At 32.9% G+C, this 288,358-nt stretch overlaps 29 protein-coding genes and 3 pseudogenes across 48 annotated transcripts in view; 23 read left to right on the top strand and 9 right to left on the bottom strand.

Moving 5' to 3' along the window:
- Positions 1-819, bottom strand: part of LOC123922299 — a 1,361-nt gene extending 542 nt beyond the window's left edge. Inside the window, exon 1 of the mRNA XM_045975027.1 lies at positions 1-819. This exon is cut by the window's left edge and continues 471 nt beyond it. Coding sequence (XP_045830983.1) covers positions 1-819 — 819 coding nt within the window.
- A 17,061-nt stretch (positions 820-17,880) lies between these two features.
- On the top strand, positions 17,881-22,224 carry LOC123881666. The gene is made up of 9 exons (XM_045930389.1): positions 17,881-18,177; positions 19,537-19,764; positions 19,856-19,977; positions 20,327-20,387; positions 20,625-20,765; positions 20,907-21,014; positions 21,170-21,398; positions 21,489-21,740; positions 21,922-22,224. The coding sequence occupies exons 1-9, from the start codon at positions 18,010-18,012 to the stop codon at positions 22,002-22,004; spliced, it is 1,392 nt and encodes a 463-aa protein (XP_045786345.1). The 5' UTR covers positions 17,881-18,009; the 3' UTR covers positions 22,005-22,224.
- A 2,807-nt stretch (positions 22,225-25,031) lies between these two features.
- Positions 25,032-27,590, top strand: LOC123921107 (protein LYK5-like). Its single transcript, XM_045973507.1, has one exon. The coding sequence runs from the start codon at positions 25,106-25,108 to the stop codon at positions 27,263-27,265; it is 2,160 nt and encodes a 719-aa protein (XP_045829463.1). The 5' UTR covers positions 25,032-25,105; the 3' UTR covers positions 27,266-27,590.
- A 6,701-nt stretch (positions 27,591-34,291) lies between these two features.
- On the top strand, positions 34,292-38,091 carry LOC123921256 (protein NRT1/ PTR FAMILY 6.4-like). Its single transcript, XM_045973724.1, has 5 exons — positions 34,292-34,503; positions 34,597-34,717; positions 34,797-35,014; positions 35,479-36,026; positions 37,057-38,091. The coding sequence occupies exons 1-5, from the start codon at positions 34,501-34,503 to the stop codon at positions 37,931-37,933; spliced, it is 1,767 nt and encodes a 588-aa protein (XP_045829680.1). The 5' UTR covers positions 34,292-34,500; the 3' UTR covers positions 37,934-38,091.
- Positions 38,092-40,230: 2,139 nt separating this feature from the next.
- On the bottom strand, positions 40,231-40,501 carry LOC123924738 (annotated as a pseudogene).
- A 2,827-nt stretch (positions 40,502-43,328) lies between these two features.
- Positions 43,329-48,032, bottom strand: LOC123921954 (homeobox protein SBH1-like). 2 transcript variants are annotated; one of them, XM_045974701.1, is made up of 6 exons: positions 47,682-48,032; positions 47,496-47,581; positions 47,099-47,370; positions 46,418-46,661; positions 44,687-44,916; positions 43,329-43,735 (listed from the first exon to the last, which is right to left on the bottom strand). In XM_045974701.1, the coding sequence occupies exons 3-6, from the start codon at positions 47,333-47,335 to the stop codon at positions 43,535-43,537; spliced, it is 912 nt and encodes a 303-aa protein (XP_045830657.1). In that variant the 5' UTR covers positions 47,336-47,370; positions 47,496-47,581; positions 47,682-48,032; the 3' UTR covers positions 43,329-43,534. The 2 variants fall into 2 exon arrangements, with proteins under 2 accessions (XP_045830657.1, XP_045830656.1); XM_045974700.1 differs by lacking the exons at positions 47,496-47,581; positions 47,682-48,032 and having other exon boundaries at positions 47,099-47,377.
- Positions 48,033-62,013: 13,981 nt separating this feature from the next.
- LOC123924587 (plant UBX domain-containing protein 4-like) lies at positions 62,014-66,316 on the bottom strand. Its single transcript, XM_045977532.1, has 4 exons — positions 65,752-66,316; positions 64,787-65,066; positions 62,764-62,859; positions 62,014-62,667 (listed from the first exon to the last, which is right to left on the bottom strand). Exons 1-4 carry the CDS (start codon positions 66,249-66,251, stop codon positions 62,272-62,274), a joined length of 1,272 nt encoding a protein of 423 aa, XP_045833488.1. The 5' UTR covers positions 66,252-66,316; the 3' UTR covers positions 62,014-62,271.
- A 296-nt stretch (positions 66,317-66,612) lies between these two features.
- Positions 66,613-68,027, top strand: LOC123922298 (uncharacterized protein At2g29880-like). The gene is made up of 3 exons (XM_045975026.1): positions 66,613-66,660; positions 66,933-67,259; positions 67,353-68,027. Exons 1-3 carry the CDS (start codon positions 66,613-66,615, stop codon positions 68,025-68,027), a joined length of 1,050 nt encoding a protein of 349 aa, XP_045830982.1.
- A 1,012-nt stretch (positions 68,028-69,039) lies between these two features.
- LOC123922297 lies at positions 69,040-69,775 on the top strand. The gene is made up of 2 exons (XM_045975024.1): positions 69,040-69,226; positions 69,306-69,775. The coding sequence occupies exons 1-2, from the start codon at positions 69,040-69,042 to the stop codon at positions 69,773-69,775; spliced, it is 657 nt and encodes a 218-aa protein (XP_045830980.1).
- A 1,265-nt stretch (positions 69,776-71,040) lies between these two features.
- Positions 71,041-80,592, bottom strand: LOC123924179 (protein FAM91A1-like). 7 transcript variants are annotated; one of them, XM_045976971.1, is made up of 12 exons: positions 80,439-80,579; positions 80,061-80,220; positions 78,613-78,748; positions 78,128-78,224; positions 77,699-77,805; positions 76,642-76,764; positions 76,347-76,500; positions 75,227-75,287; positions 74,753-75,135; positions 72,106-73,741; positions 71,551-71,946; positions 71,114-71,450 (listed from the first exon to the last, which is right to left on the bottom strand). In XM_045976971.1, exons 2-11 carry the CDS (start codon positions 80,186-80,188, stop codon positions 71,700-71,702), a joined length of 3,072 nt encoding a protein of 1,023 aa, XP_045832927.1. In that variant the 5' UTR covers positions 80,189-80,220; positions 80,439-80,579; the 3' UTR covers positions 71,114-71,450; positions 71,551-71,699. The 7 variants fall into 7 exon arrangements, with proteins under 7 accessions (XP_045832928.1, XP_045832926.1, XP_045832927.1 ...); XM_045976972.1 differs by having other exon boundaries at positions 71,041-71,450; positions 78,631-78,748; positions 80,061-80,573; XM_045976970.1 differs by having other exon boundaries at positions 71,055-71,450; positions 80,061-80,573.
- Positions 80,593-85,916: 5,324 nt separating this feature from the next.
- LOC123923234 (putative phosphatidylglycerol/phosphatidylinositol transfer protein DDB_G0282179) lies at positions 85,917-88,491 on the top strand. The gene is made up of 4 exons (XM_045975918.1): positions 85,917-86,068; positions 87,459-87,560; positions 87,674-87,837; positions 88,212-88,491. Exons 1-4 carry the CDS (start codon positions 85,957-85,959, stop codon positions 88,317-88,319), a joined length of 486 nt encoding a protein of 161 aa, XP_045831874.1. The 5' UTR covers positions 85,917-85,956; the 3' UTR covers positions 88,320-88,491.
- An 844-nt stretch (positions 88,492-89,335) lies between these two features.
- LOC123920074 lies at positions 89,336-93,407 on the top strand (annotated as a pseudogene).
- A 3,685-nt stretch (positions 93,408-97,092) lies between these two features.
- On the top strand, positions 97,093-101,022 carry LOC123920073 (receptor-like protein EIX2). The gene has a single exon (XM_045972204.1). It carries the CDS (start codon positions 97,117-97,119, stop codon positions 100,543-100,545), a length of 3,429 nt encoding a protein of 1,142 aa, XP_045828160.1. The 5' UTR covers positions 97,093-97,116; the 3' UTR covers positions 100,546-101,022.
- Positions 101,023-103,010: 1,988 nt separating this feature from the next.
- LOC123920076 (receptor-like protein EIX2) lies at positions 103,011-106,822 on the top strand. The gene is made up of 2 exons (XM_045972208.1): positions 103,011-106,429; positions 106,528-106,822. Exons 1-2 carry the CDS (start codon positions 103,118-103,120, stop codon positions 106,540-106,542), a joined length of 3,327 nt encoding a protein of 1,108 aa, XP_045828164.1. The 5' UTR covers positions 103,011-103,117; the 3' UTR covers positions 106,543-106,822.
- Positions 106,823-112,687: 5,865 nt separating this feature from the next.
- Positions 112,688-116,951, top strand: LOC123920075 (receptor-like protein EIX2). Of its 2 annotated transcripts, XM_045972207.1 has the most exons (3): positions 112,816-113,597; positions 114,873-116,227; positions 116,579-116,951. In XM_045972207.1, the coding sequence occupies exons 1-3, from the start codon at positions 112,889-112,891 to the stop codon at positions 116,591-116,593; spliced, it is 2,079 nt and encodes a 692-aa protein (XP_045828163.1). In that variant the 5' UTR covers positions 112,816-112,888; the 3' UTR covers positions 116,594-116,951. The 2 variants fall into 2 exon arrangements, with proteins under 2 accessions (XP_045828162.1, XP_045828163.1); XM_045972206.1 differs by having other exon boundaries at positions 112,688-116,227.
- Positions 116,952-122,824: 5,873 nt separating this feature from the next.
- Positions 122,825-127,301, top strand: LOC123920072 (receptor-like protein EIX2). Of its 2 annotated transcripts, XM_045972203.1 has the most exons (3): positions 122,898-123,943; positions 124,541-126,582; positions 126,934-127,301. In XM_045972203.1, the coding sequence occupies exons 1-3, from the start codon at positions 123,139-123,141 to the stop codon at positions 126,946-126,948; spliced, it is 2,862 nt and encodes a 953-aa protein (XP_045828159.1). In that variant the 5' UTR covers positions 122,898-123,138; the 3' UTR covers positions 126,949-127,301. The 2 variants fall into 2 exon arrangements, with proteins under 2 accessions (XP_045828158.1, XP_045828159.1); XM_045972202.1 differs by having other exon boundaries at positions 122,825-126,582.
- Positions 127,302-129,589: 2,288 nt separating this feature from the next.
- Positions 129,590-130,227, bottom strand: LOC123922296 (nuclear pore complex protein NUP160-like). The gene is made up of 2 exons (XM_045975023.1): positions 129,966-130,227; positions 129,590-129,844 (listed from the first exon to the last, which is right to left on the bottom strand). The coding sequence occupies exons 1-2, from the start codon at positions 130,221-130,223 to the stop codon at positions 129,590-129,592; spliced, it is 513 nt and encodes a 170-aa protein (XP_045830979.1). The 5' UTR covers positions 130,224-130,227.
- A 9,235-nt stretch (positions 130,228-139,462) lies between these two features.
- LOC123920077 lies at positions 139,463-145,443 on the top strand. Of its 2 annotated transcripts, none has more exons than XM_045972210.1 (18): positions 139,463-139,688; positions 139,780-139,900; positions 140,795-140,982; positions 141,093-141,200; positions 141,332-141,396; positions 141,508-141,613; positions 141,886-141,969; positions 142,240-142,386; positions 142,454-142,582; positions 143,095-143,162; positions 143,296-143,329; positions 143,417-143,501; positions 143,698-143,765; positions 143,843-143,956; positions 144,187-144,222; positions 144,333-144,419; positions 144,827-144,918; positions 145,023-145,443. In XM_045972210.1, the coding sequence occupies exons 1-18, from the start codon at positions 139,560-139,562 to the stop codon at positions 145,117-145,119; spliced, it is 1,758 nt and encodes a 585-aa protein (XP_045828166.1). In that variant the 5' UTR covers positions 139,463-139,559; the 3' UTR covers positions 145,120-145,443. The 2 variants fall into 2 exon arrangements, with proteins under 2 accessions (XP_045828166.1, XP_045828165.1); XM_045972209.1 differs by having other exon boundaries at positions 139,511-139,688; positions 143,278-143,329.
- A 4,934-nt stretch (positions 145,444-150,377) lies between these two features.
- LOC123881382 lies at positions 150,378-154,357 on the bottom strand. The gene is made up of 5 exons (XM_045930054.1): positions 153,933-154,357; positions 152,686-152,810; positions 151,149-151,240; positions 150,708-150,794; positions 150,378-150,620 (listed from the first exon to the last, which is right to left on the bottom strand). The coding sequence occupies exons 1-5, from the start codon at positions 154,295-154,297 to the stop codon at positions 150,513-150,515; spliced, it is 777 nt and encodes a 258-aa protein (XP_045786010.1). The 5' UTR covers positions 154,298-154,357; the 3' UTR covers positions 150,378-150,512.
- A 16,838-nt stretch (positions 154,358-171,195) lies between these two features.
- LOC123920650 (lysM domain receptor-like kinase 3) lies at positions 171,196-176,376 on the top strand. Its single transcript, XM_045972945.1, has 12 exons — positions 171,196-171,916; positions 172,923-172,956; positions 173,054-173,061; positions 173,213-173,374; positions 173,467-173,660; positions 173,793-173,882; positions 174,040-174,133; positions 174,243-174,394; positions 174,488-174,582; positions 174,973-175,096; positions 175,227-175,325; positions 176,106-176,376. The coding sequence occupies exons 1-12, from the start codon at positions 171,274-171,276 to the stop codon at positions 176,268-176,270; spliced, it is 1,860 nt and encodes a 619-aa protein (XP_045828901.1). The 5' UTR covers positions 171,196-171,273; the 3' UTR covers positions 176,271-176,376.
- Positions 176,377-178,821: 2,445 nt separating this feature from the next.
- On the top strand, positions 178,822-202,909 carry LOC123920652 (annotated as a pseudogene).
- Positions 187,767-191,904, top strand: LOC123920649 (chitin elicitor receptor kinase 1-like). Of its 4 annotated transcripts, none has more exons than XM_045972941.1 (11): positions 187,767-188,629; positions 189,042-189,075; positions 189,177-189,184; positions 189,324-189,622; positions 189,845-189,934; positions 190,027-190,120; positions 190,232-190,383; positions 190,473-190,567; positions 190,662-190,794; positions 191,403-191,504; positions 191,593-191,904. In XM_045972941.1, the coding sequence occupies exons 1-11, from the start codon at positions 187,903-187,905 to the stop codon at positions 191,755-191,757; spliced, it is 1,899 nt and encodes a 632-aa protein (XP_045828897.1). In that variant the 5' UTR covers positions 187,767-187,902; the 3' UTR covers positions 191,758-191,904. The 4 variants fall into 4 exon arrangements, with proteins under 4 accessions (XP_045828897.1, XP_045828899.1, XP_045828898.1 ...); XM_045972943.1 differs by having other exon boundaries at positions 191,403-191,515; positions 191,593-191,680; XM_045972944.1 differs by having other exon boundaries at positions 188,461-188,570; positions 191,593-191,866.
- Positions 202,910-203,769: 860 nt separating the features above from the next.
- Positions 203,770-207,371, top strand: LOC123920651 (lysM domain receptor-like kinase 3). 3 transcript variants are annotated; one of them, XR_006813739.1, is made up of 11 exons: positions 203,770-204,514; positions 204,607-204,640; positions 204,820-204,980; positions 205,106-205,245; positions 205,419-205,508; positions 205,627-205,720; positions 205,832-205,983; positions 206,091-206,185; positions 206,276-206,438; positions 206,522-206,613; positions 206,701-206,842. XR_006813739.1 is itself a non-coding variant. In XM_045972947.1 (11 exons), exons 1-11 carry the CDS (start codon positions 203,872-203,874, stop codon positions 206,884-206,886), a joined length of 1,839 nt encoding a protein of 612 aa, XP_045828903.1. In that variant the 5' UTR covers positions 203,774-203,871; the 3' UTR covers positions 206,887-207,371. The 3 variants fall into 3 exon arrangements, 2 of the variants coding, with proteins under 2 accessions (XP_045828903.1, XP_045828902.1); XM_045972947.1 differs by having other exon boundaries at positions 203,774-204,514; positions 205,127-205,245; positions 206,512-206,613; positions 206,701-207,371; XM_045972946.1 differs by having other exon boundaries at positions 203,776-204,514; positions 206,512-206,613; positions 206,701-207,366.
- A 4,497-nt stretch (positions 207,372-211,868) lies between these two features.
- Positions 211,869-215,567, top strand: LOC123921665 (lysM domain receptor-like kinase 3). Of its 3 annotated transcripts, none has more exons than XR_006814141.1 (11): positions 211,869-212,855; positions 212,948-212,981; positions 213,161-213,321; positions 213,447-213,586; positions 213,760-213,849; positions 213,968-214,061; positions 214,173-214,324; positions 214,432-214,526; positions 214,617-214,779; positions 214,864-214,955; positions 215,043-215,184. XR_006814141.1 is itself a non-coding variant. In XM_045974303.1 (11 exons), exons 1-11 carry the CDS (start codon positions 212,222-212,224, stop codon positions 215,226-215,228), a joined length of 1,830 nt encoding a protein of 609 aa, XP_045830259.1. In that variant the 5' UTR covers positions 211,869-212,221; the 3' UTR covers positions 215,229-215,567. The 3 variants fall into 3 exon arrangements, 2 of the variants coding, with proteins under 2 accessions (XP_045830259.1, XP_045830258.1); XM_045974303.1 differs by having other exon boundaries at positions 213,468-213,586; positions 214,854-214,955; positions 215,043-215,567; XM_045974302.1 differs by having other exon boundaries at positions 211,870-212,855; positions 214,854-214,955; positions 215,043-215,567.
- Positions 215,568-222,531: 6,964 nt separating this feature from the next.
- Positions 222,532-227,256, top strand: LOC123921715 (lysM domain receptor-like kinase 3). Of its 2 annotated transcripts, none has more exons than XM_045974366.1 (12): positions 222,532-223,502; positions 224,100-224,133; positions 224,233-224,237; positions 224,344-224,502; positions 224,694-224,896; positions 225,205-225,294; positions 225,415-225,508; positions 225,598-225,749; positions 225,844-225,935; positions 226,125-226,263; positions 226,403-226,501; positions 226,919-227,256. In XM_045974366.1, exons 1-12 carry the CDS (start codon positions 222,869-222,871, stop codon positions 227,081-227,083), a joined length of 1,866 nt encoding a protein of 621 aa, XP_045830322.1. In that variant the 5' UTR covers positions 222,532-222,868; the 3' UTR covers positions 227,084-227,256. The 2 variants fall into 2 exon arrangements, with proteins under 2 accessions (XP_045830322.1, XP_045830323.1); XM_045974367.1 differs by having other exon boundaries at positions 222,534-223,502; positions 224,344-224,496.
- A 3,111-nt stretch (positions 227,257-230,367) lies between these two features.
- LOC123921773 (lysM domain receptor-like kinase 3) lies at positions 230,368-234,146 on the top strand. 2 transcript variants are annotated; one of them, XM_045974446.1, is made up of 12 exons: positions 230,368-231,301; positions 231,618-231,651; positions 231,767-231,771; positions 231,867-232,019; positions 232,182-232,366; positions 232,505-232,594; positions 232,685-232,778; positions 232,867-233,018; positions 233,112-233,203; positions 233,286-233,424; positions 233,568-233,666; positions 233,762-234,146. In XM_045974446.1, exons 1-12 carry the CDS (start codon positions 230,668-230,670, stop codon positions 233,936-233,938), a joined length of 1,854 nt encoding a protein of 617 aa, XP_045830402.1. In that variant the 5' UTR covers positions 230,368-230,667; the 3' UTR covers positions 233,939-234,146. The 2 variants fall into 2 exon arrangements, with proteins under 2 accessions (XP_045830402.1, XP_045830401.1); XM_045974445.1 differs by having other exon boundaries at positions 230,369-231,301; positions 231,867-232,025; positions 233,762-234,145.
- Positions 234,147-237,478: 3,332 nt separating this feature from the next.
- On the top strand, positions 237,479-240,313 carry LOC123923328 (UPF0481 protein At3g47200-like). The gene is made up of 2 exons (XM_045976016.1): positions 237,479-238,529; positions 239,273-240,313. The coding sequence occupies exons 1-2, from the start codon at positions 237,966-237,968 to the stop codon at positions 240,032-240,034; spliced, it is 1,326 nt and encodes a 441-aa protein (XP_045831972.1). The 5' UTR covers positions 237,479-237,965; the 3' UTR covers positions 240,035-240,313.
- An 18,162-nt stretch (positions 240,314-258,475) lies between these two features.
- LOC123922294 (UPF0481 protein At3g47200-like) lies at positions 258,476-260,326 on the top strand. Its single transcript, XM_045975022.1, has 2 exons — positions 258,476-259,036; positions 259,493-260,326. Exons 1-2 carry the CDS (start codon positions 258,476-258,478, stop codon positions 260,324-260,326), a joined length of 1,395 nt encoding a protein of 464 aa, XP_045830978.1.
- A 793-nt stretch (positions 260,327-261,119) lies between these two features.
- LOC123923619 (UPF0481 protein At3g47200-like) lies at positions 261,120-263,156 on the top strand. Its single transcript, XM_045976314.1, has 3 exons — positions 261,120-261,778; positions 262,056-262,437; positions 262,578-263,156. Exons 1-3 carry the CDS (start codon positions 261,203-261,205, stop codon positions 263,003-263,005), a joined length of 1,386 nt encoding a protein of 461 aa, XP_045832270.1. The 5' UTR covers positions 261,120-261,202; the 3' UTR covers positions 263,006-263,156.
- Positions 263,157-265,299: 2,143 nt separating this feature from the next.
- Positions 265,300-269,630, top strand: LOC123923644. The gene is made up of 3 exons (XM_045976338.1): positions 265,300-265,612; positions 266,965-268,269; positions 269,083-269,630. The coding sequence occupies exons 1-3, from the start codon at positions 265,430-265,432 to the stop codon at positions 269,308-269,310; spliced, it is 1,716 nt and encodes a 571-aa protein (XP_045832294.1). The 5' UTR covers positions 265,300-265,429; the 3' UTR covers positions 269,311-269,630.
- A 5,167-nt stretch (positions 269,631-274,797) lies between these two features.
- Positions 274,798-275,903, bottom strand: LOC123923248 (RING-H2 finger protein ATL54-like). Its single transcript, XM_045975933.1, has one exon. The coding sequence runs from the start codon at positions 275,812-275,814 to the stop codon at positions 274,810-274,812; it is 1,005 nt and encodes a 334-aa protein (XP_045831889.1). The 5' UTR covers positions 275,815-275,903; the 3' UTR covers positions 274,798-274,809.
- A 1,335-nt stretch (positions 275,904-277,238) lies between these two features.
- On the bottom strand, positions 277,239-283,220 carry LOC123919476 (lysM domain receptor-like kinase 3). The gene is made up of 13 exons (XM_045971396.1): positions 282,551-283,220; positions 281,992-282,031; positions 281,883-281,890; positions 281,646-281,780; positions 281,371-281,537; positions 281,208-281,297; positions 281,014-281,107; positions 280,789-280,940; positions 280,583-280,677; positions 280,326-280,500; positions 280,117-280,218; positions 279,929-280,046; positions 277,239-277,426 (listed from the first exon to the last, which is right to left on the bottom strand). The coding sequence occupies exons 1-13, from the start codon at positions 283,182-283,184 to the stop codon at positions 277,389-277,391; spliced, it is 1,848 nt and encodes a 615-aa protein (XP_045827352.1). The 5' UTR covers positions 283,185-283,220; the 3' UTR covers positions 277,239-277,388.
- Between the last annotated feature and the right edge of the window lie 5,138 nt (positions 283,221-288,358).

Raw genomic sequence — 288,358 nt, 5'->3', positions numbered from 1 at the left:
ACCCCAACCATCAATCTGATAAGAAGTCCATTTCTCTCGCACAAACAACTTATACCCAGGAACATCTTTCCAGCATTTAAGCATCCTTAAAGGACGAGGTCCCCAATCCTCCTCATCCGCTGCCAGAACCAAAGGGCAATGGTCAGATAACCCTCTCATCCGAGCGACCTGAGTACAGTTGGGCCAAGTTAAACACCACTCCCCAGAGAGCAAAAATCTATCCAAACGGCTCATCGACAGCCCATCCCCTTTAAACCAGGTGTACTTACGACCACACAGCGGAAGATCCACCAGGGTGTTATCATCTATAAAACGATTAAAAGAGATGTGATCTGAGGAGCGATACCCGACCCTAACCGAGTGACGTTCATCTACGCTCCTAACAGCATTGAAATCCCCGCACACACATATCCGAGATCTCCCCAACGCTTGGATTTTCGCGGAAAGCGAGTCCCACAACAGTTGCTTCGCCCCATCATCACACGGAGCATAAACATTTGCCACATAAAACTCCTCATCCGACCTAACAAACCGACCATGACACCACAAAACACCTTCAAGACTCTCCGACGACCACACCTCCACCTCCGCAGTGTCCCAAAGGGTTAGTAAGCCCCCAGAAGCCCCATTCGAGGGACGGTAGGAAAACGCTTGAGACGAGATACCCCAAAGAGTCGAACAAATAAAATCATCACAAGACTGCAACTTAGTTTCTTGGAGGCACAACAAATAGGGATGTTGGGTACCCACCAACTTACGGACCTCCTGTCTTTTTGCTAAACCCCCCAAACCCCTAATATTCCAGGAAATAATCTTCATCGAGAATTCCCTCCTCCCTGCGTCTGACCCGACGCCGACTTCTTCGCTATGCCCTTCCGAGCGAGCACACTAAACATGTTCTCATTGACACCATTATACTCCACTCCAATAGCTTTACCTACCTCTCTGACATCGTCGGCTACCACTTTCTCATTACCTTTCATGACCACCCAATGTTGCCAGTCATTATTAGCAGAGACTGACGAGGACGAAACGGTAGACGACTCTCGAAGACTCACGCTGCCTGGTCTTGGCGCCCCGGGTCCTACTCTGCGGCGTCGCTCCTTCTTTTTGAGAACTTTTAAAACCTCACCTCTCTCCGGACTAGGCATTCTGGCTACCTTTTTTATGCTGGAAATAGTATGCCGGAACACCCCACCACCTTTCCTCCTTTTCGGATCCTCCTGAACAATCCTCTCCTGACGGTCACCATTGCGTTTTCCTTTACACAACCATTTATTAGCTGAAAAGAGAACCCCAGCATCCCCTTGATTCCTGTCCTGCAACCACTCCAAACTCCAAGGTCCCGATAACGCAGAGTTCATCGCACCGGGTGGACAAGAAAGTGCACGTTTGCTTCGGTTCGGTATAGGGTTAGCCACGCCCTGCCCTCCAACAACACTAGGACTCCCACAAGCATCAACAAACGGCGAGCAACAAGAATTACTCTCCTGTCTTCCCCCCGAAAGAGGAGAATCTCCCATAGCGGATTGAGTTGAAGAAAGAAACCTATCAAGGCCAGGCATCTCTAACGCCTCTTTCTCGTTCATGCCGTCCACAACACCACGATTCTTAGATAGTGGAAAATTCTCCTCAGACCCAATAACCCCAGCTTCCTCCACACCTTTCGCTAAGTTTTCAACCATAGAATCAATCTGGCGTCGAACTTCCGGGTCTCCCTGGCCACCATTATTATCAGAATGGTACGACTCTGTGTCGCACCCTTCCTCGAAAAGACAAGAATCCTCCCCGAGGGTGAAACATCGTTCCTCCACTATTTTCACCTCAATCTGGAATCCGTCAACCAAAACAGTCTCCACTTTATTGACAAAATCCAAGTCAGTTGTGGCAATCAGAACTCTGGCGTAATCAAGTCGATCCTTGTCCGCTGTACAACTATCCACACGCAAAAACCTGCCGCATTCGAAAACGCATAACTTGAAAAAATTCACATTCCACGCTTGCAACGGAATACCATACAAACGGACCCAAGTGCCTCGCCTGTAAGGCTGCACAAGACTATCCCAACGTGCCCAACTCGAGAAAATAAGTTGAAAGAACTCCCTGTCATTGTTGACTACTGCCATAGCGTCGTCTCCTGCCAGGCTTCGGACAAAAACCTTATCAGCCCCCATCGGAATAAGATCCAAATCGATAAAGCCTGCGTCCATTATTCTTCTCTGCATTACTGAAACCGCCTCACCATTAAAAATCGTCGCCACTAAACCATTTTGCGCCCATGACACGTCAACGGACTCAGCCCTGTAGCTTCTTAAAAGAACTTGATGGTCATTTTCCTTAACGGCTACGTTTGGCATAGCCGTAATCACAGGCTTAGACCCTCCCTCATGCAACTTGACATTATGGCGCCTCACCTTATCCTTCCCCTCCCCTAATGAAATCTCGACATCTCCCACCCGCACAGCTTCCAGTTCTCCGTTGTCTCCCTTGACAGGCTCAACAACATTTACGTCTCCCCTACTAGCCTGCACCATCTTAGAGTCCTTACGAAGACCGTTTCGTTTCAGGTCCAGAGAATGCGAAACGACGACGTCACCCTCTTTCTTAGCTAGCTTGCCATTATCCTTCGTCATGACATGCCTCCCCTTCTCTGGGCTTGCCTCTTCCATCCTATCGTTACGGTTGAAGCTGGCTATTCTAGCTCGAACGCGATAATGTCCAAAATAAACATTATTCAGGGCACTTAACAACTTAGAGACATTTCTCACATTTGAGAATTTGGCAAAACCGAACGGTTCACCGCGCTTATTTCTCTTCCTGGGAACAAAAACATCTTCCAGCATGCCACAAACTTCAAAGCCCTTACAAAGAAGAAATTTTGATAATTGGTGCGGAAAATTAGTAAAATAAAACGTGACATACCGTTTTAATTCCGTCCCGAGCACATCAAAACCCTCTTTCCCATGATTCACCAACCCTCCGTCACGTCCATAAGAATCTATCTCCTTCCCAACTACCCTGTTACGCACATTGGCATGCTCATCACCATGAATAAACTGCTGCAGGTTCTTGTTATGGCGCTGCGCATATTGCCCTTCCTCACCATACACCTTCGCATCATCACCGTAACAATCGTTTCTCTGCTTCCCACTTCCATGAAATTCCCGTCGATCATCATTCTCCCACCGCCTCCTACCTTCCTTGCCTTGCCGCCGTCCAGATCGATCTCCCGCTGCCATATGTCGGTTCTGAGAGGAAAACGTTGAAACAGATCGCCGCCGATGGAGATATCGTGATCGCCTGCCGTCGCGGCGCCACTCCTTGTTGTAACGCGTCTGCACCCTCCTATCTGAGTCGTGATCGAGTTCGTGTTGATGAGGCCATGATCGTTCATCATGAAAGGAATGAAAATCAAGGATAGAATTGGTTCTGTTATGATATCGATGGTTCTGCACATCTCTGCCGTTCCTTCTATCCACCTCTCGCAGCCCTTTCCGACGTCGATAACTCACCTCAGTCCAACCTCGACTATCTGCTGATTCTCCCCCCCGTTTGTGCCTTGCTTCCGGTGAAGGCGGTGACCAATACGGCGGCTCTAAGGAAGCCCTAGATGCATCGCCTCTCACTCTCTCTCTACCTCTCTCTCTCATCGCATTTTTTTTTTGTATGCTTGTTGTTGTTGATGGAGTGTTTAAGTACCTTTTACTTGCACTTATATTTTGATTATGTGATCTAACTCTCATGCTTTGTGTTATGTGCTGGACCGTTGGGGGTTCAGGTTCTCAGGTTGAGGATCCCGATCAGAGTTAGAGGACTGTTCGTGCTCGTGCTTAGTGTAGCGCTTTTTGGTGAGGAGTTTAGCCTAGACTACTCCTTTAGATATATTTGTATATCTCTTTTGATGGGTTGTATAGAATTGCTCTGATTAGGTATTTACCGGGTCGGGTTATTCGTTGAATTGTATTAAGCCCGTGATGGCATATTGTACTTTGCTAATCCTATCTTTTGGGTTGTAAACATAATATCCTTGTTGATATGGCCTAGAGCCTAAGGATATTGTGTGAACAATTATGATCATTGTATGATACACATTATGATAATTATTCGCTTTTAATTCCGCTGTGCTAGCATGAAATTAATTATGCCGTAGTTTGTATTATTAACACGTGACGCCTAAATTTTCTTAAGTGTTTTATTTATTTATATTTAATAAATACGCGTTAAGGGGTTTGGGTGTTACAATAGTGGTATCAGAGCCTGGTTGGTTCATGTGGAACCAATTAGGAATAGTTGCCCATATATTCAACTTGTGTAGAGATAACACTGTTGATATTATCTTTCTAAGTCTGTTCTTGGAATTGATTGGTTGTTCAGGATCATGGCGGCTAGGGCTAACAATCAGATGACAGATGCGATAGCTACTTTGACCAACATCGTGGCTAGAGATCATCAACCCGGGAGGGAAGATGAGATGAGGTTGGAGAGGTTTATGAAGCATAATCCGAAGCTTTTCACTGGAGGCTATGCTCCGGAGGCTGCTGTCAAGTGGATAGAGGAAGTAGAGATTGTCTTTGAGGCTATGAGGTGTACCGAGGAGAGTAAGCTAACCTTGGGTACTTATGTACTTCGTGAAGAAGCTAACAAGTGGTGGAAGAATGCTAAGCTGAGGATGGGAGTTGGTGGTGTGGTAATCACTTGGGAGATGTTCAAGGGAGAGTTCTTGAGGAAGTACTTTCCGGCTGATATTAGGAACAAGAAAGTGGTGGAGTTCATGGAGCTCAAGCAAGGGAACATGTCTGTGGCGGAGTATTCCGTGAAGTTTGAGGAGTTGTGTGCGTTTAGTCCACACTACAACACCGTGGAAGCTGAGAATGACAAGTGTGTCAAGATTGAAAGTGGGTTGCGCCCGGACATCAAGCATCTTATCGGATTTTCTCAAATCCGAGACTTTGCAACTTTGGTGGATAAGTGCCGTATTTGTGATGATGATGGAAAGGCCAAGACTAACTACTACAAGGCCATGAGTGACAAGAGAGGAAAAGGTCAAGACCGTGGGAAGCCTTATGGTGACAAGGGGAAGAAGGTTGTTGAGACTAGTGGTGGAAAGAAGAGAGGTGGTGGACAATGCTACAAGTGTGGTGAGTTGGGTCATAAGTCTTATGAGTGCCCAAAGAAGGTGGACAAGTGTTTCAATTGTGGGAGGCTAGGACACAAGTCGGATGTGTGTCAAGTGAAGGTGACTTGTTTCAATTGTGGTGAAGAGGGTCACAAGAGTCCTATGTGCAAGAAGCCGAAGAAGACTGTGGGAAAGGTGTTTGCTTTGAGTGGAGATGATGCGGATCAGGGGGATAATCTCATTAGAGGTACGTGTTTCATCTATAACACTCCTTTAATTGCGATTATTGATACGGGAGCAACACATTCTTTTATATCCGTTGATTGCATGAAGCGTCTTAGTATACCTGTGTCTGAAATGTCTGGTCGTATGGAAATAGAAACTCCTGCTAATGGTTCTGTAACTACCCGTCTCGTATGTCGTGACTGTCCCGTAACCGTGTTTGGTAGACACTTTGGAATGGACCTAGTGTGTATCCAACTTAGTGGAATAGATGTTATCTTTGGTATGAACTGGTTGATATTTAATCGAGTCCATATCAACTGTTGTGAGAAGACTGTTGTGTTTCCAAAATCGGAGGAGAGTTTGCATTTGATGAGTAAGAAGGAAGTAGTAGAATCGTTGAAGGAACCTGTAGAGGTGTATGCGTTGTTTGCATCCTTGAAGATGGAAGGTGAAGTCAAGATGGAAGAGTTACCGGTTGTTTGTGAATTTCCCGATGTATTTCCGGAAGACGTGTCAGATGTACCGCCGAAAAGAGAAGTAGAGTTTACGATTGATTTGGTACCTGGTACTAGCCCAATATCTATGGCGCCGTATCGAATGTCAGCGTCAGAGTTGAATGAGTTGAAGAAACAACTAGAGGAACTACTTGAGAAGAAGTTTATTCGACCTAGTGTATCGCCGTGGGGTGCACCGGTGTTGTTGGTTAAGAAGAAAGAAGGGAGTATGAGGTTGTGTATTGACTACCGACAGTTGAACAAAGTGACGATCAAGAATAAGTATCCACTTCCGAGGATAGATGATTTAATGGATCAATTAGTTGGAGCTTGCGTGTTTAGTAAGATTGATTTGAGATCCGGATACCATCAGATTAGAGTGAAAACGGAAGATATACCAATGACTGCTTTTAGGACGAGGTATGGTCATTATGAATATTCGGTGATGCCTTTTGGTGTGACCAATGCACCTGGTGTTTTTATGGAGTATATGAATAGGATTTTTCATTCATTCTTGGATAAGTTTGTAGTGGTATTCATCGATGATATTTTGGTTTACTCAAAGTCCGAAGAGGAACATAAGAAGCATTTGCGGATTGTTTTACAAGTTTTGAAGGAGAAGAAGTTGTATGCCAAATTGTCGAAGTGTGAATTTTGGTTGAAAGAAGTAAGTTTTCTTGGACATGTGATTTCAAGTGGAGGAATAGCGGTTGACCCAGCGAAAGTTGATGCCGTATTGCAATGGGGAACGCCGGAGTCTGTTTCTGAGATAAGAAGTTTTCTTGGATTGGCTGGTTATTATAGGAGATTCATTGAGGGATTTTCGAAGTTGGCTTTGCCTTTGACGCAGTTGACTCGGAAGGATCAAGCGTTTGTTTGGGATGGGAAGTGCGAGGAAAGTTTTCAAGAGCTTAAGAAGAGGTTGACTACCGCGCCTGTGTTGATTTTACCGGATGCTAAGGAATCTTTCATCGTGTATTGTGATGCTTCGAAGATGGGACTAGGAGGTGTGCTTATGCAAAAAGGTCAAGTGGTAGCGTATGCGTCGAGACAACTGAAGGTTCATGAGAGGAACTATCCGACACACGATCTTGAGTTAGCCGCAGTTGTGTTTTCATTGAAAGTATGGAGGCATTACTTGTATGGATCGAAGTTTGAAGTCTTTAGTGATCACAAGAGTTTGAAGTATCTATTCGATCAGAAGGAGTTGAATATGAGACAAAGAAGATGGCTCGAATTTTTGAAGGATTATGACTTTGATTTGAGTTATCACCCCGGAAAAGCTAATGTGGTGGCCGATGCGTTGAGTAGGAAATCGTTGCACATGTCATCACTAATGGTAAAAGAGCTGGAGTTGATTGAAGAATTCCGAGATTTGAGTCTAGTGTGTGAAGTGACTCCTAAGAGTGTGAAATTGAGAATGTTGAAGTTGACGAATCCTTTTCTAGAGAATATCAAAGAATGTCAAAAGTCGGATAAGAAGTTAATGGAGAAGTTGGCAATAGTAGTTGAGGAAGGAAAAGAAGCTAATTTCAAAGTTGACGGGAATGGAGTCGTGAGATTTCATGGAAAAGTGTGTGTACCCGATGTGCCAGAAATAAAGAAGATGATTTTGGAAGAAGGTCATAGGAGTGGAATGAGTATTCACCCTGGAGTAGCCAAGATGTATCAAGATTTGAAGAAGTTATTTTGGTGGCCAGGAATGAAGAGGCAAATTTCTGAGTTTGTTTATGCTTGTCTAGTTTGTCAGAAGTCGAAGATTGAGCATCAGAAACCGTCTGGTTTGTTGCAACCTTTGTTTATCCCGGAATGGAAGTGGGAGAGTATTGCGATGGATTTTGTGGGAGGTTTACCCAAGACTACTAAAGGTTATGAAGTGATTTGGGTGGTAGTAGATCGTTTGACGAAGTGTGCGCATTTTATTGCTATTAAGAAAGGTACCTTGGTGCCTAAGTTGGCCGAGATCTATGTGGAGCAAATTGTGAAGTTGCATGGTATTCCGTCGAGTATTGTTTCGGATCGAGATCCGAGGTTCACTTCGAGATTTTGGGAAAGTTTACAAGAGGCTTTAAGGACTAAGTTGAGGTTGAGTTCGGCTTATCATCCTCAAACGGATGGCCAATCGGAAAGGACAATACAATCTTTAGAAGATTTGTTGAGAGCTTGTATTTTGGAGCAAGGAGTAAGTTGGGATTCGTGTTTGCCGTTGATCGAATTCACGTACAACAATAGTTTTCATTCGAGTATTGGAATGGCACCTTTTGAGGCTTTGTATGGAAGGAGGTGTAGAACACCGCTTTGTTGGTTTGAATCCGGAGAGAGTGTGATTCTTGGTCCGGAGATTGTGCAAGAGACTACGGAAAAGATTAGAATGATTAGAGAGAAGATGAAAGCGTCTCAGAGTCGTCAGAAGAGTTATCACGACAAGAGGAGGAAAGACATTGAATTTCAAGAAGGTGATCATGTTTTCTTAAGAGTTACATCGACTACCGGAATTGGACGTGCTTTGAAGTCGAGGAAGTTGACGTCGAAGTTTATTGGTCCTTATCAGATTTTGAAAAGAGTGGGGAAAGTGGCGTATAGGATTGCTTTACCGCCATCATTGGCGAATTTGCACGATGTGTTTCACGTGTCACAATTGAGGAAGTATGTAAGAGACCCTTCACATGTGATTGAATCGGATGATGTTCAAGTGAGGGACGACTTAACGGTCGAGACTGTGCCTTTGAGGATCGAAGGTAGAGAAGTGAAGAGGTTGAGAAATAAGGATATCACCTCGGTGAAGGTGGTATGGGGAGGACCCGCTGGTGAGAATGCGACTTGGGAATTGGAGAGCAAGATGATGAGTTCGTATCCAGAGTTATTTCCAGGTAATTTTCGAGGGCGAAAATTCTTTAAGGAGGGTAGAGTTGTAACGACCCAATTTTAATATTATTAATTTTAATGAGTTAAAATATTTTATTTAACGTGACATTTTAATTAAGTTAATAACTAGAGTTATTTATCGAGTACTTTAGTTATTAAGCGAGTAGTGAGAGTTAACGTGTTATTGGGCCAAGCCAATTGGGCTTGAGGCCCAATGGGCCTTGTGAGCATGAGTGGGGCGGCCATATGGCCATGAAGCAAGGGAGAAACATTTCATTTTCTCATAGTTCTTGTGTTCTTGAGTTGGAGAGAGGAGAGCTTAGGAGCTAGGGCAAGAAGTAAAGCTAGAGATTCGAGATCTTCGTCGAGTTTTCTTTGAATCCAGGTATAAGAGTAGTTTCCTTAATCGTGGGTGATCCGAGGAAGGGGAGAATGTCGATTTCTCCTCACCCGAACTTCCTCCACCCCAATTTCGTTTTAGCTTAGATCGGATTTTCTTGATGGAATTCGTTCCTAAGGTTCTTAATATGTTTAACATGCTTTTAACATGATTAATGAACGAAAATAATAGATAAAAACGAGTTTTATAACAGATTAAACTCAAGAACTTTGTGTTCTTGAGAGTTTTGATGAAAAAGTGTCAATCCTTACTTTTTCGATGTTTATGAGGTAGATCTGAGAAATGGACTGTCCTTTTGTGTTTATCTATGTTTGTTATGTGTGAATACAAACTCTTTTGGGATTTATAACATGAAAAATGGGATTTTTGGGTGATTTGGTGTAGAAATCGCAAGTTTTGAACTGTCCTGACAGGAAGGGTTCGCTCAGCGAACGTGTGGCGAGCAGCTCGCCACGAGCAGGTGTGTCTCTGGCGTTGTTCGCGTAGGCTCGCTAAGCCTTCGCTCAGCGAATAGTTCGCTGAAGCTCGCCAATGCTCGCCATGAGCAGGTGACTTACTGGTGAGGTTCGCCATGTCTCGCTAAGCCTTCGCTTAGCGAAGGCCTCTGTTTCTGCAACTTTTTGTTGATGTTTTACATTACTTGTAGGCAATTGTAACTTGGTTTAATGATACTCTTGCATGATTATTGATGCTTGTTGATGCTTATAATGCTCATTGCTATTCGTTGAAGATTGTTAATCATGTATGAAGTAATAAATGAAGAATATTAAGGTTTTGTTAAATCTTAATAATGAAGTATGTTGGATAGTGTTCCACATAATAGATGAAGAGCTTATGCTAATTATTTGTGAGTGAATTCATGAACACATATACATGCATTCATGAATTAAATAGGATATTGGATATTCCAATAAAGAAGTATATCGGATTATATTTATCCGATAAAGAAGGATATTAGAGGTGAGATACTCTAATAAAGAAGATGGTACCACATGCATTAGTAATGTCTAGGATTGACATTCATGAAGTTGAAGCATTAGAGTTGCATTAGGCTATATGTGTGCATTACTTGATAAGTGATATGTGACATATAATTTGGCTAAGTATAATGAATTGTAGATTGATTATTTGGTACTTGATTATACATGTTTAGAACTTGTAATTGAGTAATTAATGGTGATGCATGTTTATAAATTATGAATATGCTTGTTGTTGTTGATGGAGTGTTTAAGTACCTTTTACTTGCACTTATATTTTGATTATGTGATCTAACTCTCATGCTTTGTGTTATGTGCTGGACCGTTGGGGGTTCAGGTTCTCAGGTTGAGGATCCCGATCAGAGTTAGAGGACTGTTCGTGCTCGTGCTTAGTGTAGCGCTTTTTGGTGAGGAGTTTAGCCTAGACTACTCCTTTAGATATATTTGTATATCTCTTTTGATGGGTTGTATAGAATTGCTCTGATTAGGTATTTACCGGGTCGGGTTATTCGTTGAATTGTATTAAGCCCGTGATGGCATATTGTACTTTGCTAATCCTATCTTTTGGGTTGTAAACATAATATCCTTGTTGATATGGCCTAGAGCCTAAGGATATTGTGTGAACAATTATGATCATTGTATGATACACATTATGATAATTATTCGCTTTTAATTCCGCTGTGCTAGCATGAAATTAATTATGCCGTAGTTTGTATTATTAACACGTGACGCCTAAATTTTCTTAAGTGTTTTATTTATTTATATTTAATAAATACGCGTTAAGGGGTTTGGGTGTTACACCATCTTAGAAATGGGTATTGGGCCTAACTCATCCTTACAAAACCGGCTTGTAAGGTGAGGATTGCCTCTTACTTACAAACTCTTGTCCGGGCCATCTCACAGCCGATGTGGGACTTCTTAACATTAAGAGTGAAGGTTATGGAAATCGAGAGCGAAGGTTTCGCGAAATTGAGATGAAATTTAGTGAAATTGGGTGAAATCGAGAGCGAAGGTTATGGAAATTTAGTGAAATTGAGACTAAAGAGTAAGTGAGTGAAATCCAGAGCGAAGGTTATGGAAAACCATGGAAGAATAGTTTCGAAATCGAGAATGAAGAATGAAGTTTTGGTGTTGGTGTTGAAGATGAAGCTTAGAATAATGAGAGTAACAACAACAAGAAGAGGGGAGAATGAAAAAAAATAGTGTGCTGGAAAAAAGTAGATTATTTTAGCCACGTCTAAACTGTGGCAAATCAATATTTTTACCTATTGTCAATTTAACTGTGCCTAAACAACAAATTTTTTATAGCATAACTATATATTTAAGAGAACCAAAACTTTTTATCACTTGAACTAATTCACAATTGATATTATACCTAATTTCGTAGTTTGACTGAACTGAAAGTTGGAAGAGCCTTCAAAACACTATTTGTAGTTTCCAAATCCTCACGTGAGGGGTATAGTTTAAGCTCTATTTTTTTTGGTTACAAAAAGATGGCAGAGCCCAAAAAAGAAACTAGAACACTACGTGAACACTCCGAGGCATGCAGGCGCCGGATACATCATCAAAAATGAGACTTTGGAGTTCTCTAGGAGGACTCTCTAGAACATGCAAATCAAAAGAATTCAAAGTTAGACTGAAATTAGCTAACCAATCAGCTGATCTGTTTTCTTCTCGCCATGTATGGTTAAACTGAACATGTCAATTCATGTTCTTGAGATCACGAATACGCTTGATCAAAGTAGGAATATTTCCGTTAACGTTGCAGTTTCCTGTTACCATGTCGACCAACATCTTCGAATCACTTTCTACTTGAAGATGGGTAATTCCTTGCCTACGAGCTAAATTCATTCCGATGTACATGCCCCACATCTCAGCATGGAGCGCATCGCATGAGCCAATTTTACGCGCATAGTTTAAGCTCTTTAAGCTCAATAACTGAGAAGGGAAATTTTTTTGTTATCCGAAATTAAACAATTTAATTAAGCAAAAATATTTGACGCCCATCATGGAATTTCGATAAAAAAATTCCCAACCATGCCAGAAATCGTAGTTTAAACTATCCAATTTGAAGCATGCGGTGGAGTGGAGGAGACAGATCAGACCATCTCCAATGGTGTAGTACCTATTAGGTACTCATGGTACTTATTAGGTACTACCATTGGAGCACAACACATTTTAGTACCAAATAGGTACCACTTCTAAAATAAGCACCCTCTCTCTCATAGTACTTAATAGAATTTGTGGGACCCATTTATAAATATGTAGAGTTATTGATGAAATGTGTAGTTATTTGTGGGACCGGTTTAGAATTTTTTAAGAGGTGCTGGGTTGGAGAGATTGAGTACTTATTAGGTACTATTATTAAAAAATTATAAATGAGTGATGTGTACATGCGAGACCCACTTAAGTACCGAAAATTGGATTTCTCCATTGTGGATGCTCTCACAGATGCAAAACGAGAAAGAATATATGGCCAAGGCTGACTCATTTCCGACTTGAATGCTCATAATTAACCCAAGTGATATCATTCCAAATTTCTTTGGAAAATATTAGAAAAATACTACCCCGTTAATTTTACATATTCTGATCATATTCATACTTGTTTCTCCACCACTCATCAAGAAATGTCTCGAGTTTAAAACATTGGCGTAAAAAGTCTCAAATTACAAAACAAAGAAAGACAAGTAAATAGGTCTAAGGGATAAATATATCATTGGTCGTCATAAATATTCAAGTTTCGTTTTTAGTCCCCCAAAAAAGTTTCTTCGAATGATGGTGTCCCTAAAATTTTCCGTTTCAAAAAATGGTTCCTGCTATTAAGTTTGGTTAACGGACGTTGTTATGGCACGATGACGTGGCCATTTTGTATGACTGGGCTTCATGACTAATATTCACGTGGCATTTCTTATTTAAATAATTAAAAATGGAAATAAAATGGATCCCAAATCCCTAAAGGTTTTCTCTTCACCTCACCACCACCACCTTCTTCCTTAAACGTTACAACCTTCCGCAGCCATCACCTTCTTCCTAGACCGACCTACATCATGTCTTTCGCTTCTTCGAAAATGTGAGGTATTCGTTTCGTTCACAATCTGTTTCAAACGGAAAAGTCGCCATTGAAACCATATATGCATTTGTTGCTCCAATTCGCTGCGAAAGGCTTTGTTGTTACATTTTGCTTCTTTTTCATTTGTGTTCTAGTTCATTCGTTTGGAATCATATACATCGTGTCCTGTCATGTCGTGTTCCTTCATGTGCAAAATGAAAGTGATTTGGGGTTTAAGAAGAAGATGATGTGATCAATCTATTGAACAATTTCTATCTTTAGGGTTTTAATTTCTTTTTTATTTTAATTTACTATTTTTAAAATTTTATTTAAAAATTAAATATGTATTCTAGATTTATTTAATTATTTTAATTCATTAGTAGCAATATATGCCACATCATCAAGCCCCGTTATAAAAACGGCTACATCAGCGTGCCACTTAACACCAAGGACCATTTTTTGAAACAGAAAATTTTAGAAGACCATTATTTGATGAAAATATTTTTGGGGACTAAAAACAAAATTTTAAATATTTATGAGGACCACACTATAAATGAAGTGTTCTCCTCAAAGCCGCTATAAGGTTGTTGGAAAGACAATTTGGTGCCACCCTCTGAATCAAACCATAAGGAAATGGCATGATCTCAACCCCCTTCAAAGGGCAATGAGGTTCTACTCATAATTCAAACCTCCATGAATGAATTGTGACAGCATAACGAGAATCTACAAACAATGCCAATATGAAAAAGGTAAAAATATGAAGAAAAAAAACATTAATCTTTAAATACACTTGGCACATTTACAAAATTTATTCACTTCAACAACAACAACAACAAAAAAGAACTCAGTTAATGATCAATTTATTTTTTTACAATTGCAAGGTTAAATTCAAAAAAAAAATTGAAAATGGATTCGTTGAAATGTTTTTAACAATTCAACAAAATGTATTTTCATTTTTTTTTGGTACATATTTTCATTCGAATTTTCTATTCCATATAAAAATGGAAACCATAAATGGCGAAAGAAAACGACCCCTAAAATGCAAAAAAAATCCCAAAAAAATTAAATATTGAGATTAACCATCATCCTTAATATGTGCAATATAGCATTTTTACGAATAATTGAAACCAGATGATTTATTAAAGATGTTATGCAAATGTTATATGTTTATATGAACAGAGTAAGAATATGATTCATAGGCATGCATGCATATAATTCTTTTTTCCATATAATAAGTAATATAAATTGAACAATACCACTAAGAAGATTTAAGACGATACATCAAGTTCTCTATTCTGGAGAACAACGTTTATTAAAATTAAAACTATGCATTACATTGTTTTTTGTTCATTCCAAGGAAAGCATATAGGATCCATTGGTTCTTGATGTCTGCATGGACCTAATTTGAATATATTCCAATTGCAATTATCACAATCAGTTTTATCGTAATCATCGCTTTGGTATATATCAAAATAATGTCGTTCATGATTCCATGCGAAGGAACAGTAGAATAGTGTCCCGCCAAAAAAATTAGGTTCAAATTTCCAACCAAAGTTACCACCATGACGTAGATGATGAATTCCAAGATCATCATCTTTAGATTTGCAATGGACGGTCAAGTTCAAGTTACCTTCCAAAGAGTTCATAATATTCACACGAACTCCATTAATATTTTGCACCAATAACAACATTAACACAAATAGCAAGATAACTTTTTGGATAAATTGAGACATTGCACCTTCCCGTAATCTTTTGTTTTTTTTGTTACAAAGAGGGCTATGAGCCCTTCTTCCGGTAATCTTTTATTTGGAAGTGAAGATTTGATGTATGATGCAATCTATTATTAATAAGTCAAAGTTATTTACATTTCTCTCTCCTCAAAATCTCTTGGCTCTCGGCCACTCTTTTCTCTCCTTCATTTATATTAAATGCTATTATTACAATACAATAGTTATAGTTTGTTTTTTTGAAGAAATAGTTATAGTTAATATTCAATATTAATTATAGATATAAATAAACAGTAATTATTTATATGCTAAATATTGATTGGTTGTGAATAGGCGTGTTCTTATGCACAGACAGTCAGACCCAGCTTCTACAATACTCCGTGAAAAATTTATCAACCCACCCCTCATGTTTATTTTTCACCTCCAAAATTTCAGAAAAATATGTTCCAAAGTGTTTACCAAAATTTACACTAAAAAAAAAATTGCAAAATGTTTTCCAAAGTGAAAAGAGAAATTCAGGGGGTGGGTTGAGAATTTTTCATACTAGGAAATAAGCCAAATTCTGGTCCATATCAAGCTCAAACTTGTTCGGCCCAATATTCAATCATTATGTGAATGGTACTTTTCGCGCCCCTTGAAATACCTCAGTCACTTCATGAAATGATCAAACTAACCTTCTCGTTTTCTAGAATGCAAGCAATTTTCGCACTCCAAGTTGCAAGTGACAATAATTTTAGCTCAAACTCAACGTCTGCACCCCTAATGAATGAAAAAATTATGAAAAAAAGAGTTTGCATTCTAGGATGCGAACTCTGTTTGCATTCTAGGATGCGAACTCTGTTTGCACCCCTAGTATAAAATATTGTTACTCGTTATTTAGAGTGTGAACTAAAACACAGTTCACAACCTAGAATTAATGTGAACTAAAATACAGTTTGCTATTTAATGTGAATTTATATTTGCCTTTATTTATATAATTTACTTTCTCGTTTGGTGCATCAGTTTTACTGAGATTGACATGATCAGTGGGGAGAAAAAGAAACAGAAGAAGAAAAAAACGTATAATATTTTCTATAGATCAATGATTTGCTTAAAATATATTAGGAAGGTATTGAATTTTCTATGAATGAAAAAGATACAGATATAGTTAATCTCTCAAAATTAATACAATTTAAATCATGATATATTGATATTTGATGACAGCCAATTTTATGACGTTTTTAGTAGTAGATTAGAATAGTTTCTATAGTAAATAAAGACCAAAAACAAGTAAATATCGGGAAAAGTGAAGACACAAGGACCATAAACAAGAAAAGTGGAAAAAACAGCAAAAAAGGGCAAAAAATGGAATTAAGCAGCGCACCATCGTACCCACGATGAGTCTGGGCGTGGCGCGATGAGAAGACTGATAAAATTGAAGAAAATCTGCTGAAAATCTTTACCATCGTGACACGATGGCTTGTCATCGTGGCACGATGATGATTTGAAAAATAAGCAGAAAATCCCGAGTAAATCTTTCATCGTACCACGATAGGATCCATCGTGGCCACGATGGGTACGATGGAGGCGCGGAAAAAACTCAAACACAGCTGTAAGACTATAAATAGAGTCTTCCTCCTTCACAATTATTCATTTAGAAATATTGAGAACAATTCAATATTCACAAGAGGGTTAGGAGAACTCTAAGGAGAAGGCAAGGAGACCAAGTAACTCTAAGGCCAACAATGTTCTTTTCTTTCTGTCTTTGTAATTTATTTTTCTAGGTTAGGTGGAGTCAGGAAACTCCCTTACGAATGTTTGGTTGTAGTATTTATAATATTTATAAATTTTAGTTATTTCTATTCAAACTTTTTTGTTGTCTAGTTTTAGTTATTTTAATATTGATCACATTAGAATAAAATTTAAGGACCTAGTAGATATCGCATAGGAAACGAAGCTAGTAATCCCGGCCAAAGGATATTAAGGCCTACATGAGACCATTAAATTCAGTATCTGCCGTCTTAGTATAGGATTGGAAAGAAAGATAATTTCTACCTTGCAGAGTATGCCTGTGGGTAGGTGACTAGTTTTAGGCACACGTGACAGCTTATAATTTAGGGGTCCCCAGGGCGATGAGACCATAGTTTAAACGAAAAAGTGGAGTTCTGGATCAGGGTGTCTAAATAAAGATAAGATAACCTTTAACTAGGCTCTGTAAAAGCTTGTAATAGAAATAAGAATAGATATTGTTTCAAACCTATTTTCAATCTAAATCCTTATAGAGGGAAATAATTGAGCCACCAAGTAGAAGTAAGGGAGGGATCCGACCACACTTAATCATCACGTGTGGTCACACACACAACGTTTACTTTTCAGTCATTTATTTTCTGCATTTATTTCCTGCAATTTACTAAAGTACCCGCAAAGATACCTTCTTAAATACACAAAGCGAAGGCAACTACGTTTATTCTTAAGCGAAACTAGTAACTTTGACACAATCTCTGTGAAGAACGATAACTTATCACTTTATTACTTAGTAGCGATTATGTGCACTTGCAGAACCACCGCCAATATTACACCTTATAAAATGAAGGAAATAAAAAAAATATATATATATATATGGTAAACTAGTTCGCATTCTAGAATGCGAACTGTTTTCAATTTTTGCGGTATTACACATTTGCGGGTTAACATGTGAATTGTGGTATTCGAGTCGAGGAAACTTATTTATTTATAATATTTTTACATTTTTTCTTAAAAAAAAATCAATATTGACTATGAGGAATTCAAATTAAAAAAAAAATTAAAAATTATTTTTTTACAGTTTTAATAAACAATATTTATTATTATAATTTTTTAATGATAGAAAAAATATTTCTTTCAAAAACATTCTCATTTATCTATCAACTTAATTACCTAATGTATCAGAACATTAGAAATTTTAAAATGTACTGTAAAAACAATGTTAATAATTTAAATTTTTCAAAAAAATTATATTCAAAATAATGTTTTTTTATATTAAAAGATAGTGCTACAGTAATTAAAAATAAATTTTCCTATTTTATTTGTTAACACTTTTTATTGTGGGTCTCAAATTCTGATAAAAAAGAAAGGTCCTTTTTTTCTGATCTCTCAGAAAGAATTGTACTCAAAGCCATTAGTATTATTTTTGGCCAAATGGGTGTCGATCAATGTCATCGGCGGTGGCTATGGCGGTGTTTTCTCCTTTTTATCGGAATACTAACCGTTTCAACCACCATAACCGCTTCCGACACTCACAATAAGCGCGAACATCTTGTCTCTAGAATTGCCTTTGGATCATGTTCCAACCAAAGTGCTCCTCAGGTTTCAATTTTCTTCTGTTTCTTTTTTATTTTTTTTTGTATTGTACTTTTTTCTGTTCTGTTTTGTCATGTATCTTGTTTTCTCGTTTTTCATGTCTTTGTACCATGATGTCCCAATTCTCGTACCAACAGTTTACAATCCTAATAATGATAATTGTTGTTGTTTTTTTTAGGTAGTTAATAATTGTTGTTTATAATCAACCTAAGGGGAAAAAATAATCAATAATACAGTAAAAATGTTATGTCTCAATTTTTTATTTTTGTCAAATAGCCTTAATCCTAATGCCTAGAATTTCAGGCTTAAAGGTGAATAAATGGAGCGTCCGTGTCCGGGATTCGAACTACAACCGCTACATATAACAATGTCCGTACCAACTTAGTTATGCTCACAAGGACGCAACGCATGTGAAACTGTTTTATTTTTAACTAAAAATGTAACCAAAATTATTTAGAAAATAAATTAAATTCCTAATGTGTGATACAATGGACACTTATTATGCCACTTGAAATTGTTCATGTTGAGATAAGACCTGACATTGATTTATTTTTACATTTTAGTACTTGGTAGTAAATTTTACTGTATGGTCTAGGACATTAGTATCTCTCTTCTGTTTATTTTATGACATGTATGATCCGGCTTGAAGAGGTGTGTTAGAATTAAGAACCTGCAGATATTCCTTTAAGTGTAGCAACTTCTTAGATTGATTGTTAGTATTTTTTTTTTTACATGAATTGTTAGTATTGTTAGTATTCCTAGTATTATATAACTTCGTAGGTTAGTGCTTATTCATTGTTATTCAATGTATTTATTGTACCACCATTATAAATACAAGTAGTGTGATCTCGTTTTCGACACACATAATGTACATATTTTACGATTTTATTTCTTAATCAACTAAAATAAAAAAATCACAGAACTAGAGGTACCGGTTAAATCGGTGGAGCTAAGCTTTTCTTAGCAACAATGTTACATTTTCTGTTTGTAATGTTATATTGGTCTCTTCTTTACTGCTTTACACTTAACAACTTCCTCTCCAATGCAAGATCAATATTAGTTACTATATAGGCAGTGTTGTTAAATAGCGGCTATATCGGTGCTATAGCATAGCAGAACATGAACAAATCACTATTGTTCTGCGATACACTGTTAGCATTTAGTACAAAGTGTTGTCTAATAGCAGTTATAGCAGCGCAATAGCACTGTTGCATAGCGGAATTTGAACAAACTGCTATTTTTCATGATTCAGGATTGACAATACTACTATAGCCTTTTAATTGCTATAATTGTGTGGTGTATTTAACCTTTTTCGTGTCACCTTGTTAATATATGTGTATGTTGTGTCTTGTGCATCTATGCCAGCCTATATGGGATGCAGTGTTAGACTTCAATCCCCAAATATTTATATTGCTGGGAGATAACATTTACGGAGACAACAAACGTCCTTTTAAAATATTTGGACGGGAAAGGACAATTGGGCCATGGAAGAATGTTCCGCGATTCCTTCCTGCCTCTGAGCAGGAAATGGAGGCTAAATACCAGAAGGCTAAGTCAAATCCTGGCTATGCTCGAGTTAAAGAGAGTGCTGAGGTGTTCCATTTTAAGCATTTTTATAGTTGTTTTTGTGGTGACTGTCTTTATTTATCTTCTTTAGCCTAACTTTTACATTGGAATGTTATAGGTTATTGGTACATGGGATGATCATGACTATGGATTAAACGATGCAGGAAAAGAATTTCATGGAAAAAGGACCAACCAAAAGTTACTTCTTGACTTCTTGGATGAACCAGAAGATAGCCCAAGGTAGGATATTAATTGTTTTACAATGTTACGCTGCATGTGGTATGAGATGAAGACAGTTCTACATGTCTATCATATATTCATCCATTAATAGATTTTAATAGCCAACAGATGTAGATTTAGTACTCCCTGTTTGGATAAACAACTTAATTAAGTGTCTATAGGATAAGCGCTTATCATATAAGCACTTATGTATAGCTATTTTGGAGAGTTTATGGAAAAAGCTGAAAACAGTTTATAGACATATCATAAGTTGTTTTCATAAACTCTTCTAAACAGTCTCACAAGCAATTATGTCAGTTGATAAGATAAGTCAATTCAAACATGCTCTTATTGTAGCTTCTTATTTCAGGAGGAAACAAGCCGGTGTCTATACCTCGTATACATATGGTCCCATGGGCAAAGATGTCAAGGTATTGACCGACTAAAAACATCATTTTCTCCATTCAATTCATAAAATCTTGTCATGGTTATTGTCTTGTGGTAGGCTAATAGCCCCTACGTCATTCTAAAATGTTGTGACTTTTCACTTTGTTTTCTTCTATAATGAAGCTGCAAAGTTTCTTTCAAATCATGTTTAAACTTTTAAGCATGCATCTTATATTGTACTAATATCAGATTTTTTTTGTGGATTTGGGAAACCAACTTAGGTTGTTCTCTTAGATACCAGATACCACAGAGATCCTATAGGAAGTGATGGAACCATTTTGGGGAATTCACAATGGTCATGGTTGGAGAGCGAGCTAAATGGTCCACCAACAGCCCTTACAGTAATTGGATCTTCTATTCAAGTATGGTAATTAGTTATCAATTGTTACAATCACTTAGATCGCTGAGATTAATCTGTCTGTAAATTTTGTTGCGTATCAAACATAATGTATACTTTGACATATGCATATATTCCAGCTTTGAGCCTTTTGGCTGTATTTCAGGTTATATCAAATCTATCAGCAGCTGTTCAACCGATGTTCTCTATGGAATCATGGGGTCGTTTTCCAAAGGAAAGAGATCGCCTTTTCAAATTAATAGCAGATAGTAAGGTAATAAATAATAATAACTTGCAGTGCTTTCGTTTTCTACATTGTGTTTTCTATGTGTTAGCGTTTGTTGTTAAAGTGAATGACATGCTTTATTTTTTTGACGTAATATTGTGAATCAGTATTTATTTTACATCTTGTTAGTCCTTTCTTTACAGAGAGGCGGAGTTTTATTTATAAGCGGAGATGTTCACTTTGGCGAAATTACAAGATACGACTGTGCTACGGACTATCCACTATTTGATATTACCTCAAGCGGGCTTACTCAATCTGTTGAGGAGGTTCTTCCGCATTTCTTACGTTCTCTAGTGAGATTTGTGGCATGGTTAACGCCGTCTACTATGAGAGTTAGGGGACCAAATTGCAAATACACATCTTGTGTATATGGTAAATTTTACCTCCTCATTTTTGGGTAAGAGTACTTACATTGGATTCCAATTTCCATGTTTTGAAGTTTCAAATGTTGGACTTTGTTAGGCCAGCCAAACTTTGGAACCATTGAGATAGATTGGGACTCTCATCCAGTGAGTGTGAAATTCGACGTCCGAGACAAGAATGGGGTCGCCGTTACAGGTGTCGATATTCCATTATTGGAATTACATCCATCAAATTCAGAGACTCATGACGGAGTAAAAGAAGGAGATAATCAGAGGCATTGCACTCTTGAAGTTAGTCTGCCGTGGATTAAAAGATATCGCCTGGCGATTTTCTTTTATTTCACGATAGGCAGTAAGTCACTTCCAAATTCTAATTTGCTAAATTTTTTTCAAGAAGGAAGTTTTCATGCTTACTTGCTTAGACGATTGAACTTGAATTCTTTCGGTTAAACTCTTTCTGTCGATTCACTAATTTATGCTGTAATTTGGTTTCGTGGGATATTTTAGTCATTTCTTATTTTTTATTGATGCAGTGTTGGTCCTTGCATTGATAGGACTTGTTTATGCATCTGTCTCAATTTTTCGACTTGGAGGATGCAAACGAAAGCACGAGTGACACACTTAGATAAATACAAATCAGCAAAAGGGAGCATGTGTAATATCTTCTCCTTTGTAGATTTAAGCTTAATAGTGGTTATAGGCCAATAAGATATATAGAGTATTATTCTAATGTTTTCACTAGTATGTATATTTAGTGTGTTTGGTTTCTAATTTGATTTTTTTTTTTTTTTTGAAAAAGTCTAATTTGAAATTTTTAAACACTGTTTATTATACTAGTACCCTAATGCAAAACCAAACACACATTTTGAAGTAGATTTTTCATTTTGCTTGGTTATTTTGTTTAATACTTAAACTGTTTGATATGATGCATCATGCATGTAAAGCTAGGTTATAGAATTAGTAGCTTTTGGTGGTTGCTTCATTTGATTAATTTTTAATCTTATGAGTGAAAAACTTGTGTTGAATACTCCCTCTAGTCTCATATAAGCAAAGTTTTTTTTTTTTTTCAGGTTCATTGAATAACTGACCAGATATCAGTTATTCAATGAACTTGAAAAAAAGAATTTTTGCTTATGTACAAGACCGGAGGAAGAATTTTAGAAGGATTAAATTATAAAATTGATGTGATCTTTGAACTCATCAAAACATATTAAAAAAAAAACAGAAAATTTTGTAAATGGTTTGAGGATACCTCTAATGGAAGAAATAATTAGTACTGTAGTAATTTACTAATTGGCCACTTAAAAATATCATTATGGTGGATATAGTCAACCACTGAGAACAAATTTCACGTTGTTACAACACCCTGCTATAATAAATCTGGACTGTCCGATTTCAAATCAGCGGTCTAAATTGTTTTATTGTGCAAAATTGTGTAAGTAATTGGAACCATCCAATCTTAATAAACGGTTGACATTTGTTATTGTGGGAAACTATGAGAACCGCAGGTAATCCGGATCCGTCAACCACTCAACCTAAACTCAGTAAAATAATTGAAAAGTTTTAATTTCATTTTTCTTTCCAGAAAGGCAACTGTGCTGCATGGGATATGCTTGTGAGTTGTGACATCAAAACCAGGGTGTCATTTTCCACTTGATATTTTATTGTGGTCAATGAAGAAACGATACACAATTAATTTAAATGTAAAATAATTGTGTATGAAAAGTTGAAATATATAAAATACTATATATTTTCTTAGCGTTTTTGTTCTGTCCTGTCTTTAAAATCTGTTAGAAAATGAGCAGTTAGTTACTTTACATCAATGTTTATTTAAAAAAAAAAAAAAGATGTTTTAAAAAATTGTCCCGGTGAGCTTAACTAGTTGATATGAACATTGCATTATATATGCTGGATCGGCGTTCGAACTTCGAATATTCCATTTGTTTATTTTAAGAGAAAAAATTTTAAATACTAGACTACTTAACAAAAACTGAAATAAAATTATATTGAACGAGATTGAACTACAATTGGTTCAAGTCATAGTGTCACTTTTCTATATTAGTTTCTAAATATCTTTTCAAATATTTATATGGCGTGGTTTAATTGATACTCTTATTTTATGTTAATTTACTAGTGATCTGGTTTATCTGTGAGGTTGTAAGGTTGAACTGGATTGTCAATTTGATCTCCCATCCTGTTTTTAAATAATTTATTTGTAGTTTATATACTCCAAATTGTAGTTGATATACTCCAATTCAAATGTTGTATTTTATGTTTGTACGTAGCTTTCATTTTCCCACACAGATTAAAAAAGAAAAACAAGTTATGAAACGTAGATGGTAGTACACTAATACAATCACATGCACAACAAGCAACATTTTTTATCTTGTGTGTGACGTTCCCCTCAATTGAGTGGGATGTATCCTTTTTATCTATTCCATGAAAAGTCAAGCTACAACAATTCAATAATTTCATTTATCATGAAGAATACTACACTAGTTATTAGTAAAAAAAAAAAATGTAGATTAATAACTACTAAGTCATGAATGGAGCTTGGAGTGAGTAAATGACCCACTCACATATACAAAACACATAAATTACTAAGTAGGTCATTAAAATTATAGTGTCCATAATTGGTCTTTCTAACTTTTTTATTATTGTTTATAGTGTTCAATATTCGTTAGGTCTAGTGGTGATTTGGGTAGTATGTTATAGGTCATGGGTTCGATTCTTACTCATTGTAAACCAAAAAAAATAAAATATATTCGATATAAATTAGCTTATTAGTTATCTGTTATATTTTTACAAATGTGGGTGACTGAGGTACAACTAGAGAGATTTGGATTATACACGCAGTAATGACTATGTCACGCTGTTACTCTTCATAACTGTTTGAACTATAGTGGATATTTGAGATTGTTTATTATTAATACTCCCTCCGGTCCTTATTATAAGGAATACTTTGGGAAAAAAAATTTGGTACTTTTTATAAGAAACTTTGACCAATTTTTAAATGTTCTAAATGTTCAATTTCACTTATGCCCTTATTTATTATGAAAGAGAATTTAAAAATAAGTAAGTTAGTTGAATAAATAGTAATTAAATAAGGGTAAACATGGAATAAATTTAAATTTATAAGAGTATTAAATGAAAATAACTATGTTAAATGTGTTTTCTTGGTCTGTGTGATTTTTTCAAAGTGTTCCTTATAAAAAGGACCGGAGGGAGTATTATGTAGTCTGAATTGTCCAATCTAAAATCAACTATTGAGATTTAAAGTAACGTTAAATTTTGTGCTGCTTTTACTTCTGTTAATACCGGTCCAAGTAGAGGATAGGGACTGCACTAAAACTTGATCCAAAATTTGGTTCAAGTTCAACCAAAGTAAAAGTCAATTTTGATATTTGATGTGCAACTTGCCACCAAGGAAGAAGAAACTCAACGTGTTTGACCTACTCGCCTTCCATAATTACATTCCCATCTCATCCCATACGCATAAACTACGGTTTTGGATTCAATGAGTCTAATAGCATGCAGTCAATGCATCTGGGCCGTCCGATCAAAATCAAACAGTCCAGATTTTATATTCAAATTTTAATTATTTATAAATAGAATATTCAAACTTAAATTTTAGACCATCCAATATTAATCTAACGGTTTATATATAATCAATCCACCGCACTGTAATCACTATTGTCCGACTGCACACTACCAAAGATGATGTTAGGTACAAGACCATTTAACACACAACACAAAGGTATCAACAAATACGCGTTCTTTGAATTCCACACACAAAACAAAACCCAGAAAACAACATCAATAAATGAACCAATATTAAACCTCAACTCAACCTATGAACCCAAACCAAACCATATCAAAAACAATCTCAACATGTCATCATATTCAAATCCAACCTTAACAACACTAATCATAATCCTCCTCACAACAATTTCCTTCACCTTAATCCCAAAAACAAATTCCCAACAAGAATACGTAAACAACCAACAACTAGATTGTTATAACACATACAATTCAACCTTAGGCAACATTTGCAACAGCATCAATTCATGTCAATCATATCTCACATTCAAATCAACACCAAATTACAACACACCCTCTTCCATTTCAAATCTCCTCAACACAACACCTTCCCTCATCTCACAATCCAACAACATCCCCACCGTCCAATCATTCCCCTTAGACACAATCACAACCGTTCCTGTTAACTGTTCTTGTTCAGGTAACAAAAACTACTATCAACATAACACTACCTACACTTTGAAAACCCTCGGTGAAACATATTTCACCGTCGCTAATATTACTTACCAAGCTTTAACAACTTGTCAAGCTCTTATTGCTCAGAATCCTTCTCATGCTGTTCGAGATCTCAATCCTGGTGACAAGATTACGGTTCCTTTGAGATGTGCTTGTCCCACGAAAAAACAGAGTGATGAAGGATTCAAGTATCTTCTCACATATTTGGTTTCTGAAGGTGAATCAGTTTCTTCCATTGCTGATATTTTTGGAGCTGATCTACAAAGTGTTTATGAAGCTAATGAACTTTCTTCAACTTCCATAATTTACTACTTCACACCACTTTTAATCCCTCTCAAAAATGAACCACCGAAAAAAATCATAAAACAAGCTTCACCGCCGGAGACGGTGGAGCCACCGGATTCCGGTGGTTCATCCTCTTCCAAGAAATGGGTCATCGTCGGTGTCGCGGTTGGAGTTGTCGTTTTGATTCTGGTAGGTCTTGCTCTGTTTTTCCTCTGTTTCCGGCGACGAAAGCAACCGGAGCTACCACCGTCGACGGTTAAGAAATTTTCAGATTCTGATACGAAAAAGATTTCAGATTTTAATTCCACAACAACAAATACTCAATCTTGGTCCCTTTCTTCTGAGGGGATTCGATATGCGGTTGATTCGTTGACTAAGTATAAATATGAAGAATTGCAAAATGCTACAAATTTTTTCAGTGAAGAGAATAAGATTAAAGGTTCTGTTTATAGAGCTTCTTTTAAAGGTGATGATGCTGCTGTTAAGATTCTTAAAGGTGATGTTTCATCTGAGATAAACATTTTGAAGAGAATTAATCATGCTAATATTATAAGATTATCTGGTTTTTGTGTCTACAAAGGTAACACTTATCTTGTTTATGAATTTGCTGAGAATAAATCTCTTAATGATTGGCTTCACATTGAGAAAGTGAAATCTAATTCTATGTTTTTGAGTTGGTTTCATAGAGTTCAAATTGCTCATAATGTAGCTGATGCACTTAATTATCTTCATAATTATGCTAATCCACCACATGTTCACAAGAATTTGAAAAGTGGTAATGTTCTTTTAGATAGAAATTTTAGAGGTAAAGTTTCAAATTTTGGTTTAGCAAGAGTTATGGAGAATGAAGGTGAAGAAGAAGGGTTTCAATTAACAAGACATGTAATAGGAACACAAGGTTATATGGCACCTGAGTATATTGAAAATGGTTTAATTACTCCAAAAATGGATGTTTTTGCATTTGGTGTTGTGATTCTTGAGCTTCTTTCTGGTAGAGAAGTTGTTAATGATGATAAACTTTTGTCTTCAAGTTTTGAGCAAGTTTTTGAAGGGGAAAATGTTAGAGAGAAACTTAGAGGTTTTATGGATCCAAATTTGAGAGATGAATATCCTTTGGAACTTGCTTATTCAATGGCTGAGATTGCTAAAAGATGTGTTGCTAAAGATCTTAATTTAAGACCTAATGTTTCTGAGGTTTTTATGGTTTTGTCTAAGATTCAATCTTCTACATTGGATTGGGATCCTTCTGATGAATTTGAACGGTCTAGATCTGGTAGTCATGTTTCTGATAGTAAATATTTTAGTGCCAATGTATAAGTGTTTTAGAGTTTATTTAATGATTTTTTTTTTATCAAATTTAATGATATTTATATATGTAGAGTTTTATGCTAGCATCTTTTGTATCAAATCACATGCATTGGTGATTGTTTTGGTATTATAAAAGTGTAGTTTTGTTGTAATTTTGTTAAAAATTTGTGTTTAAATAATATTTTTCTTATAAAATAGATAGAAGTCCACACTTTGAGCTTGTACATTATTTTATTTTATTTTTTGACAGGAAATAAAGACATGTTTGGATTGAATTATCAAGTTATCATATGTACTCTTGAGACAGTTTATGAAAACATCATATTACATATAATGTTTATAATTTATTTTTATAAACTCTCTAAAATAGTTATAGCCGATGAAGACAGCTTACGGCTTATTATGAAAATAGTTTGACTCTATCTAAACATAGTCCAAGTGGTTTATAAATGATAGTTTCATTTGTTAATTAATTGTAACAAATTCAGATTCTCAGTAATCTTCTGATGCTTGTTGATGACTTCACGTCATTAGATGTTATTCTAAGCCTAGTTGTGTTATATTAGTAGTCTTTTTAGTGGATTAATATGTTCCTATGCGCGGCGCAAAGGAACTGGCGTGTGGCGCAGGATTTAGAGATAGAATGGAAGGAAGCTTATGTCGGTTGCGCGCGGCGCAGGGTTTGGGGGCGTGGCGCCGAGCTGTGAAGATTTGGCTTGAGGAGTATTTGTTTTCTGCGCGAGGCGCAGCCTCATCCGGCGTATGTTGATCATTTTCACCTGGCGCGTGGCGCCAGCGGAAATTCTATATAAAGAAAACTCATTTTCTTGAACATGGTTACGAATTTTTAGAAGATTGAGAGAAAAGTTGTGTCCCAAGCCTTGCTACCGAAGATTTCGATTGAAGAATCAAGATCCAAGTGCAATCCATGATGAATTCATTTTTATCATCCATTGATTCCTTCCATCTTTCCCTGGATTTCTAAATTCACTTATATTGGATCTTTAGGTGAATCTAGGTCAGCTTTATTGGATCATGTAAACTTGTTTTCCTTTAATGAAATGGTGAATTAGTTTCAATTGATTATCCTTTATGCTTATTGTTTCATATAATTTGGCCAATTGTGTGATTGATTTTATCATGAGAGTGAAACTACCTCACTCAACCACAAATTCACCTAAGAGATTAGGCGATTTTTTATAGAGGGAGAGTATGATATTACAAGAGATTGGATATGATCAAATTGTTGAATCAACTTGAAACTACCTCATTATTTCATTATGGAGAACATGTTTCACCAATCAAGTGCTTGATCTAGATGATCCGAGCGATCCGATCGCTTTTTTTTATATCAATTTACAATTCAATTTACGTAGCTTTAAGTCAAATATTTTGCTAAAGAATGAACAACACCCCCAAGCTTTTTTACTTTGTACACTAAGACTAGTCTGAATTGCTATTGTTGATTAAGACAATCCATGTGGACGATATTCTCTTTTACTACTTATGATGAATAAGTACACTTGTGTTCTCAAAAGTTTGAGAATGTTTTTGCTTTGTAGAATTGAATTGGGCTTAATTCAACCCTACAAAATCAACTTATGAGGTGAGGATTGTCTCTATTTATAAATACATGTTCAAAACGTTATTGCCAATTGAAAAATGGTTTGGATAGGTCAAGGTGTAATGGTTTCAATTTTTAACATTGTTGGCTTTCAAATAGACACCTCTTAATACCTTTGTTGAATTATAGGTTTTAGGATATTTTAACCTTTTGAATTAGTACTTTAAGCTTATAATTGGCTTATTTTTAATTGTATTACTAGGTCAATAACTATCTAGCTTATGCACTTTTGCACTCATTTTTCCAATATCACATTATCTGATATAGGAATATGTTAAAGAGAAGAAAAGGTTATGATAATTTTGCACTATGTTTATTATACTTGTTCTGAAACAATCATATCTAGGCTCATAAATCAGAGAATTAAAAAAAGATGAAATTACTCTTTTGTTTTCTAGTGGTCTAATCAGCTTCTTCTGTCTTCAACTGAGAATACCTAAAGATGTGTTGCTTGTGACCAATAGATGTCCACCGATGCGGGTTTTACACTACCCAAATCCACACCCAAAATCACGACCCGAACCCAAACCTAAATGTTGTTCGGGTGGCAAAATAAAACTCACATCCATTGGGTTTGGGTTTTTCAACCCAAACCCACACGCATTTTGTACTACTTTGCAAATTTAAGCAAAGTAAGGTCTACCAAGCCAATCAGTTAGTAAAACACATTGCAAATTTAAGCAAAAACAAGGGAATTTAAACATATTGTCAATCACACTTAGCAAAAATATATGTTGTAAATTTAAGCAAAACATATTGTTATTGATGAAAATTAAAGCAAAACAAGGTCTGCCAATTGAAAATGTAAAATATAGGTAATTGAACATATATTCGGGTGGGTGTTCGGGTTTCGGGTGTGAGTTTGAGTTATCCCAAACCCACACCCGTGATATCGGGTGTCACCCGAATCCAAACTCAGACAACTCAAATTTCGCCTGTTAACTTGAATTTGAGTTCGGGTGGGTCTCTCGGATTTGAGTTTTCCTGCCATCCCTCAATTCAAAACATTTACCAAATGTTTCTACGATTTTCATGGTTTTGGCTAAGATTCAATCCTCTGCATTGGATTTGGATCCATATGATGAGCTTGAATGGTCCATATGAAAAAAGTCAATAGTAACTTTACAAAATTATACACCCTACGTGACAATATATAAACAAAAGTCACATTTCTAGGTTCATTACATATTTAATGTATTTGGTCTATATTATAGGACATATATATTAAATATGCAATGAACCTAAAAAGTTAATTTTTACTTATATATTGTCACAGAAGGAGTATTTGTTAAGTATTGATTGATGGTTGATGTATTCATCAATATTATAAATGCAAAGTGTAATTCATGGAGATATTTAAAAACAAAGTCTCTCAAAGTCCATACCGAGCAATACAGAGAAAAAAAAACTTTGGCTTTAAATAGAGCCTTCACAAATGGACGGTGAGATTGATTCCCTCATATTAGTCAGTCCTTGGGCTTGATACCAATTTTTATTTTTTCTTAAAAAAAACAATACATACATTAACATATATAATACTTGTATTATTATATATACATGATATTAGGTGGCATTTATTTATTTTGGTCACATAAGAGCAACATAAATTTAAGTGGAACTTTTTTTTTTTTTTTATAAGCTAAGTGGAGCTTATTTAATTTAATGTAGAATCCCCACCAATTCAGTTAATCCTATGTCACGTGTTGCCCAGAAGATGGGGATGGTAGAACTAACGGAATTGAACAATAATATTGTGATGAAGATAATGAAAATTTGGAACATTGCATGATATAGGTTATGAACTTTTTTTCCTTTTATTTACACCAGAACAGCGAAACATGTTGCTACTGAACCATTATCTATAAGGGTTGAAACCAATGTGAGTGTCTCTACCCTATCTTGTGTTGGAACCTGTCGAAAAAAGATACTATTATGCACGTTGGACACATTTTTCACAATTACTCTCGTTTAATTTTTAGTCACCGTAAATCTATGGTGTATAAGTAAGATAAATCTTTTATTATGGACAATTTTTTTTATTTTTAGTCAAATGAGATGTGATATATTGATCCAATGATGTATGCTGAAAGATTTGTCTCGCTTGTGCATATTAAAGAAAGTCATTTTTATTCTTATGGGTCCAAGCTTCCCCCTTCATGTAAGAACTTGAATTTCATGTGATCAATGACGACATACATTCACGAAATATGACTTTTAATTGTCCAATCTTAATCTTCCACTTATTGTTATCATTGATTATGTGTATATTTGATATCACGGTGAGTATGTCAGAATCACGATGAATCACCGTGATTCTAATATACCACGCTATAACCATGGATCCTTGACCGAGTAAATGTATTCATTTTGACCGGAAAGAATACAAGTTACTCTTCTTTACCCTAGCAGCTCTTATAGTACTATGTTCAGCATCCTACACTTTATTAACTTTTAGAAAACATCTTTGCATATCCCACATTTCTAAAAAATATATAAAATCAAGAATCATGTTTTAAAAATTGACCGGGTAACAGACTCGATAAAGATATTGGTCCAAGTCCAACGACTGATGAATTATTGAATTGCATGATTGAACCAATTTGTTTGATCATATAACTAGGTCTTTAACATTTTGTGATCAGAGATACTCTAATCCCTCAAAATGAGCATTTTTTATTTAATATTATTTTTATGCATTCTTTTTATGATAATTTTAAACATTTTAAAAAAAAAATTATCGAGAAATTTTATAAATATTTGAACATATATAATCATAATCAATAAATTTAAATTATTTAAATAGCCTGTTAAATAATTTGGAATGATAAATAAATAAAATAGTTTTAAAGTTTTAAAAATTTTGTTTTGTTGCTCTCTATAGTGCAAAATCAAACATTGCATTTCACAAAAAGCATTACAATAAATTTTGCATTATCTTGTCGAGTGGACTAACATATCAAACAAGGTACAATGGATAATCTTTTGTCCTATGCATCAGTAATCAAATACAGTGGGGTATAAAAAGTTGTCATGAAAGTATATCAAACAGCTACCGTGGGTAATCTTTTGTCCTAAGCATCAGTTATCAAATACAGTGGATGTATAAAAAGTTGTCATGTAACTCAGTCATTTGTCCAGTATTCATCATTTTGCGTATCCAAAATCTTTTTAGTTAATAACAATATATTTTCCCGTCTAGATATTCTAACTTATTTGACAATGTTAATAATGCTAGACTAGACACATTCACTTGAATTTAAATCTAAGACTTCATTTTAGTCAAAAAAAAAAAAAAAAAATCTAAGACTTCATATGTAAATTTTATTAATGTTTATTATTTCGTCTATGAAGAATATATATATATATAGGGGGCTGCTAACTTAGACCCAGTTGGGTCTAAATTAGCAAAGTGCACCTTTTCAGTTGGACCAAAATACCCATTCTTTTTAATTAATTAACCAAATTACCATCAATGGACGCGGATCCAGTGTCGCGCGCGTACTGCAGGACCATGGTTACAGGCCGTTGATTTTCATCAAACAGCTAAGATCTGATCTCATCAAGACTGTCTGATCAATCAGACATCCCAGATCATCCGAATCCATCAGATTCCAGCGCGTGCACCACACTGGATTACACCCTGGAGAGAGAAGAATCTACTTTTTAAAAGCAGGACACGTGTCGCTGTCTGATTGGCTGGGCGTGATTTTTTTCCATTTAATACTTTGAACTGAATTATTTCGTTGTAAATTAATTTTTTTTTTTTTTATATCAAAATTCATAATTTTTTTTTCTCTACAAATAGAGACATGGTTCGTTTGATTTGGAAACAGAAAAAAAAAACCCAATTTTTCACTACCTTAATCTCATTTTTCACTACCTTAGATCAACTCACTGAAACCATTCTACCAGGAAAATGGTTTCAGATTACAACTCTCTGAAACCATTGTACCAGATAAATGGTTTCAGAAGCAAACACAATTAATAAATTACTCACTGAAACCATTCTACCAGTAAAATAGTTTCAGAGTACAACTATGTGCAACCATTCTACAAGCTAAATGGTTTCAAAAGCAAATAACTAATAATCAACTTACTGAAACCATTCTACCAGCAAAATGGTTTCAGATTACAACTCTCTGAAACCATTGTACCAGATAAATGGTTTCAGAAGCAAACACAATTAATAAATTACTCATTGAAACCATTCTACCAGTAAAATGGTTTCAGAATACAACTATGTGCAACCATTCTACCAGTAAAATGGTTTCAGAAGCAAACATTAGTTTTTAATTACCGTTTTATCTCATTTAATTAACTAAAAATAGTTTCAGGTCTCCAAAAATTTCATAAAATATACCAAAAGTTTCAGAATATTATCTACTATTTTCCTGGTATAATGGTTTCAGTGAGTTGGTTGAGTGGTGCGTGTTAAATTACAACACACAAGTAACGTATTTAGTAGACAAAAAATGAGATTAAGGTAGTGAAAAATTGCATTTTTTTTTCGGTGTCCAAATCAAACGAACCAAGTCTCTATTTGTAGAAAAAAAAATTATGAATTTTGGTATAAAAAGAAAAATAAAAAATTAATTTACAACGAAATAATTGAGTTCAAAGTATTAAATGAACAAAAATCACGTCCAGCCAACCATTGTGTGACACGTGTCCTACTTTTAAAAAGCAAATTTTTCTCTCTCCAGGGTGTAATCCAGTGTGGCGCACGCTCTGGAATCTGATGGATCAGGATGATCTGGGCTATCGGATTGATCAGACAGTCTTGATGAGATCAGATATTGGCTGTCTGATGGAAATCAACGGTCTGTAACCATGGTCCTTCGGTACGCGCGCGACACTGGATCCGCGTCTATTAATGGGTATTTTGGTTAATTAATTAAAAAGAATGGGTATTTTGGTCCAATTGAAAAGGTGCACCTTGCTAACTTAGACCTAACTAGGGTCTAAGTTAGAAAACCCCATATATATATATATATATATATATATATATATATATATATATATATATATATATATATATATATATGCAACTATCCGACTCCAAGACGCTTCAATTTCTTAGAGACCAAAGCTTTTCAATAAGAACTTCTTATTCTTAATTAAATTTGGTGACTCGACAACTAAACCAGCCTAAATCTACCATATGAAAAAGCCAAATCAAACCAAACCATACATTCCATGCACCTTCATTCAAATCATTAATCACAAATCAGTAACTCGTCAAAAATGTATGAGTCACAAAAGAAGAATTTGATTATACTTATCTTTTTTCATATGTTCATTGTGACTATGACTTAATGATGGCAAGTTAGGATCCAAATTAGGAATACATGTCATCTCACTTTCAAAAACTAATAACCATTTAACACATACCACACATTCATAGCTTATATAATTCCAAAACATTAGGGACACAAATTTGTACATTCAGCATTTTGGGCCACATACCATAACATGTGGACCTATTAGAAGATAGTTATATGCCAAAGTATATCATAGAAAAAAAAAACAATCTATATATCATTTCAAATCTAATTCTTCTATTTCTACCTATTATTCTTCTACAAATTATCTCTAGCTATTCTCTCCAACAAAAAAAAACATGGTATTCATTATTCACCTCATCTTGTAGATTTTTTCTAAGTGTTCAAATTTTATAACTTTGTTCAAGGCTTAATTTATATATTTTTCTGCATAGGTTCATGTTAGTAGTAATGGAGAGAAAAATGGCAAGGAAGACATTGCTGCGGTCGATTTTCGAGGTCGTCCAGTTGATAAAACAAAAACCGGAGGGTGGCTAGCAGCAGGACTAATCTTAGGTTCTTTTCATTCCATAGAATTTTTCAAGATTGAATTTTTTTGGCTCAAACATATAACATTTTTTTTTTTTGTGTCTAGGTACTGAACTTGCTGAAAGAATATGTGTCATGGGAATATCTATGAACTTAGTGACTTACTTGGTTGGAGATTTGCATCTCAACTCAGCAACTTCTGCTACCATAGTTACTAATTTTATGGGAACTCTTAACTTGCTTGGCCTTCTTGGTGGATTTTTAGCTGATGCAAAACTTGGTAGATATGTCACTGTTGCCATTTCTGCTACCATAGCTACAGTGGTAATTTTTTCAATCTTTGAATATATTCATCAACTAGATTCTCCCTTTTTATTTTTTATTTATTAGCACAACCATTTTTCAAGTGAAAGTGGAATTCACAAATATTATTCATTAAAGAGCACTAGTCACAATTTTTACCATTGTCTCTTCGAGAATATTTGAACTCTGTCTCTTGTGTTACATAGTCAAATTTTTACCATCGAGACAAAAGTCGTACTCACAAATTCATGCACATAACATAGAACACTTCTCTAGCTGTAAACAATTGTAGTGCTGCTGACACAGACACAAACACGTACACAAAATGTAATACTTGCAATGACATGTATACATCAGTAATAACTTAAGAAAATATAAGTAATTGAATGTACTTGTGTCACATGTCGGACACCAGACACATCTTTAATCAGAAGTGTCCGTTTATGACTAGTTCCGTTTTCTTGTAACTCTTTGTGTTGCTACAGGGAGTGTGTTTGTTAACTTTAGCTACAACAATTCCTAGCATGACACCACCAGCATGCAGTGAAGTAAGAAGACAACACCATGAATGCATTCAAGCAAGTGGAAAACAGTTATCACTTCTCTTTGCAGCACTTTATACAATAGCATTAGGTGGCGGAGGAATAAAATCCAATGTGTCAGGTTTTGGATCTGATCAATTTGACACATCAGATCCAAAAGAAGAAAAAAACATGATCTTCTTCTTCAACAGATTCTACTTTTTCATAAGTATTGGTTCCTTATTTTCAGTTGTTGTGTTGGTTTATGTTCAAGACAATATAGGAAGAGGTTGGGGATATGGAATTTCAGCAGGTACAATGTTGATTGCTGTTGGTATTTTGCTTTGTGGTACACCATTGTATAGATTCAAGAAACCACAAGGTAGTCCTTTAACTGTTATTTGGAGAGTTTTGTTTTTGGCTTGGAAGAAGAGGACACTACCCATACCTTCAGAACCTTGCTTACTCAATGGTTATCTTGAAGCTAAGGTCCCACATACAGAGAAGTTCAGGTATTTGTCATCATTCTTTTTTTTCCTTTGTATAATCCAGAATTCTGCCGCGAGGTAAGTAATTCTGGTTAATAATTGTTCTCACCAGGAATCGAACCCAGATTTTCCCGAACAATCCGTCTTAGGGGAAACTCATGAACCATTTGAGTCCAATATATTGGTTTATTTGTCATCATTCTTTGTAAAGTAGAGAATAGTAGTACTAGTAGAATTAGTTGAACATGATTAAATTTTTCTTCAATTATTGCAAACTTAATAATCACTTTAACTGATTTGTCATTATTATTATTGTTGGGGGTTAGCCAAAGTGAAATTACTTTTCAGAATATGTTGTCTTTTTATGATTGATTTCTAGAAAAAGATAGTACAATCAAAATATCTCAAAGGAAGCTAAAAAGATGCTTAATATGTTTTGGTATCACAGAATCATAATCTGATTTTTCCTGATTCTCTTATGATATTTCTCTTATTGTATCTTAAAATTATTTCTCTGTTTCATTATTAACAGTTTAGAACCATAAGATATTAAGACCATAGTACTTGCTGACATATCCCTCCATAGTCTTTGGACTAGAATTTCTTATGGACCAATGTTGACATATTATAAAAAATGAGAGACAAAAATAGGACAAAAACTTTATAGGTATCAAAGGCCAAAATTACTATAATTTGGAGGAACACATTATAGAAAAGGTGTCCATATTATAGAAAATGGAAAATCAAATAGGAGATATAATCTATATTTATTCAAATCCGGTAAATTAGAGATCTGAATTGACTGCAGTCACAAAATAATGAGTCACTGCAGGTAAACGTCGATCATTAGATGAAGATCAGACGATTTGTGTTTTAAATTCTAAAATATGATTTACTATACAACTTATATTCATAATCATCTCATCTTCAATGTACGACCGATTTTACAACTACAGAGTACAGAATATGTTGACTGCATGCAATCCATATCCGTTAACTAGACTTAAAATTTTATGACAAATAAATCCTCATTGGATGAGTTTTTGTATGACAGGTCCCTAGACAAAGCTGCAATCCTAGATGAGACAAATTCAAAGGATGGAAACAAAGAAAATCCATGGTTAGTTTCAACAATGACTCAAGTTGAAGAGGTTAAAATGGTAATCAAGCTACTTCCCATTTGGTCAACATGTATACTATTTTGGACAGTCTATTCACAAATGAACACATTCACAATTGAACAAGCAACATTCATGAACAGAAAAGTTGGATCATTTGATATTCCAGCAGGATCATTATCAGCTTTTCTCATAATCACTATTCTCCTCTTCACTTCTCTAAATGAGAAAATCACTGTTCCTTTAGCAAGAAGAATCACTCACAATAATCAAGGACTTACTAGTCTTCAAAGGATAGGAATTGGACTTTTTTTCTCTATTCTTGCAATGGTAGTTGCTGCTATTATTGAGAAAGAAAGACGAGATAATGTCGTAAAAGAGAACACTACAATAAGTGCTTTTTGGCTTGTACCTCAGTTTTTTCTAGTTGGTGCTGGAGAAGCTTTTGCTTATGTTGGACAATTAGAGTTTTTCATAAGAGAAGCACCTGAGAGAATGAAATCTATGAGTACTGGTTTATTTTTAACAACACTTTCAATGGGATATTTTGTTAGTAGCTTATTGGTTTCAATTGTGGACAAAGTAAGCAAGAAAAAATGGCTTAAGAGTAATCTAAACAATGGTAAGTTGGATTATTTCTATTGGTTGCTTGCAGTATTTGGAGTATTGAATTTTGTACTTTTTCTTGTGTTAGCAATGAGGCATGACTACAAAGTTCAACACAATAATATTGAGAGTAATGAGAATGTTGAGAAAGAGCTTGTGGTTGCAAATGAAGTGATTGTTGGAGTTGATGGAAAGGAAGAAGCATAGGAAATAATTTTGTTTGGCTTATGAATGTGTGGAGGAAGTAAATATGATTCCTTAAGTTTGTTGATTTTGTATGATTATCAGATTATTGCTGTGTATTAGTAGTACTAGTACTTTTTTTGGGTGATAATTTGTTATGTAGTATTAAGTGTTGACAGATATATTTGTTTGGTTCTATTGTGACAAATTGATTTTTCTTTAAAAAATTAAAGGTATTCTGCAAAGACTAATTTCCTCGAGATAATCGAGATTTATTTAAGGGATTGATTTATTCCAACAAATGTTTCTCTATACGCACTACGTACTCAGACTAAATGGTTAAGGAGTTCAAGTATCCACAACTTATATTATACTGTGTTGGTTAACTATTAAGAGGTTCACTTCGTTTATTCTCATGTAGAAAAGAAAAGATATCGAATGAATTCATACGACTTTACAATTAAGGAAGTGTTCTCCATCCATATAATATGAGTATGCATCGAGAAATATAACTTTCGATTTCATGTCCAATGAAATGCAATTTCCAACTAATGGCACTACTTCCTCAATAGCAAATTTACTTCTAAGCTGGCTTAAGATAATCCTGTTCATAAATGACTCCTCTACATCAACCCTTATCACAATGTTCTTGTAGAAATTCACTTGAAAGTTCAAAACAAACATATATTTATCTAATTATCTTCAAAGTTCAAAGATTCTCAATGCTCGCATCTCCAATGAGAAGTGTATCGTCACATACTACAAATATGAAATAAATAACCAACCCAAAATTATTCTTAAAAAATCCCGCTCAACTCATCAACCACAATAATAACTGTTTTACAACTATTTTAAAGGATATTTAAATAATGTCCTGTATATAAAATTATGTGCTCAAACTCTTACATCAAAGACGAGGAGTGCTAGCAACACACTCCAATACACTCTCTTTTATTGGTTAAAATTCATATGAGTCATTATACCAAAAAAAAATTCATGAGTCCTATAAAATTTATGAGATTTTTAATTTTTATGGAACACATGAATTTCAACAGATTGTGTTAAATAGTGTGTTCCTAGTATTATTCAAGGACATAATTCAAATTTTCTTTATTGACATTTTTTTTTCTTTCGCGCCACCGGTTTAATTTGATTTGGATGTCAGTTTTTGCATCAATTATTTTATTTCTTTGACTTGAGAGATATTGGTCTAACAAGAAAAATGAAAAAGAGAAGAAACGGAGGTAGGAAATAAAGGAAAAGAAACCTGAGATTCAAAGAAACCAAGTGAACGACTTTGTTGAAGCTTGAAGGCAGTGTGGTGGTTGAACGACGTCGAAGCTTGTTGAACGGCAGTGTTAAAGCTTGATATACAAAACTTGAAGCTTTGATGAAAGTTAGGATTCACTTCTTTCAACAAGGAATAATATATATATAGGAAAAAAGAGGTTATGTTATACCATAAAAAACTCAAATGTACCCTTAAAAATTAGGTGAAATTTTGAATTTCCTATCGAGAACCATTCATGATGCATTCTATTTTTCTTAACAAAACAGTTTTTTTTTTAAAAAAAATTAGTTAGCCGGTCCAAAAGTCGGTGGGTCAGCCCAGGCCAGCCAATGAAAAATAGAATTTTATTTTTTCTACCCCAACAATTATCTCTTCACCCCAACATATTTTATAATATGTCCATTCTACCCTTATCAAATTTTAGTATATTTTAATATTTTTTATTTTGTCGTTTTATAACTTTTCCGGTAGACTGGTCACACCCCCGAAGCACTGCTCCGGTACTTTTTTTTTTCCGGTATGATAATTTTACCGGAACACTTTTTCAAAGTATTCCGGTTTAGAATAAAAATATGGATTGTTACCGGAATACTTTTTAAAAAGTGTTCCGGTTTGTATCATACCTGCATACTTTTTAAAAACATACCGGCACACTTTCGAATCAAGTGTTCCGGTAGGCAAATTAAGCAAAACTATCCATTGGAACATGTTAGACATTACGTCATACGGCAAATTGTGAGTAATTGTAATTCTGCATAGGATAATTATTGGTTCATCAAACAAGTGATAATAACAAGATAATATACTTTATCTTATTCTACCTCCTTATCTACACATGTTCCGGTAAGCTTCTCTACTTTTCCGGTTTATTAAATTTACCGGAATACTTTTCAAATGTGTTCCGGTTTGTATAATTTTAAGATTTGTTTCAATTTTTTTATCGGAACTCTTAGAAAAAATGTTCAGGTATTTACAAATTTTCTGAATTTTTTTTTTGGTTTGTTAAAAGTGTTCAGGTGAATCCACAATATTAAAACCCTGCAATACTAGGACCCCAACAATTCAAGTCCCAACACTTTCTTCAAAGATTCTTCCTTAGTTCTTTTCACCTTATTGCAAACAGCTGCAGAAGATGCAGAGGACAATTTCTTTGCCTGAGTGTATGATCTGATATTATTCTTAACATGTTGATGAAGTGATCTAAAAGTGTAGTTCCATCTGCAAACACCAAGTTGATATTTTAATGTCTCTACTGCTCCTATACTTGATGCTACTACCCATGCTCTTGTTGCAGCAGTCATGTTCTTGTTGTACCAATTTTTGAATCTGAATTAGTGTTGATTCCGTGATTTAGAATTGGGAGTTAAGAACTAAACGAAGGGGCTTAAGTAAATACAAGCAGAGTAGTACTAGGGGCGATTTTGTTTGGAAAGAAATTACTACATCAACAAACCGGAACGGTTTTGGTAAGCTGGTAATAATAAAAAAAAATCAGAAATTTCTTACATACCTGAACTCTCCCGGTATGTATTAGAAAGGATTCTGCATATGATACAAAGTGTTCCGGTAAAAATGATTCCAAACCGGAACACTTTTTTAAAGTGTGCCGGTAACATTAACATACCGGAATGAAAAGTACATACCGGAACAGTCTTGCAGGGTGTAACCAGTCTACCGAAAAAGTCATAAAACGACGAAATAAAAAATAATATAGTAAGATAAGAGTAGAATGGACATATTTTAAAAATTGTTGGGGTATAGAGATAAATGTAGGGGTAGAAAAAAAAATTCCTGAAAAATATCCATAAGGTGGGCCAGCCCAAATAGATACGGTCGTCAATTTTTATGGCTCAACCCATGTTAAAATACACAGCCAATAAGCAGACCGGTAATTCGGCCCATTTTGACAGTTTTAGCTCTATACAATGCATAATACCACTTCAATTTCAAATAATACGGAGTATCTTTTATTATTTCAACTTTTTTTTGTGTAAATCGGGTATCCCCTGCGCACAACTGCAGAGACTAATCTCCTCGAGCCTTGTGGGACCGAAATGGTGGAAAACTCTCCCTATGAGTTTTAACACTGTTGCATGCTCAAACCAAAGATCGAACTCATGATCTTGATTAAACTGTAAGAGACCCGTGTCATTTCATCCAAGTGTTGTTGGGTATTATTTCAACTCATTTTTAAAATATCATTACCAAACAAAAATTAACTATGTTAACCTTTTTTTACTTTTACTAATTAAATCAACTCTTTTAACCTTTTGAGGGAGGGAATAAGGAGGCTTCAGCAAGTTGTTCCGCATAAACCCATTATAATAATAAAAGGTTGATCCATTTAAATGCACTCTAAGCTTCTCAACAAATTCCAATCGACATGACTAATTGCCAATTAAGTTTGTTAATTACACCAATCACTAATCTATTTCCCTAAATCAATCCATGCATGTGTAGTCTATTTATAAAATGAGGATTGTCTCAACATAAATATATGTTCTTGACCAATATAGGATTTTTTAATTTAATACCCCTAACGAAAATCTGATTCCAGATGACCCGACCCAACAGATATTAAAGAGACTTTTATACCAACTTAAAATTTATATTTGATCTAACTCAACCCTAAATTGATGTTTGTTTCTACTTAAGCTCATTTTTATACTTTATCTCATTTAACATGAGACTATATATTTAACATAGATCTCAAGAGTAAGATAAGATACTATTGAATGAGTCAAAGGAACACTAGCTAGCTATAGAATGTGATAATCACACGCTTGGTCACCCTTTCCACAAAGAGCAAACAATCAAACAGAATCCACAAAGATTACAAACATTTTATACTAAGAACATAAAAATGCTGTATAAGAATAGTCCCTCATTGATTGAATTGTTTATTTATACCTTTCTTGTACAAGCATGTGGTCCATAACATTTTACCGTTGCCAAAATATAACACACAAGTTCAACCATAGGTCCACAACCACCAAAATATACATCAAAACTGCATGTTCTATAAAGAGCTGTTTTATTTTTGCTCAAATTAGATAGATATGTCACCTAAAGAATACAAACATCTTTTATTACATGAACAATGCATTTATCAACGTTACTTAGCTTGAGAGATATGCATGTGAAAAAAATGACTACAAAATATATAAAATAGTTGAAAAATATTTAGTACCCTAGCTAGAATTATATTAGATACCGACATGAGAAAATTAATTTTAAATTTACTTTAAAGTAATCAAATATAAATAAATAATTAACAATTCAGAGTAACAAATTAAAGTGTTCCCCAATACCGCAATTTTGCAGTTGCAGAAATGTTGATTTGCGACTACAACATTGTGAGTGCAAAGACAATATATAGTGATCACAAATTATTTTAATGGATATATTTAATGTATAAAATTTAAAAGTTAAAATCGAAAGTGAGTTATAAAATAAGATAAATTATAATATTTTATACTAATGAAAAGAAAGTTTGTACAAAAAAAAAAAGAAAGTAAGTTACTATAAATAAGATAAATTATACTACCGCTGTCCTTAATTATAAGACCCCATTGAGAAATTACGGAGATTAAGAAAGTGAATTGAGACATTAAATTTGTTGACAATTAATATTATTTTTACAATTATATCCTTCAAAAAAGAGAATGATTTATTGTTTTTCTAAAATATTTATTACATATTATAGACAAATATGCACTTTAATTAGGAATATGTTGGTAAAAAAATAATTAATGCCCTTAAAAATATGAGAATGGTCTTATAAAAAGGAAAGAAAAAAAAATGTAAAGAAGACCTTATATTTAAGGACGGAGGTAGTAATATTTTATACTAATAAAACAAAATCACACCACAACAACTATCATACACATATGTTCAAAACAACTATAATACACATCACAATAGCCACAATGTCCACAATCCATTGGCCTCAACAACATTTTAAAACAATGATATCAATCATCAACAATTGAAAATTTAGATTAAGTTTTCATATAACCTACGAATTGGAAAACTCATTTTCAAAAATGGAAGATAAAGCAAGCTTAAAATTCAACCATTTAATATAAGTTAATATAGAGCATGCTTCATAAATATGAGGATAGTACGTAGCTAACTTATATATATAATAATTAGATTTCAAGTTCAATCTAATAAAGATACATGTAGTTCAAGGATAGTGTGCTTTTTATCCTCACCTTTCTACATAACATACATAAATATATATTGTACCTCCACAACCTAGTTAAATTATAACTTATATAGATAGATATAGATAGGGTTTTGGATGAGATGAGAGGATGAATGTGCCAAAGCTAAAGAAGCATAGGCATGGCAGCATCCATAGGAAATGGTTTGCACATGACATTTTCCATGTAGTAGTTTGTTGCATCCATCACAGCAAATTGCATATCCTCAGAAGGTTTCCAGTGACGTTTTCTTTGATTAATGAACCAATTGTTGATCTGCTTCAAATCTAGGCCTGTGGATTCTGCTAGTGCTTGCTTTTGACTTTCCTACATGTTCAACCAATGTCAAATAAAATGAGACTTTATTAAGATCATTACAACCAAATTTACACATATTTGTTCAATTCATATGAAACTATTTTTTATTTTATTTTTTGTTTTCACCACCAGTATTTGACCACTGGACCGTCTAATCTAGTTTTTGGGGTCAGTTCTGGCATCGAGTGGTTCCAAATACGACAAATATATATATAATAATATGATGATTGGACATGTACATTATTAGTGTATAATTTGATAAACTCTTGTTTCCAAATACCATTTTATACATTATTTTCAAATATGTGAGATAAAAAATTAGGTTAAATTACTAGAAGTCGTTGAACTATTTGGAGACAATTGTCTAGTATGGGCCTCCCAAAAAGAGTCCAAAGTGGACCCTTGCCAATTTTAGTAAAATAATGAATTTTATAATATAAAGGGAAAGATGATAAAAGTATATTAAAATTTACTAAAAATACTAATTTAAGAGTCCACTTTTTTGGAGGTCCATATTGCTTGGACAATGAACTCATCCTCTTAAATGTATCCTTGAACTTGAAAAAAATTGTAATTTGATCATTAAACTTGTCAATAATTAATTGCCTAAACTAAGTTTTTAATCAAATCACTTAACTTTTGAATAATTAAGATCTTAAAATTAGAAACCCTAATTACAAATTATTTAAAAATTGAGCATAATTTAAATCTTTTTAGTTCAAAGATCTAATCATAAAATTATTGACAAATCCAAGGATACAGTTACAAACTTTTAGTTTAGGAACTATATAAAAATTTCCAAACAGATCAAGAACCTCTCCAATATTGTAAAAAATTTATATGTTAAAATCTTGCTAATGCATAATATGGTTATGAACATTTATATCAAGACATGTGCTAAGAAACATTGAAGCAGCATGATCGATATATGAAATCATGAAAGACGAAGAATTTAGTTACCGATGGGTAAGGCCATTTGTAATGCCTGTTCCACCAATCAAGTAGTTGCTGCCGAGCTTCCTTTGGTAACTTTCCATTCTTTTTCTTCTTCAAAAACTCTTTCTTGAGGCTCCCAAGATATCCACTATACTTGCGCAAAAGCTGCACTTTTAATTCCTGATCTTCACCTTGAGTATCAAGGTTGTTCTCATGCATATCAATCTCATTATGTGAAGCTGGTTCACTTTGACCTACCAAAACACAACACAAAATGGAAAAACTATTAGTGATTTAAATTAATAATGTGTTTTGAAGTTGCATTTGTGACCTACATCGCTATGCGCAATGTTTATATGTATTTGGACAAATCATCCTTTGGCCTAGCTTCTATGAGTGAGATCAAATCATCCTTTATTTTTGAAGTTGCATTGTGTGCTACATCATCATTATTTGAGCTAGGTTTTAGAAATGATATTCATTAACGAGGCGTGCCAAAAGAAAAGCATTGTGTTAATTAGGTATATTCAATTTTTTGAAATGAAACACATTACCTAAAGAATGACAAATACATAAGCCAAAAGAGTTTATCAATGAGTTCATTATATCTTGTATTCACTCTAAAAACAATTGTAATGAACATATCCATTTCTCAAATCCTTACCATAAATAATCTGAGTTATGGAAAAAATTATCAAATCATCAACTATCATTAGAAAAATATGCTTTGATCACCCATATATGAGTATCAATTAATGCATATTTTAAAATGTAACCCCTGCCTCAACCACTAGAGATACTACAACAAAAGGGGGCAAATAACATAGTACATATGAAAAACTTACCTTAGTGTTGTGAATCAACGTTCATAGAGAACCAAATTGAGAAAAAAAACATGTATGACAAAAGATGACAAGACACAGTTTCCATTTTCTACCAAGTTCTTATTTAAAGCACAATAACAAAGTTAACCACACTTCTAAATTCTAAATGAAGACAAGGAATTCAATAGAGGAAAGAAGGGATAACACCTTACAAGAGATGACATTAACAAACACATACACTTAGTGTGAAACAATATTGGACAAATCCCAAAGCATATCTCAAGTGGTCGACCGGGTCAACAATCGAAGGAGATTGAAAATAAGATCCAAGATTCAAACCCTGACTACTAACACAACAAACTAACAACTAAATTTGTTTTTAAAAACATCCAGAAAGCGATTAATATAGCATTGAGATTGGATAAACAATTTCAGCTTTTGAATGATAAAGTAAAACCTCATTTTCAAACCTTTTGACCTAGTTCAAACACCTTTGATCCATCTTATCCACAATATTTCAAATAATGGTATTTTTTCCTTCTTAAAAACTCTAATCACACTGTTTATTTATGATCAAAAGGGTAACTTGACTATAATATTTTAATAAGCTAATCAGATTTTACTCAACTAATATAAATATTGGAATTTATCAATTTTATTGAAGAAATCACTAAACACACACATGCACCAAATTATTATTTTTTTGGGATGAGGTGTATAAAGTGAAACCAATAGAGATGTGATTATCATCATTTTACCAATTACTACCCCTCGTTCTTAATGTAAGAGAAAATTTACTTTTTTAGATACATCGAGTAACTAATGTATCTCACATCAGATACATTAAGAACTGGAGGGAGTAATATTTATTAATTTATTAAGCTTTATAAGGAAAATGGTGACAAAGATCATATAATTTAAAGGCAATCACCAAAGTCAGTTGAAACAGCAAGAGCCTTAAGCTGAGACTCAATTCTTGAGAGAAAAAGCATAGCTTCTTTGAAGGGCTTTGTGAGTTCTTGCTCATACTTGATAAGCATCTCACAATAAGCCTCCATGAACTGATCCAAACCTGGATCTTCACCAATACTACTCCTTCCTGATGAGCCATTCAAGGCTTCACATTTTGCACATGACTCCTCTAAACTAGCCACCACTTCTGGAGGTGCTCCAACCTGCAAAACATTAAAGAAAATATTAAAATATTAAAATCTCAAAAACAAATTTTTTGTATCTTGAGTATTTCATCTTGTCACAAGTTATAAAAGAGTGCATGATAAAATATATTAAATTATATATATATGTCTGAATTAGTGTTGTCAATTGCAGATCGCAGAAAATAGCAGTTTGATCAAATTCTGCTACGCCACGGTGTTATAACACCGGTTCACACCGGTATAGCTGATATTTGACAATATTTTGTACTAAATTATATACTCACTCCGGCCATATTTATAAGCAAAAAATCTCTTTCAAATTCATTGAATAATATATGTATCTGGTTTATATCGTAGACGAGATACAAAAAAAATGAATTTTTGCTTATAGATATGGAAAGAGGGAGTATGTTTTGAGAAGAAAATGTTGTGTGGGAGTTTGAAGTTGAAGAAACCTTCAAGCAATTGAGGTAAGAAGACAAGAGACGATGAAAGAGAGGATGTGCCATGATTTTATCCCTAACAGCAACACTTGAAGAAGTGTTGTTGTTGTTGTTCTGCTGTTGATTGTAGTTATGATGAACTTGAACACCAGAAGAGTTGTTGTTACTCAAAGGAAATGAAAAAAACTTCCTATTAACATTATTTTCCATATTCATCATATGATGTTGATGATGATGATGATGATCCATAGCTGAAATCTCACTGCAACTTTGTCCTCCAAACCCTAACATAGTCTCAAAACAAAGTTAAGTTAAAGCAAAGAAAAAGCTTTATGTTTCTCTCTTTTAATACATGTGTTATATAAAAAGTAAAAATAAAAACTTTATAATGTATAAAATAATATAATACCTGTTTTGCTTAGTCCCCAAAAAAATTACTGTATATGAAAAAGAAGAGAGTACTCCCGGAAATGAAGCTAAAAAATGTGTCTGTAACTGTGAGTGAGAAAAAATAAAAAACTGAGTCAGAGAAGAATAGGGATTTTTGGGGTTGATGGACAGTAATGTTCTGGGAAAAGTGGAATCAGATTCATACAAACTTTGGTTGCAAATGGTCTTTCTTTATGATGATAAGTACATTCAAGAATAGTAAGAACACAAGCAGAACAGTAGAGAAGTGTTAAATGCAGGTGGAGACAGAGAGAGGTTAGATGGAGAGTTAACGTGTGTCTCTGCAACTTAACTCAGAGTTTTCCTTCCCAATGAAATTAATGAATGAAATGAATCTCACTGCTGCTACCTCTTTCCTTGGTCTATGCATTTCTACTGTTTATAAGTACTACTAACACTGTTTGTTTCCTATACTACTACTCCTACTCACCCCTAGTTTCTTCATCACTACAACCTACTCCTATCTTATTAAATCATCATGTTACTAGTACTACACTCATTGTTCCATAGATTCATAACTAATTATAGGTTAATTACACTTAGAATGAAAGATAAAGACGTAAGGTGTGCCGTTCAATTTTTTTGAATGGTAAAATTAATTCTTTATTTTTTTAAAATAATTTCCATAATTTAGAAGATTGACAGAGCATTGTTATGCATGATCTTTTGAACTATTTATAGATTACAGTCTCTGGTTCTACGAAGCCAAATATATCAAACACAAATGTCAAATGGTATAAAAACATGTTGATTGTTCAAATATGTTTTTTTTTTTTTAATTTTTGGCAACTTTGCTTTAAGCAGCTTTGAGAATTGTCTGCCCCACAGAAAAGCTTCGGTCTTCAATCCCACAAGTGGTGAAACCTCATTCAAATCTACACATGCATGTTTTTCCTCTATCAACTTATAAACTAACATCCGTCGATCTGAGAGTCGATCATCCATCATGTTGATCGGTCAAAAAGTTCATAGTCGCCTCTTTAAAGTGCATTATTTAGGAAAGAATGTGATGCTGCTTGAAAGTCATGGTAACAAGTTGGTTTCTAGGCAAAGATTATGTCAACCCTTATCAAAAACAATTTTGATGACCAAGGCCAAAATAGTTTTCGTTAGTTCAGCGCATTGAGAGCAAAAGAACAATAATATTAGAAGCATAGCAACATAAAAAATTAGCTTGATAGTCTTTGAAACACTACCACAGACTACATTACCGGGACTCCCATGAGCAGCTCCATTTAAGTTGCATTTAGTAAAAAAAAAAAGAAAGTTATAAAATGATGTCACAAACTGACGTATAGTACGGAAGCGTGAAGGAATAGCAAGCGTTAATCCCGTTAGATAAAGACTCTTGAGTCCACCAGATTTCCGGAATCCACCAAAAAGAATAATTTGGAATCCACCAAATTTGAGATAAAACTCTATATTTTATTGAATCAAAATGTTGTCTTCAACGCTACAATTGTTTGGCTTAAATTGTAGTGAAAAATAAAAATAATAAATCTCCTAAAATATAGCAAAAGAAAATAACACATCTGGCTAAAATAAAAATATTAAATCTAGCTAAAATATAAAAATAACAAATCTAATTAAAATAGAGTAAAATCAAATCTTCACTATTTTTCAAGTAAACCTTTATTGCACTCCACTTCGTCTTTCAATTCGGCGCTGTAAGCCTTCCTACATCACAAACTCACAATATATATCGTTTTGATTTTAGGAGCTTTAGGATGATGAATTTTCACATTAAAAATTTTAAGAATCACAAATTCTTTCATGTTAGGATCAACAAAAATGTTACTATAATTTCCGGTAAAAGAAACATCAAAAATAATATACGAAGAAAGAGATATTGTCGAAAGAAAAAATTATTAAGCCATGAGATAAGCTAATAAAAATAAGATACAAGTTTACCAAAAAAAAAAAAGTTACCACATAGGTCATATTGTGAGAGGAGAGGATTTCCTGTTAATTTTTCCTTCTGTTGAATCTTAGTCTTTTAAATTTTTATTGTTGTCCACTGTTCATTCAATTAAAAAATAATGAAAGGTGTTGATTAAAACTGCAGCCCCTCAAGTGGAGTTTGGACAGGAGAGGATCTTGTCTCGTCATATTGTAGGACTTCTTGTGATTTAATCTTTTAATATAAGAAAATATATATTTTTAAAATTTATTAAATGATTGATATATTTGATTTATATTATTAATTAGATAAATTAATAATTTAATAAAAATTTAAAAACAAACTATTAATTTTTTAGAATTGACATTTAACAGATCCTTATAAAATCGACTTATAAGGTGGAGATTGCATCTATTTTATAAACACACATTTAGTTAATCTCACAACCGATGTGAGACTTCTTAACACACCTTCTCACGTCCATCACTATTCGAAGGCTTTGATAACATGTTAGAATTGAGTTTTGAGTCTAACTCATCTTTACAAAACCGATTTGTATTTAAGATGAGGATTTTCTATACTTTATAAACACACATTCAGGTCATCTCACAACTGATGTATGACTTTTTAACACTATTTTATTACATAAGAGGTTTATCTGTATCTCTTTTTCTTTTTTTTATTTAATAGTATATTTCAAATGAAAACCAAATGACATTCGTAAGTTTTATCATTTTGCGATGGAGATCTGGTCATTGGGTCATGAGATGAGACTTAAAACAATTTTTAAAATTGTGAAAACTAGTAATTAAATGATAGTGTATTTCATATAATTATCATCGTTAGAATATATACAAACTTTAAAATTCTGTTACCTTGAAAAATCTATTATTCAATACATAAAAATCTTAAAGTATACATGCAATTTTTTATTTAAATTTTTTTAAATTCTTCAAAAAAATTCTCTTTAAATATACTCCATTTCATATAGGAGAGATTATAGTAACTCACAAGCAATAACAATGCCAGCAAAATGACAATGGACAAAATTTGGCAAAATTATTCCAACTAATCATATCTAACACTCTTAGAATTGAGTTTTTGAGTCTAACTCATCCTTAAAAATCGACTTATAAAATAAGTATTGTATCTACTAATTTATAAATACTTATTCAAACTATCTTACAATCGATACGAGACTTTTTAATAAACACTGCATTCAATAATACCTGGACACTTTTGTAGTAGGTTTGGATGGAAGCATATTGCAAAACTTAGTGGCTTAAAATTGTGCAAAGTGCAAGACCAAGTCACCAACACTCTGTTGTGTTGTTGGCTTTCAATTATGTTCTTTGTTTAATTTGGTTTTGTAGTGGTATATGCGTTGGGTGTGATTGAATTGAAAGGAATCAAACATCAACCGTCCATCAATGCCTATCTCCCATGTGATGTTCCCTCAGTGAAATTAGATCTTTATCTCTTTTGTATACCCACTTTTTAATTATTTTTTATTGGAAAAAAAATTAGGTGACTTGACTCCATAAGTGGCACACTATGACACTACTAGGGTTGGATCGGTGAAGCGAGAGATAACAAAGCTACTTATGTTCATCTATATTTATACACTGTGTCTGATCCTATATATAAGAGATAATTTATTTTTTAGATACATTGTAAAATTAATGTATCTAGACTACATTATTGTCTAGATACATCAATTTTATAATGAATTTAAAAACTAATTTTTTCTTATATATAGGATCGGAGGGAGTATAATATATCTAGTGAGCATCTAAAATAAGTTTAGTATACGCGTGGACAATGGGCTGGCCAGGCGGATTCGGATCAAAATTGTCACTCAGCGTAAATTGTAAAGTCAAAAAATAAGGCCCAAACTGTCAAAAAATGGAGATCGTTTTTTGCAGGTTCGGGTTTGCGGTTTAAATGAGTTATTGGACAGTTTGATTCGGCTAGAAGTAAAAAAAATAAAACAATAACAAATCCAACCTTTGGAATTTAGATCTATAAAATATACGACCATAGATGAGAGAATCATGAAACAAACACAAAAGGAAAGTGTTAGAAACCCTAAATCAACATAAAAAGTAAGAAATTAAAACAAAAAATATCAAATAAAATTAAAAACATAACATTTGATTTCAACGAAGTTAGACAAACAAGATGAAGAACAATCAAGTTATGAGTTTCAAAATGCTCCATGATTATTTCAGTCTCCATGGATTTGCGGTTAAGTGAGAAAGTGTGAAAATGAGCCGAAAGAAGAGCTTAGAGTGTGTATATAGCAAATCCTAGTGCAAAATGCGATGTTCTGATTTACTCATGCGGACGGATTTCAGACAGCGTCAGTCTGGTTCCCTCTACCCGAATTTGCCCATTCCAACTCATTTCAAACCGGATTTTTCAATCCGCTGACCCGTGACTCATTATAAACCGCACAAATCTTTATTTTATTTTATTTTCATGTCTTGTTGGGTTGGGACAGACCTCGTTTTTTTGTCCAGCCCTGTTTTAGTATATGTCACATTTTTATTTTATTTTTTTGTTTTTATTCAGTATCTGGTCTGAACCGCCCAATTAATAGGGATGACAATGGGTAGGGCATGGGTAGGGTACTATAGTACTCATCCTTATACCCGCAGTTTGAAAAAATATCTGTACTCATCCTCATGCCCCGCACGGGTAACAATCTTTGTACTCGTCCCCATACCCTACGGGTACCTAAGTACTCATACCCGTACCCGTTACCCGCACTTTTGCTAAAAGTAAATAGATCAATTATAAAATATCATATCATTTTAATAAAATTTAAAAAATTTAAAGATTTTAATGTTGACTAATTAAAATTATAAACAAAATTATTATTAACCTCATGGTAAAGTTTATATCTTTTATTACATATTCACATTTTGTTTGCATTATGTTATAAATAAATATATTTTTATTAAAAATATGTAGTAGTTTAATAGGGTTGTATTCTATTTAAATTGATATACATATATTATTATATAATAATATAAAATAAATAAATAAATAAATAAATATACTATATGGGTATGTGGCGGGGTGGGTACTAAGGTACCCGTACCCGCACGTATACCCGCTCACTTTTATAGGTAATTACTCATACTCGTACCCGTACCCAAAATGCGGATTTTTACCCTACTCGTACTGAGTATTTTTTGTGGGTACTCAATGCATATGAGTCAAGTTGTCATCCCTACCAATTAATTTGGTTTGATATTAGTATGGCAGAATGTTTTTTTCCTTCCTATTTTGATGACAAACCAAATGATGAAAAGAAGAATATTCTTCAATCTTGCTCTTTCCTTCCTTCTAGTTTTCCTAAAACCAAACAGAGTGTTAAAGTAAAATATGCAAAGATAAATAAGTATTTTATTCTTTCTTTCTTTTTTGGCTTAATTAGTATTTTGGTCCCTTAAAAATATTTTTGGTTTCATATTGGTCCCTTAAAGAAAAAAAGTTCTGCTTTGGTCCCTTAAAGACATCTATGTTAGCAAAATTGGTCCATTCCGTTAATTTTATAAAAAAAACGTTAACTTTTGCACATGTGGCAATTGGAAGAGATCCTCTACTTTTTTCAGGAACTGCATCCTACCTTTCCACTGTTTTGACCGATCAGATTAATCCAATCACACATATTATGACATGTGTCTCACCTTCTTTTAATTAAAAATAAAACAAAAAATAAAGCTTTCTTGCCTCATCTATGTTGTTGTTGTTGAAAGCTTGGTTGCAACCCTTTTTTTCTTCTTCTCGAGATTCAGTTAACAAAGAAAGCTTGATGGCAGGCTCCGTATGTGTTGTTGTTGAAAACATGCAATGATTTGTACCCAAAAAAATGAAACAGGAAACAATTTATTTATGCTTCAAAAGATAACACTAAATTGATTTGGAACTCTAAAATCTTTACACTCTTTCTTTCCTAACAATTTGCAGAGGATTGATTTTATAAATGTGTTAGATCTAGGTTTTAGATCTTCAATTTTAAACCAAAAAATAAAGAAAATGGTGGTGGTGAGGGTGGATTTAAAGAGGGAGGTGTTGTTGGAAGAAGAAATGGAAAGAAATGCATGGAGGAAGAAGAAAGAGGGAGGTGTTGTGGGGAGAAGAATGAGACTTTGAGAGTAACAAGAAAAAATTGTGATTTTATAGGTTTTGAAGAAAAAAATCTGGGTTTCCGAAGAAGATGAAGAAGGAGAAGGGAAAAAGATGAAGAAAAGTAAAATAAATCAAATGTTGGTGGTTCATTATTAGTTATCATAGGTTTACAAGATCTAATGGTATAGATTTTAAGTAAAAGATTCAATGGTTATAATTAAAAAATTTAATGAGGTCTATGGTGGACCATTTATATTGTTGTTCCACCATATACATTTGGGGTTAACATTTAACAGAAAGGACCTTTTTAGCTAATAGAGATGTCTTTAAAGGACCAAAGTGAAACTTTTTTTCTTTAAGGGATTAATGTAAAACCAAAAATATCTTTAAGGAACCAAAATACTAGTGCCCCAGAGACACTGTTTAGCATGACCCATATATTAATAGTGATGACGACTCTTCCGTAGTATATATTTGAACAAATTGAAACAGTAACCACAAGTCCACAATAACATTCGCAAGTGACAAATATATTTTTTTGAAGCAAATCACCGGCAAATATCTTTTATTAGTCATTTATTTTTAAGGTAATTAATTTAATTTTCTCATGTGCTTTTCAATAGTAAATTAGGCTATGAAATTAATAAAAGAAAAGACACTATAAATATATGTAATAGGGTTTCACAAATTCATATATCAAAATACTTATTTTATTTAGTTCTTATTATTAAAAAAATATATTTTTAAAATTTATAGATTAATTAATTAATTAATTTTATCATTGATATAAATCAAATACATGAATTATTATATAAACTTAAAAAGTAATATTTTTTTAGTATAATAAGCAATAGAGAACTAACAATGAACCGGTAATGATTTTGGTCCTCTTAAGTATGTGGTCATGAATTTGATTCATAACTCACGCGTATAGAAAAAATTCGGTTAAAAGGATAGAAAAAACCCACTTTATGTGTCCCAAAAATCCTCTACAAAAATTAATTATCACTAACGATGATAAAACTTCTTACCAATATCACGGTAACCAAAAGAAAAAGAAACCACTGTAAAAATGTGGTAAAATAAGCTTATAAGAGTGAAAAGATTGAAGTTATTGTCCGTCTTATTATTGATGGGTGGGTGGGGGTGATGAAAGCAACACGACACCGTTTTGTAAATTGGAATCCATGCAAAGACATACCCTATGTCAGAGGAGGTCATGTCAATCTAATCAAATAGTAATATATGAAGAAAAAAAGATAAAGAGAGCAAAAGAAACCCATATTACATAGGTGTTGCCCTCTTTGTGGGACACTATCGTCTCTTCCTTTCAGTTTCTTGCAAACCTTACCCTACACGAATCATTGACCATTTGACGAATTTGTGTTACTTTTTTCTTTTACAAGAAACCACTGTTATGTTATTATGATGGTGATATGAAAGAAAAATTTGGATATTTATTATGGAAAATGCTAAACAGTGTTTTCGGGGTACTGGTTAAGCATGTTAAAATAGAAATTTTGTCTCCAAATGCGTGCATTCAATGTCTCAAAAGTACAAAAAGTTGTCTTTTCAATATAAATTTTATTTTTTATTTCTTTTTTAGGTATGCTTAACAAGTGCCCCGGGGGCACTGTTTAGCATGACCCATTTATTATTAGGTTTAAATGATCTATTCCTCCCGATAAGTTTAGGAGTTTTTGGTTTTCGTCCATGCATTTTTTTTTGTTTTAAAACAGTTTCTGAATGTGTAAATCCTTTTGGTTTTAGTTCATAATATTAAGTGTCATTTGAAAAATATGACGTGGCAAATAGAGCTGACGTGACAACGTGTGACATGACAAACAAGGATGATATGTCAATGATGATGTCGAGCCATCCACTTAAAGGGACCAAATCCAAAAATAAAATTGCAGAGAGGGACCAAAACCAGGAAAACAAAATTAAACTCAAAAACATATTTTTCTTATTTTTTCTATAAACTCATAAATTGACTCATATTCTCTGAACCCATCAATTGCAAAACATGTTTTAATGGATGCGATTTGAGAGATTAAAAAAAAAATAAATAAAAACGAGTCATTTTATCTTTAAAGTTTGTGAATTTTTTGGTTGACATTTGAGGATATAACGAAACTCAAATTTTACAATATATAATGTTGTTTGATTAAAAATTCATGTCAAATTTTGAAGATAGTGATTAGTAAATTAATATGGTCTTTTGATTAAATCAAAATAAATGGTGTATCAGGAAACTCAATTTTTTGCTGGTTAAAGAGTTTTATGGAATTTTAGGTTAGGGAGAAGAAAGAAAAAGAAAATATTGTTTTAGTACATTCAACACAAATTTCTGCATTTAGAGAAATGTGAGTCCATTTTTGGGTTTTGAGAAAAAAGAAGAATGCTTAAATACAGTTTTATCTCCCCTATTTTGAATAAATCAGAATTTTACCCCTATTTTAAAATCCGAAATTTTACCCCCTATTTTAAAATCCTGAATTTTACCCCCTATTTTATAATTTTTATCAATAATTCACCAAACTATACAAAAATGATCGTAATCTAGTTAGCTTTGCATAGAATTAGGCCCCACAAAATTTGGAGTTACAGAGGGAGAGTATTTATCAATATAGTGCAGACATGTCCAATTACTAATTCTGCAGAAATATGCTTTTGATCTTTAAATTCAACATCGTTTACCGAACGCATCGTAATTCCAAATTCGATGAAATTCAAATGCCAACAAGAGTAATTTCGTTAGCTTTCCAGACATGTAAATACTATTCAAAATGAAGCTACATGGTAAGATACATGACGAAAATACCAGTAGTAGGTCCATACGATAATTAATTTGGACAGACCTTCACTAAAACGGTAATTAATCTCTCTTTGTAACTCCAAATTTATTGGGTTTTGATTCTGTAAAAAGCTAACTCGATTACGGTCATTTAGGTACCAGTTTGGTGAATTACTGATCCAAATTGAGTTCTGTGTGAAGCTTTGAAGTTGAGGCTCAGAAGCAGATTTTGTGCTGAATTTTGAGGGCGGCAAAATTCAAAAAATTATAGGGGGGGGGGGGGGGGGGTAAAATTCAAGATTTTAAAATGGGGGGTAAAATTCAGGATTTTATAATAGGGGGAAAAATTCGGTTTTATTCAAAATATGGGGTAAAACTACATTTAAGCGAAAGAAGAAAAATATGCTTTTGGATTTAATTTCATTTTTTGGTTTTGATCCCTCTCTGCAATTTTATTTTTGGATTTGGTCCCTCTAAGTGAATGACTAGGCATCATTATTGACACGTCATCTTCGTTTGCCACCTCATACATTGCCACGTCTGCCTCTGTTAAACACGTCATCATTTTTGTAACGGCATTTAACGTTAGAGACTAAACCAAATGGATTTGCACATTCAAGGATTATTTTAAAACAAAAAAAAGAAGATACAGGGATGAAAACTAAAAACTCCTGAACTTACAGGGACCAGGGACCAATTGATCATTTAAGCCTTATTATTATATAACTATAATAATGTCACATTTACTTGTGTCATAGTACATGGATTCACGGTAGTTAGTTAATGAGGTATAATTGATAATTCAATTGGTTAAGTTGTTTGAGTTAAAAGGTTAAAGAGTTGGAGGTCCATGTTCGAGTCCTAATAAGAAAAACTAAGTAACTAACATACTCTCTTCAGATATAAATATAGACAAAAATGCATTTTTTTAGATTCATTGAATAATGGATGTATCTGGACTATATTATAGTCCAGATACATCCATTATTCAATGAATCTTTTTGCTTGCCTTCTATGTGTTCTCTTTGTAAAATTCATACTGAAACTTTATTTCATTTATTCTTTGAGTGTGAATTTGCTTTTGGCCTTTGGCGTTGGTTGGCAACTTGTTTAAATATAGTGCTGTAGTTCCAATCCATGGAGGATATTTGGAGTCTTTGTGATAGAGCGAGGTCCCCTCAGTGCAAGATAGTAATCAAATCTGCAACAATCAATGTTTTTTATGCCATCTGGATAGCAAGAAACAATGCAAGGTTCAAGGATAGAAGACCTAATTGGATATCTTATATGTCTTGGGTTGCTGCAAATGTAGTTTTAGCAGGTAATCATACCAAAGCCCTTTCTTCTGGTACCATTTCTGATTTTTCTATGATCAAAGCATTCATGGTAACCATACATCCTACAAAGCCTATGAACTTGAAGGAGGTTATTTGGCAGTCACCTCCCCCTCAGTGGATTAAATGCAATACTGATGGTGCTTCAACACCTAGGGCATCTGCCTGTGGAGGAATTTTTAGAAATAGCAATGCAGAGTTCTTGTGCGCGTTTGCTTCTAAAACAGACATGGCCTCTGCTTTCAGTGCAGAGCTTTGTGGTTTTATGACTGCAATTGACATTGCAGATGCTAGAGGATGGAGAAATATGTGGATTGAGTCAGATTCAATGCTTGTAGTGAATGCCTACAAATCCTCAAATCTGGTGCCTTGGTCTTTAAGTAATCGTTGGTTCAACTGTATTAAGCTTGCAGGTCACATGAACATTATTGTATCTCATATTTTTAGAGAGGGTAACCATTGTGCAGATAGATTGGCTAATGTTGGTCTTAATTTAGATAGGCTCACCTTGTGGAATGATATCCCTTTTGTTATTAAAGATAACTTTGAATCTAACAGGCTTGGTAAACCCTTCTATAGGGTTGTACTTAGTTAGGGAGGTTTTGGTCTAGTCCCCCTCCTTTTTTTTTGGTATCTCTATCCTCATCTATCTATTTATATATCTTTTGAGGCAGTAGCACTTTGCTACTCCTCTTTTTTTTTAAAAAAATAAAAAAAATGCACTTTTACTTATATTTGTGTCCGTAGAGAGTAACAATTAACACATAATAATAGTAAATCTTAGTATCCAACTTTGATTGAACAATTATGATTAAACCATCTAGATTTTGATAATTTTACACTATAAAACTTTGATTGTTATTTCTAATCAAACGGTGTAAATTACTACGTTGACACAATAATTGTGTTATATTCAATTCCAATTTGTGCTCTTATTCTTATCTTCTTCTTTTATGGAGGAGATGGGAATCAAATCCAAGACCTCTAATATATTAATTAAATCTCTCACCACTAGATCAAATCTATTTGTGGTCATATTTATTAAATGGGTGTTGTTAACATGTGCATATAGTGCACATGTTAAAATATCTTAATATAGAAATTTAACATTTAATGATACAAAAATTTAATGCTTAAAAAGTTTAAATTTAATGCTTCAACATTTAATACTTTCTATTTTTGTTTCCTTAACATGTACCCTTGATGCACATGTTAACATTCTCCTTATTAAATAAGTTATAAATGTTTCTGTGAGCTTAGCTTGGTAGGGACATCGCATATATTATGTAGAAGTTGGAGTTCGAATCTTAGACACTTCATTTATTCACCTTTAAGGTGAAATTTCTAGCCACTAGGCTCCTAGACAAAAAAAGACAAGTTATAAAGTAAAGATAATAGTAATATACTTGAAATTCACATAATTGAGGTCCGAATAAAGACATCTAATTTAATAATATCAAAATTGTTAGCTCAAGGAAGACTTATAAATTATAATTAGTGTATTCTAAGGAAATGTTGTGCTAATTAGTTGGGTAAACATGACGTTCAGTTAGACCTTAATATTAAATTATGGACTTCTGCTTCTCTGCAAATAACGCATGTGTTGCTTGCTGATGCATCGAGTGTTTTGATGTAGCATTCTCGTTAGTTTGTCTTGTTCTCTTTTTTATTTTCCACTTGATAACAAAAATGTCAATACATGTGGTAATTAAATGGGGAACAATAAGTTAGAAGTAGCAGTTCATAATCATATATATACCCCCTCTGTTCTTTTTTAAGTGTCGTTTTAGATCACTGCACATATATCAATGCACAACTTTGATCACTAATATTTTTAATTATCTATTATAAAAAATTATAAAAATTTTATATTTTGAAAATAGTCGTCGAGACAAATTGAACAACATCTTATAATATTTATTTTTATATATTAATAAAAATTTACGATCAAAGTAATTTATATGAATAGTGCGCACGATTCTTAAACAACACTTAAAAATGAACGGAGGGAGTAATATTTAATTGGATATTATGAGTCAAAATCTCAATTACAATGACATAGAAAAAATTCTATAGACATTTTGAGTGAGAATTGAGAATAGATTAAAAAATGTAAAGGAAAAAAGTAAAAAAAGTAAAAAAAAAAAAAAAAAGAAAAGTATTTCTTAACAATTTATTAAAGGGTCTTGCTAATATTTAAATTTATGTGCTTTAAGGTACATGTTCAGAATTCTAAAATTAGAATTTTGTATTTAAAAAGATAATCTTTAAAGTTTTTAAAAATTAAATGAATGATGTTTAAAAATAATATTTTTAAAAGGAGTTTAAATATCTTTTATACAGCTACTTAAAAAAAAATCTTTTATACACTTCAAAATATTTAAAAAGCTTAGTAATAAATAAAGGAAATAAAAACTTTAGTAATAAATAAAAGAAATATAAATAGAAATAATAAAAAATAGAGATGATTCTAATTCGTCTTTAGGGTGTTAACAACATTCTCCGAATCACCGCTGACTGCATGTAATCACGACTGCAATTAATTCAATTTCCTTATAATTCACATTTCTATTAGAATTTATATATTTTGATTATATATATATATATATATATATATATATATATATATATATATATATATATATATATATATATATATATATATATATATATATATATATATATATATATATGCGAAGGGATCCGTTGACTTAAGGAGTAAGTCTCCATTGACTTACTCCGCTTAATAACTCGATATCGACATAAGTAAATGAAGACTTACTCCTGGAATCAACGTATCCTCCTCTATATGTATGTGTGTGTGTGTGTGTGTATATATATTTTCTTGTCTTTATTCATCAATAATTTCTTTTTATCCTTTTAGTCACAATCATCAATTTTCATCTGCCAAATAGGGATGGCAAAAAAACCCAAACTCGAGAGACCCACCCGAACCCAAACCCAAGTCAACGGGCGAAACCCGATTTGACTGGGTTTGGGTTTGGGTTCGGGTGACACCCGATAATATGGGTGTGGGTATGGTATCAGTCAAACCCACACCCGAAACCCATACACCCACCCGAAATATTTTATAATTACCTAATTACCCCCATAGTCTCCCTCAATTTCCTTGGAAGACCTTAAATTTTAGTTGTAATTTAATTTCTTGAAAGTCTATGTTGTAATTTCTTGAAAGTCTATGTTTGAATTTCCTTGGAAGACCTTAATTTTAGTTGTAATTTAATTCAAAGTCTATGTTGGAATTTAATTTCTTAAATTTGCAAATTATTTTCAAATGTGCTGCGGGTTTGGGTGGAAAAAACCTGAACCTAATGGGTGTGGGCGTGGGTGTTGTTTTCCCACCCGAACAACCTTTGGGTTTGAGTGATGATTTCGGGTGTGGATTTGGTAAGTGTCAAACCCGCACCCATGGGCACCCGTTGCCATCCCTACTGCCAAATATGATCACATGGAATCCAACTTCACCACCATCCCAGCAGCCAGCAGGCCAGCCCCATAAGAGAATTTTGTTTTTTTGTTTTTTTTTTCCGTCCTGCATACTCAATTCATATATTAAGTAGTGAGCAATGTAAAAATATAATCGACTTTTCACATTCACCCTTCCCTCACCACCCCTATGAAAATATTTTGAATAAAACATAGTTCACAAGATAACATGCAAACCATCCGAAATATATATATATATATATATATATATATATATATATATATATATATATATATATATATATATATATATACAAGGACGTTCAGACACATGCCACCACCAACTATTTTCCCTCCACTCCAAACCATCCGAAATCACTCGATTTTTAAAGAAATATTGTTTCCAATACACAATCCAAGCATCAAGAGACTCCATATAACATACATTACATTGAGTTGAATGCAGATATGAAACATTTTATTAGTTAAGTAGTGAAACCACTCTGATCCCAAAATTGTTGTGTTTTTTTTGAATTATTTTAGTTATTATGATTGATACAAAACGAAACAAAGAACCTAAACATAAGATCAATGCAAAGCCCATCAAAGAACAACCTAAACTTAATGCGAAACCAGTCAAATAATAACTTAAGGTCGGTGGAATGAAACAGTACATTTTAACGAAAAACCAAACCAAAAGCATAATTTTTAAAAGTGGTAATATATTTTGATTTCACTTAAGAATGTGAGCTTCAAAGTAATAGATCAATTAATTGTTTTGCTTCATTTCTATTTTCATTTAAATGCTAATCTAGAAATACTTAGCAACAATTTGAGAACACGGTTCAATACTATAATGTGGAGGGAACATGAAAATATCTACTAAGCAGACAATAAAAAAAATTATTGTGTGATCGTGACACCAAAGAAAATTCCTGCACTAGCTTTTCTAGTAACAATACCTCCATTTTAGCATAATTTCTCTTCTTGAAAGCAAATTCTAAATGGACTATACCAACAATGAACATTATGTGAAATTCACAAAAGTAGATCAAACAATGTTTATCCATAAAGATAGTAAATTCAATTTGATTGGAAATAAAATGGGGAAAACAACCTATAATTTTTGGATAACAACTGAATTGGCTATACCAGCTAGCTCTATAGTCTGGTCCAAATCAGTAAGTTGTTTGGGAGGAAACCCCATTGTCTGCAGTTGGTAACTTGTCACTCCACCGGATCTTGATGCATCAATGAATGCTCGAACATCTCTGATTGTATGGTGGTGATTGAAGCGAGAAACCATTCGCGTACCATCAGCTAACCTTAGCTGGATTGATGTCACTGGCCGGGACTCATCTACAACTAGACCCAGTGCTGGCACAGGAGCAGTAAATGTGGAAGCACTGGCAGTTGTTTGAATAGGTTCACTAGCAGCTTCACCACTTGAGCTGCTGTCACCTAAAGTTCTTCCAACCCCCCGGAAAGGAGTATAGCGTGGCTTTGCCGGTTCCTATATATGTTGCCAAAAAGAAAATAGACAAGTGATTATGAAAATGTACTAATAGAACACGAACTCAAAGCTGATGATAATAAACAAGAGGCATACCGGGTAGTTTTCATCCCGCCTTATGAGCTTGAGACGGACAGAATTTCGCCGGCCAGTTGGTTCAAGCTCTTTGGGACATTCAGACTTCTTTATGCTCTGTATTGAGGTAAACTAATGAGAAGCATATAACACTTTAACAAGAAAATGATAGAAGCCCAATTCAAGAGAAACAGACACTGTATTATTTATTGAAAATGAAAGAACTATATAGAAGACAAGAGAACCCATGTGATCCCATAGCAATGTTCCTCAGAAGAGATTATTCTCCCTCCCTGCCTAACCTTTAAAGTTCTAACAAAAAAGATACCTAATGATCCCCTACTTCCCCCCCACTTCCCTTATACGCAATAGCTATGTCGCCTCTTCTAACCAATTGGCCACATCAGCAATTCTCCAGCCCAGTCCTTGGGCATAGGCCCAAAACCAGTATCCTATCACTACCTGCCACCCAAAGAACAACATTGTTTTCAAGATTGAAATTAGTAAATAAACAATGTAAGAGTTTCAAGATTGAAGGTGACAAGAACAAATTTTGTTCTCTTAATTTAAGGAAGCAACAGTCCTTATATTGGCTATATCCTCTTGAGCTACTTGTATGCCCTGCCTTGGTATGATCAGCTTTCAGTCAAGAGACACTGAACACGAACTTTTTAAGCAAAACATGGGTGCAGCAACAACCAAAACACAGCATCAAGGGCAACTGGGCAAGGCACCACAGTATTCCAAACATCAGAAGCTTAAAATCTTCAGGCAAAATATTCACATAAACAGCGGTAAGTGTGGCTTATGAACTGTTAGGTAATATGGACAGTGCTTGTGTAACCAATGTTGAATTTGATGAGATGACTGATGAATTTGAAGAGGAAAATGGGAGATCCACAGCTGCCAATAATTATTCTCTCTAGGACAGTTAATGTACTGTTTTCCTCAAACCAGAAGACGTACGGGCTATACCAAATAGAATGACAGAATCTTCCTTTGCTTTACTCAGCAGGCAAAGAGCCTGTGCCAAATAAACATAAACATGCTGGTAGGACTGACAGATTTCACAATTTACAACTGACAGTGCCTTCACAAGATTGAAAAATTCCAGCTCCACATTTGCTAAATTAGCAAGAATAACTTACTTAACCAAATCCTTCAGGTTTCGTGCGCTCTTTTCGTGCCATAAAAAACAGGGATTGGATGCAGAACAATGAGATGTTGAACTCCTTGGGTTGGGTCTTGGCCTATAATGTCAAGTATACCCACAAAATGATTGCTGCAATGTGTAGTTTCCGATCTGATAGCTTCGATGATGGCAAAAGGCTGACCATATGGACAAAAAACCAATCACGTCACCATTATCACCGGAATTGCCGTCCCTATTCCTCATAACCGCTTTCGTCATCTTCCATGATTGTTCCTTGCTTCCTCTTACAGCTTTTCGACAAACACAAGTCTTACAGTGTGATTCTATCTCACTTCAGCCTTTTTGAGTGCGTGAAGGTAGTCAACCTTTTAAAGTCACTTCCAGTGCCACCATAGTTGTCTCTGAATCTTGTGATCACAAGCATGTAAAATGACTTCAATCTAGGTTCTCTTGGCACCAATAATGGAACCAAAAATGGCTAAAGACTCCATACTCACAAATACCCATTGCCAACTTATTGGATTAATGGATTTCTATCTCCTCAGAACTTATTTCTCTCTGCCCAACCTCTAAGGTTTCCGACATAAAAAACACCTAATTATCCCCACTTGTCTTCCACTCTCCCTATAACTATGTTGCCTAATCATGAATTATTCTCTAACTTCTCTACTCAACCTAACTTCTCTATTCAACCCAGTTGCTATGATAAGGCACTTCTAAGTTGCGAATGAATGAGACCAAGCAATAGTTTTCAATAAGTTTGAGAGACTTCTAGCCAATTGTTAAAATTCACAATATACATATATATACAATGCAGGTTAAGATACACAAAATATGTATAAAACCCTACCAAAAATATCTCGGAAAAAAGTTGATAGCAATTTAAGATACCTCAAGGAATGATGCATTTTGTGGATCTTCAAACCTCCGTAGAGGACCATCATTGACAGAGAACCCATTCCTCCAAAAAGTGACCACATGTGTAATTGACTCTACTGGCTGAGGAGCAGATGGCAATGCCTCGCCGGAAAGTAATCTGGCAGTTCCAGTAAAACTCCTCGACCTTGAAGAATTTTCAGTAGGAGCATCAACAGCAACCTGTCTAGCCTGATCAAAAATATCATCTACAGAATTGCCACCCTTCTTGGTAGGATCTTGGACAAGCATACCACTGCAACAATAAAAACAAAGGTACATTATAAGAGCTTCTACCGTATTGAAACTAGTCAATTATATCAAATAAACCTAATCTCCAAGATGAGCTTAACTTTTGAAACTGTCAATCAAAATAAATTTCACAATTTCTCATTAGCCAATAACTCTTTATAAGCTAAGCCAAATAAAAGAGCTTATGATAACTAAGAGCTGATGATAACTCGCAAAAACTAATTTCAACATTTGTCTAAAAAATTACGATCTATGAAGCATATTGACATAGACACCGAACAAGACACCGACGTCAACACCGGACACTGACGCATCGATACCGGATAAGACAGTGACATGTCGACATTGATAAAAAAATGAAAAAAATGAATTAATTGAACATAATCACATGTGCTGGTGTCCGGCATTGGACACGCCTTCCTTCATAAGTGTTGGTGCATCAAAGATTATGATTATTTTACACAGTTTAACCAAACTACTAATAATTTACATTTAGGTATATACTACATTTAGGTGAAAGACACCAAGATTATAGATATAAACAAAAGCTCACAAAATTCACAAAACCTAAACCTCATATCACTATAACCAATTTTCAATTTCCCTAAAACATTGCAGCACTAATCATTCACTCACATTTCAATCATCAAAATCAATCAAACTAAAAAAGATTACGAAATTTGAACTACCTCTTCTGACCACCAGTGTAATATTCCTGCGGATCATCAGATTCAGAATCCGAACCAGACCTCGAATCTTGATCACGTTTCACATCACGCAAAGTTCGAATTCCACTTTGACGACTACCAGAGGGTTTCTTTCCAATCGAGCGTCGAGATCGGAGTTCATAAGGAGTACGAGAAGGCGACGGCGATTGAGACCGTGACGGAGAATCAGAAGGTTGAAAATCAGGGGAAAGTGAATCGGAAGGTGAAACGACGTTAGTATTGGTGTCGTTTAAAGGGATAATGTTATCGTCGTTATGGATGGTGGCGATGTGGTTGTCTAAGAAAGATGAAACAGCAGCGTCGAGATCGAAATTGTGACTTTCGAGAAAGAAAAGTGCTTCTTGTTGAGTTGAAGAAGTGATTTCGATGAATGAGTTAATTAATTCGGTGGCGTTACCGTCGGGATTGGGATTTTCGCTTTCCATTTCTTTACGGCTTCTCTTCTTCCCTCTTGATTTCATTCTTTTGTTTTGTTTTCTCCAAGTTTATATCAGTACTCACTTTCTCTATCGCTCAGGCCCACTATACGACATCGTATTCTACTTATATTTATAGTCCCTGGGTAATCTCCTTTCACACGTCACATTAAATTTAAAGTGGTGCAGGTGTATAGTATTTAATATTATTTAAAATATTTTCGTGAAGTAAAAGTATAAAGAAAATCCTTTTCTTTTGATGAAAAAAAAAAACTATTTTAGTGTCTCCAATTATAAAAAAAATTTAGTCACTACAAAATATTATTCAATTCCAGTTTATATTTTTATTTTTTTTAAAAAATTGATATTCAATTTAAAAATAGATTAATTTAAGAGACCAATCTTAATGTTTACAGACAAAGGTTCAATTGAAGCTAGTATATATATAAAAAAGGTTCCATCGAAGCTAAAATCATGTTTATGGAGTAACCTAACCTAGCACATAAATTGATATTGAAATGATTTAAGGAGAATATTAACTTGTGCCCTTAAGGCACATGTTAAGGAAGCAAAAATAGAAATTATTAAATGCTAATTTGTGCATTTTGACTTTTGAAGCATTAAATTTCTTGTATCATTAAATGATGAATTTCTATTTTGGTATATCTTAACATGTGCCCTAAGGGCACATGTTAACAAGACCCATGATTTAAAGGTAAGATATAGAGAAGAATACACTCTAAAAATTATGTAACTTGGACAATGGAGGAAACCAATGAGTTGTTACATCTCTTGGTGGATGCTATGAATAGGGGGATGCGTGATGCTAATGGATCACTTAGCAAACAAACTGTAGAACGGTTAATACTTCCTGACCTAAATGCTAAGACTAGGTTCCCTAAAACTTATAGTCACTATTTGAGTCGGATGAAGTGGTTTAAGAACCAATATAACATGATGTCAACACTTATGCGTCACAACTCTGGTTTTGGATGGGACTCAATTGCAAAAACTTTCACCGCTCCTGAGGAAGTATGGAAAGATTACTTAAAGGTGAGCTAAGTTCACAATCTTTTAAACATATCTAATAGTTACAATTTTAGTACTTTATAATATTTGCAGTATATTAACAATGGTTTTTTTTAGTCACACCCAAGTCACAACAAACTTCGAGGAAAGACTATGATTGATTATGAGATTTTAAAGATTGTTGTTGGGGGTGGAGTTTCTACCGGGAATAATTCCATAGCGGTAGATCCAGATGATACAGATGCAACAACTTTAGAGCCAGAAAATGCAACAACTTATGAGCCAGAAAATAGAAGTGTTGGGATAGAAGAATTTTCATATGATGCTAATAGTGACACATTTGTCCATCCAGATAACTATGAACCACAATATCAACCTCCATCACCAAGCCAACCTAGTCCACCATCTCATCCCCCTTTAAATTCAGAGGTTCCCTTAGAAAGACAAAATAGTCACAAGAGAAAGAGATTCGAGTATGGAGGAAGTTATACCACTGTTGGGATCAACAATCAAGACAATGTTATTAGAAACCTTTCTGTTGGCATTGAGACTATTGCTGTGAATTTTGAAAAAATATCTAACATGATGGAGAAAAGAGAAAAAGATAGAGATAGAGATAGAGAGCTCGAGGGTATTATTTGGGAAGTTATAAAAGATATTCCAAATTTGAATGACATGACGCGTTTTAAGACGGCTGAATTGTTGAATACTAAAGCAAAAAAGGACTTTTTCTTAAAGATGTCATCAGAAGAACGCTCATCTTGGATAAAATTCAAGTTAGGGGATGATTAATATTTTGATTATCTATTATTTAAAATATTATGTTAAACATCGTGAGTTTGTTGAACTATAACTTTTGGGTCTCTATTTTGGTTGTACTTTGTTTGGTTGAAGTGTTTTATTTTTTTTTGTCGAATTATCGTGGTTGCATTTTGGTTGAACTATTATGGTTGAAGTATTTATTTTTTGTGAACATGTTGTGGTTAAACTTTAATTGTATTTATTTTTAAATATGACTTTGTATTAACTTTGATATTACTTTTGATATTGACTTATAACCATGGCCATGACATAAAGAACGAAGAAATGGATGAAGATATATATATAGTGAAGATACAAATGAAGATATAGATGATGAGGAAACCGATGATGAATTTTATGAAGCCATATACACATATGTGATGGCAATTTATGCTTTAACATACATACTGAATCGGTTTTTGAATATGATGCGTGGTGAACATATTGAGCGTCCATTAACTCGACGGCGAATTACTAGTCGGGGATATGACTATATACACAAAGCATTAAATGATGATCCTACAATTTTTCGACAAGTATATAGGATGTATCCTGATGTATTTCGAAAGTTGTGCACGATTATAAGAGAAAAAACACCTTTGAAGGATACAAGATTTATTTGTGTTGAAGAAATGCTTGCATCATTCCTACAGATTGTCGGTCAGAATGCTCGATATTGTGTAATCCGCAATACATTTGGCCGGTCACAATTTGCTACAAGTGAAAATTTTCACAAGGTTTTGAAGGCTTTGAACTCATTAGCACCTGATTTGATGGCTAGACCAGGCTCAACTACGCCTGCAAAAATAAGGGAAAGCTCAAGGTTTTATCCTTATTTTAAGGTATATATGTGATCATTATCTAATTATAACAAAATTGTAAATATAATTGTGATTATTATAATAATATCGATAATAATTGATATATATATATATATATATATATATATATATATATATATTAGGATTGCATTGGAGCTATTGATGGTACACACATTCCAGCAATGGTAAGAGGACGAGATGTAAGCAGTTATTGTGATCGTCATGGAAATATATCACAAAATGTATTAGCTGCATGCAACTTTGATTTGGAATTCATGTACGTTCTTAGCGGATGGGAGGGTTCAGCACATGATTCCAAGCTATTAAATGATGCTTTGACAAGGAGGAATGGACTTAAAGTACCCCAAGGTAAGTCGTCAATTTTTAAACTGTGTTTTATCTATTTTCAGTTTCATACTAATTTTATATGCATTTCTTATGTAATTAGGTAAGTTTTTTTTGGTGGATTGTGGATTTCCAAATCGACGCAAATTTTTAGCCCCATATCGAGGTGTACGATATCATCTACAAGATTTTGCAGGTCATGGTAATGACCCTGAAAATGAAAAGGAATTATTCAATCTTCGACATGCGTCCTTAAGGAATGTGATTGAGAGAATATTTGATGTTTTTAAATCGCGGTTCACAATTTTTAAGTCCGCGCCTCCATTTCCATTTAAGGCACAAGCGGAGCTTGTGTTGGCATGCGCAGCACTTCATAATTTTCTTCGTAAAGAATGTCGTTCAGATGAATTTCCAGTCGAACCTACGGATGAGTCTTCATCCTCATCTTCAGTGTTACCAAATCATGAAGACAATAATTATGAACCCATTGTTCAAACACAAGAGCAGGAACGAGAAGATGCAAATTTATGGAGGACTAGTATAGGTTCAGATATGTGGAGAAATGCTACTTAGAAAATCATGGATTTATAATCACTTTGTTACTATTTTTTTAGGCAATAATGAATATTGCTATAAAAAATTTCGTTTTTATTTGCTTTATTCAAACTTTAGAATTTATTTATGTAATAAATAAAAAGTTAGAATTATATGCACCAAAAAAAAAAGTTATCATCCTTTTTATTCACTTTTGTAATTTTTTTGCTTAAAATTCAATGAATTCTTCAAAATCTTAAAAAAATTCAATTAGTTATTCGAAATCATAAAAATCTATAAAGTAGTTTGAAATCTGAAAAGTCTGTATTGTAAATCCATCAAAATCCTGTTTAAGAATCTTGATTGTAAAAAGTCATTTAAAAAAAGTCATTTACAATCCCACAAAATCAATAAAATCTCACGAAATCTTTAAAATCTTCAGGATTTTGTTTTGCCAAAAAAGTCTTTTAAAATCTCAATCCAATACACCCCCCTAAGAATACCGATAGATTCATTCCGCCAGCTGTCATCATTGTTACTTGCTAAAGTAACAGAACTTTGTCTGCCGTTAAAAAAAAATAATAACGGAACTTTGTCTAAATTTGATAATAAAATAATATTACTTTTCTTTTGTTTTAAATAAATATGAGTAAAATATTAATATATAGAGTAAAGTGGTGGGAATTCATGAGTTTTTTTTTTTTTTTTGGTCAAGTAGCCTAGTGGCTAGAAAATCCACCTTAAAGGTGAATAAGTGGAGTGTCCCGGGATCGAACCCGGGCTCCTGCACATATAGTGCGATGTCCCTACCAACCGAGCTAAGCTCACGGGGACATTCATATGAGTTTTTAAGATTGCAATATTGGAATAAAAAATAAGTGAGTTGTTTTAAGATGATTTGATTTTTGGGACATACAAAATAATCTTAGGGTGGAGATCACCATTTGAGTTGCTCTAAGGTACCAAGCCTACACTATCAAGCCAATCCATGCAGATTTGATGTCAACCTTTTTTTTTTTTGGAAAAAACCGATATCCGACCTTAATACCGACTAAGTCGAGGAGAGCAATCTCACTATCCACTTGCAGGGATTTAATGTCAACTTCTTAGGTCATGCGACTTGATTATATTGGGTCGCATTAACATCAATTATTTGAATTTGTATCCAGATAGAAAAATTTATATTGGATCCAAATAGAAAAATTTACTGAAACTATCCTCATGTTTAAACAAAAAATATATCTAAAATCATATTGTATAGACTAAATCATATTTAAACAAAAAATAGATCTAAAATCATATGATTGTTCAAGAACAATTTTATTTTTTTTAACTTTTGGACATGCTCTAATTGACTATTCCTATGAGGTAAGTCGATACTAAATAGTTAAAATGCATTCTCAACCAAACAAATAACGTTCTCGAATTTTAGTCCTTGAATGCAGTTGACATTCACCACATTTGACTAATGTTTGTATGAACAAATGAAATTTGTCAAGAAAACAAAACTGATTCTTGTTACCAAAGCATTGTAGTTGATGAATTAACCTAGGGCACTATATGATTATACATGGCCAATAAGGAGATTCCAATGGCAAACTATCCTCAAGTATGTGACAGGAACAAATAAAATCACATATACATCGTTCAAAGACCATTACGAATTTCTTGTTTTCACAGCTCCGGCTGATGTGGATTCCTAATCCGGCAAAACCTGAAAATATAGAAGACTCATTAAATACTAATGCGTACAAAATCCATATAGGTGTCACCAAATTTGTAAAGCACAAGGACACCGGCGAAAAGAATTGAACCTTATATCCACTTTGAGCTCAAATATATGCACAACCATCTGCCTTGAAGATGCATACGAACCAGATAATTTCATTAACATTGGCAGGCAAGCATTGTCATTCACTTGTATCGGTGTTTTGAAGTGAAGTAATCTATAATGACTGCAGATCTATTTCATAGCTACAGATGCCGAGATAGCTGCTGCCTCCGTTATTAGGGAAATAGGTTGGCTAGCCTGGAGGCAGGCACCTATATCAAATGGAAGTAACTTTGAACCATCAAAGATAAGATTAACACCAGGAAGGATTGCTTCTTTACTATCATTTTCTTCTGCCTCAGTTTTCATTGTATCCGCTTGAGTTGCTTCTTTAACAGCCGCTGTGGCAGCTACATCACCTGCAGATAATGCGTATGATCTGCATGCACCATTCAATATAATACACTACCTGAGACTTGGGATAATTAGGAGATCAAAATTATGAGTCTTATTAAAAACTCTCCTGTTTCATGTTTGCTAATATGATGGTAATAAAATTTTATCTATTGAATCAATTAATAGAAGCCTGGCAACAAACCTAAGAACACTGCCATCAAAGCTCAACACTTCAGTTTGGCCACACTGCCGATTAGCAAGTTTTAACCTCTGATAGACACTTGATGCCCCTGAAATGGGACAAGAAGGATCTATAAGTGGACTCCACCTTCCACTAGAATGGTTCTTAATCTTTCCAAAAGACTCCTTCGCTTGCTTTTTCTGGTAAAGGAGCTTTGCAGTGAAACCTGTTGATTGGTACTCGGCACAAATGTCATACAACTTCTTCCTTAAACTTTGCATTGCATCATGGTGTTCAACAAATGAGCCAGATTGGAGCATCTCTGATGAAACTATCCTTCTACATATATTACTGCACAAGGTTGGACTAAATAGTGGGATCCCAAATTCCAAACTCAACGGAACCCATTCGTATTTCACTTCAGAAGATAACTGACCCGATTCTTTTCCAACATACAATCTCAATAGCCGAATATAACCAACTGTCTGCAGATCCATCTTGTCAGCCAAATTAGTCAACAGAGAATCCAGATTTGCATTTTCCTCATTACAAAGTCCTAACTCTTCTCCTACAGAGGCAATAGTCCCATCTGCGTTCTTTAAGGGCAATGGGATATCCAAAGTAGCCGCTTTTTCAGATTTATTAAGATCATCCTTATTGAGAGGCAGCACCAACACCGCAGAATGTTTAAGAAGTGAATTTAAACAATGCAAGAGTATACTTCCATTTACTAAACTTCCTTCAAATTTCCTTCCTAACCCTCCTATTGTGGTACTGTCCCAAGACCATATCATGGCTTTCTCACAACCAGCCAATGGAGCAGGAAGCAAGCGCATACACTGTCCCTTCATCAGAACAACAGACAGAGGCCCACTAGCTGCAGTTGAATATAATACCAATTTCATCCAAGGACTCATAGAAGAATATGTGGGAGGTCCAAAATGAACCGGACCTGTGGGTCTGGGAAGAATTGAGGAATGGGAATGTGGCACTATGGACACAAGTATATCATAGTCACGAAGAAACAAACGGTTAAGAGTTGCCGGTGCAAGAGAAGCCAAGCTTTCAGATCGGAGAATGTCTACACGATATTTCTTTTTCTTTTCCATTTCTGTTCCAACATCTGACCCTTCAACTTCTACTAGTTTATCATTGGTATGGAAATTTGTGTCTGACTCATCGACTTGCTGAATGTGATTGTGATTACTGTCATCTTCCGAAGTAATAGAAGGGACTTCATCACCCGTACTACTCGGAATAAGTTCTGAGTAAACAGGAGCCTCCTCTACTACATTCTTCTCTGATTCAACATTTTCTAAACCACCAGCATTTATGACAGCTTCGCTATCACTAGAGTTTCTGGATCTGTCAGACAAAGAGGTTTCAGGTTCAGCTATCACAGAACTTGACTTATCATTGCTTGAGGTAGTGGTACCCATTTTATCTATATCTACCTCTTCTTTTTTTTCAGCAGGTATTCCACCTGAATGAAGACATTCTAACACACAACGTAGACTATACGCATGATTTGCAAATTCCTGTAGTTCTCCCTCAAATGTTGTACTCTCCAGGGTGCTAAGATCCCTGCAAAGATCAGCAATGCTGGCATGACCCAATTTCCCCGCTTCATAGAGTGTAACGGCATGAGTTTTCAGGCCTGACAAAATTCAATAATTAGTACGATCTTGATCAAACATACAAACCAATCTCAATCAGAGGCACAATACTGAACCCTGACTATTCCAAGTCAAGCAGGGTAGACTCACTTAAGGGCAAATAGATCTGCTACTACCTATTTTTCCCAGTCACAAGAAGACTTCAGTGACACATTGTTCATTAGAAACCAAGCTCTTTACCACTTCAACTAACAGACATAGTAGACCGGCATTTTACTTTAGCAACTATGAAGTACAAAAAAAGAGAAGTGGGGGGAAATGAAAACCTATATAGATTTATTAGTCCAACACGTAGTTATTAGATTTATTAGTCCAAGACATACTTATTAAAGTTGAGTTTCTACCTTGATTTTTCTTGTCAGATACTTGCATTATATATTATACAATACATGCTCTAGCTGAGAGTCACACCATATCTCTCATTCCTGTCCTGAAATGGAATCACATGACTGATTTTCTATGCTATTGATGAGCAACATCACCGAAAAAAGTGAACAACAGCATGAGTTTCATTCAATTTTTCAAGAAACATGTAAAATTGTTGATATTTTGTGGATTACTTATTAAATTCTGCCAATCAATTCTACATATAGCCAGATTGCTATCAAATTGTTTTTTATACCCCAAAGCAAACAAGGAGGTGACCACTTCTAGAAGAAAAATTATTGTTGCACACACTTTGAAGTGTAGCAAAACATCAACCGGAAAATGTTGGCACTTAGAAGCCTGAAAACATTATCTTGCACTAAAAATTATTGGAACTAGAAGAATTAAATTTGAGAGCTAAAAACATCTGCATGGCACGTGACTGCCAACGATAGCTTACTCGTATACATCATCAATAAAAGGTCATGAGAAACCTTAATATGGACTAGTCACAAGTTTCTTTCGTCAGCACAAGCTGACTTAACAATAATATTTAAAAAAACATAATTTTGGGAGCTATACAAATGAATTTAAGCTTCAACAAAGGAGGAGCAAAAGATATAAACCTGGTGAAACTGATCCCATCATAAGATAGGATGTAATATTAGCATCAACTATGAAAGCAACGCGGGTAAAGGCAGAACGAGGACCACAGTTTCCTGAAGCTGAAACATCCCCTTGCTGAGTGGAGTCATTATCAATAAACATATTCTCAGAACCCTGGCTAGTAACAGAAGCATCTTCATCACTGACTGTACTTCTAGGAGACATTGGTGGTATACTTGAATTTCCAAGGATTGTTTCTGGATCAATAACTTTTGTTGCCCATCCCAAACGACACACGAAAGAAGCAGCAGCCTGTAATTGTGACAATTCAGCCTGTAGGGTTGTTGCCAACTCTCTAACAGTCGCATTTTCATTTGAGACTACAAAAACTGCATACAACAACCTGAAAGCAAAAGGTCCGTAATTATCAAGTATATGGAAACATATACTTTGAACAAAAATCATGTAAATACAGACTGAAAGAACTGCATTACTCTTCAATAGGATCTTCATAAGACTGCTCCCTGTTGGAAACAAAACCTTCAAGCCTGGAAACTGAGCCACCATAAATACAAATATTATTGAAATCACTTAAAGAGACAAAGCTTTTGAAAATGGTGTTTTACAGTTATATCTATATTTTCCTTTTCACATTTTTAATCTTTATGTATCCACTTATGATTTTGTAAACGAATAAAACCATGGGTAGTAACATCATGTTTGAGTCCCTTGACAAATTTAAATTGCTTTTCACAAGAACTGCAAGTGAAAGTGCACAATAAAAAATAGATTTAATAGTTATTATTTTTAATTTTAGTATGGGCCAGTGGTGACTGGCTGGCCCACTCTTATTTCTTGGAAAATAACAACTAAGAAGGTTCTTTCACAGAAATAACCATGAGAAGGTTCTTAGTAGAAGAGGGCCAATTTGTGCTTACTTTTAAGAATAAAGATCTGTATATGGACTGATATCTATTGGGCAACACTATATAGATCCTGTCGATCCCCTCCAACCAAATCTCAGTCGTTGGATTAATCTACAGCTGAGAGTGTTGATCACTTAGCCATTAGATTAATTTAACAGCTGAGATTTCACTGGAGAGACAGGAGTGGCTGAATCAGAGATCTAGCTGTGTGGGCAATAACTTCATTCTATCTTTATACTCAGCAGGTACCTGAACCCATTAACTGAATCCTAATTGAATAAAATATACTCCCTACGCATTCAATTACCTATTAGATTGTTTTGGATATTAATCAAACAAAATCATAAGTGGCAGTACCACAACTTCCATGTCTATTGAATATTTTTGGATATATTTCAATAATGGGTCGATGAATTCTTGTAAATGAAACTAATTTAGATATGTTTTGTTTAGTTCAATTGTTCTGCCATAAACAGAATTGTATTGTTTCAACTTTGTGGAACCAATACGGTCAATCCAGTTGGCCAGTTGCCTCCATATAGATCAAAACACAGCTGATTATACCCTACTTATATAAATTATGAAGCCTCGGGCAAAAATCAGGAATTGTTATACTTGTGAAAAAGAAGTTATCAAAGTTAAACCTATTCAATTAACATATATAGAACAAACCATATTCAGATTACACCTTTAAACCGGTCATCAGGATATAGAGGAACTTCAAAATAGATCAGTCCTCGTCTGCAAAGACCCCTTACGATATCAGGATCAAACATGGCAAATGAATTTGCTTCCTCCTTACAGATTTTGTCTACTGTTGCCGTTTCTTCATTCGATAGTTTCTATTAAAGATGAAAATAAATAGGCAACAAAGTAAGAGTAGATAATTGCTAGCATTTCTCCAAATGTTATTTCTCACTGCCAATGAACCATCAAATTAGTAAATCCTTCTCTATTTTATAAGGGTGAAAGACATACCCCACCTTAAATTCTTCCAAGTTAAAGTTCACAAAACAAACTCCCCACCAGGGTTCAATTGGAAAATCCACGGGTTGAGTAGGCAAAAGTTCTTTTGCTATAGACTTGTTCAGTTTCCACATTATTTTCTGGATATTCCCAAAAGAGCAATGACATGTGAGTTGAGAATAATAATAATAAGTTGCAAGTTTGCTTTGAGCATAAGGTACATTCAAGATTAGTTTAATATTTTATGCAAATTCAAATCATTTTCCAGAACCAGGGGAAGCAAAGTTTCTGAACTCATAAACTCATATAAGTGATGAACATATTCATTCAGAGACAATAAATATACAAATTGATAGGATGGTTCATCATGCTTTTTCTGAGTCTGGTCAAAGAATATAACTTAAAACATGAAAATAAGTCATCTTATATTACACTTCAAAGGTTTGTCCTTGTTTCACCAAATTCTACTTTTTTTATACTACTTCCTTATCAGGTTTCATATTCAACAAATGGTTGGAGAAGAAGAATAAGAAGAAATCACCTATATTCTCCCTAAGTAATGTCATAGAGGATATATAATGCGCATATGTCTGTCTTGCAAGGATCCTAACCCTAAACAATATATTTTCTTTCTACATAGTATAAAATCCACTAGAGAAGAGTATTTGATGAAGAAGGTAACCGTTAAGCCATTTTTGTTATGGCATCGATTTCAAGGGCTTATACAAAGGTTCATTGAATTTTCCTTTTTACCTATTGAATAGAAGCCTAGAAGGTACCGATCGTTAGTTGGTCTAGTGGTGATTGGCGCTGGACTTGGTAGGGAGGACCGCGATTCGATCCCCCGCAACTGCGATCGGGAGGGGGCTGGAACCACTTGATGCCAAAACTGACCCCCGAACCAGATTAGGCAGTCCAGTGGGCTGGATACTGGTTGTGAAAACCAAAAGAAGACCAGAAGGTAACATGGAATCAAGAAATGCTACAGATAAATATGCATACAATGGCATTAGATGCAATTCAAGTATTAAATATACTTTTATGTGTATCCTACAGGAAAATTCTATGCAGTACCTTAGATCTACACTTATTCATTATATCAATAAATTCATTTCTCCCAATTCCTGTAAGTCTTAAAGCATCTGCAGCACTAAAATTTGGGATGCTGTCATAAGGTTGTTCTGCAAATAATCAAAACAAGCAGGCAAATTTAAACGCCAGTTTCTACACAAACAAACATTTACTATTAGACATGTTTATTTACTTATAACAGATTAAGAAACAAGTGAAAAGGAAGGCAACTTTAGTATAATATTAAGTTAACCAATGATGAAATACATAAAGTCCAATAAATCATGCATATAATATCATTCTTTCCTCTTAAATCCTACTTGTGACACCCCCCGCAATATCATGCTATATGCAATAGAAGTTAGGCACAACCTTCATGCATGGAGTTAATTCAATTGGAATTCCAACAAGCGAGTAACATAGTTTAGTTACCATTTTTCATTACTTCAAAAATCATATCACAGTAATATCTGAAAGGTGATACTCTCATTACACGACAAACATAATCCGCCAGATGATAAGGAAATAGCTGCAAGTGACAACAAGGACATTAAATGCAGATGTCCTACAGCAAAAGCCAAAGATGAGAGAACTGGCAAAAATCCAAAAAGTACTGGTTATATCTGGAGTTGTTAAGTACTAAAATGAACAATTTTCTATCTCTTTTCTTTAAATAAAATCATAAGGTAATTTGAGCTAACTAGTTACCAAAATGTGATCTTAGAGCTAAAGAAACTAAGATATCTTATAATTACAACCCATACGATTTTTATTTTCGAAGCATAATATAAACTTCAATCCTCTCCACAAAATTATATCTTAGCTTTCTGATCACATAAGAACAAAGGCATATAAAGATTTGTAACACTATATTTGATATATAAGTTCAAATTTCAGGAGCAAACAGAGTACCAGACATTCTGTAAAGCACATACAGCTAGATTCTTCCGCAAGTAGCGCATCATATTGTCATAATACTCGCTTTCTTTACAAAATTTACTAGCAAAACAACTATTCCATTGAAGTCTCTTCTTTACGCAGTACTCAATTATCCTGCATAAAATACCCATGACCAGTAATAGAGAAGGCAGTATTAAAATTATGAATTTACCAACAAAAGAAAAAGATACATCATTCAAGAAATTGACACATGTTCTCTGAAATGAATGAAGTGTATCACCTTATGGAAACCTACTTAAAAGAAAAAAAAGAACACACGAGTGGAACACTGCAGAGATGCCAAACAGAAATTGTAATGCTTTCTCAAACTCAAGTTATGGGGGCTCTACAATCCATTACTTAGGCCTCAGCGGTTCTCGATTTATCATTGACTTTAATGATGTTGTTTTAATCGGTAAAAACTAAAGAGCTAAATATCAAATTTTACTCTTTCAATAGTCATAACTCGTAAGAGTACGTGTGTGGATATATAATTTAATTAAGAGCTTACGTATAACTGTTTCTATAATCAAAGATATGTTATGCCTGTGTGTGGATTTGAGTTTGCTTCATGTTTCTCACGTCTCAATGTGTTGTGACCGTAAGTTTTGTGAAGCTAAATTTTCAAGCTTCAGTGTAATCATGTGTTCGTTTCCTTCTGGGCGTGGTTACAAACAGGCACTAAACCATTTTCATAGAAGTTTTAAACTATTTTCATAAGTCATATTGTGAAACTTACAAGCTAAACCAGCACCAGCTTATAAACATGTCATAAGATGTTTGGATTGACATATTTGATTTTATCTACCGGTATAAGTTTTGTGAGACTGCTTGAGAGAACTTATAAAAACAGCTTATGGCATTCTTCATAAGCTTTTTTCAACTTACTTTTTATAAGTCAACCAAGATATCTTATGAAAACAGCTTATAGAATATACAAAAAGAAATTAATTTAATTTTATCTTGTGCTATAGAAATAGCTCATGTAAGCTTATACATAAGCGCTTATCATGATAAGCGCTTGTGCTATAAGCTGCAAACAAGATGTTTATCCAAACAGAGCCTCTGTGATTAACTGATTATTATTATTATTATTATTATTATTATTATTATTATTATTTTGTTTATTACTACTTGGTGATTATTATATTATTTACTTAGTTGTAATTAAATTGGCTAAGTACTAGTACATAGGGCCCATTTGGACTAGCTTATTTTTGAGCTTACTACAAATAGCTTATGCAAATAAATAAGCTTTTATATTAATTCATAAGTTCTCACCGGCAAAAATTGTATCTTAGGCCATGATTTCATAAAATAGCTTACAAACTTATAAATAATACATAAAAGCTTATTACTAATTACACTAACCATAACAAGAAGAGATACACTAATTAGAGTGAAAAAAGGAAATAATTTATGTTACCTTGCAGTCCATTCTTCCTTGGTAGGAACCGTTGGATGAAGTCGTCTAGGAAGATTCTCCCATTGGCATTCTTCCTTAATCGCTTTTTCCAACAACAGTTCCTCAGTCGTCACCGGAGCACGCTTCATTTTCCACTACTCATTCAGCAACACCACAGTTTCTGCAAAAACAAAACAAAAAGAAACCGCGATTAATCGACGTTTCGATTGAAATTACCTTATACGATCGGCGATAGATGAATCTCGAAATTCAGAAACGGAAATTAAAGGATTGAATTGAAGCGAATGGATTGGATGAGATCGGAGACGTGTGATTAACGTTGAAATTGAAGCGATGATGTGTGAGTGAGAATGTGGATGAAAGAACGAACGAACGAACCAGATGTGTGGTGAGAGTGTTGGATTTAGCTTCATGGTTTGGAAATTGGAATGAAATCTGAAGATTGAACAATGAAGACGCATACACATAGAGTTTCTTCTTCTTTCTTTGTAAGAGATCGATCTCAATTCAACAAAAAACTTCTAGTTGCATTGCATGGCATTTTTGGGTGAATTCGTTAATTAATTAGATTACCTTAAAAAAAAAATATATACAATAAAACAAATAAAAAAAAATTCATTCAACTTAATTCATTTTCAGAATTTTTAAATTTCCAAATTTGGGTATTTACTTTTTATATGGTGGACATATCCTTAAAAAAAATAATTAATTGAAAAAATAATTTCTACTGTACATTGACAAATTAAAAAGTTTGGTTATATTTGTTTTCTTAACAAAAAAGTAAATGATCATTTATCCTATGCAAAATAAGTAAATCTTTGTTTATTCTCCTATGCAGATTTTTTTTTTATTTACCCCCTGCAAAAAATAGATTCCTTCATTTTGCCCACTAGGTGGGACATGTGACTGTGCAAATCTGCTGACATGACTTGTACAAGCAGAAAAAATTATTTATATTTATTTATTAAATTCCACGTAAGATAATATTTTTTCCTACAAAATAAAATAACAAATTTTCTTATTTTTTTCACATTTTTTTTTTAAAATTTCCTACAATTTTTTTTTTCTTTCCTACAAACGAATTTAAAAAAATTTCCAACAAAAAAAAATTGCTCCCGAAATAAAGATTTACTCCGAAATAAAGTTTATTACCAACTGCTCGTGATGAATCATCACTACCACCTGCTCCACCTTCTTCTCCGAACTCTGAAACCTTCTCTGAAACTTTCACCACCGCTCCTAACTATGATACTGAAATAAATCAACAACAAAATGTTTCAAAACCTTCAGTTGAAATAGGTAACACCGAGAAAATTATTGCAGAAACCATTATGAAGTTATCCCAGGATGATATTTCTAAATCAACTCCACAACCTTCAAACCCTATTCCAAAACCTACCATTGTTTACATAAAATTCAAGTCAAAATCAACCAACACTTCTCAAGTAAGAAGGTCAGCATGACTTGGTGGTGGAACCAAAAGACCAGTCATTAACAACACCATTTATGTAGTCAATGATAGTGACTCTGAGGACATTGAAACTACATCTCCTACTCGTCACACCATACCCTTGTCCCAAATTATTGAACCTTCCAAATCTGCTCAAACCACCAAATCAGCACCTGTCAAAACCAGAACTCCAAACAAAGCTTTCATTGCTCACTTGGAAAAATATATTGCTGATAAAGGAAAATCATCAAGCTCCGAGGAAGAAGAAGCAGCAAAAAAACACAGATGAAGATGGAAGAAAAGGAAAATCTCCAGAAACTGAAGAACCAACCCTGACTCAAATGTTGCCCAAAAACCAAATTCGAGGAAACCCGCAGTTGACACATTGTCACCCATTTTCGACCATTAGAGTACATAGATTGATCGGATCTAAGATTGCATGATCACAAATTAGACAAGTGGGTTGCAAATAAGAAGAGTAGAAGTTTTATTGTTTAGATTCATTGAAAATCTAATGTATCTGGTCCATATTAGATGAGTAAATACATTAGATTCTTAATGAATCTAAAAAGTAAAATCTCTCTAATATCAAGGATCGGATGTCAATTAGATGAAAGTGAGTCAACAACAATGTTATGTGTGAAGAGTGCAAAAAGTGAAGTTCAACCATAAAGTTTAAATTTACGGTCAAGAAACAATAATAAGAATGTTAAGAGTCCCACATCTGAGAGTGGCTTTCCAATGGCTGCAAGTTTGTCACAAATATCTTTGAATTTTCTTATGTACTCATCTAGGGTCAAGTTCCCTTTTGATAAGCCATACAAATTATTTTTGAGTTGAGCCTCACTATCTTCACTATTTGGCAGCAGTTGATCGTTGATTGTACTCCAAATTGAATAAGCTGTATCTCCACCATAGATCAAACTAAGAGTTTCTTCCTTCATATTACTAAGGAGCCATGATGTGAGTAATCCATCATTGAACACCCATTGCTCTTTGTCAGGGTTGTTTGATTTCTTTCCGGATGAATCAGTGATTTCATCAACCGGTTTTTCAGAGCTTGTGATGTGATGCTCAAGGTGAAGGCCTCGAATCAATGGTAGGATTTGCGATTTCCATAGCAAGAAATTTGTGGTGGATAGTTTGATTGAGACTAAGTTGGAGCATTGGTGAAATGATAAAATGGTGAGTTTAGGTTCTTCTGATACCATAATGAAAATAAAGGGTATTGGAATTAAAGATTATATTATTCAAAGTAGCAATAATTGTTGAATGCTACTATACGTGTTCTATTTTGTTCATTCACATGTGTACATATTACATATGAAAATATATAGGCCTATGGAGCCTAACCTGCAAGGCTGCAACGGTAACAATAATATATACATGGAAATACCATTAAGTAGTTTTATTATGGCTATTATCTTTGTTTGACTGAACCAACGGTAATGATGATATTAGGAAATATCATTAAGTGATTTTATGAGTATTATTTGGTTTAACTCCATGTATTAAAGCAATGCATTCACACAAATTGATTTCCAATGGTTTGTTTGATTGGTCTTTATTTGAGCCATTAACTATGGAATCTTCATGATTCTTTACATCCCCCTTCAAGGTTGGCAGAGAGTGTAGATGAACGCCAAGCTTGTATCGAAAAGTGGCAAAAGGAGCTTTACCCAATGCTTTGGTAAAAACATCTGCAATTTGTTGAGTTGTAGGCAAGTATTGAAGTTGAAGATGGCCATTGGTAACTTTTTCTCGGATAAAATGATAGTCAATCTCAATATGTTTGGTTCGAAATGGATCTTTCGTACAAAAATGAAAGAAGACGGCACTATAAACAGGTTTAAAGCTCGACTCGTAGCCAAAGGATATACACAAATTCCTGGCCTTGATTTTGGGGAAACTTTCAGCCCAGTTGTCAAAGCTCCAACAATACGGGTTGTTCTCTCTTTAGCTTTACGTTTCAAATGGCCTCTCAAACAATTAGATGTGAAGAATGCTTTTTTAAATGGAACTCTCAACGAACGTGTCTACATGGAACAACCTCCAGGCTTTGTACATTCGCAATATCCTAATCATGTTTGCCTTCTTCATAAATCCCTTTATGGTCTCAAACAAGCACCCCGTGCTTGGTTTGAAAAATTAGCACAGTTTAGAGGGGGTGTGTTAAGAGTTGAATTAGGTGAAGAGGGGTCAGTTAGATCCAAGACCAACAGTTTAGAGGTAATGTTTGATGATTCTTTGGGTGCTAAGGTGTCATCTCTTTTTCCTGAAAACCATTCATCAGAGTTAGGAAATGTAGTAATGGATGAATCATAAGATTGTGAGTGTGTGGAATTTGTATGATGTAAATAAGGAAAATAATTTTCATTAAAAACTACATGGCGTGAAATGTAAACACGGTGAGTTTGTGAATCAAGACAGCGATATCCTTTATGAAGTGGGCTATATCCTAAAAAGACACAAGAAACAGTTTTTCTAGAAAACTTGTGCAATCCAGGTGTCTTTAAGTATGGAAAACATTGACAACCAAAAATTCTAAGCCCAGAATAATCGGGATGTTTGCCAAAAAGTTTAAAGTATGGAGTGTCCTTACCAATAGATGATAGAGGTAGTCGATTAATAAGATAAACAGAAGTCAAGAAAGCATCAACCCAAAATTTTAAGGGAATATTTGCATGAAAAAGTAAAGTTAACCCCGTTTCAACAATGTGTCGATGTTTTCGTTCAGCAAGACCATTTTGTTCTGGTGTGTAAGGACACGACAACTGTTGAGCAATACCACTATAAGCCAAATGATTCATAAACTCATTTGAGGTGAATTCACCACCACCATCACTTTGAAATATTTTGATCTTCCTGTCAAAATGTTTCTCAACAAAAGCTTGAAATTTAAGAAAGCATGCATAAAAATCATATTTATTTCTTAAAGGATATAACCATGTGTATCGAGTAAAATCATCAACAAAAATTACATAATATTGAAACTTTTGAGAGGAAATAGTGGGAGCCGGTCCCCATAAATCACTGTGAATTTTTTCTAAAGGAAAATGTGAAGTTGAATTAGATTTATTGAACGAAAGTTTACAACGTTTTCCAAATTGACAACTAGAACATAAAGTATTTTTTGTTAACCAATTTGAAACATTGATGACTTGCTTATTTTCTAAAGTTTGCAAGAATTTAAAATTTGGATGTCCTAAACGTGCGTGCCAAATCTCAGGAGATGCTTCCTTAATAGTGGAAAGAGCTTCAAAAGTTTCCCCCTTTAGTGCATAAAGGTTGCCTTGTGGTAGAACAAATCACATTGCCACTAAGTGCTTTTATAGGTATGACTACAGCAATGTAGAAGAAAAGGCCCAAGAAGCATTAGCATCATTGTACTTGAATGATGATAATGATCAAGATTTCTATGTTGACTCTGGAGCAACCACCCATATGACAAACACCGGAGGTAACTTACAAAATCTTAAACCTTATTTTGGCATTGACAAAGTTTTTGTCGGAAATGGGCAAGCTTTACCTATCACCCATAAAGGTAAAATTTTTGTTAAGAGTCCCACATCGGTTGAGAGATGGTCTGACTAAGTGTTTATATACTAGAGGCAATCCTCACCTTACAAGCCGGTTTTGTGAGGATGAGTTAGGCCCAATACTCATTTCTAAGATGGTATCAGAGCCGCTCCACGATCCGTTGGGCCACCTGTTATCAGGTTTCCGCTATCGGGCCACCTACCGTTTATATCCACGCACCAAGCCCAATAGTGCTGGGCGTGAGGGGGTGTGTTAAGAGTCCCACATCGATTGAGAGATGGTCTGACTAAGTGTTTATATACTAGAGGCAATCCTCACCTTACAAGCCGGTTTTGTGAGGATGAGTTAGGTCCAATACTCATTTCTAAGAAAAAAGAGAACAAAAAAACTAGAGCATGGAATAAGGAGAGATTGAGATTTGAGAAGTGACCTATGATTTTTTTTATGCAAAATTACATATTTAGTTTCTTAAATTAATTTCAATTAAACAATTTATTTTTTTACGTCATTTATGTCCTTCACCAGTTTGTATATAATTTTTCAAATTTCAAATATGATTTTCTTTTACAACATAAAAAATATCTATGATCGAAAATGAACAAAGAAAGAAAACAATAATTTGAAAGTTTAAAATTCACATCAAAATATAAAGAACTTAAATATTACTTAAAATTAAATCAAAAGACAAAATTGTAATATTTTGCCTCATGAAGTAGTGTAATTGCATACTGCAATCAGCACCATTTTCAAAAAAATATTTATATAGTAACCATATGTTCCACGCGTGAATATTATATTATTTGATTATTTAACTCTTACTTGATTTATATGTATTTATATTAACTACTATTAACTAACGGCAAAGTATCATTTTAGAGAGACTCTGTAGCAGATTAACATATAGCAATGGCAGTTCACTCTTCTTCAAAGCTCAACCTCATTCTGTGCTTATCATCAACTCTTTTGCTACTTTCTTCTTCACATTCTCAAGCTGAATCTCAGTCTCTTCAATACTGTGGTAATTCAACTACCTTTACTCTTTGTTTTATTTCATCATGATTTTGTTTTAACCTTCATAAAATTGGTTAGTTATATTATATAGAATATCCAGTGTTTGTGAGCTTCATATTTGAGGTTAATTTGTAACTTTGCAATTATCATAAGATGGATTCAAATGCTGTTTTTGGCATTTATAAGTTATGATAAAAATGGTAGAATCTGTTATTGTAGTGACTAGAGACAATAATAGTAGACCTAAAACATAGGACCAGGGGGTCAAAGGTTGTTTTGTCACATACTCACATGTGATTTTGAAGTTGATTCATTTAAATTTTTGCTGGCTTGCTTAATTAGAAAGTGGAGGTGGGGTTTCTTTGTAATTTTTCATTTTAAATTATTTTATTTATTATTTGTATTTTTTTTTGGGTATATATGTTAGTGTTAGAACAACAACTGGTTTCAAAGGAGTAAATAAATTATAATCACGAACAATAGACAAACAAAGTTCGGCCAATTGTGCTTACGTCTCCTGCTACCGAGCAGTTGTAGTTATGTTTTATTTTGATAGTGAAAGGATTAGGACTTACATTGTTACAACTAATATTTAAATCCTCCGATCCATATTACAACATTACCTCCAAACGATCTCACTTTCTCCGCTTGTTCGTCTCTGCCCACTTGTCAGTACCTATGAGCCATACCGAACAGTTAATAATGTGTGGTAGTTCTAGAATGAGTCACACATTGCAGAGAGACCTTAACAACTGCTAAATGATATGGATCACCAGGAGAACTTAACACCACGTCTCCACCAAAACTCTTAAGGCATTAGATATATAACTCACCTCTTTTATATATTCAACATTTAACTAATTCATAGTTGATGTGAGACTAACCACTCGCACTTGAACCAAACACCTAATAAGTGGGATTTATAGGTCTAGTGCATGTTTTCATCTAATGAACTGGTATGTTGGGATAAGCTTTCCTTTCGGGTTTATCTGGCTTTCAATGAGAGGCCGACATCACAGAAAGATACTAATGGAGGGTTCAATCAAACAGGTGTAGGGTTCTGACAGGGAAGTTTAGTAAGGTGTCACCCGGTGAAGTATTGTAGAGTGCTTTTCCATCTATTGAGCTAGTCTTTTGAGATGTGTTGTTATTTTGAACTTATGTTTTAACTATGAAATATTTTAGTGGATTTTTTACTTTCATAATAAAGCTCTAAAATGCTGAGTTTTCAATGTAAAGTCTTAAGCTATACATATGGACTTTGGTACTTGTGTAATGTGATGTGTGAGCTTTGGTGTTGGCACCAACATCTAGTTAACTTGTTGGATTATATTTCCTTATTTATTATTATGTTTGTTAAACTATTTGTCTATTGATTTGAGTTTTGTGATATGCAGAAAAGAGTGCAAAGTATGCAGTGCAGATCAGCAATGTAGAAATATTACCTGATCCTGTCGTCAGAGGAGAGCCATTCACCTTCAAAATCAAAGCTCATACTGGTCTTACTTCTTATCCTCTTTGTATTCTTTTCATGAACCAAAAAGTGGCCATGTAATTTTTTCCTGTTGTACACTATCATTAGTAATTATTGGAAATGATATCTACGATGCAGGTAAGCCAATTCTTAGTGGTGATTTAATATATGAAATTTCATTTCCTGGGATAGAAGAACCTGCTATATTTCACCATGCTCTCAGTGAGGAAACACCACTTCCCGTCGCTCCAGGCCACTTTTTGCTCACTCATACTGAATTATTGCCTGCATACACCCCGCCGGTTAGTATCATTACACATTTATGAATAGATTCAGTATGTCATTATTGGACATTTGCACTAATAATTTCTCTTTAGGTTCTTAGCTTTAAATTGTGAAATTGATGTCAGTTACTAGGAAGTAGTGTAGTGATACTGGCCAAAATGTTACATTATTTGTGATTAAGTGTTAAGTCGTGGTTTTATCTTTATGTGTAAGCTGTTACAGCAAATATTTTGTTGAACTAAACTCTTATCTAATTCCTTATTAGTTATTAGTACTCAATTACTTGATCAACTTAATATCTAATTCCTTTTTGGTCTTCAACAATTTGTGGTATAATATGGATTTTCTGTTTAAATAAACTAACTTGTTGAGTTCTTTTCTTAATCTGCAGGGTACATATAATGTGAAGCTGACATTTAAGGATCAGAGCGAGAATAGGTTAACTTGCATTGTCTTTCCCTTCACCATCGGTGCTAAATCTTCAGTATCTGCTATTTAACTGTCTAGGACAAATCTGAACTTAGATGTAACTTCAGATTTGTGTATTGTTTAGTTTTGGTCCCATATGTGAACGTGAACTAGCGATGTGCCATGCTACGGGCGATGACATGACTGAAATGTTCGTTTATTTATAATAATAAATAAGTTGCTCGAGGCGAATTTAACTGTCACATTTCACCTCTGCTATCGTATTTTATCTGTTCTACGACCTGTTCATGTTAATTTTTTTTTCCAAGTTTTGACTAGGGATAGATGCAGAACAGAGTGCTCTGTTTTCGTGGAAATTTTAAAAGACTCATTTTCATATGATTTTTGGAACATTAGGAAGACTCTCAGCGACTTGACTTGCGTGGTAATGAAGACATTTCAACAATTCTTCATAATCTGTCTGGTTGTGCTAGATATTTGTCGCCGAAAACTTCACGCCACAATAATTTAACGTGAAAAACTCTAAAACCAGAGAAAAATTATAATCTTTGTTTAATGACAACCATAAAAATTATAATCTTTGTCTCTTTATTTTTCTCTGAACTAAAATTTTCTTTTTATTTCTCCAAGAGACTAATTTGAGTATCACATATTTCCTCATAGGCTAAAATGAATCTTTCACTTTTATATTTAATTTTAAAATGTCAAATTATGTGTCACTCATTACAGAGAGAGAATTACAGTTATACCATAATTACAAAAAATTGTCTCTAGTCCACTTTTTTCTCTTTTTAAAACTAAAACCAAAAAAAATTAAAATGCAAAATTGTTCTGAACTGTTTTTCCCCCAAAACCAGAAACAAGTTTGCAAAACTATTATTATAAATATAAGTGTACCATGTATCCAAAAAAAAATAAAAAATAAAAAATATAAGTGTACCAGAATATTTAAAAAATGAAAAAATGTTCGTTTGCGTTTTTTACACATTATTATCTAAATGAGAAAAATTGGCACCACATATATTCCACATTACTCATATAGTCAAGTCTTTCCATTTTGTCTTACTCAAGCTAGTTATGTCTTCCTCCTATTAGTTTTTCGTTTCTGAATGTGAGAAGTAATAATAATTTGAGTTTTTATTACTTTGGCAGAGAGAAACGATATGAAAATAATGATGAGTAGTGTTTCACGTATTCTCAAGTTAATATTTGTTTTGTTGCAGTTCAACCTTCTTTTCTCCAACAATTCTGGAGCTGTTGCTGATGCAAAACATGTTGCTTCTCTTTCTGGTGGTTGCATAGAGAACGAGATGCATGCTCTCCTTGAGTTGAAGGCAAGCATGGTGTTGGATGACACTTATCTTTTGCCTACTTGGGACAGTAAGAGTCATGGTTGCTGTGCATGGGAAGGAATCGTCTGTAGCAATCAAACTGGACATGTTGAAATGCTTGATCTAAATGGCTATCAGTTTGGTCGTTTTCCAGGCGAGATCAACCCATCATTGATGGAGTTGCAGCATTTAAAGTATTTGAACCTCAGGTGGAATTATTTTTCAAACAGTATTTTCCCAGATTTTTTTGGTTCTCTAAGCAACTTGAGATACCTTGACCTCCAATCTTCATTTAACGGGGGTAAAATTCCAAATGATCTTGCTCGTCTTTCACACTTGCAATATCTTGATCTTTCATCGAATGAACTCAAGGGTCAATCCCTCATCAACTTGGAAATCTCTCTCATTTGCAGTACCTTGATCTTAGTGACAACAATCTGGGTGGAACCATTCCTCATCAACTTGGAAGCCTTTCAAATTTACAGGAGCTTTATCTTGGATGGAATCATCAACTCGAAGTTGATAACATGAATAATGATGTTGGAGGTGAGTGGCTTTCTAATCTCACTCTTTTAACCCATCTTGACTTGAGTGACATACCCAATCTCAATTCTTCTCATGTATGGCTGCAAATGATTGCTAAGCTTCCAAAAATACAAGAATTGAAGCTATCTCAATGTGATCTTTCTGATCTTTACCTTCATTCTCTGTCCCCTTCACTATTGAATTTTTCTACTTCTCTTACAATCCTTGATCTTTCGTGGAATACCTTCTCATCATCCAAAATATTTGAATGGGTTTTTAATTCCACCTCCAACTTAACTGAGCTTGATCTTAGCTATAACATCTTCAAAGGCACCATTACATATAATTTTGATAACATCAGAAATCCTCTTGAAAGACTTGACTTGTCTGGTAATGAACTACATGGTGGAATTCTAGAATCCATTAGAGACATATGTACCTTACAGTCATTGAACCTTAATTATAACAATTTGAATGAAGAAATTTCAACAATTCTTCTCAAATTGTCTGGTTGTGCTAGATACTCACTGAAAGAGTTAAGTTTAACAGATAACAAAATTACTGGCACATTTCCAGACCTTTCAATATTCACATCACTAATAACAATTGACCTCTCAAGTAATCTGTTAAGTGGGAAGGTGCTAGATGGTGTCAGATTTCTTCCATCTACATTGGAGTCTTTGAGATTTCAATTCAACTCTTTGGAAGGTGGAATTCCATATTCATTTGGTAACCTATGTTCATTAAAGTCACTAGACCTGTCAAACAACAAGTTGAGTGAAGATCTTTCAGTGATACTTCATAATATGTCTGTTGGGTGTGTCAAGTACTCGTTGCAAAATTTGAACTTGGATGCAAATCAAATTACAGGTACGATACCTAACATGTCAGGGTTCTCATCTTTAAAAATCTTGGTCCTATCTGACAACCTATTAAATGGGAGCATACTAAAAAATTCTACATTCCCCTATAAATTAGAGGCTTTGTATTTGGATTCCAATAATATGAAAGGTGTGATTAGTGACTCTCATTTTGACAACATGTTCATGTTAATGTATTTAGACTTGAGTTACAATTCTTTGGCTCTGAAATTCAGTGAAAATTGGCTTCCTCCTTTTCAATTGTCTACCATATATTTAAGTTCTTGTATTTTAGGGCCTAGTTTTCCAAAATGGCTGCATAGTCAAAAACATCTTCAAGAGGTGGACATTTCTAATTCTGGAATCTCAGATGTAGTTCCAATGTGGTTTTGGAATCAAGCAACATTTACAACTTTGGTGAATATATCATACAATAATATCATTGGCACAATTCCAAATTTGCCCATAAGATTTTCTGAAGGTTGTCGAGTAAATCTAGATTCAAATCAGTTTGAAGGTTCAATCCCTCCATTTTTTCAAAGTGCAAGCTATTTAGGGTTGTCTAAAAACAAATTTTCAGAAATTCGTTTGTTGTTATGTACAAACACTACAATTAATAACATTCTCCTATTGGATCTATCAAAGAATCAATTATCCACGCAGCTCCCTGATTGTTGGAGTCATTTTAAAGAATTGACATTTCTAGATTTGAGTGACAATACTTTGTTTGGTGAAGTTCCATCCTCAATGGGATCATTATCTGAACTTAAGGTATTAATATTGCGCAACAATAGCTTATCAGGGAAGTTGCCCATCTCCTTGAGAAATTGCACTAACCTGGTCATGCTAGATCTTGGAGATAATGGATTATCTGGACCAATACCGTATTGGTTAGGACAACAATTGCAAATGTTAAGCTTACGAAAGAACCAATTCTATGGAAGTCTTCCACATAGTCTTTGTTACTTAATAAACATTCAGTTGTTGGATCTCTCAGAAAACAGTCTATCGGGACAATTATTCAAATGCTTGAAGAATTTTTTCGCAATGTCTCACAACTCAACTAGTACAATAGACTCTGATTTAAATTATCGAGATGGAGCTAGAGCTCTCATTGTTGGCTACTTTGATTTGATTGCAATGTTGATGTGGAAAGGTGCAGAACGACAATTCATGAATAATAAGCTCATTTTGAGGAGCATTGATTTTTCAAGCAATCAATTGACAGGAAACATTCCAAAAGAAATAGGAAACTTGATAGCTTTGGTGTCATTGAATTTATCCAACAACTATTTGAGTGGAGAAATCACTTCAAAAATTGGAAGGTTAACATCACTTGAATTTCTTGACTTGTCAGGAAACCATTTCTATGGTTTAATTCCTCCTTCTCTAGCTCAAATTGATCGCTTGTCCATGTTGAATCTATCGGATAACAACCTGTCTGGAAGAATTCCAATTGGAACGCAGTTGCAGAGTTTCGATGCGTCAAGTTATGAAGGGAATGCTGATCTTTGTGGAAAACCACTTGACAAAATATGTCCAGGAGATGAAGAAGTTGCACATCAGAAACCAGAAACACATGAAGAGAGTAGTCATGAGGATAAAAAGGCCCTTTATTTGAGTTTGGCACTGGGATTTATCACAGGATTTTGGGGACTTTGGGGATCATTGTTTCTTAGCCGGAATTGGAGACATAAATATGTCTTATTCTTGAACAACATAATTGACACAATGTATGTGTTTATAGTGCTGAATGCAACTAAATTTCAAGTGTGTCTTAGAGGTTTGCAGGTAACCTTTTCTATTCTCTCTTTCACTCTTTCCTTTATATATTGTAGTTAGAAGTTTAACCACTTAAATAATTCATGACTATATCACAAATATATATAGATCGAGTTGTTAAATATGTGATACATTAATTAGGCCTACAAGCCAATATCATGATCTGAAATTGTTTTATAGTTTTCTTTGTTAAATCAGTTAAGCTTGAGCTTACAACAAAATTGTATACCCTCTTTGTAATATTTTGTTTCTAACCAAAACACTTGTGTACAATTCCATACATTGTATACACTATGAATAGATATATATTGTTTTCATATTGCTTTCAAACTCAATCATATTCACTCAAACCCAAGCATCTCCAATTGTACCATCTCTAACGACTTTGTACTTTTCACAGGAAAAGTTTGTCTAAGCATCTACAATTGAACCATTTGCACCTTTGTTGAAGAAAAGTAGCAGAACTAGTAGCTTCTCTGATCACATAGAAATAAAGGAGTTCAAAGTTTTGTTATATATCAATAATTTAAATAATCAATTTGGGAAGCGTATTTGCTGTGATATTAATATTTTTATTCTGTAAAATTACATTTATGTAATGATGCTACTCTTAGTCTTGCTTCACTTTTCTAGTATGATGTATGAATTTTATTTTTCTCCTGTGTTATTTGAGATCATAACACACTTTTCTAGTATAGTTGTATGAATTTTATTTGAAGAATAAGTAGAATTGGAAGTTTCCCAATACTGGATTGGAGAAAATGGTTGAGAAACAAAAAATGATGTTTCCCAATACTCAAATGTAATTTTTGAATATTGGTTGAATGGTTTGTCACAAGGAATCCATTTTTGTAGAGGGTACATGTCTACATGACATTGACGTGTTCAAATATGCTCGAAAACTATAACATTCTTGATATGGACCGTTGAACCAAAATCAGCCTCAACCCACTTCGGATACAAGATTAAGTCTCCCGCAATGAATTGCATGAAATACTTCTCCTTTCAGGAACGACTCTCACTTCACCGGTTGATCTACTTGCCAGTCCCATCGTAACTTGCTACATGTCTTCCAATACCATCTTGAAATTTCAAGTTGAGCTGGTTTTGCAGGTGAAGCATTTCTTCCAAGGATTTCTTCATCCTCATTGCTTTTATACAACGCCCTTTGTATCGATGAGTTACACAACTTTTGTTGAGAAATTCAAAGACGTCATAAGAAAACCAACACATTTACCTCATCATCAATTCTCATAAACATAACCTTTTGGGATCTGGATTCACCACAATCATGGAAAAACAAAAGGTCACACAATCAAGATATCTCAGACGTTGGATAAAGATTAAACCACTCGAATTTTAACTTCACCAAATCAGCTTTTAATTAACTAGGATATGAACTATCTGATCTTTATTAAATAATCGATATTTGCAATTACGTAACTATATAGTCACTGCAGTCAATAAAGTTGTATTATTTTTTTTTTCCAGGTTCTGAACTTTTCCCCTGTTATAAAACAGGTCAGGAATATACTTTTACACGCTTCTTTCAAACAGATAATCTATAATTTTCATCATGTTATGAATTTTACGTGGTTCATGACATACAATATAGGCATAGGTTTCCGTTTCTATTTCCTCCTTTTCTTTTTATCTTTGTGAGAGAGTTCGAGTTGCGTAGGAATGTCTTTATCTAGGACATCAGATAGGTTTGTATTTATGCTAATTTGATTTTACAGATAAGACGTGGTAGGAAGCCGGATGGTGTTTGCCTTGTTGTTGGAACCTGCGCACGTGGCTTTGAAAATAACTCCATTAGTGATGTGATATTCAGCAGTTCAACCGTAAAGAAAGTTGGAGATTCAAAAGCACAATATTTTTGGGAGGTAATTTTTGTTACTAGATCAATTAATCAATTTTTATTTTTAAGAATTTTCACTGAAATTATCACAGGCATTTCCAGCAGGATCGGGTCCTCTTGATCGTACTACTTATATGTTCACTTATGTAGATCCTTAACCAGGATCTCCAAAATTGGAAGAATTGTTGGAAGAATACTGGAATCTGATGCCAGAATATCAGGCTAGTTTTCTTTTTCTTTTTAGTTTGTTGTTCTTCAAAACCAACCTAGAATTTCAACTATGGCTGTCTTCAATTATCAAAAGCCTGATAATTAGTTTTCTTTTGAAAAAGTTCCTTTTCAAAAAAAATTATCAAAAAGCCAATCCATAAAGTTAGTACATTCTTCAAATATTTCTTTTCTTAAAGTCTATGCCAAACATCTAGAGTTGGCCTGATGTGTTCAATAATTCTCCCGTGCTCAGTTCTGCTGCTCTCTACTTATGAAAATGACTAATTATTAATTAAGTCTCTCCATCAAGTAACCAAGATATTTAGCTCAAGTGATTAGTGAGCTTTTCCCTAGGACGAATCGCTTGGGAGAACCCAAGTTGGATTCCTAGTGGGAGCAATTCTTGGCCAATCAATCCAAGAATTTATGTCATCACATTGAGTTGATTTTTTGGGGTCCATACTTGTTGAATATTGCCTTGAAATAATGTAAAAATCAGAAAATCATGTTTTGGTAGATTCTGTCCGCTCACGCCCAGGCGTGAAAAACTGGGATGAACTCTGCCTGCTCACGCTCAGGCGTGGGAGGCTGCGCCCAGGCGTAGTGCCTGCGAGCCTATATATATGTTATGCGTTTTCTGACTTTTTTAAGGGGATTTTAGGGTTTCAAAGGCTAACAAAAATGCTAGGGTTAAGAGAGATCATCTTGGGAAGACTCTAGGGTTAGGGAAACATTCTATCACCTTGGGAAACACTTTCATATTGAATTTCTTGGTCACGGGAAGAAATTCGGGCTTAGGGTAGATTTAGGAAAAACTCTAAATCTTGTAACTCTTGTGGTGAATTTCATTGTAATCGGAGAACAAGTTTGATTGCTTAATCGTTATTTACTTCACACATCAATTATTTTATTGGTGTGATTCAATCCGAATTCACAACAATACTTAAAATCAATCCAATCATAATTCAAATTAGTATACATTACATGCATATAATTTTGTGTATAAGTTAATCACAAAACTTATAAAGAAGGTATATTCAAAGTTAGCTATATAAATTATAATTATTATATTAAGTTATTAACCTATTCTGTACTAGACGTTTCTAGGTACCCCCTAACTCGCTAAGTAATTTGTATACAATTGATGTACATCATATACAAAAGGACAAATAGAAAAGCAATATCACAAAAAACAAAATCAAATAGCCGACTATACTTTTCTTTAATAGAAAATATAATATTATATACACGAATAAAATAAGAAAACGTCCAGAGTACAAATGGGTACCAATCCCAAAGGGAAATGCAGTAGATCTCAATCTCAAAGTATACATGACTAGAAAATGTATTATTGCACTTTTCCTGCAGTATTTTCAATTGCAGGAAATCCAAACCGTAGAAATTTAACGCTCAAACAAGGTAAAAACACACAGCTAGAAAAGAAAAAGTAATTGTCGGTATAATTGGCTGGATGCCTTTCTACTTTTTTATTGGACGTTGGGATTGGTCCCCTGAGATTAGTCGGTCCTACCTAGAGCCGAATACCAAGTTTAAAAAAAAATATATAGAGTTTTTTAGTAAACAATATGTGGTAGTTTATCAAAGGAAGTGTTATTATCAAATAATAATGTCGTCATCTCAAGAAGTATAAAAAAATGGTTGTGCCGTCCATAACAGTAAAAAAAGGTTGTGCTGATTATTGGAAACTATAGTCACACAGAAGAGTTGGTGTTAGAAGTCAGCGTGTCATCAATTAATATAGGAAACTATTATTATCATTTGATTAAAAAAATAGACGGTTAAGATTTGATGTTAAATTAAAGTTTGACACCTGGTGTAAACGGATCCTATCTTTTAATAAATTTGGTAGTAATCAATTTTATTATATTAGAATTAGTCAATTTTTTTTATTATATTAGAAGTAAAATAGACAAAAATGACCGAAGGAAAAAATTGAAGAGACAAAATATAGAGAATCTCAATTTTTTAGCATGTGTCCTTAATACAAATACCTTCGTTCCTTAAGACCCTTTCAAATGCAAAATGAAAATGCAAAATTGTCCTGAACTGTTTTTCCCCCAAAACCAGAAACAAGTTTGCAAAACTATTATTGTAAATATAAGTTTGCAAAAATGGGCACCACATAATATATTCCACATTACTCATAAAGTCAAGTCTTTGCATTTTGTCTTACTCTAGCTAGTAGCTAGTTATATCTTCCCATTAGCATTTCGTTTCTGAATGTGAGAAAAAGTAATAATAATTTGAGTTTTTATTACTTTGGCAGAGAGAAAAGATATGAAGATGACGATGATGAGTACTGTTTCATGTATTCTCAAGTTAATATTTGTTTTGTTGCAGTTCAACATTCTTTTCTCCAACAATTCTGGAGCTGTTGCTGATTCAAAACATGTTCCTTCTGTTTCTGTTGGTTGCATAGAGAAAGAGAGACATGCTCTGCTTGAGTTGAAGGCAAGCCTGGTGTTGGATGACACTCTGCGTTTGCCTACTTGGGACAGTAAGAGTACTGACTGTTGTACATGGCAAGGAATCGTCTGTAGCAATCAAACTGGACATGTTGAAATGCTTGATCTAAATGGCTATCAGTTTGGTCATTTTCTAGGTACGATCAACACATCATTGATGGAGTTGCAGCATTTAAAGTATTTGAACCTCAGGTCGAATTATTTTTCAAACAGTATTTTCCCAGATTTTTTTGGTTCTCTAAGCAACTTGAGATACCTTGACCTCCAATCTTCATTTAACGGGGGTAAAATTCCAAATGATCTTGCTCATCTTTCGCACTTGCAATATCTTGATCTTTCATCGAATGAACTCAAGGGTACAATCCCTCATCAACTTGGAAATCTCTCTCATTTGCAGTACCTTGATCTTAGTGACAACAATCTGGGTGGAACCATTCCTCATCAACTTGGAAGCCTTTCAAATTTACAGGAGCTTAATCTTGGATACAATCAGCTCAATGTTGTAGGTGAGTGGCTTTCTAATCTCACTCTTTTAACCCATCTTGACTTGAGTGGCTTATCCAATATCAATTCTTCTCATGTCTGGCTGCAAATGATTGCTAAGCTTCCAAAAATACAAGAATTGAAGCTATCTCAATGTGATCTTTCTGATCTTTACCTTCATTCTCTGTCCCCTTCACTATTGAATTTTTCTACTTCTCTTACAATCCTTGATCTTTCATCTAATACCTTCTCATCATCCAAAATATTTGAATGGGTTTTTAATGCCACCCCCAACTTAACTGAGCTTGATCTTAGCGGTAACAACTTCAAAGGCACCATTGCATATAATTTTGATAACATCAGAAATCCTCTTGAAAGACTTGACTTGTCTGGTAATGAACTACATGGTGGAATTCTAGAATCAATTAGAGACATATGTACCTTACAGTCATTGAACCTTAATTATAACAATTTGAATGAAGAAATTTCAACAATTCTTCTCAAATTGTCTGGTTGTGCTAGATACTCGCTGCAAGAATTGGATTTATCTTACAACAAAATTACTGGCACATTTCCAGACCTTTCAATATTCCCATCACTAATAACAATTGACCTCTCAAGTAATCTGTTAAGTGGTAAGGTGCTAGATGGTGTCAGATTTCTTCCATCTAAATTGGAGTCTTTGGCATTTCAATCCAACTCTTTGGAAGGTGGAATTCCATATTCATTTGGTAACCTATGTTCATTAAAGTCACTACACCTGTCAAACAACAAGTTGAGTGAAGATCTTTCAGTGATACTTCATAATATGTCTGTTGGGTGTGCCAAGTACTCGTTGCAAAATTTGAACTTGGATGCAAATCAAATTACAGGTACGATACCTAACATGTCAGGGTTCTCATCTTTAAAAAACTTGTTCCTATCTGACAACCTATTAAATGGGAGCATACTAAACAATTCTACATTCCCCTATAAATTAGAGGGTTTGTATTTGGATTCCAATAATCTGAAAGGTGTGATCAGTGACTCTCATTTTGACAACATGTTCATGTTAATGGATTTAGACTTGAGTCACAATTCTTTGGCTCTGAAATTCAGTGAAAATTGGCTTCCTCCTTTTCAATTGTCTACCATATATTTAAGTTCTTGTATTTTAGGGCCTTGTTTTCCAAAATGGCTGCATAGTCAAAAACATCTTCAAGAGGTGGACATTTCTAATTCTGGAATCTCAGATGTAGTTCCAGTGTTGTTTTGGAATCAAGCAACATATACAACTTTGGTGAATATATCATACAATAATATCATTGGCACAATTCCAAATTTGCCCATAAGATTTTCTGAAGGTTGTCGAGTAAATCTAGATTCAAATCAGTTTGAAGGTTCAATCCCTCCATTTTTTCAAAGTGCAAGATATTTAGGGTTGTCGAAAAACAAATTTTCAGAAATTCGTTTGTTGTTATGTACAAACACTACAATTAATAACGTTCTCCTATTGGATCTATCAAAGAATCAATTATCCACGCAGCTCCCTGATTGTTGGAGTCATTTTAAAGAATTGACATTTCTAGATTTGAGTGACAATACTTTGTTTGGTGAAGTTCCATCCTCAATGGGATCATTATCTAAACTTAAGGTATTAATATTGCGCAACAATAGCTTAGCAGGGAAGTTGCCCATCTCCTTGAAAAATTGCACTAACCTGGTCATGCTAGATCTTGGAGATAATGGATTATCTGGACCAATACCGTATTGGTTAGGACAACAATTGCAAATGTTAAGCTTACGAAGGAACCAACTCTCTGGAAGTCTTCCACCGAGTCTTTGTTACTTAACAGACATTCAGTTGTTGGATCTCTCAGAAAACAATCTATCGGGACGAATTTTCAAATGCTTAAAGAATTTTTCTGCAATGTCTCATAATGTTTCCTTAACTAGTACCATAGACTCAGATTTAGCTTATGTTGAAGGTAGATCTGTATATTTCCTTGGCAGAAGCTTCGATTTGATTGCATTTTTGATGTGGAAAGGTGAAGATCGACTATTCAAGAATAATAAGCTCATTTTGAGGAGCATTGATCTTTCAAGCAATCAATTGACAGGGGACATCCCAGAAGAAATAGGAAACTTGATTGAATTGGTGTCATTGAATTTATCAAGCAACAATTTGAGTGGAGAAATTACTTCAAAGATTGGAAGGTTAACATCACTTGATTCTCTTGACCTGTCAAGAAACTATTTCTTTGGTCCAATTCCTCCTTCTCTAGCTCACATTGATCGTCTCTCCATGTTGAATCTGTCCTATAACAACCTCTCTGGAAGAATTCCAATTGGCACACAGTTGCAGAGTTTTGAAGCATCAAGTTATGAAGGGAATGTTGATCTTTGTGGGAAACCACTTGACAAAAAATGTCCAGGAGATGAAGAAGTTGTACATCAGAAACCAGAAACACATGAAGAAAGTAATGAAGATGATAAAAAACCACTTTATTTGAGTGTGACATTGGGATTTATCACAGGATTTTGGGGACTCTGGGGATCATTGTTTCTTAGCCGGAATTGGAGACATAAATATGTCTTGTTCTTGAACAACATAATTGACACAATGTATGTGTTGAATGCAACTAAATTTCAAAGGTGGCTTAGAGGCTTACTGGTAACCTTTTCTTCCCCCTCTTTTATTCTTTCCTTTTTATACTGTTGTCAAATGATTAACCACATAAACCATGAATTACAAATATACAGCTTCACAATTTCATGATCTCAATTTGTTTATTGCTTTTTTCTTAAATAAGTTAAGCTTGAGCTTACAATAAAACTGCTACATAAAAATTATAGACCTTCTTTGATAAGTTTTGTTTCTAAAAATATTTGTGTAGAATTATTTAGATTTGAGGATGACTAAAGATTTGAAGCATTTTACTGAAAATGTAAGTTTAAAAAGAATAATAAAAATTAACTGTTTATGAAGGCATATGAATAGCTTAAAAATTGTATTACCTTTCATTTATTTTTGTGTATTTTACTTCACTCAAACTCATGCATTTCCATTGATTAATTTATTCTTTCCACAGGAAAGGTTTGTTTAAGCCTCTCCAGTTGAACCATCTGCAACTTTGTTGAAGAAATGTCGGTGAACAAGTAGCTGTTGTGCTCTGATCAGACAAAGTATAAATAAGTTCAAAGTTGTATGTTATGTATCAATAATTTAAATAATGAAAATTTATATCATATGTTGTGAAGTTAATTAATAACTAGTAAGTAGTGATAATAAGTTAGTTATTTGTGATCAATGATCAAGAGAAGTTGATTTTTTATAACTCTATATAGTTCATTACCTTGCAATCCTCAGGATAGTGTTTTTTTGGTCTTCAACAATTTGTGATATGATATGTAGCTTTTCTGTTTTCCTTTTAACATTTAATTATTCTAACTTGTTGAGTTTGATGCTTCGTCTCCATTTTATTGTATTATTTTTAAAGGCTAACTTGCATATCTTTCTCTGAACCTTCGGCGCTGACATTTCATTTATTATTTGTGGTAATATTTCTTCAATCAGTTTTAAGCTTTAACACCAAAAGTAAACAGCTGCTACCCGTTCATGTTAATTTCGTGGTGTTCATCAACCGGTCTAATCACTTCGAGATTGAATTAAAATCTAAAATTGAAAAACCAAAAACTGAACTTATGGTATTAAACAACCTTATATTTAGAGTTAGCTGTACAAGTATTAAACTAGAAATAGAAAAGCAACATAGGAAAGAAAAACAAGTTTTGACTTGGGATAAAAGAGAAATTTGGTAGTGAACTGAGAAATTTGGATTGGTCACTTGTGAAGAATGTGGTTTTATCGACCAACTATTTTGGAGCTAAAGCTGAAAAAGGCGTTGGTTACATAGAGATGCAGTAAGAAACAAAGAACTGATTTCAATGAATTGAATCAATCAATCGACAATTCAGCTTCAATTAACATCAAAATACAATTCAATTGAAAACAGAATCAATCAATCGACGACAAATCAATTTCGAATCAAAAGAGTTTAGTTTTCGAAATAATCGGAATAATCAAAACAAAATCGGATTGGATCTGAATCAATTTCGAAACAAAATAGTGTTAGTTTTCTTTTGAAAAAGTTCCTTTTAAAAAAAAATTATCAAAAAGCCAATCCATAAAGTTAGTACATTCTTCAAATATTTCTTTTCTTAAAGTCTATGCCAAACATCTAGAGTTGGCCTGATGTGTTCAATAATTCTCCCGTGCTCACAGTTCTGTTGCTCTCTAATTATGAAAATAGCGAATGACATGTCCACATTGGCACTGGATTTTAAAAGGACTAATTATTAATTAAGTCTCTCCATCAAGTAACCAAGATATTTAGCTTAAGTGATTAGTGAGCTTTCCCTAAGACGAATCGCCCGGGAGAACTCAAGTTAGATTCCAAGTGGGAGCAATTCTTGGGCAATCAATCCAATCACATTGAGTTGATTTTTTAGGGTCCATACTTAAAATCAATCCAATCATAATTCAAATTAGTATACATTACATGCATATACTTTTGTGTATAAGTTAATCATAAAACTTATAAAGAATGTATATTCAAAGTTGGCTATATAAATTATAATTATTATATTAACCTATTCTGTACTAGACGTTTCTAGGTACCCCTAACTCGCTAAGTAATTTGTATACAATCGATGTACTTCATATACAAAAGGACAAATAGAAAAGCAATATCACAAAAAACAAAATCAAATAGCCGACTATACTTTTCTTTAATAGAAAATATAATATTATATACACAAATAGAATAAGAAAACGTCCAGAGTACAAATGGGTACCAAAGTATACATGACTAGAAAATGTATTACTGCACTTTTACTGTAGTATTTTCAACTGCAGGAAATTCAAACCGTAGAAATTTAATGCCCAAACAAGGTAAAAACACACAGCTAGAAAAGAAAAAAAATTGTCAGGATAATTGGCTGGATGCCTTTCTACTTTGCTATTGGACGTTGGGATTGGTCCCCGGGATTAATTAGTCGGTCCTAAAGCCGGATACCAAATTTAAAAAAAAATATATATAGAGTTTTTTAGTAAACAATATGTGGTAGTTTATCAAAGGAAGTGTTATTATCAAATAATAATGTGGTCATCTCAAGAAGAATAAAAAAATGGTTGTGCCGTCCATAACAGTAAAAAAAGGTTGTGCTGATTATTGGAAACTCTAGTCACACGGAAGAGTTGGAGTTAGAAGTCAGTGTGTCATCATGTTTGTCCTCGCACTGCATTATTAACAATTTGAGTTTTTATTACTTTGGCAGAGAGAAAAGATATGAAAATAATGATGAGTAGTGTTTCATGTATTCTCAAGTTAATATTTGTTTTGTTGCAGTTCAACCTTCTTTTCTCCAACTATTCTGGAGCTGTTGCTGATGCTTCTCTTTCTGGTGGTTGCATAGAGAACGAGAGACATGCTCTCCTTGAGTTGAAGGCAAGCATGGTGTTGGATGAAACTATGCGTTTGCCTACTTGGGATAGTAACAATTATGGTTGCTGTTCATGGGAAGGAATCGGCTGTAGCAATCAAACTGGCCATGTTGAAAGGCTGGATCTAAATGGCCATCAGTTTGGTTCTTTTCAAGGTGAGATCAACGCATCATTGATGGAGCTGCAACATCTAAAGTATTTGAACCTCAGTTGGAGTTATTTTTCAAACAGTATTTTCCAACAATTATTTGGTTCTCTAAGCAACTTGAGATACCTTGACCTCCAATCTTCATTTAATGGTGGAAGAGTTCCAAATGATCTTGCTCGTCTTTCACACTTGCAATATCTTGATCTTTCAGACAATTTCTTTGAGGGTACAATCCCTCATCAACTTGGAAATCTCTCTCATTTGCAGTACCTTGATCTTAGTTTCAACAATCTGGTTGGAACCATTCCTCATCAACTTGGAAACTTTTCAAATTTACAGGAGCTTCATCTTGGACACAGTTATCTCAATGTTGGAGGTGAGTGGCTTTCTAATCTCACTCTTTTAACCCATCTTGACTTTAGTGGCTTACCCAATCTCAATTCTTCTCATGTTTGGCTGCAAATGATTGCTAAGCTTCCAAAAATACAAAAATTGAAGTTATCTGATTATGGTCTTTCTGATCTTTACCTTCATTCTCTGTCCCCTTCACTATTGAATTTTTCTACTTCTCTTACAATCCTTGATCTTTCATATAATACCTTCTCATCATCCAAAATATTTGAATGGGTGTTCAATGCCACCTCCAACTTAACTGAGCTTGATCTTAGCTTTAACATCTTGAAAAGCATCATTCCATATAATTCTGGAAACATCAGAAATCCTCTTAAACGGCTTGACTTGACTGGTAATGAACAACAGGGTGGAACTAGTGTGGAATTCTTTAGTGACATATGTAGCTTACAATCACTGTACCTTGAAAGAAACAATTTGAATGAAGACATTTCAACAATTCTTCTCAAATTGTCTGGTTGTGCTAGATACTCGCTGCAAGAATTGGATTTATGTTACAACAAAATTACTGGCACATTTCCAGACCTTTCAATATTCCCATCACTAATAACAATTGACCTCTCAATTAATCTGTTAAGTGGGAAGGTGCTAGATGGTGTTGGATATCTTCCATCTAAATTGGAGTCTTTGACATTTCAATCCAACTCTTTGGAAGGTGGAATTCCATATTCATTTGGTAACCTATGTTCATTAAAGTCACTAGACCTGTCAAACAACAAGTTGAGTGAAGATCTTTCAGTGATACTTCATAATATGTCTGTTGGGTGTGTCAAGTACTCACTGCAAGAATTAGATTTGTCTAGAAACCAAATTATTGGCACGGTACCTGACATGTCAGGGTTCTCATCTTTAGAAACTTTCGACTTAGCTTACAATCTATTAAACGGGACAGTAAATAATTATACATTCCCGTGTAAATTAGAGAGTCTGCGCTTGGAATTCAATAATTTACATGGTGTTGTCACTGATTCTCATTTTGTCAACGTGTCCATGTTGACGTTATTAAGCTTGAGTTCTAATTCATTGACTCTGAAATTCAGTGAAAATTGGGTACCACCTTTTCAATTGCGTGTCGTATTTTTAAGTTCTTTAATTATAGGGCCTAGTTTTCCAAAATGGTTGGAGAGTCAAAAACAACTTATAAGCTTAGACATTTCTAATGCTGAAATTTCAGATGTAGGTCCAGTGTGGTTTTGGACTCAAACAACAAATATAGAGATCATGAATATTTCATACAACAATCTCATTGGCACAATTCCAAATTTACCCATAAGATTTCAACCATATTGTCAAGTATTTTTGGACTCAAATCAATTTGAAGGTTCAATCCCTCCATTTTTTCGAAGTGCAGCATTGCTACGGTTGTCAAAAAACAAATTTTCAGAAATTCGTTTGTTGTTATGTACTAACGCTACAATTGATAATTTGCTCCTATTAGATCTATCAAACAATCAATTATCCACACAGCTCCCTGATTGTTGGAGTCATTTGAAAGCATTGACATTTCTAGATTTGAGTGACAATACTTTGTATGGTGAAGTTCCATCCTCAATGGGATCATTTTCTAAACTTAAGGGATTAATATTGCGCCACAATAGATTAACAGGGAAGTTGCCCATCTCCTTGAAGAATTGCACTAACCTGATCATGCTAGATCTTGGAGATAATAGATTATCTGGACCAATACCGTATTGGTTAGGACAACAATTGCAAATGTTAAGCTTACGAAAGAACAGATTCTATGGAAGTCTTTCGCAGAGTCTTTGTTACTTAACAAACATTCAATTGTTGGATCTCTCAGAAAACAATATATCGGGACAATTATTTAAATGCTTGAAGGATTTTTTCGCAATGTCTCAAAATGTTTCGATAACTAGTACCGGAGTATCTCGTTTATTATTCGCAAGTGTAGGTGGAACCTATGCTGGCAGCTTTGATTTGATTGCATTGTTGATGTGGAAAGGTGAAGAACGACTATTCAAGAATAATCAACTCATTCTGAGGAGTATTGATCTATCAAGCAATCAATTGAAAGGAGTCCTTCCAGAAGAAATAGGAGACTTGATAGGATTGGTGTCATTAAATTTATCAAGCAACAATTTCACCGGAGAAATTACTTCAAAGATTGGAAGGTTAACATCACTTGAATTTCTCGACTTGTCAAGAAACCATTTCTCTGGTTCAATTCCTCCTTCTCTAGCTCAAATTTATCGCCTTTCCATGTTGAATTTGTCTGATAATAACCTTTCTGGAAGAATTCCAATGGGCACGCAGTTACAGGGTTTTGATGCTTCAAGTTATGAAGGGAATGTTAATCTTTGTGGGAAACCACTTGACAAAAAATGTCCAGGAAATGAAGAAGTTGCCCATCAAAAACCAGAAACACATGAAGAAAGTAGTGAAGAAGATAAAAAACCACTTTATTTGAGTGTGGCATTGGGATTTATCACAGGATTTTGGGGACTCTGGGGATCATTGTCTCTTAGCCGGCATTGGAGGCATAAATATGTCTTGTTCCTGAACAACATAATTGACACAATATATGTGTTTATAGTGTTGAATGCAACTAAATTTCAAGTGTGGCTTAGAGGTTTGCAGGTAACCTTTTCTTTTCTCTTTTCCAATCTACCCTTCATTGTTTATTTTATTTCACTCAAACTCAAGTACATGCTTTGATCACTTTGTAATTTCCACAGGAAAAGTTTGTATAAGCATCTCTTCAGTTGAACCATTTGCATATTTGTTGAAGAAAGGTAGCAGAACAAGTAACTATGCTCAGATCAGACAAAAATAAAGGAGTTCAAAGTTCTCTATTATGTATCAATAATTTACATAATCAATTTGTGAAGCATATATATGCTGTGAGATTTTATTTTGTTATTCTGAAGATTTTATCTTGTTAATATAGTTGTTTGAATGTTATTTGAAGAATATGTAGAATTGAATGGATGAGAATAAAATATATGATTGTGTGAATCACCATTTTCTGTCTTTCTTGACATAACTATTATTATGAAATAAAATGAAGAGTAAATTATCATTATGAAATATGGGATTATGGAAGCTTAAGAAATGAAATAAGCTTGATTATTAGTAAATATATGATTGTATTCACAATTGGAGTAACTTCTATTCTAGAAGGACCTTTCCCGGGATGAAGGTAGTACCGTAGTAGTACAAGCTATTTTGATTTGCTGCATTGGAGTGAGTTTTGTCCACCAAAAGTTTAGTGGGTAGGTACTCGTAGAGTCGGATCCCATTGTTATATTTTTTTGCCATGGTGTATCAACTATAATAGAGCTCTCAAAAGACCAGGTTTCTAACACAGCTCAACTCAACCATCAAAATTCAGAACATTATACTTTTATTTATACTAGAAAGCCAAATACTATATTATTTCGACATTGACATTGCATTGCAGAACTCTTTTCCTAGAAATGTTATGTGTATTGTCATAAGGGATCTAGTTTATAATAAAATGCCATACTTCTTGAGAGCTCTAGCCTTACAGAATATATGCAGAAGTGACGTTTTCCTTCGGTTCTGAATGGTTTGTCACAAATTAAGGATCGATTTTTGTATAGGGTACATGACATTTTCATAATTTGGTACTTCTTGTCACGCCTTTCAGAGCTCATTAGGATCAATGTGATGTGAGTAAAGAGATGTGCACTTTCTAAGAGATATAAGCCCAAAAAAATTACAACAGAAGAAGCATCCATTCAGGATTAACATTTCTTATAGTTATAGTGTGGAAATTGGAAAATTATAAAAGATCAATATATTGGTAATGCATTTAGTATCAGAAAACTACAAAACACAACTATTTGATAACAATGACAACCAAACAAGACACACACATTTCTTTTACATAATCATCAATAGTCATCACCATCAGCGACGGATCTATGGGCGAAGGCTAGCATGAGAGAGCAAATCATGTCTCTCACCGGTAGAAACTTACTTTCAACCATAAGATGTGCTGAAAATTAGTAAACGGCTTAGATGAAGTACAGTAAACTTATTTCTACAGTACAATAGCAAATTTAATTTTTTACTTTTACTTAAATCATCTATTTCACTTAAATTAAATAACAGTTTTTATAAAAAATTTAAAATAAAGAAATACTTAAATGATATGTTTTTACATTTACCAACTGAAAATACTTAAATGATTCGTTTTTGTTTTTTTAAATCTGCCAAAAAACAAAAATGAGGGAAACAGGAAGAAGATGAACTCAGTAAACCCAGATCTCATCATCATCTCTATGAAGTCCAACTTTGAAAAAGCTTAATTCCAAATTTCAAAAAGCTTCAGAAACGTTTTTTTTTTCTTTTTCTTTTTCTCTACAAGACAAATAAAACACTTCATGGATTATTATTTTTTGACAAATAAAACACTTCATGAATTTAATTTAAGGAGAAATTGATTTTGCGCCTTCTGCAATTTGCCCCTTCACACTTGGCTGCAACAAGGCTTCACATAGAAAAGTGATTTTGCTGCGATGATGATGATATATGAGATTTGGGTTTACAGAGAAAGTGATGTTGGATATGGATTTTGCTGAAAGTGATTTTGGATAATAAGACTCAAAGATGATGATGTCAAAAAAAAAAAAAAAAAAAAAGATGATGATGAAAAAAAATAATTACTTAAAAAAAAAAACAGGAGCAACCTGTAATAGCCGGTAAAAATAACTCTTCACCAGTGGGAGACATGTTGCAGTGACCCACACTAGAATCCGCCGGATCTATGTAGCTTCAATTGGGATCAGCTGACCCCACTTCTACTATTTTTTTCTGAACCAATAAGGTCATAATTTCATGCAATGACCCCACTATATATACACCGATGTCCCCACTCTCCACATAAATCTGTCAAAAGGCACACATTTGTACAAATATTTTATATTTATATGTATTTGTTGTACCTAATTCTTTTTGAATATGAATCATACGTAAATTAGTATTATATCTATTGGCAGGTGAATGAAGTTATAGCTTTCATTTAATAAACTTTTTTTCTTTTTTTAATTTGGTTACTTTAATTAATAGATTAATTAAAACTTATAACCGTAAATAAAAAACTTAAAACTTATACTTTTCTTTCTAATTTTTAGTTCAATTTTACTTAGGACATTTTAATTGAAAAAATATTAAATACTATCAAATCTTTTTTTATGCTATTTTATATGAAACATTACAAATTCAATCAACCAACTGATTATTAATTTTGAGTTATCCACTATAAGTTAGTTCATCAACTATCTACTATTTTTTTTACTGAATAGAGATCTAACATTTTAATTATAAGTAATGAGAGTGTATAATTAAGGTCGTAAAGAGTGTATAATCGAGTTATCCGCTATAAGTTAGTCAATAAATGGAATCAAATACATCAAATTTTACCCACATTTGCTTATAATTAAGGTCGTAGAGAGTGTATATATTTTATAAATATTTATACTAGAAATGACTTTGACCCCACTTATTGAAATTCCTAGATCCGTCACTGATCACCATATGCTAGGAAACTATAACATTCTTGATATGGACTGTAGAACCAGAGATCAGCCTCAAACCACTTTCGATACCGGATTAAGTCTCTTGCAACGAATTGAATGAATGCTAGGAAATTACGATTTTACCTATGTTTTGATCTTCAATAATGTATGTTTATGTTATATGATGTCAAAGTTAGTGTTTCAATTTAGAAAAAATGAATATAAAAAAACTTGTAATATTTTGAAAATCAGTTTATAAAATCTATTTTAAAAAATACAAAGAAAAAATCTCTTTTTTTAAAGCCGAACACATCAAGTATTCCTCTAATTACAACCTCAAAAAAAAAAAAAGTATTCCTCTATGAAGCGGGTGGAAAAATGCGCGGGCGTAAAACGCTCGCTTAGATAGTAAAGTCGCCACCGAACTTTATTTATTCCCGAAGGAATTGGAAAATATCGATAAAACCTTGAAAGAATGGAAAAATGGTCGTCGCAACCATTTCCGAGTTCGGGAGTCGATTATGTGAGGGGAAGGTGTTAGCACCCCTCACATCCGTTGTACTCAACGGGAACCTTCTCGTTAATTTTAGGGTTAAAAGAGTGTTTTAATTTATTTGCTTGCTTTTTATTAATTGTAGGATTTATTTACAAGAGGGGAAAAAATAGTTTTTTATTAATGGGCTCGACAAGATGTTGAATCCTGCTCCTACGTATTCCCTGGTGCGATGGGAAACTCAAAGCCCCGTAGTTCTGGGTAGAAAATGATTGTTGGTTGGTTGATTTTATTTATGAAAATATTTTAGGCCGCGCTTGGGCGAAAAAAATATTTGATTGAGAAGACGGACTCACACTTGGGCGATGATATCCGCTCGAGAAAAAAATAATTTAACGCACACGGGCGTGAAAATAATGTTTGATGGGTTGAAATTGATTTTATTGTTTTTTAAGAGAATGACGATTATCCGGACTACGAGTCATACGTCAAGAGTCCAGAAAACCGGGAAGTGGGGTAGTCATACGTCAATTCACTCCTTTTTCATTCGGTTAGTATTTTTATTATATTTTTATTTATTTTGAATTAAATAAAATACAGCAAAAAAAATGAATAATAATAAAAAAAAACAAAAAATAACAAAATAAAAAAAATCGCAGAGGGGGGTGATGAACAGAGACAGGGGAGGTGATTTCGGCTGTCTGATTGATCATACGGTCCTGATGAGATTACGATGAGGAGCGTTCCTGGCCATTTGATGGAAATCAACGGCCTGAAACAGGAACGCTACGGTGGGCATATGCGCACCGGATCCCAGCCTATACATATCCAAAGCCAACCGATTTTCCCAATTTTCACAAATCTTTCTCTCTTTTCCTCAACTTCTCTCCCGGTCTCTCTCTCTCTCTCTCTCTCTCTCTCTCTCTCTCTCTCTCTCTCTCTCTCTCTCTCTCTCTCTCTCTCTCTCTCAGTTTTCTCTCATATTTATTCTTTCAAATTCCCAAATCAGTTTTTTTCTCAATCAAATTAACAACAATCAATACAAACCTCTATTTTCTAAATCAACAAAAAAAGCATGGAAATAAAATATTATGAAAAGGAAAGAAAGAATGGTCACCGGCGGCAAAAGAGGAGCTCTGGCGCAGGGAGAGAGCAGATTCGCAGCAGAGGAGGTGGTGATGAGTGGCGGCGGATTCGACGGCAGTGAAAGTGACTCGGTGGTTCGCCGTATTTGCAGCGGCAACGAGAGCTCCTTTTCTTTATTATTCCTTCTCTGTTTCTTTCTCCCTTTCAATTTGATTTCGTTTCTATTCTTCTTTGCTATGATTTTTCTTCTTTTTGATGTTATTGCTTTTTGACAGTGGGTTTTTGATTTTTATGGTGGTTTGTATTGGTGGTGATATGTTGAAGATGGTGGCTGATGTGTGATTGGTAATGATGGTGTTGATGGATGGTTGAGAGAAGGCGCAGTAACAATGTTGCGGCCGTTGTTATTATTTTTTCCTCTCCCCCCTTTCTCGTTGTAAAACTCTTGTTATATATAAGCAAAGGAATTAGGTTTAGACTTTAATGTTGATTGTTCTGAATTAGGAATGTTTTGATGAGAATTGATTTTTGAAACTTGAATCCAGGAGAAATCAAGGAGATGTTGAAATTTAGAGTTTGCCAAAGAAAGGGAATACGCGTATCCCATATTCTTTCTTTTCTTGATTTTTTTATTTTTATGATTTTTTATTCTTTTATGACTTAATTACAAAAGACAAAATAAAACTAAAAAAGAAATTACAAAATAAATAAAAAGATTCAAGTTGGACTCTTACTCACAACCTCATACTCATAATTCCTTGGAAGACTCTTTTTGTTGCCGAACAAGCTAGCATACACATTTGAAAGAAAAGTCTATCGAAAATAATTAAAAGGAATGTCAAAATTTGGGGTATGACACTCTAATTACGTCTTCCACCATAAAAGCAGTTTACCTAACTCTTTTTGAATTTATTGTTTTACTTTTTAATATTTTAAAAAATTTAAAAGTGTTTTCTTCCCACTCTGCCTTAGTATATAAGTCAAGTCTTCCCATTAATATTTCTTTAATGTCACAAGTAATAAGTTTACTGTTATTGATGATGACTCCTATGTATCAAATTTAGTCTATCTACCGTGACATATTTGTAGAATAATTTGGGAGAATTTCTGAAAATAGCTTATGACACATTCATAAATTGTTTTAAGCTTATGACATCTCCATGAACAGTTTTTAAGCTTATTTGAATATGTTATCTAGAATATCTTATGAAAGTAGTTTATAAATTATAACAAAATTATTTGACTTGATAAGTTCCATAAAACACCTAGTTAATCTTTACAGGGTAAATGGATGTTTACCCGAGCGAAATTTGATTTATTCCCTGCACAATTTTTTTTTATGTTTACTCCATGTAATATGAAGATTCTCTCATTTTGCTTCTAGGTGGACAACCGGATATATGACTGTGTGTGTGCATGCACACGTGGACAAAAATAATTTTAATTTATTTTTAATTCCACGTCAACTAATTTATTACCAAAAAATAAATAAAAAATAAATTTTTTTCTCACGTGTACATGCCACGTCGTCAAAATGCAAAGTCAGATATCCAATTGTCCGCCCAAGGACAAAATGAGAGAATCTTTATATTGCAGGAAGTAAACAAAAAAAAATTTGTGCGGGGTAAATCAAATTTCAATAACTTTGCAGGGGGTACATAGTCATTTACCCATCTTTATAAAGTTATTTTCTTTGTTGATAACTTTAATAATGTTAATCTCTATATGGTGGAGATGGTGGAGCATATACTGATGTGAAGCTTTGAACTGATTAGGTGATTTAGGCCAGTATTCAAAGATGTTTTTCTTTTATGTTTTTCTTTCAAATATTTGAAGTAAAATGAGCGGTACTTTCATACCCATTAAGTCTTACTTTATTTAAGTCAAGTCTTCCCATTAAATTTTATTCATTTTGTTGGTCGTTGTTTTCCTTTTAATTTGTGTCCTTCTAGCTTCTGAAATTGAGAAGCAAAGATGATGATGATGATGATGCGTAGTGTTGTATGTATTAATCTCAAGTTAGTTGGAGCAATCTTTGTTCTGTTGCACTTCAACCTTCTTTTCTCCAACTATTCTGTTGTAGCTGTTGCTGATACAAAGCATGTTGTTTCTATTTCTGGTGGTTGCATAGAGAATGAGAGACATGCTCTCCTTGAGTTGAAGGCCAGCCTTGTGTTGGATGACACTTCCCTTTTGCCTACTTGGGACAGTAAGAGTCATGATTGCTGTGCATGGGAAGGAATCGTCTGTAGCAATCAAACTAGACATGTTAAAATGCTTGATCTAAATGGGGATCAGTTTGGTCCTTTTCGAGGTGAGATCAACGCATCATTGATGGAGCTGCAACATTTAAAGCATTTGGACGTCAGTGGGAGTGAGTTTTCACACGGTATTTTTCGAAAAATGTTTGGTTCTCTAAGCAACTTGATATTTCTTGACCTCAAATCTTCATCTATTACGGGAAGAATTCCAAATGATCTTGGTCAACTTTCGCACTTACAATATCTTGATCTCTCAAACAATGACCTCGAGGGTACAATCCCTCATCAACTTGGAAATCTCTCCCATTTGCAGTACCTTGATCTTAGTGGGAATATCCTTGTTGGAACCATTCCTCATCAACTTGGAAGCCTTTCAAATTTACAGGAGCTTAATCTTGGATTCAATCAGCTCAATGTTGGAGGTGAGTGGCTTTCTAATCTCACTCTTTTAACCCATCTTGACTTGAGTGACATACCCAATCTCAATTCTTCTCATATCTGGCTGCAAATGATTGCTAAGCTTCCAAAAATACAAGAATTGACGCTAATTTATTGTGATCTTTCTGATCATTATCTTCTTTCTTTCTACCCTTCACTATTGAATTTTTCTACTTCTCTTACAATCCTTGACCTTTCATTCAATGCCTTCTCATCATCAAAAATATTTGAATGGGTGTTTAATGCCACCTCCAACTTAACCGAGCTTGATCTTAGCTATAACATCTTTAAAGGCACCATTCCATATGATTTTGGAAACATAAAAAATCCTCTTAAGCGGCTTGACTTGTATGGTAATGAACTACAAGGTGGAACTAGTCTGGAATCCTTTAGAGACATATGTACCTTACAATCACTGTACCTTGGTATAAACAATTTGAATGAAGACATTTCAACAATTCTTCATAAATTTTCTGGTTGTGCTAGATACTCATTGCAAGATTTAAGTTTAAGACACAACCAAATTACTGGAACATTGCCTAACCTTTCAATATTCCCATCTCTAAAAACAATCGACCTTTCAGATAATCTGTTAATTGGGAAGGTTCCTGATGGAATTCCAAAATCATTGGAGTCTTTGAGATTTCGAAATAACTACTTAGAAGGTGAAATTCCAAAATCATTTGGTAACCTATGTTCGTTAAGCTTACTAGATCTGTCATTTAACAAGTTGAATGGAGATCTTTCTGTCATACTTCATAATATGTCTGTTGGGTGTGGCAAGTACTCGTTGCAATATTTGAACTTGGCTACAAACCGAATTACTGGTACGATACCTGACATGTCAGGGTTCTCATCTTTAGAAACATTGATCCTATCTGACAATCTATTACACGGGAGAATAAAAACTTATGCATTCCCCAGTAAATTAGAGAGTCTAGACTTGAAATCCAATAATTTGGATGGTGTGCTCATTGACTCTCATTTTGTCAACATGTCCATGTTAAAGTATTTAAGCTTGAGTTCTAATTCATTGACTTTGAAATTTAGTGATAATTGGGTTCCACCTTTTCAATTGTCTACCATATTCTTAAGTTCTTGTATTTTAGGGCCTAGTTTTCCAAAATGGTTGGAGAGTCAAAAACATGTTCAAGCGTTAGACATTTCTAATGCTCAAATCTCAGATGTAGTTCCAGTGTGGTTTTGGACTCATGCAACAAATATAAGGTTAACGAATATTTCCTACAATCATCTAACAGGCACAATTCCAAATTTACCAATAAGGTTTTCTGAAGATTGTCAAGTAATTATGGATTCAAATCAATTTGAAGGTTCAATCCCTCCATTTTTTCAAAGTGCATCATTGCTACAGTTGTCTAAGAACAAATTTTCAGATACTTTCTTGTTGTTATGTTCTAATATTTCGATTGATAGATTGCTCGTATTGGATTTATCAAAGAATCAATTATCAAGGAAGCTACCTGATTGTTGGAGCCATTTGAAAGATTTGGAATTTATAGATTTGAGTGACAATACTTTGTCTGGTGAAGTTCCATCCTCAATGGGATCAATGGTTAAACTTAAGGTACTGATATTGCGTAACAACAGCTTATATGGAAAGTTGCCTGTTTCATTGAAAAATTGCAAAAAACTGAACATGCTAGATATTGGAGATAATAGATTTTTTGGACCAATACCATATTGGTTAGGACAACAATTGCAAATGTTAAGCTTACGAAGGAACCAATTCAATGGAAGTCTCCCGCAAAGTCTTTGTGACTTAAAAAACATTCAGTTGTTGGACCTCTCAGAAAACAATCTGTCGGGACAAATTTTCAAATGCATTAAGAATTTTTCTGCAATGTCTCAGAATGTCTCCCCAAATGGAGAAGAAGATTATAATTTCGGTTACCCCACTGGAGATGAATTTGAACATATTTATACTGGCTATGATTTGGTTGCATTGTTGATGTGGAAAGGTTCAGAACGACAATTCAAGAATAATAAGCTCATTTTAAGGAGTATTGATCTTTCAAGTAATCAATTGATAGGTGACCTTCCAGAAGAAATAGGAAACTTGATAGAATTGGTGTCATTAAATTTATCAAGCAACAATTTCACTGGAGAAATTACTTCAAAGATTGGAAGGTTAACATCACTTGAATTTCTTGACTTGTCAAGAAACCTTTTCTCCGGTCCAATTCCTCCTTCTCTAGTTCAAATTGATCGTCTGTCCATGTTGAATTTGTCCGAAAACAACCTGTCTGGAAGAATTCCCATTGGAACGCAATTGCAGAGTTTTGATGCATCAAGTTATGAAGGGAATAATGATCTTTGTGGAAAACCACTTGACAAAATATGTCCAGGAGATGAAGAAGGTGCACATCAGAAACCAGAAACACATAAAGAAAGTAGTCATGAAGATAAAAAACCCCTTTATTTGAGTGTGGCATTGGGATTTATCACAGGATTTTGGGGACTCTGGGGATCATTGTTTCTTATCCGGCATTGGAGACATAAATATGTCTTGTTCTTGGACAACATAATTGACACAATGTATGTGTTTATAGTGCTGAATGCAACTAAATTTCAAGTGTGGCTTAGACATTTGCAGGTAACTTTTTCTTTTATCTCTTTCACTCTTTCCTTTATATAGACCGAGTTGTTAATTATGTGATAAATTAATTAGGCCTACATTATCTCGAATTGCTTATAGTTTTTGTGTTAAATTAGTTAAGCTTCAGCTTACAACAAAACTGTAGCCCCTCTTTTAAATATTTGTGTACAATTGCTTACATTTGTGGTTTTTGAAGACATGTGAATAGATTATATATTGTTTTCATATTGCTTTCAAACTCAGTCATATCTTTTATTTGTTAATTTGTTTCTTTGTCTATTTGATTTCACTCGAACTCAATCATCTCCAATTGTACTTTGTCCTCTAATGACTTTGTACTTTTCACAGGAAAAGTTTGTCTAAGCATTTCCAATTGAACAATTTGCAACTTTGTTGAAGAAAGGTAGCAGAGCTAGTAGCTTCTCTGATCACATGGAAATAAAGTTGTTCAAGTGTGTTATGTATCAATAATTTAAATAATCAATTTGTGAGATTAGTATTTTTATTCTGTAAAATTACATTTCTATAATGATGCTACTCTTAGTCTTGCTTCACTTTTCTAGTATGATTGTATGAATGTTATTTTTCCGAGTGTTATTTGAGATCATAACACACTTTTTCAGTATAGTTGTATGAATGTTATTTGAAGAATAAGTAGAATTGGAAGTTTCCCAATACTAAATTAAGAAAATAGTTGTATGATGTTTGTTAATTACTATTATTTTTTCTGTGTTTCTTGACATTCTTTTTGCATAACAGCCTATATATCATGGAAACCGAAAAATAACTCTTGCATCTGAAAATTTGTTTCCAATCTGTGTTAATATCATCCATCTGAAAATTGCATAACAGCCTATACATCATGGAAACCGAAGAAAAGAACTCTTCTGTACATCCGAAACGAGCCTATACATCCGAAGAAAAGAACTGGTCATGGAAAGAAAGAACTGGTCATAAGCTCTGCGGTTCACTTCTTTATAGTTTAAACTATTCTTCTTTAGATCTGGATCAGTAAAGAGATCCGCTCTCGCTTCTTGGCCGGGTAATTAGGATGGAAGGCAGTATTTGACTAATGGTACTGAAGGTCGTGTTTTAGATGTTTTTGAAGTTCTTCCCTTCAAAATAGACGAGAGAGCTGACAACAAGTGGATTCAATTTTGAAGACCTTATCTAAAGTAATTTAGCTACTGAATTTATGATTAAATTACATCATGCAAGGAATTCTATGAAGTTTGTGGTCATATGGAACCTCTACTTAATACCTTAGACAATTTGAATTTGGCAAAAATTAGAATCAATTAATGAGCCAAAAATCTCCCCTAATGTTCATTACATTGATTAAAACCTTTGCATATGTGATTTTCTAGGTAATTGATTGAATTTCAATGAAATGTGTGTCCTGCTAAGTTTCTGGTTTTTAGTGAAAAATTGGGCAACATGAAGCGATGCATGTGAGCCTCGAACTTGTGAAATTTTGAAATTTGCAGAATTTGCACTGGTACATAAAGGCATGAACTGACTTATCTTTTTCTCCGGCCTTTAAAATTTGAAAACTATCAAACTTTGTACCGATATACATGTTTACAATGAACCGGTACATGTTGTCCCAGACTAAAGATGAACCGGTGCAAGTACATGATGTCGGGGTGCAAATCTGCCCAAAGACATACATGAACCAGTGCATGTTGAGCAAAACCTGAAAACACTATTTTTAAATTATGCAGAAACCAAGGTTTTAAATTGCGGTCCGCATCCGCAATTGCGGCCGCAGTATTGCTGATACGAAAGCTACCGCAACCGCATCACACCGCAATTGCGGTGTGATCTTAATTCACGTGTACGGCCGCATCGTAACTGCATCACAACCGCATCGGAAGCCGTATCAGATGTTTTCTCACCTTATGCAGAAACGCACTTACTCTCATACAATCATTATACCAATACACAATTATGGCTGAAAATCCTTTGAAACTCTTACTTGATTGTCAGTCAATATTCATGGGGAAGGCCTAGAAATCCTAAAGATATTGAACTTAAGAATTTTAAGCTAAAAATTGTAATACTTAGATTATAAGAATGGCGCTTAAGGTGGAACTGGAATATAACGAGTTTGATCTTAATAGTTACATAACGTTTTGGTTAGGGAATAGTCATTTGATCGTAGGATGTGTACGAGGTATTCCACATGATTTATGAAATTCAAACGTGGATGAGGTAGTCCACTTGGTTTATGAAAATTTCCAAAGTGGATGAGGTATTCTACTTAGGCCATCAAATTGATTGTGAGCTAGGGATCTATGTTCGATGTACATTTACATCAACCAGATTAGACAAGCTTTCACCTCAGAGTGTCCCATGTTTTATTTCATGATGATTTTGTTTTATCATTCATAAAATTGGGGTATATTACTCTTTAGTTATATTATATAGTGTATTGTTTGTGAGCTTCATATTTGAGGTTAATTTGTAACCTTGCAATTATCTGTTATGATTCAAATTGAGGTTAATTTGTAACCTCGCAATTATCTGTTATGATTCAAAATATCATATGAGAAAATACACTTGACATTGAGCTAAATGGACACATGGCTAAGGTTTTGAATAAATAGTAAAATGGGGATCAATAATTGGGTACGAAGAAAATTGATGAAGTCTCTCATCTCTCCCTTTGTTGCTCTCTTGTAGAGATAGATAGTAATAAATAGTTAAGAGTATAATAGAAAAATAGCATTAAATGCTTCATTGATAATGTAAAGTGACATATAATTTGGTACAATTTTTTTTCTCAAAGTGACATCTAATTTGGTACGGAGGGAGTAATGGTTAAGTCTTAGACTTAAGGCTCCGTTTGACTCTATTTTGTTCTACTTTTTTTATTCTCCTTAAAAGTAGTAAAGAGGTAAAACAATTGTGTTTAACCCAACTTCTCCTTATTTTCTACTTCTTTACTTTTTTTCTCTAACTAGAACTTCCGACCCGTGCACGCACGGTTCTGATTAAAAGGTATATGAAAAATTTGAGTAACATTAACCATTAGTTCACCAATAAATTTGGATAAATTTTCATACAACGAAAATTATGATATATTACAAAATATTTCCTTATAAACTACATTAGAAATTTTATTTGTATTTTCTCCATATTTGTTGATAATCATATTCTTTTATCATTTTCTAGAAATAACTCTTGAAGTTGCAACACACAACTGACCATGTGAAAACACCGGTGACGAAAGATCTATCTTAACATGTTTAAGAGATTGTCTTTACTCTTTATTTTAAATTTTGATTAAATATTAAAAGTTCACATTGTGATCTTAAATTGAATTATGATTTGTTTGACATAGAAGAATAGTGGCAATGAAGAAAAAAAAAATGAGACATGTTTTGTAAAAAAAAATTAAAAAAATTGAGTAAATATTTTTTTGTAATCCAATGTGTAAAAATTATATACACATTTCGTCATATCCCAATTTTTTTTTATAATTGGTTTAGGGTTAGCTTATGTTAGCAAACTTATAATATATTGTATAAGAGATAATGGATGCCGTCATTCAAATTTATTGAAAAACAGGGTTAACATATTAGAATTCCTAACTCTTATCACGATTGAAGCAAATGCTCTAGTGGTTGAAAGACTTTATTGTAAGAAAATGCAGTTTCAATTTTCATTGTAGACAAATTTGTATTTTTTTTAAATATAAAGCCACAATTAAAAAAAATAGGGAAAATAATTAGTTTTAGGGTTAACTTATGTTAGCAATCTTATAATATATAAGAGATATAACTCAAATGCATCTTATTTAAATTAATTTGGAACTAAATATTTCAAAAATCCAATGATAAATTAATTAAGGTGAAAACCGGGAGAAGAAAATGAGAGGAAAGAAATTAATTGAATTCTATTTAAACAAAAAAAAAAAGATTTGTATAAAAATAAATTAAATGTGTATTACATAAAAAAATTGGAGTTGTATAAAAAAATAGGGTTGATTTCTATTTAAACAAAATTAAGCATTAATTTCATATTTATTACACGTGGATTCACAAATTATATCAATCGATGTAGCCTAATGATAAATGCACCAAATAATTTTTAAGTCATGAGTTTGATTCTTGTTGATGTATTTTTTAAAATTTTATTTAAATTAAATTAGGATTACCAAATTATATCAAATTGATTGAGAAATGGACCGAATAATTGTTAAAGGTCACCAATTCTTCTTTCTTTTCTTCTAAACCTCTCACGTATGGACCGCATTGAGGCGCAATTGATTGCTCTTCAAGTGACTTCCGCTTCTAATGGTTCGAACTGCCACTGCACGACGAAATTGATGTGTCAGAATCGCTGGATGTTGATGCTTCAGAGTCATACGCGGAAGCCCACCTGCCCGCCACATGTTTGTTCAAATGCCAAGCAGATGTGACATTGCAACATGGGATCCTCTCAAGATACAAACCCTAAATCCCTGGCAATTTAGTATTTTAACTTCCAGTACATTGATAAAAGTTTGTGGTTGAAGTAATAGCTTATTGGTATATTCTTCATACAACTGCCACTGTGATATATTTTTTGCTTGGAGTTGGAGACTTTTGGAAGGAGGGTTGATACTTGTACATTATCATTAGTAATTAATGGAAATGGTATCTATCTTTGATGCAGGTGAACCAATTATTAGTGGTGATTTAATGTATGAAATTTCATTTGCTAGGATAGAAGAACCTGCTATATTTCACCATGCATGCTCTCAGTGAGGAAACACCACTTCCCGCCGCTCCAGGCCACTTTTTTCTCACTCATACTGAATTATTGCCTGAGTACACCCCGCCGGTTAGTAACGTTCCACATTTATGAATTTATATACTTCGCAAGGTAGTAGTATCATTCATTATGTCATTATTGGACATTTGCAAATTTGTACTAATAATTTCTCTTTTAGGTTCTTAGCTTTAAATTGTGAAATTCATGCCAGTTACTAGGAAGTAGTGATAGTGAAAAAGATGTTACGTTATTCGTGATTAAGTGTTAAATCGTGGTTTAATCTTTATGTGTAAGCTGTTAAAGCAAATATTTTGTTGAACTTAACTCTTATGTAATTCCTTATTAATTAGTACTCCCTCCGTCCCAAATTATAATAAGGGAAAAAAGCTCTTTTTTTTGTCCCAAATTATAAGAGAAAAAATCATTTTCAAGAATGTTTTTTCCTTATTTTCATAAAATTAAATGCAAATTGCATTTAATTTCTTCTCTCTCTCATTTTTTCAATAAACAACAACTAATAAAAATTGTTTTTACATCTTCCTATGCAACTTATTCCAAGGAAAACCCACAAAAACATACTTCAAATTCTCATGTTTTACTTTTTCTTAATAAGTGTGATTTTTTTATTTTCCCTTATAATTTGGGACGGAGGGAGTACTCAATTACTTGATCAACTTAATATCTAATTCCTTTTTAGTTTTAGGGTAGTGTTGATTTTTGGCTTCTATATATATATATATATATATATATATATATATATATATATATATATATATATATATATATATATATAGGACATATCACATGTGAGACTTAATCTAAGATATTTCATTTAAACGAACTCCAATAATTTTCAATCTAACTTGCAGGAAGCAAACAAATCTTATAATAAAAAATTAACTAATAAATAATAAAATAAAATTCAAACTTTGACCAACCAATGAAAAGTGGGAACGATAGCTAGTAGGGATGGCGATGGGTAGGGTATGGGTAGGGTACTATAGTACCCATCCCCATACCCGCGGATTGAAAAAATACCCGTACCCATCCCCATACCCGCGTGGGTAACAATTTTTGTCCCCGTCCCCATATCCTATGGGTACCTAGGTACCCATACCCGTACCCGTTACCCGCTACCCGCATTTTTACTAAAAATAAATTGACAAATTATAAAATATCATATAATTTTAATAGAATTAAAAAAATTTCAAAGATTTTAATATTGACTAATGAAAATTATAAACAAAATTATTACTAACCTTATTAAAGTTCATATTTATGTTAAATATTCACATTATTTTTATATTATGTTATAAATAAACATTTTTATTAAAAATATGTAATAGTTTAGTAGAGTTGTATTGTTTTAAATTGATTTACATATATTATAATATAAATAAAATAAATAAATATATATTATGCGGGTATGGGGCGGGGTGGGTACTAAGTTACCCGTACCCGCACCCATACCCGTTCATTTTTGCGGGTAATTACCCATACCCGTGCCCGTACCCAAAATGCGGGTTTTTACGCTACCCATTGTGGGTAATTTTTGCAGGTACCCTCTGGGTATGGGTCAAATTGCCATCCCTAATAGCTAGAAGCCAAAAATGATACAATATGTGACATAAAATGATCACATCTAGAATCCGTGTTGAATGATATCTGTGTGGAGAACATACCCCACCAATAATACCAAACATACATTTTGGAGAACAATAATTTTATTAACTTTCAAAGTCAAAATTATTAACTTTCAAAGTCAAAATTGATGTGTTCAATTTCACAAACCAATAATACCAAACATACATTTTGGAGTACAATAATTTTATTAACTTTCAAAGTCAAAATTGGAGATCTAATCACGTAATAATAATAAATTAAAGAAAGGTACAACAGTACTAATGCTATGTGCCATGATGATGAGTTGTGAATAGTGATTTGGACGCGTGAATAAGTTAGCACACCCGAACGGTTCAGTCTAATTACTCACTCTAGTTAAGTTTACCCTCAAAATCTGTTTTCAAATTTCTGATTTCTGATAGTCATTGAAAATCAGAACAGATTTTCTGCCAAGCAGAGAACACAACTATCCAATCTGAGACTTGATTTGTTTCAACTTGCAATTGTTTAAGCAGAGAGAAAGGATGAAGATGATGAGTACCATAGTATGTGCCATGTTGCAGTTCCACCTTCTTTTCTCCAACTATGGTGGAGCTGTTGCTGATGCAAAACATGTTGGATGCATAGAGAAGGAGAGACATGCTCTCCTTGAGTTGAAGGCCAGCCTTGTGTTGGATGACACTTCCCTTTTGCCTACTTGGGACAGTAAGAGTCATGATTGCTGTGCATGGGAAGGAATCGTCTGTAGCAATCAATCTGCCCATGTTGAAATGCTTGATCTAAATGGCTATCCGAATGGTCTTTATCCGAATGGTAAAATCAATGCCTCATTGTTGGAGTTGCAGCATTTAAAGTATTTGAACCTCAGTTATAGTGAGTTTTCAAACAGTATTTTCCCGGAATTTTTTGGTTCTCTAAGCAACTTGAGATTCCTTGACCTCCGAGCTTCATTTGATGGGGGAAGAGTTCCAAATGATCTTTCTCATCTTTCGCATTTGCAATATCTTGATCTTTCACGTAATGGCTTCGAGGGTACAATCCCTCATCAACTTGGAAACCTCTCTCATTTGCAGCACCTTGATATTTCAAACAATTATTTACTCAAGGGTACAATCCCTCATCAACTTGGAAATCTCTCTCATTTGCAGTACCTTGATCTTAGTTTCAACAATCTGGGTGGAACCATTCCTCATCAACTTGGAAATCTCTCTCATTTGCAGTACCTTGATCTTAGTGACAACAATCTGGGTGGAACCATTCCTCATCAACTTGGAAGCCTTTCAAATTTACAGGAGCTTAATCTTGGATACAATCAGCTCAATGTTGTAGGTGAGTGGCTTTCTAATCTCACTCTTTTAACCCATCTTGACTTGAGTGACATACACAATCTCAATTCTTCTCATGTCTGGCTGCAAATGATTGCTAAGCTTCCAAAAAAACAAGAATTGAAGCTATCTCATTGTGATCTTTCTGATCTTTACCTTCATTCTCTATCCCCTTCACTATTGAATTTTTCTACTTCTCTTACAATCCTTGATCTTTCATATAATACCTTCTCATCATCCAAAATATTTGAATGGGTTTTTAATTCCACCTCCAACTTAACTGAGCTTGATCTTAGCTATAACATCTTCAAAGGCACCATTGCATATAATTTTGGTAACATAAGAAATCCTCTTGAAAGACTTGACTTGTCTGGTAATCAACTACATGGTCGAATTCTAGAATCCATTAGAGACATATGTACCTTACAGTCATTGAACCTTAATTTTAACAATTTGAATGAAGAAATTTCAACAATTCTTCTCAAATTGTCTGGTTGTGCTAGATACTCGCTGCAAGAATTGGATTTATCTTACAACAAAATTACTGGCACATTTCCAGACCTTTCAATATTCACATCACTAATAACAATTGACCTCTCAGGTAATCTGTTAAGTGGGAAGGTGCTAGATGGTGTCAGATTTCTTCCATCTAAATTGGAGTCTTTGGCCTTTCAATCCAACTCTTTGGAAGGTGGAATTCCATATTCATTTGATAACCTATGTTCATTAAAGTCACTAGACCTGTCAAATAACAATTTGAGTGAAGATCTTTCAGTGATACTTCATAATATGTCTGTTGGGTGTGCCAAGTACTCGTTGCAAAATTTGAACTTGGATGCAAATCAAATTACAGGTATGATACCTGACATGTCTGGGTTCTCATCTTTAAAAAACTTGTTCCTATCTGACAACCTATTAAATGGGAGCATACTAAAAAATTTTAATTTTCCCTCTAAATTAGAGGTTTTGTATTTGGATTCCAATAATATGAAAGGTGTGATCAGTGACTCTCATTTTGACAACATGTCCATGTTAATGTATTTAGACTTGAGTCACAATTCTTTGGCTCTGAAATTCAGTGAAAATTGGCTTCCTCCTTTTCAATTGTCTACCATATATTTAAGTTCTTGTATTTTAGGGCCTAGTTTTCCAAAATGGCTGCATAGTCAAAAATATCTTCAAAGGGTGGACATTTCTAATTCTGGAATCTCAGATGTAGTTCCAATGTGGTTTTGGAATCAAGCAACATATACAACTTTGGTGAATATATCATACAATAATATCATTGGCACAATTCCAAATTTGCCCATAAGATTTTCTGAAGGTTGTCGAGTAAATCTAGATTCAAATCAGTTTGAAGGTTCAATCCCTCCATTTTTTCAAAGTGCAAGATATTTAGGGTTGTCGAAAAACAAATTTTCAGAAATTCGTTTGTTGTTATGTACAAACACTACAATTAATAACGTTCTCCTATTGGATCTATCAAAGAATCAATTATCCACGCAGCTCCCTGATTGTTGGAGTCATTTTAAAGAATTGACATTTCTAGATTTGAGTGACAATACTTTGTTTGGTGAAGTTCCATCCTCAATGGGATCATTATCTAAACTTAAGATATTAATATTGCGCAACAATAGCTTAGCAGGGAAGTTGCCCATCTCCTTGAAAAATTGCACTAACCTGGTCATGCTAGATCTTGGAGATAATGGATTATCTGGACCAATACCGTATTGGTTAGGACAACAATTGCAAATGTTAAGCTTACGAAGGAACCAACTCTCTGGAAGTCTTCCACCGAGTCTTTGTTACTTAACAGACATTCAGTTGTTGGATCTCTCAGAAAACAATCTATCGGGACGAATTTTCAAATGCTTAAAGAATTTTTCCGCAATGTCTCATAATTTTTCCTCAACTAGAACAGTAGGCCTTGAGTTATATTATTCCCGCAGTGTATATGCATTTGACAGTGGCAGCAGCTTTGATTTGACTGCATTTTTGATGTGGAAAGGTGAAGAACGACTATTCAAGAATAATATGCTCATTTTGAGGAGCATTGATCTTTCAAGCAATCAATTGACAGGAGTCATTCCAGAAGAAATTGGAAGCTTGACAGAATTGGTGTCATTGAATTTATCACGCAACAATTTGAGTGGGGAAATTACATCAAAGATTGGAAAGTTAACATCACTTGATTCTCTTGACCTGTCAAAAAACTACTTGTTTGGTCCAATTCCTCCTTCTCTATCTCAAATTGATCGTCTGGCTATGTTGAATCTGTCCGATAACAACCTCTCTGGAAGAATTCCAATTGGCACACAGTTGCAGAGTTTCGAAGCATCAAGTTATGAAGGGAATGTCGATCTTTGTGGGAAACCACTTGACAAAACATGTCCAGGAGATGAAGAAGTTGTACATCAGAAACCAGAAACACATGAAGAAAGTAATGAAGATGATAAAAAACCACTTTATTTGAGTGTGACATTTGGATTTATCACAGGATTTTGGGGACTCTGGGGATCATTGTTTCTTAGCCGGAATTGGAGAAATAAATATGTCTTGTTCTTGAACAACATAATTGACACAATTTATGTGTTTATGGTGCTGAATGCAACTAAATTTCAAAGGTGGCTTAGAGGCTTGCTGGTAATTTTTTTCCCCTCTTTAACTTTTTCCTTTATATATTGTATTTAGAAGTCTAGCCACCTGAATAATGCATGAATATGTCACAAATTGCTTATAGCTTTTTTGTTAAATCAGTTAAGCTTGAGTTTACAATAAAATTGTAGACCCTCTTTGAAATATTTTGTTTCTAACCAAAATATTTGTGTACAATTGCTTATATTTGTGGTATATGAAGACATACGAATAGATTATATATTGTTTTCATATTGCTTTCAAACTCAATCATATCTTTTATTTATTTATGTATTTCTTTGTTTATTTGATTTCACTCGAACTCTAGCTTGTCATCTAATCACTTTGTACTTTTCACAGGAAAAGTTTGTCTAAACATCTCCAATTGAAGCATTTGCAACTTTGTTGAAGAAAGATAGCAGAACTAGTAGCTTCTCTGATCACATAGAAATAAAGGAGTTGAATGTTCTTTATTATGTATCAATAATTTAAATAATCGATTTGTGAAACATGCTGTGAGATTAATATTTTTTTTCCTGTAAAAGTTACATTTCTGTAATGATACTTGCTCGACTTTCCTAGTATAGTTTGTATGAATGCTATTTGAAGAATAAGTAGTATTGGAAGTTTCCCAATACTGAATTGGAGGAAATGGTTGAGAGAAACAAAATGATGTTTGTGAATCACTATTTATTTTTATTTCTGTGTTTCTGAACATTCTTTTTGCAGAACTTTCTTTCTTGAGGAACAAAAAGGAAGCCTTTTCCTTCGCTTGTAGTTTTGCAGGTGAAACTTTCCTTTCCAGTTTCACATCGTATAATTTTTCCAATGATTTCTCTATCCTGACGAACAAGCTTCACCACCGGAGACACCGGATGAGAAGGTCTACAAAAAATCACTTCATGAACTTCTTTATTGCGCCAAAACCACAAACAATGACAAGCCATAGTCCAAAAATTCTTCCACTCTCCTTCAACATTCCACCCCACATTACCATCCATGTTTATCGGAATCAACTGCTACAAGTTTCTACAAAAAAAAAAAAAAAAAAAAAGACCTTGAATTAGTGTGCGCTGCATTTAATCAAAGAGACATCACCAACAGACAATCTCTCAAAGCATGCTAGGTGTCCGCAGCTATCCTACCACAATAACCACACATGGAACTACCTAGTCCCATTTTGCACTTGTTAAAGTTTTTTTTGAAAAAAGCACTTGTTAAAGTTAGTTAACAACCTGTCATGGAACATCATCCATATGAAATGTCGAACCCGTTCAAGTACCTTAGGACACGCCAAATTTGTTCCCAATCTATATTAATATCATCCATCTGAAAATTGCATAACAGCCTATACATCATGGAGTACACCTAAAAATCACTCTTGCCATCAGCAAGACCAGCTCTGACATCCAGTCCTGCAGAATCCGAAGGAGGGAGAATAGCCGCTAATTTCCTCAACACATGCACAGGCAACCAATGATTTAATAAAGCCCAATATTCCGATCCCTATTATCATGCACCAGGTCTGCTACTTTAAAATGCCATGCACTGGTTCAAGCAGCCACTTCTTTACCATCACCCAAAGACCATAATTTAACCATGCCTTTTCAGAGACTAGAATCCGAGGGCTTAGCGCTCACCACTCCAAACTCAGCAGATTGACGATATTTACCTCAGAGGACCTCACTCCACAAATACTTACTTCCGGTTTGCAGCTTCCAAAATAACTTTAAAATGCAAGCCTTATTCATCACATCTAGCCGGGGAAAACCAAGGTCACCCAACTCTTTAGGCATTGAAACAATTTTCCGCACCACCACATAATACTTGCGATCATTATTTATCTCAAACCAAATGAATCTCCTATGCATTTTCTGAATTTCGTCAATACAAGACTTAGGGATGAAAGCAGTCATCATAGGATATATAGGAATGGCTTCTAACACACTTTTAGCCAATGTCACTCTTCCAGCAGAAGATAAATGTTTCGCCTTCCACGTTGAAAGTTTGGCGCTCACCGGATCAATGATATAAGATAGTCTTCTTTCTTTGGTGCCCTCCCCATCAAAAGGCACACCCAAATATTGTGTTGATTTTAATGATAAAATAGATGTTAGAATATAAAATATTATAATATTATTTGTTGAGAAAATATCTCGATTTGGTTTGTTTATTCTTAGCCCTATAATAAAGGGATTTAATTTAGATTTAAATTTATTCACTTGGTTATAAATACCAAAGTAGTATTATACTATTTGAGTATGTAAATAATGTAAATATTGTAATTAGGGTTATTGACATCATTATCAATAATATTCTATTGTTCCTTATTATTTTCTCCTAAATACCAAAGTAGTATCATACTATTTTAGTATGTAAATAATGTAAATATTGTAATTAGGGTTATTGACATCATTATCAATAATATTCTATTGTTCCTTATTATTTTCTCCTATTCTTTCACATAAATTCCCTTTATTATAGGGCTAAGAATAAACAAACTAAATCGAGATATTTTCTCAACAAATAATATTATAATATTTTATATTCTAACACTCCCCCTCAAGCTAAAGCTTACTAAGCTTTAAGCTTGATACAAAATTAACCCTGAAAATAAATTAAATCCATTGATAGCAAGCCAACGAAGAGCAGCAACCAAAGAAGCAGTAGAGGAGCGGCTGAAGAGATGAATCCATATCAAATTATCTAAAACACTCTTATTAAATATTGTAGTTAATGGAATAGTTAGATGGGTTGAAATAAAAATTCATATTTTTGAATAAAAAAAATTATACTATTTAGAAATGTGATTTTTAAAAGATAATAATTATTTTAATAATAACAAAAAGAGTTAATACTACAACGAAAATAGCTAATACTACAAAAAAATGATAAACAAAAAGGAATATTGTTACAAAAACTAAGAAATATTGTTACGCAAAATTTAAAAAAAAACTAATTAAAGGAAAATTTATTAGGTATATCCGGCACAAATAAAAAGAAAATGACCAAGTGATCAACTCATAGTCGGAAAATGTAAGTCTACATAATGCAAGCAAATCAAAGGCGAAGTGTTGTACCTAAAGAAACAGCGGATGGCATCCGAAACTTTTTTGCCCTTCTGTACTGTTGCATGCAATCCAGACTGCACCTGTGCAAGTAGGCAACATCCTACAAGATGATGACGTATGCACCATCCACCATCAGCATCTTGAATACTTTGGGATGTTTTCTCCTTTAGCAAATGTGCTTCCGCCATCATGAGCAATTGCTTTTGAAACATTTGCAATTTAAAATATTTGATACTTTCAGTAAACATAACTAGAATAAAGAAACCATGTGAAGGGGCCGAAATCCCATTCCGGCAAGAAAAGTAAAGGCAAGTAAATAACCTCAGCAGCACAATACTGGTCATGCTTGAAAAGTATAAATGCAAGATCAATAGAACGACTCAAGAAAGTAGAAGATCCACCGTCCTGGCCCGAAATGATCCAACTGATGAAGTCCCTCATCCTATTAATAGAGCTTTGCATATTTGAAAAACGTTCTGGAGAAAAGTGGCTTTGATCTATTGAAGAACTTCCAACATTTAGCATGAAAATAAAAGCCAATGTTAAGTCACATTTCTCGTTCCATATTTGTTTTCCCATGTTGTTATCTGTATATATGAGCAAACAAATGTTAGCGTTGGTGGAATGGCATATGTGATCAATTTAACAACCCCCAAAAGTAAATGTTAATACACACCTCTGTGTAGCCAATTCTACCAAATCCCACTCACTTCTACAACTACTTTATTTTAAGTATAAAATGATGTGATGTATAAAGGAAAGTAGCAGAAAATGAGAGGATGTCAAGGAAAAAAGACTGAGAGGTGTTGAATGAGAGAAAACAGAAGAAGTGTATGGTGAAACCATGTGTTTCAACTACACAACAGAGACTCTTTATATAGGATATGATATGACATTCCTATTTACATGGATTTAATCTTATTTTAAACAAGAGTATTTGGATTTCTATGAGAGAGAGATTGGTTTTTCTGTCAATGTCAAATAGGGAATCAGATATAAAGTTATGCAAGATAAATACTAGGTGTTCAACCCGTGCGTTGCACGGGTTTGATTAGAATGTTTTTAAAAAAAAATTGTGTTTTATAATAAATTTGTATTAAAAATAATAATTTTTTTAGATGTGTTGAATTATTCTTTGATTATAAAAGTGACTTTTAAAATATTTTTTATTTTTTTTCTCCATTCAAGTGAATCTATAATATAGATAGATAGATAAAAATTGATTTAAATACAGACAATGTGTCGTTCAGGTGTACGTATATAGAATTAATAGAAGTGCAGTTGATTAGTTTATTATATTAAAAATTTGTTTTATTAATCTTATTTTTTCTGGGTTTGATTTATATATCTTCAAATTAGTGTAATTTTTATTTTAATATATTTTTTGTTTTTATGAAAATATAGTGGATTATTTTTCTCTGTATCTCTCTATCTTTATCTTAATTATACTCCCATCTCCTTATTATTATTTTATATGAAAAAATGGTTGATACTTGTCTTGACCTTTAATTTATAAGAATAAGATCACATGTTAATTAATGGTAAATTATTTTAAAGTATTAAATTTTTTTATACTTTAAAGAGGCTTTTTATATTAGACTAAATATTCAAAGAGTTTCCGAAACAACTTTGTCATGCATATGCAATGTAAGTAGTATTTTATAGGGTTATTAAATATATTTTTAATAATCTAATTATATTTCAAATTAAAGTCAAAACACTATTAAAATGAAAGATTTAATCTCCATACAAAGTCAAAATATTATCAAAACATTTCATTGTCATTCTGCTTGAATAAATTTGTCGTATTGTTGATCAAACAAAGTGATGAGATTATGAGATCGCTAAGCATGTAAAAGGAGACTTTAAAAAAATGCACTAAAAATGAATATCTTATCGTATATATTTTTATTCTCATCACTATGAATATCTTATTCATTTTAATTTTTATCGGTTTGACATTATTTTGGCAACTGTCGGTTCACATCATGAATTCACTAAGCATGTAAAAAAAACACTTATCATAAAGACGTACTATAGTATAGTCTACTAATATATTTTTAAGGATCGACATCGACTTATATCCTGTCTATGTTTCTCGTATTATTTTATTAGTATATAAAAAATATAGACACTTTATGCTTTGTTTGGGCCTTGTTTAGTTTCTTTTGGTTCATGTATCTTGACTCTTTGTAACCTTACTTAGTCTTTTCTGGCACGTCTTGTGCTGGGAGGATGATTGGTTCATTTTATATATATATATATATATATATATATATATATATCATTTTGGTTTGTTCAAAAAAAAAATAAAATATAGACACTTGTCTTTGACCTTTATAAACTCAATTAATATTTTTAGATAAATATATAGTGTTTTTATTTGACAAAACAAAAAATAGATATTTAAAGAGCTTTGAAATCAACTTTGTCAAATTTTATATTAGAGCTAAACTTCAAAAGAACATTTTTAATAAAAGAATATATTTTTTAAAAGAGAAAAGAAATCATACATGATCTAATATTCTTCAGATAAATAAGGGAAATTTATCTTGAACCTCTAGCTTTTATAATCATTGATTCAGAATATCTTTTTCTTTTTTCTTTATGAATTTGATAAAATAAAAATTGAAAACACACAATGAATAAATATGGCTAATGATGTCAACTTAATAGAAAGAATACGTAAGGGCAGAGTTATCCTTTCAATTATACTAATAAGTAATCACCACTAACTCTTCCTTTTCCCTCAATTAATTGGTAACAACCATTTGTTATTGTTAAACATCGTCTCTTTCATTTCTACTTCATTTTTTCCTATCGTCATTATAATAAATAAAAATCCTCTTTTTACAATTGCATTTGGATGATGTGGAAATAAGATAATTTTGTTTAAAGGTTAGCTATTATATAAAAATGTAGTTGTCTTTACATTAAAAATTAAAATTTTTATTTTATAATTTGTTTATTGAATAAAATAATATGATATTCAATTTTTAAAATTTTAATAATAGTCTGACTTATAATATTGACAAATAATAGACTTATAAAATTCATATTTTTGAATAAAAAAATATATACTATTTAGAGATGTGATTTTTAAAAGATAATAATTATTTTAATAATAACAAAAAGAGTTAATACTACAACGAAAATAGCTAATACTACAAAAAAATAATAAACAAAAAGGAACATTGTTACCCAAAATAAGGAATATTGTTACGCAAATTTTTTTAAAAAAAACTAATTAAAGGAAAATTTATTAGGTATATCCGGCACAAATAAAAAGAAAATCAAACACACCTTTACTCAAAAATTAAAAGATTAGTTGTGTCAAAAATTGGCAGACATTTTTTTAACTAAAAGATTGTTATAGGGTGTTCAAGCACCTCGATAAAAATATCAAAGGGTAAGAGATTTTTGAAAGGTTGCAATCATAAGTCCATATAAAACTTTAACATTGATTCACATTTTCTACTTCATTACTCTACTTCATTATAGTAGCTTCACACTCAATAAATCAATAGATTGATAAGATGCATGAATTGGTATAATGATAAATGGAAATATAAAAGTTAATGAAGAGTTACAATGTGAAGGAAACATGTATATATAGGAGTATATATACAATATGTATAAGGAAACATGAAGTTTTGTAAAGTACAATATGTTAAGGAAACATAAGAGTTGTATATACAACATGCATTGCAACAATGTCTCACTCGTTGAATATGAAAAAGAAGAAAAAAAAAGATACAATGAGATCACAAAATTTTAGAAAATTACTATTCTTCTACAACAAACCTAATAACTCTTCCAAGCTCCAAATATAAATTTCAGATGCCCATATATGTATGAGGAGTGATGGTACATAAAAGTTTGACACTCAAAATAAGTACACAAAAAACAACATTAAAAAGGTTATCTTTCACCTTTCATAATTTTTTTTATAGTGCTCGTTAGTAAGCACTATAATTTTATTTGTTATGAGATGAAGCACTATGATTTATGAGATTGCTTTTAGCATATTTAACGACTAATAGAATAAGAAATGGTGGATTTTTTTTGTAACTTAAGCTTAATTACATCAATATTAGATATTACAACATAAAAGCTCACATCATACAAAACCAAAAGAGAAAGTGAGAAGGTTTTCTACAAACCAAAAGAGTTACAACATAAAAGCTCACATCATACAAAACATATATACAATTGTTTCCCCTCTACATATAGTAAACAATTACCAGACTATATAAGAGAGATTGAGAAGATTTTTCTACAAATCAAGAGAGTTACTACATAATAAAAGTTGACACTATCCACCTCATACATAGAATTGCTACCCCTCTACATAGTAAACAATTATTACCATTTTATGTTCTCATCATACATATTCATGTCTTCTACCTAGCTCAATCCAAAGAAGCCTGAAAAAAAGTTTGGAATGAAATTAATACCACAACAATATATCAAATTCTACAATTGTACAACTATATTTTTAAATTTTATGACAACTTACTAAAGTTCCCGATGGTATAACTTGTATTCAAACGTGCACATTCCACTTCCAGGTTAAATGTTACACTTTATGTGTTGCGATAGCAATCGATCACTCCATTTGCACGCCTCAGAAAGCTACACGAAACATGAACTGGTATGTGCTTAAATTAAAAGAGTAATATCATCCGTTGATTATCAAGAAGAAAAAAGGACACAAAATGAAAATACAAACTTTTGATTATTATTCTCCTTCTACAATACACACATCTCTCAAATTGAAAGTTCACACAGTCATATCTACCGAGGAATTGTTCATAAGACACATATATATAGTCAATTAATGCCACGTTTTAATTTTTTTTGTGGGAATTGAAAGGCTAAGAAGATCTTTTGATAGGAAAATATAGTAAATGGTTGCTAATATTAAAAGAGTGCACCGTTTCAAAAAATTTACAACTTATCATATGACTTAGGCCATAAAAGTAAGGGATTGAAAGGTTAAGAAAAATAAGTTAAAAAAAAATAAATTAAAATAACATTAAAAGGGGTGATCTTTCACCTTTCATAACAATTTTTATTTATAATAATAATACTCTGTTATTAATTATTAATTAGTAGGTGAATGATTCAATTAATTAGTATGTGAAGGAAACAAAAGGAATGTACATAATATTTAGAAAAATTTTGAGTTTTGAGGAGATGACACATAAGCAAAAAGAGTTTTGTAGAGATGACACATCAGCAAAAAAAAGTTTACTTTACAATGATAACTAGGTATTCAACCCGTGCGTTGCACGGGTTTGATTAGAATGTTTTTAAAAAAATTGTGTTTTATAAGTTGTATTGAAAATAATAATTATTTAAAATGTGTTGAATTATTCTTTGATTATAAAAGTGACTTTTAATTTTAAAATTTTTTTCTCGTCAAGTGAATCTATAATATAAATAGATAGATAAAATTGCTTTTAACACAGACAATGTGTCATTCAGGTGTATATAGAAATCAATAGAAGTGTAGTGGATTAATATTATATTAAAAAAATTAATTAAAATAGATTTTCTTCTATTTTAATTTATTTTTTTTTAGAATAGATTTTTTTAAAATAATCTATTTTTTTAGCAATCATTCGCTACGATGAAAATAATTGGTGAAACGAAACAATATTAAGGTAGCAATTTGTTTGAGATTTTAAAAAAAAAATGATTTTTTTTGAAAAAAATCATTTTCAAGAAAATAGATTTTCTTGAAGAAAATCAAAAGCTATTTTCCGTTTGTTTACAATCATAAAAATCTATTTTTTTTTAGATGGTGAGGGATGATGAGTTATAAAAAATGGATTTTGATAAAAACTGTTGAAAATATATTCTCATTTTGATGAAAAAAATGATTTCACCGTAGCGAATTTTAAAATTGTATAGAAGGAATTGCTACCTTAATACTATACCTTAATATAATATAGAAGGAATTGCTACCTTAATATTGTTTCACCGTAGAGAAAATTAAAATTGTCATGTTTCGTTTCACCAATTATTTTCTCAAATCACTTACGTTGCACGGATTTGATTAAAATGGTTTCGAATTTTTTTTATTAGAAATAACAATTTTGTTATATATATTATTCTTAAAAAAAAAACTATTAAAGTATTTTTCAACCTTTTTATTTCGTTAAATATTGAATATATAATATAAAGAAAAAGAAAAAAAATTGCTTTTGACACAAATAAGGTGTCATCCACCTACATATAAGAATCAATGTAATTGCAGTTGCATAGTGGATTATAATAGAAGCTTCTTTTATCTTTCTTTTTAATTTGATCTATATATAACTCTATAAAAAATTAATAATTTATTTTTTGTTTGTTTTGTGTATTTTTAGATTTTAGAAAGAAAAATTTGTCGATTATAAATAGATATTATCAAAGTTTTATTCTAACTTTAATTAATGAAATTATTTGTTATTTTAAAAAAATGAAATTACTCAGTTAACAAAATATTCAACTTTCACACACGCGCACGCGCGCACACACAGATATATATATATATATATATATATATATATATTCAAACATATTATGATGGTAACTTCATAAGTTTGGTCTATTGCAAAATAGACATACATGTCTTGTATAGGAAGGTTCTAGGTTTGAACACCTCAAGTAATTTTGAAAGGAGGTAAATATCAACATGCTCTTTTAGAAGAAAAAAATTAACATCGTTCTAAATTATAAGTTGTTTTAACCATTTCGTACAAACTAAGAAATATAGTTAATTTTATAGAAAAAAGTTAAATCAAGAGTTATATATAAATTTTTTAATTCAATATCAAGTTTTATTATCTATATCACTCATTTTCTATATCTCTCAATTCTCTCTACCTACCATTATCTTAATTATACTCTAAAATCTTTATAATATTTTCATATGATTAAATATGAAGTGTTAAATGTTAACTTTTGAACATATGGTCTTAAATCATACTTCAATCTCTTTATTATAATTTTATATGATTAAATATGAAAAGCTAAATGTTAATTTGACAATATTTTCAATTGACCCATAATGTGTGGAAATTGAAAAGATGACTGTAGCATAATAAAATTACAACTTTTCATTGACCTTTCATCAATTTTAAGGTTTGAATATATTTTTCATAAATATGAATATTTTTTGACTAAATTTGAATTATTATTATTATTAGATATTATTTTATTGATCATTTTATTAAAGTTACTTGAACTTTAACATTTTATAATATATGTATGTGGCAAAATGAAGGGTCACTCTAATAAAAAAAATTGGCACATTAGTAATCAATAATCACAAACTTTTTTTCAATAAATAAAACAAATTATGTGGAGTATAATGAACGCTCAAATCCTTACAAACAAAGTTTTACATGTTTGCAAGAAAATCAAAAATTATTTTTGCCAATTAGAAGAAACAAAAAATCTTTAACCCCAAGAACCAAAACTAAGCAATATTTAATTTGATAAACCAATTTTCCTACATTAGCCCCTCCGAATCAAATGTCACACTTCGTAACATGACTTTGCTTCCTAAAACAAAATTGGCTTTCCAAAATGCTTACACATCTTTCTACTATAAAACCTGAAAACAAAAAACATCAGATATAATTAAGAAAATAATGTGTTATTTATATATGATCTTCCAACTAAATATGTTGAATATATCAAACAATATATGGATGGGATTTGTAAATCCAAATACAAAATTAAAAGAAAAAAGAAGGAAGAAAATCACCTCACTTAGCAAATCTTTCATTGTATTTATTTATTCCATAAGGTTTGTTGTCATTAAAACACTAAAATGAATTTTGCCTCAACATCACTTTCTTCCGACTTAATTACATCATTATTTTACTTTATTATTAATATTAGAGTATTATATTTTTGTTAGATATAGAACAGTAGAGTAGAATAGAATAAGAGAAAGTTTTTTTTTGGTACAATGAGAGAAAGTTTTTTTAAAGGTCCACTAAATTGCATGAGCAACATGGCAACATGGGTTGCTTTTTTTTTTTTGTAATTCGTATATGGAAAATGTACTGGGGATTGTTACAAAAAATTGACTTATATATTTTTTAATATCTCTCAAGGGATTATATAAATTTAGAGCACTATTTATAGTATTTTTTTTAATAATTAATTATAGTTTTTTTCTATTATCTCATAACTGGTATTGTTCATAAACCCAACATGCACCAATAATTTAACACAAAGCATATAAAATAACACAAAGCATAACTTAAAATTAAATTAGAACGGGTATACCACACTATATTGTGAAAAAGAAACTAATATATATATATATATATATATATATATAGAAACTGCATATAATATGTATTGTTCAAAAGTTGATATTCTCAAGACCTAGTGAGACTTTGTCGATTCAAAAGCTAACTTCTAATCATATGTGATTCAACTTTTTTATTGGATAGAATATGTCATTCAAATTTGAAAAGATAAAAAAAAATTATAATTGTTCAAATTATCTTTGTGATATAATTAAAATGGAAAATGAAAATTAGGAAGACTCGAAATAAAATTACATACCTTTTTATTCTTTTGATCTAAGCAAGTAGAAAGCAAAGTCAAACAAATATATTACCAATTTCCACGCACACCAAGGAAAACTAACAAAGACATAATAAAAGAGTGAGAATGTTTTACTACCTCATAAAAAATGTGTCATCACTATCCAACTCATACATACAATTGATTCCACAAAAACATATAAAATTAATTAAAAATAGATTTGTTCAAAAGAATACAGAATATATATGCATACTAATTACACTTAGATAAAAGGTACTTGAAGCAAATGCAAGATTTTGTATCAAACATGAATTGGTATATGCTTGAATTAAAAGAGTAAAATGCACTATAATAGCCTCATCCGTTGAATCTCGCAAAAACAAATAGGACACAAAATGAGATTAAAAACATTTGAGAAAATTATTGTTTTCCTTTGGCAATACACACCCTCATATATGTACCAAGGGGTTGTTCATAAGGCACATATATAGTCATGAATAACACCGTTTTAAATTAAATGTGGAATTGAAAGGCTAAGAAGATTTTTGATAGGTTGCGTAAAAAAAAAAGATTTTTGATAGGTTACATTGTAATATTAAATAAAGCAGCCGTTTCAACTTTTTTTTTTTTACAATTTATCAATGAATTAATTAGAAATTTATTTGGGAGTTACAACATGAAGAAAACATAGGAGTGTATATGCACAATATATAAGCAAAAATAAGAATTTTGTAAAGCTGACACATAAGCATAAGAGTTTTGTAAAGATGACACATCAGCAAAAAAAAGCTTGCTTTCCATGTATATATATATATATATATATATATATATATATATATATATATATATATATATATATATATATATATATATAATATATATTGATGATGATTGATATATAGATAGTTATATTAATGAAAAAAGTAACTATTTTTTTGTCAAGTAAAATAGTGAGTAGATTCACACATTAAGTATTATGAAATGAAAAATCTGAGGTTCGAAATATAATCCCTACAAGTAATATTTCATTGATATTTTAAAATAACAATTATCTTAAGACAAATAAATATTGCAAATGAAATAAACAAAATTTGTCCCCATAAATTTAAGTAAATTGATAGAAATATTACATTTTATATGCTGTCGGGAGTTCGAATCGTGTACACTCTAGTACAAAACAAAGTTCAAGTTCAGACCTTCATATCTTTCTTTCACCGTTTCACTTTTATCCCTTTCTTACCGCACACACCCCTCACTTTATTCTTTTTTTAGTTAAACGTGTTCACTTGTGGTTCGCAAATTTGGTGTTTTTAATGATTATTATTGATTCATACTGAAAAACGACTTGTTTCAGTTATGTCATTGCTTCAGTTTCAACCCATCAATGGAATATCTCAGATTTTTGTGAGGACTCAATTCCCATATAAGAAATGTGGCAGAAAATCCTTCCTTTTGAGACCACAAGTTGTTCCCTCCAAAACCCAGGTACTACTATTTCTTCAATTGCTCATATGTGTTATGTTATACAACTTTCTTTTTCTTTGATTATTGTGTTTTGTTTTGTTAATAATAATAGAGAATAATGGAGAGTGTTTCTGTGGATGATGGTGAAGTTGGTGGTGCTGGTGGAGCATACTCATATCAAGCTTTGAAAAGATTAGACCAGCTATGGTCAAACATTTGCTCAGCTCAAGAAGGTGAATGGCATTCAATGATTCCCTATTCTCTATGAAGCACTTACGGTCACACGGGCACCAGACACCACACTGACACGTTTAATTGAATGTAATCGTCTATATATCTTAAACATTTGTTCAGCTCAAGAGGATTAATGTCATTCAATTACTCCTATGCTCATTTGGAAATTGTTGTGTTATTTAGGACACATAAATTTAATATCAAATTTCGACATTGATTTGGATCATTAATGCAATTCAAATATGTGATTAATTACGTTCACTAGATGGTTAATGAATATAACAATGTTCCGCGATTCATTAACCATGATTTTCAATTGTATTCATTAACCATGATTAATGAATATAACAATTGTATGATATTGAATGTCATTCAGTAGATGATTAATGAATATGTTGGGTCATGAGGGGGTCTGGTGATTATCACATTGAACGTTGAACAACCACATAAGTGAGTTGGACACCACATCTTAATCCCAAATCTTAATGGGTCGCCTCATTTATAATTCCAACATTATTCCTATTCATAATCGATGTAGGACTTAACCACTCACACTTGAAACCCAACAGAATATCATGTATATTTGAACACAATTTTGATGGTTCACCAAAACATTATGGTTAACAACGTTCAAAATCTGGTTTAGCGGAAGAAATTTGAACTAATCTTTCTGCCCATTGTGTTTAATGGATGGTTAATGAGTTGTGCAACATTGTTATATTCACTAATCATTCACAAAATTGAATTATCCACATATTTTAACGGTGTTAGCCATCCAATTTAATGTCAGGTTTGTGTGTAAAAATATACTTTCTCATAAGAAATGTGACAACCTTATATGTCTGGTACTAAATTGGTAATCGTCTTAATATGATGATATGTACATATTGCAGTTGTGCAAGAACCTCAACAAGTTGTCTCTACAATACCTAGCTTGTTTACCTCGTCTGATCTTGCTGACAAATCAGAAAGTTCATATGACGTGATAGTGTGTGGAGGGACTCTTGGAATATTCATAGCCACAGCCTTGTGTGCTAGGGGTCTTCGAGTTGCCGTTGTCGAAAGGAATGTGTTGAAAGGGGTAACTTTAACTGCATTGAGACATCAAATCTTAGACAGATAAGAGTCAATAAAATTTTTGAAGGATCAAATTAGGTTTTGAGTTGTTTTTGTTGTTGTTTTGATCATTAGAGAGAACAAGAATGGAACATATCAAGAAAGGAGCTTTTGGAACTTGTAGAAGTTGGAGTCTTGGAAGAAGATGACATCGAAAGAGTCACATCAGCAAAATTTAATCCTGTAATTCCTTAACTTCAGTTTAGTTGCAAATTTTTAAATACTTCATGGCTTCATGCTATTTCCTCTTCTCCTTTTGCATCTTGAAATTATTGTACACTAACTTTGTTTAGGTAATTTCATGAACTGTGCAGAATAGATGTGGATTTGAAAGGAAAGGGGATATCTGGGTCAACGACATTCTTAATCTCGGTGTTTCGTCAGTCTCCTTCCCATATAATTAATTGGATATAAATGATTAATTTTATCGATGTTTTTATTTGGTTAATGATTTTCTTGCCGGTTGTAATTTGTTTCTCTGTCGTTGTAGACCTGCCAGGCTTATAGAGATTGTGAAGAAACGTTTTATAGCCCTTGGTGGAGTCATTTTAGAGGGTTTCAGTGTTTCCTCCATAAATGTATATGAGGATGCTGCAGTGAGTTTTTCTTAACTTATAGGAATTGTATAACTAATTATCAGTGAAAAGTTTTGCTATTTTATAAAATCATACCATTGTGAATTATCATAATTGGAAAGACAATTATATTCAACCGAGTATAAGAAGAGAAAGGATTACATAAAGTTGTATTGTGAAGCATGGAAACATAGAATATGTGAACTTAGCATTGAAATGGAAAGTTAAATTACCATTTGGTTCATGTGACATGAAAATGTTACTAATAAAGTTGTATTATTTTTTTTTTCCAGGTTCTGAAACTTTCTGGAGACAAAATCTTGTCATCTCGTCTTATAATTGATGCCATGGGGAACTTTTCCCCTGTTGTAAAACAGGTCAGGAATACACTTTTACACGTTTCTTTCAAACAGATAATCTATAATTTTCATCATGTTATGAATTTTACATGGTTCATGCCATACAATATAGGTATAGGTTTCCGTTTCTATTTCCTCCTTTTCTTTTTATCTTTGTGAGAGAGTTCGCGTCGCGTAGGAATGTCTTTATCTAGGACATTAGATAGGTTTGTTTTTATGCATATGAAGGACACATTCGCTTGAATTTTGCTTCATTAAACTACTATTTATGCTAATTTGATTTTACAGATAAGACGTGGTAGGAAGCCGGATGGTGTTTGCCTTGTTGTTGGAACCTGCGCACGTGGCTTTGAAAATAACTCCATTAGTGATGTGATATTCAGCAGTTCAACAGTAAAGAAAGTTGGAGATTCAAAAGCACAATATTTTTGGGAGGTAATTTTTGTTACTAGATCAATTCCTCAATTTTTATTTTTAAGAATTTTCACTGAAATTATCACAGGCATTTCCAGCAGGATCGGGTCCTCTTGATCGTACTACTTATATGTTCACTTATGTAGATCCTCAACCAGGATCTCCAAAATTGGAAGAATTGTTGGAAGAATACTGGAATCTGATGCCAGAATATCAGGCTAGTTTTCTTTTCTTATTATGTTCTGAGTTCATTTTGTATCTTTTGTTACAGAAATAGCATATACATACGCACTTATATGATAAGTGCTTAATTAAACTGGTTGTCCAAACATGGACTTATCATTGTATTGTTCCACTTCCCAATTTTTTTTCCCTAATAAGATTTATTTTCTATGACAAAGCTATCTACAATATGGAATATTTTTTTTCTTTTCAATTCGTTGTTCTTCACAATCAAACTAGAATCTTGACAATGGCTATCATAAATTATCAAGTCCTAAAGTTTTTGTTGCATATATATCCTGCATTGATTGTGCAAATAATCCATCATTTTTTTGTTGGACAAAAGAATATCCATAAAATAGGCCGTACCTTACATCCTTCAAACATTCCTTTTCTTCAAGTCTATGCCAAACATCTTGAATTGGCCTGATGTGTTCATTAATTCTCCCGTGTTCAGTTCTGCTGCTCTCTACTTGATGGTGTGCATTTGCAATTTTTATATGATAGGGTGTTCAACTTGACAACCTAGAGATACTGAGAGTTATTTATGGCATCTTTCCCACATACCGCGAGAGGTACTAATATGCATGAAACCACGTGCTTACAAATTAATTAAATAGAAGTCACATCTTCAATTTACTAAATTTGTGTTATTGTCATTTCTCTTATGATATATAACACCGTTTGATGATATGGAGCACTTCCCAGCCCGCTACCAGCTGCTTTTAGTAGAGTTTTGCAGGTAAACTACGTTTTACACTTCCAAAGCTCCGTGAAACTAAGTCATCTAAGATCTATAATACTAATGCAACGGCACTTTATTATGTAGTTTGGTGATGCCAGCGGCATACAATCACCTGTATCATTTGGTGGTTTCGGGAGTTTGACCAGACATCTTGGGAGACTGTCAGCTGGTATGCCTTTCTGTTGCATTGTTGTTGCCTTAGTTGACATGATTCACTTGTTTTTACTATCAGTGATTTTGAAAATATAGATCTTGTAAGTTTTAGTTAGTAATGGCCAATAACTCTCATCAAACTGAGGAAGGAAAGATACAATAGAAATAGCATTGAGATAATCTAATGTCCGCTTCACTTTGCTTCAATGAAGGAATACATGAAGCAATCAGTGGTGATTATCTTGACTCATACAACTTGTCTCTGCTGAATCCATACATGGTACTTTTATGCTTTTCTTGATGACTAGTTCATAAACTTTACATGAAACAAAGCACCAATATTTCTGTTTAATGCAGCCCAACTTGAGTGCTTCTTGGTTATTCCAAAGAGCAATGTCAGCGAAGAAACAGTCTGACGTTCCTGAAGATTTTATCAATGAACTTCTTTATGCCAATTTTAGTTGTATGCAGGTAGTTCATCTCACTCATCTGTGTCATATTTCACCAAATTTTGTTAAAGTGCGGCGATATAGCACTATAGTGTAATGAATTTGAACATATCCCTTTTGTTTCATAATAAGCCATAGTACAAAATGTTGTCAAATAGTGGTGTTATAGCACTGTTGCCTAGTGTAATTTGAACAAACCTCTATTTTCTCTAAACTACAATTGACATCACAACACTGATTTCGCATTTGCAGAGGCTTGGGGATCCAGTGCTACGACCGTTTCTGCAGGTGAATTACTTAGACCCTTCATGTTATGATATTTTGTTTATTACAGGATGTTTTTCCTTTAATGAGGTATCTAATCACATTTCTGAGAAGTATTCTATTATATATTACAGGATGTCGTACAGTTTGGGCCACTTTCCAAGACACTAGGCCTGGTTATGTTAACAAGTCCTCAAATACTGCCATCCATATTCAAACAGGTGATTCATGAGTTTAGCTATAGTTTAGTTATAGTCTAATAACTATGCACAGACAGTGTAAACAAATTTCACATAAACATCCGAATGTATTCACTATATCTTACCACATCAGACTAATACTTTTTAAAATTTGTTTAAATTGTTGCAAGTTGGTGAAATATGATTGATTAGACGTTCGTCTGTGTATATATCAGTCAACCGTGGCCTTAAGGCCTTTTCTGTTGAGAAAGCAATATCAGCGTCAATATTAGTTATGAAAATTGCATGAACAATCATGCTTCATTGTTGCTCTCAAGAATATTTTTGCCATATTTTAGAAAATTGCAGCTTCCGTCAATTCTTGCCTTTTAGTGATTAGTGAAGCAACCTTTTCAATACAGAAAACTTAGAAGTTATTCTTGTTCCAGGTTGGTATTCCTGTACTGCTTGATTGGTCCAGGCATTTTCTAATGCTTGGTTACTACACCTTTCTCGCGAGCTTTGCTGATCCTATTGTGAGGTAACAGTCGTTTCATTTGGAAGGTCTTTTCTGAACCATTTTATTATTTTGTATATATATTCAACAATATCTCATTTGCTCTCACATTTTCCATTCATTTCAAGGCCATTTCTAAATACACTACCATCCGAGACGAGTTTCCAGTGGAAAAGACATCTCGAGGCTTGGAAATACGGAGCTGGTCTTGATTACAAGCTATAGGTCTCTGAAAGAATTTGAACTTTGTCCCTTGAGCTTATGAGGTCAAACTAGTCATGAACAAGATTTACCCTTCATTTCATCTGTTCATGTAAGGGGAGAAAACTATACAGATTCCAATGTTTTTCATTCAGAAAAACAGAATTTGAAACATTGCTTAAATGGAACCATACTCATTGTCACTTGTACCAACATGTGTTGGTTCTATTGCATTTTCATATTTACCAAAACAGTTTCTTTTAATCACTTCACTCATTAACTGGCTCATCCCAGCCTTATTTACAATAATACTCAATATATGCATTTAAGAACAGTGGTTTATAATTTAATATGGTCTCACGATCAAGTCATATCATGTACTTGATGTTTTATTGAGTGAACTTATTATTCCTTTTAAAAAACATTGGATAGAAAAAGCTAGGTGATGTGAATCACACAATGAGATTGGTTTCAATACAGAACAATGGTAGCTAGCTGTGAAGCATTGCCACAGACAATAAATATTGGACATCGACACTTGCTGTGTCGAACATCAGACACACGCTCAATCTAAAGTGTAAGTGCAACACCTGACAACAAGAGTTTATGGTAACGAGGTTCTTGGTAGGTTTACTCATGTTGCAGTTTTAAAGATGCTAGTTCTTAATTCTGCTGAAACTTTTCTGACACTTAAAAATGACATCATTATTGCTCAAATTTCATCAAAGACTATACTACAGGGAATATAATAGAATCCAAAAAAATTGAGCGACTAAAACCAAATTGGTATAACCAAACTGTGTTATAACCTTAAAAGATATGGAACAAAGTAGCTTTGCATAAACATAGACAAACATAGGCATATTAGATATTTATCTCACATTGCTAGGTACCATCTTGTTGCAACAAATTGTGGTTTTCAAAACCTTACACTAGTTTAGTCTGCTTGAAAGAGCAAAGGAATTTTTGAATTAACCAAAACAATTCCTCTTATTACTACATACATATACATCTATTATTTATATATTTAGGAGTTTCTCTCTCATGGTCTTATTCCTATGTGGCACCATTTCCTTGATCCATGTCTTATGTGGAATTCTAATATTTCTCAAATTCCTATGTGGCTAACTATGAAGGCCTTTGCAATTTCTCTAATACATGATGATATCATTTTACTTAAAATCTTTGGCTAATTTGGAAATTCAATCATTTCTCAATTATTGTTTATAAATCGTATTTAATGCACCTATTATCTATCCCCATTATCTATTATCTATCTATCTATCTATTATTATTATTATTATTATTATTATTATTATTATTATTATTATATTATTATTTGGGAGGGTTTGATAGAAAGGATTATGTACACATGGCGTTCCCAAATGCATTTTTCTCCCATATTTTTGGCCATAAATGAATTAAATACTTTATATGATTTTTCATTTTTTTTTTATTTTGCATTATTACAAAAGGAATTGTTTCTGAAGTGCTATATATAGCAAGCAATTATATAGTCATTATTTTTGTTGACCGAAAATCATAAATTTACTCTAATAATTATTTTTGTACCAATTTCGTCAAAATTTTTTTTTTTTGTACCAAAGCAATTGTTTTTAAAATTTTTTTTATGAAAGGAAGATTGCCAACTGGATATAATAATTAGGTATAATTGTCAGCTGGATATAATAATTTTTATGGTCTTCAAATTCAATTAAAAAAATATTAAATCTTTATGATCAAAATTATTCTCTCACAAAATTTTTTCTAAATGGTCGTGTATCAAAATACTAAGGTCACATATATATATATATATATATATATATTGTATTACGGTAAAAAAAATATATTATATATTTTCATAATTTTATAATTATATAGAGTCACATAATATAATTAATATTTTATTATTATTTAAAAAAATTGGAATATGTGTGTTATATTCATGTGCATTAATTTATTTAATTTATTTATAATATAATGGAATATGTCTTATTTACTAATTTACTAATTACTAATTTACTAATATATTTTTAAAATTAAAATTGGAATCAATATATTTGACTAATATGTTTAAGAGTTTTTTCTCTAGGAAACAAATCTGCGTGTCACTTTCTTATGAATTTTAATTTTTATTAATCCAATGTGGCATCCTCTCATTCATCATAATCTATGTGACAACAATTGAGAACATCTTTTCTATATGGCAATTTAGAGAGCATCTTCAATAGAATTTATGTGCGGTACTCATATAAGGAATATTTTTTCTTTAGTGTTTTTCTGAATCAAAATTTAATGCTAATTTACAAATAATCAATTCAAAATGAAACAATCGAATACGTTTTAATTTTTTTTAACAACATTACCAATTCTCTTTACAATCATTATGAATTCTTATTATTTTTTTTTTTACCAATCCATTTTATTTTTTTAGAAAAAAAACTCATTTCATATTATTAAGCACACTTGAAAGACACAAAATAAAATAAAAAATACAAATAGGTAAACTCTTTATTTTTGTGAATATATCTATCTATTATTTATATGTTTAGGAGTTTTTTCTCATGGAAACTTTCCTATGTGTCATTCTCTATTTGATCACTTGATTAGATGTCACTCTACTATTTACTAATCTCCTATGTGGCGACTTATTAGAACATTTCTCTAATTTTATTTATTTGACCTTTGGTTAATTTAAAAATGCAACCATTACTATATTAATCAGGTTTAAATCACAAAAATCAAAATCAGAAAGACAATTATTGATATATTAATCGGGTTTAATCACAAAAATCAAATTTAAAAATTATAACTATAATACTATATATAGAAATTTCTTATTCTTATAAATTAATTTAAACAACATTAGATGTTGAGATTTTTTTTTTCGTTTGAAAAATATCAACAATATTTTCAATTCTTATTTTTTAAGTGTATTATTATTTGATTAATAAAAAAAACTGTATTATTATTTGAGTGCATTTGTCTAAATTACCTTTAACATAAATGAGTAGTTTTACAACAAATTATTTTTATATTATATACATGCACAGAAAATATGAAAATAAATGAGTAGTCAATTTATATTCTATATTTGGAAACAATTCAAAACATTATTTATTTTGGTAAGAATTCAATACATTATTATTAGGAGATTAGGAGACAATCAAACAAGTTATAGTACTAATATTCTAAAATGGTAAGACCCCAATTTTTTTTTTAAACAAGACCCCAATTTTTTTAACATACAAAAACAAATTCTTATTATGTGATAAAAAGAATTATGCTAAAAAACTAATATATTTTTATTAAAATATAAGCATTAGTTTGATAAAAAAAATTATTCACATTCAATTTATTAATAAAAATTAAAATTCGAAATTTATTTTAAAATATAATTCTTCATTTTTTTTAACAAGCCAATTCTTCATATTTTATTATCTTAAAAAAAATGGAATATTTGAGTTATATTCATGTGCATCAATTTATAATATAATGGAATGGAATATGCCTTATTTACAAATATATTTACTAATACGTTTTTTAAATTGAAAATGGAATCAATATATTTGACTTTAATGAATTTAATTTCACATTAAAGATAAAATTACTCATATGTTCATTTTTTTCACTATATATATATATATATATATATATATATATATATATATATATATATATATATATATATATATGACATTTGTATGAAGACTAAAATGTCTTATGTTATTGTGAGTTTGTTAATCACATTTTTTTGTTGCTACTAAAAAAATCAAGGGTGTTATATGTGTTATTTCAAATGATAGTGAAGGGCAAAATAGACCAAAGAAAAAGTTAACCCAAACTCCCCTATCCCCTTTATATATTGTTATAGATTTCATCTCTCTCAATACTCACAATTTTTTTTGTCTATTGTCACTTTTTAAAAATTTCTTTATTATTTTTTCTTTGTTCGATATTTCTTATATTGTTTTTTTTTGCTATTTAGATTATTTTCTTTTGGTCTTTATATTTTTATTTTTATTTATTAATCCAATTTATTATTTGTGACACAGAAATCATTGGAAGACAATAAGAAATGCATCATATTCTGACAAAATGGATTGAATTGAGATCAAACTTGGAGTCTCTTTTTTTCTTATCTTGCTTTATCAATAATTATGAGTTGGATACAACTTGAAATATCAATGATGTATTCTCTTAATGAATGAATCAACAGAGTGATCAAATGATGTATTTTTTCAATAGTGTTATGTTCATTATTATTTATATATGAAATTTTATATGTACCTCACTATGTAGTTTTCTTACGTATTATTTTAGTTTTTGAATTCATATTAGTTATTTGTATAGTTTTTTTTTTTTTTTTACAATCAGTGGACTTTGAATTAGTTATTTGTATAGTTAAAAATATTAAAATAAAATCCAAATAATTATGTTTAATGATGCATAGTTTTAGGTATTAAAATTAGGTTAATTAAAAACAATTCATTGGACTTTGAATTAGTTTACCTTTTTTTTTACAATTTGGTACTAAACAAAAATGAAACTTTCTCTTCATCAATTTGTTTATTTTTATTTAAATACATTAATTTATTTTTGGTCTTGCAATACTATCATTAATTTATTGAAATTTTCATATTTTATGAGATTTGACTTTCTCAAGAAGTTTGTATATTAATTTCTAGCTTTCTATAGAAGTCTTTATATTAATCGTGTGTTAATTACGAATTAATTATTGCACCAAAAATATTATGTCAAACATTGGTATATAAGATAGCTACACTCAAGGAATATGATTTGATGATAAAACAAAATTTTAGAAACATTGCCAAAATTGACTAAAAATATTTTTGCTCTCAGCTTTCTTTCATCTCTTTTTTACATATTCTTTTCTCTTATTCAGTTTTTTATCATTTCTCATCTCTATGGCCTATATGTTTTTTCTATTGGATCTAAAGAGCATATTTAAAGACGAAGAATAAATTTATTTATTCAATTTTTTTAATATGTTGATGAGATCCTTACAGAAACTAATGCAGATGTCTATGAGAGAAAAAATAACATGTGAGTTGGGAACGGGGAGTGGAAGATTAATATACACCCTCCCCTTTAAAATATGTAAAATTTGTATTATTTTTCATATCTAAATAAATTACATTAAATAAAAAAATTTATAGATAATTAAAAAATCACAAAATATTAAAATTTTAATAATTTATATTTTTCATTGAACATTAACCCGTGCAATTGCACGGGTAAGTTATACTAGTACTGTGTTATTTTCATTTTCCAGCAAGCTTTAACATCTATACTATAGCCACAACAACAGCCAAAAGCACACTACATCCAAACTATCTACATATCGCTCATGCCGCCATTAAAGAAGAAAAGGAAAACAAATAAAAATGAAAATATCAATCTGATGATGATTTAGCACCCAAAATTTTAGATAGATCTTTTACAATAGTCTTCTGCTTGACATCTTTCTTTTCCAAATGCCACTTTTTTGACATATTCTCAGCCTATAAATAATAAAAGTTTTGCATTTTTAGTTATGCCTTTCAATTGAAATATTCAAACGTATAAAAGAAATGCAGTTTAAAACTTACCCATATTTTCATGGGAACAAATTGGTTTTTAATATTCTCAAGTTGTGGCTCAACACTATCCTTTCCTTTAGTTTTGAGGTCACCCATCTGTTATAAACAACAAAAATTTAAGATAAAGAACCAATAAATTGAATTTCACAATTTATATAGCTACATAAAAATCTATTGATACAACTGAAAAAACATATAAAAAAGAGAGTAACAAACAGTACTATGGTTTACATGAAGAATTTTATGTTCCTAAGTACGTAGTTCGTTGAACATGATGAATATTCAATGAAGACTGAAAATGGAAATATTGTGAGATAGGCAATCAAATGGATTAACTACTCTTAATTTCTTTGGAAATTAACTAGTCATAGAATTTGCTTATCAAAAATAAAAAAAGAAAAAAAAACTAGTCATAGAATTTCATGTCAACATATAACTCAGATCACTTACATTATGCAGCTCTAACTTGGAGGCCACTGTACCAATTACCATTGCAGCACCACCAAATACAACTGCAGTGGCAATAGCAAATGCCTTTCCAACTATAAAATTGAAAACAAAATAAGGAATTAGAAAACATGGGCATCATCCCCAAAGCATTTATTCGATCCTTTTTCTTTCCTTAACATCATTATAGCACAGCAAAATCAGAATACATCATAAACCATTATCTACAGAGTATAGACCATACACTATAGTGTGTATAAATTTAACTATTACACAAAGATATACATATGATATGAATAGTTCTACTTCAGCTGGTGATAGTCATAGCACTATAGCACGCTCTATTGTGTGCTATTACTACCTTCAGACTCATATATAAGACAATTTTTGGAGTTTTTTATTGATCTTGTAAGCAGAAGTAAAAAATTTTGAGATGTATTAACTGTTAAAATTTCGAGTTTTTTTTTATTTAATTGATGACAATTACCAAATACAACCTGACTTAAAACAAAGAAGTAGTTTCTTCCCGAATAACATCCCACTGTTGTTTCCCCCATTTAAACCTTAGTTATGTCATATACCCTTCGCTCTCCCTTATTCACAATTTCAATATTCTAAATTTAAAAGACCTCAACCATAATTTCAATCTAATGGGTTCCCCTTACTGTAACACTGCCAAAGAGTCCTAAAATTTTCCTTAAATGGCTTATAGCTATGGTAACCATAAATTTCCAAATATTGCTAATTTGAAATCATAACCACAAATTTGTCTACTGTTACCGGGAACCTGTGAAGGTTTAACTTTTGCTTTTGTAACTGACGAGAAACTCAATGAATGACAACTCTCCCCGCTGAAATTAATGGAACACTCTTTAGACCCAATAAGTTATTCCCCTCAGAAAAACCTCAACATTTATACCACCATATAAAGTCAATCTGGGGTTAGACCAAATTGCTTAGTAGAAATACATGATGCTCATAAATTAAGTCCCGAGTGTAACCATAGAGAATTATCATAAATTAATCAAAAATTAACATTTCATGTGTTTAATCAAAGTAAAACAGTGAGCAACACATTACAGTGTAACCATAGAGAATTATCATAAATTATAACGGATCTGTCTATGCCCTTAGTTTTCCACCAACTATTAGCTGGTACAGATTGTAAATCCATAGAAAAGTAATGTGAAGTTTGATGATACCACAGATAAACAAGTTTTGTCAATTAAATACTTTTTCAGAGGTAACGCCCACGGGAGCATTTAATTAGGAAAAAAATATTTCAACTTATCTTACAGTAACAGCTTAAATAGAGCTTGCATCAGGATCTAATTATTTCCTATTCAATCGAAGAAACAGTTTGTAGATAACCACTTACCCGGTAAGCGATTATTGAATAAGTGTTTAACTGAACGGTTTACCAAAAAAACACCGTTTACACCCTGTTTTTATTGAGAATTGCTTACAGCACTTACCTCTTACAATGAGCAAAAGAGGGCATTCATCACCAGTTAATTAATATAAGAAGAATGAAACATACCATTTGCAAGCCCTTCTGATGCTGCTTTTAACTTCTCTGGGTTAACATGAACGGCGAACCGGTCCTGACGTAACTCATTAGCTGTAGAGGCTGAAACCCCATGTGCTGCTTCAGGCATTTCCCACCTGAAACCAAATCATTATGTTCAAAACCTGAAACACAACTAAACATCAAAATCATCAACTAAAAATTATGGCTTTCCATAAACAAACCAAAAAAAAAACTGAATTATCACGGATTCCAAACTACAAACAACTTCATTTCCCTCCCAACACCCAATTTAGAATAAGACTAAATAAAAAAATAACAAGAATTCAAATTTAAAAGAAGAACCTTATACAGATGAAATAACTGAAATATATAATTAGACGATTGGTTATAAGAGTTAATTAGAACTTAGGATATAGTCAATGGTTATTGATAAGTAGTTAGGAGTTAATTCTACAAAAGCTGTATATAACTAGAGCATCAGGTATTCATTTTCATCATATTTTTCAATCAATTCAAAAGTTGTTTAAAACGAAACATTCTGAGCATTGATAATCTCTATCTCTCTTGTGATTTTGATTTGTAGTAACCATGATTTCATCACCTTTTCCTTGGTATGGTTCTTGTTCGTACAAGACACGTAACATGAGGGTAACAACTCCACAGGGACCAGCAGTCCTGCAAGGCTGAATATGTCAAGAATGGTCCTTCCCTTCCTGCTCAGCCTTGACCTGCATGGTTGGCCGGGCGAATGTGTTGACTGAATCAGCTGTACCCAATGAGCTAGTTGGTCCTTCCTGCTCGGCTTAACCTACACGGTCAGCCGAGGGACTGGTTTTATTGTGACCTGGTTCTTCCTTTGAGCTCGGCCTTGACCTGGATCGATGGTCGGCCGAGTGACTTGGTCGGTCATACCTAATCCGATCAAAATTGATTTTTCCTCTAGAATCATTCTAACTTGAAGCTAGAATTTGTACCTCTAGTCTCAAAATATGATTTTTAAACTTAAATTTATAATTAATTTTACTTACAAGTAAACATATTCAAACAAATAGTGTCATGTCATTTTACCTTAAAGTAACTTTTAACGAAAAAATCAATTCAAACAAAATCATTTTTTCCACCATAGAACCAAACACACACTAAATCAATAACCTAGAAATCAAATTCAAATAAAGAACCTTAAACAAATTAAAATCAATCAATCAATTAATTATAAAAAAAATTGAAAAATTAAGAATGATGACGAAAGAAAGAACCTTTTGGGGCCAAAGGTAACTTGTGGTAACGAAACATAACCACGAAGAGGATTAAGAGCATCAGGAGATACAGAAGATCGAAGTTTGAGATCAGAAGGAAGAACCCATTTCGAGAATGATGATGACGTGGCATCCACCGTTTCGTCTCTGAATAGTTTTGAAGGAAGAGAGTGTTTTAGAACTTCGGGAAGCACGTCGGCGTGATCTTGAAGGTGTTGTCGTTCATCGGTGGCGTTGGGTTTTGAGATTGGATTATGATTATGATTATGATTATTTTTTTGAGCTAATTTAGTTACGGCTTGTTTGGATTCTTGGAAGAAATAAGCAGCTTCTTTACCTGCTAATCTTCCCGCTAGAAAACTCATTTTTCTTCAAGATTAGTTAAAACCACTTTGTGTTGTCCAATTACATACACACATTCATATCTAAGCCTATATATAGATATTAAAAAATGTTATTTTATTTTGGGTTAAATATATTTTTGGTACTATAGTTTTTCAGAATTTCGAATGATATATATCAGTTGAATGAAAAGTATGACCAAAAACTCTGATGGAAAAAATCTTCGGGACTAAAAATAAAATTTTGAAAAATTATAGGGATCAAAAACAAATTTAACCATTTTATTTTTATGAAAAAAAAATTGAAATGAATGGATGATGTCTCGGTTTAAAAACATTAAGACTCAAAGAACATTTAACTTTCTTCAAAATTATTAAAAGAACTCGAATTTGAGACATCTCGAATTTAAGTTGAGTTTTTTTTTGGTTTACAAGATGAGTCTTATTTTAAAGAAGTGTTAGAAACACTCTCTTTTCGATATTCATTATAATATTCACTCTCTTATTAAATAAAAATAAAATAATATTATTAATGCATGCTAATTAAACTCAATGTAATAGTTAATAAATTATTATGAGAGATTTGAATCCTCTCCAATTTTTTCTTTCATGTTGTCTCGCATTTTTATTTTTTTCTCATGCTAATTAAAGTGAATGAATTATTAAGATTACTACAACATGATCAACATGAGAGAAAAAATTGGAGGGGGAAACAACTAAAACTTATGTAAAATTTATATATAAAAAAAAAACTTATGTAAAATTTCAAGTGTATCTCAAGGGAACCAAAAAATCAAAAGAGTATATCAACTTGGGAAACAATAATTATTTTCATCTCCTTTTCTTTATTTAGTTTAAATTTTAACTATTGATCTTGACTATATGAACAATTAAGATTGAATTTTCATCTCCTTTATCTCAATTGACTATATACACTTGGATAAAAATATTATCCAATTGCTTGGGAAACAAGAATTATTTTCATCTCCTTTTCTTTATTTAGTTTAAATTTTAACTATTGATCTTGAATATATGAATAGATAAATCAAAGAGTACTAGGAAAAAAAATAGTATTATCCAAAATTGCTTGGGAAACAAGAATTGTGTTCACCTCCAATTTTTTGACCGATCTCTATGCTTGGAGTGAAAGTATCCCTTCAAGTTGAACAACAACAATTTCACACATAATAGTAATACATGATAGTTTTGTGTATCCAATCAACATAATCACTTTTATTTTTTTACACAAAATCACTTTTTTTTAAGCACTTAAAAAACATAATAACTTAAATTCAATTTATCTGCACATTTTGATAAACATAGACTATATAACATCAATTTCCGATGTCTTAACTACTAGAAATTCGTTGTTTTCCTGCGGATTTGGACAAACAATCCGCAGGAAACACGTTTCCTACGAAATTACCCGCGGATTCGGATTTCCAGCTAAAATCTTCGTAGGTAATTATTTCCTGCGATTTTTGGAATCCTCGGGAAACTCTCCTGCAGAATTTAAAAATAAACAGATCGAATAGAACTTTTAAAAATAAAAACTGCAAAATGCACTAAAAAACCAACAATAATACGCTAAATAAACAATACTTAAATAGATGACATAGTCAAGGTAAACAAACATTAGCACTCCTAGAGCAAGCAACAATCAGGAAAAATCCAAGTAATTAACCACATCCTAATACAAAAAAAAAAATTGTTAGAACCATAGACTTTTTTTTTATTCATTTCATATTATACATGGCCAATAATTGGTACTCATCCAAAAGCAATATTCCATAATAAGTAGAACAATGTTAATACTCAAAAGGCAAAGCTGCAAAATAACATAAAATACCAGAATTTAAGGCTTAGATATTTATACTCTTAATGTTTTTTAATTTTAAATTGAATATTTTTGCGCACAACTATAAAAACTAATCATTCGAGCCTTCAGACCAAATGTGTGGTAAACTCTTCCGTAATTAAGAATTTTAACATTGCTGCAAACGCAAGTCAGAGATCAAATCACTTTGATTAATTCTAGAAGAGACCCGTGTTATTTTATTTAAGTACTCTTGAGTTTATACTCTTAAATCTTAGTAGCAAAGAGGATAGAAATTGAGCTCCAAAAGAATCAAAATAAAAAAAAATAAAAAAAAAACATAAAAGTAAATAGGCAGAGATATTGCAATAAATGTAGTTCATCGTTGTAGTTACTAGTTAGATGATTGTTTCCACGGTATGTATCATGATTGTTTTTGGGCATGTAGTAGCCTCATGCATGAGTGTTAAAATTTTTAGAGAGTTTGTCACTCATTTGTATTTTACAAGACTCAAAAAATTAGTTTTTACAATTGTGCACAGAGAATATCCAATTTATATTAAAAAAATATCATGTAGAGTAGTTAGATGATTGTTTTTCAAAAGATTGCACTTAATCACTTAAGTCCAAAATTATGAAGGGAGGATCAAAATTGAAGAATTTTTAAATTAGTGAACCAATTCCACCTATTTCAAATGCCAATTTTTTTTTTTAAAAAAAAATCAAAATAAATTTAATTTTTCATTTTTTTAATGTAAACTAATTTTTTTTTTGTGCAATGTAATAAACTAATTTTTTTTCTTCTTCAAATGTATAGAAAACTACGAAAGAGCTGTATCACAAGATTGTTGAAATTATCCCAGCTTTTGTTAGTCATGACTCATCATAGACATCAATGCCATTGCAAATTGAACATTTTTTTTAGCACTTGGAGACATTCTTGCATAGACACAAAATATTTAGGCACAAACTTAGGCACACTAACATCAATCCTAAAGTAATTAATGACTATTCCAGATTCCGTAGTACCTACCATGTGCTTTCAATGATCACATCTACAAATGAAAAGATAAACAAAATGTCTATTAACTATCACTAGTTTGCAATTTTTTTATTTATATAGAGTATCCTTTGCACACTATATATATATATATATATATATATATATATATATATATATATATATATATATATATATATATATATATATATATATATATATATATATATATATATATATATATAATAGTGGAAAAGTGAAAAATGTGAAGTTCCAACTTTATCTTTCTAATAATGTTTTTGGTAGTTATCAATTAAATTGTACTTTTATTGGTTTATAATGGAGTAGAGTATCGAATTCAGAATTTTATGTATACTACTCAAATTTCTAATCACTAGATCAAACTTAATGATTTACCAATCGAAATTGTACTTAGTAGGCGAAATTTGAAATATTTTTTCTCATACACTAAACATTTTCAATGTTAACATGCATATTTATATATGAAATTGTAATAATGAAACTACAAGTAAACTCGAACGAAAATATGAATGGTTAACATTGCAAATCTATGTTGGGGATCATTTAAGGAGCGTCGGGAGAAACAATATGTCAAATATTTCAGGATCACAAAAGAGATATTGCATCTCTGCCCAAAATTTTAAGATATTAGGTTCATGAATTATGAGTCACCGCAGTCGGATGATTCAAATTTAAGTTTGGTATTTTAAAATATAAAGTAAAAACTTGCTTTTATAAAATAAAAACTGTGACCTCAAACCACAGGAAATTCAATTTGCAAAATGTACTTGTGCTTAAATAAAGCATGTTTTTACATTACCCCTTCAAATTGAGATGTTGGTTAGCCATTGACAATATCTATCATAAATTGAGAATATCCATTATTATTCAATAGATTATGGTAATGGAATGGTACACCACTTTTTATTGTTTTCAAACAACACAATTATTTCCCTCAACCATAGTATTAAAAAAAATGAACACGCCCACACCTAAAAGGTTATAGTTGTAGGGTGGTGGTGGTACCTTGGTGGGTGTCCTGTAACCAAAATTAGTATTGTGGCACTTATTTCTCACTTATTGTGCACGCGGGGACGTCCCGACATTTTGGATGTTCTGTGCAAGTTATAATTTTGGTACCTCGTTTATTTTATAAGTCATATAAAAATATATGATGTGAAAAAAAAGTTAAGATTATACTTTCATTTATTAAAATTTCTCTGATAACTTTTAATTCTTCAAATAAATTTTACTATCAAGAACATAAAAATTTAAATTTATTTTAAAATTTAATTTAATTAATTATTTAATTTATTTATTTTAACACACAAAAAAAATGCTACTAAGTGGGAAATAATTGGTACCTTTAATAAGTTAATATCGTAGGATCCTGTGTGATCCCTCATCTCAAACACTCTCTAGAATTCTCCTGTGTGGACCACATAACCCCACCTTAATTACAAAGTCACAAACCAATGCCAAACAATTGTTTGATGAAAATTATTTGGTGATGATATAATTGAGTCGATTGATTTCAAATTAATACTTCATTCGTTCTTTTTTTATTTGTCATTTTTGACCACTGTCAATGTATGATTTTGACAACTAATATATTTAATTATCTATTATAAAAAATTATGAAAAATTTATATTTTAAAAATATTAGTCGAGACAAATTGAACAATATATTATTTGCTAACATTTGGTTTTATATATTAAAAAAAAATTATGGTAAAAGTAGATTATGTGAATAGTGTAGTAATCAAAAACGACAAATAAAATGGAACGGAGGAAGTAACAAAAATTAATTATTACATGTAACTAACTCTGTTAGTATATGTCGAGTTTCGACCTCAAATTTACAATCATGTTTTTTAGGTATTGTAAGTTTTAAGTTTGATGTGAACTTTTAAATATGAAATTTCGTTGGATTAAAAAATGTGAGTGTTGTTTATAAACTACTATAATTTTTTATAATGTGAAATTTTTAAGTGTACTAGAACGATTTCATGAAGTGAGAATTTAAATTTAGTCTATGCTTTAAAATAATTAAAGTAGGTCACTGTGATTCTGACATACATACCCTCGGACCTTTTTCCATTGTAACTAACTACTTTGCCATTTTGGTGGTAACACAATTTTATTACTAACTTGAATGTAAAAGTAAAAGAGGCAAAAAGAAGGTACAACCCTAATTTTATGTAGGTAAGATGAGAGCATGTGGATTCTATAAGTATCATTTTATCTGCCAACAAATATTCTTCTCTGTGCAAAAGATATGGTGGAGTGTTATATATCTCTAAATTATTTGCATGGTTGTTGTATGAAGTAATGGGTATTTAACATAGTGCATTCAAAATTTGGGGCCTATGATAGCATATGAGGTATTATGAGTGAACTGTTTCATGATTATGAGTCAATTTATACTATTTCGTTTTCATCAAATTTTGAACTCAAAATTAGGTCCCCCCACCCCTTTTTCTTCTTCCAAAAATAAAAGTTAATTAGTACTATAATTTGGTAGAATTTTTAGTACGTTTATGTGTTTATTCTGCGGTGACAAAAATTGGTATTGAGTGAGTTGTGTTGGTTATATAAAATTGATTCTGGCTAAAATGAATCGTAGATAAAATGATTTATGTTGAAAAACATTTAGATAAAAGTAAGTTGAAAAATAAAATTACAGATATAAATCATTTGAAAAAGCAAAAACTTCGAGTTTTAGCTTAAAGTTGAAATCACTTCCGAACAAAATAAATTCTATTCGAGAACATCTCAATATCTTAAACACTATGCAGGGGAAGAATAAAAGAATGTAAAATATTTACATGTGTATGCAATTGTATGAAAATTCATATTTCATAGTCAACAACATGAATTTCACCTTAGAAAAAAAACAAGAATTTTACTAAAAAAAAGTCAACAACAAAAAGCAGCTAGAATCTCCAAAATGAGTTTATAAATACAAAATTGTCAATTATGGCAACCCTTTAAAAGAATTGAGCCATGGAAAGAAGAAAAGTTATGAAATGAAGCATAAAATTGCAATCTTAAATTTTTAGTTCAAAGTTGCAATAAAACAGGACACATTTGTTAAGACAAAAAATATTAAATTTATAAAACTAAGACACAATATTACAAAAATTAACTCTAACTCATAATTCATATATTAATTTTGTCATATTTCCTAAAATTCAAAATCCTATTTACCTTCTATACAAGACTACAAATCTAGCTAACCAATAACTATTTCTAATTAATATTACAAACAAATGGAACCTAAATTCAGCTACCATATATCATATATAAATAGTTAAGCTTTTTTTTAATATATGACAAATAAATAAACATATTTTTGACTATACTAATCTGAAAAATTAATGGATTCTACCACCAAAAACCTGATGAAAAATCAAACTATCTTCTCTTGTTGTGTAAAGGGTTGGATCCTGTTGGCACTTTACGTTTCTCTGACTTGAAATCTTTATCTTTGCTTCTTATTGGAGAATTGAAAAATGGAATATGAAAAACATGATGATGACTTGATGAAGGACTTGAGAATTTAATCCTAATAGCATGATGAACTTTTGGTGTGAGGAAAAGAAGAGAAATGAAGAGAAAGAAATGAAAATGTTTCATATTGAAAAAGTTATAAGAAAAAAATAAGTGGATGAAAATGTGAAATTTGGTTGAAACTAGTATTGTTATATGTTGTGTATTTATATGGACATGGTTAGGTATCAACATGTGAATACTAAATGTGGTGTTATTTATGAAACACTTGTCAATTGTTTGTGTGAATTTGGTGTTGTAGGTCATGGATTCATTGGTGTTTGATTTTGATCAAATGGTCAATGATAGCTGGATGTCAATGGTGTGAGTAGGGACTAGTATGGGATCGTGGGGTGGTAGGGTGGCAATATTTAATGGTAGATAGTGACAAAGAAATTAATCTCATCATCAAATACTTATAGAGTTTTATATATAATTAGAAGCAGATAGTTCGGTTGATGAGTTGAAAGACATCGTAAAATATATTAAATAGGATCGAGGTACATGATTTAAACTTGAAAATTATAACATAGTCCACTAATATTTGTTTTTCTAATCAAAAGAAAATTATGATATTAATCAACATAGACGTACTCATAACTCATCAAAGGTATAGTCTAGTAATTAGGGTTAAAACCATGACAAAGTGTAAGAAAGAGGTCAAAAGTTTGATTTTGCCCTAACAAATAATTTCCTCTCCTAACAAATTAATCACATGCATTTGCATATGTAAATGAATGCTTGAAAACAAATGATCTAGTTTGTGTGGAATTATAGGGTTGCGACTGTACGCAACATATCTTAGTTTTATCAAAATTGAACAATCTAAATTTCGAATGCAATATTTTTTTAAAAAGATTAAATTTACTTTAAAATATTTTGATCGTCCATCTGAATTACATGTGACTTGAGTGCACGAGCGGTCAAGCTCAATCTAATCAAAATCATAAAGCAAAGGGAAAAGGACTTTTCTGCATACTTGATTTGGCAAAGACTTTGAACTTCATGGGAGGACTAATATACCCTTATTGATTTAATATATGGAGTCAAAACAAGATAGCCGACACACTCAATTGGCCGTGTAGAAACAGTATATAATGAGGGGCATGCTTATTTAAGATAGTACCATAGTACTATATAATAAATCAAATAGACTTAATTAACACAATAAACATTTAGAAAGGGACAACACATGGTAGTATTATTATTAAGGTTAATACTCATACACTTCCCCATGAGTTAGGTTAAGTAGATCCATATTTGATGGGTCTAAGCCAATACGTGGATTTTATAAATTTGGTCAATTTTCACGGATTTTGGTTCCTCTATTCAATGAAAATTTTGTGTTCTGTCCCCTTTAGGTTCTTAGGTACATATTTTAAGCAATACTTACAAATAATAATATACCATCAAATTTAAAAAATGTATAGTCAACAATTTTTTTTGTATATGTCCAACTATGATGTAAGTATATTTTTAAAAAGTAATATTGTGATGTGGCAAAATTATAAAATATGATTAAATGTTTGTTTTTGTTTGGATTATTATTGCATGCATAGTTTATATTTATTTTTTGAATGATTGTTGCAATCATTTAGTTTTCTCAAACAAACAAAATATATATATATATTTTTTTTGCAAATGAAATAATAAAATGAATTTGTCTTGAGTCACTATTTTGACTTTTTACATGAAATGAAAAGAAATCTCAAACATTTTGAATCATTGAATAATTAATTTTTTGGATTATCAAATCAATAATAAATTATCTTAGGACTGCTTATTGAGCTATCATAACACCAATGGAAAATTGGAAAGCTCTTTTTCTCAAGATCCAAGATCTAGAGTAAAAAAAAAAAAGAAGTCCAAGATCTATAATAGATTATTATGGTCTCGTAATGTGAATAAGTCATGTGTTAAATCATTGAGAGTATCACAAATATAATTAAAATAAAACTAAGACCCGCATAATAAGCAATTTAAAAGAGTGGAGGGTACAAATAGTCAATAACAAAATCTAGTGGATGATATATTTTCTTGCACGGGTGAGGGATTATTTGGAAAGGTTAAAAAGCTTCATCCTTAAGCATCTTTGTGAAAACTCGTTAATTTCATTTTTAGCTTTTGAACAATGCTACAAATTAAAGATATGAAACCATTTATAATGTGAAGTTTAAATGTTTGATTTAAGACTAGTCAATAGTCAATAATTCTTAAAAGGAAAAATTCAAGTGGTAGAAAATTAGTAGCTTAGAGAGAAAGGGATTGATGTGTAGATTTAGGAATTGGATTCTATGAAGTCAGCAACCATGCAGTCAGGCTGCAGTCAGAAGTTGTTAATCATCTGATCAAAATTGAACGCATAGATCTTGATGCAGTTTTAATTTTCTAAAATATTAAAGTTTCTGATTTTAAATTTAAACCGTCTGATCTCAATCAGATTACCCTGATTTTGCTGACTGCATGCAATCATGGTCTTTGAATACACTCAATCTGCATCGGTAGATTTAGATGAAAAATTCCTTGGCGGAAAGTTACTTTTTGGATCATCTAATCTAACAGCTAACTAACAAAAAGGTAATGTCCCTCTTTTTTTATTAGGCTTATTGGGTATAGAAAACTGGGAAAAGATTCTCTTCATTGAAGGAAAAATTTGAGGAAATAATATATGCATATTTAATCATAAATATGAGGTAATATTTTAATAAGAAAAATTGGAGAAAAGTTGGTTAATGGTTAAGATATAAAAATTGAGAAAATTTTAGAGAAAGAAAATTTATAGATCCATTCTCAAGAAAGACCAAGTGTTATATCCCTCTACAATGTCACAAATTATGATTCAAAATTTCAATAATAAGACACTTTCTTTTTAGAATTTAATTTATATATATAGTATATTAGTTGGGCTATGAGAGATATTCACTATGTTGAATTAAGACATTAGACTAAAGCTTATAAAAAAAAACACATTAGACTAAAAAAAACTACATAAGTGAGGTTAATTAGATTTATGAGTCATCAAATTTATATGTTGTTCAACCCAATTCTTTCATATTTAATGTGAAACTTTAACTCATCTTTGATATATCACAACATTATGCGGTTAGTCAATCATTTTTTTGATCATTGAAACATTTATCTTTAGACTAAATTATGTTTTTTGTCCCTTAAATTTGTTTTAGATTTTGCTTTGGTCCTTTAAATTTTGTTTGTTTTATTTTTGTCCCTTAAGTTGCAAACGTTATATTATTTGATACTTAAAGCTTTTTTTTTTGTTTCACTTTAGTTCCTTAAGTTATGAATATTGAATACTTTAAAGTTTGTCTTTGACATCTATATGTTGTTTTTGACGTGAAACTTTCGATCTTCTAAATTTGGTCTATTAAATTATAAATATTAAGACATTTTAATCTCTAATAAGAGGAGTAAATTGTCTAAATTCTTAAACTTAAAAGAATAATCCCTCTTCTTTTGATCTAAACAACTTTTCAAATAAGATTATTTAATTATACTTAAAGAGCGTTTAGATGAGATCAATAACGCGAGTCTTTTTTGTTTAACCAAAATTTTGGATTAGATGTTTAAATTGGACATGCAGCAACAATAAAACTCTTAGAAAAAGTTTGACACTTATTTGAATCTCACAAAATTGTAAAAATTAGTATATGATACCTAATTTACAAAGAAAGTTATTTATTTATTATTATAAAAGAGAAACATACTTTCAACAAAAAAAAAATTGGTGTGAAGAGGCACTTTTGAAGCTTGTACGGCAAGACTATAACTTTCCTAATCCAACAAAATATGAAATTATGAATGTGGTTTTTTTCCTTTTTTTTATAAGCAAAATTATGAATGTGGTTGGTTGACACTGAAATTACATGGTCCGCCCACAAATATGCATATTAAATTTTCAAACAAGTCTTCTTATGAGCACAGCTATTTTTTTTTGCTTAAAAAAATAGCATACCTCCGACTTTTAAACATGTTGCACTTTATGGTCATTTTTTATTGGTTAGAAATTTACCATTAAGCTACCATGATCGCACAAGAACTCCGCATTTAAACGTGTTTGAGCAAGAGTATTATTAGGAGTGTACATTTTGGAAAATCCTTGTGTTGCACCTCTTTTTTATAATATCAATTGTTAGTTGTTTCAGTAGTGACTGACGTTGTATTTAGTAGAAATGATCATTGTTTGATCCCCTACAACTGCGAGAAGACTAAAACCACTTGATGTCAGAACTGACCTCCGAATCAGATTATACGATCCAGTGGGCCGGATACTTAATGGTGAAAACAATATAAAAATTTACCATTAAGATGAATAAAGAAAAAATTCGGTACCAAAATTCACCCCAGTTCAATTTTGCTGGAGTTCGTGCATTTCACTCACAAAATTGTCCGTCCTTTTATATTCTTTTTGTAGAAACTTGTCTTCTTTCTTGTCATAAGAGAAAATTCAACTCTCACAAATCTTTTTTTTAATGGAAAATGTGTTATATAAATATAAAAACAAAACAAATACAAGAGAAATTTAAAAAAAAAAATCAAAGGTACACTCTATCAAAACTTAACAATTTTTAAAGTAAGATGAAAAAGCAAACAAATAAAATTATAAAATATTAAGGAGGCGCACTACTAAACAAAGTAGAACTCTTAAAAGACACCACCACAAAAAGAAAAAACCTCTCAAAAAGAGAGACAATAATCAACCAAAAGCAGAGCCGGTCCCGACCATTTGGAGGCTCGGCTTGAATATTAAAAATAGACCCTAATAAAAAATGTTAAAAAATTAAAAAGAATCATCGTCTATTTAAATTATAAGTTACATAAGAAACACCAACAATGAATATTGGTTCAAGTGATAAGAATTTTGGTCCTCTTATGGATTCGATATGAGATCTTTTGTTGGAGGACTGCTGCAAATACTCGAACAAGAAGAAGATGAAGACGAACATGATGATGGTGCACATAAATTCCAAAGCATGTGCGAACACACTAAACTTTAGGTTCGATTCGCCCCCACCAGTTTATGCAAACCAGATGCAAAAGGGTACCTAGCGAATCCCCTTCGGGATACTTTGGAAACATACATGGATTGTACATTCACATCAAGCATATCAATCAATAGTAGTTTACAGAACAAAGTTCTTTCATTGACTCTCGTGCACTAGAGACATGAAGAAATTACTTGGATATATTTTAGGCAGAATCTAGAGTCATATGAACATCATTTTGATGATGTTTTTCTGCCTCATATATATAGGTGTCTATTTATAGAGAAATCTGCATCTTTTGGTGAAGAAAAATAACTCTTGAAGAATTTCCATTATGACTGGTGAGAGCAAGTGATACAATGTATCAAAGTAATGGTAATCATTGCAACATTCCAAAAATATATTTTGGAAATTCTCTTGTATTTGATTCCATGACTCATACATATGGAGAAAAATCGGTTGAGAGATGAAAAAATTCCTAATAAAAAAATGTGTAATTATTATTATTTTTACTTGATTAGAATATTTTTCTACTAATTAACATATGATATTTTATGAACAATGGTAATATATAATTATTATTATAGTGCCTCAAAATTAATCTATTATTACATCTAATATTTTATTTTTATAAATACTAACAATATATAACTATTATTATAAGACTTCAAAATTTGATTTGAGGCTTCCAAAATTCGGAAGCCCGATGTCGTCACTCACCTTGCACCCCTATAAGAGTCGGGCCTGACTATAGGTAGGACAAATCAACAATATAGACCTCCAATTTTTCTTATCCATCGAAACCAACGATACTCTAACAAACACATTGACTACATCAAACTGCATGATATAAAACTGCAGCAAATTAAGAACTTCATAATAGCAGAAAACCAATAAAATAATTAAAAAAAAAACGAACTTCATAATAGCAACCAAATGGATCGTTGACTATTGATTAAAGAATATATAAATCAAGTTATGTCTCCTCTTGGGTAAGTCACCGTCAAAATCAAGTAAATTTTGCAATTATGTATATATATGGAACAAAATGTTAATCAATCTTTCCAGACAATTATTCAAGATTTTCGATTTTTTTTTAATGGTGGTGATAAGATTTTCAATTGTAACAGTTTAAAATTAGGATTTAATTGATACGCACGTGGATGTAAAATAATTTTACATGTCAACCAATATCAATCATGTTTTCCGCCACATCACCCCACTTTCTTGACATGACAAAACAATGGTCATTTATTGAACGATTGTGTAAAACTATTTTACACCGTCAGTACATATCAATTAAACTCTTAAAATTATAGTATCTTATCTTATTATACCCACATGCAAAAGGTTGGTCAAGTATATCAATACTATAATTATTTTCTTAAAAAGGAAAGGACGCGTTTTACGTATATATATTTCAACCTTCATTTAACACTTAAGAACCAAATTTTATAGTTGACCAAAAAAAAAAAAAATCACACTAAGACATTAGTTTTAAGGGGTTAATAAACTCCTCTTAGACTAAATTGTTCAAGAAAACCCAAATTTGATATGGAGCAATTTTGTTCTATACATATAGGTTGGTTTTAGTTCTAGTTTTTTTTTTTTTTTTTTTTTTTTTTGACAATTGGTTTTAGTTCTAGTTAGCCACCCTAGTTAGTATGTTTAGATTGGTAGATTTTTTTCTTTCTTTCTTTATCTTGTCTTCAAAATGAAAATGAGAAGCTATCATTTAATATAAAATGCTACTGGCAAACATTTTACAACTATTTTGAGGAGATTTGAAGTTCGTCCTTAAATTTATAAGATATTGAGTTCATACGGTTAATAGTCAAATTTTATATGGAACAAAGTTTGTTCTATGCATAATAGGTTAGTTCTAGTTGGAGCTAGTACATTTTACAACTATTGTGTGTGAGAATGTTATTGGGATGCAATGGAGTGCCTAAAGGGTCGGTCAACAATGGACAAAGATTTGGTAGCAAAACAAGGTTGGGTGTGTGTGGTGTGGCATCAAGTTCATTAGACCTAAAATGCATATTTTACTTTTTGGGGTACTTTTTCTTCTCACTCGATTGGTTTTTGAACAAAGTTTCAATTCAGTATTTATTTCTATGCTGCTTTAAGTCAACCCACTCAAAATTTAAGGGCTTATTTTCATATTGTGACTTGCTGGTTGTTGCTTAAGCTAAAAATTGCCGACCACGATCTGACATAATTTTGTACACAACCAATAAGAATGAACACAACACATAATGTTGGTAACGTTAATTAGGCTTTAATTTGTTGGTTGATAGTTGACAAAGTATTCCTCTATCCTGAAATATAAGTAAAAACAAAAAAGTTTTACCCTTATTCAGAAACTCTAAATTTTACCAAAACAAACAATTGAGTTTCCTAAATTACTCTTGTCATAATGAAAATCAGACCAACTGTCCTAGTAAATGCTACTCCTCGTTAATGGAAAAAATCAGTTTTTTTAGTGATGGAAGCTAAAAAGCCATATTGAAAGAAGCTAACTATCCAAGAGTTTGGGAAACTAAAGTAGTAGCGAATTATGACTAAGGATAATTTTGTAACTTTATGATTAAAAAGGTTGTCTTTTGCTTATATTTTAGGAAAAAAGTTTTTTTTGTTTACAAATTTGAAAATTTAAAGGGTAATATCAAATAATTTGTTTGTTTTGATTTTTGCCTCGAAGATAAGAAAATGTACAAAACAAACAAATGGGGGTGGCCATAGCAAATCAACGTCAACCTTTTGTCTCCCCCCGTGCTTAGCCCAATTCATTCAGCTCGAAGGCTTGTTACTTGAATTTAGATTTTCTTATTGGTTTTCTCTTCTAAATTCCTCAATGGTTTCTCTCCCGACCCTCCGCCTTTATTTTATATCCCAAAAATCTTATTTTGTCCCTTGCGGTTTGAAAAAAATTTGCCAACAAACTTCGGTTTTTACGAACCGAAATTTTTAAACATGGAAAAAAAATTCGGTTTATATAAACCGAAATTTATGTGAAAAAAAATTTACCCCCCAAAAAGAAGAAAGATTTATGTGAAAATTCGTGGAGACCTACATGTGGTGAATTTAGCACATCTCTCTGATTATAAGTCGTATGCTAATGATTTTTAATCTAGTATAAAGAAGAAAAAAGTTACTACAATATTGACACCGAAATTGTTAAAATTCATTAAGTATAGTATAAGAAAATCTACCTACAAGTTTGAGAAAAGTTTCTGCTCTGTTTCTGTACCAGTACCCATTATTTGGTCAAACTGAACCAATTGGATAGTTAAACTTCAAAACAAAAATTATATTTGTATTCTTAACACCCTAAACTTTCCAACGAGTAGTCGTTACTCAAATCGGACATCGTTTAGTATTTCAAATAAATTGTGGAAGTTGAGGGTCTCATGCAGAATTTATGCAGGAAATCTATAAAAAAAAATTTGGAACACAATATTTCGGTTAATATTAACCGGAATTTTTTAGCATGACAAAAAAATTCAATTCGTATAAAACCGCAGTACCCCAAGGTCAAAAACGGAAATTCAGGGAGTAGAAAAGATATGCGGGGGGTCGGGAGAGAAAACATCTTATAGAATTTGAATGTTCTCTATATATAGTTTAAAATCCTTTTAAAAGTTTAGGATTTTACATATTTGAATTTTAATTAGAATGAGAAATCTATTTTGAATTCTAGAATCCAAAACTTTTTTAATGAGACGATTTTGTGTTCTTAAGTTATTACGCTGTTTAAGATTCGAATATTCCTCATGATTCTTTCGCATATGCAAAGTTAGACATTGCATAAAAAGTTGTGAATTCTTCTACTAATACAAAATCAGACAATGCAATTAAAGTTATGGGTCCTTCCGTTGATATGATGTCAAATATGACAACAATCCCATCAGCAGAAGGTGTTATGAAATATGACATATATCCATGGAAGAAATGAGAGAAAAGCTTCAAAACTCTATATATTGATCAAAATAAGATTTTATGATATGAGAAAAGTTGACTACAAATGATTACTTATACACTATAGCTAACTAGTAACTAACACCAACTAAACCAACTAATCTTATCTCCAATAGAAGAATCAACAATTTTAGCTGCAATGTATGACTTCCCATCAACGAGATAATTATGAGAAACATTTATATCTAAAACAATATAAATATCATAAGAAAACATAATTATCTCAATAAAAATATTTTAAATTCTGGAATTTTGTATATGATATTAAATGTGTTTTCAAATTCATAAGAAGTTGCATATCGATTATGAGATGACCTGAATATGTATTTATAAAGTAGTAGCAAGTCTCATTTTATAAGTCGGTTTTATAGGAATGAGTTAAGATAAACTTTCAATTATAATTATAAGTCGATTTTGTAGAGATGAGTTAAGACAAACTTTCAATTCTAATATGATATCCAAAATGGACATTTGACCCAGGTTTCCACTAGGTTCAAAAAATGATGAAAATTGTTTAAAAGTTCAAAATTTATCATTTATAAAACTTTTTTTGTTTTTTAATTTTCCATTTTTAACTAGAACACTTGTGAGATAACTTGACCCAAAACTATTTTGAAAATGACTTTTGCTACTGTGGATGATTTATGACGAAGAAATTTCTATTTGTAGACGTGAAAAAGAATCAAGAAAGAAGTAGGAAATGTATTTAATTTGTCGACATTCCACATACAACACGACAGGCGGCGAAATAAGTATCATTGACTCCTTATTATGGTGAACTTGTCGTGTGGGCATTGTACTCCTACAAAAATGCTTAATTACAAGAAAAATGCACTTAAGAAAGAGTACTTTCTACAAATAAATACTACTCCGTCCCAAAATATATGCAAAAGGAGGTCAACAAAAGTGAATGTATCCGGACTAAATTTTAAACCAAATACATCAACTTTCATTTAAAAGATGATCCACTTAACAGATTTTTTTCATCCTACTCATTTTCTCGCATTATATGAATTTACAAAAATATTCTTGTCTGATACTTAGGTAGCAGACCACCTTACCAATTTTGTTTTTCTTATAATGTCTGCTACTTAAGTAGTGAATGATATTTTTTAAAAGTTTCTTATTTTTATAACATCCGTTACTTAAATATGTAGGACACGCGAAAAATAAGTAGGGTTGAAAAAGAATATCTCCATTTAACAACCTTATTTTTGGTAAGCTTGAGGTAAGCCTTTTAACTTTTGGTAAAGAGTTCAAATCCATTAACTTGGATTGATGGGAATATTATTCCAAGCCATTTTTAAAATACATATTTTGCTAAATGCATAGAATATTTCTAAGAATCTTTTATTTTTATATTAGTCAAGTACAGAGAAAATGACAGTGAGAAAATAAAAAATAAAAAAGAAATCTCAACATGAGCTTTTATTCCCATTTTATAAAAAATTATATTATTAGTCTCACAATCAACAACCCCCTATCTGAAAATAAAAACCATATAAATAAATGTGAAAATTATTTATTTTTCCAAAGTCTTTCATAAGAAAAATAATACTTTTTCCAACTTTCTCATAACCAAACATCCATTTCCCAATTCTTATTCTATGTTCTTCTTAAACTTTACACAATGAAAACAACCAAATTCATATCATCATTTTTATTCTTATTATTACTAGCCACTAAATCTTTCATAACAGAATCAAAATGTAGCAAAACTTGTGACAGAGCTTTAGCTTCATATTATCTAACAAATGATTCATCTTCAAATCTAACATATGTTTCAAAAATCATGCAATCAAACCTTGTTACAAAACCAGAAGATATTGTCAGTTACAACACAGACACAATAAAAAGCAAAGATTCTGTTCAATCTTTTACAAGAGTTAATGTTCCATTTCCTTGTGATTGCATCAATGATGAGTTTCTTGGTCACACATTTCAATACCATGTTGTTAAAGGAGATACATATTTGTCTGTTGCAAACAATAGTTATTCCAATTTAACAACTGCTGAGTTTTTGCATAGTTTCAATAGCTATGATTCAAATGATATTCCTGATACTGCAACTCTTAATGTTACTGTTAATTGTTCTTGTGGGAATAGTGATGTTTCTAAGGATTATGGTTTATTTGTTACATACCCTCTTAGAAGTGAAGATTCTTTGCAATTGATTTCTAATAAGACTAAGATTGATGCTGAGTTGCTGCAAAAGTATAATCCTGGTGTCAATTTTAGTCAAGGGAGTGGCTTGGTTTATATTCCTGGAAAAGGTACATTCTTATTTTGCAACCATGTATGCTTGGTTTTATGATATTAATATATGATATTTTTGTACATAATATTAAATTGGTTTCATATATGCATTAAATTGACTAAAGGGTACTTAGTATTTACTCCCTCCTATACTTTTTATAAGAAACAACTCATTTTTAGATTCATTAAGTAACAGATGTGTCTGGTCTATAATATAGACCAGATACATCAGTTATTTAATGAACCTAAAAAGTCAACTGTTTCTTATAATTATAAAAATGATTGGAGGTGGTATTATTTTACTTTTGATTTTGTGAATTTATGGATAGAAGGCTTTTTAAAATGGACAAAACTTTGGTGCATTTTCTTAGGTGTTTTTGGTATTGTTCTTCACTTAAATTACACTTTTGTAGTTATAACAAACTTTGAGAAAGTTATGGATTTGAGGAAATCATGGGTAGTTATGAATATTTTAAGTGAAGAACATCACTAAAAGCACCTAAGGAAATGTTCAGGATCACGATTTGAGCCGTGACATCAAGGTTTTTGACGTCTCTGCAACCGCAATGTGGCCACAATTGAGGCTGCATTTGGCATCAAGGTTTTTTATGTCTCTGCGACTGCAATGTGGCCACAATTGAGGCTGCATTTGATCATGATTCTCAACTATATCAATTATGATAAATTGACCGGTTAACTGCGACTTCCATATCAAAACCTTGGTTAGAAGTGAAAACTAGACTATTCCCATATACCTGAGAAATCTTGTTTTTTTTACCTCTTAACCTTGAGCTTCCTAAATTGCTTAGTTTAGCCTTCTTGGTATGCAGAAATGCTAATGATTTCTGATGATCTTATTAGTTCTCCATTCAAAGTCTTTACATGGTAATAAATGCATTGAAGAGTATGTGTAATTTTGGAGCATCATGCTTATAGTTTTGTGCCTATATCTTCAACATCATAATGAAGATCTGTATGCTATGAAACATTAGCCTCACATTTTATTTTCTCTTCAATTTCCAGACCAAAATGGTAACTACGTTCCTTTTCACACAAGGTAATTTCATTTTCTCCCTTGCACATGAAGTTGAATAGTCTTTCATTCTCTAGCAACATGCTAATGTTGATATCCTTGTCTTCATTTTTCTTTTCAGCACTTCAGGTTAGTTTCAACCTTCTAAAACTACACTGAAAGTTATTTTGTCGATGATTGTCATACCAAGTTTGATATTCGTATCAGATATGAGGTAAAGATATCCTTACAATATAGTACAAATCTACCAGCTCATATATATTATTCTCTGCATAATTAGGCCTATCAGGTGGAGTTATCGCTGGAATATCTATTGGAGCAGTAGCAGGACTATTGCTATTCGCATTTTGTATTTACCTTTCATATTCCCGAAAGAAGAAAGTACGGATGCAAACTTTGCACTCAGAAGAGTCCGGCGCGATCTTCGCTCAAGTTAAGAATGGTAAATAGATGGATAGATAGGAAATGAAGATATAGTTGATTATGATGGACTATACCCTATATAGTAACTCTTATTTATCGTCTTTCTTTTAGATGAAGTCTCTGGTAATGCTACATATGGAACTTCAGATTCTGCGAGTCCTGCTAATATCATCGGCATTAGGGTGGAAAAATCAGGGGAGTTTTCATATGAAGAACTAGCCAATGCCACAAATAACTTCAATATGGCTAATAAAATCGGTCAAGGTGGTTTCGGTGAAGTGTTTTACGCAGAACTGAACGGCGAGGTTTGTAATCTGAGTTGTTAGTCTTTTACTCAGAACTGAAATGCAATTTGTTCCTTTTTATAGCTTTCATATGCTTACCATTTTTAATATTTATATGTCACATAAAGAAGTTCTCTCAATCTAATTACACAGAAAGCTGCAGTAAAAAAGATGGATATGAAAGCATCAAAAGAATTTCTTGCTGAGCTTAAGGTTTTGACGCGTGTTCATCACTTGAACCTGGTAATATGTGAAACTTAATCCATAAGATATCTAGGATAGCTTATGAAAACAGTTTATAACTTATATCAAAACTGTTCGGTTTCATTTTATCTTTTATTATAGAAATAGCTTATATATAAGCACTTATATATGTTTATCTACTGATCATGATATATAGGTACGATTGATTGGATATTGCGTCGAGGGATCCCTTTTCCTTGTCTATGAATACATTGATAATGGAAACTTAAGCCAACATCTACGAAGTTCAGGTAATCTAAGCACATGTCAAATATCTATGTTTGGTACTGATGCATTAATTAATGTGATTTCAATGAATGGTGACTTTATAATATAATGATCAAGTCAAAATATTTTCAGATGGAGAACCTTTGCAATGGTCTACTAGGACTAAAATTGCTCTGGATTCAGCTAGAGGTCTTGAATACATTCATGAACATACCGTGCCTACATATATTCATCGCGACATAAAGTCAGAAAATATTTTATTAGACAAAAACTTCCGTGCTAAGGTACACTTTGTTTCAATAATAGCTTTCTAGAGCTTGCTAGTATTTTTTTTCTTGGGATAATTCAGAGAGGCCCTTTATTATTTGATTTATCAGGTTGCAGATTTTGGATTAACTAAGCTGATTGAAGCTGGAATTTCATCAGTTCCAACTGCTAATATGGCAGGCACATTTGGTTACATGCCACCAGAGTATGATGAAACTTATGCTTGTCTCTTTATGTTGTAGAACCTTGTTTGAGGCCAATAATGATAGTATAAATTTGTAACTAACTCGAATTTTTCAATTTGATTAATGTCTTTGGCGCTATTGGATTGCCTGCAGTCACAATTCTCAGGCATTCACGCAGCCAGCACATTGGTGACCGTTAGGTGAAGATCAGCCGGTACGAATAAAAAACCTACTTGGTTTATGCACCATACTATCTCGATCTAACGACTACTGATGTGCTGACTGTGTGAATGTGCGAAGTTGTGACTGCACCAAATCAAAAATATGTCTTCGGCACACCAATAAATGGTGTGAAACCAATTCACTTTCCAATAACATAAATTTATTGGCGCTATTTTCTTATCTTGTAGATATGCATATGGTAGTGTTTCTTCCAAAATAGATGTATATGCTTTTGGAGTTGTTCTATATGAACTAATTTCAGCTAAAGGAGCTATAATAATGGGTGCTGAATTAAAGGGTCTTGTAACTTTGGTGATTTTTTATTCCCTACTATCAATAATATTTTCAAATTGCAGCCTAGTTATTTTACATTAAAAATTTAAGAACTATACTATATTGTTCATTTCTAATTTTTTTATATTTTTCCTGACATGTGTGACAGTTTGATGAAGTTTTTGATGGTCCAAATCCTATAGAAGGTCTTAAAAAACTGGTGGATCCTAGGCTTGGAGATAACTATTCAATTGATTCCATTTTCAAGGTATGAAATAGTATATCACAAAATATTGGACCTGGATTTGCTGCAGACGGCAAGTCCCCAGTGGTCTAGACCAATTAGGCTAAATTGCATCTTTTGTCCCTTAACTTTCACAAACTTGCAATTTTGTTCCCTTAACTTTCAAAATAACACTTTTGGCCCTCTAACTTTCACAAATTTGCGATTTTGGCCCTCTGACAAAGTCATTGCACATGTGTGTTGACTTGACCAAAATTACTGGAGAGCCATCCTTTTGCTAAAGACGCTAAAGTTAGGGGGTCAAAATTACAAGTTTGTGAATATTAGGGGGCCAAAAATGCAATTTAATCTTTGAATCTAATCTATATAAGAAAGTTAATTGTTCTCAAAAGATCAAAATTGCACTCACTTTATAATCTGCCATGTGTCCAAAATAGGGGTATTCGATGTCTAAAATTTATGTAACTGGACTAAAAGTACACTCATTTTCAAATAAAATAATTATGTCAAAAATAAAACAAATATTTTTAGAAACATAAAAGACCTTCAAATCAGTGTGTATATGCAATAATTCTGTTTACTTGGTAGAAATTCTGATTATTTTCAAATTAGTGTGTAAATGCAATAATTTCTTTATTAAATCTGATATCGCAAAGTGTGACTTCAAAAATTATCGCCTGATCAAGATTGAATGGTTACCGATACAATGAATGTGTTACTGGGGGGGTAGAAGTTGACAGCTTCAAGTTTGAAATATTGAAAAAATTTGGTAATTGTATATTGACCAAAATTTGTTACTTGCAGATGGCACAAATTGCGAAAGTATGTACTGAGAGTGATCCAAAACAACGTCCAAATATGAGTTCTGTTGTAGTTGCTCTTACCACATTAACTTCAACTACTGAGGATTGGGATATTAATTCTATATATAAAAATCCAAATCTTGTAAATTTAATGTCTGGAAAGTAGGACTTGGAATTTAGGATACAATTGTTACAACGAATATACCTTCATTTCATATACAAATGGACTTTACATTTTTTTATGAGCTATGGACTTTTTCTTTATTATAGAAGGATCAATAAATTAGTAAACTTTTTGGTATTGTTTTATTCACACACGTCTTTTTTTAAATTTATTTATTTAAGGAATATCCTTTTAGGAATTCTGGATTGAATTCTGTTCTGGACTGGGCCCAGAAGCCCAACAACTGAGGAATTGCAAACTGAGCCGTCAAGCAAGACCCAATAAGAGACAGTCCGTTGGAGATCGATGACGAGTTAACGGTCACAATACCACTGCGTATTGTAACGGCCGCTTACCGGAATGATGAGCATTTACTGCTCATCAAGGCTCTCCAGCCGTTTTCCGGGAGCACTTGATGGCCATTAACGCCATCAAGGCCCTTGGCCCACCGCTGGGGAACTATATATATATATATATATATGTCTCACTACCATTCACAATGTAAGCATTTTTTACACAGAGAAAACCTATACTCCACACGAAAACTGACTTGAGCGTCGGAGTGCCTGCAGGTACACAACCCCTCCGCTTCACCGAGGGCATCAACAGAACAACGCCGGTGAAGTCGTCTCTCTGATCAGGTAAGATCAGGTTCCATACAATTACTACGCGACACAGGTAATTAACTAGACCATATGAAATGAACGATTGAGATGTAATATGACTGAAATTTGGACCACGGAATTAAAGTCGTTGGATCTTAAATGTACCTCTGAAATTAAAAATAGCGCGTAACTACATGGTTTGACTTCCCTTAATTATAAATTATCAAATTCATTCGTGTTGGAATCTTGGGTTAAGTACATGCAATTTTCCTAATAAGAAACTATAATAATTAAGGGAATTACACACACACATATGTATTTTAAATTGTTTTGCAAAAAATAAAAAATAAGTGATTAATAAAAGAATAATATAAGGGTATCATTTTTTTTTTTGACTAAAAATAAAGGATATTCATTCATTCAAACTGATAGAGTACATCGATGTAATACAAATTCAAATTTGCTAAAAATAAAAAGGATGAATCTGCAAACAAACTCACAGCATCCATGTTAATAGCATAAAACGACAAATTACATAAGCCTACATATATGACTATATTGAAGTGTCTGGAATGTCCATGCCCCCAGATCTGCAGCGTTGATGACACAAAAGTCGACATTGGATAGATTTGTACTTGATCGGATCTAATCCTTCAACCTGAAACAAATGAACACCGCACAAAGACGGGAAAACAAAATACACCGCACAGAGACGACACAACTGAATACACCGCACAAGGACGGGATAACAAATAACACAAAACCAAACAAATATGTGAAAAATCACACTTATTTAATAACGAGAAAGGAAAAACAATTTGGAGGGGTGATTTTAGGTCAAGATTTGACCTGAAATCACCCCTCTTTAATAAACTAAGAAGAAGAAAAAAGGTGACGGCTAGGGTTAGAACTTAGGAGATGAGAGAAAAAGAGATTAGAAAATTATTCTTTGGAATTCTTCCGACATTGGAATATAAGGGTATCATTTAAAAGTAGTTAAATGTGATCTTGAAATTTAAAATTAAAAAAGTTCAAAAATGTCAAAGAATTTTATACGGAAACCCACTAGTATAGTTGAAGTTGAAATTGTGTTCCCACTTCCCATTGAAATGCTTAACTAGTTTTTCGAAAGTCAATGGGAAAGAGGATGTGATGTCAGTCACTTTCAACGCCATCATGCAAGTTGACAATATGAATATCCATCATAAATTGATTGGAGTAATAGACATCCCAACATAGGAATTATCTGCTAAATTGACATTAAGAATTAAATAGAGAGAACAAAAATTAATAATAAATACTAAATAATTAAATAAACAAACTAATTTCATAGATTAATGAATCATAGATTTATTTTGTCTTTTTCTATATCAGATATTCTATGCGTGCAATTGCAGAGACTAATCACTCGAGTTTTATAAAACTCAAATGAGCGACAAACTCTCACTAAGAATTTTAACGCCGCAAAGCCTAAGCCAGAACCCAAACCCAAAACCGTGGTTAAGTTAGAAGAAATTCGCACCATCTCATCTAAGAGTTGTTGGGTAATTGAAGATTTGTTTTAAGATATTAGTAATATCAAATATCTATTTAACGGTATCCAAGATCGTTTAGATGAGACGATGGGTGTGTATGCTAGCTTATTCAAGTTACTGGATTCAATTTTGGGCATGCAACAGGATAATCAGGTTCCAACCGATGACTTCCACCACGTCAAGGTGACACTCTACCGCTGAGTTATACCCCTTCCCTTGTCCCTGTCGAGAAAAAAAATTTAAAATTTTTAGGAAGAGTTTGTCACGCATTTGAATCTCACAAGGATCGAAAGATTAGTCTCAGCAATTAAGCGAGTATTCTACAAAAATAGTACTCTTAATTTGGTGGCTTAATCTAACAATAATACAAACACATCCATTTTCTTCTTTCATATTCTTTTTCCCATCCTCAAACTTTCCTTTCCCTCAATCCAATGGAACTGAGATTCATCTTCTCACTTTCCTTCTTGTTACTATCTTCAACATCATTCATAACAGAATCAAAGTGTAACAAAGGTTGTAACTTAGCTCTAGCTTCTTACACCTTAACTAATAATGATGTCAACCTCACATATATTTCAAACATTATGAAATCTAATGTTCTTAGAAAACCACAAGACATCATCATCACCAACAACAAAAGCAAAAGCAAAAGAGTCAATGTTCCTTTCCCTTGTGATTGTATCAATGGAGAGTTTCTTGCTCATACTTTTGTATATCAGTTTCAGCCAGGTGAAACATATACATCAGTTGCAGAAGATGATTTTTCCAATTTGACAACTGATGTGTGGCTGCAAAACTTCAACATTTATAGACCAACAAATATTCCTGATTTTGGAATGATTAATGTTTCTGTTAATTGTTCTTGTGGGAACAGAAAGGTTTCTAAGGATTATGGTTTGTTTATCACATATCCACTTAGAAGTGAGGATACTTTGGAGTCTATTGCAAAGGATACCGAGATTGAGGCTGGTTTGTTGCAGAGGTATAACCCTGGTGTGAATTTCAGCCAAGGAAGTGGTCTTGTTTTTATTCCAGGGAAAGGTTAGATTTTTATTTTGCTGCTATTGTTTTGATCTTTTTGTATGAACTTATAATACAACTTTTGTAACTTAATCTGATGTTGGTTTATGAAACAGTACTCATTGTTGGATATCTTGATAGCTGATTTTAGATTTTGCCAATAAGTATTTCTAGGACTGAGTGTGTTTAGTATATGATGCACGGACACTAACATGTCGACGCCAATAATAATTTGAAAAATTAACATAATTCAATGTAATCATAGTGTCGGTGTCGTGACCGTGTTGGACACCGACACTGTCAATAGGTTGAATGTCTTAATGGCAAATTCAAATGCTATGCATTTGTAACTGTTATTTTGACAATAGTAACTACTATTAATTAGTATATATTGTATAATAAATGTAGATATGACAGCTACAGATTTATTGGGCTGATTCAAATGTAATTACATTGTATTTATATGAGACTTCTCCTAGAGGAGAAGATACAGTTTTCAGATCAATACTTCCATGAGTCTAACATTCTTTAAGTTTAACATGGTATCAGTCTAGGTTACGATCCAAAATCTAGTCTGAGTTCTTTAGCAGTGTCTTTCACTCTTAGTCAAGAATCTCGGTATTTTATTTCTTTCCTGGTTATTCCTTTTTCAAACCAGATTGTCATCTTGCGTGTTCAATTTTCTTCGATTCAATGTCGATAGAGAAACATGATGTTTTCATGGTCCGCCTTAATGGCAAAAACTATTCATCTTGGGAATTCCAGTTCTCATTATATGTCCAAGGAAAAGATTTGTGGGGTCATGTTGATGACACAACTCCTGCCCCCGACAAAGACAAAGATAAGGATGCACATGCCAAATGGAAAACTAAAGATGCTCAGGTCATGACCTGGATCACCAGTTCGGTTGATCCCAACATTGTTCTGAACCTTCGCCCTTACAAGACTGCAGCAACAATGTGGGCTTACTTGAAGAAAATCTACGGACAGAACAATGCAGCCCGTAGATTCCAGCTTGAGTATGACATAGCTAATTTTAAACAGGATAGTCTCTCTATATCTGATTTTTACTCTCAATTCATGAATCTTTGGGCTGAATACACTGATATAGTTTATTCAAATTTGAGTGCTGGTGAACTAAGTGCAGTACAAACAGTTCATGACACTACGAAACGAGATCAGTTTCTTATGAAATTGAGATATGACTTTGAAGGTATGCGCTCTAGTCTAATGCATAGAGACCCAATACCCTCATTGGATGCGTGTCTCAATGACCTGTTACGTGAAGAACAACGCCTTCTTACACAATCCATCCTTGAAGAACAAAAAGCATCTACTGTTCCAGTGGCATATGTTGCACAAGGGAGGTCAAGAAACCACGAGATGAGCACTATTCAATGTTTTTGTTGCAAGCGCTCTGGACATTATGCCTCTAACTGTCCAAACAAATTCTGCAATTATTGCAAAAAGGATGGACACATTATTAAGGAGTGTCCAACAAGGCCACCGAAGCGCAATGCAAAAGCCTTTGCAACTTCAGTTGATTCATCAATTCCTACTGCTGTCCAACAAAATACTCCTGCTGCTGTCCAGACTTTGACCCCTGAAATGGTTCAACAAATGATCATTTCAGCATTCTCTGCTTTGGGATTCTCAGGTAAATCATGTTCACCCTGGTACTTTGATTCCGGGGCTTCCAACCACATGACCAATAATACTCAATTTCTTAATAATATCACCAAATATTCTGGAAATCTCAAGATACATACTGCTGATGGCAATCAATTGCCTATCACAGCAACCGGTGATATTTCTTCAACTCTAAACAATGTTTTTGTCTCTCCTGGTCTTACTAGTAATCTCATTTCTGTTGGACAGTTAGTTGACAATAATTGTAAAGTACAATTCTCAAAATCTGGTTGTCTTGTGCAGGATCAACAATCAGGGATGACAATCGCGAAGGGGCCTAAAGTCGGACGTCTCTTTCCACTCAATTTACATTTGTCTCCAAGTCTTTCTTTACCTTCTGTTTTGTGCAATTCTGCAACTGTTGATTATCAACTGTGGCATAAGCGTCTTGGACACCCAAACTTCAATGTGCTTCATGACATGCTAAAATCTGGTTTTCTAGGAAATAAACACACTCCGTCTCTTGATATTATTCGTTTTGATTGCACTCCTTGTAAGCTTGGCAAAAGTAAAATCCTTCCCTTTCCAACACATCAACCGAATGTAACAAAACCTTTTGATATCATCCATAGTGATGTATGGGGAGTGACACCGATTATATCTCATGCTAATTACAAATATTTTGTAACTTTTATTGATGATTATAGTCGTTTTACATGGGTGTATTTTTTGCGCTCAAAAGATGAAGTTTTTTCTACTTTCAAATTTTTTAATGCTTATGTTGAAACCCAATTTTCATCTAAAATCAAAATTCTTCGCTCTGATAATGGGGGAGAATATACATCAAATTCTTTTCAAGAGTTCTTGCAATCTAATGGAATTATATCTCAAAGATCATGTCCCTCAACTCCCCAACAAAATGGGGTAGCTGAAAGAAAAAATCGCCATTTGCTTGATGTTGTTCGCACACTTTTTCTAGAGTCTCATGTGCCACCACGATTCTGGTGTGAAGCCCTATCTACTGCAGTTCATCTTATAAACAGTTTGTCATCCCCGTCATTAAATAATGAATCTCCCTTTAGTCGGTTATTTGAAAAGCCGCCAGATTACTCAACTCTCCGTGTCTTCGGTTGTGTGTGTTATGTCCATCTTCCTCCACAAGAACGCACCAAACTCAGTGCACAATCTGTTGAATGTGCTTTTCTTGGATATTCTTCTCATCAAAAGGGCTTTTTATGTTATGATCCTAATAATCGTCGAATTCGGGTGTCTAGAAATGTAATTTTTCAGGAAAATAAATATTTTTTTGCAACACATCATGACACTCCTTCTACGGTTTCTGTTTTACCATTTTTTTCTAACTCTATTATAAGTCAGTCATCCTCTAAGCCCCTTTTGACCTACCAAAGACGACGTGTTGTCACTCAAAATCAACCAGCTGAATTCCACGGGCCCCCTCAAGATAGTTCCTTGACTGCTGATCCAATACAAGAACCAGAACCAGAACTTGAACTTTTACGACGCAGCTCACGCATTCGTAAGCCCCCAGAAAAGTATGGTTTCTCTAATCCCTTATCCTTGACAGCAACATTATCTAGTGTTTCTATTCCTTCTTCTTATAAACAGGCAATGGAGCATGTTTGTTGGCAAACCGCTATTGAAAATGAACTTCTGGCCTTGGAAGAAAATCAGACATGGGACATAGTGCCTTGTCCTCCGTATGTTAAACCTTTGGGTAGCAAATTTGTGTTTTCAATAAAGCTGCGTCCAGATGGATCAATAGATCGTTACAAGGCTCGTCTTGTAGTTCTTGGAAATAAGCAAGAATATGGACTAGACTATGACGAGACTTTTGCCCCGGTCGCCAAGATGACTAGTGTGCGCACTATTCTTGCTCTTGCTGCATCCCAGTCTTGGCCACTACATCAAATGGATGTGAAAAATGCATTCCTACACGGTGATCTTAAGGAAGAAGTTTACATCAAACTTCCCAATGGTATGCCCACATCTTCCTCTAATACTGTTTGCAAATTAAAACGCTCTTTATATGGTTTGAAACAGGCACCAAGAGTATGGTTTGAAAAGTTCCGATCCACACTACTTGGTTTTTCATTCATTCAAAGTCAATATGATCCATCACTTTTCCTACAAAGGACTCCTAAAGGCATTGTGGTGCTTCTGGTTTATGTGGACGATATAGTGGTGACGGGTTCTGATCAAGAGGGCATCTCTAAAATTAGAGAATTGTTGCATTCATCTTTTCACATGAAAGAGTTGGGCCGCCTTACTTACTTCTTGGGTTTGGAGGTACATTATCAATCTGAAGGCATTTTTTTAAATCAACAAAAGTATATTAAGGATCTTGTGCAACTTGCTGGACTCACAGATTCAAACACTGTTGACACTCCCATGGAAGTTAATGTTAAATATCGTCGAGATGAAGGTGAACTTCTTGATGATCCAACTCTTTATCGCAAGTTGGTTGGTAGTCTCATTTATGTAACAATTACCCGCCCAGATATTTCTTTCGCTGTGCACACTGTAAGTAGGTTCATGCAAGCACCACGACATTTACATTTTTCAGCAGTGCAGCGTATCATTAAGTACCTCCTTGGCACTTCAAGACGTGGTTTGTTTTTTCCTAATGATTCGACACTCCAACTTCAAGCATATAGTGATGCTGATTGGGCTGGTTGTCCAGACACAAGGAAGTCTACTACTGGCTGGTGTATGTTCCTAGGAAATGCTGCTATTTCTTGGAAGTGTAAGAAACAAGATTCAGTTTCAAAGTCATCCACTGAAGCAGAATATCGTGCAATGTCTGCTGCTTGTTCTGAAATAGTATGGTTGCGCGGTCTTCTAACAGAACTTGGATTCTCTCAAGCACAACCAACTTCATTGCATGCTGACAATACTAGTGCTATACAAATTGCAGCAAATCCAGTTTATCATGAACGAACAAAGCACATCGAGGTTGATTGTCACTCTATCCGAGAAGCCTATGATCGCAGAATCATCAATCTACCACATGTCTCCACATCAGATCAGACAGCTGACATCTTTACTAAATCATTGACACGTCAGCGACACAATTTTTTGGTTAGCAAATTGATGCTAGTTAATTTACCAGCATCAATTTGAGGGGGGATGTCAATAGGTTGAATGTCTTAATGGCAAATTCAAATGCTATGCATTTGTAACTGTTATTTTGACAATAGTAACTACTATTAATTAGTATATATTGTATAATAAATGTAGATATGACAGCTACAGATTTATTGGGCTGATTCAAATGTAATTACATTGTATTTATATGAGACTTCTCCTAGAGGAGAAGATACAGTTTTCAGATCAATACTTCCATGAGTCTAACATTCTTTAAGTTTAACAGACACGTGGCTCATAGGTACTGACAAGTGGGTAGGGACGAACGAGCCGAGCGAGTGAGACTGTAAAGTCTAATAAATGGAACTACAATTGGTCTGCAGTCGAATATGCAGACACAATTGGCTGAACTTCGTTACCAAACATCGTTTGCCTATTGTTTGCGATTCTAACAGAATGGGATGGTATCTGCTGAATCTTTAGCAAAGCTTAACTAATGAGCATTATGATTTAAGCCTATAATATAGAATGAAGCTGCATCATCTAAATTTGTTTCTACTCACTGTGAATCTTGAAATACTTGCCTCAAAATTTTTGTCCTTTCACTTTACAGATCAAAATGGAAGCTATATGCCCCTTCACTCGAGGTATAAATTCTAACCTTATTGTCCATATTAACTTACATAAAGTTTCGTTATTTTTTTCCTTATCTGAAAAAAGTACATTATAATAAGTTTTCATTTTCCCTTGCAGCACAATAGGTATGATCTTCAAACTCCCTCAGAAAGATATTTGATTATTGTCTTCACTGAAATTTGATATCAATATCAATCCCAAAGTAAAGATATCCTCAAAATTATAATGCCAATGCTATTTTCATCTCAATTTATAGGAATTGTGGCTATTGTTGGAATATCTGTTGGAGTACTAGCAGGACTTTTATTATTGTCAATTTGTGTTTATATTAAATATTACCTAAAGAAAAAGGCATGGAAGAAGAAAAATTTGATCTTGGATGATCCCAACATGAACTCAGATCAAACTGGTACTCACATCACAGGCATTATAGTGGAAAACTCACTAGAGTTTTCATACGAAGAACTATCCGTTGCTACAAATAACTTCAGTGAGGATAATAAAATTGGTGAAGGTGGTTTTGGAGAAGTCTTTTATGCCGAGCTGAGAGGACAGGTTTGTCTTCTATGCATGATCTTAGTTACATTACATGTATATGTTCTTGAAATAAGTTTGCATATTCTTTCTATCTTATTATAACTGTTGGAGACGTAGGCACAATTGGTCCCGAACTTGGTTATCAGACATCGTGAAATCATTGTTCTAACAATAACACATATAGGACATGTATGCAATTGTTACTGCTATATAACCTTTCATAATGTTTATATTTTGGTAGTATTAAATAAGCCGTCTCCAATTATACAGATAGCCGCTGTCAAGAAGATGAAGATGAAAGCAACAAAAGAATTTAATGCTGAATTGAAAGTCTTAACTCGTGTTCATCACTTGAACCTGGTAATTACATTACTGATTTTTAATATTATATTTTATTTTCATATTTTTTATCTACCTATTTGTGACCATGTAGGTAAGGCTGATTGGATATTGTGTTGAAGGTTTTCTCTTCCTTGTCTATGAATACATTGACAATGGAAACTTAAGTCAAAATCTTCGCGATTTAGGTGAGATTTACATAAGGGAAATATCTATTTTAAGTAATGGCGCACCAATGTGAATATGTGATTGTGATAACTTAGTAGTTTTCTGATCAAATCAAAATGTTACCAGAGAGAGAACCTTTGCCATGGTCTACAAGGATGCAAATCGCTCTTGATTCAGCTCGAGGTCTTGAATATATTCACGAGCATACCGTGCGTGTATATCCATCGCGACATAAAGTCAGAAAATATTTTATTAGACAAAAACTTTCGTGCAAAGGTAGAAGTTACATTTTGGAATATTGTTTTAACAGTTTTTCTTATTGGGATCAAGATGTGAGATCCTTCATCGTTCCTTTTGCATTGCAGGTTGCAGATTTTGGATTATCCAAACTTGCTGATGTTGAAAATTCAACTTCATCTGCTATAGTTGCGGAGGGTACATTCGGTTACATGCCACCTGAGTATGATGAATTCTTAATCTTTCCACTGGATAGCAAACTTTTCTTTTTCGTAGAATTTGCGATATTTGGAGAATTTAGAAACAAAGAACCTGGCTTGTTTGAGGCCAATCGATGGATATGAGTCTGTTTAGATAAACTTATCAATAAGTACTTACTGAAAAATAAATTTCACTAAAATGAATAATATAAACTCATTTTTATTAGAAAGTTTTTCATAAGGTAGAAACTAATCTAAACTCAAATTATGTGTTTAGCTCCTTTGTCTCTTTCTGATGATTACATAAGTTACATTCCCTTATCAACAGATATGCGCATGGTGGTATCGCTCTTTCTACAAAAATAGATGTCTATGCATTTGGAGTTGTTCTATATGAACTAATTTCTGCTAATCAAGCTGTAATCAATGATGGTCCTGAAGTAAAAGGCCTCGTAGCTTTGGTAATTCTCATGTATTATCTTCAATTAGTATCCTAATAATTTTATATAAAGAGAATGTTTGTTATGATACAAAATAGTATGAAATTTACTTACATAAATAATTAAGACGACGAATGACATATTTCCCTTTCTTGTTTGTTGAAGTTTTTTTGTTGATTCTTTTGACAGTTTGACGAGGTGTTTGATCATGAACCGAATCCGACAGAAGCTCTGAAAAATCTGGTGGATCCTAGACTTGGAGATAACTACTCAATTGATTCAGTTTACAATGTACAAATAATGTGAAGTATTAAATTTTTTGTATGATAATTTATAGTTTCAACATTAATAAAGTTTTGTCCATTTTTCAACATTGTAGATAGCAAAACTAGCCAAAGCATGTACAATGAAGGATCCGCAACTACGTCCAAGCATGAGATCTGTTGTGGTTGCTCTTATGACACTAACTTCTACTACTGAGGATTGGAATATTTCATCAATTTTTGAAAATCCAGCTTTTGTAAATTTAATGTCCGGAAAATAGTAGTACACGAATAAATTATGAGGCATCACCATTTCATTGTTTTATTGCCAAAATCGTAGTAGTACGTACATTTCAAACTAGGAACACGAGTAAAATGTCAAATTGCCCGGTTGTATTCTACTGAGCTTTGACTGATTCCGATTCCTCCACAACCCTTGTAGACCTCAGTAACCTTGATAAATATTCGACTAACTTGCGTTCCGCTGTCTTTTTGCTCGCCTAACCCTCCTTCAGCTGAGGGGAACTCGGTTAACCCTATTTTATTTTAGTTGTAAACAATATTTATAGAGTATTTTTTTTTTGTTTACACCATATAATAAACAAGTCTACTATTGAATTTGTTAAGAGTCTCACATTAGTTGCGAGATGACCTGAATATATGTTTATAAAGTAGAGGCAATCCTCACCTTACAAACCGATTTTGTAAGGTTGAGTTAGGCCTAACTCTCAATTTCAAGAGAATTAAATGCAATAACAATTTTGTGTAAGATGCAAGACTTATTTACTTTTTCATATTATATAAAGGCATAAAGTAAACTGAATATATAGTTGAAGTTTTGTCCCTTTTCAAAGCTTAAGATAGTTTTTCAAAGGTCAAAGGCAAAGTTTTTCAAAGGGAAAAGGCAACTTGGATGTGATGTGGGTCCATTTCCAGACCAACATGGCAAGTTATCAACATGATTGTCCATGTATTATTCATAACACCCAATTTCTTATTCTGTGTTCCTATTGTACAATCATGAAACCAATCAAATTCAGATTATTACTTCTACTCTTGTTACTGGCCTTTACTGCAGAATCATACTGCACCAAAACTTGTGACGTAGCTTTAGCTTCCTACAATATACAAATAGGTTCAAACTTAACATATATTTCATCCATCATGATATCCAAGGTTGTTTCAGAACCTGAAGATATTTTCAGCTACAACAAGGACACATTACAAAGCCCAAATAGTCTCCTAGGCGATTCGAGAGTGAATGTTCCCTTCACTTGTGATTGCATCAATAATGAGTTTCTTGGTCACACTTTTCTATATGAGCTTCACCAAGGAGATACCTATGCTTCAATTGCTGCATTCACTTTTAGCAATTTGACTAATGAGGAGGGGATGCAAAGATTCAACGTTTATAGTCCAGATAATATTCCTGTTGATGGAACTCTTAATGTTACTGTTAACTGTTCATGTGGGAATAGAGAGGTTTCTAAGGATTATGGTTTGTTCATCACATACCCTCTTACTTCTAAGGACACTTTGGAGTCTATTGCAAAGGATACCAAACTTGATGCTGAGTTGCTTCAGAGGTACAACCCTGGCGTGAATTTCAGCCAAGGAACTGGTCTTGTTTTTATTCCAGGAAAAGGTTCAGCTTTTATTTTTCTGTCAATGTTTGTCTTTTTGTATAAACTCATAATGGTGATTTTGTAGTTGCTCTGATGTTGGTTCATGAAAGAGTGTTCAGATTTTAGATTTTGCTAATAGTATATCTAGGCCTGAATCGGAGATTTAGAACCAACACTTCAGATTGAAGACATATTTGGTGTACGACACGTCTCATTGTGATTGGTGTCTGACACGGAAACAGCACTATCACTCGTTACATTCTATGAATTGTAACTTCATAAATTATTACCCTGTTGAAATGATACTGTCATATCCGGTGCCCTTGTCGGTGCTTCATAAGTATAGAATGTAGTCGCCTCTTTTTATTTTGTTTCTACTTACTGTGAATTTTGAAATACTTGACTCATAATTTTTGTACTTTCACTTTGCAGACATAAATGGAAGTTATTTGCCCTTTCACTCCAAGTATATATTCTAACCTTATTGTCCATGTTAACTACATAAAGTTTAATTATGTTTTCATTCTATTAGAAAACATTATCATAAATTTTCATTTTCCCTTGCAGTACAGTAGGTTCGATCTTCTAACTCCCTCAGAAAGTTGGTTATTAATTTGATTATTGTCTTCAATGAAGTTTGATATCAATATCCTCAAAATTATAATGCAAATGTTATTTAAATCTAATGTATAGTTTCTACATGAGCATGTCTAGGAAGCGGAGCTATTGCCGGAATATCTGTTGGAGTACTAGCAGGGATTTTACTATCGTCGTTTGGTGTGTATGTTAAATATTACCTAAAGAAGAAAGCATGGAAGAAAAATTTGACCTTAGATGATTCCAAGATGATGAACTCAGCTCAAATTGGTACCGAAATCACAGGCCTTTTGGTGGAAAAATCACAAGAGTTTTCATACAAAGAACTTTCCATTGCCACAAATAAGTTCAGCATGTCTAATAAAATCGGTGAAGGCGGTTTTGGAGAAGTCTTCTATGCAGAGCTGAGAGGCCAGGTTTGTTGGCCTATGCATGATATCAACTTACATAAAGTTTGCATATCCTTTCTATTTTATTATAATACATGTAGGACGTATCCAGATTGGGTGCAGTCGGCACCCATGACTACATGCAGTTAGTGAGTTTGTGGCCGTCCCAAGAGCTCAGAGCTGCTGACTGCAGCATGACTTCATAATGTTTATATTTTGGTATTAAATAAGTTCTTTCCAATTCAACAGAAAGCCGCAATCAAGAAGATGAGGATGAAAGCATCCAAGGAATTTTGTGCTGAATTGAAAGTCTTAACTTGTGTTCATCACTTGAACCTAGTAATTAATTGTCTATTAGTAAATATGAATTTTGTTTTCGAAACAAGAATTGAAAAGAAAAAGTTCTAATCTACATATTTGTGACCATGTAGGTAGGTTTGATTGGATATTGTGTTGAAGGTTTTCTCTTCCTTGTCTATGAATACATTGACAATGGAAACTTAAGTCAAAATCTCCGCGATTCAGGTGAGATGAACACAAGTAAAATATCTATTTTAAGTAATATGTGCAGTGTACTCAGGTGAATATGTGATTGTAATGACTTAGTAAGTCTCTGGTCAAATCAAAATTTTGCAGAAAGAGAATCTTTGACGTGGTCTACAAGGATGCAAATCGCGCTGGATTCAGCTAGAGCTCTTGAATATATTCATGAACATACCGTACATGGATATATCCATCGCGACATAAAGTCAGAAAATATTTTACTAGACAAAAGGTTTCGTGCAAAGGTACAAGTTATAATTCGGAATATTTTATGTACCGTTTTTCTTCTTGGGATTATGATGTGAGATCGTTCTTAATTTCTTTTGCATTGCAGGTTACAGATTTTGGATTATCCAAGTTTGCTGACGTTGAAAATTCAACTTCATCTAATAAGATCGTGCAGGGTACATTCGGTTACATGCCACCAGAGTATGATAATGAATTGTTTCTCTCTTCAATGGAAACTCAACATTCGGTTACTTTTCAAAAATTCAATTTTGATGATTCCGTTTCTAATCTACAGATACGCGCGTGGTGGTGTTGCTCCTTCTCCAAAAATCGATGTCTATGCCTTTGGAGTTGTTCTATATGAACTTATTTCTGCTAAACAAGCTGTAATCCGTGATGGACCTGAAGTAAAAGGCCTTGTAGCTTTGGTGATTCTCGTTTATTATTTTCAGTTGGTATCCTAATAATTTTACATAAAGAGAAATGATGTTTGTTAAGATACCAATGAAATTTGTTTACATAAATAATTAACAATAATGACATGGTTCTGAACTGGACCTATGCTTGCCAATGTGTCCGGTCCAGTTCAGACTTTCAAAATAGCATTTTTGGCCCCTAATTTTCACAAACTTGCGATTTTGGCCCCCTAACTTTAACCTCTTTTGCAAAAGGATAACTCACATGTCGCGCTAGCACATGTGGCAAGTGACTCACATGCCACGTCAGCATGTCTTGCCACGTGGACAAAGACTCACATGCCATGTCAACATGGTGGCATGTGAGTCATTGCCCATGTGAAAGCTATGTTGACGTGGTATGTGAGTCATTTGTCACATGTCGTTGAATTGTTTAGGGTGCCAAAATCGAGAGTTTGTAAAAGTTAGGGGGTCCAAATTGCAAGTTATTGAAAGTTACGGGGGCCAAAAGTGCAATTTAGCCAAAGAGAAATTATGTTTGTTAAGATACAAAATAGTAGGAAATTTACTTACATAACTAATTAAGAAGACTGAAGTTATTTTGTTGATATTTTTGACAGTTTGATGAAGTGTTTGATCATGAAACAAATCCGACAGAAGCTCTGAAAAATCTGGTGGATCCTAGACTTGGAGATAACTACTCAGTTGATTCAGTTTGCAATGTACAAATAATGTGAAGTATTAAAAAATTTGTATGATAATAAATAGCTTTAACATTAATAAAGTTTTGTCCATTTTTCAACATTGCAGATAGCAAAACTAGCCAAAGCATGTACAATGAAGGATCCACAATTTCGTCCAAGCATGAGATCTGTTGTGGTTGCTCTTACGACACTAACTTCTACTACTGAGGATTGGAATGTTTCATCTTTTTTTGAAAATCCAGCTTTTGTAAATTTAATGTCCGGAAAATAGTAGTACACGATTAAATGATGTTGCAGTCATCTCACCATTTAACTGTTTTGTTGCCAAAATCGTAGTACATTTATAATTAGGAACACGAGTAAAATGTCAAATTGTCTAGTTGTATTCTAATGAGCTTTGACTGATTCCGATTCCTCCACAACCCTCGTAGATCTCAGTAGCCATGATAAATATTCGACTAATTAACTCACATTCAGCTGTCTCTTTGCTCGCCTAACCCTCTTTCGGCCGAGGGGAAATCGGTTAACCCTAAATTCGAGTGCTTGCTGATTTCAGCTAAAAGGTTATTTATTTTTAGGTATAAACAATAGTATAGAATAAACAAGTAGTTAATGTGATTTTGAAACAAGTACGTAGTATATATCATGCACAAGCTTGTTTTCATCATATAATAAATAAGTTTTACTATTGGATTAAATGTAATATGATGTGACTTATTGATCTGATATTTTAAAACAATTTTGTGTATGATGCAAGACTTGTTTACTTTTGCATATTAGACAAAAGCATAAAGAAAACTGAGACTGTAGTTGAATTTTTGTTCCCATTCAAAGCTTAAGATAGTGTTTCAAAGGTCAAAGGCAACGTGCTTGTGATATGGGTCCATTTCCAGACCAACATGCCAAGTTACCAACATGATTTCCATGTATTATTCATAATACCCAAATTCTTATTCCTGTGTTGGAGTCTATTCCTAAATTTGTGAAGGTTAATGTTACTGTTAACTGTTCATTTGGGAATAGAGAGGTTTCCAAGGATTAAGGTTTGTTCATCACATACCCTCTTTATTCTAAGGGCACTTTGGAGTCTATTGCAAAAGATATCAAGCTGAATGCTGAGTTGCTTAAGAGGTACAATTTCAGCCAAGGAAGAGGTTCCATTTTTATAACAGGAAAAGGTTCAATTTTATTTCTTTGATGTTGGTTTATGAAAGATTTAGATTTTGCTAATAGTATATCTAGGACTGAATTGGATATTTAGTACCTAACACTTCAGGTGGAAGATGTTTTGTGTACAACAACAAAAAAAGAGTTTATATCTTATAAATCATCCATGTTAAATTTTTTAAAAAAAACCTAAAATAGAAGACTTATAGATATTGCTCCATAATTTCAAAGGGTGATAATCATTTTGCAAATGCAAATATTTCTTGCGACCTCATACTTGATAAATAAATATTTTTTAATTACCCAACCTTCGCTCTTATTTTAATAACACTCATGAGTCAAAGTCAACGTAGAACATTTCCATGTTGACTAATATGTCCTGCCGGCCTCCATAGGAATCAAAAAATAAATAAACTTTTCGTACTTACATATATGGATTTATCTACATAAACTAAAACATATATATCACACATAATGTGGTATGTATAATAATAATCGACCAGTATTCGTGAGAATAACTCAGTTGTTACTTATTAGGGATATTATAATGTACAAGAGTCAAAGTTGAGTATGAGATTTTCACTTATTCACGTTTAAGGATGAAATTCTGGTCATTGGCTACTTTGACAAAAATAATAATTGATCAGGTGATATGTTTAAATTTCATGAATAGAGTGAGTTAGTACACAAATATACTCACTGAATTTTGCAAATAAATATAAAGTCACACCAAAAGCTTGGTCGTTTTCATATTTGCATGTGATGTGATCGTCTATCTCTCTAGCTATACATATGGAATCAAAATCATCAAGATTAACAGTTTTCTTGTGTATTATGTTCATAAATAGTTCCGAATCAATGTGTTTCAGTGGCTGTGACTTAGCTCTAGCTTCCTACTATATAAGGATTATGGTTTGTTCATCACATATCCACTTAGAAGGGAGGACACTTTGGAGTCCATTGCAAATGATACCGAACTTGATGCCGAGTTGCTGCAGAGTTACAACCCTGGTGTGAATTTTAGTCAAGGAACTGGTCTTGTTTTTATTCCAGGGAAAGGTTAGATTTTTACTTTTCTGTCATGGTTTGGTTTGGTTTTCTGATGGTGGAAATTTTGTGCTTGTTATGGATTTGGTTTTTCTGTCATGTTATGGATATTATTCTGTTGATCAAATATTTTGATTTTAGTAAAAAGAAAAAAAATGGTCTTAACCTTCGGTTTCCTAAGGGAAACGGGCTAAAAGGTTAGTAAAGTCTGACAAAAAATTATTTCAACGAAGATTTAAACTCAAATTCTCCCAAATACTTGGTTAATATTGTAGCCTATGTTGATGAAAAATGCATTAAGTAATGTTTGTTTATTGATTGTCATGGTTGATTATTTTGTTCTTTTATTTTATTTTTTCTTGGTTTAAATTTTGCAGATGAAAATGGAGTTTGTTGGATATTTGAATTGGCTTAATTTTGCTAAAACAAATATACTAACAAGATGTTGGAAAACATGTTACAACATCCTTTTTGCTGAAGGAAATCTCGCGCATTTATGAGAGCATCTGCTATTTATGGAAATCCACTTAAAGAGCACGCTTAATGGAGATTTGATCTGATCAGGAGTTTAAGGATAAGACAAACTTAATGGAATAGCTGGATGACTTATCCTATCATATAAAGTCCTTTAAACACTTTTGGAAAGTCTTGATATATCCTTAATGAAGATTGAAAAAGTATCAGATCATCCTTTATGATTCTCAAGGAGCGTCTGAGCATTTGTGAAGAAAGAGGAGCGTGCCTAATCATTATATATACGAAGACCAAGCTCAAGAATACATATCTCATTGAAAAGTATTAGTTACACATATTGAGTCTTTGTTGAGTCTTTTATTATTTGATTGTAATTCTTGCTTGTGGATTCTATAACACGAGTTAAGAAGTGAGTTTATTATTTTAAGGTTACTCCTAAGCTTTGAAGTACGGAGTTTACCGTGTGTGATTCACTTGAAGCTTTTAAGCAAAAGTGAAGTAGTGTCTTGGTAAGTTGTTGCCACATCATTCCCAACATTGTATAAACAACACAGGTTGTGTTGTGTGAGTGGAAGTGAGATGGGATCTCATGTCTAGGAGTTCCTAGGCAGAAGTTGCATGAGTAGTGTCGAGGTTATAAGGCGTAAACCAGGGGTTTGCTGGAGGTCTTAGTTTAAGGCGTAAATCCTAGGGTTTGCTGGAGGTCTTAGTAACTAGAGCTATTAGTGGATTTCCTTCCTGGATTGGTATCCCCCATAGTAGGCAGTTGGCTGAACTGGGTTAACAATTACTTGTGCACCTTATTTATTTTCTGTCAGTATTTTATATGTTATGTAAGATGTGCCAACAATAGAAACAACATTATTCATAAAGTAGTTGTTGGGACATCTTCGGTAACATCATTCTAGTGATACCAGAATTTCAATTGGCATCAGAGCAGGCACCCTGTTCTGTTATTTTGGGTGAGCTCCAGGGAAGTACTTTCTGGTATAATGGATAAAGAAGGAGGGTCATTGTCTAAACCCCCTTTACTGACAGGTCCTGAGAACTATGACTATTGGAAATCTCGTATGGAGGCTTTCATAAAATCAATTGACAGCAGGACATGGAAGGCTGTGATGCGTGGATGGGAACCACCAATGGTTCTTGACAAGGATGGCAAGAAAACTGATGTAAAGAAGCCAGCTGACGAATGGACAAAAGATGAGGATGATCTAGCACTTGGCAACTCCAAAGCCTTGTATGCAATTTTCAATGGTGTGGATGCTAACATGTTCAGGCTTGTCAAGAGATGTACTACTGCTAAGCATGCCTGGGAAATTCTGAGAAAAGCTCATGAAGGAACATCTAAAGTAAAGCTATCTAAGCTTCAGATGCTTAAAACCAATTTTGAGAATCTCAGAATGAAGGAGGAGGAAAGCATTCATGACTTTCAAATGAATGTGCTTGACTTTGCAAATTCGTTTGATGTACTTGGAAAACCTATCTCAGATGAGGAGCTAGTTGGAAAAATACTCAGATCTTTGCCTAAAAGATTTGATATGAAGGTGACAGCCATTGAGGAGGCTCATTATCTTTCAAGTCTAAATTTAGATGAACTCATAGGATCACTCCAAACCTATGAAATTGGCTTGAGCAGGAGGAATGAAAAGAAAGATAAGAATCTAGCATTTTCTTCAAAAAGTGTTGCTGATAACTTACAAATTGAATCTGAAGGAGAAGAAAGCTTAGCTGAGTCTATGGCTATGCTTGGGAAACAGTTCAACAAGTTGATGAAGAAAGTGGACCAAAGGCACAAGTCAAATGGTCGATTCAACAACAACAAACAGTCCAGCTTTCAGAAAAAGACAAATGAAGATGAAAGAGGAGTAAGATGCCATGAATGTGAAGGTTTTGGCCATATCAGAACAGAATGTCCAACCTTTCTAAAAAGGCAAAAGAAAAGCCTTGTGGTTTCATGGTCTGATACAGATTCAGAGGAAGAAGAATCTGCTAAATTTGTTAATGCATTAACAGGAGTTTGTGTATCTGACTCAGAATCATGTGATGATGAGGTAACTTATGAAGAACTAGCTGCTACTTACAAAGATCTTCATAATAGAAGCATAGAGGTTTGCAAAGCATTGGAGAAACAAAAGAAAATCAATGGCAAACTACAAGCTGAAAAAATTGAATTACTCACAAACATTGAAAATCTCAACATTAAGGTTGAAGATCAGAGTAGTCAAATTCATCAGTTGCTACTGGAGAAATCCAATCTCCTAGGTAAAATTGCTGAACAAGGTGAAGAAGTGACCAGGCTAAATACTGACTTGGATCAAGTCACAAAAGTGGCTAAAATGATGACCAAAGGTACTGATGACTTTGAAGAAATGTTACAAAAACAAAACTATGGGAAACCTAAGCCCATTGGTTTTGAACATGAAATAGTAAAGCAGCAGATGAAGTTCAACAATGCCACCATACATACTCCAATCAACAACACGTTTGTGTCAGGAGGATTGTCGCAACAATCTATGGGACATCCTATGCCCAGGTTCTATAACTGGACATGTCATCATTGTGGAAGGAAAGGACATATTAGGCCTTTCTGCTATAGGCTGCATGGATATCCAAGAAAAGTTCATCAAGAATTTCATACTCCTGCCTTCTCTAATGTTACAACAAGAAAGGAATGGAGAGAAAAGAAGAAGATCACAGGTCTAATAGCTCATACATCCTTGAGAGCTTCCTCAAGAGAAACCTGGTACTTTGATAGTGGGTGTTCTAGACATATGACAGGTGTTGAACACTACCTTGAAGATCTGAAGTCATATGCTACCAGTTTTGTGACCTTTGGAGATGGAGCCAAAGGAGAGATTAAGGGAGTTGGTAAACTTGCAAACTATGGCTTACCAAAGCTAGATAATGTGTTGCTTGTAAAAGGGCTTAAAGCAAATCTAATCAGCATAACCCAACTTTGTGATCAAGGCATGAAAGTAAACTTTACAAAAACTGAATGTCTAGTTACAAATGAGCAAGGAGAGCTGTTGATGAAAGGAGTAAGGTCAAGAGACAACTGTTATCTTTGGATCCCTAAAGAAGAAGACAATTTATCCACATGTTTTATTAGCAAAGAAGATGAGGTAAAGTTGTGGCACCAAAAACTTGGCCACCTGCACCTTAAGGGCATGAAAAAGGCAATAGCTAAATAGGCAATCAGAGGTCTTCCTAAGCTCAAAATAGAGGAAGGAAGCATATGTGGAGAATGCCAAATAGGGAAGCAGATAAAGATGTCACATCCAAAGTTGCAACATCTTACCACAACAAGGGTGCTAGAATTGCTGCACATAGACCTTATGGGGCCAATACAAGTGGAGAGCCTTGGAGAAAAAAAGCAAAAAAAAGGAGACCCTGAAGAGGAAGATGGAGTCATCCTGTGACTCAGATTATGATGCTGCTGAAGATGTTGCTATCATCTCATCTCCCAACCCTAAGAAGGCTACTGCAAAGAAGGCTCCTCAAGGTGTTGAAGAAGCCCCCTGTGACAACATTTCCTTCCATCGTGCTGCCTTTGCACTGAGATGGGACTACATTTACCAAAGGAGATTGGCTGTTGAAAGGGAACTGACCAAAGATGCTCTCAAATGTCAAGACATTTTTGACTACATCAAGGAAGCTGGTCTGATGAAGACAGTTTGTGATTTCAGTCCCTGCTATGAGCTGCTGGTGAAAGAATTTCTTGTGAACATCCCTGAAGAATGTGATAACCCACTAAGCAAGGACTATCACAAAGTTTTTGTCAGAGGTAAATGTGTCAATTTTTCTCCTGTTGTCATCAATAATTACTTAGGTAGGTCTATAGAACCTAAGGCTGAATTAGAGGTTGCCAATGATGTTGTAAGTGCTGAGATAACTGCTGGTAAGGTTAAGGTCTGGCCCACAAAGAAGCTGATACCCACTAGTAAATTGAATGTCAAGTATGCCATCCTCAATAGGATAGGGTCAACTAATTGGGTACCAACTAAGCATGCAACCAATGTTGCTACAAACCTGGGTAGATTTATATATGCTGTAGGAACCAAGTTTGACTATGACTATGGGACCTTTATTTTTGATCAAACCATTAAGCATATTAGATCAACAGCTGTGAAGATGCCAATAGCATTTCCATCTTTACTATGTGGAATCATCTTGGCCCAATATCCAGATATTAAGATTGTGACTGACACGCCTAAGAAGAGGGAATCAGGCTTTACTTTTCATCACAAACTATTTGGTAATCACAATGTTACTGATCATGTTGGGACATCTGCTGCTGGAGCTGGTGTTATGACCAAAAAGGAGATTATTGCTGGTTTGAAAATTCAATGTCAGGACATTGATAAACAGCAGGCTGAGCTTGAGGCGAGGAAGAAAGTGTTCTTGAAGATGATTGAAGGATTGGAAGCTGATGAAATACCTGTCAAAGCTAGTGCAAATATGGCTGCTATAGGTGATCAAAACAATGCAGATGAGGATGAAGATTATGATACTGCTACAGATGAGGATGAAGCTTCTGATAGCAGTGATGATGAATGATTTTGTAACCTTTTTACTGTTTTTACTGTACTTTGTTATTTGGTTTGTGGGTGTTTGTGCCCTGGATTTTAGCACCTTTTGAGTGCATGGTCTGTACTTTGTTTAAATTCTGCACTTTGGATACTTTACTTTCCTGTTTTGGCACATTTTGTGGCTAAAAAGGGGGAGTAGCATTTTGGTTTGTTTGTTTCTGCTACATGTTGTTGTGTCTTTTGTTATGACATGTTTTAAGTAGCAGTAAGCAAGTATTCAGGGGGAGTAAAAATTTTACCCTGAGATGATGCACAAGCTGATGAAGTCAGGGGGAGTTTGCTGCTGAATGGATGCTGCCCTGATTGGACGAACATGTGCTAGAAGATGTGCTCCCATATGTCACAACACCTTTGATGACATATGACATATGATATAATTTTTGCTCTGATACCACGTTTTATTTTGCTCGAGGCTAATTGATGATAACTCCGCTGCTGCTGCCTCTGATGCATATATTTTTCACCTATGTGAAATTTTGTTTAAATGATGCTCTAACATTCCTTCTTTTGTGTGACCATGGTGATTTGAAGGATTGCGCTTTTTAATCTCTCAAAGGTAATGGCCTGAAATTGTTTTAGCCAAAAATTGCCAAAGGGGGAGATTGTTGGATATTTGAATTGGCTTAATTTTACTAAAACAAATATACTAACAAGATGTTGGAAAACATGTTACAACATCCTTTTTGCTGAAGGAAATCTCGCGCATTTATGAGAGCATCTGCTATTTATGGAAATCCACTTAAAGAGCACGCTTAATGGAGATTTGATCTGATCAGGAGTTTAAGGATAAGACAAACTTAATGGAATAGCTGGATGACTTATCCTATCATATAAAGTCCTTTAAACACTTTTGGAAAGTCTTGATATATCCTTAATGAAGATTGAAAAAGTATCAGATCATCCTTTATGATTCTCAAGGAGCGTCTGAGCATTTGTGAAGAAAGAGGAGCGTGCCTAATCATTATATATACGAAGACCAAGCTCAAGAATACATATCTCATTGAAAAGTATTAGTTACACATATTGAGTCTTTGTTGAGTCTTTTATTATTTGATTGTAATTCTTGCTTGTGGATTCTATAACACGAGTTAAGAAGTGAGTTTATTATTTTAAGGTTACTCCTAAGCTTTGAAGTACGGAGTTTACCGTGTGTGATTCACTTGAAGCTTTTAAGAAAAAGTGAAGTAGTGTCTTGGTAAGTTGTTGCCACATCATTCCCAACATTGTATAAACAACACAGGTTGTGTTGTGTGAGTGGAAGTGAGATGGGATCTCATGTCTAGGAGTTCCTAGGCAGAAGTTGCATGAGTAGTGTCGAGGTTATAAGGCGTAAACCAGGGGTTTGCTGGAGGTCTTAGTTTAAGGCGTAAATCCTAGGGTTTGCTGGAGGTCTTAGTAACTAGAGCTATTAGTGGATTTCCTTCCTGGATTGGTATCCCCCATAGTAGGCAGTTGGCTGAACTGGGTTAACAATTACTTGTGCACCTTATTTATTTTCTGTCAGTATTTTATATGTTATGTAAGATGTGCCAACAATAGAAACAACATTATTCATAAAGTAGTTGTTGGGACATCTTCGGTAACATCATTCTAGTGATACCAGAATTTCAGAGTTTATGTTCCCTTGCCTTCTAGGTAAGTTTTATTCTGTTGCCCTTCATAGTTAGTGGTCACAAAAACGAAAATTCATTTATGTTTGATAGCATTATTATTTATTTATATTTGATACCATTATTATTTATTTTCCCTCTTGCAGAGAAGCAGGTTTGGCCTTCAAACTTATCAGATAATTAGCTATACACAGATAATCATGTTCACAAACATATGAGCTTAAATTTCTATCTATATATGCAGGTCGTTTAGCAAGAAGTTTAGTTACTGCTGGAATATCGGTTGGAGGAATATGCATGCTTCTGTTATTATCAATTTGTATATATGCTCGATACTTTCGAAAGAAGAATGGAGAGGAATCTAATTTTCCACCAAATGATTCTATGGCACCTTCAACTAAAGATGGTATAGTATATGAACAAAGTGCTCCAATATTCATGTATTGAACTTGAAACTAGTCTCCTGCTTAATTATTTTATACCTCTCACAGTTGATAAAGATATCAATGGTGATACTGGCTCCAAATTCATTTTGTTGGACAAATCACCAGAGTTTTCGTACGAAGAACTAGCCAATGCTACAGATAACTTCAGTTTGGCTAACAAAATTGGTCAAGGTGGTTTTGGTGAGGTCTACTATGGAGAGCTGAAAGGCCAGGTATCATAGCATTGTTGGTTTTACTTTGCATTGATCATTTGAAACAAAAGTTGCATATGGTGTCGGCTCAATGTTAAGAGTATGGCATTACATAGCCTTAAGGGATAAAGTTCAAATTCCCTCTGAGGTGGTTGTAAAATGATTATTAATACATATGTTCTCTTATTAAGTAAGCTCTCTTCAATTACACAGAAAATTGCAATCAAGAAGATGAAGATGCAAGCAACAAGAGAATTTCTTTCTGAACTGAAAGTCTTGACAAGTGTTCATCACTGGAACCTGGTAAATTTTCAAACATAATATTAAAACATGTTTTATATCACAGAAATTTTGTAATCTATATTTATCAAATTTTATGTCCATATAGGTACACTTGATAGGATATTGTGTCGAGGGATATCTATTCCTTGTCTATGAATACATGGAAAATCGAAACTTAAGCCAACATCTACATAATTCAGGTCACATATAAACACATGATGAAGAGTATCGATTTTCATAGATGTTTCATTAATATGAATACTGTTTGCAGCGAAAGAACCGATGCCATGGTCTACCAGGTTGCAAATTTCTCTGGATGTAGCAAGAGGACTCGAGTATATTCATGATCATTCAGTGCCTGTATATATCCATCGCGACATAAAATCAGAAAATATTTTATTAAATGAAAACTTAACTGGCAAGGTATAGGTCTATGCCTCAATATTTTGTGAAATCTTCTCAGTTCTTACTATTTTTGTTCTTGAGGTAGATCATATATTATTCTTATTACAGATTGCAGATTTCGGATTAACCAAGCTGACTGATATTGCAAGTTCAACAGATAACACTGATCATGTGGCAGGCACATTCGGTTACATGCCTCCCGAGTATGATTAATTCTACTTCTCATTTTATGGGGTTAAGTCTATCTTAATCTTAGGCCTCATTCTTAGGATATAGAAATTGCAGTTTTGAAATCAAAGAGCCATTGCTTAGTTTCTTTCGAAGGACATAACGTCTTTCCCCTGAATGCACATTATTCTCAGTAGTAATGAAATGTAAAAACTAGTTCACTACCTTAGTTTAATTCTACCATTAACTTTTGTGCAGAAATGCATACGGACATATTTCTCGCAAGATAGATGTATATGCTTTCGGAGTTGTTCTTTATGAACTAATTTCTGCTAAAGCAGCTGTGATCAAGATCGATAAAAACGAGTTCAAGAGCCTTGAGATTAGGACTAATGAATCTGTTGATGAATACAAGAGCCTTGTAGCTTTGGTAATTGATTTTTAATTCTCAATTAATAACCTTATTAAATGTTATACATGGCTAATTACTACCTATATGTTCATATTTTTTATTTTAAAACTTCTGTTATGTATATGGCAGTTTGATGAAGTTATTGATGAAGAAGGAAATCCTATAGAAGAAGGTCTAAGAAAACTGGTTGATCCGAGGCTAGGAGATAACTATTCAATTGATTCCATAAAAAAGGTATACTATTTATGAATCATAACATTTTTGTGTTTCTAGTTTCAGTATCATTCAAGATATACCTATTTTTCCACTTGCAGATGACACAGCTTGCCAAGACTTGCACGAACCGAGATCCGAAACAACGTCCAAGAATGAGAGCTGTTGTGGTTTCTCTTATGAAACTAAATTCTTCAATTGATGATAGAAGTATGATAGTTAGTGAAGCATTGAGTCCCACCATGGAGCATGATGTCTAAAATTGAAATTCCACTGTGAAACTTAATACTATTCTGTGCACTGGTTGTAAATTTATTTCAAGACAAGAACAAAACGAAAATACTCAAAATGTGTATACATGATTTGTTTATAATTACAAAGAAAGGGTGGAACCAAATTGCATGTCATATGGTTGGTCTAGACCATCTTTGATAAGTTACTTCACTTAATATTTTTATGTCCCACATTGGATAGAATATAACACTATCAAGTGTATATAAGTGTTTGACATACTAGACTGTTCGCTGAGTTGGGTAGCGCCAGCCAAGGTTTTAAATTGCGGTTTGCATCCGCAATTGCGGCCGCAATATTGCTGATGCGCCAGCCAAGGTTTTAAATTGCGGTCTGCATCTGTGTATTTTAAGTACATTTGCCTGCCTGCTCCAAGTTGAAAGTTGGACCAATGAGACTTGGGCGAAGGTTTGGGTCTCTCGTTTCCTAGACAAGAGGGCACTGCGTTAGGCTGGTTTCACAGAGCAGCGAACACCTCTGGCTCCCAACAGTGGAGGGATAACAGAGGCTGCTGCACTACCAGCCCACTAAGCCTGGTGGGCCTAGCCTTTGGATGGTCATCATTTTTTGAAAATTGCTCTTTAGAACCCCCCCAGTGTTGCTGTCAAGCCCCCCAAAAATACCCCTGATTTTGGATCTAGTTTGATTTGGATTGTACAATCCAAAATCTCCATGTATTTCGGAAGATAGATCCAAAAGAAGTCAATATAAACATTTTGGAAGATACGATCTGAAACTATAAGGGTCTTTTCGTAAGTTTGGGGGGCCTGTAACTCACACATATACACAACTACAAATGAAAGTTCATTGACATTTAGACCTAGTCCTTCAAAACTTAACCCGCATTCATTGACATTTTCAGTATTTGAATTATTGACATGTCAACCCCTATTCTTTTTATTTTTTATTTTTTTTATAATAGCCAATCGTTACTAAGAATCATGCATGACATTACTTTCAAAAAAATAAAAAATTAATGTACTACACTACATATATGAATGAATTAATGTTTTATTGATTTGAGTTAATTTCTTTTTCTACTTCTCTCTCTCTCTCTCTCTCTCTCTCTCTCTCTCATATTAATTCAATGAAACTCAAAAATGTGTTAGTCTTACTATTGTTCTTTATGTTTTTGGATTGTGTTTTACTGAAAGTAGAATCCAAGTGTCTGAAAGGGTGTGATATAGCTTTAGCTTCTTACTATGTCATGCCTGCATTTAAATTCCAAATTATAACAGGCTTCATGCAATCAAAGATTGTTACCAATAATTCTTCTGATATTTTAAATAGATACAATAAAATCTTAGTAACCAATCATGCTAATATTTTTTCATTTTTTAGAATCAATATTCCATTCCCATGTGAATGTATTGAAGGTGAATTTTTAGGCCATGTGTTTGAATACACAGCAAAGGAAGGAGATACTTATGATTTGATTGCAAATACTTATTATGCAAGTTTGACAAGTGTTGAGGTTTTGAAAAAGTTTAACAGTTATGATCTAAATCATATACCTGTTAAAGCTAAGGTTAATGTTACTGTCAATTGTTCTTGTGGGAATAGTCAGATTTCAAAAGATTATGGCTTGTTTATTACCTATCCACTAAGGGCTAGTGATACTCTTCAAAAGATTGCAAGTGATTCTAAACTTGATGAAGGGGTGATACAGAGTTTCAATTCTGGTGTCAATTTCAGCAAAGGTAGTGGGATTGTGTTCATTCCAGGAAGAGGTATGTATGTTCTCGTTTTCGATTTCATTCATCATCCTTTTATATTCAATGATTAAGTTACCCTTTTATTTATTTATTTTTATAATTTGCAGATCAAAATGGAGATTATGTTCCCTTGTATCCTAGGTAGGTAACTTGAATTGCAAGTATTGCTTCATGTTTGGTTCTATCTTTCTAACTTCCTTTTTTCGCTCTTGCAGAACAGGTTTGCCTTCTAATGAACATGCTTGATGCTTTTTCACAAAAAATATGCGAATGTAAAAGAAGGTGAATGTCTCGTATGGGTTTTAATTTGGTTCTATATAAACAGGTCTTGCTAAAGGTGCAGCTGTTGGTATAACAATAGCAGGAATACTTGGACTTTTATTAGTATTAGTTATCTGTATATATGTCAGATACTTCCGAAAGAAGGAAGAAGAGAAAACTAAATTTCCTGAAACTTCTATCGCCTGTTCATCTCAAGATGGTAGTGTTATATTTTTGTATTCATATTCTATGTTGTTATTAACTATTCCATTCCTGACCAAATATAAGTATAAGAATCGAAAAAGTTAGTTTTAACAGTTAATAAAAATACTAATGGTGAAACAGGAGCTAAATTCATTGTGGTAGACAAATCACCCGAGTTTTCGTACAAAGAACTAGCCAATGCTACTGATAACTTCAGTTTGGCTAACAAAATTGGTCAAGGTGGTTTTGGCGAGGTCTACTATGGAGAGCTGAGAGGCAAGGTTTGTAATCATTGACACCAATTTACCTTGCATTCATTTGGTAAGAGTCTGGCCTTACAGTCTAAAGGGATGGAGTTCAAATTCCCTCGGAGATGGTTGTAAAATGATCGTTAGTGTTACTTTAACTTATAACAATTGTTTTCTTATTAAGTTGGTTGTTTTCAATTACGCAGAAAACTGCAATAAAAAAGATGAAAATTCAAGCAACAAGAGAATTTCTTGCTGAACTCAAAGTCTTAACAAGTGTCCATCACTGGAACCTGGTGAGTTTTCAAGCGTAAAACAAATTTTGTTTTAGTTTTTACTTTATATAAGTGATTAGTGCTTTATAAACTTGAGTTATTTTGTAATCTATATCTATCTATTGTTATGTCCAAATAGGTACACTTGATTGGATATTGTGTTGAGGGATCTCTATTCCTTGTTTATGAATACATAGACAATGGAAACTTAAGCCAACATCTACATAATTCAGGTTATATTATAAACACACGAAGAGTTATCTATTTTCATAGTTTTTTTTTTTTTTTTGATAAGCTTATCTATTTTCATAGTGATGTTGCATTAATGTGAATACTGTTTGCAGCGAAAGAACCGATGACATGGTCTACAAGGGTGCAAATTGCTCTTGATGTTGCGAGAGGACTCGAGTATATTCATGATCATTCGGTGCCTGTATACATCCATCGCGACATTAAATCAGATAACATTTTGTTAAATGAAAACTTCACTGCGAAGGTATAGTTATGCCTCGATAATTTTGTGAAAGATTCTTAGTTGGTACTATTTTTCTTCTTGAGATAATTGTGTGAGAGTGAGATCTTATATTATTCCTATTATTACAGGTTGCAGATTTTGGATTAACCAAGCTGACTGATGTTGCAAGTTCAACCGATAAAACCGATCACATTGCAGGCACATTTGGTTACATGCCACCTGAGTATGATGAACTCTACTTCTCTTTTATGTAGTTAATATGGCTATCTTATTCTTAGGCCTTAGTTTAATTCTACCATTTACTTTTTTGCAGAAATGTATATGGACGTATTTCTCGCAAGATAGATGTATATGCTTTTGGAGTTGTTCTTTATGAACTAATTTCTGCTAAAACAGCTGTGATCAAGGTTGATACAACTGAGTTTGAGTTTAAGACCAATGAATCTATTGATGAATACAAGAGCCTTGTAGCATTGGTAATTGATTGTTAATTAGTACTTATACATATGTTCATATATTGTGTTTTTTTTTAACTGATATGTATGTCAGTTTGATGAAGTTATTGATCAAGAGGGAGATCATATAGAAGGTCTAAGAAAACTGGTGGATCCAAGGCTAGGAGAAAACTATTCAATTGATTCCATCAACAAGGTATACACTATGTATGAATCATAAACATTTTTGCATTTCTGATTTCTGTACTATCAGACAAGCTTTACCTGTTTTTTCCACTGGCAGATGGCACGGCTTGCCAAGGCTTGCATAAACCGAGATCCGAAACGACGTCCAACAATGAGATCTGTTGTGGTTTCTCTTATGACACTAAATTCAACAATTTATGATTATGATGGTAGTAGGGCAGACAGTGCATCATTGAGTCTTACTATGGAGCATGACTCAAATTCAAAAGAATTTCCAATGTGAAACTTAATAGTTAATAACTTAATACTACTCTATTATGCGCTGGTTGTAAAGCTTATTATAAGAGATGAAGAACAGAAAAAATCACATACTGTGGATGATGGTTTATCGAAATTTGTATATATGATCTGTTTATAATTACTTAGAAAATGTGAAACCAAATTGTATGATTGGTCTAGACCAATGTTAGGTAGCAGCAAAACTATACCCATCTTGGATCAATTACTTTACTTGTCTTAGCATTTTTATATCCCACATTGGATAGAATATAACATTATCAAGTCTATATAACTGTCTGATACACTAGACAGTTTGCTGAGTTGGGTAGCGCCAACTTTTGACCCGAGGGGGAGCATCAAAGTGATCAAACATGGCTATGGTTTGTTGAGCTGGGTTGGTAGCTGCAATATGCTGGCCTGCACGCTCCAAGTTGGCAAAGCTTGGGCCAAAGCTTGGGTCTCTTTGTTCCTAGACAAGAGGGCACTGCGTGAGGCTGGTTTCACAGAGCAGCGAACACCTCTGGCTCTTGACGGTGGAGGGATAACAGGCTGTAGCACTTTCAGCCCATTAAGCTTGGTGAGCCTAGCCTATGAACCATAACTTTTTTTTTTTTTTTTTCACCCTTTGGGTTTGAGTGCAAATGGAACTGTAATGGCAACAACTTGGTGTACAACCAACAACCTTCTATTTGTTTACATCTGGCTTCAACAAAATAAATTAAAGTTGTTTGATTTGTCTGAATTTTAATTTCAAGAAGTTTGACGATTGGGAAAATAACCAAATTGTTATAATTCCACTTAAAAAAAAGTGTTATAATAAACATCATAATACAAATTACCTGAAAAACAATAAAAATTGTTAGTTACCTACAGCTATTAGCATTTAGCAGTTAGAACATAGAACCGAAATCAGAAGTTAAACTAATAGCTTTCAAAACTACTATATAAATAAATATGGCACATTACTAGTGACCTAAAATGCCCAAAATCAGCACAGCTCCTTTCAGGTACAACCAAAGCTTAATAAATGGGTCCTTTATAGAGTGTTGTAAATATGTCACATTCCATTTAATGCTACCAATTTTTCTTCCTCTTCCACAATAGAAGTCTAATGTGGGAAGTAAACAAAAAAAAAGTCTAATGTAGGATTAATAGACTAATAGCTGTTCTAAGCTAATACAATAACATGACTAGATACCTAACTTTCAATTATAAATACAACTTATAAAAATTCATGTTAAAATAGGGGGGTAAAATTCCGCATTTTAAAATAGGGGGGGTAAAATTCCGCATTTTTCAAAATAAGGGGGGTAAAACTGCATTTAAACCAAGTATTTTTTAAGCTTTTTACATAAGTTTTTTTTTTTTTTTTGAAAGGCCGCTAAATGTAAAAACAGTATCTTTGCGATGTCAAAAATAAAATGAAAAGAACTACAGCTTTTACTAAAATCATAACTAAATCTATTTTAATACAATCTTAGCATATTGAGAATTGAGATAAATACAATCTTAAACTCGATATAAAATGTTGACGGCCAAACTTGTTTGTTACCTGGTGTAGAAAACTAAAAGTAGAGAACAAAGTACAAGACATAACAACACCTTTAGATCTGGAGTACTTTACATTTAGAGTTTCACTTTTCGTATATAGGCATACATGTGCATTCCTTGATATTTTAAATTTATTTTTCTCGTTACTTAAAAAATGAGTGTGTAAATAGTAAAAATTAGGGGGAAAGTTCGTTTTTTCTAGATAGCAAATTGCAAACTAAGTTTGTTTTTAAGAATGTGAACCGTATAAAAATCAAATTGTTTTGTCCTTTTCACCCTTTTCTCATCTCCTATGAAATAACTTTGAGTGGAACACAGTTCGTAAGTTAAAGTGTGAACCATTCGTTCACCTAATTTTCTATTTTCTGTCAAACTTATCAACTCTTGTAGTCTTGATACATGACTATTGCAAGTATAAATGTAAACTTGGTCATATCAAATCAAGTAACAATTTGGTATAGCTATGTTTACAGTGTGTGTGATTGGTCGATAATGTCACAACCGCTCCAGTAACAAATTAAAATATGATATAAGATAGTGACCGCATTTTTATATGGTACACTAGTTAAAGTGTAAAAGTGTAAATTGAGTTCGCACTCTAAGTGTGTGTTTGGTTTAGCGGTGGTTATAATTGAGTTCGGTAAAATAGAGTTTGACTGAATTGATTTTGTTAAAAGTGAGTTGAATAGAATTGATTTATGTTTGGATATATCAATGTAAAAGTGATTCTCAATATTTGATTTTGTTTGGATTATTTGAATCAAAATTACTTTTTAATGTGTAAACTACCAAAAGGTTCTTTTAACATATATAAAATTATAAGTTATTTTTTAATCAAAGTTATTTTTTTTCACCAACCAAACCCTTTTTTTTTTGCGTGTTAACTAAAATATGGGCCTATTTTTATAGTAAAAAAATAAAATTAATCGTAACAAAAAAGTTCCAATCTCTCTTCATCTCTAACCTTGAGTAAAATTGACAAAAATTGATTTACATGTTATTATTATTAGGCTTAATTAGTAAAATGATTCCTTAAAGACATTTTTTGTTTCAGATTGATCCCTTAAAGAAAAAAAGGTCCGAATAGGTCCCTTAAAGAAAAAAAAAAATCTCTGTTAATCAGTTTTGTCCCTAAAAAAAGGTCTGAATATGACCAAACTGATTAACGAATATGTTTTTAAGGACCTATTCGGACCTTTTTTTCTTTAAGGAACCTATTCAGACCTTTTTTTTAAGGGACCAATGTGAAACCAAAAATATATTTAAGGGACTATTTTACTGATTAAGCCTTATTATTATTATTATTATTATTATTATTATTATTATTATTATTATTGCTTCGTAAAAGTATTGGTATGATGAAATTTGCATAATGTTATCTCTCTCCTCGCCTCCCAAATTATTATATTTTTGGGTACCTCTACGTGCAATTGTAGAGACTAATCATCTCGAGATAATTGAATGGGTTAACCTCTTCCAACAAATAATTCTCCGTATGCATCAACCAAAGACCCCAAATATCTACCACTTGTGATACATTATATTGATATCCTTTTGGATTTTAACATATGGACTTCGAATTTTAGAATCCAACAGATTATGAGAATCCATCCTGTCATTTAGAATCGAAAAAATGCACAATTTTTAGGAATTTTGTGTTCCAATTAATGTTGATAAAGCTACTCATGACATCAAAATATTGTTGATTTTGTTCCGGTTAAAAAATCTTTTGGGTAAAATCTACACTTGATAGAAAGGATCATTGTTCGATTCACCGCAACTGTGATTGAGAGGAGGTTGAAATCATTTGATTACAGAACTGACTCTCGAACCAGATTATACGGTCCATAGACCAGCAGATACCGATGCTGAAATAAAAAATAGTAATAATTATCGGTTGTCACGATCTTATTGAAGAATTGTATCTCTAAACAAAGTTATCACTTGTTTCTAATTATGTTATATATAAAATTTCAAATGGAAATATTAAATAATTTAAAATTGAAAGATGCAACTGGTATTGTCAAATAGATTCCATTTTGATTTTTATGATAGTGAAGTCAACTAAGGAGAATTTGCATAGGCGTGGCTTAGAATTAAAAATTTAAAATATTGTGTTTGATTGTTGAAGTTATGAGAGGACACAATGTGAAGTGGTTGCACAGCTACCGACAGGGTTGCTATTACTAATACAAAGGATTAAACAAATCTTAGTAGTAATTATTAACATTTTCAATCCCCTTTGGATGCAACAAATAGTAGTATTGTTCATAATACATCCAAAATAATTCACATTTAAGTTGTTGTCTCAATGAATAAACAATGTGATCGGCATGCCGAATCAGATTTGTGTTATTTAAGTTTTTATATTATTATAGTTTCTTACATAATTTTACTAACGATGAATTAGTTTAAGTCGTAAGAAGTTGAGCCCTTAAATAGATTGGTTGTTAGAGGTTCATCTCTGAACAACGGTGAAAACTTCGTACTATTGTAACTAAAAATAATTAAGGCTTAAATATTTTTTTAGTCATTACAAATATGCGACCTTTTAAATTTAGTCCCTAAATAATTTTAATAGTAATTTTAGTCCCTATAAAAATGTTTGTCAACATATTTTCAATGACCTCTCATAAAAAGTTAAAAATATGAATAATACATAAAAACTAATGCAATTGGAAATGCAAGGATTAACAAGCGTTAAGTCTAGAACGAAAATATAAATTTGTAAAACAAAAACCTACGAAATAAAGCTATGGAATTCACACACAAAAAAAAAAAATATCGAATTTTATTAATTGATTAAAGATAGTCCTTACGACTACAACACAAAATTATTTAAATACTAAACCGAAACTCTGACGTGATAAATATTCAAAATAGAAATAAAACAAAAAATTGCTAAAATTATGCTAAAAATATTAAATGTTGTTTTCGGGATTGAAAAGAACTCGGATGGCTTAACAAGCCCATATGTCACATCATAGTAGCAAGTTGGATTCGTGAGCCGATTCCCTATTCGGAAATGTATAATAATAGTCTAACTGACATAGGATGCAAAACTTGAAACAATCCTGTCGCGAACCTACCTTTCCGACGCGCAACTTCATCTTCGATACACACAGCCAACTTTGCTACATCAATAAAAATTTATATATTAGCATAAATTATTTCGCATAAACTGAAAAATAAGTCAATCCAATCACACCCATATAGTTTGTTTACTATGTGGATCATAGTAATTTCCTGAAATATATAGATGATATCATATAAGAAATAATGTCAACATGGACAAAATTTACTATGACTAAAACAAAACAATGACCAAAAACAAATTTTCCTATATTTGACATGCTAAAATCAAACAACTTTTACATAGACTCAAAGTGAAAACTTGTATATAAAGTAAACTTAAGAGTACTCTTTAGTCTTTACAAAAACCAATTAAATGTACTTGGTATAAATTATACAAAGAACATTCATTGATATTTTCAGTACATGAATTAATAACATGTCAACCCTTACATTGTTCCCTCCACATTCTCTTTGAAACAGTCAATAATATCCAATCATGCATGTCTGTTCTGATCATAAGTGCAAAATCGTGTGCATAGAAAATTGAGAGTTGAGTTAGAGTCATTTTCTATATATTAAAAATTCAATAGAATGTGTGACATTACTTTCAAGAAAGAAAAAATTGTACTACATAAGAATCTATTTTATTTTATTTTTTCTGATTTGAGTTAATTTCTTTTTATGCTTCTTGATTTCTCTCACTTATTGATTCAATGAAGCTCAAAAATAAGTTCATATTGTTGATTCTATTTCTGCATTGTGTTATTTTCAATGTTGAATCAAAGTGTGTGAAAGGGTGTGATGTAGCTTTAGCTTCATACTATATCATGCCTTTAGTACAACTCCCAAATATAACAACATTTATGCAATCAAAGATTGTTAAAAATTCTCCTAAAGTTATAATGAGCTATAATAAAGACATAGTATTTAGTAATGATAATGTATTTTCATATTTTAGAATCAACATTCCATTCCCATGTGAATGTATTGGAGGCGAATTTCTCGGTCATGTGTTTGAGTATTCTTCTTCTGAAGGAGATACTTACGATTTGATTGCGAATACTTATTATGCAAGTTTGACAACTGTTGAGGTTTTGAAAAAGTTCAATAGTTATGATCCAAATCATATACCTGTTAAGGCTAAGGTTAATGTTACTGTAAATTGTTCTTGTGGGAATAGTCAGATTTCAAAAGATTATGGCTTGTTTATTACTTATCCGCTAAGGGCTAGGGATAATCTTCAAAAGATTGCAAGTGATTCTGAACTTGATGAAGGGGTGATACAGAGTTTCAATTCTGGTGTCAATTTTAGCAAAGGTAGTGGGATTGTGTTCATTCCAGGAAGAGGTATGTATGTTCTCGTTTTTGATTTCATACATCATCCTTTTATATTCAATGATTAAGTTACCCTTTTATTTATTTATTTTTATAATTTGCAGATCAAAATGGAGATTATGTTCCCTTGTATCCTAGGTAGGTAACTTGAATTGCAAGTATTGCTTCATGTTTGGTTCTATCTTTCTAACTTCCTTTTTTCGCTCTTGCAGAACAGGTTTGCCTTCTAATGAACATGCTTGATGCTTTTTCACAAAAAATATGCGAATGTAAAAGAAGGTGAATGTCTCGTATGGGTTTTAATTTGGTTCTATATAAACAGGTCTTGCTAAAGGTGCAGCTGTTGGTATAACAATAGCAGGAATACTTGGACTTTTATTAGTATTAGTTATCTGTATATATGTCAGATACTTCCGAAAGAAGGAAGAAGAGAAAACTAAATTTCCTGAAACTTCTATCGCCTGTTCATCTCAAGATGGTAGTGTTATATTTTTGTATTCATATTCTATGTTGTTATTAACTATTCCATTCCTGACCAAATATAAGTATAAGAATCGAAAAAGTTAGTTTTAACAGTTAATAAAAATACTAATGGTGAAACAGGAGCTAAATTCATTGTGGTAGACAAATCACCCGAGTTTTCGTACAAAGAACTAGCCAATGCTACTGATAACTTCAGTTTGGCTAACAAAATTGGTCAAGGTGGTTTTGGCGAGGTCTACTATGGAGAGCTGAGAGGCAAGGTTTGTAATCATTGACACCAATTTACCTTGCATTCATTTGGTAAGAGTCTGGCCTTACAGTCTAAAGGGATGGAGTTCAAATTCCCTCGGAGATGGTTGTAAAATGATCGTTAGTGTTACTTTAACTTATAACAATTGTTTTCTTATTAAGTTGGTTGTTTTCAATTACGCAGAAAACTGCAATAAAAAAGATGAAAATTCAAGCAACAAGAGAATTTCTTGCTGAACTCAAAGTCTTAACAAGTGTCCATCACTGGAACCTGGTGAGTTTTCAAGCGTAAAACAAATTTTGTTTTAGTTTTTACTTTATATAAGTGATTAGTGCTTTATAAACTTGAGTTATTTTGTAATCTATATCTATCTATTGTTATGTCCAAATAGGTACACTTGATTGGATATTGTGTTGAGGGATCTCTATTCCTTGTTTATGAATACATAGACAATGGAAACTTAAGCCAACATCTACATAATTCAGGTTATATTATAAACACACGAAGAGTTATCTATTTTCATAGTTTTTTTTTTTTTTTTGATAAGCTTATCTATTTTCATAGTGATGTTGCATTAATGTGAATACTGTTTGCAGCGAAAGAACCGATGACATGGTCTACAAGGGTGCAAATTGCTCTTGATGTTGCGAGAGGACTCGAGTATATTCATGATCATTCGGTGCCTGTATACATCCATCGCGACATTAAATCAGATAACATTTTGTTAAATGAAAACTTCACTGCGAAGGTATAGTTATGCCTCGATAATTTTGTGAAAGATTCTTAGTTGGTACTATTTTTCTTCTTGAGATAATTGTGTGAGAGTGAGATCTTATATTATTCCTATTATTACAGGTTGCAGATTTTGGATTAACCAAGCTGACTGATGTTGCAAGTTCAACCGATAAAACCGATCACATTGCAGGCACATTTGGTTACATGCCACCTGAGTATGATGAACTCTACTTCTCTTTTATGTAGTTAATATGGCTATCTTATTCTTAGGACTTAGTTTAATTCTACCATTTACTTTTTTGCAGAAATGTATATGGACGTATTTCTCGCAAGATAGATGTATATGCTTTTGGAGTTGTTCTTTATGAACTAATTTCTGCTAAAACAGCTGTGATCAAGATTGATACAACTGAGTTTGAGTTTAAGACCAATGAATCTATTGATGAATACAAGAGCCTTGTAGCATTGGTAATTGATTGTTAATTAGTACTTATACATATGTTCATATATTGTGTTTTTTTTTTAACTGATATGTATGTCAGTTTGATGAAGTTATTGATCAAGAGGGAGATCATATAGAAGGTCTAAGAAAACTGGTGGATCCAAGGCTAGGAGAAAACTATTCAATTGATTCCATCAACAAGGTATACACTATGTATGAATCATAAACATTTTTGCATTTCTGATTTCTGTACTATCAGACAAGCTTTACCTGTTTTTTCCACTGGCAGATGGCACGGCTTGCCAAGGCTTGCATAAACCGAGATCCGAAACGACGTCCAACAATGAGATCTGTTGTGGTTTCTCTTATGACACTAAATTCAACAATTTATGATTATGATGGTAGTAGGGCAGACAGTGCATCATTGAGTCTTACTATGGAGCATGACTCAAATTCAAAAGAATTTCCAATGTGAAACTTAATAGTTAATAACTTAATACTACTCTATTATGCGCTGGTTGTAAAGCTTATTATAAGAGATGAAGAACAGAAAAAATCACATACTGTGGATGATGGTTTATCGAAATTTGTATATATGATCTGTTTATAATTACTTAGAAAATGTGAAACCAAATTGTATGATTGGTCTAGACCAATGTTAGCTAGCAGCAAAACTATACCATCTTGGATCAATTACTTTACTTGTCTTAGCATTTTTTATATCCCACATTGGATAGAATATAACATTATCAAGTCTATATAACTGTCTGATACACTAGTAGTTTGCTGAGTTGGGTAGCGCCAACTTTTGACCTGAGGGGGAGCATCAAAGTGATCGAACATGGCTATGGTTTGTTGAGCTGGGTTGGTAGCTGCAATATGCTGGCCTAGACAAGAGAAGAGGGCACTGTGTGAGGCTGGTTTCACAGAGCAGCGAACACCTCTGGTTCATTAAGCTTGGTGCGCCTAGCCTAACCATAACTTTTTTTTTTCACCCTTTGGGTTTGAGTGCAAATGGAACTGTAATGGCAACAACTTGGTGTACAACCAACAACCTTCTATTTGTTTACATTTGGCTTCAACAAAATAAATTAAAGTTGTTTGACTTGTCTGAATTTTAATTTCAAGAAGTTTGACGATTGGGAAAATAACCAAATTGTTATAATTCCACTTAAAAAAAGTGTTATAATAAACATCATAATACAAATTACCTGAAAAACAATAAATATTGTTAGTTACCTACAGCTATTAGCATTTAGCAGTTAGAACATAGAACCGAAATCAGAAGTTAAACTAATAGCTTTCAAAACTACTATATAAATAAATATGGCACATTACTAGTGACCTAAAATGCCCAAAATCAGCACAGCTCCTTTTAGGTACAACCAAAGCTTAATAAATGGGTCCTTTATAGAGTGTTGTAAATATGTCACATTCCATTTAATGCTACCAATTTTTCTTCCTCTTCCACAATAGAAGTCTAATGTGGGAAGTAAACAAAAAAAAAGTCTAATGTAGGATTAATAGACTAATAGCTGTTCTAAGCTAATACAATAACATGACTAGATACCTAACTTTCAATTATATATAATAAACCGATTAAAAACTACATATTGCATATAAATAGAGAAGTTAAACTAGTAGTTTGTAACACTTAAAAGTATGAACAAATTAATTTCATTCAATAACATATACACTATTTTTTTTAATTACTTCAAACTCCTCTTTTCCAATGGATACGAACTCCTCTCCTTAAGATGGCCGCAGTGACATTCATTGCAGCCGGCATCCAATTCGGGTGGGCACTCCAGCTTTCCTTGCTAACACCTTATGTGCAGCTCGGGGGAGTTCCCTATCAATGGGCCGCCAAGATATGGCTCTGCGGCCCAATTTCGGGAATGGTGATCCTGCCACTCAATGGTTTGTTCTCCTTCTTCATGGCCATCGGTAATATTCTTGGCTATTTGGCAGGTGCTTATGAAAATCTCCACAAACTGTTTCCTTTCATGGAAACCAGAGCTTGCAATGCCTTTTGCGCCGACCTCAAAGTATGGTTCTTCTTCTGGGTGCTCCTCTTTATCATTCTTTCTACCTTCACCCTTCTTTACGTAGAAGACATCCCAGTTACATCACCGGAATCCAAATCACAAGTTTCTTGCTTGCTTCGGCAACTTGGTTGGTGCATTCAATGGATTGCCGAAATCAATGTGGATGCTGATGGTAGTAACGGCAATCAACCGGGTTGCTTGGTTCCCATTCTTCCTCTTCGACACGGATTGGATTAATCCAACATTCTATGAATTTAAAAAGTAAATTTTTTTTTATAATAAGGATCGGAGGGAATACTAACTCCTATAGCTCTAATTGTGAATCCTTTTTGCTTTTATTTTATTCCATAAGGAATACTAGTATAAGTTTTCTCTAATAATATAATACTTCAAAATTTTCAGGTTTATATATGGAAGAAGTCCTCAATATCTCAATTGTCACTCTTCATGTTAGATTCATTTACTTCTTGTATTTGTCACTCATTACTTTATTGCTCAACAATTGTATGATTTATTTACATTAGATTAATTATCTATTTTAATATTAAGACAATTTATCTTTTTTAATTTCACTTTGGAAGCAATATCATTCACCCATTCTTACATTCTCAACAATTGTCGTTGAAACAACATGATTTTGAAGAAACTAATAAGTCGAGGACACAGAGAACTTACCCATCTGATAAGTCGGGTCTGTCCTCAATCGGACCAACATCAGAAAGCAGTAACAACTTAATCGGACTAAAAGTGGTAATTGAATTGAATTAATATGAAAATATGAAAGTGCGAAACTAAAAGATGAATTAGAAACATTATTAAGTTCTTGATTGATTTAAATTGTGTAGATTGTGTGAATTTGATGTTGTTACATGCGAAAAATATGAAATGACACTTTATAATGGGGAAAAATAACATAAAATCCAATTGACTGTTTTTAGCAATCAACATGTTAGGTTAAAATGGGTGGATGGTACCTCAACTGGTCAAGGAGTTGAATGTCGTACAAATCCCATAATTACAATACACACAAGTTAAATATGCACACAGCAGTCCATACTAAAACAAAGCTATTGCTTGAGTAAACACACTTCGACGACTCGACAACTGATTAAAGCTCCGCTGTACATATTACAAGTATACAAACAGAGAAACATACATAGAATAAGTGAGAACATCATAAATCAATTAAACGGTACGTAGAAATAGATTAAACAAACCCAACACTAAATAGCATCACTAACAATGATATACATTAAAAACAATGTCTCTATGAACTTCACAACACTAGTGAGACCATATACAATGGCAAAATAAATTTAACACCACTTTTTCACTTCCCAACACTTCACATCATTTTCTCTTTCTTCCACATAATCATTCAACACTTATTCAACTTTTACACTCTCCAATAGTTTTTTCATTCAACACTCTACCCCACCACTTTTTATTTCATATTCTTATTTAAATTTATATTTTTGTTTTTATAATTACATAAAATTACAATTATCGATTAAAATTAAATTAAAATAATTAACACTTAACGATTTATTTTTTAGTCTTTTTTAATAAAAACAAAATTTATTTAATGAAATTATACGATACAAATCATCTTAACTTAATTGTTGGGATTTTGAGAATTGTTGGGATTTTGAGAATTGTTGGCATAATTAGAAGAATTGTTGGGATCCATTTCACTAAAAAAAGATTAAAACTTCAAAAGAAAGACTAATTAAAAAAATAATAATAGATTAAGATAGTGAAAAACTTGGTTTTTTTTTCTGTGTCCAAATGAAATGAACCAAGTCTCTATTTGTAGACAAAAAAAAATCACGAATTTTGGTAAAAAAATAAAAAATTAATTTGCAATGAGATAATTGAGTTCAAAGGATAAAAATCATAAAAATCTAGCGAACCAATCAACAGCTGACAAGTGGCACCCTTTATGCATATTCAACATGTTGAATTGGGAATGGATTCTCTCAAGTGTAATTTACACTTGAGAGAATAAAGTGTGGTTTGTTACCATTGATCAAGAGAGAGAAACATATGAAAATTTAGAGAAAATGAATTTAGATGGTGTTAGATTACACTTTATTCTCTCAAGTGTAAATCACACTTGAGAGAATCAATTCCCTGTTGAATTCATTCATCATCTCCCTCCTCCACATCACATTAAACACCCCCACTCCAATGATTTCAACATGTTGACCTTCATTCAATACCCCAAATTCAACACCACTACACATGGTCTGAGTACCATTCTTGCTTGGAGGCTAGGTCATACGATATCAATCACACCCATGCATCACATAACATGATATAAACAAAACAAGATGAATAGTTATGAAAGATGGAGGGAAAGAAAAGAACCATAGCATATTGAGATAAATACAATCTTAAACTCGATATAAAATGTTGACGGCCAAACTTGTTTGTTACCCGGTGTAGAAAACTAAAAGTAGAAGTAAATAGTAAAAATTGGGGGGAAAGTTCGTTTTTTCTAGATAGCAAATTGCAAACTAAATTTGTTTTCAAGAATGTGAACCGTATAAAAATCAAATTGATTTGTCCTCTTCACCCTCCTCTCATCTCCTATGAAATAACTTTGAGTGGAACACAGTTCGCAAGTTAAAGTGTGAACCATTCGTTCACCTAATTTTCTATTTTCTGTCAAACTTATCAACTCTTGTAGCCTTGATACATGACTATTGCAAGTATAAATGTAAACTTGGTCATATCAAATAAAGTAACAATTCGGTATAGCTATGTTTACAGTGTGTGTGATTGGTCGATAATGTCACAACCGCTCCAGTGACAAATTAAAATATGATATAAGATAGTGACCGCATTTTTATATGGTACACTAGTTAAAGTGTAAAAGTGTAAATTGAGTTCACACTCTAAGTGTGTGTTTGGTTTAGCGGTGGTTAGAATTGAGTTCGGTAAAATTGAGTTTGACAGAATTGATTTTGTTAAAAGTGAGTTGAATAGAATTGATTTATGTTTGGATATATCAATGTAAAAGTGATTCTCAATATTTAATTTTGTTTGGATGATTTGAATCAAAATTACTTTTTAATGTGTAAATTACCAAAAGAGTCTTTTAACATATATAAAATTATAAGTTATTTTTGAATCAAAATTATTTTTTTCACCAACCAAACCCTTTTTTTTTGCGTGTTAACTAAAATATGGGCCTATTTTAATAGTAAAAAAATAAAATTAATCGTAACAAAAAAGTTTCAATCTCTCTTCATCTCTAACCTTGAGTAAAATTGACAAAAATTGATTTACGTGTTATTATTATTAGGCTTAATTAGTAAAATGGTTTCTTAAATACATTTTTTGTTTCAGATTGATCCCTTAAAGAAAAAGAGGTCTGAATAGGTCCCTTAAAGAAAAAAAGGTCCGAATAGGTCCCTTAAAGACATCTCCGTTAATCAGTTTTGTCCCTAAAAAAAAGGTCCGAATAGGACCAAACTGATTAACGAATATGTCTTTGAGGGACCTATTCGGACCTTTTTTTAGTGACAAAACTGATTAACGAATATGTCTTTGAGGGACCTATTCGGACATTTTTTTCTTTAAGGGACATATTCAGACCTTTTTTTTTCTTTAAGGGACCAATGTGAAACCAAAAATATCTTTAAGGGACCATTTTACTAATTAAACCTTATTATTATTATTGCTTCGTAAAAGTATTGGTATGATGAAATTTGCATAATGTTATCTCTCTCCCCGCCTCCCAAATTATTATATTTTTGGGTACCCTCTACGTGCAATTGTAGAGATTAATCATCTCGAGATAATTGAATGGGTTAACCTCTTCCAACAAATAATTCTCCGTATGCATCAACCAAAGACCCCAAATATCTACCACTTGTGATACATTATATTGATATCCTTTTGGATTTTAACATATGGACTTCGGAGAATCCAACAGATTATGAGAATCCTGTCATTTAGAATCGAAAAAATGCACAATTTTTAGGAATTTTGTGTTCCAATGTTGATAAAGCTACTCATGACATCAAAATATTGTTGATTTTGTTCCGGTTAAAAAATCTTTTGGGTAAAATCTATACTTGATAGAAAAGATCATTGTTCGATTCACCGCAACTGTGATTGAGAGGTGGTTGAAATCATTTGGGTGCTGAGATAAACAATAATAATAATTATCGGTTGTCACGATCTTATTGAAGAATTGTATCTCTAAACAAAGTTATCACTTGTTTCTAATTATGTTATATATAAAATTTCAAATGGAAATATTAAATAATTTAAAATTGAAAGATGCAACTGGTATTGTCAAATAGATTCCATTTTGATTTTTATGATAGTGAAGTCAACTAAGGAGAATTTGCACAGGCGTGGCTTAGAATTAAAAATTAAAAAAATGGTGTTTGATTGTTGAAGTTATGAGAGGACACAATGTGAAGTGGTTGCACAGCTACCGACAGGGTTGCTATTACTAATACAAAGGATTAAACAAATCTTAGTAGTAATTATTAACATTTTCAATCCCCTTTGGATGCAACAAATAGTAGTATTGTTCATAATACATCCAAAATAATTCACATTTTAGTTGTTGTCTCAATGAATAAACAATGTGATCGGCATGCCGAATCAGATTTGTGTTGTTTAAGTTTTTATATTATTATAGTTTGTTACATAATTTTACTAATGATGAATTAGTTTAAGTCGTAAGAAGTTGAGCCCTTAAATAGATTGGTTGTTAGAGGTTCATCTCTGAACAACGGTGAAAATTTCGTACTATTGTAACTAAAAATAATTAAGGCTTAAATATATTTTTAGTCATTACAAATATGTGACCTTTTAAATTTAGTCCCTAAATAATTTTAATAGTAATTTTAGTCCCTATAAAAATGTTTGTCAACATATTTTCAATGACCTCTCATAAAAAGTTAAAAATATGAATAATACACAAAAACTAATGCAATTGGAAATGCAAGGATTAACTAGCGTTAAGTCTAGAACGAAAATATAAATTTGTAAAACAAAAACCTACGAAATAAAGCTCTGGAATTCACACACAAAAAAAAATATCGAATTTTATTAATTGATTAAAGATAGTCCTTACGACTACAACACAAAATTATTTAAATACTAAACCGAAACTCTGACGTGATAAATATTCAAAATAGAAATAAAACAAAAAATTGCTAAAATTATGCTAAAAATATTAAATGCTGTTTTCGGGATTGAAAAGAACTCGGATGGCTTAACAAGCCCATATGTCACATCATAGTAGCAAGTTGGACTCGTGAGCCGACGGAAATGTATAATAATAGTCTTCCTGACATAGGATGCAAAACTTGCAACAATCCTGTCGCGAACCTATCTTTCCGACGCGCAACTTCATCTTCGATACACACAGCCAACTTTGCTACATCAATAAAAATTTATATATTGGCATAAATTATTTCGCATAAACTGAAAAATAAGTCAATCGAATCACACCCATATAGTTTGTTTACTATGTGGATCATAGTAATTTCCTGAAATATATAGATGATATCATATAAGAAATAATGTCAACATGGACAAAATTTACTATGACTAAAACAAAACAATGACCAAAAACAAATTTTCCTATATTTGACATGCTAAAATCAAACAACTTTTACATAGACTCAAAGTGAAAACTTGTATATAAAGTAAACTTAAGAGTACTCTTTAGTCTTTAATTACAAAGACCTTAATTAAATGTACTTAGTATAAATTATACAAAGAACATTCATTGATATTTTCAGTACATGAATTAATAAGATGTCAACCCTTACATTGTTCCCTCCACATTCTCTTTGAAACAGTCAATAATATCCAATCATGCATGTCTGTTCTGATCATAAGTGCAAAATCGTATGCATAGAAAATTGAGAGTTGAGTTAGAGTCATTTTCTATATATTAAAAATTCAATAGAATGTGTGACATTACTTTCAAGAAAGAAAAAATTGTACTACATAAGAATCTATTTTATTTTATTTTTTCTGATTTGAGTTAATTTCTTTTTATGCTTCTTGATTTCTCTCACTTATTGATTCAATGAAGCTCAAAAATAAGTTCATATTGTTGATTCTATTTCTGCATTGTGTTATTTTCAATGTTGAATCAAAGTGTGTGAAAGGGTGTGATGTAGCTTTAGCTTCATACTATATCATGCCTTTAGTACAACTCTCAAATATAACAACATTTATGCAATCAAAGATTGTTAAAAATTCTCCTAAAGTTATAATGAGCTATAATAAAGACATAGTATTTAGTAATGATAATCTATTTTCATATTTTAGAATCAACATTCCATTCCCATGTGAATGTATTGGAGGCGAATTTCTCGGTCATGTGTTTGAGTATTCTTCTTCTGAAGGAGATACTTACGATTTGATTGCGAATACTTATTATGCAAGTTTGACAACTGTTGAGGTTTTGAAAAAGTTCAATAGTTATGATCCAAATCATATACCTGTTAAGGCTAAGGTTAATGTTACTGTAAATTGTTCTTGTGGGAATAGTCAGATTTCAAAAGATTATGGCTTGTTTATTACTTATCCACTAAGGGCTAGGGATAATCTTCAAAAGATTGCAAGTGATTCTGAACTTGATGAAGGGTTGATACAGAGTTTCAATTCTGGTGTCAATTTTAGCAAAGGGAGTGGGATTGTGTTCATTCCAGGAAGAGGTATGTTTTCCATTTCTTGCATCACCTTTTGATGTTTTTCTTTTTAAAAAATAAGCGGCGAAACTTACACATACTATGTGTGGATCTAAACCTGCACCCTAGCATATCAAATGTTTGTGCAGTCTTTTACCATACGAGTTGCACTTACGAGACTCGCCTTTTCATGTTTTGATAAGAAGTATTTGGTATAAATATATCAGTTAGAGTATATTTGAAGGATAAATAATATGCCAACTGCGGTGGCACAGATGGTTTGTGACCTTTTGCTCACACATTGTGTGACGTGTGTATGTCTAAAACTCCGCAGTTTGTAGATTATATGTAAATTACATTGTAAATCTTCAATGAGGTTGGTGGTTTTTATCAGAAATACTTGGTATAATTATGATTAGTTACATAAATGTTAGTCCTCCGGTTCTCTGAAAAGAAGAATCTTGGTAATCTGAAGTACAGATGGGTTGTAAGTAAAGTCTGGTTAAGGATTGTTGTATCCAAAGTTTGATCCTGGGCACTCCCGATTGATACGACTTTCACATATATGGTATAAACTTTAATTAAGTTGCTTAAAGTTTAATTTATTTATTTTTAACTTTGCAGATCAAAATGGAGATTATGTTCCCTTGTATCCTAGGTAGGTAACTTTGATTGTCACCTTTCATGTTGATCATGCATATACAAGTAACTTCGTGTTTTGTGCTAGCTTTCTAACATTCTTTTTTCCTTCTTGCAGAACAGGTTTGAAATTCTGAATTGGCATTATGATGATTAATTTTAGCTTGATGCATGTTCAGAAAAAAGGTCAATGCCTCTTGTAACCATAAATTTGGTTCTATATATACAGGTCTTGCTAAAGGTGCAGCTATTGGTATAACTATAGCAGGAATATTTGGACTTCTATTAATAGTTATTTGTATATATGTCAAATACTTCCAAAAGAAGGAAGAAGAGAAAGTTAAACTTCCACAAACTTCTATTGCACTTTCAACTCAAGATGGTAATGGTATATTTTTGTATCTTATGATATAAGCATTTCTATAAGTATTTGAGAAAGATTACGAAAATAAGCTATCATGAGAAGCATATCGAAATTTCAATATGCTTGTCATGATAGCTTATGAAAATAATTTACTATATTATATGGAAACAGTTTAATCATATGGTTGCTGATTTTTGTTTCTGATGCCGGTGAAGCCTCTGGTAGTGGAGAATATGAAACATCAGGATCCAGTGTGCCTGGTACTGGTAGTACTGCTGGTCTTACGGGCATTATGGTCGCAAAGTCAACAGAATTTTCGTATCAAGAACTAGCTAAAGCTACAAATAACTTCAGCTTGGAGCATAAAATTGGTCAAGGTGGATTTGGAGCTGTCTATTATGCAGAACTTAGAGGCGAGGTAAATAAAGAAACTAATAGTCAATTTACAGTTGTTCCTGAGAGGATTTGAACTCTGTCTCTCGAGGTTTCAAAGTCAAAGCTATCACCGAACTAACACCTCATGAAAACGTATAAAACTGTTTTCTCAAACGTATTATCTGTTCTCGTTTTTTGGTTTTACGAATACAAGAATTTAAGAAAAAGTTTTGTAAATTATGTTGCACTGATCACTTAAGGTGAATTGGAAAGTTTCTGTTTTTATTCTCACGTAGAATATAACCACTATTTTCTAGTTGGATTTCCTCTCATACAATTTATTCTATGCAGAAAACAGCGATTAAGAAGATGGACGTACAAGCGTCGACAGAATTTCTTTGTGAGTTGAAAGTCTTAACACATGTTCATCACTTGAATCTGGTACTTTTCCTTTAATATTTTTTTCCATTGTTGAAATCCTTATCTTGCTACATAACCAGTTTCAAGCAGATATTCTAAACCTTATTCTGATTTTACCTACATTTTTATGAACAAACATAGGTGAGGTTGATTGGATATTGCGTCGAGGGGTCACTTTTCCTTGTATATGAACATATTGACAATGGAAACTTGGGTGAATACTTGCATGGTATAGGTAAGATCAGAACAAAAAAAGTGCTAATATTTTTAAGTGATTTTGCAATATTTTCACAAAGTTATTAATCAATGCTAACATGATTTCAGGCAGAGAACCATTACCATGGTCTAGCAGAGTGCAAATTGCTCTTGATTCAGCAAGAGGTCTTGAATACATTCATGAACACACTGTACCTGTGTATATCCATCGCGATGTAAAATCCGCAAATATATTGATAGACAAAAACTTACGCGGAAAGGTTGTTTCTTGATCGATTTTAATGATTTGCATTCAAAATTATAATTATTTTTTCTTTTTTAGATTAATTAAACTATAAATGGTTTTAAAATCAGGTCGCGGATTTTGGCTTGACCAAACTTATTGAAGTTGGAAACTCCACACTTCACACTCGTCTCGTTGGAACTTTTGGTTACATGCCACCTGAGTATGATTTCTTTTCACTTTGTAGTAAATTTCGAGTTTAATGTTTATGTACCGATAGTATTTAACAAAAATTCACACAGACATTCAATCACATCTCACCATATGTCACTTTGTTGTATTATACGGTGAGATATGACTGGATGATTGTACAGATTTTTTTTTTAAATTCATTCGATTTTTACTTTTGCAGATATGCTCAATATGGTGATGTATCTCCAAAAATAGATGTGTATGCTTTCGGAGTTGTTCTTTATGAACTTATATCTGCAAAGAATGCTATTCTAAAGACAGGTGAATCTGTTGCTGAATCAAAGGGTCTTGTAGTCTTGGTAGGTCTAAAATCTAGATACCCCTTTATCCGACTAAAATCAATTTTACTTAGAAAACACTAAAAAAAATAAAAAATTAATCAAATGTTAGTATGTTAGTTGTTACGAAGTTACTCTTAACTTATTTTTTGTACTGCAGTTCGAAGAAGCACTTAATCAGATTGATCCTTTAGAAGGTATTCGCAAATTGGTCGATCCTAGGCTGAAAGAGAACTATCCAATTGATTCTGTTCTAAAGGTGGGACTCATTTCTCTTCGATGAAAATTTTAATGTTATTTTCTAAGAAATAATATTATGAATTCATAAAATAGTGAAATATAATTAAAGAAAATTTGAATGTTATTTTATAAGAAATAAATTGAGTAAATTGGCAATTCGTCTCCTAAAATTATAAGGCCAGACATTTACACAGTTGAAATTTGCAAATAAAAGTTCGATTTCTAGTGGGAACAATTTTTGGTCGGATTATATTTACCTCGCGGTTGAACTCTGGATTATCGGAATCCCTTTCCCTGAAACCAGAGGGTTCAAAACCACAAAAAAAGTCTAATTCTGGTTCTTTACGTTAATTTGTTTTTAATTTACCGTCGTTGAATTATATTTGGCACTAGATTGAATTTCTTAAGGTGTGGTGAATATATGTTTGAATTTCAGATGGTTGAACTTGCAAGAGGATGTACAAGAGACAATCCACTACTACGTCCAAGTATGAGATCTATAGTTGTTGCTCTTATGACACTTTCATCACCAACTGAAGATTGTTATTATGACACTTCCTATGAAAATCAATCTCTCATAAATATACTCTCACTCAGATGAACGTTTTGTTTTGTGTTCAAATTTCATTTCCCAAAAATTCAGAATGTCCTAGATCTCAAGAAGACATGGTGTAATTATTTTTTGTGAAGTAGTAAACACTAAAGTAATTCAAATTTATTTGTAAGTTTTTTTTTTAATGAAATATACTAGTACAATATTTGTTTGTTTTTTAAAAGGCAATATTTTTCTTCCTAATATTGAATATATGAAGTTTTTAGGCAAAAATTGAAGTGCAAAACATCACTATTGTTGATTATGGGACAATCCTAACAACCATGGATTACAAGTTCAATTTCAACTTGAAGACACGAAGTTTAAAAACGTAGCTTGCATTGAATTGGCATTCAGTCAGTGAGATCACTCTGCATAGTATCGTCGACTGTAGTAAGAATTTCTTCTGCTTTTTAAGTACTAGTCAACGTTTAAACACCCATCCACTCACGCTCCAGCCTTCCTCCGCCGGCCCTAATTTTTTTCTTTTGAGTTTTCTTCTTCCTTCACCTCTAAGGGGTGGTTTTAGGTCCTTTTTTTACCTAAAATCACCCCTCTGCATCTTTTTTCTTGTTTTTAATATAAATAAGTGATTTTCACATATATTAAGTCTTTTAATTTTTCTTTCTTTTGTTGTGATATCTTCATCTGAGTGCGGGTTGTGTTGTTCGTCGTCATTGGTACGACATTTGTTTGTCCGTTCGTTTAGTTCATATTGAAGACCAACTTCAATCAATTGCAGATTCAATCAATGATTTAGACATCATCGTTGCAGATTCAGAAGCATGGACATTCCGGTGACTTTAGTTTTATCATATTATTTGTCGGCATTTTGTCGTTGTATGCTATTAACTTGGATGTTGTGAGTTTGTTCGCAGATTCATCCTTTTTGTTTTTAACTATGTTGAATTTGTACTTGAATTTGATGTGCTCTATCAATTATTGGAATGAATAAATATCGTTATTTTCTTGTGTCAAAAAAAAAATACTAGTCACCGACTAATTAATTTTTTTTTTTTTTTTTTCCGACCAATTAGTATTTTCCATTGAATTAGCTTGCACTGAATTTGCTTTTTTGATCAAAATCCACAGAAAAGCAACCAATTATAAAGATAATCTACCATTCTCTTGGGGCATATGTGTCTATGTGTACTTTCCTCTGACTCATTATAAGTGTCTATTTTGCAAATTTTCAATATCTCGGATTATTTGTCTATTAAGACAATATTTATTAATTTTTTCCACAAATATACTCTTATTTATTGAATTTCAGCTCATCTAACAATCCACTAACTACTAGTAATAAAAGTGTTTAAGTAAAAGAAACTCAACTCAGCTAATTATTATCTTAAAAAATAAAACACCTAAAATGAAATTAACTTATCAAGAGATTAAGATATTATTGACACTACTAGAAATATGCTTAAGATATTACTCCCTCCGGTCCTTATTATAAGGAACATTTTGAAAAAATCACACAGACCAATGAAGCACATTTAACATAGTTATTTTTATTTAATACTCTTATAAATTTTAATTTATTCCATGTATACCCTTATTTAATTACTCTTTATTCAACTAACTTACTTATTTTTAAATTCTCTCTCATAATAAATAAGGGCATAAGTGAAATTGAACATTTAAAACATTTGAAAATTGGTCAAAATTTCTTATAAAAAGGACCAAATTTTTTGCCCTAAGTGTTCTTTATAAAAAGGACCGGAGGGAGTATTTCTGGTACTGTGAGGAATCGAATATCTACAAACAAAAAGTCATCATTTGCCACTAATTATGTTATATATACAATTTAAAAATGAATATAAAATTAAACAGAAATTTGCAACTGGTAATGTCAAGTACTTCAATTTTGATTTTTATTATAGTGAAGTCAATGAATCCATCTATAAAGACGTGGCTTATAATTAAAAATGGAAATTATGGTGTTTGTTTGAATTATATGAGACATTGTAAAGTGGTTGCATAGCTACCGACAGGGTTGCCATTACGAATGCAAAGTATTAAACAAACAAATCCTAACATTTTCAATCTCTTTGGATGTCACAAAATATTCTTCATAATACACCCAAATTAATTGACATCCAACTTGTTGCCTAATAAGTAAACAAAGTGATTGGCATATCAACATCAAGTTGTGCTTTTTAATAGATTTTTAATAAAAATTTCTAAATTATAATTATTTAAAATTGTAGAAAATTATTGTTGAGTTTTCAATTTTTTTTTTTACTAAGAGTTTTCAATATTTTAAATGGTACTCCCTCCATATTATTTTAAGGCTGGTTTGACCCTACTTATTTTCTACTTCTCCTTAAAAGAAATAGAGAAGTAGAAAATTGTATTTGACCCTATTTCTCCTTAAAAGAATTACAGAAATAAAGTAAAGAAGTAAAAAATAAGGAGAAGTTTGGTCAAAACTAGAGGGCCTCAGTAGTGTCACTTTTAACTATTGCATACATGTCAATGCACAACTTTTATCATTAATATATTTAATTATTTATTATAAAAAGTTATGAAATTTTACACTTTAAAAATATTTGTCCGGACAAATTGAACAAAATCATATATGTTAACATTAGTTTTATATACGAATAAAAATTTGTGGTCAAAGTAGATTGTGTGAATAATACACAATGGTAAAAAAAACGACACTTAAGAAGAAACAAACAAAGTAAATAACCAAGACATTGAGCTCAAATGGTAAATGACCCACTTCTAAGACGGATAGTTCGAGAAAACCCGAGTTCGATTCTCTGGATTAGTGAGGCCACCTTCTCCTGAAAACTAGAGGGTTATTGACAAAAAAAAATGTAAGTACTAAACTAAACATTACAAGACGTAACAAGATCTGGATCCTCTGTTGCAGATTCTTTCCTGTAGTTTGTGCGACTCAAAACTCACCCTTTGTTCTATATTAAAAACCATTTATTAATTTTATTTCTTCCCTTTAAAATCACTCAAAAGTTGGATTAGAGGCAGAATAGATAGCAGAAGGGGCAGTGCTGGAGATTATCCAATTTCGACATAACAACACAGGACGAAGTTTGAACTATTGAACAAATTTTGTCTTATACAAAATGATCCAAAATGATTTCTTTCAAAAGAATACTTATTTACTTAATAATTTAATAATCTAATATACCGGTACATTGAAATTTTTCATATCTACCATAAAATTTTCTTTTTATGGAGTCCATGAATGAATAAATGACATGTCAACTCATTGTAGCCAACCGTTATATTGTTCCCTCCACTTTCTCTTCCAAACAGTCAAACATATCCAATCACGCATGTCTCTTCTGATCATATAATTGAGCAAAATCGTGTGCATATCAATTTATATATACTATATATATTATACGATTACATTCACAAAACAATTGAGGGATGAGTCAAGCCAGTCTCCATATACAAAAAAAATTCAATAGTCCATTAAATATAGCCATATAATATATAAATATAAGAGCTACAAAGTGTGACATTACTTTCAAAAAAGAAAATTTGAGTTAATTTCTTTTTCAGCTTCTTCCTTTCATTCAGAAGCCATTTTGATTTTCTCTCTTTCTTATTGACCAAATATGAAACTAAAAAATGTGTTACTATTGGTCTTTCTATTTGTTGAATGTGTTTTTTTCAAAGTTGAATCAAAGTGTGTGAAAGGGTGTGATATAGCTTTAGCTTCTTACTATGTCTTACCTTTAGTTGAACTTCCAAGTGTAAAAAACTTTATGCAATCAAAGATTGTTACAAATTCTTCTGATATTTTAAATAAATACAATAAAGTCTTAGTAACCAATCATGGTAATATTTTTTCATTTTTTAGAATCAATATTCCATTCCCATGTGAATGTATTGGAGGTGAATTTCTTGGTCATGTGTTTGAATACACAGCGAAAGAAGGCGATACTTATGATTTGATTGCAAATACTTATTATGTAAGTTTAACAACTGTTGAGCTTTTGAAAAAGTTCAATAGTTATGATCCAAATCATATACCTGCTAAGGGTAAGGTTAATGTCACTGTCAATTGTTCTTGTGGGAATAGCCAAGTTTCAAAAGATTATGGCTTGTTTATTACATATCCACTTAGAACTGGTGATACTCTTAAGAAGATTGCAAATGAGTCTAAACTTGATGAAGGGTTGTTACAGAATTACAATCCTGGTGTCGATTTCAGCAAAGAGAGTGGGATTGTGTTCATTCCAGGAAGAGGTATGTATATTCTTAGTTTCTTTCGATGTTTTGTTCGAAAGTATTTAGTATAAATATATCGGTTAAAGTATAGTCAAAAGCTAAATTACTGTAAAGTCTTCTACTACCAATGGGAGGTAAGTAAAGTCTGGTCAATGATCATTTCAATCATGATTTGAACTCATCTACTACCAATCAATTCGAACTTTACTAAAATTCATTAATCACTTGAGTCCAACCATTTGGTTTCAAGTAGAGTATATTCAATGGTTAAACTACTCTTTTATTCTTCTTCAATGAATTTGCTCAAAGTTTTTTGTCTATTTCAATTTTGCAGATCAAAATGGAGATTATGTTCCCTTATATCCTAGGTAAGTAACTTTGATTATCTGACTTTTCATGTTGAATTCTATATAGAATTAATTAAATATTACTCCATGTTTGGTTCAATCTTGCTAACTTTCATTTTCTTTTTCCTTCTTGCAGAACAGGTTTGGCCTTTTGAGTTCATATTATGATGATTATTTTTGGCACAAAAAATATGAGAAAGTAAAAACGGTTAATGCCTCGTTCTATATATACGCAGGTCTTGCTAAGGGCGCAGCGGTTGGTATATCTATAGCAGGAATATTCGGGTTTGTATTATTTGTTATCTGTATATATGTTAGATACATTAAGAAGAAGGAAGAAGAGAAAGATAAACTTCCTCGAACTTCTATGAAGCTTTCAACTCAAGATGGTAATGGTATATATTTTTCATATTCAGATTCTTTCTAAATTCTTATTAACTACTTATTTGATATTATATATGATGTAAACTCTTGTATCAGGATTCGATAGACCTAATGAAAATAGCTTATGACATGTTCATAACCTGATTTTTATTTTTTTTTCAACTCAGGTAGTGGAGAATATGAAACTTCCAGTGGCACTGGTAGTGCTACTGGCCTTACAGGTATTATGGTGGCAAAGTCAACAGAGTTTTCATATCAAGAACTAGCCAAAGCTACAAATAACTTCAACTTGGATCATAAAATTGGTCAAGGTGGATTTGGAGCTGTTTATTATGCAGAACTTAGAGGCGAGGTAATTAAGAAACTGAATCTATATCTTCACTTCTATAACATGATTAACCATTATTTACTAATGCATAATGTTCTTAAGGGTGAAAAAGTATGTTTCTGTTTTTCACTCTTTTTCTCTCATATAATTTATTCTATGCAGAAAACAGCAATTAAGAAGATGGACGTACAAGCGTCGACAGAATTTCTTTGTGAGTTGAAGGTCTTAACACATGTTCATCACTTGAATCTGGTATACCATCACTTGAATTTCTTTGTGAGTTGAAGGTCTTAACACATGTTCTTTGCGAGTTGTAACCCTACATTTTTATGAACAACGTAGGTACGTTTGATTGGATATTGCGTTGAGGGATCACTTTTCCTTGTATACGAACATATTGACAATGGAAACTTGGGTCATTATTTGCACGGAATAGGTAGAATCAGCAGAAAAAAACTGCTTATATTTTTCTGTGATCTTACAGTATTGTCAAACAGTTATTAAAGATGATGAAATAATTCCAGGTAAAGAACCATTACCATGGTCAAGTAGAGTTCAGATTGCTCTAGATTCAGCAAGAGGCCTTGAATACATTCATGAGCACACTGTGCCTGTGTATATCCATCGAGATGTAAAATCAGCAAATATATTGATAGACAAAAACTTGCGCGGAAAGGTTCATTATAACAAATCTTAATGATCTACATTCCAAATTTTTATTATTCATTTCTTCTGAGATTAATTAAACTATGAATGGCTTTAAATTCAGGTTGCAGATTTTGGCTTAACCAAACTTATTGAAGTTGGAAGCTCTACACTTCACACTCGTCTTGTTGGAACTTTCGGATACATGCCACCAGAGTATGATCCGTTTTCACTATGTATTGAATTTGTATGCAGTGCATAGATCTTAGATTATTAATTAGCTGCATTGTTTTTGCAGGTATGCTCAATATGGCGATATTTCTCCGAAAATAGATGTATATGCTTTTGGAGTTGTTCTTTTTGAACTTATTTCTGCAAAGAATGCTGTTCTAAGGACAGGTGAAACTGTTGCTGAATCAAAGGGTCTTGTAGCCTTGGTAGGTCTAGAATTTAGACACCCCTTAATCCAACTAAATCGATTATAGTTACTTAGAAAACACTGAATTCTTGCTTTTTTTCATAGTCAAATGTTAGTATGATAGTAATTATGTAGTTACCCTTGACTTGTTTTGTATTGCAGTTTGGAGAAGCACTTAATCAAATTGATCCTTTAGAAGGTCTTCGCAAACTTGTGGATCCTAGGCTTAAAGAAAACTATCTAATTGAAGATGTTCTCAAGGTGGGAAAACAATATGAAACTTTTCTCTCAAAATTTGGCACTAGCTAGATTTTGTCATTTGACAGAACTTAAGGTTGTGAATATTTGAATTGCAGATGGCTGAACTTGGGAGAGCATGTACACGAGACAATCCGTTACTACGCCCAAGTATGAGATCTGCAGTTGTGGCTCTTATGAGACTTTCACCACCAACCCAAGATTGTGATGATGATGATGATGATGATACTTCCTATGAAAATCAAACTATCATAAATCTATTGTCAGTGAGATGAAGGTTCTCTATACCCAATTTAATGGTGTTTGTTAAAACTTTACAACAAAAGGTTTGTACATTGTATATAAAACATTGCACTTGGGGAGTTTTTTTACCTATAAAATACAAACACTCCTCAGATTATGTGTGTCGGACATGCATCACTGTCCGACACCAACACAACTTTGACACACATGATTACAAATCGGTGACGAGTCTGTGTTTCATAGGTTTTTACCTTCTGCTTCAGTTTGTATTTCCCAAAACAGTCAAAATCTCCTGTAATTATTTTTAGTGAAGTTTTTTCTTTTGACCAACTTTTTAGTGAAGATGTAAACACTAGGACGGTTTATATGTATATATTTTTTAAAAAAATATTTGTCAGCGATTTATATGTGGGAGTTGGGCTTTATGAACCCAACTTGGAGTCATACATAAAAGTCATGAACTCGATGAGAGGGTTTATATAGGATTGGACAATTCTCCCATTTGAACCATGGTTTTAAGGAGAGGGAGAGGAAACTTTCTTTTATAGGATTTGGTTGGGGGGCACAATAAGCCACCCTATAACTAAAATCAGATTGTAACAAGAAAGTATAGGATACATGGACAAAAAAGAGATGTTTTCTCTTCCCATCCCCTGTGAATCTTTTATCCCCTGAATTTCCAATTTTGCCCTTGAAAAAACTTCGGTTCGTAGAAACCGAAGTTTTTTTTGCCTTGAAAACAAATTTCGGTTTCTAACATCATCATCTTCAATTTCAATCCTAGAACAATCAAACGATGCAAAAAAACTAAAATTATTAGATGGAAAAATAAAATTAAATGACCACCCTTTCCATATTCCTTTTTTTAAAAAATAAAATAAAATTATTAGATGAAAAAAAAACGACTTGTTCAATAAGGTAGTTAATGAGAGGCTTAATCAAATATTCTTTTCTTCATCCAGATGATAAGGTACCGTAAAGAAGTATGGAAGGAATTGGGATGGGATATATAAAAGCTATTTAATTTCCTGTTAAAAAAGATCATTCCAATTTTAACATTTTCTTTGGTAGATGTTTTCTCTTCCCACCTCACGTGAATCTTTTATACCCCCAATATTCCAATTTTGCCCTTGCAAAAATATTCGGTTCGCAGAAACCGAATTTTTACTAGTGCAAGTTCAGAGTAAATTTCGGTTTTTAGAAACCGAAATTTGTTTTCAATGGCAAAATTGGAAATTCAGGGGGATAAAAGATTCACGGGGGTGGGAAGAGAAAACATCTCTTTGGTAAAGTAATATAAAGCGAAGATTCCAATTAGACATTGATAGTTTTACTGCTTATGAAGTGAATATTTTATCTTTGTTTTATGTTGGGTCATCATGAGAAGACAGTCGGGGATCATTCATATTGGGTTCAAGAACAACTTCACAAATGAGTTGGACACCACACTCTTACCCAAAATCTTAAGGTGTTAGGTTTATGGATCCTCTCACTTATAAAGTGTTCAACCTCCACTTTCTAAGAAATGTGTGACTTAACACTCACACTTGCCATAACAATCTCCCCCTCAAGTGTGAGTCCATCCATTCTAGGATATGTTCCCCCTCAAGTGGAAGCTTCTTCATCCATATACTTGTACCGCTATTAGCCACACTGCTCAACGGGACCCGCCGCCTGATCACCTTTGTCATGATGACTTTCGATACATGGAGTCAGTTCAACCCTTCGTCGAACCATCGGCTCTGATACCACTGTTGGGTCATCACGAGGGGACAATTGGGGGATCATCCACATTGGAGTGTGGCGTTCAACTCACTTGTGAAGTTGTTCTCGTGATGACCCAACACTTTCAAATGTAAGATAAGATTGTGAATATTATATGTTACTAGCAACGTAGCATATATAGGTATAGACCAAACATATTAGGCATACATGGAATTAGAAATGAAGTGGATGGATGAAATCAATGAGGAGATAAAGAACAATGGTCATGATGAGAAGGAACAATGGAGGAAGCATTCAATTTACAAAATATCTTCACAAATCACGGATTTGAACGAAAAAGCCTACAAACCATGATCAATTTACCTTCTACTTCAGTTTGTATTTCCCAAAACAGTCAAAACCTCCCGTAATTATTTTTAGTGAAGTTTTTTCTTTTGACCAACTTTTTGGTGAAGATGTAAACACTAGTACGGTTTATATGTATGTTTATTTTTTAAAAAATATTTGTCAGCGATTTATGTGCAAGTTGTGCTTTATGAACCCAACTTGGAGTCATACATCAGAAGTCATGAACTCGGTGAAAGGGTTTATATAGGATTGGACAATTCTCCCCTTTGAACCATGGTTTTAAGGAGAGGGAGAGGAAACTTTCTTTTATAGGGTTTGGTTTGCGGGCACAATAAGCCACCCTATAACTAAATTCAGATTGTAACAAGAAAGTATAGGATAGATGGTCAAAAAAATAGTATCGAATAGTTTATCGGATACTAACAATCCTATATAGAACCTGCTGACCACTGCAACCATAAGATACAGGGTCGAAAATCATCATTGGAGAACTCTTCTCACCTCTTCAAACTACAAACTCCATAAATTCTTCATTTTCTCGTAAGATATTTAATCTTAAAATCCTTATTTCAATTCTAAAACATATATATGAAATCTCAATTCAATACACCCCCTAAGTTTCAAAAAATTGCGATTTCGTCCCTTATGTTTCAAAATAGTACTTCTAGCCCTCTATCTTTATCCTTTTTGCAAAAGGTCAATTTTGACCAAGTTAACACCGATGCGACAAGTCACTTAAGTGACTCATCCGCCACATCAACATTTTTTTCCATCTAATTTTTTTTAAAAAAAAAAAGGAAATATGGATCAGGTAGTAATGTGAGACCATCTTCAACCTAACATCATCATCTTCAATTTCAATCCCAGAACAATCAAATGATATGCAAAAAACTAAAATTATTAGATGTAAAAATAAAATAAAATTATTAGACGAAAAAAAACGACTTGTTCAATAAGGTAGTTAATGAGAGGTTTAATCAGATATTCTTTTCTTCATCCAGATGATAAGGTACCGTAAAGAAGTATGGAAGGAATTGATGGAATATATAAAAGCTATGATAATAGTTCTTTTCTTTGCATTTTTTTTTTTTGGTTACTTCTTTTCTTTGCATTAAGTTAATTAACTTATTTTTCCGAAAGTAGTTATTTAATTTCCTGTTAAAAGAAGATTAATCCAATTTTAATATTATCTTTGGTAAATGTTGTGAATTCGAACCGAAAACCACACCAATAATACTTAGTGTGTGGGACAAATGGATTGAAGCAACCAAATCAAATGGATGAGCAATAAAACAACAAAAGCTAAACTACCAAAAGCGATAAAAAACACTCGGTCCAATAATGACCTAGTCTGGGGGAGAGAGATCTCTCCGTTCCATTGTGAATGATTCAACTTGATTACAAAGATTCAACCACAAAGAGTTGCAAGAATTTAGAGTTTTCCTAAATTCTACCATTTTCCTGAATCTCTTCCCGTGACCAAGAGATTCAAACAATAATGATTACAAGATGAAATAGATAAGTTCTCAATCCCTAGAGTGTACCCAAAAGAACCCCTTTTGAACCCTAGCTTGATTGATGTTGAAAAGACCTAAAAATTCCACTTCTCTCTCTTCCTGACGGCTGCAAAACGCAGCAACACGCATTTATAGCAGGTCACCTACGCATGGCGCAGCCAACAGATCAAGAAACCAATTCTTGAAACAGCAATTGCGCATGGCGCGGAGCACAGGGGCAGGGTCAGTTTTCTGCTTTTCTGCATCATTTCAAAGGCAATTCCAACAGTAAAGTAATATAAAGCCAAGATTCCAATTAGACATTGATAGTAAGATAGGATTATGAATAGTATACTCCCTCCCTCCGTCCCAAAATGTAAATAAAAGGTGATCAACAAAAGTGAATGTATTTGGTTATATTTTTGGACGGAGAGAGTATATTACTAGCAATGTAGCATATATAGGTATAGACCAAACATATTAGGCATACATGGAATTAGAAATGGAGTGGATGGATAAAATCAATGAGGAGGTAAAGAACAATGGTCATGATGAGAAGGAACAATGGAGGAAGCATTCAATTTACAAAATACCTTCACAAATCACGGATTTGAACGAAAAAGCCTACAAACCACGAGCAATTTCCTTTGGTCCTTACCATAATGGGGAGGAGAAATTAAAGGCTATGGAAGAACACAAGCATAGAGTCCTTGTTCATTTCTTAAAGAGATGTAAGAAACCTATTGAGTTGTTATTTCAATGCTTGGATCAAGTGGCTCAAGAGTTGAGAGACTCGTATAAGCCACTAGATCTAATTTGGACAAATGACACTCCAAAATTCATTCAAATGATGATTCTTGATGGTTGCTTCATTTTGGAGATTTTGAGAGTACATAATTCTGAAATTCCATTTGACGACTATGGTGAGAATGATCTTGTGTTTGGTAAACGTGGGACACTTCGTGTGTTGCCATTTGTAGAGCGTGACATGCTTATGCTTGAGAATCAAATACCTATGATAGTTCTTCATATATTAAGTGAGTTTGCGGGTGAGGTAATTAATGGTCTTCTTTATTTATGTCATTTTTTTATTTGTCATTCAAAATTTTCTTTTTTGGATTTTTCTAATTTGTTCAGTTATAAAATTATTGGCCAATACTTTATATTTAAATAATCTTAGCTAATTCTAAGAATTTGCAATTGGTCTAGTAGTATAAAGACATATCTTGTTTCTCTTGAAAAGAGGTAAATGCAATTATATTTATAATTATTCTAAAGCACTATGTCTTTCCTACCTTAAACCGAGACATCATTCACTCACACTAAATTTTTTATAGATAAAAATAATAATAAATAAAAAATAGGTAACATTTTACAATTATTTAGATAATATATTTTAACAATAAATATAAGTATTGTTAATATTATGTTGTTTTTCATTATAATTTTTTTAATATTATGTTGTTGTCTAGTAATAAAAAAAGTACCAATTTATTGGATTATAAGAGTACCAATATGGCCAGTTTTATTCTTCGGGAAAAAATTAGGGTAAGTCCCTACAATTTTAGATGCCTCTAAAAAAACATATGCGTTATGGGAACAACTTTTCTTTATACTACTCACACCACGGAAACAGAAAATGGTTAGAAAAGTGTATAGTTTTTGTATAATTGTTAGAAAATTGTTGTTTGAATAACATTTTTGAAAAACAAAATACCATTATATTTTTTCCAATTTATAGATATAATAAATGTTGGTTGATTATCTAACGCTGAAATTTTGTATGAAACATTACAGGGAGATCATCATGAGTTAAACATGAAAATCATAAAGTTGTTAAACCCAATATTTCTTGACCATGCCTCCACATTATTAAACGAGAAAATCATAGAGTTGGGGAAATGCATGCATATATTGGACTTGTACAGAAAAACTTTGATACAAGAACCAAGTCACACAACACCCACCCCCAAAATAACAAGGGCGGAGAAAAGAGGAGAAGATTATAGCATCAATGATGCATCCGCAAGAAAGCTCCAAGAGTCTGGAATACATTTCCAAAAAAGTAAAACAAGTAGCCTCAGGGATTTTTGGTTCAGCGAAGGTGTTCTTTGGCTCCCAAGATTGATCATAGACGATAACACAGAATACATGTTCCTTAACCTCATGGCATTCGAGCGCCTCCACAATGGAGCTGGTAACGAGATAACATCGTTTATATTGTTTATGGACGCCATTGTTGATAGTGTGGCGGATGTTTCAATCCTCAATGGAAAGGGGATCCTAATGAACACTCTTGGGACAAATGAAACTGTTGCCGAATTGTTCAACTCAATGTCCAAAGAAATGCCAATAGCATGCGATGAAAAAATTAATAAGGTGACGGAGGATATATATCGCTTTTGTAAGAAACCGTGGAAACGTTGGCGTGCTAGTCTCGTCGAAACCTATTTTAGGAACCCTTGGACTATGGTGTCTCTTGTTGCTGGAATAATCTTTTTTGTTCTAACTATTGTTCAGACTATATACACTATTCTTTCATTTTATCATGATTGCTAGCCCAGCTCAACTAAGTCACCTTATTCTTGGGTCGTCGCTAAAGTCACCACTAAAAGTGTTTGTTACATAATATTAATACATTAGCGACGAATATCACCTCTCTAATTTTATTTTTCTACTAGTGCACACCACACCTACAATGTAATTTCTTTCTTTACTAATTTGGTCTGTATTTCTTGTTTGCTTTTCATTTTGATTATTAATTTCATGTGTTACACGTTTAATTTGTAATTGTAATTTTATATTAAATTGTTGTTCCCATTAATAATTGGATTGATGTACAAGCTAAGTGACCAATGACCATGCATAATTATTTATATATAGAACTTGTTTACTAGCAACGTGATTTAGGAGTATTTAGGGGTGTAATCGATTGAGATTTTGAAAACACTATTTTAACAAAAAAATCTTGAAGATTTTAAAAGATTTTGCAAGATTATATTGACTTTGTGAGATTTGAAAAGACTTTTTAAAACAACTTTTTACAATCAAGAATCTCGATACATGATTTTAACAGATTTATAACACAGATTTTCAAGGTTTCGATGTACTTTATGGATTTTTAATATTACAAAATACTCCATGAATTTCAAACAAGAAAAAAAACAAATTAAGTTACTATAATGAAAAAAATGATAAACAAATTTGAATAAAGAAATAAAATAAAAAATCGTAAAAACAAATTAAACAATACTCAGCTGCAAAATACAAACAATACCTAAGACATGCACGCCTCATAAACGCAAATCTTCCAGAAGTAATAGAACTAGCAAGAATTAATAATCTCTCGGGATTCAACAAGTTCTTCCAATCATATCTGAAAGAAGAGTAAAATTGGCTTATGGCACTGTTTGGTAAGTCCAATAAGCTAGCTTATAGCTTATTGAACTAGCTTATAAGCTTGTTTGAAAAAAATGTGAAATGTTTGGTAACGAGCTTCTCTAACTAGCTTATAGCGTTTTTTGAGATGCTATTTCAAGTAGCGTATGAGCTTATAGCTTATAGCTTTTTCATTTTATTCCATATTTACCCTCATTAATTTCATTTATTTATTTTTTAAAAATTATAATAACTACCCACTAACACTTACAAAAAAAAAACTACCTACTAACCATGTATTTTTATGTCATTTTGTACTTACAACAGCTAAATTTGCCAAACACTTTAATTTTATTCTACTAGCTTTTCAGCTATAAGCTATCAGCCATCAGCTATAAGCTAGCTTTTCAGCTATAAGCTAGCTTATCAGCTATCAGCTAGCTTATAGCTTATTTTTACCAAACATAGCCTATATCTCAATCTGAGAGCCTATATCTCAATCTGAATGTGCCAATTGAAAGATGTATATCCACCCCCTTTTATTTCTTAAGCCACACGTCCATATTTCTCTATACAATCAGTTACCAAAACATTTTTTTAATTAAAATCATGAATCCTACTCCCTCCGTCCTTAATTATAAGCAAAAGTTACTTTTTAAATTCATTGAATAATTAATGAATCTGGACTACATTATCGACCAAATTCATCCGTTATTCAATGAATCTAAAAAGTAACTTTTGCTTATAATTAACTATGAAAGAGTAATAAGTAGGAATACACTACAAGAAAATTGTTAGTAAGCGACGGTTTTGGAAGGGATTAGCAGCGGTTTTAAACTGCCGCAAACGCGCATAACGACGGTTGCAGTAATGACGCAAATCCTGGCGTCGTCGCACATAATGGCGACAGTTTTCAAAACCGCCACACAAACCGTCACAACATACGTAGCGTCGGTTTCCAACCGTCGTCAATTGATTTTAAACCGTCGCAAAGTTAAAAGTGCAAGAAGTTTTTTTCACCCTTCCCCGACGGTTTGAAACTGTCGTTGATTCTAGCGTCGGTTTAAAACCGTCGCAATACTTTTTAAAAATAAAAAAAAAAGCTTTCAGGTGGTTTTTGGCACAGTTAATTGTTCTTTTCCTAATGTTAAAAAGAACTACTAAATTAATTTTGCTACTCATCCATAGAATAAAAAAATGTATTTTTAATGCATTCTTTAAAAGAATATGATACTCATACTAGAGTTCATAATTTTGTTATCAAATTAAGTGCAATTTAAAATAGTATATTAGTATCAATATCCAACACTACGTAGCCAATACATGACACAGATTCAAAAACATGTTTTCTTTATGATTAACCAACAATACAATCATACTGTCAAAAAAACCAACATTACAATGAGATGTAAAATGCAATTGCATATGGAGTAAACAAAATGCCAGAGGCACATATGCATAATCTAAGTGAAATGTGTATTATCTCTACATATCCACTCACTTTTCCATTCCATCATAAGGATTGAGCCACCAGCTGCCACTATTTGCTGCTTAAGCTGCAATTAGTATCCACAAAAGAAATATAAATTACAAATCTAAATCCTGAAATAAATTATATAACATTTTTCGGCCGAACTTTTTTATCAAGTTACTTACCCTCAACAATGTTTCAGACCATGAAATTAGCAAATTCACGTCGATTTCTCTATCATCTAACCAGTCGAGCCTTGTTCAAGTAGCTTTGTCCTTCAAACTTTTGCACTCACTGTTAATTCTTCATGAAGCCAAAATTATGAAACATGGGTGTATTGTGTTGCAAGTTAGACAAGTGTTTGAAACAAAGATTTGTATAACACTTTACTTATATGTCATGTTAAACAATCATGTAATACATTTTCATAATCAAGAGAACTATATATATTATAGAGTGAAATTGAAACAATGCAGTAGATGTCTATAACATTATAGCTCAATATTTACACAAAATGCAAATTATGAAGTAACAAAACCTATTACCATATTTTATTAGTTTATATTTGTACCTCTCAGAAAATTGGAAGACAATACCAACCCTTTCCGGCACCAACGGCTCTGGAGATTAACTAGACAGGTAGATAACATGAATGTTCAATAAATCAGATTTACAAAAGAGTAAAAAGATGTAAGACCTGCAAGAGAGTTGTTTTTCCCGCTTCCACTCTGTCCGAAAATTAGACCTAAACTGTGGCAATTGACAGAAATGAGCTACCACACAAATGAAAAATCCTTTTCTCCTTTACAACATATGTAAAACATCCAACATTTATATGTTAAACAGTTTATCCAGAATGCTAGTTAAAGTGGTTTTATGAGGGACTACAAGGAGATATTATTGCTATTGCAACCAAACAAACTGAAATCTTTTGTTCAATCGAGTAAAAATCACAATTCAACAGTATAACGCGATCCTTGAGTTCGACACTCGGTCTTACCGTTTTAAATATATTACTTGCACGATTTCGTACACTTGCGAAAATTGTCATCAAGTTTTTGGCGCCGTTGCCGGGGATTGCCAAATCATTGTTGAATTTTTATTTTTGCTTAATTGAAATTTTTTGCTCTGCAACAAAATTTTGCTTTTATTTTTATTATTCAATTTTCTATTACTCACTATTTGTCTAATCTTTTATGCGAGGCCAGGCCTCAGCTGAACTTCTCTTTGACGCAGAAATCGAAAAGACTGCTCGTGCGAATCGAAAAGAGGCTCGATTAAGGAAACTCAGAGAGAAAGAGGGAAGTAGTGAAGTAAACATTGTCACGGACGAACAAGTACACGAGGAAGTTATCGAGATGGCGGACGATAATCCACCACCTCCGGAGAGACTTCTCGGAGACTATGGAGCCCGTGATAGAAACCGAAACAGGCTAACCATTACAAATCAGCCTGTGACGGTAAACAAGTTTGAAATCAATCCAAGGTTGTTGCGTGAGCTGAAGAAGAATCAATTTGCGGGAAAGTACAATGAAGATGCCAATAAGCACCTGAAAAATTTCTTTGTAATTTGTGAGACAACAAAGATAGATGGTAATTTTGAAGAAGCCAAACGGTTGAGACTATTTCCATTCTCACTAACTGATTCATGCATGTCAATTATTCTGAGTTATTTTTTTCCTTTGATCTTTAGTGTTCAAACTCTTTTGCATGTCAATTCTTTCATAAATTCTTCTTTTTGACCATGCAATGCTTCTAAAATCTAACTAAAACACTATGAAATTGCATTTAAAATTAACAAATGACGGACTGTCATCATAAACCTTGATTTAATATATTATGCACCAGAGACGGAACTAGGTACCGATGAAAAGGGGCGGTCGCCACCCTTCATATATATATATATATATATATATATATATATATATATATATATATATATATATATATATATATATATATATATATATATATATATATATATATATATACTACATACTACATACTACACTATCCTTATGCATACATATATATCGCCACTGGTAACTCCGTTATTACACACTAAAAGTGACCTAATTCAAGGGAGTTTGAGGACCTTTTGATGAGTTTTTAAGCTTAGAATAAGTGAAATTCATGGTTTTGAAGAGTTGGGTTATGTTGGAAGAAACAACGAAAAGCTGTCAAAAGTGTTGCTGAAGGCCTTAAGCTGTAAAAAAAAGTGTTGCTATAGGTCTGTCACGCTGGGCGTGGAAGTTTCACGCTGAGCGTGTTGCTTATCACGTTGGGCATGATAGATCTGACAGGATGAAAAGTATAAGTTGGAAACTCATCTTTTGGGGAAAGGTTACGAAATTTTGGATCAAAGTGAGTCTTTGGAGCTGAGTTCAAGCAACAAGGTGGATCCAAGCAAGGAATTAAGTGTGGAAACACATCCAATTTCTCTTGTCATGAAGATTTCAATTCTTTTCATCCATGTAATTTCCTCTTTCACTATGTTTGGTTAAATTCTTAGATTGGATTTCTAGGGGATTTTCATTGTACTTTGTTTGAACCATGTGAACTTGATTGTATGCAATTGGATTGTGATCTAGTTTCAATTGATTATTTCTTGCACTTAATGCATCATATAATTTGACGAAATTGTGTGATGAACTTAATAGTTGATCATGAGAATGGAAATTAGCTATGGACCTAGGAATGATTGAACAATTGATAATCACTTTAGAGATTTGGGTTTATTGATTGTGATTTAGGAATCAATGCTTGTGAAAACCTTAGTTAAACACAAATTCACTCAAGAGATTGAGGAGTTGTGATTAAGTGAGAGGATTATTATCCAAGAGATCGGGAATAATCATTTTATTGATTCAATCTTGTAACTAGTTGAGTAGTTCATGAGTATATAATATGATTCACCAAACAAATTACTATGAAATGAACCGAAGAGATCCAATCGCCCGCCAACCGTTCGATAAAATTCCAATATTCGTTTTCAACAAATTCTTATGAACAAAACCCCGAAATATTCTTTTATTTTCTTTTAAAGCATTGGTTTAATTGTTTTGATTCAAAGTTAAAGACAATTCTCGTGGACACGATATTTTAAATACTACTTGACGATAATTGTATACTTGCAATTTATCTATCAGCCACCCTGCCATTAATTTTTTTATTATATAGTTTGCCACCCTTCTCATTGTCCACTCATTCTTTTATAGAGAGGTTATAAAATAATACTACTATATTTGTTAATTATTTTAATTTAACCCCTAACCAGTAAATAAATAATCAACTTGTTCACCGAGTCTATTCCTAAGTAGTTTAGTTTCTTTTAGAAAAACAGAGTAACATCGCAAGTTGTTCCTTAGTATCACATTCACCTACAACCGTCAAAGTGTTTTCCACCTTCTTTAATATCTTGCATCCAATTACCATAAAATTCTTAGGTAACATCGCAAGTTTCACGATAACATCTTCAGTCCTCCAGAGCGATCATATTCGTCCTCGTGAAGATCACTTGCCACCAACTACCTTTAGAATAAAAAATGGAAAGAAAAGAAGAAGAATAAAAAAAGTACCATCACCTGGTGATCATACAGAAGCATTTTCTTGCAGTTCCTTAACAAGATCATTTTCTCCGATCCTAATTATAAGAGAACTTTTATTTTGTAGGTTTATTAAAAAATTAATATATTTGGACTATATTATAGTTTAGATATATTAACCTTACAATGAACATAAAAAGTAAAATTTTTCTTATAATTAGGACTAAAGGAAGTAACAGTTATAACTTACTCCATCCGGACACAAATATAAAAAAAATTAACTTTTTAGATTTATTGAATAATAAATGTATTTAGATTATATAAAATAGTCCAAATACATTCATTATTCAATGAATATAAAAAGTGAATTTTTTTTATATTTGTCTTGAGAGAGAAATTAAGATAAAGCAGCTGATTCAATATACAAAACAAAAAGATAAAGCTATGCTTTGCTTTCCGCATTTTAGTTTAAAATCATCTTAGCAATAATCAATCAATAATTTATGTATTTATACGTGTTCACAATAACTAGTCCCACACTCGTGCGAAGCACGGGTATTATGCGGTATTTTATATTGTAATGTTGAAAAATCATTCGTTTAAATTGAATCAATAAGTATTATGAAAATTATAATAATAATATCAACAACAACAAAATAATAATAATAATAAAAAAGTGATGTAAATATAAGATAGATATTAAAAATGTGTTTATACATTTCGAAAAGATTACAATGAATTCTATTGCATCTACCAAAATAAGTTGGTAATCCATAAATTGTCATGTCGCTATGAAAACAGTTTGTGGTCATACTCATACACTGTGCATTTGATTAGCAATATCTTTAACTCATTCTTCAAAATAACTATGGAAATGATAACATATAATTGACCCTGGAAAACAATCGATGTTGAAACATAAGTTTTTATTTATATTATAAATCTCATTGGAGGATTCTGAGTTGGATAAACTACTTCATTATCTCTTACAAAAAAACTACTGTATTATCGAATTTGACATTCATATTAATTTGAAACTTATTGGAGCAAAGATAAACCAACTTAACTCATACTCAAATATCGAATATGATAAAAATCATACAGGGCATAACAACCATTAGTAAAATTTATTTTATCTATTTTTTTTTTACTAACATTAGAAAGTAGTCCTGACAATCGACCAACTCCTTATATTTATAAAGATTGGACAAAAGATTATTAGCAAAAACATTAACTTTTTTGAAAAAAAGTGTTGGATATTTGTGTGTTGGCCTCATTTTGCTAAAACAAATATACAAGCAAGATGTTGGACCAAATGTTTCAACATGTTAGGTACAAAAGATGTTGGACCAAATGTTGTAACATGTTTGGGTACGACAGTCAGATTGCCCAAATCTCGCGCATTTATTACACGTATCTGCTATATATGGAAATCCACTCTACAAACGTGTATATCAAGATTTGATCTGATCAAGACGTTATTAGTGCAGATATGTTCTTATCAAGACTTAATGGAATGATTCAACACATTGTTTATTTCCTAAAGAGGATCAACTATTTTAGGAAAGTTTTTATTAAGGTCTGATTTGCTTAGCTGGACGTGACTCAAAGACCAGCTGTGTTCTGAAGCTTATCTTGGACGATCAGGAGCGTGCTAGCTCTGTCTATATAAAGAAGACTCAAGGCCAAGATTTTATTGAACCGAAACCATTGTTTCATCAAAGATGTAGTCTTTAGGGTTTCGTGTCTTTAAGCCACTCTCTAGGAGAGTTGGTGTAAGTGAACCACTCGGGTTGTGAGATGGTCACTATGTCCTCACTCAGAAACCTTTAGGTAATGAGTTGAGTATTGTAATATCTCTGAAGCTTTTAAGCAAGGAGATAATGTTTGTATTTGATTGTAATTCTTGCTTGTGGATTCTATAACACGAGCTAAGAAGTAAGTTTATTAGTTTAAGGTTACTCCTAAGCTTTGAAGTACGGAGTTTACCATGTGTAATTCACTTGAAGCTTTTAAGCAAAAGTGAAGTGTTGTCTTGGCAAGTTGTCGCCACATCTTTCCCAACATTTTATAAACAACACAGGTTGTGTTGAGTGAGTGGAAGTGAGATGGGATCTCATGTCTAGGAGTTCCTAGGCAGAAGTTACATGAGTAGTGTCGAGGTCATAAGGCGTAAACCTAGGATTTGCTGGAGGTCTTAGTGTAAGACGTAAACCGAGGGTTTGCTGGAGGTCTTAGTGACTAGAGCTATTAGTGGATTTCCTTCCTGGATTGGTATCCCCCAGAGTAGGCATGTTGGCTGAACTGGGTTAACAATTTCCTGTGCAGTTTATTTACTTGTTGATTTTATTATGTTTCGTAAGATGTTCCAACATTAAGTATGACATTCTTTTTAAATTGAATGTTGGAACATCTGATCAAACATTATTTCGCAGTATCCGTTTTAATGTTATATGCCTTGCCGTGTTATTTTTGTCAGACCAGATGTCTCGACATTCTATACAACATCTGGTTCTGCTATACCAGAATTTCAATTGGTATCAGAGCAGGCATCCTGTTCTGTTTTCTGGATGAGATCCTAGGGAAGATACTTTCTGGTTATGGGCAAGTAAGGAATACTGAAAATTTGTTTGAACTTGGAGAAGTTCACATTGATTGAATGGTCCCTAGAAGTGGAGGATGGACTATTCATGATAGGGTGTGTATTAGACCTATCTTTTGTTGTTCAGGCGTGTAGATCTTGTGATGAGTTGTTGTATGGTTTGATTTATTTTCAAACATGTGTTATTGTAGTGTGCCTGAAGTTTGTTGAGGAGTTTTGTGGTTTGAATTCCGCTGCATACATATCTGATGGAAAACTCCTGGTGGTTTTGTTTGTTGAGGATGCACCACTCCGTTCTATGATGTAAGCCCTGGTGTGGTGATGCTCGAGGAGAGTTTTTTGATTAACTTGTTAGAGATGCCAAAGATACTTGGGGGTGATCTTAAGTCCACTCATAAAAGCACTCATGTATGAGTTTGTTGAAAAGGAATCTGAAGGAAGTTATGAGCAATTTATTTTTGCTTCCAACTCTAAAAGGCTAACCTCCATTGGCTTTGATAAAGGATTTCTTGGTGTGTTCCGTTAGAAGGGAACTGATGTCTTATCAGATGTTGGAACATCTGACGGAACATCTGACGAGCAGATTCTGCAGAATCTTGTTGGATGACAGTAGGGCATGGCAGATGCTTGGGTGCTAAACAAATGTGTGTGTTGGTTACATATGTTTGGAACCTTCTCCTGACCTGGAAGAGGAGGCATCTGTGTCTGAGATGGTTTCTACGCTAGAAACATGTCTTAGATAAATTTGTTGGGACACAATCAACATATGGTTGACCTCTTGGGTTAGTTCATGTCTGATCCAAGTAAGTGGTAGTTGAAGTTGTGTGTAGTGTTGATGTGCTATATAATGTTTTAACCATGCATGTTATATTCTTGTGATAATATCTAGTTGTATGAATGCATGATTAAACAAGGAGGATTTATTTTTTTGGGACCAAAGGATTATGGTTCTCTGGTATTTTTGGTGAAGTTAATTCTTTACCTTGTGCGTTAAAGATATCTTTTGAATTAAGATTGATGAAGTTTTTACTTCCCTTCAAGATATGTGTTTGTGTTGAAGAGAAAGGAAGTATATGTTGCATCCCTCTCTCCATTGTCTGGTGCACACTAATCAAGGGAAATCCATCTGATGTATTTAATGCTTCCACTAAGGTCACAAGTGAGTTTGTTGATCTGTCTCTGAAAATGATGTTGCGTCGAATGTTGGTACATCTTTGGCACCTAAGACTGATGTTGTGCTAAGTACTGTCACATCTGTAGTACCTGATATTATGTTGGATCAAAGTGTTCCAGATACCTGTTAGAGGGAATCTCCTCTATAGGTTCAGAAGAATGGCATCAAACATCTCAAAGTAAGACAAGGGGTTGGAACATTAGAAGAATTTTTTTTGAGATGTAAAATATGCACGTCCCTGCATGTGTGGATGATTTGATATTGAAGGTTGATCAACTACTGATGGTTGATTCTCCTGTGTCCCCTTGCAAGAGTTATGGACTACTATGGTATCTTCAGACCATAGTTCAGGATGAAACCGATGGGATTGAGATTGATGTCAGAATTAATGTTGAAACATCTTCTACAACATCTGCTCCTTCAGCCAAGGAAGCTGGTTCTACTCAGGGTGGAGTACAAGGTCAAGCAACTGACCTAATCTGGAATGACCTTTTTATAAGAATAACTGTCATGAGTGGATGTTATCTGTTGGTGCCATATATGTGCAGAAGAATGATGTCAGATCTAATGTCCTACCTTGTGTGAGAAGGTGTTTTGAAAAACCTGGATGATCTGCATTGATGGTACTCTATTGGGAGCTTCTTGAAGGATGTCTATGCACAATGAGTTCTTTTGAATGGTGATTTATGAATCAATGTAATTGGGTTCCAAAATCAGAAGCTGGTGTCCCAAATGATGTTGTAACATCATATTTATTGATGGCTGTTCTGTGGAAGGTGCTTGAGACTTTGCATGGGAGTGCTCAAGCTGTGTGGTCAGAAGACGTGTTTCTGACTATGTGAATCAGAATGTGGAGGTTCTGATCTTGTTTTAATAGTATGCTCTAGCAATGCATGACTATTTATTCCACTAGTATCAACAACTACTAGTGAATGTAAGGGCAGAAGAATATTGTCAAATACTGAGGTTTGATAATTGTCTTTGGTTTTCTTCTGTTGCAAGTCACTCTAGAAAAGGGTTGATAATCAGGATCTTAGTCAAGCTTTTAAGCAAACTAAGATGTTTTGGACTTTGTGAGTGACTTTACACCTTGTATGCATGACATCCTGCCTATTCAAAAGGTCATGATACATAGTGTGGTTCTGCTAGGACATTGATCAGATGTGTCCTTGTAAAGTGAAGAGGTCAGAATGCTTGGATGTATTCTCAAGAAGTGAGAGTATCTGACTCAGAATCGACTCTACTGAAGGAGTTGGTGTTGCCCTTCAACATGAAAGCATGAAGTCTTTCACATGTTTTCATTTAGTGCTCGAGTTTTCATCTTCAGATGGAGCCCTGATTATCTATGACAGGTAGAGTCATGTGTTTTTCTGTGGATTGCATTGGTACATATAAATTGTCTAGAGTGTTGTACAAGCTTCTGGAGATCTTTGCCTCATATGAGAATATGATGTCAGATAACATGTTGTGACATTATGAAATTATTAACTAGGCATGATTGATTCTAGTCATGTAAAGCTGAATAATTATATCAGTTATTCACATATCTCTCGAGTGGTTAAATGGTTGAGTCTGGGAGAATTTATTTTTCTCTACAGTTTTTTTTTGAAGGACTTTCCAGGAGTCTTCATTACTGAGAAATGTCACAAATGTGATATTCAGATGTCTTGGTATGTGTCACTAAGTCTAAGTGAAAGAAGAACACTTAGAATCAAGTGGAAGACAGTATGTTTGAAGATGTGTTGATCAATGCAAGTAAAAGAAGACAATGTCTGACTGAATGTTAGAACATTATTCGAGACATGTTTCCTGTAAGATCAACAAGGAAGTGAAATGGACAGTGTGATCAACCACGTGTCAAAAGGGAATGCATAAAAGGTCTGTGAATACTTTGAATCCATCTGAAACTACTTCTATATTGCTTGGTGAACAAAATGTGCATCATCTAGGAAACCTATTTCTAAATCCATTATCCAGGTTAATCTTATCTCTCAAAAGATCCTAGAAAAGCCTATCTATGTTTGTTGATGATGTTAATAAACCTACCAAACTCGTTTTGATAACCTCATTGATTCAGTTGTCACCCCATAATGTTGAGTCAAATGTTGTTACATCTGTTAAAAGTTTTTTTGTCAGTTCAAATGTTGTGGGTAGTGTTGAAAAATCTGTGAGATCTGCCTTTGAAATTGGAATTCTAGATAAACCAAGATCTCTTAAAACCATAGGTCAGTCTAGTATGAATGTTGTGGTTGTTGATGACATTTTTTTAAATTCTTTCATGTGTCATCTTTCAAAGTTGTTGATTCTGTCACTTTGTTATCCCCCACTAAAATTGTGGTTGTGTCCCCCAAAGAAACCTCACCTGAGTCTGATGTCACATTAGATGTTGAAACATCTTGTACCAACCTGATAGTGTTGTTGAAACCTGTTCTACAATTCCCCAAACTGATGTTAATATGGCTCTGAGAGTCTTAAACCAGATGGTGGTTTGGAGTATTGAAGTTTAGACTGTGGTGGAAGAAACTGATCTTGATGATCTTCCATGAGACCAAGCTATTGCTCAAAGTATGACTGAAAGAGAACTGGTCATGCTATGACTGTTTGTGTGGATGTGCATTCTGTTGAGAAGTACTATATGTGTTCAGATGTGTTGTAATCAGATGTGATAATGCTCAGATATGTGATACTTAAATGTGATTACTACTACTATGTGTGATAGTTTCAGATCTGCTTCTGAAACCTCTAGCTTTATGTTCTCATGAAATATGTTATGTCTACACATCCTGATCTGATTTTTGAGAATTTATTTTTCTCTGATGTGTGAGAATTCATTTTCCTCTGTATATGGGAGTTTATTTCTCCCTTTGTGCTTTAAAGGAGAAAGAAGCTATGAGAAGTATTACTAGCTCCTGACATTATTATCTCTGCTGGTGTGAATGTTGTTGATTCCACAAACACAATTATAGATGTTCTTGTTGCTGATGTATCTCAGACAAAAGATGCTATTGGTTCTGTTGTTGATAAATCAAAACAAACTGTTCCTGAAAAGAATGTTGTGACAGACGTTGACACATCTGTGGACCAACCTAAGGCTGATGTTACTATTGTCCAGAAACCCGTTCAAGAAACTGCTGTGGTGAAAGATGTTGGGACATCTGTTGACCCATCTGACTCATCTGATGAAGAAACAGGGTCTGATGAAGAGAATTCTACTGAGGTTGAAGAAGGGTCTCTCAGTCTAAAGAAAGGCATCAAACTGTGCCACTTAATGAAGAAGTGGTTGAAGAACATGTATGAGATTATTGTGCTTGCTAGTAAGAAGAGATAGAGTCTGAACAGAAAGGAAGCACCTTCAAGTAACTCTGAGTATAATGTTGAGGAGGATGTACCAGACATCACACCCTCTGCCTCAAAGAAAAAGTCTGGTGGGAAAAAGATCCCTCAGAATGTGCCTGTTGCTCCCTGTGACAATGTTTCCTTTCATCGTGCTTCCTTTGCACAAGATGGGATCATATGTACAGGAGGAGTTTTTGCTAGATGGATGCTCCATGCCCTGATTGGAAGACTACGTGCTTTGATATCATGCTGGAAGAACTTGTGCTAGAAGCTGTGCTACCATATGTTGAAACATCTTTTCTAACATATGCTATGTGTTGTGCTAACATGTGTTGAAACATCTTTGTTATCAATGCTCTGATATCATACCGGAGGAACCTGTGCTATCTGATGTGGTACTAGATGGTGAAACATCTTGGCCATCATGTTGAAAATTTTGTGCTGATGAAGTGTGATCTGTTTTAGGCTATTTGATGATGACTCCACTGCTGATTTATATCTGATGAGGTATGTATCCCATGGTGTTGTCTTCGTTTGTAGTAGCTCTGTGCACTATGTTCCTGGATATCTATACTATTGTACTCTTTGATTAATGCATGAAGACACTATTTTGTCTAAACTTCCGACTAAAAAGGGAAGTAGTTTAGTAGTTGGTAGGCATGATAGGTTTTGCTGCTAATGTCTGTTGTGCTACCTGATGTTGAAACATATGCATGCTCTTTTAGTGGTTGGATGTATTCTACTATATGATGTGGTGTCTGATGCTTAGACATCTGCTAACCTGAGTGGTGTAGTATTGAATCTGTGCTGCTGTATGCTTATGTGCTGATATGGATGATAAAATTGAGGGGAGTAAGAATTGTTTTTTGATGATCATTCTGATAAGCATGTGTCAATGTATTTGGAGGGAGTAAAACTAATTTTTGCTCTGATTCTGATTTTGAGGGGAAGTAGCATAATGCAGTAAGTGGATACTATTCTGTTTTGCAAAGCTCTATTTGTTTGCTCTGGATGATGTCCTGCCATATGTTGGAACATCCTGGATGCATGAGAACTTATTTTTCTCAGCTATGTGAGAATTTACTCTTCCCAACTGCTACTTTGTGGTTTGCTTAAGGAGTTGTGATCTGTGATGTGTTTTGTGTGCGGTAGCAGTATGTGATGTATGGTATCTGATGATTATATGATGTGGAGCATAATGTGGAGGACATTTGTATTTTTTGTTGGTACGTGATGTAATGCTTCTGCTATTTCAAGACTATGGATTTGTTATGCTCTGATATTCTGCACTATGGATTTCTGTGATGTTCATTACTATTGCTCTTAATGCATGAGGTTTTTGTTTGGCATATTTTGTGGCTAAAAAGGGGGAGTAGTAGTATGTTTGTGTTTGTCTGCTACTTTATAATGATGTATCTGATGTTGTGACATGCTAGTCTAGCCTGTCTATGAAGAAGTAGTAGTGTGTGCAGTGACATGCATGAATTCAGGGGGAGTAAGAACCAGTTTTTCTGATGGCCTGATGAGATGCATGAGCTGATGTATTCAGGGGGAGCAAAAATATGTTTTTCTCTGATCTGATATTAAGGGGGAGTAATGCAATATCAAGTTCTCTGCCTATGTGTGCTTAATGTATGGATGTTATGATGCGCTACAAAATGTTGAAACATCTTGATGCTGATGTGGGAATTTATTTTTCCCAAGTGTGCTTGTGAGAGTTTATTTCTCTCTACTGAAGGATGAAGCTAAGTATGTTATGATTCCGCTGTTGTGTATGCCTCTGATGGTTTATGGTAAAGTTTATTTCTTTACCCTGTGCGTTATTTTCATTTGAGGAAATCTTTTGGAAGTAACATAGAAGATGTTCTACCTTCCTTCATATTTGTGTGCTCACGTTGACTTGAAGGATTGTATGGTTTTTAAATCTCTCTGTGCTTATTAATGGGCTGAAGTTGTTTTAGCCAAAAATTGCCAAAGGGGGAGATTGTTGGATATTTGTGTGTTGGCCTCATTTTGCTAAAACAAATATACAAGCAAGATGTTGGACCAAATGTTTCAACATGTTAGGTACAAAAGATGTTGGACCAAATGTTGTAACATGTTTGGGTACGACAGTCAGATTGCCCAAATCTCGCGCATTTATTACACGTATCTGCTATATATGGAAATCCACTCTACAAACGTGTATATCAAGATTTGATCTGATCAAGACGTTATTAGTGCAGATATGTTCTTATCAAGACTTAATGGAATGATTCAACACATTGTTTATTTCCTAAAGAGGATCAACTATTTTAGGAAAGTTTTTATTAAGGTCTGATTTGCTTAGCTGGACGTGACTCAAAGACCAGCTGTGTTCTGAAGCTTATCTTGGACGATCAGGAGCGTGCTAGCTCTGTCTATATAAAGAAGACTCAAGGCCAAGATTTTATTGAACCGAAACCATTGTTTCATCAAAGATGTAGTCTTTAGGGTTTCGTGTCTTTAAGCCACTCTCTAGGAGAGTTGGTGTAAGTGAACCACTCGGGTTGTGAGATGGTCACTATGTCCTCACTCAGAAACCTTTAGGTAATGAGTTGAGTATTGTAATATCTCTGAAGCTTTTAAGCAAGGAGATAATGTTTGTATTTGATTGTAATTCTTGCTTGTGGATTCTATAACACGAGCTAAGAAGTAAGTTTATTAGTTTAAGGTTACTCCTAAGCTTTGAAGTACGGAGTTTACCATGTGTAATTCACTTGAAGCTTTTAAGCAAAAGTGAAGTGTTGTCTTGGCAAGTTGTCGCCACATCTTTCCCAACATTTTATAAACAACACAGGTTGTGTTGAGTGAGTGGAAGTGAGATGGGATCTCATGTCTAGGAGTTCCTAGGCAGAAGTTACATGAGTAGTGTCGAGGTCATAAGGCGTAAACCTAGGATTTGCTGGAGGTCTTAGTGTAAGACGTAAACCGAGGGTTTGCTGGAGGTCTTAGTGACTAGAGCTATTAGTGGATTTCCTTCCTGGATTGGTATCCCCCAGAGTAGGCATGTTGGCTGAACTGGGTTAACAATTTCCTGTGCAGTTTATTTACTTGTTGATTTTATTATGTTTCGTAAGATGTTCCAACATTAAGTATGACATTCTTTTTAAATTGAATGTTGGAACATCTGATCAAACATTATTTCGCAGTATCCGTTTTAATGTTATATGCCTTGCCGTGTTATTTTTGTCAGACCAGATGTCTCGACATTCTATACAACATCTGGTTCTGCTATACCAGAATTTCAAAAAGACAATAAAATACACAAAATAATAAAATGAACAAAAAAATTTAAAATGAATAATAACCAATAATAATAATAATAATTATAATTAGTACCCCACATTAAATGGATGTAAGTGGATGATGTGGCTAAAAGAAATGTTTTCATTGGTTTGTGGATTAGGGTTAGATAGGCAATTCCACAACTATCTAGGATTTATATATATAGATCACATTGGTTTAGACTTGCAATCGATCAATAATAAATATTTTTCGGCATCATCAATCAATAATTTATGTATTTAATATTTATTTATACATCCCTTATATAAGATTAATTAAAGGCTAATGACAAGCTTAATCAGATATGATATTTTCATACATAATACAAATGATATGAGCATCTTCAAAGGTGATATCATTTGCAGCAGCGGATCTAGGGGTGGGCTGAGGTGGGTCCGCCCCACCCAAAAAATAATTTTTTTATATGTAGAGTATTAATTTAAATGTATTATTAATGATTTTAAGTCACACAATATACTTTTTTTTTTTTTGAAAACAACAAGTTCATAGCATTTCATTAATCAATAAGTGTTCAATACAATTTGGTTTGTCAACCAATAATTGGGGACTAGCTACACATGTGGCCGCTTTAGCTAAACTATGAGCAACCTCATTTGCTTGCCTCCTAATAAACTCAACACTAGAGTTAACATAAAAAGCGTTAAAAAGTCACACAGTATACATGTTTGTACAAATGTTAATGTAAATATTAATTTAGAGTTTATTATTGATAATTATAAATAGGTTTAATTAATAAAATGGTCCCTTAAAGACATTTTTGGTTTCATATTGGTCCCTTAAAGAAAAAAGGTCCAAATAGGTCCTTAAAATAAAAAAAAAAGTCTGAATAGGTCCCTTAAAGATATCTCCGTTAATCAGTTTGGTCCCTAAAAAGAGGTCTAAATAGGACCAAACTGATTAACGGATATGTCTTTAAGGGACCTATTCGGACCTTTTTTTCTTTAAGGGACCTATTTAGACCTTTTTTTTCTTTAAGGGACCAATATGAAACCAAAAATGTCTTTAAGGGACCATTTTATTAATTAAGCCTTATAAATAACTCGATACACATATTAGTTCAAGTATTAGTCTAAATATTAGTTCATAATTAATTGAATTAATTTATTGTATTAGATAAAATTAGCAATTGAACTAGCATATATAAATATGAAATGACATAAAAAAATATGGTTAATTAATATTTAATTTTTTAAGTCCCATATTTTCACATTTATTGCAATTTTAGTCATATCTCAATGTTTTCTTTTTCTTTTTTGCAGTAAAAATAGTGAATTTTAATGCCAAAAAAATGTGAATTTTGGTCTCAAATTTGATATTTCATGTTTAGATCCAATGTTGGAGACAATAAATCACCTTTATGGCCAAAAATCACAATTTTTAGAGTAAAAATATAGATTGTTAGTACCAAAATTGTAACATGAAAATAGAGAGACTAAAAAATTCAATTTGAAAATAGACCGACCTTTTTCCGGCCCACCCACAATATATTTTCTAGTTCCGCCACCGATCATTTAGGTATCATATATTACTAATAAGTGGTCTCTACAATGTCATGTAATATTTATGCAACTGATACATATTTTGCTCCAATGGTGATACCACTTTGGGTATCATACATTATTAACAAGGGGTCTCTTTTATATTTATTTTTTAACTGAAATTAATGATATTAAATTGATGATACGATACCTTATTTACCATATCATCGATTTTGATACGCTATATATATGTCACGTTATGAAACACCAATAATAAAAACATTAAGGTACGAATCATTAACCTATAATACATTCTTTGATACTTTTATTAGAGATGCTCTAAGGTATTACGTAAGGAATTGAAGGATATATAAAATCTAAGATATATTTCTTTGCACTTTTTTGAAAGTAATAATTATTTAATTTTCTATAAAAAGAATATTATTCCAGTTTTTTTTTTTTTGGTAAAGTAATATAAAAGAAGATTCCTCCATTGATAGTTTTACAGCTTATGAGGTGAATATTTTATTTTAGCTTTAATTTCAGATAAGATTCTGAATATTATATGTTACTATCAACTTATTTAGCATGTAGCTAGCTAAAGCTAATTAAGTAGTATATATATATATGTTAAATCATGAAGAGAGACCCAACATATTAGGCATATATCTATATATATGGAAATAGAAATGAAGTGGATGGATGAAATCAATGAGGATATCAAGAACAGTGGTCATGATGAGAAGGAACAATGGAGGAAGCATTCAATTTACAAAATACCCTCCCAAGTCACGGATTTGAACAAAAAAGCCTACAAACCACGGGCAATTTCCTTTGGTCCTTACCATTATGGAGAGGAGAGTTTAAAGGCTATGGAAGCACAAAAGCAAAGAGCCCTTGTTCATTTCTTAAAGAGGTGTAAAAAACCTATTGAATTTCTCTTCCAATGTATGGATCAAGTGGCTGACGAGTTGAAAGACTCGTACATGCCACTTGATAATGATTGGAAAAATGACACCCCGAAATTCCTTCGAATGATGATTCTTGATGGTTGTTTTATTTTGGAGATTTTGAGAGTTAATGATCCTGAAATTTCGGTTGTCGACTATGATGAGAATGATATTGTGTTTGGTAAACACGGGAAAGTACATGTGTTGCCATATGTCAAGCGTGATATGCTCATGCTTGAGAATCAAATACCTATGAAAGTTCTTCATATATTGACCAAGGTTGAAACCGGGGTTGATGAGGTAATATTAATGGTCCATTTTTTGTTTGTTTAGTTATAACTTATAAGATTATTGAGCAAATGATCTATACTTAAATATAAATGTAGCTAACATTTTATAATTATTTAAATAATATTGTTTTACGGAAAATATTACTCCTCCATTCTAAAATAAATGTCACGGTTTCACTACGTGAAGTATTCAAAAAATCTACTTTGACATAATTTTTTACTAATATGTAAAGAACAAATGTTAGTGTAGAAGATATTGATAAATAATTTTCTACAAATATGTAAAGACCAAATTTTAGTGTAAAGATAGCAATAAAAAGTTCTTACTTTTTGTTGTTTTAACATGTGAAATATTGTGCATGTTATACAAATCCTATTTTTGCGTTTATAGCTATATATATAAATGTTGGTTGATATGTTGATTGATTATTCTAATTAAAGCTAGAGTTTATATGAAACATTGCAGGAAGATGATTATGAGTTAAACACGAAAATCATAAAGTTGTTAAACCCAATATTCATAGAAGATACCTCCTCGAACGAGAAAATCAAAGAGTTGGGGAAATGCATGCATGTCTTGGACTTGTATAGAAAGAGTCTAATACTAGAAGAACCAAGCTACCCACCACCACCACCCAAGCCCCAAAAAGGCAAAGAAAATTGTTTATGTTTAGAGGCAGGAGAAATAGATCATGTCATTCGATCCGCAATCGAGCTCCAAGAGGCTGGAATACGTTTCAAAAAAAGCAAAACAAGGAGTCTAAAAGATTTCTCCTTCAATCGGGGTGTTCTTTGGCTCCCGGCCTTGAAATTAGACGATGGCACAGAATACATGTTCCTTAACCTCATTGCCTTCGAGCGTATCCACGTTGGTGCAGGTAACGAGATAACATCGTTTATATTCTTAATGGACACTATCATCGACAGTGCTATGGATGTTCCAATTCTTAGCCGAAGTGGGATCCTGATCAATGCTCTTGGGAATGACAAAGTTGTTGCCAAATTGTTCAACTCGATGTCCAAAGAAATCCCCGTAGAACGAGGTGGACATCTTGATATTGTGCGGAATAGTATGAATCGATATTGTAAGAAACCGTGGAAAAATTGGCATGCTAGTCTCATTCATACTTATTTTAGGAACCCTTGGGCTATAGTGTCGCTTGTTGCTGCTATCTTTCTTTTTGCTCTTACTATCATTCAAACTATATACACGGTTCGCCAATTTTATCAAAACCCAAACCCAAGTCCAAGCCCGACTAAGTCACCTAGTTTTCCGGTTACTCCGAGGCGTCGTCCATAATTAATCACACCATGCCCTACAATTTATCCAACTACCTAGCCAGCTTCTTGTAATTTCTCTTCTTTACTAATTTGATCTATATTTCTAATTTGCTTTCATTTTGAATACTAATTTAATGTATTTGACACTAGATTTGTCATTGTAACTTTATATCAAATTGTTGTTCTCACTAAACATTGGATTGACAAACAAGTGACCCCATTCCCATGCATGAAATTATTTTCAATTTTCTTTTTATTTATAGAACTTGTTTCTCTGCAAATTAAAGGGAGAAAACGTTGTTCCTACTAATTTGCTTTCATTTTTTGAATCATGTAATATTTTATGTTTGATTTGTCATTGTTACTTTATATGGAACCGTTGTTCCCACACTAATAAATAAATTGGATTGATAAACAAGTGACCAACTAACCATATGCATCATTATTGTCACGTAAAAATATTGAGTTCGTTAATCCATCAAATCAAATACGATGGGAAAAAAATTTCTTTGCTTGCATGTTATTTTTATAATCATCTTAATTAACCTTCAAGTCTGGTGCTTCACATTGGTTTAGACAGGCTTAGATTCTTTTCTTTATACAGATAGTAGAAGAATAGGGATACTACAATAAGAAATTTATGGAAGTAAGGAATTTATGATATATAAAATACAATATATATTTCTTTACATATATTAAGTTATTTATACTTAGTAAAAAGAATATTCCAATTATACATTGATAGTCTTACACCTTATGACATGAATATTTTATTTTTGCTTTCAAATATACATAAGATAAGATTCTAAAGATATAGTAACATATGTTAATCCTAGCAAGTAAATATATATGATGCATGACTAATTAATCTATAACACATTAGCTAGGCATATACATGGAATTAGAAATGAAATGGGTGGAGCAAATCAATGAGGAAATAAGGAGCAATAGTCCATCAATATATGATGAGATGGAACTATGGAAGAAACATTCAATTTACAAAATACCCTTAAGAGTAACTTCACTAAACAAAAAGGCCTACAAACCACAAGCAATTTCATTTGGCCCTTACCATTATGGGGAGGAGAATTTAAAGGCTATGGAAGAACACAAGCATAGAGCCCTTGTTCATTTTTTAAAGAGATGTGAAAAACCCATTGAGTTATTATTCCAACAAATGGACCAAGTGGCTCAAGAGTTGAGAGACTCGTACAAGCCACTCGATCCAATTTGGATATCGGATACACCAAAGTTTGTTCAAACGATGATTCTTGATGGTTGTTTTATTTTGGAGATTTTGAGAGCTAATGATGGTGTTTTGGATGATTACGCCGAGAATGATCCTGTATTTGGTGAACATGGAAAATTTTATGTGTTGCCATATATTAAACGTGACATGCTTATGCTTGAAAATCAAATACCTATGATGGTTTTACATACATTGATCAAGGTTGAAACCGGCATGGAGAAGGTAATTGATAGTCAATTTTGAATGCGCATATTTATATTTTTTTTTCTCTCCTTTTTCTCCTTTGATGATTTTTATTCGAACAAAAAGTAGATAAAGTTTTATTACAAAATTATTCCATCACAAAATATAAAAACTAATATTTCAGCCAACTTTATTTTTTTAGACAAATAACCACTTGCAATCAACTTTATACAATTGAATTATTGAACATCATTAACAATCTTAATAACTCGCAATAATATATCAAATGATTTTAAATTTCTTTATAAACTTACAGGAAGATGATCATGAGATGTTAAACGAGAAAATCGTGAAGTTATTAAATCCAAGCACACCAATAATCCAAAGCTTAGGAAAATGCATGCACATATTAGACGTGTTTAGAAAAAGCTTAATTCAACTAGGACCAAGTCACCAAACACGCATGCCAAAAGCAACAAAAAGAAATTGGTTAACTTTAGAGGCAGGAGAAGAGATTATTCGATCTGCAGTTGAGCTTCATGAGGCAGGAATTCGTTTCAAGCAAAGCAAAACATGGAGTCTCAAAGATGTTTCATTTGATCGAGGTGTTCTTAGGCTTCCAACATTGGTTATAGATGACACTACTGAGTATATGCTTCTTAATCTCATTGCCTTGGAGCGTCTCCACATAGGAGCAGGTAATTTATCGAAAGAGTATATCTTTAGTGTTCCGAGTTTGAATTTGGGATATCACGTTTGTGTGTGCGACTTTCATGTGATATTAATCATTTAGTTCATTCCGCCTAAAGTGATTGCTTTGTTTTCGATCCAACTGCAGGTAACGAGGTAACATCATTTATATTTTTTATGGACACAATCATTGACAGTGACATGGATGTTGCACTTCTTAACCGAAGTGGGATCATAATCAATGCTCTTGGGAGTGACAAAGTTGTTTCCAAATTATTTAACTCGTTATCGAAAGACATAACAGTGGATCGTCATGGAATACTTGATGTAGTGAGAATGAGTATGAGTGATTATTGCAAGAAACCATGGAAAAGATGGCGTGCTAATCTCATTCAAACTTATTTTAGAAATCCTTGGGCTATTGTGTCTCTTGTTGCTGCAATTTTCCTTTTTGCTCTTACTATTGTTCAAACTGTGTATTCTGTTCGTCAATTTTATCAAAGTCCAAGCCCAGGCCCAAGCCCATCAAAGTCGCCTATTTTACCGGTTACTCCAAGACCTCGCCATCTTCTATAATCATTAACGGTGTTGCCTAATTTCTTGTTTTTGCCTTTGGTTTTTATATTTGTGTGAATTTGTTATCATTTTCAATGTTTTATTTTATGTGTATTTGATTTGATGTTTGATTTGTCATTGTGAGTTTATATGGAATGGTTGAGAATGATTATGTCTACAAGAGTGTTTCATGTGAATCGACAACTACAAGTCTTATTCCATTAACTGAGGTAAAAACTCATACTAACAAAGTCAGATAGTAACAAATAATGAATTGATCAATGGTAAGGATTTTGGTCCCTTAAGCTTGCGGTTAATTAGGAGTTCAATTTCTTGCTGATGTATATGAAGAAAATTTGATTGGGAAGAGAAAACTTACCTTAATGTCATATAAATTTCCAGGCAGAGATTAGTAATCGCTAACGACAATGTAAATTTTCGTATCAATATCACAATAAAAAAAAAAAAGTGAGATTGGATATATAAATCAAACAATCCGTTTTATCATATATCAACGAATTACATGATTTAAACTCATACCAAGGAATATATAGAAGAAAAAAAAAATACATACCAATGAATTACATACATGACTGTGACTTATGGACATGTGACCTCATATGATCAATTTTCTTTCTAGAAATCATTTGAGTAAGAACAATAAAAAATGATTTTCTACAAACCACCATATTGTTTACCAATTAAAATTCTTTGAGAAAACTGTTGGGTTTTTTATGTTGGCTACATTTTGCAAAAACATCTTTTAGCCAAGTGTTGAGACAGATGTGGGTACACATTGGAACAACACCTGTCCGTCTGACTGTGTGCGCCAGCTAGCGGTTTTTATTTTCTACTCAATCTTTTTAAGATTTGATTGAAGAATTGTTTCAAGGTTTCTTACAGAGCAAGGCGCACGTGTTTAATGTGTTTCAGGAGGCAGCCAAACCCTAGTTATATTTTCTAAAGGAATTATTTTTTTAGAAAATATATTTCTGTGATTCAAAAATACAATTATTATTTTCGAAATTATATCAGTTGCTGCCGCAATTCTAGAAGCCCTAATTTTGTCTTGAAGCCCAAGTCGTTCTAATACTATAAATACGAAGGAAAGCATATGGTTTCAATGATCAAAAACCGTGTTCTTACAAAGTGTGTGTTTTTAGGGTTTTAGAGTGTTAATTGTGAGTCTTTCTTGTATCCTACTGATGCAAGCTTAGGACCTGTGTTTTTTTGAGTTGTAAGTGTGAACTTCTCCTAAGCTTTGAAGTACGGAGATTGTTCTAGTGTTGTGTGTGATTTGCTCGTAAGCTTTAAAGCAAGAGTGAATCTTAGTTTCATAGGAGTGTGTCTCCACCATTTGTAATCGTTGAAGTTAATAACAACGCTGAGTGTGTTGTTAAGGTGGGAATTGGAACGGGGTCTCATATCTAGGAGTTCCTAGGTAGAAGTGTCATTGGGTAGTGATTAAGTGAGGAGTTGTAAACGGGTGAGTTTAGCTTCGAAGTAATTAATACTGCTAATAGTGGACTTCATTCCTGGATTGGTATCCCCCAGAGTAGGCTGTTAGGCTGAACTGGGTTAACAACTCTTGTGTGTTATTTACGTTACTGTCTCTATTATTCTGTGTTCTGTGTTCTGTGTTCTGTGTTGAACAACCCTTGGTCAACATCTGTCTACTACGTGAAGGACAAGTGTTGACACACTTTCATCAACACATGTCTTCTGTGTTCCAGGAATTTCAAAAACAAATAAGATGGTTTCTCTCCCAACCCCCCTCAATTCTTTTCTACCCCCTGAATTTACGTTTTTGTTCTTGGGGGTTACTGCGATTTATACGAACCGAAATAATATGACATGCTGATAAATTTCGGTAACCACTTACCGAAATCTGGGACATTTCGGTTTGCAGGTACCGAAATAATTATTTCGGTAAACTGCTACCGAAAATGGCCTAATTCCAGCGACCAACGTACCGAAATCTATGACATTTCGGTTCGCAGGTACCGAACAAGCTGACGTTCGTTTTCGGTGTACCGAAAACGCTAATGTTCGGTTCGCAGTTACCGAAATGGTCTAATATTTGGCTTCGGTGAATATATACCAAAGTTTTTTGGCAAAAATATTTCAAACCGCAAGGGGCAAAATTGAATTTTTGGGGGTATAAAAGAAATGAGGGGGCGGGAGAGAAATGATCAACAAATAAAAGTAGTGGGCTTTTATGGAAACCCCATTGGGTCAGTAGGGCCCATAAGAAAGGCCCAGATATTTCTAGAAAGAACCAACTAACACACAAGCGTATTACACGAGGAAACAACAACTCAAACTCAAACTTGATTCATCAATTAATTACAAATTAATTAATTATTCACAAATCACAATTTCACAAAGCTCCTTTTATATTTTCGTAACCAACACGAACTCAACACAAAGAAGAAAGAAACAACAATGGATTTTGAACTAAGAAGAGCGAGAGAGAAGATAGAGAAAGAACAGAAAGAACGAAAAGAGAAAGCGAGATTGAAACTTCAAAAAGAAAAGAAAGCGAAAGAAGAAGCTCGTATTCAAAGAGAAGCCATTGAAGCTGCTCAAAGATCTCGTCGTATTGATGCCGCTGAAGCTCAACTTAAGGTAACCAAACCTAATCCCCCTTTTCAACTCTTTCGATTTTCTTCTTATTCGATCATCATCATCATCATCATCATCATCATCATCATCATCATCATCATCATCATTGGATCATTTAGGTTAATTTCAAATAATTAATATTTAATTTAATAATTATAAGAATCAAAGGGGGGAAATATTGCAAATTATTAATCAATTGATGTCGTTATGAATTATGTATAATATAAATTTTTATGAAATTATGGAAATGGAAGCATTAGGTTTTGACTGGAAGATAGTTATTGCTGTTTGCAAGTTTTGCAGGAAAAAGTAGTTATTTTTCTTTTGGTTGTAAACTATATTGATGAGTCTAGTATTTAGTATAGTCATTATTACTTATTAGTTAAATGAAATGTAGAAATTAAGTTCAATTGTGTGATTATCCAATTTTTATTTTTTTTATCTTTTGTTGTTGTTGGCGATTCAATTTTAATTATTCTGTCCGTCTTTTGTAAGGATTGGAGCATGTCAGGTCATGCTTTAGTGCAATAAGCTGATTATGTCAGGCAAATAAACTTTTCATGTCTTCGGTTTGCTCTTCTTGGGTATAGGGGATGTTAAAGAATCCATTTTTGTGTTATATTGTTGTTGATATCATCTTGTAGGAAAATGTGTGTTATGTTAACGATTATGTTCACAATAGTTCTCTAATCATGGACAATTGGATATTTTGCACATACCTTTTTATACCCTTAACCTACTTATGTGAAGCTCCTTAATATGTTTGCGGTGTTATGTTTGTCAAACCTTAAGATAGCAGTTTATTAGAAATGAGTTTGTAGGTATCAAGAAATCATTTCATACAAAGGTATGAGCTGTTAGGTCTATGATGCACCCTTCAAGAAGCAATAGCCCTTTGTGGTTGTACAAAGCATATCTTGTGCCGAGATGTAATTTTTTCGGAATATTAGGGCTGTCAATGAAGGGCTGAACTCTTCACTAGTTGGCCTATAAGTATAAGATACTATGTCAAATAAACATCATCCAAAATGACTAAGCTGGCAAATATAGATCCTTGAATGATTTCTTACTTTCTTATCTATAAGTCTGTAATAATCAGTTGCAGTATTATAACCGGCTGTTCCATTTTTTTTTTCTCTCCTATTATTCTAAGTTTAATGATATTGGAATTTGAAATATATAATCATATTAGTTAATCCTTATCCCACAGCTGACTAAGATAAACATGCCAATCTACAAATATGAATGTTTATGTACCTTTTCAGTCTATGGATGCAATCACTTCCTTTTATGCTTAGGTTATTAATGTGAGAATACTAAATGCATGATTCCTTCATTTACTTTGCTCAACTCAGGCTGATCAAGAGATGCAAGAAAACCTAATTGCTGGGAGGGGAATTGTTTTTTATCGTTTACTAGAAGCTGTACCTTATCAAGGTAGTGGGGATAAGATCAAATTGCCTCCTTCTTGTTTTACAGACTTGTCTGATCATGGTGCTCTTGATAAGGGACCAATGTACTTTCAGTTATCGTTAATTCAGAAGAAAGACTCTTCAAGCATTCAAGGTACTGATGGAGAGAAAACAGGAACCACCCATTCAGGAGTTTTAGAGTTCACTGCTGATGAAGGGTCAGTTGGTCTTCCTCCTCATGTATGGAATAATTTATTTTCTGAAACTTCTATTATAGAATCTCCAATGGTTGAAGTCCGCTATGTCTGGCTTCCAAAAGGGACTTATGCGAAAATTCAACCTGAAAGAGCAGGATTTTCTGATTTGCCAAATCATAAGGCTATCCTCGAAACAAGTCTTCGGCAGCATGCTACTCTTTCTCAAGGTGACATTTTCACTGTAAACTATGGAGAACTTGAATATAAATTAAGGGTGCTTGAGTTAAAACCTTCTTCAAGTGTATCTGTGTTAGAAACAGATATTGAAGTTGACATAGTTGATCCAATTGAAACCTCAGAACAGACTGATCAACATGTTTTAATTCCAGTTGTATTTGGGACATCACAGACCGGAACAGTTGATGAAGGAAAGTTTGTGTACTACAAATTTTCAATTGGCAATGGCACCTGGGACAAAATTTTGAGTGGGAGTTCTATTATTGAGGTAAAATTAGAATCAGAGACAAATGAGGGAGACACTGATCTTTTCATTTCTAGACATCCTCTTATATTTCCTACAAGACACCAACATGAGTGGTCTTCCCATGATATTGGATCAAAGACTTTGATTCTCAGCTCTAAGGATAAAAACTTAGCTGCAGCGACTTACAGCATTGGTGTATACGGCTTTAAAGGAATGACTAAGTACAAACTATCGGTCATGATCCAGGATAACTTCAACCAAAAATTTGGTCAACAAGCATCATCTTCCATGTCATCAATGGAATTGGATACTGAACAATGTAGGAATTGCAAGCATTACATACCTACTAGGACTATTGCACTACACGAAGCTTACTGTAGCAGGCATAACGTCACCTGCCAGCATGTAGGTTGTGGAGTTGTTCTTAGAATTGAGGAGTCCAAAAATCACATTCATTGTGATAGGTGTGGTCAAGCTTTCCAACAGGCAGAATTGGAAAAGCACATGAAAGTTTTTCACGAGCCATTTCACTGCCCTTGTGGAATAGTACTTGAGAAAGAGCAAATGGTAAGTTTCCTCTCTCACACTCTTCTTGTCTAGTATTGTTGTACTTTGTTATTTTCCCCTTTTTTTATATTTTTTTTTCCTGCTTTCTACATGTGTAATTCATTGTTTTATCTTGTTCTTTTGGTCGTAATGTCTGTCCTAATTTATATTTGACTGAGTGAGATATGTTAGAATTTGGGGATCCAGTAGCAAAAGCCTACAAACAGTTGAGTTTCCATTTTTCATTTTCTATTTTGTTACTAACAAATGTGGTGTATCTATTGTTGGCTGCTTTGTTTTGGCAGTCAGTATGCAACTCAATCATCTGAATTCATATGAAAAATGTTCAAGCCATGGTTTTCAGTATCTTACGATACATACAAGTCATAAATTTTGATAAAATTGAACCCAAATTGCTATGAATCATTACTGTATATCTATTTTGGACACAAATCCCATCATGAATTTCAAGTCATCATAGATTTATTATGATGAATCATGATTAATTTTAAGGAAACACTACCTAAATTCAGAGTTGTCAACTGCTTTTTTCTGTCATGTTTGTGTAGTCAGCTACTTTTCTTTTGACATTTAACTTTGAATCCTGAATTATTTTGATTTTCGTATATGATCAGTTTATAATTTTGTTATGTCATTCGTTTTTACTTAAAAATATTGTATTTTTATTGGTAACGTATCTTACGATTCATACTAAGATTTGATTCTTGATTTGGAAAATGTCTTCTGATTCACGGTTTGAATCTTGATTTGATAACCATGAACTATTACAAATCTGACTCAGAAATTTCAACTTTTTTATTTTATTTCTTGTAGGTGGAACATCAAGCATCAGTTTGCCCCTTGCGGCTAATTTCATGTCGGTTTTGTGGTGATATGGTTCCAGCTGGAAGTTCTGCGATGGACGTCCGTGACAGATTAAGAGGATTGTCAGAGCATGAGAGTGTTTGTGGGTCAAGGACTGCACCCTGTGATTCTTGTGGACGTTCAGTGATGTTGAAGGAGATGGACATCCACCAGATTGCTGTTCATCAAAAAGGCTAATTCTTATGTGCTCACAGCTTTAGCTTATCTTAAAAATAACTTGCGTTGTTTAGGAATGCATCTGGGGTAATCATATAGAACTTAAAAGAAAGATTGGTAAGTCGAAATGCTTGTTTGTATGCATGTTGAGCTTGCTGTGGATGTATGACATTGTTGATTGTCATTCAATGTGCACCAAATTATGATTCTTTGTAGAAAATGTTTCTTTGATATCTTAAAGGAACCACATGCAAGTGAGTTTGTTGTCCAAATTATAACATTTATTTTATTAGATAAATCCAATGTATTTTATCAGAAGTTGTGAAATTGTTAATGGTCAAGGCGTACACATTAAACTCACCACAAGAAAGAAAAAGAAAAGAAAAAAAACACATTCAACTATTTGTAACAAAAGGCTTTCAAGTTGGCATACTTTTTTTCATTATTTTCCTCTTTTCCTTCCTGAATAAGCCAATTTCGTCTTATGATTATGATCGTTTCATAATAGCTCAACAGTGGCCCCCCGTCTCTTTGCCGAACCTCTGTTCAACAGTGTGTTAGAGAACCGATTCAATCTCTTACAATTCGCGGCCTTTTGCCCGTTAACGGTGATGTTCCAACTAGATGTAATGATGAAAAATTTGAGGAAGAAAATGTTAGTCTATCTTGTGAACAAAAAAAAGAAAAATGTTAGTCTATCTTCACATGAAATTTTACCTAACTGTATCTATAAAATCTATGAATTAAGATCCTCTCGGTTAGTTTATCTCTTTAGTAAAAAAAGAAACAAAAAAATTTAAACGACGGTTTTTAGTCTTTAGCTAGTTACCATATGAGATAATTTATCTCACCAAGTAATAATTTTAAGGTTAGGTTCTACTTTTATATTGAATTTTGATTTTCGTCCCTATATTTTAAAATCACTCGTTTTCGTCCTCAATTAATTATCAGTTTTGGTTTTAGTCTCAAATGTTAAGTTGACTAACGGAAGTCCACGTGGCACTGCGTTGACACGTGACATCCTACGTGGACTGCCACGTCAGATTTTTTAAATAAAAAAGGATTTTTTTTTAAATTAAATTTTTTATTTAATACTTATTTTTTATTTACTGTTACTTTTTTTATTTTTCAAACGCATCCCACTGTCTTTTCTACGAATGGCAAGCAGAACCTCGACTATGTTTATTGTGCTAATCATGGACAACAGCTGATCTGTGTAAGCATGTCTGTTTATGTTTCTGTCATGGAATTTATTTATTTACTGTTTTCTTATTTGTAACTTTGTGATGTAGGAGGGTTTCTTCTGTATTTTATTATTTTAGTTAGATTTAGTTTTATTATATTTTAGGTTGATTCCTTATTTTTATATTTCACCTAGGTTAGTTATTTTTATATTTTAGGTAGATTTGTTATTTTTATTTAGTTAGGTTAGTTATTTTTATTTTTACAATCTTTTAGGAGATTTGTTATTTTTATTTTTCACTACTATTTAAGCTAAATTATTGTAGCCTTGAAGGCAACTTTTTGATTGAATAAAAATTCGGAGATTTTTCTCAAATTTGGTGGACTCCAAATTACTCTTTCGGTGGACTCTGAAACCCTATTTTGACAAGTTTGTGTTTGCGGCTTGTCTTTATCCATTAGGTTTAGCGTTTTGCTAACCTAGTGCTTCCGTACTGCGTCAGTTGGTATCAGAGCAGGTTTCTCCTGTTCTTTTCTAACGTGATCAGATGGGAGATCAACCGGTGACGAAAGCAGAGTTTTACGGTGCCATGACGGCTTTAACCGCGGCCATCACAGCTCTGACAACACAGGTGACAACGTTATCCAACAACAACCGAAACTACAACAGCAATAGAAACAGTAACAACAACAGAAACGGCGACAATAACCCATCTACTAATGACTCGAGTTCTGAGGATGAGGAAGTTGTGTCCGAAAAGGGAGGTGAAGAGAATCCAACTAGGATAAAAAAAATTGTCTTGTGCAAGTCTGGCGATCCACAACTTGATGTCGACCTACCTGTGGCAGCTCCGTTTAGGCCAGATGTATTTGTGCGAAATCCGGCAACAACCTCACCGCCACTAGAACCTCCGGACACTAGGATGCAGGCGGCGACTTCCATCTCAGCAAAACCTCTGCATCACAGCCGTCACATTGAACTCAAGGATTTGCTTATAGATCGGGTTCAATTCGGATTTTACCTTAAATCTTATGGTTTAGGCACTAGCTCAAACATGTTAACTGAGTTGGGTCAAATACCCTTTTGTGATAAATTTCAAATTCAGTGTTCTATCTTTGAGCAATGGAACCCCGGTGGTTATTTGGATGTGTTGACACGAGACAGGTCCTCTCACTTAATTCAATGGGATCCAGGAGGGTGGTCTCTTGTTCATTGGAGGAGTCAACCTGCAAAGGAAGCTCTTTATCAAGACGAGAACTCGAGGTCGAGTTCTTTTGAGGTAGAGGAGTCTGATGTAGGAGGGTTTCTTCTGTATTTTATTATTTTAGTTAGATTTAGTTTTATTATATTTTAGGTTGATTCCTTATTTTTATATTTCACCTAGGTTAGTTATTTTTATATTTTAGGTAGATTTGTTATTTTTATTTAGTTAGGTTAGTTATTTTTATTTTTACAATCTTTTAGGAGATTTGTTATTTTTATTTTTCACTACTATTTAAGCTAAATTATTGTAGCCTTGAAGGCAACCTTTTGATTCAATAAAAATTCAGAGATTTTTCTTAAATTTGGTGGATTCCAAATTACTCTTTCGGTGGACTCCGAAACCCTATTTTGACAAGTTTGTGTTTGCGGCTTGTCTTTATCCATTAGGTTTAGCGTTTTGCTAACCTAGCGCTTCCGTACTGCGTCACTTTGTGAGGTGTCTTAGCATGTCTTATGCTATATATCTCTTTTTTAATATAATTTAGAAGCTTTTAAAAAAAACTTCATCAAAGACAAAATAAATTACAACCATAATAAGTCCTTATCTTAAAAAAAAACAAAAAAATAACAGTAAAAAAAGTATTAAATAAAAAATTTAAATTTTTTAATAAAAAATATAAAAAATCTGACGTGGCAATCCACATAGGATGCCACATGTCAACAAAATTCAACGTGATAGCGCCACGAGGACTTTCGTTAGTCAATTGTTAGTTGACTTAACATTTGGGACTAAAAACAAAACTGACAATTAATTAAGGACGAAAACGAGTGATTTTAAAGTATAAGGACGAAAACCAAAACTCAATATAAAAGTAGGGACTGAAAATATATTTTACCCTAATTTTAATTTTGTCTACCATATGAGATAATAACACTTATTTCCTGCATAAGAAACAAAAATTTGTGTCGTTTTAGAGAACCCCAAATATTTGTCAATTAAATTACTTTATTGTGTTTTTATTAAAAACACAATAAAGTAGCGTCGTCTTGAATTATACTGGCCTAATATTTATGGAGAACACCGTGACTTTTGGGAGATTGAATGGGACATACACGGTGTTTGTTCATCCAATGATTGTGGTCAACATAAATAGTTTGAGTTTGCCGGAGACATTTTCGAACAAAGTCAAGCTCATTATGTTCTTAAAGACGTTGGATATAACGTAGACCCTTATGCTCGATATGATCCACAAGACCTTGTTAAAAATATTACACGATTTGTTGGCGCTCGACCTAGAATTATTTGTCAAGCAGGGGATTTTGCGTGTGACGAATTAACGGAAGTACACTTTTGTGTAGATAAGAAGACTCTCATAGATTTTTCTACCAAAAAAAAAAAGAAGACTCTCATAGATAGGAATATAATCACTTACATTGATTGTACGGGAAACCATCGTTGTGGTAGTCAATGTATACAATGGTTGCCATGACCATTACATTTAGTTCATCTTTTATTCAAATTATAGTGGATGTTCATTTGTCATTGATTCATATTATTGAAGCTTTCAAAACCCAAATCACTAAGGTCTCTACACCCCTGTTTCTTTGTTACAGTTTTGTAATACTAACTAAGGTTTTGGGTATAGGATTGGACCTGATTAGATTTTGATGCATAAGGTTATGTGAAATTTAATAAATCGTATGTAATCTTTGATGGATTATACTAATTCATCAGTTAGCTAAGTAGTTAGAAGTTAGTTTGTTTTGTTTGATCCTAGGTAGTTAGTTGGTTAGTCTGACTACCAAAAGTTGTTAGGAATTAGTTAGGCCAAAGGCAGTTACTTGTAGCTTAAGTAACAAGCATAAATACACCTTAGTGTATCAATTGTAATCAACTTTTTGGCCCCTATTGTGGATGAATAAAACTTTTCCTTTTTGCTTATTCTTTCATCTTCTTCTACCTCACAAATTATAGAGTTTTTCATTTTTCCTTCCTTATCACAGTTTTCTGCAAAACTGTGTTATGCTCATAGGCAAGCTCACTGGCTTATGTGCATTGTGCAAGTGTGTGTGCAAAGCTTGATGCTTCTGCTGCGCCAACAATCTTGGCTTTGTCTAACATGTACAACCTTCCTATGTTGTGCATGGTGGACAAGTAGTCATTTATATTATAACGAATACGAATTTTACAAAATTTACTGTTGGATTGAAAGTTTATATCATTATAGATTATCCATAAAAAATTTGAAAATTTTTTAAAATCAATATGTTATTGAGACTCATCAAAATTAACGGTATTCAATAAAAACTCATAAACCGTTAATCTTGATGACTCTCAATAACATATCAAATGATTTTTCAAAAAATTTTAAAATTTTTATGGATGATCTATATGATATAAACTTTCAATCCAACGGTAGATTTTAAAAAATTCGTATTCGTTATAATATAAACCTATATTGGTGTCATTCTCACAATCACTCAATCGCTTTATCATTCTCTCGTTTCAATTTTATGTTATATATTTAAACTCTTTTTTGCATTTAACATTCTCATTTGGATTGGTTTCAAGCCTAGTCAACAAGTGAGGCTATTTGGTTACTCCTTCATGAACAAAGAGTAGAGTTAGTCTTCCCAACAACTATTTTTGCCAATCAGAGTCTTGGTCTTCCCAACATATCCCAAACACACCAGTTAGTATGTCATAAATTAAATATACAACAAAAAATCCTAATAGCATTTCTACAATCTAATTTTGTTAAAACTAAGGAACCTACATGTGAGAGTTTCACGATTATAAAAAAAAAAAAATTATGATAGTAAACAAACAGAAAGTACCGTATCTATCCTTTTCTTTAACACAATCATTGTAGCGTATCTAGACTCTAAGTTGGTCACATGACTGAAACTATATGTTCAAACTTGATTCGTCCGAGGATATTCGACGAAATCGCGGCTTGCATGGTGCATACTTACAATTATGGGTTTTTTTAATTAATCCCTTTTATAAATAAAAAATTTGCAAAAATATTTTTATAAAGTAGTAAACATGACCGCGTAAAAAATACTACAAAAAGTCCAAAAAATATAGTAATTTATTATATTAATTCGAAAAATGCATACATGAATCATCTTTAATTCATAGTCACATATCTTGTTTTAAAACTCTTCCTTCCATGTAGAGTGAAAGACTTTTTCATAGCTACTGGCCTTATATGCAAAAGCTCTTCAATTGAACACCTACGCATTGTTTTACTATTTTTTTGAGTAATAACCTTCCAAAGATGGCTTCTAGGATGAGTTGAAACAGAACCCTCCTCAATTTTCATCTCATCATTCATAATTTGCTCCTTGTTGTAATTTGATTCATCACTTGATTCCTCTATTGTTCCAACCCTATTTTCAAATGCCACATTGATAACAATATTGTTACTTACCACACCTTGTTGATCATTCCTTGGATTATTATCCATTTGAGTATCTTGATTTCTTCCCAAGTTGTTATTTTCTTGTCCGAAATTCGATTCGGTTACTTCGGGATTAATATTGTTGGAAACAATACCGGCTCGACAAAGAGGACAATTAGTATGAGATCTTAACCAAGTATCAATACAAGATATGTGAAAAGCATGACTACACTTTGGTAATAGTCTTAAAGTTTCATCTTCATGAAACTCATTCAAACAAATAGAACATTCTGTTCCTTCAATTAACCCTTCATTTTTTCGATACTTGCAAACCGTAATTGAATTTATAATCGATTGTTGCAAACCAACTGTAGCAATGAGCCACACAGGGTGATCGTGATTGGGATCACCCTGATTTTCATTGAGAAATTCTTCAGAGTTTTCGGGTTGTGAGCGAATAGAGTTATTAATTCTCCAACCACACATTTCATTATAGCATTTCACTTTGATCACATAAAAACCAATGATGATAAAAATCAATGAGAATAATGAAATGAGGATGATGAAGTAGGAGGAAACTTGTGTTGTGTGTTCTAGTGGTGGGGGTGAGAAATAGTAATTTCCATTAGTGTAACAATTTGAAGGACATGAAGGGTCACAAAAGCCATAACAATCTAATGTTTGGTTTGTGGTAGTTTCTGTTGGGAAAAGCTTTCTTTGGATTCTAGCCATTGTATTTTTTTTAAAGAAGAAACTTAATTGAAGACAATTGAACAGAAATGAAATGAATAATTGGGTTGTTGCTAAGAAATGTGGGGTTGATTTTGTTTGAATTAGAAGAGATAGAATGAATAGTTTTTTTATTGTTTCAAGGTCTTTTTCTAAGGTTTAATATGTGTTTGTTGTGTTTGGTAAATGACAATGAAATTGAAAGTACCACCATAACTCCCTTGAATTATGGTTGGTTTATTTATTAAACAAGCAATAGAATTATATTGGTTCAGAAAAATATATGTCTGGTGGCATGTTAATTTTATACTCTTGTATAAGAAATTTTTTTATTTTTAGATTCATGATTGATGTATCTAAGCAACTTTTTAGACTAAACACATCAATTATTCTATAAATCTAAAAAGTAAATTTTTTCTTATATTAAAAACGAGAGTGAGTATATCAATGACATGATATAGTCAATTAGTATTCTATTTGTTTGTTTCATAAAAAATCTCAATGACGAATATAGTCGATTAATATAATCGATTAGTATTCTATTTGTTTGTATCATGTGAGTCATATCTTTTGGTCTGTTTTTAACAACTCATGTGTAGGCATGCATATTAATATACGAGTAGAAAATATATATCTGCGTAAAAATTAGGCTTAACTATACATTTGGTTCCTTACGTTTATTTTAGGTTTCAATTTGGTCCCTTACGTTTAAAAAGTATCAATTTGGTCCCTTACGTTTATTTTAGGTTTCAAGTTAGTCCTTTCCGTCAATTTTGTCATATGTGGCAGTCAATTTGCATACGTGGACTGACACGTGGCACTTTGACACGCTGACACGTGTACTGTTCAAACGGTGTTAGTGACAAAACTAACGGAAAGGACTAACTTGAAACCTAAAATAAACGTAAGGGACCAAATTGATACTTTTTAAACGTAAGGGACCAAATTGAAACCTAAAATAAACGTAAGGGACCAAATGTGTAGTTAAGCCAATAATTATTATAAAAAAAAGTAAACACAATATTATTATCATACCATTTGGAATATATACATTAACATACGAGTAGAAATATAGGTCACTGTTAGAATTATAGAAAATAGACATATGAGTAAAAATATAACTTCTCATAGAAAATACTGTTATTAATAAATAGGCATATATTATTACCCTATCTTAATATACGCCTATTTAACTTATCTTTGGGACTTATCTTTGGTCTTTAAGCCTGTATAAATTATTATTTATTAATATCACTATCTCTCTGTATAAGTGATCTTTGAGTCATTTTATAAGTTATTCAAAATCAATTAAAATGTTTTTATTTTATTTAGTTTAATTTATCTTTGAGACAATTACAGTAATTTACCCAAGATGGTATAGCTTTTTACTAGGTACAAGCTAACCTTGGTGTAGACCAATCATGCAATTTGGTTCCAAACTTAATTTCTTTGTAATTAAAAACAAATCATGTATGCAAAAATTTCAACAAACCATTATCTAACATTAAAGTTTTTTTTTTCTTCTTGTTAATCTTCTCTTATGATAAATTTGACAACCAGTGCAAATTATAATAGTATTAGTCATGCTCCATAGCCAGAGTCAATGCTGCATTATCTGAAACGCACCGTTTAATATTTAAAAAAGGAAAATGTTAAACAGTGCTCCGTTAAACATGTTAGGGCCCGTTTGGTGCACAGGATAAGAGACAGGATAGGATAACTGTATCATATCCTGCCGTAATTCAGTGTTTGGTGATATAGCAGGATATGATAAGTTAATCCTGAAGCTTATCCTATCCTGCCTCTCTAGTTATAATTCTTATCCTGAAATTGAGCTGGGTTACCGGCAGGATAGGATAAGAAAAAAAAATTACTGATTTATTTTATAAAATATATTTTAAAATACATAAAATAAAATTAATAAAATATCAATAATAAAATAATTAATTTTTAAATATATATGTGATTTTCTCACAAGGGTAATTTTGTAATTTATATATTCTAAAAAATCAAAATTTTACTAAAATTACAATATTTTAAAGTAAAATGATTATTAAAAAATTGACAAATAGGGATATTAATTTAAATTTTATAAAAAATTAAATATAATTCTTTTGCAATAGTAGTTTTATTATTTACGTATGAGATATACCATATATTTATTTGGCTTATCTAACATGTATATATTATTGAGTTATTTATTTGATCATGATTCATATAAAAAATTAAACTTGATTATTTTCTCATGATTTTTATTTTAAATTATATAAAGTTATTTGATTACTTATTTATATTTTTTTATTTATAAAATTCAAAGTATTACAAAATAATTTTAAAAAAATAACAATTGTTTTACAAGAGTAATTTTGTCAATTAAATATGTTATATATCTTATCATATTATTATGAGCAAGTATGTATTAAAAACAAAATATAATAGTTATTATGTTTGTTATCATGTGTGCACCAAACATAGGATATGATAACTGAGTATAACTGTTATACTGCTGTTATCCTATCATATTCTTATCCTGTTTTATATCATATCCTGTCACTATGCTATCCTGTGCACCAAACGGACCCTTAAAATAGAAATTTTGTCTAGAAATACGTGCATTCAATGCCTCAAAAGTACAAAAAGTTGTTTTTTCAATATAAATTTTATTTTTTATTTCCTTTTTAGATATACTTAACAAGTGCCCCGGAGGCACTGTTTAGCATGACCCTTTAAAAAATAATAATAAAAAAAATAAAAAAAATCACCTATTTCTCAGTTCCAACACTTCAAGTTCAATTTTTCCACTTCTTTCATTCAAAAATCACCAATTTCTCCCATAAATCATAAACTCTAGAAGAAAATTTTACATATAAGCAAAGCAATCTCAGTCCTTCAAGTAATTTTGGATATGATTTTGGGGTTGGGGTTAGTGCTCAAAGGAAGAAGAGAACCCATCTCTTGAAAGTTGTTCATGGATACTCCTTGAGGTAAAACTTTATGATTCAAAAAATTTTAGAAATGATATCTATCTTGGATGAGTAGTGGAACTAGTATAGGAGTTGGGCTATCAACGAGATGGAGCCGTCTCTCGATTTTCTCGTTATGACTTCTTTTTATTTGATTGGATTTCTATATTTTTATTATTTCAAATTTCAAACTCTATAATGATTTGGATCGAGTATTATTTATAGGAGAATGTTAACATGTGCATATATGACACATATTAAGATAGTAAAAATAGAAATTATGCTTTAGAATTTGTGCATTTTAACTTTTCAAGCATTAAATGTCTTGTATCATTAAATGTTAAATTTCTATATTAAGATATCTTATCATGTGCCTTATATGCACATGTTAGACCCTTATTTATATTATGTAGTTACTACTATACAATAATTATTACAAGCTTTCTAAAAATCAAATGTTCGTGCCTTTGTGTGTTTCCCATCTAGTTGATAATGGTTGTTATCTCTCACTAAGTTCTTGTGACTTACTCCTTCATCTTATATTTTTTTTCAGATTCAAAGTCAACTGAATAGAAAGCTTCTAGCAGAGTTAAAGATTTGTCAATGTCACTCTTTTGGTAGGCCTTCTTGATGAAAACTATTTTGTATATGTATATTTGGAGTTGATCGAGTATCTGAAGCTATTTTGAGTCTAGGAATATCTTGTTTTGAAATGTATAAATTTAAATATGTATATTTTGAAAATTCTGACCGAATGATGTATATGCTGCAAACATGATTTATTCTGATTTGGAAACATTGAAAATATAGATGAGACTTTGTCGAAATTTCAGTAAAATTGTTCTAAGTAAATAGTCATTTGGAAATAATATATTTAGAAAATGCTAAACAGTGCCCCCGGGCACTAGTTAAGCATGTTAAAATAGAAATTCTGTCTCGAAATGCGTGCATTCAATACCTCAAAAGTATAAAAAGTTGTCTTTTCAATATAAATTTTATTTTTTATTTCCTTTTTAGGGATGCTTAACAAGTGCCCCAGGGACACTGTTTAGCATGACCCATATATTTATTGTTTGTCAAATTCGGTCATTAGGCTTGCCGGACTAGTATTAGTTCGTGCGCCGGTCACGATTGGAGTTGGGTCGTGACATTATCAGTGCTACTTCCATCATCAATTGTAGAATTTAGTGTCATAAGAAAAACCACAACAGCTCTCATTGTCGGACGTCGTTTCGGATCTTGATTTATGCAAGCCTTGGCAAGCTGTGCCATCTGCCATTGGAAAAACAGGTAAATCTTGTCTGATACTTAATTCAAAAACACAAAAATGTTATACAAATACCTTGATAATGGAATCAATTGAATAATTATCTCCAAGCCTTGGATCCACCAACTTTCTTAGACTTTCTATAGGATCTCTCTCTTGATCAATAGCTTCATCAAACTAACACAATATAAATATGAACATATAGGTATTAATTAGCAATGTATAACTATAAATAAGGTTACCAATTGAAAAGAAAAATTAGTGGGAATTTAACAATTAGTTACCAAAGCTACAAGACTCGTGTAATATTCATCGATAGATTCATTGGTCGTAATCTCCAGGCTCTTGAACTCGGTTTTATCGATCTTGATCACAGCTGCTTTAGCAGAAATTAGTTCATAAAGAACAACTCCGAAAGCATATACATCTATCTTGCGAGAAATATGTCCGTATGCATTTCTGCACGAAAGTTAATGGTTGAATTAAACTAATACCTAAGATAACTATCAACCAAAGAAAAAGAGAGCAGAATTCATCATACTCAGGTGGCATGTAACCAAATGTGCCTGCCATATGATGAGTTTGATCTGCTGAATTTGCAATATCCGTAAGCCTGGTTACTCCGAAATCTGCAATCTATTATAGGATAATATATGATCTACCACAATTATCTCAAGAGAGAAAATAGTAAAAACTAAGTAAGAAGCTTTCACAAAATTATTATTGAGACATAGGATAGGACTATACCTTTGCAGTGAAATTTTCATTTAATAAAATATTATCTGGTTTTATATCGCGATGGATATACACAGGCACTGAATGCTCATGAATGTATTCAAGGCCTCTTGCTACATCAAGAGCAATTTGCATTCTGGTAGCCCACGCCATCGCTTCTCTCCCTGCAAACAGTTTCACATTAATGTATCATCACTGAAAATAGTTGCTCTTCATCATGTGCTTATTTTATATTACCTGAATTATGTATATGTTGGCTTAAGTTTCCATTTTCCATGTACTCATACACAAGGAATAGAGATTCCTCAACACAATATCCAATCAAGTGTACCTATATGTTAAAGTGCGCGCGAACACATATTACTCACGTAAGTTTATAGAGAAACAATTAACTTTATTTAACAAAACATGATTTATGTTTGATAATTTACCAGGTTCCAGTGACGAACTTTTGTTAAGATTTGCAGTTCAGCAAGAAATTCTGTTGTTGCTTGCATCTTCATCTTTTTTATTGCAGTTTTCTGTGTAATTTAAGAGAACTTACTTAATAAGATCAATGCATATAGTTAAACTAACAATGCTGTGATGACAAACCTGCCCTCTCAGCTCTCCATAGTAGACTTCACCAAAACCACCTTCACCAATTTTGTTAGCCAGACTGAAGTTATTTGTAGCATTGGCGAGTTCTACATACGAAAACTTTGGCAATTTGTCCTCAAAAATATATTTGGATCCAGTATCATCATTGGCATCTTTATAACCTGTGAGAGGTATGAATAAAATAAGCAGAAGACTAGTTTCAAGTTCAACTCATGAATATTGGGAGGAGGTAAGGAATTTGAGTTTGAAAATTGTACATAGACATCTACCATTTGGTGGCAAATTAGACTCGTCTCCATTCTTCTTTCGAAAGTATCGAACATATATACAAATTGATAATAACAGAACCATGCATATTCCTCCAATAGATATTCCAGCAGTAGCTAAACTCCTAGCTAAATGACCTGCTTATATAGATTGAAATTTAAGCTCATATGTTTGTGAACATGCAAAAAATTTAGTCATCATATATATAGCCAATTCTCTGATAAGTTTGAAGGCAAGACCTGCTTTTCTGCAAGAGAGAAAAGGAAAAAGAAAAAATGATGATGCAACCAATATAAATGAATGTTCATCTTTTGTGAGCACATTGAAGGGTAGCACAAAACAATTTACCTAGGGGTCGGGCACAAGGGAACATAAATTCCATTTTCATCTGAAAAATTAAAAGAAAATAATGATAAAAAAAAGAATGAGTAATAAAATTGGCTAATATAGTCAAACATTAAATACATTTTTGACAAATTTCGATTTTGGTTTCATTAACACTCTTAGGGAGACGGCGGTTTTGGCAGCGGACGCAATGATGAAATAGTGAACGGTCTCGACAGCAGTGTTGAATATAAAAGGATCAAATAGACACACCAAGCAAAACTTAAGAACACAGCTTACTTGTTGATCAAGCAATCAACACACACTATAACTAGTAGTACACCATAGCTTATTGTAAGATTCTTGTAGCTTAGCTCCTTCAACTAGTTAGTTATGACAGCTCAGCTTTCAGTTAGTTTGTTGAGATGAGTTTGTTACTAGTTGAACATTGTATCTCACTTTCTCAGTAACCACTTGAGCCCAATTACTTTCCCTTTTGTACAAATGGAAAACCAAATCCAAAACAAGTATAAAATTTCCACTATCAGAAAAATAAACCATGACAGAAAAATAAAAACCTAACCTTTCCCTGGAATAAAAACAAGACCACTTCCTTGGCTGAAATCCACACCAGGGTTGTACCTCTGCAGCAACTCAGCATCAAGCTTGGTATCCTTTGCAATAGACTCCAAAGTGTCCTTAGAAGTAAGAGGGTATGTGATGAACAATCCATAATCATTGGAAACCTCTCTGTTCCCACAGGAACAGTTAACAGTAACATTAACCTTCACAAACTTAGGAATAAAGTTTTCTGCATAAACGTTGTCTCTTTGGATCCTCTCCTTAGTGGTCAAATTTCTAAAAGTGAACTCAGCAATTGAAGCATAGGTATCTGTTGGCTGAAGCTCATATAGAAAAGTGTGACCAAGAAACTCATCATTGATGCAATCACAAGGGAAGGGAACATTCACTCTTGAACTGGCTCGGACAAAATTTTGGTTTGGCATTGTATCTGTGCTGTAGATGAAAATATCTTCCGGTTTTGAAACAAGGTTGGATTTCATGATTTCCGAAATATATGTCAAGTTTGAATCTTTCATCGGATGATAGGAAGCTAAAGCTAAGTCACAAGTTTTGTTGCATTTTGATTCTGCAATGAAGGATTTAGAGGCCAGTAACAAGAATAAAAGTGATAATCTCAATTTGATTGGTTTCATAGTTTAGAGAATGCAACAGTAACATAGAATAAGAATTTGAGTGGGTTGAATATGCAAATGGGTGTTAGGAATAAAATATATTTCTTCATATTGGTAACTTGGCATGTTGGTGTGCAAAGGGACCTACATCACATCCACGTTGCCTTTCACCTTTGAAAAGCTATAATTGAATCTAAGTAAGTAAATAAATAATTGAATCTAACAAATTTACAAAATTATCCCCATTATGAGTTGCCTTGTATTCCTAATTTTTGATTCTTTTAGAGTTCGTTTAATCTGCAAAATGTAAATATATATGACAGTACAAGATATAACAGCACATGATAAACATTTAAAGTATTAAACAAATGTAGTAGTTGAGTATTATTATAATCAATTACGAAGTTAGTATTATTCAGCTAATTAAATTTTGGAAAGCCATTGTTCGCAATGTATCATGCGAACTTGTTGGCTGTTAAAAATTTGAAGATTGGTGACAGGCAACCGAAGCAAGAGTCGGACAACGAACTCTTGACCACTGATTAAAGAGCTCAAAATCTTGTCCACAAGCCCTAGTTTAACTGACAAAAAATACCAAAATTGTTAGGTCTGACCTCATTATCGTGGTAGGGGTGTTCACGAGTATGGATAACCCGTTCAACTTAGTGATCCAACCCACATTTTACCTGAATCCCTTCAAGTGGCAAGTCCAATCCGAATCAACCCGTTCAAACTCAAAGTGATTTGATCCGGGTAATGGGTTTATGATTTTAAACCTATGAACCCGCGAACTTTTAAGAAATTGTTACGATTTATTATTTTTTATGATATAGTTTAATATTTTTATGTTTTAAAATCTTAAATTTTGATACTATATTGAAAATATTTCATCATGTAATTTCAAATGTTTACATTTTAGGCTTAAATGAAGTTTTGTCCCTCCAAGTTTCACAATTGCTTGATTTTGGCCCCCTACGTTTCAATTGCTTGATTTTAATCCTCTAAGTTTTACAATTGCTCCATTTTATCCCTCAAAGTTTCAATTGCTTGATTTTGGCCCCCCAAGTTTACTCCTTTTTGCATTTACTAGCCCCCATTGAATTTTTTGATTAAAAATTGGTTATGTGACATTTTAAAATTAAATAAGTAAATTACAAATTGTTTTTTAAAAACTAAATTATAAAATATTTTTTTATTACAGTGTATAAAATAATTTTGTTATATAAAAAAGTAAAAAATAATTTATGAACAATTTTTAATACATTTTTATAAAAGCAAATATTTTTATTTTTATTTTTTTTTTAAAAATGTCACATAAGCAATTTTTAATCAAAAAAGTCAACGGGGGGCTAGCAAATACAAAATGGGGTAAATTTGGGGGGCCAAAATCGAGCAATTGAAACCTGGAGGATTAAAATCGAGCAATTGTGAAACTTAGGGGGTTAAAATAAAGCAATTGAAATGTGGGGGCTAAAATCAAGCAATTGTGAAACTTGGGGGGTCAAAACTGCATTTAAGCCTACATTTTATATAGTAAAATTTAGTCTAGACTTTAAAATTTTCTTGAAATAAAATGTCGTATAACTATTTTTTTTTAAATTGTTTTAAAAATTTATATGTAATGACCCGTTGATCCAACCCAACCAACTCACCATTGGGTTGGGTCAGTTCGGATTTAACATAAAAAAATATTTGGTTTAATTTACATCCAACCCATTTACCTTTGATCGGGTCGGGTAACAAATTTGGCTAAAATAGATCTAATCCGCATACACTCCTAGTTTGGGGTTTGAATTCCAACTCATTCACTTATATGTGTGAGTTTATATCGTCTATGTACCCAATAAAAATACTCAAAATCTTTACAACTTTGACCAATTTATTATTTGTAAATTATATACTATATATACTCACAATTTCACACTTTCACACACCCTATGAAATGAAATATATAATTAATAAAACTAGACATACAAAACTTGAAAATATGAAGAATTTTATGGTGAAAGAATTAGTAAATTAGAGTGGAGGTTTGTGCATGAATGTGATGCAACAGTGGATGCCTATCAATATTTTATGCTGATGCTGGAGCGGGTTTTTGTGTTTGGCCAGGTACTAAATTTGGAGCGTTCTCAATTTGTGCGGATTTGGGTTTATTGTTGGATTGTTTTTAGAGGAAGGAGGAATACAACTCACACAATTTTATTGATATTATCATCCTTTAAATACATGAAAAACATAATATAAAAAACATAAACATAAATCAGAATTAAACTACCTTAAATTTGTAACACACCAACTAATACTCATAATTCCTATAGTTAAAACTAGTAACAATAGGAATCCTAAGAAACTCAATAAACTCTATTAAACTATAATAATAATATTGATTCATAATTTCAACACTCCTCCTTGAATCAATAGTTATTGACTTCAAATTCCTCTTCTTTGGACTTATCAACTTCTCTAATGGACTTTGTAGATTTTCTCAACTTCAAGACTTGCCCCTTTATGACTCGCCACATCAGCAAAATCATTAGAAAAATGAACATGTTCTTGAAATCCTTTATCAACCAATTTTTCCTGAAATTTGTTCTTAGAACCATTATGATCAAGTTTAGTTCTACAAACCAAGTTAACATCAATCAACTTTTAATCTTTTGACTTATCTTCAAATTGCCAAGATTCATTTTTCTCTTTCATATTTTTCTCCTCCCGCATGAAAACTCTCCAACCATCCATGCTTGCCACATTTGCATCACCCAAAGGATTGACCATAGCAATATTGCACATTTCAAAAATTTCAGCAAGAGGTTCACACTTTTTAACAGAAAAATTAGCATTATCATCTAATTTTCCTTCGGCAGTTTCAGAGCTTTGGCCTTGGAGATTTTTTACTCCGATCTTCTCTTTATTTGAGGCTTCTACTACATTTGGAGATGTATGTATTGCCGTTTGCTTCCACTCTATCGGAAAACTTCTATTTCTCATTTTAATAGTCATTAGTTCACAACCAATAGAATCAAATATGGTGCACTTCATATCCTTAAAATGCAAAGTGTAATGTTTTTCCAACATTTGTCCAACACTTAACAAATTTTGATTCAACTCAGGCACAAATAAAACATCAGAAATATATTTAGTACCTGAGAGAGTTTCAACAGCAACAACTCCCTTGCCTTTGACATCAACACTTTGTCCATTGCCAATGGTAACTTTTGAAACAATTGTTTTGTCTAACTTCTTGAACAACTCTTCATCATGGGCCATGTGATGTGTGCATCCACTATCAACCAACCAATTTTTCTTATTTTTGTCGGTAGACAAACATGTTGCTGCAAATAAGTATTCGTCCTCCTCATTTTGATCAGCCATTTGTGCCTCAACTTTAGGTTGTACTTCATTTTTGCAAAATTTTGCAATATGACCCGGCTGATTGCATTTGTTGCAACGGAAATTAGGTCTACTCCAGCATCTGAAATGTGGATGATTTGTTTTTTCACAATGCTGACATGGAGGATAATTTGCCTGCTCATCTTCAGCTTTACTACTCAATTTATTGGAACCTTCTCCTTTCTGGAAGTTGTTCCATTGGGCCTTTTTCTTCTCTCCTTTGTGGCCTTGATTGAGCTTCAACTTTGCTTGTAAAGCACCTTCAATCGTGCCTTCCTCCCTCATAAGTCGCCTTTGTTCTTGGGCTTGCAAAGCATACACTAATTCTGACAAAGTAATGGTTGACAAATCTTTGGAGTTTTCTAGAGAAGAAATGGTGGACTCAAATCTCTCAGGAACAGTTACAAGAATTTTTTGGACTATCCTTGTATCAGAAAATTCAGTTCCAAGCAATCTTACATTGTTGACGATGCTTAGAAGTTTGTCAGAATACTCCTTGATTGTTTCTGATTCCTTCATCCGCTGCATCTCAAATTCTCTGATCAAATTCAGCACTTGCATCCCTTTGATTTTCTCATTTCCTTCGTACTCCTGCTTGAGAAAATCCCATATTGCTTTGGCTGACTTCAGAGTCATAATTCTTGTAAAGATTGCTTCAGAAACAGCAGAAAAGAGATAAGACTTTGCCTTTGATTTTCGCTGCTTTTTCGTCTTATGAATTTTAATTTGTGCAACCGTTGGATTGTCCGGTAATGGATCAATCTCATACTCATCCTCAACAGCCTCCCAAAGATCATTAGCTTCAAGATAAGCTTCCATTCTGGTTGCCCATAAGTGATAATTTTTACCCTCAAAAACTGGCAATTTTATGGCTAAGTTTTCTGATTGCATTTTGATCTTTTTTTTTTTTTTTTGGTGTGTGTTTGATGGAACTCTCTACCTCACTAGGTCCCTCAAGAAAAAAGCTCTAGATACCACTGTTGGATTTTTTTTTAGAGGAAGGAGGAATACAACTCACACAATTTTATTGATATTATCATCCTTTAAATACATGAAAAACATAATATAAAAAACATAAACATAAATCAGAATTAAACTACCTTAAATTTGTAACACACCAACTAATACTCATAATTCCTATAGTTAAAACTAGTAACAATAGGAATCCTAAGAAACTCAATAAACTCTATTAAACTAGTAACAATGGTGTTGGGTTTGGAAGTTGAACGTGCCGGAGCAAATTTGATGTTTTGTGTGGTTGTTTATGGCTCAATTCTCCATATGCTTCGTGATTGTCCGACCGGCAGCAACTAGTTTATAGCTCATGTCTGTGAAGTGAACACATAACACCAAATTTTTTTCTTTGCTGCTGGTTTACAGGATTGAATTAATCTCAAAATGACAGAGGAGCTTGGATTGAGAAGAGGTTTGAATTGGTCAAATTATTGGGCCACTTCATGCCATGCTTTATGGAATTGGAGAAAAACAATGGTGCATGAGATGGATTATATTTTGCCTATTAAACTTTGGAAGGAGGTGAACAGAAGGTTGCAGACTTACAATTCTGCATTAAATCAGCAACATAATAATTAATTAAAAACGTTTTTTTTTAAAAAATTCGAATAGGCTGTAGTGGCGGTCCAAACCGTCGCTAAATGGTCAAAATCTGGGCAATATTAGTGGCGGTCCTGGCCGCCAGTAGGTCTGTCGCAACCTGCAAAAAGAACTGTCCTTTTCTGACACTAAATTTTGCGGCGGTCAAGGCCGCCAGTAACGTCTTTGGTCTTTGAATTGACCGTTGT

Source organism: Trifolium pratense, linkage group LG4 (assembly GCF_020283565.1).
Source record: "Trifolium pratense cultivar HEN17-A07 linkage group LG4, ARS_RC_1.1, whole genome shotgun sequence".
Taxonomy (NCBI): Eukaryota; Viridiplantae; Streptophyta; class Magnoliopsida; order Fabales; family Fabaceae; genus Trifolium; species Trifolium pratense.
The sequence above is the reverse complement of the archived record's forward strand: the minus strand, read 5'-3'. Positions and strand labels throughout refer to the sequence as shown.

Bases quoted from the DNA above. Each gene is read 5' to 3' on its own strand.
- LOC123881666 (XM_045930389.1), top strand. From the start codon at position 18,010: ATGGGTGTCGATCAATGTCATCGGCGGTGGCTATGGCGGTGTTTTCTC. The intron at 19,978-20,326 runs GTAGGATATTAA...TTCTTATTTCAG, and splicing joins GAACCAGAAGATAGCCCAAG to GAGGAAACAAGCCGGTGTCT. The intron at 21,741-21,921 runs GTAAGTCACTTC...TTATTGATGCAG, and splicing joins CTTTTATTTCACGATAGGCA to TGTTGGTCCTTGCATTGATA.
- LOC123921107 (XM_045973507.1), top strand. From the start codon at position 25,106: ATGATGTTAGGTACAAGACCATTTAACACACAACACAAAGGTATCAAC.
- LOC123921256 (XM_045973724.1), top strand. The intron at 34,718-34,796 runs GTTCTTTTCATT...TTTTGTGTCTAG, and splicing joins AGCAGCAGGACTAATCTTAG to GTACTGAACTTGCTGAAAGA. The intron at 36,027-37,056 runs GTATTTGTCATC...TTTGTATGACAG, and splicing joins CCACATACAGAGAAGTTCAG to GTCCCTAGACAAAGCTGCAA.
- LOC123921954 (XM_045974700.1), bottom strand. From the start codon at position 47,377: ATGTTAGGGTTTGGAGGACAAAGTTGCAGTGAGATTTCAGCTATGGAT. The intron at 44,917-46,417 runs GTGATTGCCTTT...GTGTTTTGGTAG, and splicing joins TGCTGTTTCAACTGACTTTG to GTCAAAGTGAACCAGCTTCA. The intron at 43,736-44,686 runs GTAACTAAATTC...TTGAACATGTAG, and splicing joins ACAAATGGCCTTACCCATCG to GAAAGTCAAAAGCAAGCACT.
- LOC123924587 (XM_045977532.1), bottom strand. From the start codon at position 66,251: ATGAAATCAAGAGGGAAGAAGAGAAGCCGTAAAGAAATGGAAAGCGAA. The intron at 65,067-65,751 runs GTAGTTCAAATT...TTATTGTTGCAG, and splicing joins TACACTGGTGGTCAGAAGAG to TGGTATGCTTGTCCAAGATC. The intron at 62,860-64,786 runs GTATCTTAAATT...ACCTCAATACAG, and splicing joins AAAATGCATCATTCCTTGAG to AGCATAAAGAAGTCTGAATG.
- LOC123922298 (XM_045975026.1), top strand. From the start codon at position 66,613: ATGTTTACAGACAAAGGTTCAATTGAAGCTAGTATATATATAAAAAAG. The intron at 66,661-66,932 runs GTTCCATCGAAG...GGTAAGATATAG, and splicing joins CTAGTATATATATAAAAAAG to AGAAGAATACACTCTAAAAA. The intron at 67,260-67,352 runs GTGAGCTAAGTT...GGTTTTTTTTAG, and splicing joins TATGGAAAGATTACTTAAAG to TCACACCCAAGTCACAACAA.
- LOC123922297 (XM_045975024.1), top strand. From the start codon at position 69,040: ATGGTAAGAGGACGAGATGTAAGCAGTTATTGTGATCGTCATGGAAAT. The intron at 69,227-69,305 runs GTAAGTCGTCAA...TTATGTAATTAG, and splicing joins TGGACTTAAAGTACCCCAAG to GTAAGTTTTTTTTGGTGGAT.
- LOC123924179 (XM_045976971.1), bottom strand. From the start codon at position 80,188: ATGAAGCGTGCTCCGGTGACGACTGAGGAACTGTTGTTGGAAAAAGCG. The intron at 76,765-77,698 runs GTACTGCATAGA...GGGAATATCCAG, and splicing joins TGAATAAGTGTAGATCTAAG to AAAATAATGTGGAAACTGAA. The intron at 76,501-76,641 runs GTGGGGTATGTC...CATCTTTAATAG, and splicing joins TTAACTTGGAAGAATTTAAG to AAACTATCGAATGAAGAAAC.
- LOC123923234 (XM_045975918.1), top strand. From the start codon at position 85,957: ATGGCAGTTCACTCTTCTTCAAAGCTCAACCTCATTCTGTGCTTATCA. The intron at 86,069-87,458 runs GTAATTCAACTA...TGTGATATGCAG, and splicing joins TCAGTCTCTTCAATACTGTG to AAAAGAGTGCAAAGTATGCA. The intron at 87,838-88,211 runs GTTAGTATCATT...CTTAATCTGCAG, and splicing joins TGCCTGCATACACCCCGCCG to GGTACATATAATGTGAAGCT.
- LOC123920073 (XM_045972204.1), top strand. From the start codon at position 97,117: ATGAAGATGACGATGATGAGTACTGTTTCATGTATTCTCAAGTTAATA.
- LOC123920076 (XM_045972208.1), top strand. From the start codon at position 103,118: ATGAAAATAATGATGAGTAGTGTTTCATGTATTCTCAAGTTAATATTT.
- LOC123920075 (XM_045972206.1), top strand. From the start codon at position 112,889: ATGATGATGATGATGATGCGTAGTGTTGTATGTATTAATCTCAAGTTA.
- LOC123920072 (XM_045972202.1), top strand. From the start codon at position 123,139: ATGAAGATGATGAGTACCATAGTATGTGCCATGTTGCAGTTCCACCTT.
- LOC123922296 (XM_045975023.1), bottom strand. From the start codon at position 130,223: ATGGGAAAACAAATATGGAACGAGAAATGTGACTTAACATTGGCTTTT. The intron at 129,845-129,965 runs GTTATTTACTTG...ATGTTTCAAAAG, and splicing joins ACCAGTATTGTGCTGCTGAG to CAATTGCTCATGATGGCGGA.
- LOC123920077 (XM_045972209.1), top strand. From the start codon at position 139,560: ATGTCATTGCTTCAGTTTCAACCCATCAATGGAATATCTCAGATTTTT. The intron at 143,330-143,416 runs GTAAACTACGTT...TTTATTATGTAG, and splicing joins CTTTTAGTAGAGTTTTGCAG to TTTGGTGATGCCAGCGGCAT. The intron at 144,919-145,022 runs GTAACAGTCGTT...ATTCATTTCAAG, and splicing joins TTTGCTGATCCTATTGTGAG to GCCATTTCTAAATACACTAC.
- LOC123881382 (XM_045930054.1), bottom strand. From the start codon at position 154,297: ATGAGTTTTCTAGCGGGAAGATTAGCAGGTAAAGAAGCTGCTTATTTC. The intron at 152,811-153,932 runs GTTCTTTCTTTC...ATTTGGTTTCAG, and splicing joins GTTACCTTTGGCCCCAAAAG to GTGGGAAATGCCTGAAGCAG. The intron at 150,795-151,148 runs GTAAGTGATCTG...TGTTTATAACAG, and splicing joins CCAAGTTAGAGCTGCATAAT to ATGGGTGACCTCAAAACTAA.
- LOC123920650 (XM_045972945.1), top strand. From the start codon at position 171,274: ATGAAAACAACCAAATTCATATCATCATTTTTATTCTTATTATTACTA. The intron at 174,583-174,972 runs GTATGATGAAAC...CTTATCTTGTAG, and splicing joins TTTGGTTACATGCCACCAGA to ATATGCATATGGTAGTGTTT. The intron at 175,097-175,226 runs GTGATTTTTTAT...CATGTGTGACAG, and splicing joins TAAAGGGTCTTGTAACTTTG to TTTGATGAAGTTTTTGATGG.
- LOC123920649 (XM_045972941.1), top strand. From the start codon at position 187,903: ATGTGGGTCCATTTCCAGACCAACATGGCAAGTTATCAACATGATTGT. The intron at 190,795-191,402 runs GTGATTCTCGTT...TATTTTTGACAG, and splicing joins TAAAAGGCCTTGTAGCTTTG to TTTGATGAAGTGTTTGATCA. The intron at 191,505-191,592 runs GTACAAATAATG...TCAACATTGCAG, and splicing joins CAGTTGATTCAGTTTGCAAT to ATAGCAAAACTAGCCAAAGC.
- LOC123920651 (XM_045972946.1), top strand. From the start codon at position 203,872: ATGAAACTCAAAAATGTGTTAGTCTTACTATTGTTCTTTATGTTTTTG. The intron at 205,246-205,418 runs GTTTGTAATCAT...TCAATTACGCAG, and splicing joins ATGGAGAGCTGAGAGGCAAG to AAAACTGCAATAAAAAAGAT. The intron at 206,614-206,700 runs GTATACACTATG...TTCCACTGGCAG, and splicing joins CAATTGATTCCATCAACAAG to ATGGCACGGCTTGCCAAGGC.
- LOC123921665 (XM_045974302.1), top strand. From the start codon at position 212,222: ATGAAGCTCAAAAATAAGTTCATATTGTTGATTCTATTTCTGCATTGT. The intron at 212,982-213,160 runs GTAGGTAACTTG...TGGTTCTATATA, and splicing joins TATGTTCCCTTGTATCCTAG to AACAGGTCTTGCTAAAGGTG. The intron at 214,325-214,431 runs GTATAGTTATGC...CTATTATTACAG, and splicing joins ATGAAAACTTCACTGCGAAG to GTTGCAGATTTTGGATTAAC.
- LOC123921715 (XM_045974366.1), top strand. From the start codon at position 222,869: ATGAAGCTCAAAAATAAGTTCATATTGTTGATTCTATTTCTGCATTGT. The intron at 223,503-224,099 runs GTATGTTTTCCA...TTAACTTTGCAG, and splicing joins TGTGTTCATTCCAGGAAGAG to ATCAAAATGGAGATTATGTT. The intron at 225,750-225,843 runs GTTGTTTCTTGA...TTTTAAAATCAG, and splicing joins ACAAAAACTTACGCGGAAAG to GTCGCGGATTTTGGCTTGAC.
- LOC123921773 (XM_045974445.1), top strand. From the start codon at position 230,668: ATGAAACTAAAAAATGTGTTACTATTGGTCTTTCTATTTGTTGAATGT. The intron at 232,026-232,181 runs GTATATATTTTT...TTTTCAACTCAG, and splicing joins TTCAACTCAAGATGGTAATG to GTAGTGGAGAATATGAAACT. The intron at 232,367-232,504 runs GTAATTAAGAAA...TATTCTATGCAG, and splicing joins ATGCAGAACTTAGAGGCGAG to AAAACAGCAATTAAGAAGAT.
- LOC123923328 (XM_045976016.1), top strand. From the start codon at position 237,966: ATGGAATTAGAAATGGAGTGGATGGATAAAATCAATGAGGAGGTAAAG. The intron at 238,530-239,272 runs GTAATTAATGGT...GAAACATTACAG, and splicing joins TAAGTGAGTTTGCGGGTGAG to GGAGATCATCATGAGTTAAA.
- LOC123922294 (XM_045975022.1), top strand. From the start codon at position 258,476: ATGAAGTGGATGGATGAAATCAATGAGGATATCAAGAACAGTGGTCAT. The intron at 259,037-259,492 runs GTAATATTAATG...GAAACATTGCAG, and splicing joins TTGAAACCGGGGTTGATGAG to GAAGATGATTATGAGTTAAA.
- LOC123923619 (XM_045976314.1), top strand. From the start codon at position 261,203: ATGGAATTAGAAATGAAATGGGTGGAGCAAATCAATGAGGAAATAAGG. The intron at 261,779-262,055 runs GTAATTGATAGT...ATAAACTTACAG, and splicing joins TTGAAACCGGCATGGAGAAG to GAAGATGATCATGAGATGTT. The intron at 262,438-262,577 runs GTAATTTATCGA...ATCCAACTGCAG, and splicing joins GCGTCTCCACATAGGAGCAG to GTAACGAGGTAACATCATTT.
- LOC123923644 (XM_045976338.1), top strand. From the start codon at position 265,430: ATGGATTTTGAACTAAGAAGAGCGAGAGAGAAGATAGAGAAAGAACAG. The intron at 265,613-266,964 runs GTAACCAAACCT...TGCTCAACTCAG, and splicing joins CCGCTGAAGCTCAACTTAAG to GCTGATCAAGAGATGCAAGA. The intron at 268,270-269,082 runs GTAAGTTTCCTC...TATTTCTTGTAG, and splicing joins TACTTGAGAAAGAGCAAATG to GTGGAACATCAAGCATCAGT.
- LOC123923248 (XM_045975933.1), bottom strand. From the start codon at position 275,814: ATGGCTAGAATCCAAAGAAAGCTTTTCCCAACAGAAACTACCACAAAC.
- LOC123919476 (XM_045971396.1), bottom strand. From the start codon at position 283,184: ATGAAACCAATCAAATTGAGATTATCACTTTTATTCTTGTTACTGGCC. The intron at 282,032-282,550 runs GTTAGGTTTTTA...TTAATTTTTCAG, and splicing joins TGTTTTTATTCCAGGGAAAG to ATGAAAATGGAATTTATGTT. The intron at 280,219-280,325 runs GTAACTAATTGT...ATATTGTGTTAG, and splicing joins ACACGAGTCTTGTAGCTTTG to TTTGATGAAGCTATTGATCA.